General features: G+C 46.5%; 2 protein-coding genes across 2 annotated transcripts; both read right to left on the reverse strand.

The window, feature by feature from the left end:
• Positions 1 to 21258: 21258 nt before the first annotated feature.
• On the reverse strand, positions 21259 to 26705 carry SUSD2 (sushi domain containing 2). The gene is made up of 13 exons (XM_084245134.1): positions 26366 to 26705; positions 26057 to 26208; positions 25412 to 25579; positions 24878 to 25052; positions 24566 to 24767; positions 24271 to 24356; positions 23918 to 24186; positions 23690 to 23833; positions 23381 to 23533; positions 22390 to 22638; positions 21984 to 22256; positions 21538 to 21714; positions 21259 to 21437 (listed from the first exon to the last, which is right to left on the reverse strand). The coding sequence occupies exons 1-13, from the start codon at positions 26659 to 26661 to the stop codon at positions 21331 to 21333; spliced, it is 2451 nt and encodes an 816-aa protein (XP_084101260.1). The 5' UTR covers positions 26662 to 26705; the 3' UTR covers positions 21259 to 21330.
• A 3442-nt stretch (positions 26706 to 30147) lies between these two features.
• CABIN1 (calcineurin binding protein 1) lies at positions 30148 to 208723 on the reverse strand (the record flags this gene model as incomplete). Its single annotated transcript, XM_084244486.1, has 36 exons — positions 30148 to 30315; positions 30430 to 30656; positions 31768 to 31932; positions 36801 to 37083; positions 41150 to 41224; positions 42742 to 43395; positions 44215 to 44311; positions 44998 to 45161; positions 71215 to 71328; positions 117152 to 117483; positions 122425 to 122607; positions 138417 to 138595; positions 140248 to 140399; positions 144725 to 144985; positions 147772 to 148033; positions 170845 to 170990; positions 171199 to 171405; positions 172222 to 172383; positions 173632 to 173747; positions 178306 to 178462; positions 179801 to 180043; positions 185185 to 185379; positions 186938 to 187090; positions 187808 to 187995; positions 188583 to 188661; positions 189805 to 190022; positions 190606 to 190742; positions 193562 to 193730; positions 195281 to 195567; positions 198262 to 198411; positions 199799 to 199928; positions 202727 to 202907; positions 203736 to 203870; positions 206952 to 207065; positions 208201 to 208293; positions 208715 to 208723. 36 exons carry the CDS (start codon positions 208721 to 208723, stop codon positions 30172 to 30174), a joined length of 6561 nt encoding a protein of 2186 aa, XP_084100612.1. The 3' UTR covers positions 30148 to 30171.
• Between the last annotated feature and the right edge of the window lie 33649 nt (positions 208724 to 242372).

Raw genomic sequence — 242372 nt, forward strand, 5'->3', positions numbered from 1 at the left:
GTGTATTTCAGCCAGTCTGCCTGTTCTGTTCCCCACTCTGTCTCTGGTGAATCCTTTCACCCTCTGCACCTCTGGACTGTACCCCAGTTCTTGTATGCATAAATAAATAAATCTTTAAAAAAATAAAACTCCCAGCAACTACAAATGGAAGGAAACTTCCTTTATTTGATAAACTGTGGCAACAAAAAAGCCATATTTAATGATAAAATATAAAAAGCTTGCCTTCTGAAATTCACACCAATAGAAGACCACTCAATAGTGTGAGGGAATTTCTCACCAGTGCAATAAGGTGAGAATAAAGAAAAGCATAAGGATCTGAAAGGACAACACAAAACTGTCATTATATGTAGATACTCTGTTAAAAATAAGTGAATTTAACAAGACCACTGGAACAGGAAAATATACAAAAATTAATATTTCTACACGCAAGTCATAAACAGAAAATACCCATTTGAATAGTAAAAAAATCAAAGCCTAGTGTAAAACTAAGAAAGATATATATGATCTGTACAATGAAAGCTACAAAACTTAATTGAGAGAATTTAAAGAAGGCCTAGATAAATGGAAGGCTATACTATTCTTAGACTGGAGGCTTATTATTATGAAGATGTCACTTCTCTACACATTCATCTATAGTTTCAGTGCAAACCTAATCAAAATTCCTACTTTTTTTTTGGAATATGTGGAAATTAGCAAGTTGATTCTAAAATTCACATGGAAATACCAAGGACCAGGACTAGCTCAGGCAATCCGGACAAATAACATAATGGAAGACTTCTACTACCATATATCAGGAGCAAGCTATGGTAATTAAGTTAATCTGGCATTATTGGTACAAAGATAATCAAACTGGACACTGGGACAGAATAGTCACCTGACATTTGACAGAGGTGACAGAGCAGGACAGTGGGGAAGGAAGGTTGTCTCAATAAATGATGCCTAGGTCAATCAGATTATCCGCACGAAAAAGCACATCTTGACCCCTATCTCAAAATCTATCCTAGATAGTTTGCAGATGTAATGATGAAGCATCAGACAATAACACTTACATAGGTAAATGTTTCTGAAACAAAACACAAAATTATAGAATATAGAAGAAAGAAATTGATATAAATCATACTCTTTTAAAATAAGGAACTTCTGGGGAGTCTGGCAAGTTGCCATACAATTAAGATGCTGGACTCATATCCATATATTTATAACTAAATTGCAACAGAACAAAGTCAATAACCCCTGAAAGATAAATGGATGACTCCAGTACATATCAGGAGCAAATATCTGGCAGAAAGCAGTAAGAAAAACTTTGTTTTTTAAAAGATTTATTTATTTATTCATACAAAAACTGGGGAACAGGCCAGAGATGCGGGGGGTGAGAGGATTCACCAGAGACAGAGTGGGGAACAGAACAGACAGACTGACTGAAATACACTGCTGCAGGGAGCAGCGGGCGAGTCAGGAGAGGTCTGCTATGCCATGTGGGTAGCTCCCTGGCCGGGGATGGAACTCGTGCCGCAGTGGCTGCGGGTAGCTTCACAGTGCTGTGCTTAACCCCTTGCCCACCAGGGAGGCCTGTAAGAAAAACTTCAATTGAACTGTGTTCAGAATGATAACGGGGGCAGTATACCCCGTAAAATGGACACACCACAGCTGTGTAGAAGCCCCTACAGTTGTTGACTCAGGGTCACATACCCATGATGGGGACTTTGGAGACCCAACAGTGTGCAGGATAAGGGGCTGCACACAGATGGCATCCAGGAGAGAGGCTTTACTATTGGAGAACTCGAGGAGCGATGGTGAGGAATGATGATTCCTGGCTTCAGCCTGACCCTGGTGGGGAGAACCAGCTCAGATCACCTGTGTCCATATAGAAGAGACTATTATTTGAATCCTGTGGCTGGGAAATTAAAACACCTGCCTGCACCCCTGAAACAATATAACAAACACTTTCATTAACCAGAGTTCAAGCACCTGTTAACAACGGGCATAAACACTTCAGGATACGACTCTGTACTGAAAAAAAAAAAAAAAAGAAGAAGAAGAGGATAACTCCAAGTGTGGGACCTGGTCTCAACTGCAATCTGTCCCCAGTGCTGCATCTAGTGTTCAAAAATAGCCTACGGGCCTCCCTGGTGGCACAAGGGTTTAAGACGCAGCACTATGAAGCAATCTGCAACTACTGCAGTGTGAGTTGATCCCGTTAGGGAGGTGACCCACGTGGCGCAGCAGACCCCTCCTGTCTCTCCCGCTGCTTCCCTCAGCAGAGTATTTCAGCCAGTCTGCCTGTTCTGTTCCCCACTCTGTCCTCTGTCTCTGGTGAAGCCTCTCACCCACTGCACCTCTGGCCCGTACCCCAGCTCATGTATACATAAATAAATCTTAAAAAAAATAGCCTAGAGGTAGAAGCTGACACAAGACTATATGAGACACTGAGACTGCGGAGATGTGTTAGTGGCTAGAGAAGGGGATAACCACGGATTCCATCACACAAATCTGGCCCCCATAGCACAGTAGGAAGCTTGATCCCCCGACACTCACTGGAGGTGAGTCTTCGGTGTCCTGCAGCCCTGTTCCAGTTTTATACTCGCTACCCCTCACCGTTTCCAGTTCTCTGGTTCTTCAACAGGTGCAAAGGCAACAGTCTCTAAGTCTAGTTGTATGATAGCCCACAAACACTGGAAATGAAGAGACAGATCATATCACAACTGCTGGAGCAAAAATAACTCTGAGGAGTCTCAATGCAGAACTGCAGAACATGACTGAAGAGGAGTTCGTGGTAATGCTTATACAATGCTCATTGAACTGAAAAGAAGAAGAATGATTTAAAACATGACCAGAATAAAGGCCAAGAGGGCCTCCCTGGTGGCGCAAGGGGTTAAGCTCTGCACTATGAAGCAATCCGCAGCCTCTGCAGCACGAGTTCGATACCTGGCTGGCCAGGGAGCAACCCACATGGCATAGCAGACCTCTCCTGTCTCACCTGCTGCTCCCCTCAGCAGTGTATTTCAGTCAGTCTGCCTGTTTTGTTTCCCGCTCTGTCGCTGGTGAATCCCCTCACCCGCCCCCCACTACCGCCCACCCCGGCATCTCTGGCCTGTACCCCAGCTCTTGTATGCATAAATAAATAAATCTAAAAAAAAAAAAAGAATAAAGCCCAAGAAAGGATGAGACCATTAAAGTTAGAAGCAACAAAGCCAGAAATACTATAATTGTATTAAAAATTGAGGTTCTCCACAATAAACAAACCGAAGTAGGGGGAGGATTATGACTCAAAAGCACAATGTCAGAGAACACACAAATAGAACAAGAACAACTGAAAATAGGGTAAAAGTCCTTTGAAATAATATCATATCAGGTATTGAAATTTTGGAGAAAAAACTGCTGAGAGTCATCTCAACCTGGGAAAAGAACCAGATATTCTGATCCAAGAGGCCCAATGAGTTCCAAATAAAATAATAACCAAGACACAGTATAATAAAGCTGTTGAAAGTCAGTGACAAAGTCTGCCTGTTCTGTTCCCCACTCTGTCTCTGGTGAATCCTCTCATCCCCTACACCTCTGGCCCCTACCCCAGTTCTTGCATGCATAAATAAATAAATCTTTAAAAAAAAAGGTCAGTGACAAGCACAGAATACTAAAAACATCAGAGAACAGAGAGTAACCTCAATCAGATGGTCAGCAGCTTTCCACTAGGAACACTACAAGTCCAAAGGGATTGGCAGGTGATATTTAAGGTATTTAAAGAAAAAAACCTTCCAATATAGAATTCTTTAATTTGCAAGATTAACATTCAAGACAGAGGCAGAGTAAGGAGCTTCACTGAAAAGCAAAAACTAAAAGAATTTATCAATACCAAGCAACACAAGAATCATTATAAGGCAATAGAACAACCAATATAGGGGCCTCCCTGGTGGCGGAAGGGGTTAAGTCTCAGCACAATGAAGCTATCAGCAGCCACTGCGGCATGAGTATGATCCCTGGCCAGGGAATTAAACTGACCAGAAAATATATTACTGAGGAAATGGAAATAATAAAGATCCCAGCAGAACTTCCAGCCCAGATGCAATTAACAAGTTTGCTTACTTACAACTCTTTCCCTTTTTTTTTTTTTAAAGACTTATTTATTTTTACCAGCACTGGGGTACAGGCCAGAGGCGCGGGGTAGTGAGAGAATTCACCAGAGACAGAGCAGGGAGCAGAAAAGGCAGAAGGACTGAAATATACAGCGGGAGAGACAGGAGAGGGCTGCTGCGCCATGTGGGAATCTCCCTCGATGGCCGGGAATCAACCCGGTGCTGCAGAGGCTGCAGGCAGCTTCACAGCTCTGCCTTCTATCTGCTGTGCCACTGCCATCTGGGAGGCCACAACCCTTTCCCTTAAAAGATTCATGGTCGGGGCCTCAGCACTCCTATCTGGACAAAGTTGCATTTCAAAGAGTGGAGGCAGTCCTGTTTCTTTGGGTTAGGTTAATCTCTGGAGGGCTGCACCCCCTCCCACTGTCCAAGACTCCCCTTTGCATGGGAAACCACTTTGCTCACTTTCTCTCTCCACCAAAGGTTTTGCCAGTTATCAATGTAACAAATGTGAAGACAGTTATGTACAAAAGGGATCTTTTGCCTTTATTTATTTATGCATACAAGAGCTGGGTACAGGCCAGAGGTGTGGGGGGATTGAGAGGATTCGCCAGAGACAGAGTGGGAAACAGAACAGACAGATTGACCAAAGTACACTACTGAGGGGAGCAGCAAGCGAGTCAGGAGATGTCCGCTGAGCCATGTGGGTTGCTCTCTGGCCGGCGGGGGATGGAACCCGTGCTTCAGAGGCCACAGATTGCTTCATAGTGCGGTGCTTAACCCCCTGCGCCACCCGGGAGGCCCCCTTTTGTTTTTAAACTGGTGGTCAGACTGTAAGGGGCTACCCAGGTCTGAGACCTCATGCATGGGTAATAAAGCTTTTCCTAAACTCACCATTCCTGAAGTACCACTGGTTGTTCCTCTGCCTGAGTAAAAGGCGAGAATTTCTATAACAAACCCACATGAGTAGACTCTCCTGACTCGCCCGCTGCTCCCCTCAGCAGTGTATTTCAGTTAATCTGCCTGTTCTGCTTCCCAATCTGTCTCTGGTGAAGCCTCTCTCCCCTCACACATCTGGCCTATACCAGTTCTTGCATGCATAAATAAATATATCTTTAAAAAATAAACAAAAAACAAAGCCCAATAGACCTCCTACCACTCTCCATCCTGGATTAAATGGCATAAGTGATCAATATTATTTTCTGTCTAAAACTAACTCTATCGTTTAAACAAACCAACAAAAACCAGTAAAACCAACATATAAGGCAATAGAAATAGAATAAAACAAAACATGAAAGGATGATGCCAAGAATTTTTAAAAGACAACCAAACAAAATAACAAAGTGACGGTGAGCACGTATGTCTCAATTATCACCTTAAATTTATTTATTTATTAGATACAGAATCATTTTTTTAATATTTTATTTAATTTTTTTAAAAAAAGATTTATTTATTTATTTTATACAAGAACCGGGGTACAGGCCAGATGCGCAGGAGGGTGAGAGGATTCACCAAAGACAGAGCAGGGAACAGAACAGGCAGACTGACAAAATACACTGCTGAGGGGAGCAGCAGGTGCGACAGGAGAGGTTTGCCGCCCCGTGTGGGACCCTCCCCAGCCGGCCAGGATCAAACCAGTGCTGCAGCGGCTGCGGACAGCTTCACAGTGTGGTGCTCAACTGCCTGTGCCACCAGGGAAGCCCTATTTTATTTTTTAAATATATTTTATTTTATATAATTCTTACATCATTTTTCATTTTTACACAATGTTAGCATTTTCATTTTGGTTATACTCACCATAAAATTTCCCCTCCATTATTTTGACCCTAATTCCTCCTCTCCTTCCCTACCCCCCCATAGTGTGTTTCTGGTTTATAGTTTTTTTGCTGATTTTGATTTTTTCTTTATTGTAATTAGTCTTTTTCCTGGTCCCTTATTTAGGTTTTCTAAATTCCTGCTATGAGTGAGACCATCCGGTATTTTTCTTTCTGGCTTATTTCACTGAGCATGATCCCTTCCAGCGCCATCCATGTTGCTGCAAATGGCATGAGTTTATCTTTTTTGACTGCCGAGTAATATTCCATTGTGTATATATGCCACATTTTCTGATCCAGTCATCTATTTTTGGGCATTTGGGTTGTTTCCATAGCTTAGCTATTGTAAATAGTGCTACGATAAACATAGGGGTGCAGGTGCCCTTTTGAATTAATGTTTCTGTGTCCTTTGGGTGAATACCTAGGAGTAGAATTGCTGGGTCATGTGGAATATCTATCTTTAGTAGGTTGAGGAATCTCCACACAGCTTTCCATAGTGGTAAGAGCATTTTGCACTTCTACCAGCAGTGCAGGAGAGTTCCTTTTTCTCCACAAGCTTGCCAACATTTGTTGTTGCTAGTTTTTTTAATATGTGCCATTCTCACTGGTGTAAGATGGTATCTCATGGTAGTTTTGATTTGCATTTCCCTGATTACAAGTGATGTTGAACATTTTTTCATATGCCTGTTGGCCATATGCCTTTCCTCTTCGGAGAAGTTTCTTTTTAGCTCCTCTGCCCATTTTTTGGCTGGATTATTTTCTTTGTTGTTGTTGAGTCTCATCAGCTCTTTGTAGATTTTTATGATCAGTCCTTTATCATTAGTGTGTGCAAAAGTTTTCTCCCAGTCAGTGGGGTTTCTCTTTGTTTTGGTTATTGTCTCTTTTGCTGTGCAGAAGCTCTTTAATTTGATGTAGTCCCAGCTGTTTATCTTTGCCTTCACTATCACTGCTTTGGGTGGTGTGTCTGTAAAGATGTCTTTGAGGTTCATGTCATGTAGTGTTTCACCTATATTTCCTTCTATATATTTTATGGTTTCAGGTCTTATGTCTAGTTCTTTAATCCACTTTGAGTTGGTTTTTGTGCATGGTATGAGGTAGTAGTCAAGCTTCTTTCTTCTGCATGCAGCAACCCAGTTATCCCAGCACCATTTATTGAACAAACTTTCTTTGCTCCAGTGCATATTCTTTGCTCCTTTGTCAAAGATTAGTTGACTGTAAATCTGTGGGTTTATTTCTGGATTTTCTATTTGGTTCCATTAGTCCATGTGTCTGTTCTTGTTCCAATACCATGCAGTTTTGATTATTATGGCTGTGTAGTATAGTTTGAAATCTGGGAGCATGATGCCTCCAGTCCCTTCTTATTTTTTTTTTCAGGAGAGTTTTGGCTATTCGGGTTTTTGGTGGCTCCATATGAATTTCATCAATATTTGTTCTTTTTCTTTGAAGAATGTCATTGAAATTTTAATTGGAATAGCATTGAATCTGTAAATTGCTTTTGGTAGGATGGCCATTTTGATAATGTTAATTCTTCCAATCCATGAGCAGGGGATGTCTTTCCATTTTTTGGTGTCTTCTTCTATTTCTTTTAAGTGTTTTATAGTTTTCTTTGCATAGTTCCTTTATCTCTTTTGTTAGGTTTATTCCCAAGTATTTGATTATTTTGTTTCAGAAATAAAATGGATGGTTTTCTTGATTTCTTCGTCTTCAGATTCATTGTTTGTGTAGAGGAAGGCTACTGATTTTTGTGTGTTGATTTAGTATCCTGCCACTTTACTAAACTGATTGATTAGTTTAGTTTTTTCTGTGGAGTGTTTGGGGTTCTCTATGCATATTATCATATCATCTGCAAATAGTGATAGTTTGACTTCTTCCTTGCCTATTTGGATTCCTTGTATGACTTTCTCTTGTCTTATTTCCCTGGCTAGGACTTCCAGTATTATATCTAAAAGCAGTGGTGAGAGTGGACATCCTTGTCTTTTTCCACATCTTAATGGAATTGCTTTCAGCTTTTCACCATTGAGAATGACATTGTCTATGGGCTTGTCATATATGGCCTTTATGATGTTGAGGTATGTTCCTTGTATCGTGAGGATTTCAAGGGCCTTTATCATAAATGAATATTGTACTTTGTCAAAAGCTTTCTCAGCATCTATTGATATTATCATATGGTCTTTATATTTCTTTTTGTTGATGTGTTGGATTACATTGATTGATTTTTGGATGTTGAACCATCCTTGTGTCCCTGGAATGAATCCTACTTAGTCGTGGTGAATTATCTTATGGATACATTGTTGGATTCTGATAGCTAAATTTTACTGAGGATTTTTGCATAAGTATTGATTAGATAGATTGGCCTGTATTTTTCCTTTTTTGTGTTGTCCTTGTTCGGTTCGGTTTTGGTATTAGTGTAACATTGGCTTCTTAGAACGTGTTTGGTATTATCCCTTCCTTCTCAATTTTTGAAAGAGTTTGTGAAGGATAGGCACTAATTTGTTTCTGAATGTTTGGTAGAATTCATTTGTAAATCCATCTGGTCCTGGGCTTTTGTTTTAGGGGAGGTTTTTGATTACCATTTCAATTTCACTGCTTGTAATTGGTCTGTTTATGTGTTCTGTTTCTTCTTTATCTAGCTTTGGGTGATTGTAGAGTTGTAGGAATTTGTCCATCTCTTCTAGATTGTTGAACTTGTTTGCATATAACTGTTCATAGTAGTTTCTGATTATTCTTTTGATTTCTGCTATGTCTGTTGTGATTTCTCTTCTTTCATTTGTGATCCTATTTATTTGCTCTTTCTCCCGTTTTTCCTTTGTGAGCTTGGCTAGGGGTTTATCTATTTTATTTATTTTTTCAAAAACAAACTTTTGGTTTCATTGATCTTTTGGATTGTTTTTTCAGTTTTTGATTTCATTTATTTCTGCTTTGATTTTTATTATTTCTTGTCTTCTACTGGTTTTGGGGTCTTTTTGTTGTTCTTTTTCTAGCTCTTTGAGATGTGAGATTAGGTTGTTTCTTTGAGTTCTTTCTTGTTTCTTTTTTTTTTTTTTTTTTTTGTGGGACCCTTGCCGGCGGCCAGGAAGGCCAGGAAATGAACCGGCACTGCAGAGGCTGCGGGCAGCCTCGCAGCCCAGTGCTCAACAGCTGCGCCACCAGGGGAGGCCCTCTTTCTTGTTTCTTTTTTTTTTTTAAAGTGATTTTTTTTAAAGATTTATTTATTTATTTATACAAGCACTGGGTACAGTCAGAAGCACGCGGTGGTGAGAGAATTCACCAGAGCCAGAGTGGGGAACAGAATAGGCAGACCGACAAAATACACTGCTGAGGGGAGCAGCGGGCATGGCAGGAGAGGCCTGTTGTGCCATGTGGGACCCTCGCCAGTGGCTGGGGATCAAACCGGTGCTGCAGAGACTGTGGGCTGCTTTGTAGCCCAGCGCTCAACCGCTGTGCCACCAGGGGAGGCCCCTTTCTTGTTTCTTGATGTGAGTCTCTATTGCTATATATTTTCCTCTTATTACTGCTTTTGCTGCGTCCCATACGTTTAGGAAATTGGTGTCCTCCTTGTCATTCAACTCAAAGTATTTTTTAATTTCTTCTTTGATCTCCTCATTAGTCCAGTGGTCTTCCAGTAGTGTGGGTTTCAATGTCCATGAGGTAGGAGAGTTCCTTGCCTTCTTTTTATAGTTTATTTCTAGTTTGATGTCTTCATGGTCAGAGAAGATGGTTGGTATGATTTCAGTCTTGGTGTATCTGTTGATGTTTGTCTTATGTCCCAGTATGTGACTGATCCTGGAGAATGATCCATGTGCACTTGAGAAAAATATGTCCAAAGATTTTTTTGGGTTTAGTGTTCTACAGATGTCTGTTAAGCCCATAAGCTCTAGATCCTTATTTAGAGCTTTTGTGTCCTTATTTTTTGTCTCATTGATCTATCCATTGTTGATAGTGGTGTGTGGAAGTCTCCTACTACATATGTATTTTCTCTGATATCTGTTTTCAGAGATGAGAATAGCTGTCTGATATATTTTGGTGCTCCTTCGTTTGGTGAGTATATGTTAATGAGTGTTATTTCTTCTTGAAGAATTGTCCCCTTGATCATAATGTAGTGACCATTTGGGTCTCTTTTTACCTTTTTGAGTTTGAAATCTCAAACTCTGATATAAGTGTAGCTGTTTCTGCCCTCTTTTTTGGTCTATTTGCTTGTAGGATTGTTTTCCATGCTTTCACTTTCAGTCTATTTTTATCTTGTGTAGTTAAGTGAGTTTCCTGGAGACAGCAAAAGGTTGGGTTTTGTTTCTTAATCCAGCCTGTGACTCTATGTCTTTTTATTGAAGAGTTTAGTCTCTTTACATTTAGAGTTAATATTGATATGTTAGCGTCTGTATTTGCCATTTTGTTTGTTTTTTTCTCTGGTTTTATTTTTTTAATAATTTTTTTTTTTTGGTCTTGATTCATTCTTATTCATCCCTCTGTTGGCTCTGGCTTTAGGACTCCTTGTAGTATTTTTTGGAGTGGAGTTTTTATTGTGATGAAATTCCAGAGTTTCTGTTTGTCTGGGCAGGTCCTTATTCTTTCTTCATAGAGGAAGGAATCCTTTGTGGGATAGAGTATTCTTGGTTGGCATTTTTGTCTTGGAGTCTGTTGACCATGTCCGTCCACTCTCAACTTGCCCATAGTGTTTCTTCGGAGAAGTCTGATGTCAGCCTGATTGGTTTTCCTTTGTATGTTGTCTGCTTCTTCCCTCTTGTCAGCTTAATTATTTTTTCCTTATCTTGGATTCTTGGGAGCTTTACTGTTGTGTGTCTTGCTGTATTTTCCCTTTCATCATGGAAGTATTTTCCCTTTCATCCATGGTCAGGGATCAAATCAATAACTTCATAGTGCTGAGATTTTTCTTTTAAGCAGCGGGTAAGACAGGAGAGGTCTGCTGCTCCATGTAGGGAGCTCCTTGGCCAGGGATCGAACTTATACTGCAGTGGCTGCAGACAGCTTCATAGGTTGTGTCTTAACCCCTTGTGCCACCAGGGAGGCCTATAGTGCTGAGACTTAACCTCTTGCACCACTAGGGAGGCCCGCCTGGTGAATTTTATTAATTTCAGACCATTCACATTTAGGATGATCATTGATATAATCTTTATTTTCAGTCATTTTGTTTGTGATCCTTGGTTTTTTAATTTTTCTTTTGTTTCTTTTCCCCTTTGTGTCTCTCTACTCTTTCTGAATGGCTTTCCTTAGTATTTCCATTAATTTCTTTTCTTTTTCATGTGCAAGTGTCCATTCTGGATTTTTATTTAGTGGTTACCGTGGGGGTTTACTTAAATGTCTATGTTTGAGGTCTTTTATGAGCTGATGTGTGCTCTTCAACATTTAACTATACTGGTTCTATGCATTTCTTCCTCCCTCTTAGTATTTGACATCGTTGACTCATAGTATTCTTGTCCTTGATACTGGAATTATTTTTTTTTTAAAGATTTATTTATTTATGCATACAAGAGCTGGGGTACAGGCCAAAGATGCAGGGGGTGACAGGATTCATGAGAGACAGAGTGGGGAACAGAACAGGCAGACTGAGTGAAATACAATACTGAGGGGAGCAGCGGGTGAGACAGGAGAGGGGATTTAACTCGTACCGCAGAGGCTTCGGATTGCTTCATAGTGTGGTCCTCAACCCCCTACACCACCAGGGAGGCCCTGTAGTTATATTGTTAAGGAGTTTGTGTTTCAGAATTTCTTTTCTTGTAAAAGATCTCCTTTTAATATTGCTTAATAATAAAGAGCAGGTCTGTTGGCAGTAAACTCTATGAGCTTCTGTTTGTCTGAGAAAAACCTGTATTAAATCTTTATACTTAATTGACAATTTTGCAGAATAGAGACTTCTTGGCTGGCAGTTCTTGCCTTTTAGGATTGTGAATATTTCCTTCCACTCTTTTCCTGCCTGGAGAATGTCTGGACTGAAATCTGGGGAACTTCTAACTTGGGAGCCCTTATAATTTATTTTTCCCTTGCTTCCTGCAATTTTTTTCTTTATCTTTGATTTTTTTATAGCCTTACAATGATGTATAAATAAATGATGTATAAATAAAAATAAATCTTAAAAAAAAGAATTGAGGTGTCCTTTCTGCTTGCCTGACTTCCGTATTTAATTCTTTTTTTAAAGTTTTTCTAAAAATTTTTTTTTTAGATTTTTAAAAAAAAATTTTATTTAGGGCCTCCCCGGTGGCGCAGCGGTTGAGCGCTGGGTTGCGAAGCTGCCGGCGGCCTCTGCGGCGCTGGTTCGATCCCCGGCTGCTCCCCGGCCACCTGAGGAGGGTCCCACATGGCGCGCAGACCTCTCCTGCCGCCCGCTGCTCCCCTCAGCAGTGTACTTCGGTCCTTCTGCCTGCTCTGCTCCCTGCTCTGGCTCTGGTGAATTCTCTCACCCTCCCGTGCTTCTGACTGTACCCAGTGCATGCATAAACAAAACAAACAAATAAATAAATAAAACATGCCTCTATTTAAAAAAAAAAATTTTATTTATACAATAGCTGGGATACTGGCTAGAGGCACAGGAGGGTGAGAGGATTCACCAGAGACAGAGCAGGGAGCAGAACAGGCAGATGGACCGAATATACTGCTGAGGGGAGCAGTGGGTGAGACAGGAGAGATCTGCCACACCGTGTGGGTGTCTCCCTGGTTGGCTGGGAATCAAACCAGCACTGCAGAGTTTGCGGACAGCTTCACAGCCAAGTGCTCAACCCGCTGTGCCACCAGGGAGATCCCATATTTAATTCTTTCCTTGCTTTGGGTAGTTTTCATTCATTAATTTTTTGAATAGAGTTTCTACTTATTTCTTTTCATTCCCCTTCTTGGAGCCTAGTCATTCTTAGGTTTCTTCTTCTAATTGAGTCTGGTATTTCTCATAGAGTTTCCTCATTTTACCTTTGTCTTCAGTGTTTCTCTTCTAAATGTGTAATTTTTTCATTTGAGTCTTCTACAGCTGAAAATCTTTCTTCTGCCATTCTGATTCTGTTTAAAGCACTAGGTTTGTCTGCATTTCATTCAGAATCTCTTTTTGTGATCTTTTTATATATTCAACTTATTTAGTGGACCACTCTCTTTGTTCCTGGATCTCCTTTGCCTGTCTTTGACTGGCCTTCCAGTATCCCATTTAATATTTGTAATATTATTGTTTTGAAAACATTGCCAGATAATTTCTCTATTTCTGTCTCCTTTATATTTATCCTGGGACTTACGTCTCTCTCATTTTGCTTTTCCATCATATATTGAGATGTTCCTTGTTCCCTAAGCATATATATTGCCTTATTTATAGCTATGTGTGTGTGTGGGCGTGGGGGGGGCACTGGTGATTTATGTTCGTTTGTCCTCTTAGTTTACCTTGGTGTGAGGTGGAGGTAGGAGGGATATCTAGGCTTTAATCTTCAATCTTGGTCTGAGTAGTGCCTGATAAAGAAAATGGTAGGATTGGTGTTTTTGAATTTCTTGACCAGGGTGGTGGTTCGCTGAGCATATTCCCTTTGGATTATTTAATTGAGCTATACTCTAAGAAGTTCACTTTCTTGCCTACAACTTATGTTTTACTTTCATTTTTAAAATTCCTGGGGCCTCCCTGTGGTGCAAGGGGTTAAGCACTGCACTATGAAGCAATCCACAGCCTCTGTAGCAGGAGTTGGATCCCCAGTGGCCAGGGAGCAACCCACATGGTGCAGCAGACCTCTCCCGTCTCGCCCACTGCTCCCCTCAGCAGTGTATTTCAGTCAGTCTGCCTGTTCTGTTCCCCACTCTGTCTCTGGTGAATCTTCTCACCCCCCACACCTCTGGCCTGTACTCCAGTTCTTGTATGCAAATAAAATAAATCTTTTAAAAATAATAAATAAATAAAATTCCTATTATTTTATTTATTGCTGGAAGCTTTTATTCTTTAACCAATGTGTTTGCTTCCCTGCCCAGTCTCTGGCGACCTCTCTGTTTCTATGAGTCTGATTCTTGTAGATTCCACATATAAGTGGGATCATCTAGTACTTTCTCTGTCTGACTTATTTCATTTAGCATAATGCCCTCCAGGTCCATCCATGTGGCCACAAATAGGAGGATGCCTCCCTTCTAATTGCCGAATAATACTCCATTATACAGGAATTCCTCACTTAGCATCCTGGAAACTGCAACTTCAAGTGGCAGGACATATAATGAAACCAGTTTTACCAAGGGCTAATTGATATAAATAAGAGCTGTTCCTACAGCATATTTCTGGTTACAAAACCACCATGAAACTTCTAAATACAGACAGACCCATATTATATGTCATTATTACATAATAATATATCAATTCACACAAGCAAAATATTAATATATTAATGTTGTAATATTTAATAGTAATGCTCATTCATTCATTCATTCATTTTCCACCCTGCTTATTCCAATTCAGGTCTGAGGGTGGCCAGAGATTCTCTGGGCAGCTCAGGTGCAAGGCAGGCACCAACCCTGGTCAGAGGCCTTTCATCACAGGGCGCAGTCACACAGTCCCCTGCACTCAATGAGACACACCAGTGAGCCTCATATCTATGCACATCTGTAAGATTTATTCAAGGACCTGCTGTGTGTGTATGTGTGTATAATATGATATATGTATATGTATGTATATATATACATATCCACCCTCCAATCTTGTGGCACACCCTAACCTATGAGTTACACACATAGATATCTCATTTCTTTATCTAGTTACCCATTGGTGGACACTTAGGTTGTTTCCACATCTTGGCTATTTTGAATAATTGTTGCTATGGACCTAGGAGTGCAAATATCTCTTTGAGATCCTGTTTTCATTTTCTTTGGATCTATGTCCAGAAGTAGGATTATTGGATGATATGGTAATTCTATTTTTAATTTTTTGAAGAAACTCCATACTGTTTTCCATAGTGACTGCACCAACTTACATTCCAACATACAACTTATACTTGAAAGAAAAGTTAAAGCTATCATATTTATACCAGTCATACTTCAGAAAAGCAGGCCCCTCAACTGTGAAAGCTGGTCAATGAGTCTCCCTTAGGTTATTGTCTTCAATATGATGCTGGGTCTTGAGATCCATTGAGTAGACCATGGGGCAGGCAAGATGGTTGTGTAGTAGAGGAGAAGGATCTGGAGCTGACTGGAACTCCAAGTGTGGGCTGGAGCCCAGGCAAATGGACTGAATACATGTCTATTCTTGTTGCTAAGGGTACCAAAATTTTCTTCAGAAGTTGGAAATACCCAGTCCAGAAGTCTCAAAACTGTAGGTGGGTAGAGGAAGTGGAGCAGCTGCAGGCCTGGCTGATACCAGTGTCACTAAGCTGAGTCAGCAGACACACCACAATGGGTGTGAGCTCAAAAAAAAAAAAAAAGACTGCATATTCAGTTTCAACCCCCAAATCTTGCATGGGAACCTCTGTGGCCCTTCTTAAGCTGAAACTCATATGGAAGGGCATTCTGGGAAATGTCACTCAGCCCAGGTAAGCCCACATTTTTCATCTAGCTGGCAAAGAGCAAAGCATTTGAAGCCTCTCTCTGCTGACTGATAAGGGTGCCAGGCCCAGGCTCTCTCCTAGGCTGGTGGTGTCATTGGTAAAATTCTAGGAGGAAAACACATGTGCTACTTAGCCAGCCTGTCCGCTTGTGTGAATTTCTCCTTCACATAAACCTGAACTTATTTACAAAGTGTCTGAAGATGTAAAAGACTTGAGCGCAGCTTAGTAACCATCAACTGGGAACGAGATAAGGAATTTGCTCTGCTTGAACTTTTAACTGTAGTAAAATCCACATAACATAAAATTTACCATCTTAACCATCTTAAGTGTAGGCTCAGTGGCATTTAATACACTCATTCACATTATTGTAGAACCATCACCACCCTCCATCTCCAGAACTTTGCATCTTCCCAAACAGAAGCTCTGCACGCATTAAATAATAAATCCCCCACCCCACACCTCACAACCTCCTCACTTCCTGTCTCTATGAACCTGATCACTCCATGCACCTCACATCAGTGGAATCATACAGCATCTGTCCTTTCATGCCTGGCTCTGTCTCTTAGTACAATGTCAACATTCATCCATGTTATAATGTGTCAGAATTTCCTTCGTTTTCAAGGCCAAATAATATCCCAGTGTATTTTTTTTAACTACTCCTGTTTATTTATTCATCTGACAGACACTTGCGTTGCTTCCGCCTTTTGACTACTTTTTACAATTGAGGTGTAAATGACATATAACATTATGTTTCAGGTGTACAAGATAATGATCAACACCTTTTGGCCATTGTGAATAATGCTGCCATGAGCATTGTTATATCTGACTTTTTTAAAGCTTTTTTTATTTAAAGCTTTTATTTATTAATGCATACAAGAGCTGGGGTACAGGCCAGAGATGAGGGGGCGGTGAGAGGATTCAGCAGACAGAATGGGGAGCAGAACAGGCAGACTGACTGAAATACACTGCTGAGGGGAGCAGTGGGCGAGCCAGGAGAGGTCTGCTGGGCCATGTGGGTAGCTCCCTGGCCAGGGGTCAAACTCGTGCTGCAGTGGCTGCAGATAGCTTCATAGTGCTATGTCCCAACCCCTTGCACCACCAAGGAGATGCCTAAAGATTTTAAATTTTTTTAAAGATTTATTTATTTATGCTTACAAGAACTGGGGTACAGGCCAGAGTTGCCAGAAAAGGGGTATGAGAGGATTCGACAGAGACAGAGTGGGGAACAGAATGGTGAATCTACTGAAATACTCTGCTGAGGGGAGCAGTGGGCGAGACAGGAGAGGTCTGCTGCGCCAAGTGGGTTGCACACTGGCTGGCCTGTCGTGCTGTAGTGGCTGGTGATAGCTTGATAAGCTCTGTCTTTAACCCCTGTGCCACCAGGGAGGCCCTTATCTGAACTTTTCCAAGCCTTGCACATAGCATTTATTTCCAACACTGATGAACAATGTGAGGTCATTCTCCACCTCTGCCTCGTGTACAGAAGAACTGACTGCTGCAATAAGTAGATCCCGAAATGGAATCCCAAAATCACAGAGAATTTAACCAGCAGAACTTGTTGAACAGATTGTCGTTCTCTCTCCCACATGTGGGGACCCAGGGCTGCTAGTGTCATCTTTGACTTGGAGAAAACCTAGGGAAAGCTTGGAGGGTGCCTGTGGACGGTACTGCAGCCAGGCCGGAGCTGCCTCTCACTCACAACTCGCTAACTGGATCTCAGTCATGTGAACACCCCATCTGCAAGGGAGGCTGGGAACACAGTCCTGTGAACGGGCCGTACAGGCATCTGGGCAGTGTGGACAGCACACACGTACCTACTCAACCCACTTCACTAATTGTTTTTAATTTATTCTTTTATTTTCTTACATCGTTGTTCACTTTTGTACATTATTTGATTTCCCCCCTCAGGTATAGTCCCTATAGCTCTCCTACCACCACAGCACACATGAACCATAGTTCCTTATGCTCCTCTCTCCCCTCTCTTGACCCTTCTCCTTCCCCCTTCCCTGCTGTAGGCCTCAGATCTATGGTTTGCCTGCTAGTTTTATTGTTTTCCTGATCCTTTGTTAGGTTTCCCTATATTTCCCTTATGGTTTTATCTTTTGAGGTTCTGCGGGGCTCCTCCAGGAAGCCCCCTGACCTCCACTCCCACTATGCGCTGCACTGGCTCCCCCTCCTCCTGGGGCAGTGTCCCTGGTGAGCAGCCCAGGCACAGGGGCGGCCCAGGGCAGGCATACTACCACCCAGGCCAAGGGATGGACCCCACTCCCCACTGTGCCTACTGGCCCCTTGCCCCTACATCAGACACTCCGCACCGCGCCCTGCCCTTGGGAAGCATTAGTGGGAGGCTGGAGAGCAGCAGAGTTTTCTCCACCTTGGGCCTGCATAGTTTCAGCTGTTCAGCAACCCTTTTGAGACACAGGGCAAGCTAGGGTTATTAGGCAGTTTTAGGGACAGTGCAGGAGGGGACCTCTGAAGAATTTAGGGAGGCTTCAGAGATAAGGACAACCAAGGGAATGTAACCAATTCCACTGGGAAAAACAAACATCCCAGGACCATTGTTAACAAAATGGGAAAAACAAACATTCCAGGACCACGGACAATATCCAGGATGGTCCTGGTTTTCTTCAGGTGATAAAGTGTGGAGATGCTCTCCCGGAAGACTAGGTCATAAAGATAAAGATGTAACAAATGGGGAAAGACAAAGCTGTTAGATAAGGAATGTGAAGATCCCCCACTCAGTAGCAAATTAAGTGAGACAGCCGAGAACTGACCACTCACAAAGAGACTGGTGGAGCTTTAGCATAATCAGGGAAAGAAAGTTTATATTCCCCGAGACACGACTCCACTTTGGCTTCCTTGCCCCTCCCAGGCCTGGTTCCCTGGCCTGGGAGTCCCACTTTATTTCTGCTCTTTTTCTCCTCAATAAACGTTTTCTTTCTCTAAACAAGCCTGCCTCTTCTCGCTTGCTTGCCTGAGCGTCTGCGAAGTTCCTGCTGCGGCTTCGTGAGACACCAACCCGTGGGGGACTAATGGCCGGGGCTCAGCGCTGCCCTGCAGCCTGGGATCCGTTCCTGGCTGGGAGACTAGGCCTGACAATTCCGGTATCACTTTTGTGGTGCTAGGTGGCCCATCCCCCTCTGCCCCTCAGTCCAGGATACTGATGGGATCCCATGACTACTTTGGTCTGTTTATTTTTCAGTTCTCCCATCACCTCTGTTTCCAAGTCCCTGCATGCTGGCCCAAAACCCATGACTGGGGCTCAAGGAGTAAGACAGAGGTCATTGGTCCATGCCATGATTCCTTGGGGCCACAATTTGGGGAGAACACCTCCCTGAGGTAGGGGCCTTTGCCTTTGGTGTCTCTAGGGAATCTATGCTGGGCTCTGGGACTTTCTGCACACACAGGCCCAGCAACACCTCTGATGCCCTAGGGGCCCCTGTCAGGTGCTGGGGCTTCCCAGCGGGACCTACCCCTGGCAGTGCCTTTTTGCCTTGGGCCAGGACCACAGACAATGCACTCTTTTTCCTGCCTGGGAGGGGAGGAGGCAGTTCTAGGCCCAGTTCCTGCAGAAGGCTGGAAAGTGAGGGAGACAGAGGGATGCAGCCTAACATGGTAGGGCGGTGCCTCAGCTGTGGCCCCATCCCTCCCCTCCACTGCTGTTGAGACCAAGCTTTATGCTTCCTCTGAATCTTTGCTATGACTGATCCTTTACCTGGAATGGCCTCTGACCAAACACATCTTAGAATTCTCTGAGGCTTTGAGGCTCTGTCACAGTTGCGAGGCTGCTCCTGCTTTCCCGGGCCCCTGTACGTGCTCCCACATGCTTGGGCTGCCTTGCTAGCACACAGACTTCTCACCCGGTGAGTGCCTGACTTTCCTGGCTCAGTAAAGAGACACACAGGGACTCAGGGTGGGAGCCAACCCTGCCTTACTTCATCTGCAGAGAGGAAAGTACCTGCCCTGTGGTCAAGGGGCTGGCCCTCAGCCTACCCTGACTGAAACTGGGAGCCCAGAGAGATCACAGGATGACAGGAGGCTGTGTTGGAGTGGTAGGAAACACCCCCTCCTCTAGAGGATTCGGGGAAACAATCCCCTACGGAGATCCCCAATCCCTCACAGCTTTGTTCTTTGGAAGTGACTCTTGTGCATACTTGCCTCCTCCAGGAAGCCTTCAGACTGGACACCCCATCGTCACCTTGATCCTTAGCTCTCTGCTAAGGACAAGGGGGTGAGTAGGCCTGAGTTCTGACCCAGCTGGACGTCCTGGGGTGAGTTGCGTAACTTCTTAGATTCTTGAGCTCCTGAGGCTGGGGAAGGCCAATAGCCTTCTCAGCTAGGGGGAGATTCAGAGGTGGGCTGTGCAAGAACTTTGACCCCACTCCACTAGAGTTCCTGCTGCAGGACGGGGCTGACCTCTCAAAGGTCTGGGTCCCAGGCAGCAGACACCTGTTTTGTTCCTACCCTCTGCTGCCCCTGTGTGGTCACTTACAGCACTGCAGGCCACAGTTGGGCCTCCACTCACAGTTGGGCCCATTCACAGCTCTCCAACCCCTGCGCCCCCCATCTCTATTACCAACTCAGCCTGGATCCCTCTGCTCTGAGCCTGAGCACCCATCTGATTCAAAGGGTGCCAACCTCCAAGCGTGCCTTCCCCTTTGTCTTTGATTTTCAGTCTGAGATGTACAAAGCATCTCTGACCCCCCAAGGCCCCCATTCATCATTCTCACCACAAAAACCAGCTCCTAGCCATTATGATTCCACATATTCCTCCCCCCATGCCAGCCGCCTGGCCTTGAAAGAAGGGCGTGGCCTCAGGTGGGCAGTATTGGCATGGGGCCTGAGTACCTAGTTTCCAGACTCCCCTGGTTAAAGGGCCCAGGGACCTGGAATTAGAGCCCCTGTCAGAGGACTTGGCCATGGCACTAAAAGTGACTGGTTTTGGGGCAGTGCCAGGGCAGGGTGGGTGTCCAGGGTCAGGCCTGGCCAGCTAGCTTCAGGGTGAAGGGGCAGGCACCTGTGTGAAGGTGTGTAAGGGGAGGGCAGGTGTCTCGTCTCCTGGACACCCAGTATGACCCCCCATGGTTGAACCCTCCTTCTCACCACCTCCCAGGTGATCAGTTACCCCACCCCACTTTACAGATGGACAGTCTGGGGAGGGGTCTGTTTCAAATGATTTGGCAATGGGTGAATGAATCAGAACCAGGTGACTTTGGATCCAACAGGGCAACCGTGGAACTCTCCAGAATTGAGATCCAGCATGAACACCAGGACATCGGAACAGTGACACCACAAGCTTGTTTTCTCTTTGTATTGGCAGGGAGGGGTTTCAAATTACTTTCCAGAAGGCCTAGAAGTACAAACCTAGAACTCAAACGGAGACCTCACTTGCAGGTCCCAGGGTCTCTCCATACCTGTTGGGGCCTTGCAGTCTCAGGCCTGACCAGGAATCAGTCCTAGGCTCCCTTATTGGCAACCAGGTCTCAGCATATCAGGGATCAGGGCCCAGGGATCTGAGGTATTGGCATTTGAGTACAGGGAGGATCAGGCTCTGAAATTCAAGGGTATGGAGTGTTGGGTATGGGAATTGGAGCCTTGAATATTTGGGGAGCAGAGCGCTGAGTGTTGGCCTCAGGAACTGCACACTCAGAGCTTGGGGTCCAGGTGACATGGCAGAGCTGGGCACTGGCCATGGGTCCCTAGGCATTAAAGGCTCAGATAGCAGGCATCCAGATCCCACAGATGTGGTGCTAGGGATCCGGGGATCCAAGTATGGGGTGCACATTCTGAGGAGTGTAGGTCTTTTTCCTGGGAGGCTGGTTGTTGGCCTCCTGCCCCCAGGTCCTCAGGGCTGTGAGCTCCAGCGGCCCCTGCAACAGAGACAAGGTCTTGAGCAGGTGCGATGGGTGGTGCATGGGCCCCAGACCATTGGTGTGGGGCGGTAGGGTCTCACCTGAGGCCCTTCCTGTGTCTCAGCAGCATGAAGAGGAGCACGGCCACTCCCACCATGGCCAGTCCTCCAAAGATGATACTCAGCAGCACCGTGTAGCTCCGGCCTTGGGAGAGAGGGCATAGAGGATGGGAACATTCAGCAGTGTGGAGGGCAGGCATGCCAAGGGTGTGTGAGTGGGTGTCAGGTAGGCAGGGTGTCCTCACCTGGTTCGCAAGTCGGGGTGGGCCTGGACCAGGTGCCATCACTCTGGCAGGTGCTGGCATTCGCCCCAACAAGGCTGTAGCCACTGTCACAGTTGAAGTGGATGGTGGAGCCTACTAGATACCTGATGCCCTCCTTGTGCCCATTGTGGGGTGGGGCCAGCCAGCCACAGGAAACCACTGGAGCAGAGGCAGGGAGCAGACCACAGGCCTGAGTCTCTGGCTGCCACCTCACTGCCCAGGCCCAAGAGCCCTTGCCCATGCAAGGTTCCCCCCTTCACCCACTTTCCTCCTTCCCACCTGGGATGACCCCCAAGTCACCCTGAGCCCCCAGGCCCCGGCCTTATCCTGGGGTGCCGTCCTATTCTGGGCCCGTCCCTGTACCCGCAGTTTGGTCAGCTCCGCCTCCAGCAGCACAAGGTCCCCCCCTTCCTCCCTGCCACCCTCACCTGGCTGCAGGCTCTGCACAAGCCACTGGTGCGACTGATGGGCCATCCGTGTGGCGTTGCCCATGTCCAGGCTCCTGGTGGCCACCACATCAAAGCTGCAGAAGTAGTCGCCCCCACACAATTTGGCCACCTCAGTTCCCTGGTCTGGGTTGAGGGATATGTCCTCCGGGAAGAGGGGCTTGAAGGTGGGATCGTGCTTGGGTCCATGGAGGAACGCGTGGACCAGGTCCACGGAGTCGTAGGTGAGCAGAGATGAGCTGTTCTTCACAGCCCCTGGGGAGGCACACGGCAGGCCTGACCTAGGGTCACGGCAGGCCAGGAGCCTAGGGTCTCCCGCCCCCACTCCACCGTGACCCTGCCCCCACCGTGCTCCCAGCCCCCGAGCACGCGCCTCATTGTCACTCACAGCGAGCCCCAAACTCGAATAGCTCTTGGGAACTGGCGTTGGGAGACAAGACCTCCCCATTGGGCAGGGTGAAGTCATCTTTGGGGTCACCATTGAGCGTTCCCAGCAGGCCTCGTGTGTTGTTAAGGAAATTCTCAGGCAGCAGGACAGACACACTCAGGAACTGACCCCGGATGTTGACCTCCAGACCAGCCCCCGATGACAGCATGACCGATACTTTGTCTCCAGAAGCCACTGACAGGAACATGCCTTGGTGCAGGTGGAGGAGGTGGTCAGGTGTGTCCCCGGTGGGCACCAGTCTCAGACCCCACAGTCTCTGGACAGGTGGGCCAGCGCCCCTGGACTTTGGAGGAAGGGAGTGTCCCCAGGACAACACTGCTGTCTGCTACTCTACTCCTGGAGCCCACACCAATGCTGGGACCCTCAGCTGGATGCCCCAGATGCCGGAGGGCCACCCCACATACCGGAGGCACTCATGGGAGTCACCTATCAGGCCTCAACCCCCAGTGGGAGGCACAGCCATGCCTGCTTCTGTCCTTCCAGGGGTCCCGGCACCCTCAGCAGCAATAGGCCCATACCAGGCCCCCACCCACCCCCACTGGATAATTCATTCTTTAGTTCTGGAGACAGCGCCAGCTCCCTAGCCTTCAGGGCTGCCCGGCAGCACTAGCATTCTAGTTCCAGACTCTTCCATCCTTTCTGTACTCTGACCAGGTGCCCCAGTGAAGAATTCTACAAAGGTGTGAGATCAGACTGGGCTCCCCAGGCTCCACCCTACTACCTGACACCTGGAACCACTCCCGCCAGAGGCTGGAGACACGTGTATAGTGCTGGACCTCCGCGGTGGGGAACATAGCAGAGGCTTATTGTTACCCCACAGTGAGCCCCGGGAAGCCCCCATCTGGACCCTGCACATCCTGTCACAGGGCTGGTGAGAGGTGGGAGTAGGATTGAGGACGGCCCTCCCACCTGGTGCAGCCACCCCACTCACCCCGCAGGTCCATCCAGCTCTGCTCGGTGAAGCTGAGCACCTGCTGGTTCAGCAGCACCTGCAGTACACTGGCAGCCAGCCGGACCTCCACCACGTCGGAGTCCCCCTCCTGGACCGCCACGGCCGTCAGCCCTGTGCCTCTGATCATTGAACCTGGGGTGGTGGGTACAGAACAGGACTGGAGTAATCCATTCTTTAGTTTCTGAGGCAGCTCTAGCTCCCTAGCCCTCCGGGCTGCCTGGCACTCAATTCCCACTTCCCACCTGGGATGATCCCAAGTCACCCTGAGCCCCCAGGCCCCGGCCTTACCCTGGGGCGCCGTCCTATTCTGGGCCCGTCCCTGCACCCGCAGGTTGGTCAGCTCCGCCTCCAGCAGCACATACTCTCCCTGCCCATTGAACGTGAAGTTGGCCCCATCGAAGGTAATGATATGTGGATCCCCAAACACGGAAGCTGAGGAGAGCAGAGGGTCAGGTGAGCCGTCCCGCCTGGCCTGGCCTGGCCTGGCCTGGCCCCCGCTCCCCCTGCGGCACTCACCCACACGAGGGGGCCGGTAGGTGCGGCAGTCGCTGGAGGGCCGCCGCTGCATGTAGCGGTGGCACTCGGGTGCCCAGAGGCAGCAGTAGTAGAAGCTGATGACATCGTAGAGCCAGTGGGAGAGGCCGGGCACCCTGGGCGGTACGCGGAATGGGGGTGCTCCCCAGTCGTGGCCTCGGTCTGGGGTGCTGCCGCCGGTCGAGTCGGCTGTCAGGAGTTGTGTGCCATCTTTCGTGTAGCAGCACTGCTGTCCCGAGCCATACTTGCGACTGGGGGTGCAGACAGGTCAGGGCTGCCATAGCAAGCCTGCCACAAGCCCCCACCCTGCGCTCCACCACTATCTGGGGGCTCACCTGGCTTGCACGGAGCGCACACAGTGGACGGCCCCAGGGTGGTAGGTGCACACGCTGCCTTGTTCGATGTCGCAGCCATAATCCGTCTGCAGAGTAGCCCACTGCTGTCACCCTCCCAGGGTCCTGCATCACCTCCCCGGGAGACCCCCCAGGCACCCTCACCCCTCAGCCCCACCACTTCTCTCTCTGCCCCCCATGGCTGTCCTGGGTGGGCTTGGCTGTGCGTGTGATGGGGAAATCAGCCCCTCGCCCTATGCCTTCGCCCCATCCTGGGCAGACTGGGGTGGAGGCTCACATGAAAGCGGCCAGAGTCGGCCCGAGCCTGGGTCAGCGTGCAGGGACAGTCAGGCAGCTCTTTCAGGAAGTTGGGCAACTGGTCCTCCAGCTCCTCCCAGGCCAGGCACTGAGCCCTGGCCCAGGCCACAGAGTCCTTCCGGAAGTCTTCGCTCAGGTGCCAGGCCAGTGCGTGCTCGTTGCTCCAGAGTGAGCGCACATCCCTGCAGGGGGCACGAGAGCACACTGAGATGGACCCACACCCCAGCCCCTGGCTCCCCGCCAAGTGTGGCTGCCCCACTGGGACGAGCCTCGCAGCCTCTGAAGCCCTTACTTCTCTCCTGCGTAGTGTCTGCTGCTGATGATACGAAGCGCACCCACTTTCCATTTCTGGTAGATTTGAGGCGCAGGTATTGGAAGGAAGGTAAAGGTGCCAGAGTTGGGGATTTTCAAGGCCAGGGTGTACAGGTACGACCAGTGTGCTGTCCACTCATCTGAGTATGGCTTCCCTGAGGGAGAGAAGGCTATGGTCAGCCCTGGGGCACTTCTGAGGACCCCTGGGGTAGGGATGGGCTGGGCAACAATCTTCTGTGCTTAGAGCAGCTGGATGGATGGACAGATGGTCGCCAGAGATGCTCCTGCCCTGCTGCTCCAGCTGCTCCTGCAAGGACCCACTCGAGGGGGCACCCGTCCACCCCACGTGCCCCTTAGCCTGCGCCTCCCATGCTTGCAAATCCTCACCTGGGATTTCCTCCCACCTGGAACTCCCATTCTCGCATCTCTGCAAGCTCAATGCTCCTGACAGCCCCCCAAGCCCCAACACATGTGGTGGAGTTCCTCGGTCTGTCTAGGCCCCAGTCGACCTCACCTTTCTCCTCATAGCCCCACAGTTCGATGGTCACGTCCTGCGTGGGCAGGGCCTGGGTGCTCCAGTTCAGGGTGAGTCTCCCCATGTTACCCGCGGTGCCGTAGTACTGCCAGTGAGTCTCATTCACCAGCTGGCTCTTCTCTGTCTGGGACACTTTGCTGGGGTGCACTGGGTAGGCAAAGGTGAGGAGTGGATGAGGGTCTGGGGCCCAGTGAGGAAGTCCAGGGAATCTGAGAGTTATGGGGGCCTCCCAAGGACAGAGCCTGGCAAGGGAGCCATGGCCCATTGAGACCTGCAGGAAAGGGGCAGGAAAGGGCAGAGCCCCCACCCTCTATTGCCCAGGCTTTTGGTCTCTGCTTGGATCCTCCCACCCCCTGGCCTGGCTGGCCCATCCTGCTGGGGGAGTATACTGCCCACTCCCTCTGGGCTGGGGCTCCTGTCTGGATGCCAGGGGATGAGGAAAGGAGTCGTGGAACTGTGCCTCTGCGTGGTCCCTCCCGAGGACTGGTTCAGCCAGAGAGGCAGGGCACAGTGTAGGAGGACCAGGTGTGACTACATGGGCACTGGGGAAAGTCCCTGTGGGGGCCCAGGACCTGGGGAGTGTGGGGCGGTGCCCATGGCTTGAACCCGAGAGGTATAGCTCACCAGCCAGCCAGGTGCCTGAGCGTGGGAAGGAGATGCCATTGTCCATGGAGACTGTGAAGGGGATGCGGCCAGTCTCGTAGAGCAAGGGTGACACACAGTGCACACGTCCCTGGGTGTCTACGTGACCAAGGGTCTCGATGCTCTCATTAAACCTGCAGGGGGGCCGTGTCAGCAGAGTCTAGGCCAGGGTGGGCCGAAAACACTCGGGCACCTGGGCTCCTGACCTCCCAGGGGACCCGTGCAGCCAGCCAGTAGTCTGGGCCTCAGCGTTAGCAGAGCCCTGGCCACGCAGTCCCTCAGGCCTCCCACCTGCAGATCACGCCTGTGGTGGTGCTGCTCCAGTGGAGGTGCTGCACTACGAAGTCCTTGCCTCCCATCAGGGAGCCTGAGTAGGGCATGACCTTTAGACAGAAGAACAGGAAGTCGGAGCAGCAGGTCTGCAGGCCCTCGCAGGTTGGATGGCAGGAACATAGCCCACTCTGCTCCCCACAGCGTTGGGAGCAGCTCCCCGAACCTGGAAGAGAGGCCCCTGAGCGCCGGCCCCTGAGAGTGCCAGATTGGGTGCCCCACGTGCAGGACCCCAAGTTTACTTTCCACGAGACCATTAGAGAGAAGCGGTCCCTGGAGACCACACTGGCCACATGTGACCCGTCCTTGGGCATAGGAAACCCAGAGGCCCATGGGGTGGGGAGTCTTTACATAGATGATTTAGCACTTGGCCTCAATGACTGGTCGAAATGACCTGAGCTGAGGAGGAAATGCCCCCAGATAAATCACTTTGCAGCCTCGGGAGCCCCCAGGCTATGACTGACCCTCAGCCACCAAGTTGTGTGGTTGTTCGCAGATGGCCACATGGGCCAGGAACCTGTCTCCATTCCCTTGAGTGGGCCTGCAGCCTGACAGGGGATGGTGCCTGGGCTGAGCTGGCCTGTCTCCCTCTGGTGGGCAACTGTGACGTGGATGGTAGTCCTACCCTGAGGGGGAGGGGAAGAAAATGTCCATCCCGTCCCCTTAGGGAAGTGGAAGAACATTTCTAGCAGAAGGCCCAGTGGGGCCAGGATGGGGGAGAGTGGTTTGGAGGGGGCTGTGTATACTAGGACCCAGCCTTTCCCACCGTGGGGGCCTATGGTGGGGCTATGTTCTCATGGGATCTGTTCTGCTGGGACTGGTGTGGCGGGGGGGTTGAAGGTGGAGACGGGTGAGACGCAGGCCCTGAGGTTGGAACTACATGTCCCACCTAGCTCTTCTCTGCCACTTTCAACCGGGGCCAGTCAGGAGCCAGACCTGGCCTGAATCGCTTACTTCACTCAGGAGGACATCTGGCACTTGGAAGCTTCAATAAATATTTGTTGCTAAGACTGTGATTGTTCAAGGGGCTGGGGGAGGAGCTGAGTGATGCCAGTAAGTGAGATCAGTGGCGGGAGGGTAGTAGTACTTGTCCCTGAGATGGGCAATAGAGGCCCAGTACGGAGGGGGGTCCTGGGGTCCTGGCTGGGTGGGGAGGGCTTGGGGGGTGGTTTGCAATGAGGAGGGGTCTGGGAACAGCCAGCTCAGCCCAGCCCAGCCTAGGGCTGGGGTCCTGGCTCTGTAGTGTGGGACATCCCTTGAGCTTCTTGGTTTCAGTTCTCCTTGATGAGGACCACAATCCTGCCTCTGGTCGGGCAGGGGGCCCAGTGGGGCTGGAGGACTCCTCTATGGCGAGCAGCTGTCAGGGCTCCGGGTGGAGGCCAGGGCTTTTCAGAGCCAGCCACCCTCCGGACCACCGCCCTCCCAGGCAGCTGCTACCTCCCTGCTCCCAGGGAGTTTTGGATGGACACAGCCCAGACCCCTCATCCCACCAGTAAACTCTGGACTTAGGCCCCCCCTGGAATTCTTCCCACTGCCCCCAATACAGTCATGGACAGAGGCTGAGCCAAGAGGGTGTCCACCCCCTTCTCTGGCTATAGCAGGCAGATGGACAGGACTGAAGCTGCAGTGTGGGGGCATACCTGATGCTGGCTGGGGGCCTGGGATGGATGCCAGAAGTAGCAGGGCCCAGTACAGGAGGGGCAGCTTCATTGTTCAATCTCTGCAGCCGGCACAGCAGGGACTGGGAGGCTGTGATCTGGCTCCCTCCTTACATCCTGGCCCCGCCCCTGCCGGATCCTCCTAGTGGCTGCCCCGCCCTCCCAGTTTGACCCGGTCCCCTCTCAAAGTCCACAGGTACGCTGGGGCTGACCTGCCCTGTTAGCACATTCCAGGCCTAACAGGCCCAGGACAAGAGGGAGGGGGCCAGAGATCCCAGTTGCGATCCCCCAGGCAGCCAGGGTGGGGCTCCCTTAAGAGATACGATGCTGTAGGGTAAGGTATAGGTGGGGTTGTTTTCATACCAGGATTCCAATCCCTGGGCCTCCAGCCCTCTCCCCAGTCTCCATGTGTGTGTGTGGGGGGGGTGGTGTAGGTATTCCCAGTTTCTCCCCACAGCCTGGTGGGGAAAGGGAGCAAATTATTTCCTGCAGGAACCCCAGGCCTGCGTGTGGGTGCTGGAGCACTCTGTGCTGTTGCAGGAACCCGGCCCCAGCCACCTGGGTGTCTCCCGGGTAGCAGCTTCTCAGAGTTTTCAAAAGTAACATTCCCCTGCTTCACAGGAGCTGGAGCTGAGTGTAAGCTACATCTCAGCCTGTGGCCCTGGCCAGCACCTGTCCCCTGGGCACCAGCCTCTCTACCCTGGTGGGCAAGGTTGGCTCTCACAGGTGTCAAGGGAGACTAGTTTGGGGGTGTTGGGAACCACACAGTGGCTGGATGCTCTGGACAACTCTGGACGAAGGTGCACAGTATGTGGCACTGAGTCTGGTGCTAAGACTCATCCCAGGGGCAAGGGTGCTCCCTATAGCACTCATTAAGGAAAGAGAATGGTTGAAATGCTGTTGGATGTGTTCAAGCGTGTTGTGGGCCCACTGGGAGCATTCCTTCCACAACAGAAGGGGCTCTGGTGGGGTGGGGGCGCTGCAGAACTAGAGGAGGCCAGGTTGCCACTTCTTTCTAGCCTGGTGCTCTAGCTGTTTGCATTAGGGGAGGATGAGAGTGTGTGCAGTGCGGTGGGGCGGGAGGGTGGGGGGTGACTCTATACTCCAGGCCCTGCGGTGGAGGGGTGGGGGGCAGCTGGTCACCCAGCCCTGCGACCACCTGTAGGCTTACTTGATATTCTGTTGCCACCTTTCAAAAAGTCTTAGACTTAGATTTTGAATAGGGCCCTGTATTTCTTTCTTGCAGTGAGTCCACAACTTATGTGACTGGCACTGTCAGAGGGTGAGGAGTGTGGCGGGAGGCCCAGGCCCAACCTTTCCTTTCCCAGCACACACTTCCTGGCACAGATATCCAGCCCCAGGGTCCCAGGCAGCAATTCAGCAAGGCCCGGATGCTTCCTGCCCCCCTCTACCTCCCTCTACCCACATCCCAGTGGGATTCACACTCGAATTTCTGCATTCTTAGGGGAACAATCCCACCAACCCCCCACCACCCATGTTTATTCTTAGGCCTGGTCAGTCTCAGCTGGGTCTCCCAGCTTGACTCCGGGCTGTGCCCACCTCTCACCCCACTGACCCCCATCCTAACCTGCTTCCTGGGATGCCTGAGGGCAGGGCCCTGATCTGTGGGACGAGGTCCCAGACACACCTGACAGCAATCCACTGGGTAGGCCTGAGCCCCAACCCCAGTCCCTCAGGGTGAACAAAAAGATAAAGACAACTGTTCCATCTTTATTAGAAAAGAAACCAAAAAAAGGAAGGTGGGGTGAGCCCAACCCTAAATGAACCCTCCACTGTGACACAGGTAGAGCCTAGCTTGTCCGAGTGTGCAGGTGTGACACGGTCACCTGTGCTGGATGTAGGCTTGTTACAAAGTTTTCCCTGCTGTGCAAACTGTGTCCTGTTCGTCTTCCTGTGGCTGACCTTGGCCTCCTCTGGGCCCCCATGCGGTGGGCACAGCCCCAGGCCCAGGCAGGCAGGGAAGATGCCACATAGAGGGAGGCTGGGCAGAATGTGGGGCTGAGTGAGGAAGGGCGCCCCATGCGGGTTCTTGGCCTTGCCAGGGGCCCAGCAGTGACTAGGCCGAGGCAGGTGGGCGGCCCCCACCCCTCAGATGTCCATGTAGTCGTCATCCTCATCGGTCTCACTCTCCAGCGAGGACTCCTGGCTCGAGGTCTCTAGGATCTCCAGGGCCGGCTGGCACAGGCTCTCCTTTCTCACATTGGCGGCCGACTGGGCAGACAGGATGGCTGACTGCAGAGACAGGCCAGGGCAGGGCACTGGTCAGGGATGTGGGTCTGGCCCCAGAACCCCTGTAGCCTGTGTCCCCCCCATGCTCTCCCCACCCCACCGAGCACCCGACGTCACCTTCAGCTTCTGCTTGGTCTCCTCCGAGATGCTGCCTTTGGGCGAGAGCAGAGTCGGGGTGGGTGGTGTAACGGTGATCTCAGGGGGAAACTTGGTGGCAGCCGAGGGGATGACCAGCTTTGGCATATTGGGCAGGAGGCGTGACTTGGCCCTGCCCGGCTCTGATTTGCCTGGATGGTCCTCGGGTGGCTGGGCACTCCCACCGCTGGGGACCTTGGAGCTGGTGACTGTGGGGTGGACCGTGGGGGCTGAGTCTAGACTGCAGCCTCTTGGCTCTACCTGCCCTCCTCAACTCAGCTCTCAGTTCCCCCTTGGAAAGACAGAAGCTCCAAGAACCTCCCCTTCCTGCTGGGTCAGACTACTGGTGCCTTCTCTCAGCCCTTTCTGTACAGACCCGGAAGTCTCTAGGTCTCCTCCTGTCTCTCACTTGCCTCCCTGGCTGTTTGGTTCTGGCACTGGGGTATAGGGCATGGGAACTGCCCCCCATGCCCCAAGAGTACCCTGCACTCTGGGAACCCAGGAGCTGGGACACGGGCGAGCCTCCTGAGCCTTCCCAAGGATTCCACAGGCCTTCAAGGCATTACATACAGTAACAGTGCTATTCCCCAACCATCCCAGGGTATTCACACAGCAAGGAGAACGCAAGGCCCAGAGCCCAGGGCGCCCACTGTCCCCAAGGCTTCAGGGCAAGTGCTGTCTTTACTAGAGCCTGGAGGCAGCAGTTCCAGGATTGGCTGCCTCCTCTAGGGAGCTGAACGAGTGGGAGTCACCCTGCTCTGGCTGGTGTCCACATTCCTCCACAGCCCCATGGCTTTAAAAGGAGCGGGGCTGGCTCCCTGGCCCTGGCACTAGTCCCTGTTTTCCTGAGTGGGGTCTACGAAAGGCCCTTGTCCTGAGGAGTCCCTGAAGGGCTTGGCTGGTTGGAAGTGATGACCCAAGACTGGAGCTGGGCTCTGACATGCTGGAGCTGGGCTCTGACATGGACGCCTATCTAGTCCAGCCTGATCCGGCCACCCCTCTTAGACTCCTCCCGCCATGTGCCTGTCCCTCCCATCCCACAGCTAAGCAGCCTCAGACAAAGCTCTACAATGGGCCTAGCTGTTTCCCTCAGAGAAGCTGAGGGTGGCATGAGGGGCTCTTGGGACCTTTCTCCCTTCCCTCCCTCTCTATTCCACCCTCACCAAGCCCTCAGCTGGGTCTCGCTGCAGGGCCCGCTTTCTACCTTATCCCATGGCCAGCTTTCAGGTGCACCCTTGAGGGTAGGGAGGGGCCTCTGTTGGGAAACCCATCCTGTGGAGGCCCAGGGGGCAGTGCTGGGCTACCCCTGATTAGACTTACCCTGACTGTAGGTGGGCTCAGTGCCTGTCCGGGGGGCAGTCTCTGCTGGCCAGCAGTGTAGCTCTGCTGGGAGGACCTCAGGGGCCATCTTCACCTGCACACTATGTCCTGGTTCCTGGGGCGGGAAGTTGGAACCCTCTGCCCTTGCTGCCAGCTCTTCTCTCTCTGTGCGACACAGGGCAGCTGTGTGTTAAGTCCTCACCCAGCCCACTGCACAGGGTGCTCCATCCCTCCCTCCTTCTGTGACACCCAATAGGGGACCCTGACTGAGATGGCTCCTCACCCCCACCTGAGCAGCCTGGGGACCAGAGGGGGCTCCTCTGGATAATCACCTGCATGGAGCCGGGGGGACAGGCTCCCCATCCTGGATCTCTATATATCTGACACAGAGCGGTAACACTGAGACTTCATGGTCCCTGTGTCCCTTCAATCACCAGCACGGAGCTGTCAGAAGTAGGCTCAAAAGCTCTCCTTACGGGAGTGACAATCAAACAAAACCAAGGAACCCACGAAGACCAAAGCGGACTAAGTGGAATGCCGGCAACAAGCTCTCTTGCCAGGCCACACCTTCCCTGGCACAAGGCAGGGGCCAGGAATTGGCCTCAATCCTGCCAAGGCCTGCCTGGGCCTGAGCAGCAAAGGCTGTGCCTACGGCAGCCAGCCAGGCTGTTAGTCAGCACTGGCCTGCTGGCTCCCAGGCCTTCCAGGCCCTGCCTCCACCCTCCCCTTGGCCTCTAGCTGTGTCAGGTCTTTTTGTCGGTTCCTGATGTTGCATTCCTCTTATTCTGGCCTAGAATCTCTGTACACACTGCCTGGCATGCCACTACCCTTCCACTTGCCCACTTTGCCCATCACATTCCTTCTGGCAGGAGTGTCCTCCCCCTCTTCTAGAAGGTAAAGCTATTCCTCCACAGTCCCTTAAAGCCAGGCAGCTCCTGAAAAGGGGACAAAGGCAGGACCACTGAACAATTTCTGCCTTGGCCTCCCGCCTGCTGGCTTCCAGCTCCTGTAGGACAGAGCATCCCTACCTGCCTGAGGTACTCCACCTCATGAGCCACTCCCTCCCTTCCTCTCCTCACTGCCTGATAACCAGTCACAGGCTCTTTGTCCTTAAGCTCCAGACCCCAATGCAATGGCAGGCAGGGATAAGCACCCAGGAAGGCTCCTCCAGTTGCAGCCCTCCTGAAGCAGTTATTCCCTGAAGATCAGGCTGTGGGTGGGGTGGGTGGCTTCCAGGCTGAGGATTCCATAGAATAAGCCTGTGCTGAGGTAGGGCCAGCATACCCTGGGCCTGATTGGAGAGTGAGACTGCCCTGGAGGGGTTGGCGGGGGTGGGGGTGGGTGGGTCAGGGTGGCTCTCTCCTGCCCCAGGCACTGTCTGCCCTTGCCAGGCTCTTCCTTCTCTAAGGACTGCCAGGAGGAGACGGGGCACTTGGGGCAGGGGTGTCTAGGCCAGATGGTCCCTCCTCTCTGTCATTGTATCATTGTTAAATTAAAAAACCCAAGCCCCCATTCCTTGCTCAGCAGGCAAATCCGAGAGGCTTGAATGGATAAAGGGAGTAAATGGAGCTGCCAAAGGGAACCTGGACTGAAGGGCTGATGATCCTCGATGCTAATTCAGATCACCAGCCAGGACACACCCAAGACTAGTTGGATGGAACCCTAACCAGTCAATGGTGCCTGGAGTGTAAACAGAGCCTCGGGACCCTCACTATCTTCACAACAGACCTATCTCTGAGTGTATTTCAGTAACTCCACCTGTTCGGTATCTATTCTGTCTCTGGTGAATTCTTTCACCACCACCACCCCCCCCCACCACCACCACGCATCTGGCCCACGTCTGATTCTCCCCAACACTCTCAAGACTATCCTGGTGATTGTGGGGAGGACTACAGGTGGGCCTGAGGAGGAGACTTGCCTAGTGCCCTGCCTTTAGAGGAGGGCCTTCTGAGGTTTCCCTGACCACCCCTTGCCTGCCTGCCTCCTATCTCGGGTTCTCTGGCAGTGGTGAAGCACGTGGCTGGAGTTCTGTGCCAACAGGACAACTCTCCCTGCTACCCTGGGCCAGAATTCCAGTGCCCTCAACCCTATTTACTAAGTGGCAACTAGCTAAGGCAAGCCCTTTCCTCACCCAGGCTGATTCACTGCCTGGAGTGTCCTTTCCAACTCCTTCCTGTTCTACTCTGCCCATCCCTTCTATCCTAGAAGACTTGACATCTTATTGAGAGGGACCCTCACTCATCCGTGGGCCAGGCACTATTTCAGCAGTCAGAGAGTGTGCATGAAACCAAGTCCTGGCCAGTGACAGGCAGATGTCCAACAAGGAGATTAAGCAGAGGTGTGGCACAGTGGGAGTGAGGGGGTGAGGAAGGGAGGGGACTGTACCAGGGCACCTTTAGGAGAAACATGATCAGGACAGGAGACTCCCAGGATGCCTTTGGTCAACTCTGAGTTCCCCCTGAGAATGCAACTGCTACAAAGGGGCCAAGGGCCCTGATGAGTCTGGCTTGAATGGGTGGATGAGATCTTTACTAGTGACCAAGGTATCCTGTCTAAAGTTCAAGGCAGATGGCACAAGTCAGGACTAGATGCTGCTGGTCACCTTCCCCTGGCTGGAGTTGGAAGGCCTATGTGAGGGGCACCCCAGTGAAGGGCAGGGTTGCTCACCCTAAGGACAGAGGCTACCCTGACTGGGGCCATCCTCACTGCTCTCTCCCAGCTTCAGCTCCAGACTTGTATGCCTTCTAATCACTGGGTGCCTTCAAGACAAAGCAGGTCCTGCCCTCCCTGTCCATCTAATCCTATACCCAGTTCTGGCTCACTGACAGATCACTTTGCCATGTTTGGGGAACTAAGATCCTGCTGGAAGGTTCCTTCCTGGTGCTTCTGTTCTGAGTATTATGGGGTGCGGGCTCCAGAGAGAAAGGCCCTTCCAGCCTGACCCTGACACCACACCAGAAAGCTCGGGGAACCATTGGGGACACCCACACCAACACAGCCAGGCAGACGGCACTAGCTCTAAGGTCCAGTGGCAGCCCTGAGACAGGCAGGTAACTCTGTGTGGTAGGTATGGAATGGCAGGAGGGTTGCTAGGGGGTGTGCTGAGTGCCTGGCCATCAGGAACAGGCCTCACAGCCAGGCCCTGCCCTCCCTGTCCATCTAATCCTATACCCAGTTCTGGGCTGACTTTCAATGTCATGCAAGAGTTCCATCCTAACAAAGGCCACTTAGTTTAGCTTTGGGGAAGTAAATAGAAAAGGATCAACTTTGCAGACTGAAGAATGTGTATGAGGAAACACATAGTAACACTGATGGCCTGAATGGGAGTGGAGGGGCTGGGTGAGTGGGGGAGGAAGGGAAGGCAGTAGGCTCCAGAGAGTGGCCGCCTCCTGTACTCACACCCTGAGAAACCCTCCCATTCTGTACAAGCTAGTGTGTGGCCTGTATCAGTGAAGGTCAGTCCCTTCGGAGATTAGATTATAAAGGATAGTCTCTAAACACCTGAGTGAACCAGCTGATAGCCTGAGGTTCCTGAATTCCTGGTCCTCAGTGATTCACTGCCTGGAGTGTCCTCTCCAACTCCTTCCTGACAGGCTGAGGGGAACAGGAGGGAGGGTCTTCATGGGAGTGAGTGATTATCTCAGGTTAAGGGCTCCATCATCACTGCCCACTGAAACCACCACCACCCACCAAAATCCAGTATGGGTTTATGTTTACTTGGTTGATGGCTCTATTTACTATCTCCAAGCATTATCCTGAATCCTGCAGAGCCTTACCTCCATCATATATATACATGGTATGCTGGAAACAGATACGATGAGATACACAGAAAGAAAAAGAAACAGCCAGGGTCGCCTGGTGGTGGAGCCACAGCATGTAGTTCTTCAACTGCTCTTTGTCCTGCAGCCTTCAGAGGCTTCTCTCAGAGCAAATGGCTGCAGGAGCTGACCCAAGGGGAAAGTGATTCTTGGTCTCATGGGGCCATGACCAGTGCACTGTAACTGACTGGGCAGAGGGTCCCTACATTTCCATGATCTTCACAACAAACAGACGGCCTCAGGAGAAATATTGGTGTTGATGCTCAAATTGGGAAAGAGCCCACACAGGAAGGACAGGCAGAGTAGCCACAGGAAGGACAAGCAGAGTAGCCTGTGGGGTGGAACTCCTGGGTCACAGCTGCCCAGAACTTTGAGGCCTGGCTATCCCATCATACAGCTGGGACAGGAAATGGCACAACTAAGGCTTACAGCTGAAAGCAGCAGCCCCAGATGTGGGCTTCCACTTGAAACTGTGACAAGGAGGACAGGCAAGCCTGGTCTTGACAGGAACCCAGGTCAGGTCTGTGGAGCAGGGCAGGAAACGCAGGGGGAGTGTCTGAAATAGAGGGTCAGATGGCACCTTGCCCTCCCTTCTTGCCCACTGGGCTTTTTGAGGTACTCTCAGGAAAGCCTGGTCTGCCTGCTGGTTCTGTCCTTGGGCTGCTATTCCCAGTGGCAGGCTGGGTGTTAGGAGGAACCAGCCCTCTCTCCTCCACCCTTATGGAGCCTCTCAGGCCCCTGCCCTGTCCCTTTCTCTTCACAAGTCACCCCTGCTGCTCCTGGTGGGTTTCCATTTGCCTTGTCCCATCAGGCACCTGGCGGCAGCTCATAGAGATGGGAGGTCTCATGTGTGCCCAGGGTCAGGACCCTTCAAGAGCAGTGACAAACACACTGATAGTGGCTCTCTCCCACTCCTCTCCACATTTGACTTTTACAGGCAGAGAGACAGAGACAACAGAGAGTTAGGTTAAGAGAGGTGAGCACAGAATGTGTCTACCTGCAGCAAGCTGATGAACAGATCAGTAGGACCTACCCCCAGGATTTCTATGCCTTGTTTCTCAAGGATCACCAGACGGGGGGTGACTCCTGTCTCCCTCTGCCATCACCATGCACTCTCCATGCAAGCAGGACTTGCTGCCTCCAGATGGCAGCAACCTGGCCCAGCTCTCAACCTGGCCCAGGCCTCATACCCCAGGTGGGCAGGACAGGACTCACCTGGGCCCAGAGAAACCATGCTGGGGGTGGCCTCAGGCCTGTGTGGTTGGGGGTGATCAGGATCCTTGGATGGTTCTGGGGTAGAGGCTGACGCTGAGGGAGGGCAGGTGATGACAGCTGTGGTGGCAGTTGGCACAGGGCGAGGCCTGGTGTGGGTGTCACTGGGCTGCTGGAGAGTGTCGAGCGGCACAGGGTCAGGGGCTGTGGGGGCTATTGTTGCAGGGAAGAAGTTCTCTCGGCTGTCCTTGGGGTGCTTTGGGGTAGTGGGAGTGTCCCCTGTGGCCTGTGAGGAAAAAGGAAAGGTGAGGAAGGGCAGTTGGGAAGCCCTATTTGGACTGGGACTGCCAACCTGGCTCTCTTTTTTTTCCCCCCAAAATCCCGTTTTTTTTAATTTTTAAATTTTTTGAACAATATTTGCTTCCCCCCACCCCCTCAGGTTGAGTCCCCATAGAATTTCCTTCCCCAAGGCACTCATGCACCATCGCCACAGGCCCCTGTGCTCCTCCCTTCCTCTTCCTCCTCCCCCCCTGCAATATGTCTCTGGTTTATAGTTGTCTGTTTTTGCTTTGTTGTGTTTTGTACTGTTATTATTTTTGTTTTACACCAATGTCTTATTTGGTTCCCCTATATTCCTGTTATAAGTGAAATCATCCGATATTTTTCTTTTTCCTTCTGGCTTATTTCACTGAGCATAATTCCTTCTAGCTCCATCCATGTTGCTGCGAATGGCATGAGTTTATCTTTTTTGATTGCTGAATAATATTCCATTGTGTATATACACCACATCTTCTTGAGCCAGAAGAAGATGGGCATTTGGGTTGTTTCTATTTTTGTGTGGTTGGGGGTAATCAGGGTCCTTGGATGGTTCTGGGGTAGAGGCTGACGCTGAGGGAGGGCAGGTGATGACAGCTGTGGTGGCAGTTGGCACAGGGCGAGGCCTGGTGTGGGTGTCACTGGGCTGCTGGAGAGTGTCGAGCGGCACAGGGTCAGGGGCTGTGGGGGCTATTGTTGCAGGGAAGAAGTTCTCTCGGCTGTCCTTGGGGTGCTTTGGGGTGGTGGGCATTTGGACATTTGGGTTGTTTCCAGGTTTTACCTATTGTACATAGTGCTGCAATAAACATAGGGGTACAGATGCTCTTTTGAATCACTGTTTTTGAGTCCTCTGGGTAGATCCCTAGTAGTGGAATTGCCGGATCGTATGGTAGCTCCATTTTTAGTAGACTGAGGAACCTCCAGACAGCTTTCCACAGTGGTTGGACCAGTTTGCACTCCCACCAGCAATGTAGGAGAGTTCCTTTTCACCGCATCCTCGTCAACATCTGTTGTTGCTTGTTTTTTTGATATGTGCCATTCTCACTGGTGTAAAGTGGTATCTCAGTGTGGTTTTGATTTGCATTTCCCTGATAAGGGATGCTGAACATTTTTTCATATTCCTGTTGGCCATCTGCATTTCCTCTTTGGAGAAATGTCTTTTGAGTTCTTCTGCCCATTTCTTGACTGGATTGTTTATTTTGTTTTTGTTGAGCCATGTGCGTTCTTTGTATATCTTTGTGATCAGTCCCTTATCAGTTGGATGGAGTGCAAAGATTTTTTCCCAATCAGTGGGGTGTCTCTCTGTTTTGGTTAATGTCTCTTTTGCTGTACAGAAGCATTTCAGTTTGATGTAATTCCAGGTGTTTATCTTTGCCTTCACTATCACTGCTTTGGGTGATGAGTCTTTAAAGATGTTTCTGAGATGTATGTCTTGTAGTGTTTTACCTATATTTTCTTCTATATATTTTATGGCTTCAGGTCTTATGTCCAGTTCTCTTATCCATTTTGAGTTGATTTCTGCGCATGGTGAGAGGTAGTGATCTAGTTTCATTTTTTTGCATGTGGAGGTCCAGTTTTCCCAGCACGATTTATTGAACAAACTGTCCGTGTTCCATTGCATATTATTTGCTCCTTTGTCAAAGATTAGTTGTTCATATAAGTGTGGCTTTATTTCTGGGCTTTCTATTCGGTTCCATTGGTCTGTGTGTCTGTTTTTTGTTCCAATACCAAACTGTTTTAATTATTATGGCTTTGTAGTATAGCTTGAAGTTTGGAAGTGTGATACCACCTTTCTCCTTTGTTTTCATCAGTAGGGCTTTGGCTATTCGTGGTTTTTTGTGGTTCCATATGAATTTCATCCAACCTGGCTCTTAATGGCACCACAATCTGGGCCCTGCTGCTCTGCCAATGAGATCCATTAGCAGCCTTTTGGGGTTCCTCTGGTGCCAACACTGTTGAGAACCCAGAAATCTTCCTTGGGAGGACAGCCAGACCATGCTGGTGGGGACTCAGCAGAGACCTCCATGTGGTGGGGACCTCCAATCAGCCTCACTTTCCCACTCATGGGTGCCAGATGGGAGCGTTTCTAGCCGTGACTCAGGGCATGGGGTCGTAGCACTCAAGGTGGATGCTGCAGGAATGGAGGTCAGTCCTGGAGTGTGGCTTCCCAAGGGCCAATGGTGGCCAGGTCACTAGGGAGCTAGAGTGATGCTGAAAGAATCAGCTCTGGGCTCAAGGCTGCTGCCTTAGCTTGGCTAAGCAGGTTCTTTGCTCTGGTCTTGGCCTCCTCAGCAGCTCCAGGGCCACAAACCTTTGGCCTGAGGCAAGCAAGGACCTGTGTCCACACAGTTCCTTCTACCACCAGGTCACTCTCACTCCAAAACCAAAGCCTATCCTCCTTGGACAGTGATGACCATGGTTTCCCAGGGGCATGCTGAAAGGGGGAGAGGGCACCTCACAGCCTATGAAAGCAGAGGCTACAGCCTCAGGCCCCTGGTTCTGAGCACACTGGATTCTCTAAGCTGGCCCGCACCAGGGCAGGTGGAACCTTTCCCTGAGGCTGTAAGTGCAAGAGAATTCCTTGCTTGCTGGGAGACACCTTGATGCTGGGGGGCATGGCTTGCTCCCTGAAAGACCTAGTCTCTTAGCATTTGTTCTCACTGAGATGCTTCATCCCCAGCTCCACATGGTACAGGACGGCTCCTGTGACTCTGCCATGGAGGTAGCAGTAGTGCAGAGTGTCTGTGAAGAGTCCATTTCTACAGTGGAAAGGTAGGCAAGACCTGTTTCTCACAGGCAGTCATTTGGGGCAGGGGAAGGTTAAGTGTGTGTTCTTGTCCTCAAGAGAGCAGGCCTTAGCCACAGGTGATGGCACTGAATCTCTAGTTATGTCCAGAGCACTCTCCAGGCATGCACAGGTCACCTGGGACATGCCTTGAGCAAAACAGACACTCCCAGAGGGGACAGAGCAGCACCATACCACCTCCTCCCCAGCGCTGGGCAAAGGTGGGCCCAGGACAGCTGTGACCTACTATCCCATTCACCTTCCCCAACGTGGCTTTCTAGGCTCCTCCAAGAGGTCAGGCCCCAGAAAGGTAATGAGATCTCTGGATCACAATCGCCTCATCTAAGTAATGGGACCCTTCAGTACCCTCCTTTCACCTAGGCCAGAGAAGAGAAAGTTGTGTGATTCTATCACTTTAAGTAATTTAGAAGTCCACACTACAAATAGCCCTCCTCTCTCTGGAGTGGTCACTGCCCACCTGGCCCCATCTGGGTTGATGAAGGACATAGGAAGGGCTCCCTGAGTCTGAGCTCTGTATTGGGGCCACAGGGAGCTCCTCCTGTTCCACACAGCAGAGAGGCTGTGTGAAGGTCAAGTAGGCCACCACAGAAACATGGTGGCTGCATGGATCTGCAACTCCATGTACCCCCTGGGGTACATCTCTCCAGGGATTCTGGCACTTAGCTAGGGTACTGGGTCCACTTGTGTGGTCTATAGTCTGCTCAGTCAAGGTTGAATCCTTGGGCTTCCTCAGACAGAGCCTTAGTGGCAGTGATGGTCCGATGCCCTCCACTCCACTGAGAGGATGTTTGTCTGGACAACCTGAGGTGTGCAGCTTCTCAGAGTGCAGGTGGATGCCCACTGCCTTGAGCTCCTGTCTCAAAGCTCCTTAATGGTGCTCTTCTCCAGGGTGCCACAGCATCAGCCAAAGGTGTGAGGATAAGGCCTGCTCCCTTATGCTGCTGGGGTGGGAGCAATTGAGCCACACTTTGGGGACAAGAGGCCACACCTATTCAAATGTTAAGCACCAGCCTTTTTATCTAGTCAATCAGACTTTGGCCGGCCCAAACCCCACCCACTATGTACCAGTGTATCACCTGGGCTGATGGTCAACGGCTGCCGATGGGCCTGATCGACTGGCCCTTCTCCCCTCAATCCATGCTGGTCATTAGAAGAGTCCCTGCCTGAGACGTACCTGTTTCTCAGCTGGCGGGCCCTGCAGTTAGGCTGGCACAGGCTAGGTTGGGCTTACCTGTCTTTGGGCAGCGGCCCCAAGGTGGACCTGACAGAACTTCACAGCCTGCTCCAGCGCAGCCTCCTCATCCACCTAAGCAAGGAAATGTTGAGGTCAGAGGGCTCCCAGAGCGTAAGGCCCAGCTTCTGTGAGCTCCCACCTTGGTGCTGACATTCTTTCACTCCTGCCTGGGAAGCACGGGCAATGAGTGGATACCACCCAGAGCCCTCCCTAGGACTGCCACTCTGGGTCTGTCTAGTTAGGCCAAGTTCATTTCTGCAGCTTTCTTATTTCATCCTCAGGGTCTGAGGCTGGCAGGATCTGTAGTCAGGATGTAGAGCCTTCTGGAATCGGAGGTTTGGGTGGTGGGCAGGTTTGATTCGATGGTCCTGGGCAGTTTCTAGTCCTGCACACTCTGCAGATCAAGAGTCCAAGGAGGGCCTCCCTGGTGGCGCAAGGGGTTAAGACGCAATCTATGAAGCTAGTCCGCAGCCACTGCAGCATGAGTTCGATCCCTGGTAAGGGAGCTACCCACATGGCACAGCAGACCTCTCCTGACTCGCCCGCTGCTCTCCTCAGCATTGTATTTCAGTCAGTCTGCCTGTTGTGTTCCCCACTCTGTCTCTGGTGAATCCACTCACCCCCCACAACTCTGGCATGAACCCCAATTCTTGTATGCATAAATAAATCTTAAAAAAAAAAGAGTCCAAGGAATGGGGAGGGGGGAAACAGACTGGGGAGGTATGGGGGCCACTCTGTACAGTGGGTTGGGCAAGCTGCTTGGAGTGTCAGGAGCAGTCAGGCCAGAGCCTGGCAACATGGGAGAGGGCCTGTCCTCACCAGCGAGGAAAGCAGCAAATGTTTTTTTTCTAATTAATCAGCAACATAAACAAGTAAATGTTACTATGGGATGCTGATGAAATATCAATAAAATAGGCACTCTAAAAAAGGCACTGCAAACTTATGCCATTTGGGAAAAAACTACCTATTTGAGACAGTGACCATGTTTGAGCTGGTCATTGAAGTTCTGGGGATTCTTCCTCTGGAAATCGTTTTAATTAGAGAAAAAGCTCTGTGCTTAATGCCCTAAACATTTTTAAAAAGGCAGGCAAAATCAGAATGGTAAGCAAGCCCTGGTCACACAGGTCACTGCGGCCTTAAATGACAGCCACAGAGGTGTGTGAAGAAGCCACCCGATGTATCCCGACCTCGTCATCGCCACATGGTCAGAAGCCCCACCTCTCCCACTGGCTGTGGTAATATTTCTGCAGTGTGGATTTACTTCCTTTGAGGTAAAATGAATATAAACTTTGTGAAGATCACATTTTTCTTCATTTATTTTTTTTCACACATCTTCCCAGCTATACTATGGAATAACTGACAAATAAAACTATAATGTATCTAAAATGTACAATGTGAGTCAACACGCTCCTTGTTTTCTGATTCTAAATGTGTGGTGTGCTCACTGCAGAAAACCTAAATGCAGAAGTGAACACAGGAGTGGAATGGGAATGACACCCAACATCCACCCCCAGGTACCACCTTGGACAGACAAGGACCCTCCATGAGAACAGGGGCACTGCACCCACATCCTCCCCATAGCCACTCACCTGCTTGATGAGCATGTAGGTCTCTGACATGATCCTTTCAATGCGTCCCAGATCATAGGCCACCCCCTTCTGACCCTGCTGCCATACACGATAGGCATCTAGCAGGAGCGTCTTGCCCGACTCTGTGTCCTCCAGGAGTTTCCTCTTGCGGCTGGGCCGTGGGGGTGTCTCCTCTGGGTGGCTGCCCCCTCTGGCTGTGGTGGCAGTGGCGATGGGCTGGGCTGGGATAAGCAGGCTGGGCTGTTGCCGGGCACTGATGCTCAGTTCCTCCAGGGACAGTTCAGTGGGCCGGCTCTCAGGGCCGCGGTCCCGTGGGGGGCGGCCTTGTGCCTGGGCTGGTGCCCGCTCTAAATCCCAACGGCGAGTGGTAGTCTCACCAGTGTCCATGAGCTCTGTGGGACCCGCCCGGGGGCTATCCTTGTTCTTCTGCTCCCCACCCTGTTCTACACTGTCCCCTGAATCCACAGGTCGGTGGCTGAGCGGGCCCACTCTGCCCCCTGGCTCTGCCCCTGGTCCTGAGTCATCAGCCAGAGCGGGCTTCTTGGAGTTGGGGAGGCCATCCTGGCCATCTTCAGGACTGGCCTTGTGGGAGACATCGGTGGTCATCCTGGCTCCCAGGATACCACAGGCCTTGGATCCTGGGCGCTCTGATCCCTACGAGGAAACCGAGGATCAAAGACTCTATATTGGTGTCCCCCTGACAGCAAAGCACCCCTAGGCGCCAGGGGTGCCCACTCTGGGTCTACCCATCTTTGGGCTTCTAGACGGGTGGATGGGACTCTGGAGGTGGTGCTGATCTAGAAGAATCGGCCTGGGTCACTAATATGGCTCTCCTCTAAATGTGAATCTCAGGGCACCCTGAACTGTCCCTGATAGGGCTACCAAGGGCCATTCCCCAAGGGCCACCAAGTATTCTTGCTGCAGAGTCCAGTGCTCCTGTCCTGTCCTTCCACATAGAGGACACAAAGGGTGCAGCCATGAGCCATAGTACCATGGGCCAGTCAGTGCTATTGGGTAGGGGGGGGACTGTAGCTGGACTGGACTGTCCTTGCTCAGGTCCCAACCTCCCTACCTGCTGGGCTATAACCTGATCTCCTGGGCCTCAAGTGCTCAGCTGTGAAACAGGGCAAGGAATATACCTGCCTTAGAGGGTGTGAAGGGGCCTTGTGTGTACTGTGCTCTGAGGCCAGGGTGAGAGTGAGGGGATGGTGAATGGCCAACTTGCCATCTGCTTCTTTATCAGAGCTGAGCTTTCCCTGCCAGGAAAGCCTGGGCAGGGCCTGCTGCTCAGGGACCAGCCTTAGGAGTGTTGCTGTGGGCCTTACTGATCACAAGTCCACATCTGTCTCACTAAATGCCTTCCCCAGGTGGAGAGGTAGGAGAATGCTACTTCCCAGGTGGGGATGCAGGGACCTAAGGGACCAGGACGTAGCAGAGAAGATCCTAAAAGAAAGGAGGGCGGTGGTGGCGTACCTCTGCGAGCTCACTCAGTGTGTCCTCCAATACCTTCACGGTGAGGATGAAGGCCCGCTGTGCCAGGACTTGACGGTCAGCATCTCGAAGATACTTCCTGTGGGCACAAACAGGTGGCCAGAGAGGATGAGAGTGTCAGGCCCACACAGCACCACTAGGTGGTGGTCCTTGCCCCTCCCTGCCCTGAGTATGCCTGCTGGTCACTCAGCCTCCCACTTGTCTACCTGTCTGAGCTCAGTGAGAGCTGGGGGCCAATGAGTTCTCTCCAGTGCACACAGATATGTCTCCAGTGTACATCCCGCCCCAGGTGGAGACTCCTCCCTAGCTACTGAAGACTCACAGCTGGGCCAGACCAAGTTTCTTCCAGGATACCCTGTTCCTTATGAAGGGTGGCTGCAGCAGATGTCCCTTGGTCCTGTCTGCCCTACCCTTTCTGGTAGAGATCCTTCTTTACCTCTGGGGGCAGGCTCCTATTGTCCAGCTCGTTATTTCTGGCCTGTCTGGGTGACTTCATTTGGATACCTCTTTACCCATAACCTGAGAGCCCTGAGATGGGGAGAAGCAGGAAGGAAGGACAGGTTGGCTTGTCCAGATTATCAATGTTTGGAGAGACTGCAGCTGAGGTACCCAGGGCACAGGGGGTGGTATTTAGGTTCCAGAGACCGGGATAGAGAGGCCCCTGGGGAGAAAGGCTGGCTTGGGCTCCCTGACCACCGAAGAGACATCCTGTGGGGCTGAATGCATGCAGGGCTGGGCCGTGCCAGGCCGGGTGGTGGCACTCACTTGCCCTGGTCCGGGGTCCGCTGCAGCATGGAGGACACCTTCAGCAGGGTGCTGTGGTCCCGGAGCTGGGCCAGCACCTTGAGCAGCAGCACGATGGAGCGGTTCATGTGCCAGGCGAAGCTGCCCGGCCGGTCGATTTCATCCACAGGGATCCTCCAGATGCCCTGTGAGAGTGATGGGGTGGATATGTGAGGGGGGGGGGTGTTCTGCCCAATCACAAACTCACTGGATGCTCTTCAGAGAGGAGCGGAGTAAGGCCACTGCCACAATGCCCCCACAAATGGCAGCACACCACACATGCACTTTCCACACCCTCCTCTTCTGAATGGCTGCACGGCTCATGTTTACTTGATTTATCCTCTATGGGAAGCACGCAGGTCTGCTTGAGTTAACGCAGCAATGATAGGGAAAGGCCCAGCGCCCATGCATCTCTACACAGGTGCCGATTCAACCGTAAGGACAAATCCTAAGGAGAATGAGTGGATCAAAAGGCAGCTGCCATGAAGTTCTGGCATCTCTTGCATGCCAGTGTCTGGCATGGGACTACTTCCGTGCACTTCCTACCATAGCACCAGAGCTCTCAGGGGTAGGCTGAAAACAACCTACAGCTCCCAGGATACCTGAGTTCCCCACCTTTGTCTAGCAGTCTACTTCAGCTGGAAGCCCTCCCCCCTATATCTTGCCCATCCAATCCCACTATCTGGGAAGGCTGAGCTGGTGCCAAGATAGCTCTAGAGAGCCCCACCAATATCTCCCTGAGTTTGGCCTATGTGGGCACCCCAGCCATGAGCAGCTCCAGGGTCTGGTTCCCTATGGTACCCCCACAACTACTTTACTACAGTCAACATATGGAGGAAAGGATGGTGGAGGGAGTGAATGACAAGTGAAGAGGTCACACCTTCTGGGCAAGCCTAAGGCTGCTGTGCCTTGACATTAAGAATCATGTCTCTGAGGGGCCTCCCTGGTGGCGCAAGCGGTTACGTGTCAGCACTATGAAGCTATCTGCAGCTACTACAGTATAAGTCTGATCCCTGGCTGGCCAGGGAGCAGCCCACATGGTGCAGCAGACCTCTCCTGACTCGCCCGCTGCTCCCCTCAGCAGTGTACTTTGGTCAATATGCCTGTTCTGTTCCCCACTCTGTCTCTGGTGGATCCTCTCACCCCCCACACCTCTGGCCTATACCCCAGCTCTTATAATGCATAAATAAATAAATCTTTAAAAAAATAAAAAAAGAATCCTCTCTCCGAAACAGGAGCTCCCAGTCTGAAAAAAGTTGGCCAGCTCCAAATGGGTGCCTACAGCTAACACTCTAGAAAAATCTGTCCAGGGTAGACCAGGGTGATGCCACCTCTGCCACATGAACCCCACAATTAGGTATCCAGGCAGTGCTAGTTGACTGCCATGCCCATAATATTTCAGCAGCCCAAGAAGGGAGCCAGGGCACCTCTAGCCCTGAGCAGCTCAGGTGGAGCTTAAAACCTCACCTGAGGAGCTTAAAACCTCAACTCTAGTCCCTGAGGCTGCTACACTGGGTCACTGGGCTCACAATGGATATGGAGAGAGCATTCGGCAGGTTAGGAGGATTATGTAGAGGCAGTGCCCAGTCAGCTCTCCTGCATCCTCCCAAGCCCAGCTGTAATGTCATTTCCTCTCTGAAGCCCTCCTAGCTTGCAGCCCTCCTTTGACTGCCAGGACCACTTGAGGTCAGCCCCTCAGGTGGTCAGGAGGTGTGAGTATGTCCTAGGCAGGAGCAGGTCTTTTTCAGCTCAGGCCCTCAGAACCCTGAACCAAAGCTAGCAGAGCAGACAAGGTACCCAGCATGAGAAAGGCTTTTTGCTGTTAGATGCCTACTTCCCCAATCCAGGATATATCCAAGGTAGGTGGGAGACAATTCTGCTCATAGTGAAATTAATGTTCTTCCAGAGCTCTGGGTGACATGTGAACCCTATATTGGGGTTCAATGGGGCTCCCCACGGAAAAGGCAAGTCATCAACACCATAGTAGTGAGCACACGCTAACCAGGCACTAGCAGGCCCTTAGGCTGCACATGGGAACACCGACCCAGTTCCTGGTTAGGTAAGGGCCCACCTTCTCTGGAAAAGGGGGCCAAGAAGGCACTGCTAGAGATAAAACACACTGGTCCTCTGCAGGGAGGCCACACAGGCACTGCAGACTTCTCAGATAGTGGGGTATAGGTGGGCCCCCTGCAGCAAAAGATACTGGGTGGGATGTGCCTAAAAGAGCCAATGATTATATTGAACCCCCACCCCCACCCCGAGGTTAACCTGGGACTATGAGAGATGGCCTGACATAACTTCACACTGATGTGGGTCTACTGACACCCTATCTCCTTTGCCCACTCCCATGGGCCCACTCTGCCAGTCTCAGCCTCCTGCACAGCCCTCCCTACCACACCCTTCCTCCCACACCCCCTTCCTGATTCCCAAGACACTGCTCTCAGCTGGGCATAGGTTCCACAAACATGGATGTTTTTTAGCACACTTAGCAGGTAGAACCTGCTCACTGTGTAGGTGGAAACCTGAGGGCCAGGAAAGGGCGCCTCCCCCTGGCCACACTGCTGGACTGCAGCCAAGCCTAGATGGTGTGCCCAGGATTCTCTCCTGAAGTCCAGTGTGGGTGTGCCACCTCTCACCACAGACACCTCCCAGCACAGACACTGACCAATTACTGGGCTGAGCAGCCTCTCGATGACGGGTGAGGCATATCTGTGATTATTCTGGGGGCAAAGCTCAGGGCCCCGATGCCCATGGCCAGACTCTGTGGGGCTTTCCATCAAGCCTGAGGAGGGCCAGGACGCTCCCCCTGAGGGAAGGTCTAGTGTGCATCACATTTCAGGGCACAGTTTGATCCCTTCACATGAGCCCCCCCCCCTTTTTTGAGAACTCCCTTTTAATCGGTTTCCTTTCTAGATATGTAGAGGCAGGTATAATATAACACCACTTATTTCAGACAGGATGGAAGAACAAACAAATTAGGCAGAGTCCATGGAAAATCAAAGGGAACCACAGACACCACAGGCCCTGGGGAGTTTCCTGTAGCCAGAGGCTAGCTAGCCTCCAAAGAGCTGGCACGAGGGTGTGGAGCCACCAGGCAGGCAGGAGCTGGCAAGCTGGTCAGCAAGCCTGCAACTCTACCATCTGCCAGAGCTGGCAGCGCTGGGCTCTGTGCTTGCAGCTAGAACCTTGATACCAGCCGCCTCAAGATGGGTAGACGTGTCCCATCCTCCACAAAGGAGAAGAAACCAAAGCACACTCCCCGGGACTGTCCCCCGATAGCCCTCCCCTACTGAGCCCAAGGAGGGCTAGGAAGCCCCTGAGCGAACCAGGGAGGAGACAGGTACCAGGCAGAGGACAGCCTCATGTGTGAGCAAGAGGCCCACACCATGTTGCACCTGCAGCAACAGAGGCCCCGACCAGCTCAGCCTCAAGGGCACACGTGAGGACTCAGGGAGGACAGTGGCTAGGGAAGGGTGAGCAGGACCTAATGAGAAGAGGTGGGGGCACAGTGCCTGAGTGGAGGACAGGCTGAGAGCAGATAAAGGGAAGCTAGCAGTGGGGGGCCTGAGGACAGGCCAAAGCAGGATCACAGGCAGTGAGAACAGCAGGGAACAGGGGCAGCAGGGACTGATAGAGAAAGGCAGCACTGATGCCAGCCTAGGGGCTAAGTTTCAGGCCCCGCCCAGCTGCCTGCCTGTCCTATTGCTCTGGCTCACCCTTCCGAGTGCCCTCTCAACTCCTGGCTGGGATGACACCTGCTTGGAGCACTGTGGGCAGAGGGGGTGCACAGCGGCAGCCTCAGAGCACTCAGAAACACTGGGCTTGTGCTCAAAGCATCTCATCTACAGCATCTCAGCCAACCTCCCAACCCACTGGAGTGGTTCTGGGCTCCTGGCTGCAAGATGAAGTCACCAAGACAGACCACCTGAATAATTCATGGAGTCCCAGACTCTGTTCTGAGAGTCTGGGACTTGATACAGGTTACCAAACCTTCTCTGCTGCCTAGCAACTGGGACATCCTCTCCTTTCACTTGAGGAAAGAGGCTTGGAATCTGGGCCCCCAAGTAAGGGGTATGGAGACAGGGCTGGCTGCCCTGGTTGGGGGCTCTAGGTGACTTTCCAGGAGAGCTGAGAGCTGGGTCAGTGGAGGGAGTGGGGTGTTGCCAGGCCAGTCTGCACTTGTCTGTGAACACAATGGCAGCGGCCACTTATAAGGGTGGCTGGAAAGTAGAACGAGGGAGATGTCTGGGCAGGAAGACCATGAAGCTTGGGTTTCTGGTCACTGCAGTCTTGGCAGGGGGCACCCCAGGTGACAGAGAGCAGATGCCCCCTCTGGCATGGAATACTGCTCCTGGCGCCAGGCTAAGGCCACGCTCAGGCCTACAGTTCATGAGGACTCTAACACACTAGGTCAGGGGGAGAGTCTTTCTGGGGAGACAGGGATCCTCTTTCCTCAGATACCTGACTCTGTTGGCGAGTGCACACCTCTCCAGCTGCCTAGTATTGGCCAGGAGGCCCCACCCATCCATACTACTAGAGCCCTGGCGCCCTAAACACCACTGTGGCTGCCAGCACAGCCTTTTCACATGGCCCAGGGCAAACTTTGAGCTTGGCTGCCTGAGGCCACAGATTCAGGCATTATTCTGTTTTTCATTCCCACCCACCCTCTGCTGGGCCACTGCTCAGACCAATTTCAACAGCGCATCCCAAGGTGGTTCTGGGGCTCCCAGCCCCACCTATTATCTTTATGGACACCTTTTAGGCTCAGTACGTCCAGGTGCCTCTTTTGCTCTGAGAGCACAGGCAAAACTGCCTTCCCCCATTTCCACCCCAACCCAAGAAAACAAGTGGCCTGGAAATGCCAGAACAAGAAAGGACAGGTGAGGGGTACAGCCCGGTTGCATTCTGCTGGGTCCCTTATGCCCTCTAACCCAGGGCTTGAGCTTGTCAGAGAGGTAGATCTGAGAATGGGCCCGAGCAGGCTCTGAGGAGTTTATGCTACAGATAAATTCCTTTCCAGGGTGCTGTGGAAGATCAACTAAGGAGTTATTAGAGAGTAGCTCCTGGGTTCCACAGCGCAACTGCCACCTGGCAACTGCAGAAAGCCAAGTGTACCCTGGGGATCACATCCAAGAGTCATGTGTAGCCCCTCACGAAGTTTGTCTCTGTTAGTGGGCCAAGCCTATGTACTTGCACTCCAGAGTGAGAATAATAAAATAAATGCAAAGAGAGATGTGTATTTTTGTTTCATCAAAAACTCCCCACAATTTAAAATGCCCACAGTGCATCAGCATACAGGTATGCCCTAATTCATCTAGTCCCTGGCTAATCTGAGTCTTCAGGATTATTATGAACAAAGTGGCTGATGAATAAGACTTTTCCACAGAATTTTCTCCCTCTTCTGGGGATGGCTCCCCCACAGGGGACCAAGAGGGTAGGCATGCAGTAGCAGGTGCCCTCCTGGACATCAGTCCTGGCACCAGACTAAGACTACAGTAAGCACTTCATCTTCCCAGGCCCTTCCAGCCCCCAGCCAGCCCCATGTGTCGTGTTATGATGGGAAGCAAGGCTTCCCAGAGCAGCTCAGCTCCAACAGTGCTGTTCATAGAGAACACAGAGCTGTGAGCACCCAAGGGAAAGCCTGTTCCTCTGGCAGAGGTGTTCTTGCAGCCCCCCCTTTCCTGGCATGGACACAGTGGTGACTCAGTGCTCCAAATAGGCGAGGGCAGGGAGCCTGCTGGTATCCCACTTCCAGGAGCAGCGGGCTTGGGGCTGTAGAGCAGGCTGTTTCGAGCTGAGAACCAGCTGCCTCTCGAGGGTGGAGAGAGAGAAAGAGAAGAGAGAAGAGATTGCCCGCCCCTCAGCAGGGGTGGGTGTTGGGGTAGGAGGTTAGGGCCTATTTTCCCAGGGAGAAGCACAAAAACATTCTGCTGTTTCCAGGACAGCCTCAGTGCTGCAGCCGGATCCCAAGCTGCGGCAGGAATGGGACAAAATTTGGACTATAAGGCCTGAGGTCAGGAGCAGCTTCCATAGCCTTGGGGTGACACCTGTCACCCGCATGCCCTTACAAAACTCTCAAACAGCAAGAGCCCTTGGAGAAGGGGTAGAGAGGGATGTACAGGACTGGATTTGGTGCCTGTGAGTCCCTGAGACCAATGGTACTCACAGGGTGCCCGCCCAGCTTCCCTAATGCATTTCACCTACACCTGGCTGGAGAGGAGACTCCCCATCCAGGGCACCCAGCCAGTAGGAGCAAAGACTACCACAGAACTCAGCTACCCCATATTTGCACTCACTCCATTCCCCCTACCCACAACTAGAGGCAGCATCACAGCCAGCCAGGTCAGCTGGGCAAGACTGCTCCAGCAGTACAGGTAGCTTCATCTCCTTCAGGAGATGCCCTGCTGAGGGACGTATGGTGTTTGCAACCAGGACTGAGCTTCCTGGTTATCAGCACCTCATCTTGCTGAGGAACCCTAGGGAGCTAATGGCCCTACCCCTCTAACAACACTAGCCACCCATTCCGGTCCAGGTCTAAGGTTGGGGGTGCCACCAGGGCAGGCAAGGTTAAAGACTCCTGGGGACAAGAAGTCTCGCAATTTTCACTGCTAACCCATCAACCTGGCCTCTCTGCCCACCAGGTTGTAGGAAGTCACCAGAGGCCCCCAGTGCACTCCCACAGGCATTCTGATTCCCACAGGGATTCCCCAGGTAATCCATAGGTAGACTCCCTAGAGCAGGCGGAAGCTGGGGAAGCCTCCTATTTGCTTGCAGCCGGCGCCCACTTCCATCCTCTTCTGCCAAATGAGACATCTTAGTGGGTCCCCAGAACTGCTGGGCTCTCTCTCCATTACCCCCCCCCCCCGCCCCTCAAAAAAGGGCAGAAACCACAGACAACTAAGTGCGGGGAGGAGGGGGGCGGTGGTGAGCCAGGCAGGCAACTCTACCCGGGTCAGCCACGCCTGTGCGTACCGCATCCCCGCCCTGCGCCACTGCCCCGCGCCTTTCTACCCCCTCTCCCACTCCGCCACCGGACGAACTCCGGGCTCTGAGCAGGCCGGGCGCGCACAAAGCACTCGCACCATCTTCCCGCCCCCGCACAACAGCTATTTATAGCTGGGGAAGTACCGGCCCCAGCGCTTCTGCCCACCCGGCCAGCAGGCCTGCTCACCATCCCCGGGAACGGCCCTGAGAAGCTCCTCGTCGGCGCCTCCCGCCACGAAGTTGCTCGGGCTAGCAGCCGAGCGAGCGGCTTTCGCTTTCATGCAGCGCAGCGCACACCCCCGCTCGCGCGCTCGCTCGCGGCCCCAGGCTCGGTGGGGCTGGGCTTGCCGGGGGCTCGCTGCGTGGGCTTCTCCCCCAGAGGCGCCTGTGCGTGGGAGGGCTCTGCCAGTGCCTGCTCCCCGGGAGCCGCTGCCCTGGCCCGCCCGGATGCCCACCTGACGCTGGGCAGGGCGCCGGCCAGGCCGGGGCATGGGGGTGCCGAGGCTCCACTGCCGGCCGACTTCCTCCTCAGCGGGCGCCCGGGAAACCACGGCTCGCGGGCTTCCTGCTGCGCCAGGCGGGCCGGGGGCCCGGGACGGGGGTTGGTTATGGGGGCGCTGGAGCCGACCCAGGGAGGAGAGCAGAAGCTCAAAGCGCAGAGCCAGAAGCGCAGAAGAGGCGAGACAGCCCAGGCCCCCGCCCGGCACCCCCTTAACCCCCTCCCCCACACGCCGCCCGGGCAAGTTCCTACCCGCCTGCTTCGCAGTGGCATCTGTGCAGCAGAGCAAGGGCCGGCAGGGCCATGGCCACGGAGGCTCGCTCACTCGTGGCGGGCTAGGGCGGGGCGGGCAGAGCCGGACAGGGCGCGGGTGCTCACTTGCTGGCTTGGCCTGGAAGCGGGCCCAGCAGCACAACTGACTTTGGCCGGATTGGTCAATCCTCGTGGGCTTGCTGGCCCAGTCGCAGACCCAAAAGTGGTGGGCTGCCCACCTGCCAGGGGACACAGCCCTCAGGGCCGGAGCCATGGAACCTGGCAGGATGCCGATCTTGGTGTGTACCATCGACCAGGAGAGTTGTGGCAGAAATGTCAGTGGCCAACCACAAGTCAGGCAACGGGTGTTCTCACCCTGCACATGGTAGTTATGTGAACTGTGCCCCCTGGAGTTGTGCCAGGAGCTGGTGGAGGGCGAAGGTGTGGGTGTGGGAGATTTAGTCACACCATGCTGTCTTTGCTGATACAGTCTAGCAGTGGGAGCTAGAGTGAAGACCTTCGCGGTAATGGGGGGTATGGGAGTGTAACAAAGATGCCCAGGCAGTCCCCCTAGCCCCATGGTGGGTTTTACAGGAAGGGGCCTCATTTTCCAGTAGGGCTGAGGCCTGGGCAGAAGCAGGTGCTGAACCAAGGAGTAGAAGCTGGGCAGAAGCTAGTTAGGCTCAGGACACCCCGCTGCACTCAGCAGTGGCGCACACACAGCAGCAAAGCTCTACTACCATACAATATATAGCTTCTTGGCCTTTTGGCTAAGATCATGTGTACTAACATATACTAGGCACCCCGAGCCCCAGTGTGCACACAGTACCGTCCTCCCAATTTCCTGCAGGATGGGCATCCTGGGACTTCCCACCAACTCCTAGCTGCTCCTCCCGTTCTCAGCTAAGGCGAGGACAAGCAAAGGCAGGGCTGGATAACAAGATGCTGCCTAAGCCCTGGACTGGCACCATGAGCCACACGTTTCTCTCTCACCACCTCGAGCTCATCTTCACATACCTGGAGGCCTCAGCTCCACCTGGCCTCTATCCTGGTGACATTTGTCCTGGTGACATCTCCCTAAGCTGGCTAGTTTTCACCTGTCCTACACCCAGGCTGGCTCCTGCCCATCAGTATTCCCAAGCTTGCCATGTGTCTCTGCCAGGTACTTACCAGCCCCTCCCCTCAAGTTCAAACATGCCCCTGCAGCCCGATAATGCTGTATTCTGCCCATCCTCCTTGAGACACAGAGGTGGTATCTGGGCACCCCCTGGAGAATTACTACTCCATGCCAGGTGTTAGAAGAATCAAGCCGCCGCTCCTCAAGGTCACTTTACAGGGAGACACATAAGTGCATGTAACCCCAAGGCTATTTGACAAGGACAGTAGCAACCAACTAAATGCTCATCAGGGTCAGGGCTTAGCAAAGAATTCTAAGTTGGCACGTTGCTCAAGCCACGTTAGGTCTACATTTGCTTGTCATTTGATACCCACATGTGGCACTAGATCCAGAGAGAGTGAGCACTGGTACAGAGTCACACAGCAGTAAGGCCAGAATGGTTGAGGACTTCTCCAGGTCTGGCCAGCTCCAGAGCTGTTTGGGCCACCACTCCTGGCTGTCACCAGGGCTGGAGCAGACACCTGACTCTTGCACAGCTCATGACCTGACGTCATACTTTATCTACTTCCTGTAAGATCAGGTCAGACCAAACGAGGCTGAGAACATGTGCTGATCACATCTAGGCCAGGAAGAAATGGTCTGTTGAGCTCATGGTTCTCTAGAAACCAGCCCCTGCATCCAGGCAGCCTCCAGGCCTGACCAGCAGCAGCACCCAGCTCTCCTCAGCACACATGCCTCCCACACAGGCTTAGGACTGGTGCTCTAATGAACACACTTGAGGCCCAGGGTAGGCTGGGGTAGCCTGTGATCGCAGGGTCTTGGTTGCCACAGGAGGGAGGCCTGTGGGTAAGGGGAGTTTCGGGTTCTGTGACAGACACCTGCTCAGCAAAATCTCTGGGGAAAGTTTTCCCTGGGACAGTGTTTGCTCCCAATGGTCTTTAGCTTCCGTGGCCTCACCTGGCACCACACAATACTGTGCACCCCAAATTTTGTAGTGACCAGGTAATGTCCTCAGGACATTTGTTTTCTTTTCATGGTTGATTGTTGAAATTGCTCTTGGAGGTTTGAGGTCAGGCATCCCTTGGAGAAGCATAGCTCATGACCTGAGGCATTGCCATCTCTGGCTGACAGGTCAGTGCTGAGGCCCAGGAAGGTAGCCTCCTAAGGGAGAAGCAGTCCTGTACACACTGGGAGGCCCTGTGACTTCATGTGAGAGTGCTGTGATGGTGGCTACTGGTGGGCCTGCCCACACCAGATCCCTGAGAGTTCTTTGGGTCCAAGACATTCATGCTTCTCCTAGAAAGTGTCAACATCCTATGTAGGAGAGCCCTGTGGGTCCTAAACACCCGGAAAGCACCTGGATATAGAAGGCACAGGTCTCTGTGCACTGCCTGGGAGACAGCTACTCATCCTCCTAAGGACCACCTGTGAAGCCTATGGTGTTGGGGGCTCTTACAGTGCTCTACCAGACTTGGGTGCCCAGGTGGCTATTAACCCTGACCACACTCACCCATGGGTCAACAGGAGACCTTGTGAGCAGGAGAGGCTTTAAGCTGGCTGCTCTAGGCCAACCCTGGGAATTAGAGTGCCTATGGCCACTTGTCTGGGTGCGTGTTCCTAGAATGTCACTCTTGCTTCTTAGCTGAAATCCCACTGATTGTCCAGGCACTCCCTGAGCCCAGGCATGCCCAGGGAGTGTTAGGGGCAAGCACACTGGTCATAAGTTGCAGCAGGCTGAGCCTCTGAGAAATCCCTCACACTTGGAGAGGGATGAACCCCACCCTACTGGGGTGCTCCAGTGCCTCTCCAAGGGATGCCTGACCTCAAACCTCCAAGAGCAATTTCAACAATCAACCGTAAGAAGAAAACAAATGTCCTGAGGATATTACCTGGTCACTACAAGGCATTTCCAGGCTGACCACACTCCCTACTCCAGCTCCAGGACAGGTAGGTCACCAGAGAGAGAGGAAAATGGTGACAAGAGCAACAGATAGCTCGCCACCTACCCACCCTCCACAGCCCCCTGCCAAGGCCTGCTGACTGGCCTCTTCTGAATGGGAGTGGTATGGACCAGGCAGAAGAGGTGGTCAGAACTGAGCTCCCTCTGCCTTCTGCCCAGGCCACTGGACCTACTCCCCCATCCCTTCTGCCTTCATGACCTACATGGCCCTACTTTCTTCTCTTTGTCATCCTCCTCTACCTTGGGGGAAAGGCTCTGGCACAGCCTTGCTCAAAGGCCAGTCTTGAGAAGTCCTGACTCTTTGTGTCCCCAGCTGTATCTACCTAGTATCCCCTGGCAGCCTGTGGGAAGGCAGGTAAGTCAGGGATTTGCCCATTTCCATGTTGGAAAGTTGGGCAGACAGTGTTCCTCTTACAACCCCCAGCTGGCCTTCCCCCCACCCCATCTGGGTGTGCTGGCTGCCCCCATTATTTTCTATACTACAGCCATTTCTGAAATGCAAACTTCCCACTGCTTAGGATAGTGGCCTGGCATCCTCTGAAGCATGTGCATCCCATGGGTGGCCACAGAAAGGGAGATGTGAGTTGGTAATCTAGGCGCCCCAGAGATGGTTACCAAAGTCAGAAGGAATCAGAGAAATTGAGATCCAGATGACTCTGGCCTTGTCTGTGTGAATAACACCTGGCAGGGGCAGATAGGGCAAGACAGATGAGTAGGGTCATAGGTCAAAGCCTGGAATTGTCTCAAGGTGGTTGGTGTCAAATGAGAAACAGCAGAAGGATGAACAATGACGTTAGGGCAGGTGCATTCCAAGGACAAGAGGTGTGTCATGCTTCTGGGTATGGAACCCAGATTAACAGGGGTGGGGTGTGTGCATGACCCCAGACCTCTGCCAAAAGGCAGTACAATATTGCCCCTGGGGTGGGCCAACAGAAAGGGCCATGAGGACACTACTCACACCTCTCCTGGCCACATTCTGGTCATCCTGGCAGTGCAGCCCCTTTGAGTAGCCTTGGATATATGCATTTGGTCTTTGGCCCATGCAGTCCACGAAGAGAATACTTCCTATGAAGGGTGTACCCATGCCCAGCTGTGGTAGGTTCCTGGTCCTGCAAAGCCAAGGCCCAGACCATAGAGCTGTGCTGCTGCCTTAGGTGTTGCCAGCAGAGCTGCCCAGGGGAAGTTGTGAGGCCAATGACATCCTGTAATCATATGCTCTCAAAATCTGGGCCAACAAAGCTTATGGATCATTCCTGGTTCCTTTCTGGCAGCTGTCAAGCTTCCACTTGACCTAAACGCAGTCTTCCCTATCCTCCATCCCCCTCACTCCCTGGTCTTGAAGCCAGGATGCTTTTTGGAGTTAACAATTCAAATTTTCAGTCTTGGCGCTCTTGGCTGATTTGGAGGCACAGGTTTTGCATAACTCACCTGCTTCCTTGGCTCTGTGGTATGTGCCTGTGCAACCTCTCTGCCAACAACTTGCTAGCCAGAGACTGATGGACCTTACAATCTCATGCCAGCCAGCTTCCTCTCCCTTCCCCAATAGCTGAAACAGCAAAGTGCTTTTCCTCTCCAGCTACAAATCCACATGTTAGAGTTTCTGGTACTCAGAGATGGTTCAGACTGCATTCTACAGCTGGTAGAATGCAGCAAGGTATCTTGGACACCATTACATCTAGTTGTTTTGCCTGTTTGATCCATGAATGATGATGCAGAGGTGGGGAACAGGAAAATGATATGCCCAGGGAAACAGCCCAGCTTCAAAGGGAACGGCACACAATCCCTTATACACAAAGGGTGCATGATCCCATCAGTGCCTCGACAAGAAGAAATGAATGCCCCGAGAAAGACATGCTTAAGCCCTAAAGCATCATGAGGCAGAGGCAAGGGCCATGGTCATCATGGACAGTCATGGCCCATGTAAGTTTAGTTTGTCTGATTCTTTCGGCCCAACTTGAAGCTCAGGAGCAGACTTGATCACAGGGGAAGAGAAATAAGAATGGGGTGAGGGCCAGAGTGGTTTTCTGGGGAAGAAGTGGCATGTGCTGATAGACATGGATCACCCCATATAGGGGAATTAGTGGAGGAGAGACAGGAGGGGCTGGGTGGGGAAGTGTGCTTGGGACAATCAGGAATAGCCAATGGGACCATGTGGAAAATGAAGCATGCTTAGTGTGTACAATGAGACTGCATGTGGCCTCTGTGGAGAAAGGTTGCAGGGACCTGGGGAACAGAAAAGGCGTAGGAGGGAGGCCAGCAGGTTCCAAGACCTTTCTGGTACCTGGGGTGTAATCCAGAGAGTCCATGAGCACCTCCTTGGGACAAGAGGACATTTACACCAGGCTCCCCATGTCAGGGTTGGAATGAGTGCCACTTATCTAGGCTTCTAGAATAGCCCATTCTTTGGAGGACTGCTGAGCTGCTTTGGTTTCATCTCAGGAGGGGAGCCTGTATCCTAGAAAAGCCATGTCTGACATGCACACAGAGAAAACTAGGACAGTGCATCCTGATCCCCAGTGAATGGCTTTTGTGGGCTGAGGGGCTCTGGAGCCTCTGGTTGGGCTGCTAAGTGGAAGGGGAGTGATGAGACCAGACTGGGTTTCAGGCCACGTGTGTATGCCAGATCACCTGCTCCCTTTCCACCTGTGGAGACTGGTAGATACCCTTCTCCAACACCCACAGCACCCCGACATTCATAGAGTAGTATACTCAGGTGGCCATGCCAAGACAGGGCGCGTGCGCTCTCACCCAACCTAACAAGGAAGTGGAGCTTAGGGCAGTGGACACGAAGCCAGTGGGAGCCTCCCTCTGAGAACTCACTGAGCCCGGGGCCCAGCTATGTCCTTACTCCCAGGAGATGGCTCCTCATCTGTAGCCCCTGGATTTCATTTCATTTCAAAGGCCTGTGCAGTACCATGTCACTGGGTGCCCCATGCCCTTGAGGCAGGGCCATGTTCATTCCCTATTTGTGAGAAGCCTGGTGTGAATGGAACCATGGCCTAAAGTTGAAGGCTTCCTACCCCTCCTCTCAGAATGGTCAGGTGGGCTCCTTTTTGAAATAAAGCCCAGTGCTGAGATGAGGCTAGGCAGCTAGTTTCTGCCAGATGCCTCTGCTGCCTAGGTTTCACCACACTATTGCTGGGTGGGCCTGCACTGCAACACAGGGTTGGCCCTTGCTCATGCTTGTTGAGCCAATTTCCTACTGTTTGGGGAGCAGTGTGTGTGTGCCTGGGAGAGTCTGCAAGTCCATGCTACTGTTGGTGATAGGCTGGGAGTTCATGGGGAAGTTCCACGTGGCTCCACTGCTCTGACATACCCTAATTTTAGACTTCTCATATATATTTAGAGATCAGCAGTTCAAAATTTGTTTTTAATCAAGCAAATTCCTGCACTTCTTTCAAGGAGCCTTTCTAATTGGCCCTGATCCATCTTACCTTTTCCTTCACTGACCCCATGAGCACTGTCACCCTGTGTCTTGATCCACACAGCACCTCCCTCTACCCCCAGCTTCCTTCTCTTGCTGCAGGAGCCTTCCTGGACTTCCCTCCTGGACACAAGGCCCAGGGCCCACGGCAATAATGTTCTTTCCTGCTGGTTCACATGTGATCCTTGGTAACCCCGTGAACGAGGCCTGATCAGCTCCACTTTGCAGATGAAGAAATTGAGCCTTACTGACTGGCTTGCCCAAAACCACCTGCAGTATGATGGAGCTAGGTGTGGAGTAGGGCATGAACCTGGCCAGGGTTAAATCAAGGGACAGAGTGTGGGAGGCTCATGTGTGTTACGGCCTTGGACTGTGTTTCTGGGGAAGTCCTAACTGCCCTCAAGGGCACTGGCCGGGTCAAGTCTGTCACCATGGACAAAAGGCAGGGACTCCTGGAGTCCTGAGCTCTGGTCTGGATTTCAAACCCAATGTCACTCTGTTAGAAGCAAGTTAATCAAACTTTCCAAAAGTGAAAAGTGGGAAAAAAAGAGAGAGGGAGACAAAGTCCCAGACTGAAGCCACCCCACTGAAGCCTGGCCACTGAGCGTGGGAAGTCTTTCTGGGTAGCTGGAATGGTGGCAGGGCAGAGACCTGTAGCCTTTCAGGGGCTCAGGTTCCCCTTTCCCAAAGCTGGGGTGCAGCTGGAGTAGGTGGGGTCCTTCCTGTCTCTGCTGGAGCGCCTGCCCTTTCATATGTTTCCCAGCAGGGTCTGTGAGAAAGGGTTCTTTTGCAAATAGGGCTGGAAAACCACTGACCTCATCCAACTGGCCCATCTTTGAAGATGGGGAAATGGAGGTCAAAGGGGCTGGGGCCAGGAAGTCAACAGCAGTACTAAATCATGAGGGCAAGGCAGTGTCTGCCTGGCTTAGAGTGGCTGCACAGGGAAGCTATATAGATAGGACGAAACTTGGACCAGGCACTGAGGTAGCCCATGTTGCCACCATACTCCAGGCTGGCCAGGCATCTACACGGCATCCCCAGTCAGATCTAGAGAGGTTTCTCACTCAGGCCCCCATATAGGGCCTTCAGGTCATCATCAGTCCTAGGACTCAGAGAGAACCAGGGCTCCTAGAGAACTTCCTGCAGCTCCAAGCTCCTAAGAATCCATCGCAAGCAAAACCTGGTGGCCCTGCCATCAGAGAATCCCACAGGCAGTTAGTTGCCACAATTGTCTTTGGGTCATGGAGGTAAAGCCGATGCCCCTCACGCAGGCTCCCACGCTCAATGCCCATTACCTCAGGAAAGTCATCCTCCCTTGGGGGCCTTCAATCTAACTTATAATGTTTCAGAGTGGAAAGGGCCACAGGCAGCTTAGTCCTCTTCCCTCCCTTCTCTGATCTCCTGAGAGCCCAATGACCTGCCTGGAGCATTATGCATGATGCCTTGGTAAGGAAAGGAGGCAGGGGGTAGATGCCGAGGACACAGCTCCCAGGACAGGGGAGGCAGGTAAAGGCCATTGAACACACACAACTCTCTCCTCTGCCCTATGTGGGCACCCTGCCACCTCTTGCACCCAGAATTCCCCCTAGCAGGGTATGCTGTTATGCTGTCATTATTGTCTGGGCAGGTTTTTTAGAAGTAAAATGGGAATGGTAAAAGGGGACAAAAACAGCCCACCAGTCACCAGTGCTATGGTAAGGGCCAGGCAGGCAAGGTAAGTCCCTCCTAAGGGCCCCTGGACCCCTGCCCACCTTCCCAGGACAGCGTGGTCACACACTTTGGGAGGAGGGTGGGCCCAGCATGGGCCATCCCTTAGGAGCACTGGGTTGCTCCTTGGGGCTCAGATGTGTAGCTCATGGCCAGGTGATGAATGCCTACACCTCCCATCTCACAGATAAAGTGATTCAGTCTGAGTGGTCACTTTGCCACTCTGCTTCCACACACTGGCTTAGTCAGGGGGTACACAAGGCTTATGGTGGGAGATGCGGAGGTGGGAGCTTTAAGGCAAGAAGTATAGAGCCATGGAATCAAAACCCTGCCCTACCTCTCCTTGACTCTGCTCCAGGGCTCAGCACCTCAGGTTCCTCATCTGTAAACAGGAACATAACACCCCTCCATCTGGGAGGAGAGCCAATAGATTTGGATGGGGTCAGGAGCGTGGGGTCAGGTAAGTGGAATAAACTCCAGGATAGAGGTGGGCACTCACATCTGCAGCATTGTGGTGGGCTCTGCTGGGCTCTAACCTTGAATCCAGTCAATCCGGTGAAGACTAGGTGTGGGAGGGAGGGTAAGAGGCCTGAGTTCTCTGCAGTCAGGAATTCCAGCTCTGCTCATCACAGGCTGAATGATCACTCTGGGTCTCAGCTTATTCATTGTGAGATGGGGATCATGGAGCTGCAGGGAGGAGCAAATGGGGGAGCATCTGGGAGGGGCCTGCGAGCCCTAAACCTTCTGCAACTCATGGAAGCAAGCCATGGGGCTCCCTCCCCTCAGCAGAGGCTCACTTACAGACAGTCTTTCCCACCTCAGCTTGGGAGCCATGCCAAACCCACCGCCCTCCTGCAGACTGGGAAGGGGACACAGAGGAAGTCTGTATTCTAAGTGAGTGCTCAGTGCTCCATAGGCTATTAACAAAGCAGAGGCTGGCACTACCCACCCTCTCCTTTCCAAAGCACAGATTCTGGCAGTGACTCTGCCACAGCGAGGGCCTGCCAGGGGGCCCTCTCTCCTTCCATCAGGTCCTGCAGCCTCAGCAGTTAGAGCGCTCCCTCAGCCTCTCTCCTCTTGCTCCCCATTATATTCAGGTCCTTGTTTTGAATGGACTGCCTGCCCAGCTCACCTTTCCAAAGCCTGGCTGAAGAACCCAGGCCTCCTCCTGGAAATGTACCACCCCCTGCTGCCCTTAGCCCCTGGGTGCTACCTCTCTAGACAGAGGTCCTGGGCCTGGGGCAGTATCCCAGGAAGACAAAACTCAGTGCTCTTTGCTCAAGTAGAGATGGTTGTAAGAATCCCTCAAAAAGATGCAGAAAGGACACTTATTTTAAGAGCAAACCTTTGAAAAACAACTTGCAGTGGGAAAAGAAGTACACACTGAAAATGTTCTTCTCTTCAGGAATGTTAAACACTAGGCTCCTGCCTGAGTACCAGGGCTGTGGGCAGAGGTCAGTTCTAGACGGTATACAAACACTATTGGCTCCCTGGGCTGGCCAGAAACTCTGGCATGGAGGCTGGCCTGAAGGATGTGGGTCCCCAGGCCTGGACTCCAGTTTGGGCTCCACCATTTCCCAGCATGTGACCCAGGTAGGTCACGGCCATGTTCGCTGCAGGGGTTTCTGTACCTCCTGCAGGACTGTCACAGTAGGTTCTTGAATGCTAAGGACTTAAGCACGTTCTCTCCCTCTGTCCCAGTGTCCTGGCCCTGCCACATTGTGAATCCACATCTGGAGATGGAAAATGTCTCTGATGGCCAAAAAAGAATGCACACCAGGGATGACCATCTAAAGGCTGCTTACATTTGATTGGTTTGGCTTATTTTTGTTTTAAATTCTAGCTTGAATCAGGGTAGCTTGGCTTGGGCAGGGACTTGTGATTATGCTATCACACTGTCAGGGCAGGGGCCTGGGCATCCCGTGGTCCTGTCCCCACCGCCCATGACATACTTCCTGCCAGTGCCTGGGGTGAGGACAAAGCACAGTCTCTCGGATGGGCACTGGCCTCTCCCCACCTGCCATCTCTCAGGCTCAACCATCTCCACAGACAGAGAGGTGACAGTATGGACAGGAAGACCTCTGGCACTTGTTCACAAATATGTGGCATTTTGGCACATATATGAAGCTGGGTCCAGGAAGCCAGAAGCTGTGAAGTTCAATGAAGGTTGAAGAGCCTGGGACAGAGGAAGGAAGGAGAGTGCAGGGATAAGCTAAGAGGCCATACAAGTTTGCTAACCTTTTTAAGACTTGAAAACTGGTCCTTTTTTCCCTGGAGAACTTGAAGTGATTCTTTTGTTTACTCTGCTTTTGCAACTGGCCCACAAATCATCTCAACAATGCTAAAAATAGTACTATTGCAGCAATTCCTACTACAGCCAAGGAGCTCTTATTTCCTCAATTTAAACCTATTCCTTTTTTTTTTGGTCTTGATTCCCAATGTGATATGTCTGGGTTTCCTTTAACCCCTGATGTTAGGATGGCACTCCTGCATGGCTCTGGTGATCTCAGTGAGGAGGAATGTAAAGACTGTGACCAGCCACAGTCACTGCCTTTGAGGGCAAGGCTGGGAGCACAAGCTCACCCAGTGAGGATGCAAGGTAGAGATGTCTAAGGCTAAGGGTTACTTCATACCATGGGGGAAGAGGAAAAGTCACAATGAATCACAGAATTTCTTCAATCAGATGACACTGGTAATTGGGAGCTGAGGCCATCCTAGGAGAAATAGCGGACAATCCAGTGTTTCAGTGGTAAGCTGGTATCTTGCCCACCGAAGAATGAGTGCGCATTCATGCACACACACCACACACACACACACACAAAGATCCAGGGCCCACACACTGGCAGAGACACGTGGGTCTATGGATCCAGTGCACCAGAACAGAGCTGAATACCAGGATTTGGCTTCCCAGGTCCACCTCTATCTGCCCCTTCCCTGTACCCCTTGTCATGTAGTGTCTGTCATCCCACAGGTCCACAGGTGTCCTGGGTCCTCTGCCTGTCTCTGGAGCCCACCAATAGTCATTCCCATTGCCTCAACTTGGTCTAAAATGCCTGGATCCCAGCTCAGGCACCAATTTGCTAGGCTATTAAGCTGTTTCCTCATCTGTAAGACAGGGATAGCAGCAGTACCCATACCTTGTGGATTATGGGGAATCAACAAGCTATTAGGTGTAGAAGCAATGAGCAGTCTTTTGGAGTACCAAGAATGGCAGGTCAGAGCACTACCAGACCCTGTCCCAGCCTGGCCTCTCCAAGTAAAACCACATAGTGGTGAGATTCCATCAGAATTTCCTCCACTCTAGTTCCTCTGCCCTGTGAGGAAGTCCTCTCTCTGCACCTAGCCCAGACAGGCAGGGGTCAGTGATGTCCAGCCATCTGCCCATGTGTGTGGCATAAGCATGCACCCCCTCCTCCCATCAGCTTATGTTGCTCCCTCTGCTCGGAAGGCAGTCCTTGCTCTGCTGTGCAGGGGTCTCCTCCAGTATCACTTCCTTTCTCACACTCTCTGCTCAGCCTTAGGCTACTGGTCTGAGCTCTAGGAAGAGTGAGGGTTTATTGAGGCCTGGAATCTCAAAGAGCAGGTATGTAAAAGTGACTACGATGGTGGGTCTCAGACAGGGCCCACATTGGTTGGAGGAGGGCAGCAGTGGGCAGTCTGAAAGGGCCAGAAGGAAGTGGGTTGAGCTTTGTAAGGCTGAGCCATGTGGCTAACACTGCAAATAGAAAAGTCCATGAGGGGACTGCAGAGGGAGGCATGACTGCAAAGTGGCTCCAATCAGCATGTTTTAAGAGGTTGAAGAAGATACTCGGGGAGGCCAAAGGCCCGTGGGTAGGAGGGGTAGTAGAAAGTCAGGCAAAGTTTCAAAGAGGAAGGCAAAAGTATAGAGGGACTTAATTGTGGTTTCAACAAACTGGGGTCATGGGAGCGCACCCACCCCTATCCTTCCTTCTCAGTAATCCTCCCCCATCTATCTTGGCCCTACTACAATGAGCTCTGGGCTGCTATGTCTACTGTTTACCTAATCACCTCCCTGAGGGACCTGGACATCCCTCAAAAGTGGGCCTTTCTAATGGCTTAATGGAAGACAAAACAGGCCAGTACTCAAGGGCCACACAGAATGTTTCACCTCCAGAAGGTCTCAGAGAAAGTCATGAGTAAGGAACACTAATCCCTGAAGGGAGGTAGAGGTCACAATTTGCCACTTATTGCCCTTCTCCATGACTATCTCAGACATCACTAATGGAACAGAGAGAGCTGGGATGGATCACTAAATTCCCAATGACTTAGCAGCTAAGGGGGCAATAGGGGACTGAGGGGGGTGGGGAGCAGGACTGGTGTGATTTTCTTGGCTTCTGCACCTCTTTCAAGGGGGTATGACAGAAGCACCCTCCTGCAGTGGCCTGGCCTGCTGTGTCACAAATGCTGGACACTGCTGCTACAGAAGCATGGGACAAACGCCCCTTCTGCAGTGTTTCTCTCACTATCTAAAGCAACAAGTCAAAAGGGAATGGTCTGTGAATGGGGCCTGAAAACAAGGCCACAGACTGCTGTCCAAGGGGAGGGGTCAGGCCTCTGCTCAGCCTGGTAGGCAGAGGGTAGAAAACAGTTTTTGGTTTTCATAGCCCATAGTGTCTACTGATGACCACTTCCCTATCTTTACTGTGGGTATATTATAGGACCTCAGTCTCACAGACATGCAATGGAGGACCAAAGGAGGTACCCCAAATAAAGCCCCAGTTAGTGCTTATACGTGAGGTTTACCACAGCTGCTGGGCTGGGCCAGTTACACATGCTATGGTGCTATAGGCAGAGTGGCCGCTTCCACTGCTGCTGTGCTCATGGGGTCTACCATAGAGAGGTGACCCAACTCAGCCAGCCAGCCACTCAGGACCACCCTCCCCTTCACCCCCCAAGCCTGGTGCTCAAACCAGTGAGTAGTATAGTTCTAGCTCCCAGGGAGGTCCTGGTCTATTCCATGGCCCAGCTTTCAACACTGGCTCCCACTGACTTTGAATTCTGGCCTCAGCTTCTGGAGCAAGGCCAGATTTTCCTGTCACCCCATCCTCCCATCCAGCCAGTGGGCCATTTGGGCAATGCTCCAGTTTTGGGAACAGTTGAGCCAATACCAGCATAGGAGCCAGTGGGTCCCTGGTTTTCTAGCTTTCCTCAAGTACAGCTGCCAGCCACTACCCATCAGCTTCAGCACTAGAAAGAGTGAAGTTCCTGTCCTTCCTCCAAGCTTAGACAGGTATTGGGACATTAACCACGACACCTAATCTGCCATCTCTGTGAAATGGGACTAATCATCCAGAAATGATGATCATCAGTCTGTGGACCCAGGACCTTGTTGACAATGCAACTGGCCAAGGGCCTGGCACACAGTGGGAAACACACTTCTTAAGGTATGAGGCAGAGGGACAAGCAGAGGTAGAATGTGACAAGTCACAGCCAGCCCAGAGTGAACAGAAGGTAATGTGGGAAGGGTGTGGGCCAGCTGCCAATGGGGCACTTCTGCATGCAACATTTCCTGGTCCTGACCAGAAAGAGAGGGCAGGATTCAATGCTGCAGATGCTGCACTGGGGCGCCCTACAGACAGGGACACCCCATGCTGATACTCCTGGGGCTTGTTTACTGACTGGGAGGCAGCACAAATCTGCCACTGCTTGGGGTGGTATGGGGTATAATTAAGTGGGTGGAGATCAACACCTCATCCCTGGGTTGTGCCTTGGTCTTCGCTGATATCTGCCTGCAAAAGGCCCTGAACTTGAGGCTGGCTTCTGAGGTGGGTGTTAATGACTCAGCTCCAGGGGTGGATATGAGCAAGGCAGGGGCTGTTCAAAGGCCCACTAAGTGCAGTGCCTCTCGGGAGCTTGAAAAGCAGTGGGGAAAGAGGGCCAAGTCTGGGTCTGCAACACAAGGCAGATGCCTCCAGCACAGACCCCAGGGTATGGCCAGGGCTAAGTTCCTGAGCACTCAAGTCAGGATGGTGACCCTCTCCTTATTCCGGGGCTGCTACTTCCATGTTGACCATCCCAGGGAATTCTTGAGGGTGGGAAAAATTCATGATGTTTGGCTCTGTGCCAAGGGGATGTGTCAGGAAGGTGATGGCAAATGCTGTTGTTGAAGTGGTCCCTGACTATGGGTGCCTGGGTCTACTAGGCTCCAAAGACTGTCTGGCACCACCTGCCTCCATCTGGACTATGGGCTATCCCTTGAGGAGGAGGGGCACTGCCTGAGGCCTGACCCGTACAATGAGCACCATGTCTCAGGCTGGGCAATGAGGTGGACTTTGAAGCTGGGCTGCCTGCTGGTCTCTGCAAAGGCCCCCCAACTTCGGAGGTGAGTCCACTGTACCTGCCTCTCCTTAACACCTGGCATCTGATCACTGAGTGGGGGGCGAGAGACTCCGAGATCACACAGTCAACCAGTGGCATGTCAGAATAGAAAGGGGATGTCTGATTCTTGCTAAGGATGGGGTCCAGAGGTTTTAGATGACTTCTCTTCTTTCCCCTAGCTCTGACAGGTGGCTCTTCCCCAGCTCGCGACCCAACAGGTAGGGGCCTGGACACTCAGGCTCCAGAGATGGGGACTACACACCACGGACACTTCAAGAAACAAAAACAGTTCATGATGACTGTATCTCCCACTGCGTAAGCAACATGAAGTCTGGACAAACAGGAACCACTGGCCTGTATGGTAGCTGCCAGTTAGGAGTACACCAGAGCCCATACAAAGGAACTGGCCACGAGCCTGTGGAAAGGGCCCCCAACAGATGGACCAAAATGAAAGTCATCTGTAGTTCTGAGTGCCAGAAGGGTGCACAGCAGTGGCTAGTGGGAGGGAATCTAGTCAGCTCTGAAGAACCATCTGGCAACCTACAGAGGGACTGGGTGGGGAGGACCTGGGACCTGGCCTCCACATGTAGGCACTTATCCTGGAGACTACTGCAAAGGTGAAGAAGAAAACCAGAGAAAGCAGAACTTTTTGCTAGCATCCATCCACTGGGAAGAGGGCAGGTAGATAAGCCTCAGCCAGTCAGACCGAAGAGCATTACACGGCTGTGACAAATAGGAATGCCAGAGAAGTAGTGGGTTTCCACAGTCATGTTCCTTCTGGTACTAGCACTGCCCTCATGAAGCACCACTGAGATCCACAGGCAAGCCCTGAGGCGCCATGCAGATCCATTTGTGGTTGTCAGGGTGAACTGTATAACCTGTGCCAAGGGTTTTGTCTGCCTATTCTGACCACCCTGCTTATTGGAAGCCCAGTGCCCAGCGTAGGGTTAAATAAGGGGCTGAGTGGCCAGAAGTTGAGCCCACTTGAATCCGTCTCAGTGATCCAGGGATGCAGGAACCTGGTCCCAAGTGCCGCTGACCACTGGTTGCTCAACAGAGCCACAGGGAGATCCCCATGTTGGGTGGGAGTAAATGTGGAGAAGGCACTGTAGCAGGGCAGCTGCAGCAGACCAGGACATCCCCTCTATTCACTCAAACTCAGGCCACAGTCCCTGCACAATCCCAGAAGAGGAAGCAGTGCCAGCCAGGCCCTTGGCTCCCTTTGTTTCCTTCACAGTGTCTGCAAACTGGGTTGAGAAAAGAAAAAAAAATCCTGCCTGCTAAAATAAGCAAACATTTTGGAGAAGGAGCGAGAGCCATCTCTGGCTTGGTTACTATGGGAACATCTCTGAATCAACTATAAGAGAAGTTCACCCTGGACAGAGCAGCCCAGCCCGGCCTACACAGTCCTGCCTGCCTGGAGGTGTGCACACTTGCACAGAAGCTCTCAGCCTCCACTTGCCTTCAGAGCCTGCTTTTCCACCCCCTCTTTCCAGGGAAGGACAGTTCCCCTGACTTCTCTCTTTGAAGCCCACATGGGGCTGGCACTGGCTCCTATGCTTGCAGGCCCATTCCTGGCCTCACTACCTCCAGTCCCAGGCTTCTGAGTCTTCCTTGGGGCCCCCCAATTCAGCAGAATGGGCCTGAAGAGCCACCTCTGAATCAGATGGTCACATACCTTTTGCCAGTCACTTTCAATGCTGTGAAAGGACAGACATCAGAAGCCAAGACAGGCTCCACCAACGCAGGGAGGGCCGCAAGAACTCAACCAACAATGTCCAAAAACTCTGGTTCTGGTTTGGCAAAGATAACACTATTCTGCCTGATGGGAAAGGCTGGGGTGGTAGCACCTTCAGTTGGAGCCCCAGCCTGGCCTAGGATATGAACCACAGCCCAGGAGCTCCAACCTGGCAGTCAGCCCACAGCAGGGATTTTCCACAGCAGAGGAAAGGGGTGGGCTGGGAGTTGTTCCCTCTCAGTCAAGTTCTGTGCAACAGTGGGACTGGAGATGTGTCAAGATCATTCCTCCCTCTCTCTCCCTAATGTTCACCTAACCACACTTCTGGGCCCCGCTGCATGGCAAGCTGATGCCACTGCAGGCACTAGTAAGCTGTGAGGCAGGACCCATGTACAATCAGCTCCCTTCAGGAAAGCTACTGGGGGAGTCCCAGGTCATATTCACCTGCTGTTCAGCATCCCATTCCTTTAATTGGCTTATCAGGCTCCCTACGAAGGCTCAGCCAGTGCTGCCTCAGGAGTGGCCTGGCTTTAAGGGGCTCCCTCAAGGATGCTTCTAACCCTGCCTTCTCTCTCTTATTCCTTTCTTGGCTAAAGAGCATCTACCTTGCCAGTGGGAGCCCTTCTTCCAAGCTGGATTCCTCCAGGGTTCCCTGTCCCTCATGGCCTCCAGCATCTATAGAGGCCCTGCACAAAGGAATATGCATAGAGGAGTCTGTCATAAGCCAGTGAGTGGGGCAGGGGCCCCATGGCAGCAAGCATGGCTGGTCCAGCACTGGCTGGACCAGGAGAATGTTCTTGGGAGACCAATCTGTTAAGGGAAAAGCCATGAATGGAATACTCAGTGAGTGCATCCTCTGAGCCAAAGTAGGATGGCAGGGAACTCAAAGAGGAACCCAGTAACAGCACAATGACGGATGTGCAGGGAGCTTGCTAGCACCTGCTTATTACAAAAGCACAAAGACTGAGCCTGTCCACCCCAGGAGACCATGGCCCTGGGCAGCAGCTGCAAAAAGCCAGATGGCCTGCCCCTCTCACAGGAAAACTCTAAGACCTAGTTAGTGTCAGCGAAAAAGAGCAAGTTGCCAAAAAAGCACACACACGGTCACACACACACACACACTCTCTCTCTCTCTCTCTCTCTCTTACTTTTTAAAAGCTAAGTTGTTTGATTTTGTACACACACATGCGCGCACCCACACACACACACACACAAAAGTGAACAGCCCAGCTGCTCAGAGAAGTACATCCAAGAAGGGCACAGTGCCTGGGGTGGGCAGACCAAGGTTGCTGGGGCGCTATATGTCTGGATTGTTTGCAGTGACAATGTGATCTTAGGTGACTCACAATTTTCAGGAATCGTCATTAAAAAGTGACAGGAGGGTTCCCCAGCCAAGATCCGAAGGATAATGGGAACTGCTAGACAGTCCTCTGGGTGAGTGATGCCAGGCTGGGAGGTGTAGGTGGGCCTGGACAGTGGGAATTTAAAGGGATGGCAGGATAGGGTGTCCGAAGACCCTGTCCCCCCACACCATCCCTGCACCTCCTCACAAGGGCCAGCCCCCCACCCCACTGCAGGCAGAGGCCATAAACCGCAGTGTGCACTGGAAAGAAGGAGTGCCTGCTTTGCTCATCCCAGTCTGAAATGGGATGGTCCCAGCTGTCAGACACAGCCCCGTCACCGCAGACGGCTGTTCTAAATGCTCCTCTGCAAACATGCTAGGAAACAGTTTCCTTACACTTAGTACAATCTACTGGACAAACTCCTGTGCTGAGTGCATGCAGGGTCTGCCCAGAATTTTCTGATACGATGGGTGCAAGGCATGGTTGGGGGTGTCTACTCTGAGGGTCCACCTCAGGGGACAGGGTCATGGGCTTGAAGCCCTTTCATCACTGCCCAACATGGCCTCAGAATACCTGGGGCTCCAGAGACAGCCCTGAGCTTATCCATGTCCCTCTCTACAGTATCCGGAGGGGGCAGTGACTTGCCAGAAGTCACTCGGCAAGCATGGCCCCACTCCCGAGTCTGGCACACTCTCAACTGCGCCACCCTGCCTGCTCTCTGAAAATGCCGCAAACCCGCGGTCCTGGGAACGCCCACCCAGGGGGTCCACTCGCATGCCTTCAGTGAAAAGCAGTGGCAGCAAGCCGCCTCGGAAATCAATAAGGCAAGTACTCACGTTGAAGAAATTGGTCTTGTTCCTCTCACAGAAGAGCCCCTGTGCCGGCATGTGCTGCAGCTGTTGCCACGGGATACCGCTGCCTAGCAACACGTCGCGGGCCCACTGGAGGTTCTGGGGAAACAAGAAGTAGGTTGGAAGTGAGTGTGTGGGCAGCTCACGGCGCCCACGGGGAAGGGAGGCAGTCCCTCCTTCCTGGCTGTATTGGCAAAGCAGTGATGAGCAGCAGCTCCTGCAGACATCGATCCTGCAGCTCCAGGCAGCTCTGGCTACTGGCTTTGATCATCTGGCTGTGGAGGGCGTCACTGGACCTGACACTTCTTGCCTAGCATAGCTGACTTAGGAGAGTGTGGCCTCAGACTGCCTGAGGAGGGCAGGCCGGGGACCCCTTTCCCTGCCCAACTTTACTAAGTTGCTGCATGGACCCAGCAGCCTGCCTGTCAGGGGGACACCCACTAGCCCAAATGGTCAGCCCTGATTTGTCATTAGGACTTTAGCAGGACTCCTTGTCATAGCCAGTGACAGCCAAATTGGGATTGGGAGAACCAGAGCTCTGCAGGATGCTAGGGGCCTATGTGTTTGCAGGGGAGAGGGTTCAAACCTCAGGGGGCCCAGCAGGATAGGAACAAGAGCCTGCCTACCTAGGTAGGACTGGGGGGCAGAATGACAGAGTGGGCATGGTGCTTGCTGCCCTGGCCTTCTCACTGACTCAGAGAGTAATTCTTTCCCCTAGATGCCTAGTCAGCCACTTTCTCCTCTCAGGCCTTCACTCTGGTGACCCCCATGGCCAGGACCAGTGTCAAGTACCCTGCATGCACCTTTTCATGGCACCTCTGCATGGTAATGCCCTACGGGGTCAGCATGGGTAGAGCTGGGAGCGGAACCTGGGACTATAAAACGCTGCACACACATCTTGTTCACAGTGCCTGGGTCAGTCTTTCCTCTCCACTGCCCAGACCCCTTCCTTCCACTCCTGGAGCCAGGCTTTTATCACCTTTGCATCCAAGTGAATACAAATGCCTCTCACTTCTCAGCTTGAAAGCCTGTCACCACTTCTCCACCCTGCTTATTTCTGGTCAGGCTGAACTTAGGAAATAATCCCCCTCATCACAACTCAGGCAAAGGTGCAAACTCCTACTCCCCAACTTGGGCTGGGGACCCCGACTTCCATGTCCCCAAGCAGGCTATGAGAGTAAGGCATATAGGAATAAGGATCCCTCTTGGATGAGAGTAAGGCATATAGGAATAAGGATCCCTCTTGGATGGGGAAAGGTGAAGTTTGAAGCACACATCTTCTGGATGACTCTCACAGCAGACAAGGCTGGCTCTTTTGCACAAGCCTAAGGGAGAATCATACTCTAAGGGAAGCCTGATGATCAAGCCTGGCATCGACTTCAGGGTCAGATTCTACAGGGATACAACCCAGCTCTGAAAGTAGCAATAGCTTGAGGCCCTGTAAAGTCAAGGTTGCCCTTGCCCAGGAGGGCTGCAGCCCAGCCTGGCCTAATTAGGATCAACATGAAGCTGGGGGCTAGAGGGCGTGGGCAGCAGGGATAGCCCCAGCTAGAAGGCATGTGCCATTCAGTCTTCTGCACGGCTGATCCTTCTGGGCTGCACTCAGGTATATGCTCTTCTGCTCAGAACCCAGACACCTGTTCAGAACCAGCTGACATTCCAAGAACATGAGATCAAGATTTGCCTTTCTCAAACTTCAGTGGAAACACTGAGGTACGTCCCAAGGGGGAATCATACCAAGGGTCGTGTGGGGACCACTCATGAGGCTCAGCAGCTACCAAGAGCAGTAGCTTCAATGTGCTGATACACACGACAGAAGAACTCATAAGCCTTTTGGGACTCAGAGACTGATGTTGAAGCTACTCAGGTGAAATAATGTGGACTCCTACCTGCTGAGTATCCCCTGCCCCCACCTCTACTTGGTGGAGGCAGAAATGGGCAGAGGGGGTGCAACTTGGGCAGAGTCTTTGTCCTTGAGCCAGACCCCTCAGTCAGGAGCACAGTGGCTACTCCGCAACATGCTCAGGAAGAAGAATATCCAGACCCAGCCTTTCCGTTTTAAGAATCAATGTATGAACTGTATGGCTCAGAGAACCCGTCTCCTAGATCAGTCCATTAAGAAGTCCTCCTGAACCTGGTTACAAGTCCTGGCATGCCTGCTACTTTCTGTCCCCCCACCCCTGCCCACCTCATCCACACACTCCTAACTCAGCAGGTGGAGAGAAAGAGGCTAGGCTAGACTAGAGAAACTGAGTACAAAGTGGGGAAACAGGGTGGCTTGGGTCCATGTCCTCATAAGGAATGAAATTAAACTCAGATTAGCTCAGACTGGCTCCTCTGGGCTGCAGGGCGTGGGGCAAAGCTTCAGGCCTTAGAAAAGCAGTTCTGAGAGCCTAGGAGAGGGGCTTCTAACCTATATCTGGGCTCAGCCATGACGCCTTGATCTCAGTGCCCCTTTTGGTGCTAAGTCTGAGGCGGTCAAGGAGACTTCCAGAGGAAATAACAACTGAACCATGGTTTGCACAAGGCTATCAGGGGACTGAAGGATTCACTGAGGCAAAAATCCAGACAGGCAGGACAGCCAGGGTCCAGTCAAGGAAGCAGAGCAGACCAGATGTGACCACCGGTGAGGTCAGTGGGGAGCCAGGAGACTGAGGTAGGGGAGGATGTAAGCCACAGGGCCATGAGTGACCTGATTCTATGAATGCTCTTCTCTCTTTTCTCAACCTCTCCAGCTGAGACCCAGGGCACCAGCCTGGACCCCACGGCACAGGAGGTCTGAGAGAAGTTACCCCAGAACTATGACCCTAATGCTTCTTCTAGGGCTCCTTTGAGACATGTGGGATGTGTACAGCTGATACCTTTCAGTAGGAACATTTTGGGGTGGAAGGGATTGTGGGACAAGATGTGAATGGCATCTCCATGGTGGCCATCATTTTTGTAACAGAGAGAAAACAAAACCTAACAAAGACTTCAATGCTGAAGAGATCAGCATTGAAGCCAGGATAGAGACTAAGGGAGCTTCCCCACTCTGGGGGCTTTGTTCCAGACCCTGAGACTGAGGAACAGAAATGCACATTCCTTTATGTCTTCTGTCTGTGCCACCACTCCACAGTTCCTCCAATGACATCTGCACCAAGACCATCCCACCTACTTTCCAGACAGCCAGGCACACAGTAGGGGACCATGGAAGGGGACAGAGTAGGAGATGTCCTCGGGTTCTTAAGAGACCAGGAGAACAGGCACTTGCAAAGGGTGCAGAAAGCACTGGCCTGCCAAACTCAACTAGGAATGTCAATTAGCTTCCTGCAGACTAGGTGCTGCCCTCTGGCCAAGCCAAGTCTCCCCAGGCATCTTCCAGGCCTGCTAGAGAAAGAACTGATCGATGGCTACGGCACAAAGTATCCAGACAGCTCAGGGGAAACTTTAGCTCCCTGGATGGGAGCTGACAGGAATAGGAAACCCATTCCAGAACTGACAGGTGCCAGGCCAGCCAGGTAAGGGGAGGAGATGGACTGGGTTGGCCCCTCTGGGCCTCTATGAGGGGCAGGGGCACTAACTGAATGGCGTACCTGCACTGCAGCTTCATGGGGTTGAGAGGCAAAGACACTGTACACACTGAGTTTAGCATGGCACCATAACTTTTTATCTCAAGAAATTACCAGAAAGTGAGTCTCAGAGAGGTTTATAAGCTGGTCCAAGATTCCAGGGCCATAAGGTGGGAGAGCTAGGCTTGTGTTATGGTCTAAGCCAGAGGAACTCTGCCAGGGCTTTTCCCCTGTTCCCCACAGGCAGGCAAATCACTTTACAAGTTCACCTGGGCTCAAGTTGTGTGTTTGATGCCAAGCAGGCCTCCGGGGGCAGCTCCCCACAGCCCTCTTTTAGGTCTCCATGACCTGTCATCATACCAGGCCAGATTCACTGGCTCACAGACACCTCTGGAATGAAGAACACCTTGGAGCTGATCACCAACTAATGACAGAAGGCAAAACATACTATATGCCCTCAAGAGAGGCAGATGAGGTCAGAGAAGTCCCAGTGAAAAGCATTCTTCTACTGGCAGCCTTCAGCCCTCAAAGCAAGGGCCAGCTCCACACTTGTTTTCCCAACCACTATTCTTATCACACCGGCTTCCAGTCTCACCTGCCTAGGCTCACAAATCTCTCAGCCAGGTGTCATCTCACCCCACTCCCACATCCTCAAGGATCCCTTTAACAGCTTCTTCCATTGTCTCACTGACAGCTTTGCTATCTGCCCCAATTTGCTTGCCTATCTCCAATGGGCAGGGATAAGAGATGTGAGACTTGGGAGGTGGGGGTGGACCAGTATGGGGTCCACAGTAAGGACAAGGTATTTGGAGGAAGAATGAAAGTAAGATGGGTAGGGTTTGAGTTTGCAGAAAACAAATAGCCCTTCAAGGCTAAGGGGATAGCCTGAGGTCAGAGGAAAGAGCCCAGTAGGTAAGGGATGGGGGTGGCCCAGGGGGTGAAAGTGCCCTAAGGCTCATTCACTCAAGAAAGCTGTTAAGAAAAAGGGACTCCGTGAGAGTTCATGTGTTGGGGAGATTAGAATATGAGATCTGTTTTGTTAAAACACCCTTTACAAGTCTCCAAAATAGTCATTCAAAAACCTTAGGTTTGCCTCACAGTTCCCCAGGAGAGTGCAGAGTGGCATAAACTTAATTATTTAAGGAATAAACACATGTCTGGCAGCCTTGGAGAGCCGTATCACCTGTTGGGTCCTTGGTTGCCCACTTGGAGGATGGGGGTGGCTGTGACCATCAGGCTACTCTTAAGCCTTGCAGTCCCTCCCCGCCACTGACATGATAAGTGGATTCCCTGGCTGCTGGATTTTTTTCTTTTAATCTATTATCTGGACATTCCAGTGATGTTATAAAGTCCCTAGAAGAGGGGCAACAAACTTAGCGGGGACAAACATAACAAAGAACTTTGCAATTTCAAGAAAAAAATTCCATACATATCAAAATCAGACACTGCAAGCCCAAGTATGGGGTGATAAGGCTGTCTGTCACCTTTTGGACCACAGTAGAGATTTCTGGTTGTTAGGGATAATCACGCAAAAACAAAATTAAAAGAAAAACAATTGAATCTCCTCTCAATTTCCTTCAATTCAAAATAATCAGCTTGCCATTTCTGCATTTCCTGGGGCAGCCACACAAGGCCAGGGCTAAATCTGGGCAGGGGATAGAGAGGAGGAAGCTCTGCCAGCTGGCGAGAACAAAGCGACATCTCCTGGGTGCCCAACCAAGCCCCAAAGTCCTCAGCGAGGCTGACCCAGACTACTGACTGCAACATCATTGTAGGGTAAGGAAAAATGTCAGTTTTTTCTGCCCTCCCACCATCAGGATAGATGATGGATCCTCGTGGTCCTGAATGCATGCCTGATGGCGGGAATAGGGTGTGGGCATAGGTAGATAGGATTCACCTGGGCTGAGACGGGGCTTTTAAGGGCGGAGTCACAGGGACGCCAGTAGAAGCCGAGAAAGAAGCCAAGAAGCCGAGAACGCTGGAGAGCCCAGATAGAGTGAAGACTTGCTGTGGGCTGTGAGGCCTGCCAGCCTCCCGGCCCCCCAGGACCCCTGCCTGCCGTGTACCTGGTAATCCCAATAAAAGACCTGCAAAAAAACACTGAGGACTCTGACTCCTCCTTTACCCGGTCTGCTGGATCAGAAAACCTGCACCATGTCCATTCCTGCCTCTTACAATTGGCGTAAGTTGGCAAGATGATCCATGCAGACAGGTATGGAGCCCTTCGAAGACCTGGAGGGACTGAGGAGTAACAGACTGTTTCCCTGTGACGACGCTGATGCGTCACGGCGGCACAGGAGATGGACGAGGTCTAGGAGCTGCAGGATGAGACCTTGTGTGGAGAAGTTGCCCGAGAGGACCAGCCAACAACCCATGAGGCAGCAAGAATCATCGGCAAAGAGAGGACCACGATTCGGAGCTCACCAGTGCTGATTCAGGGAGAGGCCAACGAACTTGGCCTAATGGACTTGGACTGATAACTTGGCCTGACAATCCCACCAGAAGGCAGAGGACCTTGGCAGGTTATATATTTTTTGAGAATCTGGGGGTGGCCAGTGGGCTTTGATGGCCAAAAGCAGCCTGTGTATGCCCAGCAGCCAGGCAGAGGAGAAAAGCCAACTGAGAAGGCAAAAGCTGGTGCTGATGCTAAGTTTGGGAAGCCCTTGAGCGGCTGTTAAGTAGCCTAAGTATGCTGAAGACCTGTGAGTCTCGTAAAGTCACCTGTGGGTGATGCCCTGCTCGTTGTCAAGTGAGGGTGAGGAGTTGAGGAACCTGTCCTTGGGGGATGGGTGGGGAACATGGCTTGGGGTGGAGCCCAAGTCGCATGTAGAGTTTGGATCCCCGACCCATGTGCTTGCGCAGTGGGTTGGCCTGAGTGCAGGGGTCTGCGAGTTGCATGGATGGCTATGAAGGCCGAATGCTGGAGCAACTGCAGACAGAAACCCTGAGGGTTGGCGATTACCCCCAACAGTATAGAATCGCCAATCCCAGAGTTAGTGCATCCTGAGGGTGGATGCGGTGTGTGGCTTGTAGCCGAAGACTACAGCCAGAGAAGGCCAGGAAGCCTGACGGCTCCTGGTGTGATATAGTAGATGCCGTGAGTGGTTCCACTCCCTCATATGAGCAGTACCTTCGGCAGCAGATTTGGTGGCCCATCTGCTGGTACCAATAATTGTCTTTTGCACTAGGTTGGGGCCCTGCCTGGACTTACCTGTGTTCTGTTGTATTTTGTTGTTATATTGTGATGTATTTGCTTTTGTGGGCCATGGCTGAATTCTTTGTTTGCTAAGAAAATTGTATATATGTAGATTGTATGGCAGAAAACCCTGAGGGGGTGGACTGCAGGGTAAGGAAAAATATCAGGCTTTTCTGCCCTCCCGCCATCAGGAGAGATGATGGATCCTGCGGTCCTGAATGCACGCCTGATGGCGGGCACCTGGAGTAGGGTGTGGGCATAGGTAGATGGGATTCACCTGGGATGAGACAGGGCTTTTAAGGTCGGCCTCACAGGGACGCCAGCAGAAGCCAGGAAAGAAGCCAAGAAGACGAGAACGAACAGAAGCCGAGAAGAGAAGCAGAAAATGCCGTAGAGCCCAGATAGAGTGAAGACTTGCTGGGAGCTGGGAGGCCTGCCAGCCTCCCGGCCCCCCAGCACCCCTGCCTGCCGTGTACCTGGTAATCCCAATAAAAGACCTGCAAAAAACCACTGAGGACTCTCACTCCTTTACCTGGTCTGCTGATCAGAAAACCTGCACTGTGGTCTTCCTGCCCCCTACAATTATCCATACCCTCTACTACCCACAGCCGCAGTCTCTGATTTCCTTGCCTGTTACGCTGCTAACATGCTCCTTTAAACAAGGTTTCAGCTGCTAATTGTGTTTTAAAATGCACAAGACAAGTGATTAACTCAAGTTTCCCTTGGATAACTCTGCCCTGTTAAGGGTTTCTCTTGCTGGATTTCCCTTGTTGAGGCTGAGAATCTTCTCCAATTCTAAAGCTGCTCCCTAGTTCTATATTCTAATGAGAACAAAGGGACATGATAGTTCTTTTTCTTCTTTTATCTTCTTTATTTCCCTCCACCTCTATCCCTCATATCCCCTTGGCCCAGCTCCGAACCTCTTCATTTAAAAACCTGTTTGGTTATAGGTGTCCCCTAGGTCCTATTTTTACTTTATCAGTTCATTTACTTTGTTTCCTTATATTACTCTGCAGGGTAAGGAAAAATGTCAGGATTTTCTGCCCTTCCGCCATCAGGATAGATGATAGATCCTTGTGGTCCTGAATGCATGCCTGATGGCGGGCACCTGGAATAGGGTGTGGGCATAGGTAGATGGGATTCACCTGGGCTAAGACTGCTTTTAAGGGCGGCGTCACGGGGATGCCAGCAGAAGTCAAGAAGCAGCAGAACGAACGGAAGAGCAGAGAAGCAGAGAGCACGCCAGAGAGCCCAGACAGAGTGAGGATTTGCTGGGGGCTGGGAGGACTGCCAGCCTCCCGGCCCCCCCAACACCCCTGCCTGCCATATGCTTGGTAAACCCCAATAAAAACCTACAAAACCACTGAGGACTCCGATTCCTCCTTTACCCGGCCTGCATGGGAGCAGAAAATCTTCTCTGTGTCCTTTGTGCCCTTACAATTGGCATAAGTCAGCAAAATGATCCATGGAGATGGGTATGGAGCCCTCCAAAGACCTGGAGGGACTAAGGAGTAACAGACCATGTTTGGCTGTGACAACGCTGGAGGCGTCATGGTGGCAAAGTAGAGGGACAAGGTCTGGGAGCTGCAGGACGAGAGCTCGCGTGAAGGAGACGCCCGAGAGGACCAGCCAAAGACCCCTGAGGCAGCAGAATCATCAGCGAAGAGAGGACCACAATTTGGAGCATGCCAGTGCTGATGCAGGGAGAGGCCAACAGACTTGGACTGATGGACTGACAATCCCGCCAGAAGGCAGAGGACCTTGGCAGGTTATGTTTTTTTGAGAATCTGGGGGTGGCCAGTGGGCTTTGATGGCCAAAAGCAGCCTGTGTATGCCCAGCAGCCAAGCAGAGGAGAAAAGCCAACTGAGAAGGCAAAAGCTGGTGCTGATGCTAAGTTTGGGAAGCCTTGAGCGGCTGTTAAGTCACCTTAAGTATGCTGAAGACCTGTGAGTCTAGTAAAATCAACTGTGGGTGATGCCCTGCTCGTTGTCAAGTGAGGGTGAGGAGTTGAGGAACCTGTCCTTGGGGGATGGGTGGGGAACATGGCTTGGGGTGGAGCCCAAGTCGCATGTAGAGTTTGGATCCCCGACCCATGTGCTTGCGCAGTGGGTTGGCCTGAGTGCAGGGGTCTGCGAGTTGCATGGATGGCTATGAAGGCTGAATGCTGGAGCAACTGCAGACAGAAACCCTGAGGGTTGGCGATTACCCCCAACAGTATAGAATAGCCAATCCCAGAGTTAGTGCATCCTGAGGGTGGATGCGGTGTGTGGCTTGTAGCCGAAGACTACAGCCAGAGAAGGCCAGGAAGCCTGACGGCTCCTGGTGTGATATAGTAGATGCCGTGAGTGGTTCCACTCCCTCATATGAGCAGTACCTTCGGCAGCAGATTTGGTGGCCCATCTGCTGGTACCAATAATTGTCTTTTGCACTAGGTTGGGGCCCTGCCTGGACTTACTTGTGTTCTGTTGTATTTTGTTGTTATATTGCGATGTATTTGCTTTTGTGGGCCATGGCTGAATTCTTTGTTTGCTAAGAAAATTGTATATATGTAGATTGTATGGCAGAAAACCCTGAGGGGGTGGACTGCAGGGTAAGGAAAAATATCAGGCTTTTCTGCCCTCCCGGGATCATGATAGATGATGGATCCTTGCGGTCCTGAATGCATGCCTGATGGCGGGCACCTGGAGTAGGGTGTGGGCATAGGTAGATGGGATTCACCTGGGATGAGACAAGGCTTTTAAGGTCGGCCTCACAGGGACGCCAGCAGAAGCCAAGAAGCAGCAGAACAAACAGAAGAGCAGAGAAGCAGAGAGAATGCCAGAGAGCCCAGATAGAGTGAGGATTTGCTGGGGGCTGGGAGGACTGCCAGCCTCCCGGCCCCCCAGCACCCCCGCCTGCCATATGCCTGGTGAACCCCAATAAAAGCCTGAAAACCCACTGAGGTCTCCAGGACTCTCCTCCTTTACCCCGTCTGCATGGGATCATAGAAAACCTGCTCAGTGGTCCAGTCCTGCCTTTACATACTCATATAAGTATTTTATTGTTACAGATCTTACAGCCAAGTCTTTAACGCATTTTCAATTTATTTTTGTGTATGGAGTTAGCAAGCGATGTAACTTCCTGTTTTATATACATCTATCTAATATACCCATGCATCACTGTAGGGTAAAGTAAAAAGTGCCAGGCTTTTCTGCCCTCCCACCATTAGGATAGATGACAGAACCCTGCGGTCCTGAATGCATGCCTGATGGCGGGCACCTGGAATAGGGTGTGGGCATATATAGACAGAATTCACCTGGGCTGAGACTGGGCTTTTAAGGATGGATGGCGTCATGGGGACGACAGCAGAAGCAGAGAAGCAGAGAGGACACCGGAGAGCCCAGAAAGAGTGAAGACTTGCTGGGGGCTGGGAGGCTGGCAGGCCTCCCAGCCCCCCAGGACCCCTACCTGCCATGCACCCAGTAAATCCCAATAAAAGCCTGAAAACCCGCCGAGGTCTCCAGGCCTCTCTCCTCCTTTATCCCGTCTGCATGGGATCATAGAAAACCTGCTCAGTGTCCGTTCCTGCCTTTACAATCACTTTTTAAAAAAATTTTATACTTTTTACATTGTCATTCATTCTCCTCTCAGGTGTAATCCTCATAAAATTACCACCAAGTCACCTGTGAACTGTCACTATACTCTCTTGTGCTCTTCCCTCACAGGTTTTTCTGATCCTTCTCCCTCCTCAGCTGAATGTCTCCAATTTATAGTTTATTTTTGTCTTTTTTATTTTTCCCGATCCTTTAAGTTTCCCTATATTCCTCCTGTAAGTGAAACCATCCGATATATTTCTCTTTCCATCTGACTTATTCCATCGTGCTGCAAATGGCATGAGTTTATCTGATTGCTGAGCAATATTCCATTGTGTACATATACCACATCTTGGTCCAGTCATGTTTTTGGCATTTAGATAGTTTCCATAGCTAAGCTATTGTAAATAATGCTGCAAGAAACACAGGAGTGCAGGTTTGCAAGTTTCCTTTCGAATTAATGTTTTTGTGACCTTTAGGTAGATTCCTAGAAGTGGAATTGCTGGGTCATCTGGTAGTTCTATTTTTAGTAGTTCCCCACAGTTTTCCATAGTGATTGGACCAGTTTGCACTCCCACCAGCTTTGCAGGAGAGTTCCTTTTTCTCCACTTCCTCACCAGCATTTGTAGTTGCCAGTTTTTTTAATATGTGCCATTCTCACTGGTGTAAGATGGTATCTCATTGTGGTTTTGATTTGCATGTCCCTGATTACCAGTGATGCTGACCACTTCTTTCTCTGGCCATTTGCATTTCCTCTTTGGAGAATTGTTTTTAGCTCTTCTGCCCATTTTTTACTGTATTGTTTGTTTTTGTTGAGTCATGTGAGCTCTTTGTATATCTTTGAAATCAGCCCCTTATCAGTTGTGTGGAATATAAATATTTTCTCCCAGTCCATAGGGTGTTTTCTGTTTTGGTTATTGTCTCCTTCCACCATCTCTTATTAAAGAGATTATCCTCCCTTAATTGTAAGTTGATGACTCCTTTGTCATAAATTAGGTCTTGATATATGTTTGATTTCTGGGTTTTCACCCTGTTCCACTTGTTCTCCCCACCCCACCCCACTTCATATTATTTTAATTACTGTTGCTGAATAATACAGTTTAAAAGTAACATGATTCCTCCATTTTTCCCCCTCAGGATTGCTTTTGCTATTTGGGGTCTATTATGGTTCCATATAAATTTTAGTATTCTTTTGTTCTATTTCCTTGATGAACATCACTGGAATTTTAATAGGGTTGCACTGAAGGTATACTTTTTTTTTTTTTTGTGGGACCCTCGCTGGTAGCCGGGGATCAAACTGGTGCTGCAGAGGCTGCGGGCAGCCTCGCAGCCCAGCGCTCAACCACTGTGCCACCAGGGGAGGCCCAGTGTAGGGTAAGGAAAAATGTCGGGCTTTTCTGCCTTCCCGCCATCAGGATAGATGATGGATCCTTGCAGACCTGAATGCATGCCTGATGGCGGGCACTTGGAGTAGGGTGTGGGCATAGGTAGATGGGATTCACCTGGGCTAAGACTGGGCTTTGAAGGGCGGCGTCATGAGGACGCCAGCAGAAGCCAAAAGAGAAGCTGAGAAAGAAGCAACAGAAGCCGAGAGAGAAGCAGAGCCATGAGAAGAGCAGAGTGAAGCAGAGAGAAGGCCGGAGAGCCCAGAAAGAGTGAAGACTTGCTGGGGGCTGGGAGGTCTGCCAGCCTCCTGGCCCCCCAGCTCCCCTGTCTACCATGTGCCTGGTAAATCCCAATAAAAGCCTGCAAAAGCCACTGAGGATTCTGCATCCTCCTTTACCCGGTCTGCATGTGATCCTAGAATACCTGCCCTGTGTCCATGTCCTGCTCTTACACCCAGGTATACATTGTTTTTAATAAAAATCATTTTGATTATATTAATTCTCCCAAGTCATGAGCATGGACTATCTTTCCATCTCTTTATGTCTTATTCTATATATCCTTTAGTAGTATCATGTAATTTTCATTGTGTAAATAAATCCTTCACCTTGTTAGTTAGGTTAACTTCTAGACATTTAATTCTTTTTGATGAGACTAAATGGAATTATTTTCTTAATTTTTCTCTCCTTGCACACTGTATATAAAGTGCAGCAGATTCATATACAGTTTGTATATAAAAGTACAGTATGTTAATTTTGTAACTTGCTACTTTACTATATTCATTGTTCCTAACAGCTTTATGATGGAGTCTTCAGGGTTTTATATTCCTAGTCTGCGAATAATGATAATTTCATTCCTTCTTGTCTAAACTGCACTCCTTTCCTTTATTGTTGATTTCTCTAGCTAAAACTTTCTAATACTAGGTTAAATAGAAGTGGTGGTGGTGGGCATTCTTCATTTTTTCCTAATCTTCAGGTAAAGATTTAAGCTTTTGATCTTCCAAAGTATATTAGCTATGGGTTTGTGATATAGAGCTTTGATTGTGTTGAGTTAGGTTCCTTTGGTTATTATCTTGTTAAAAATGTTTATCATAAATGGGTAGTGTACCTTGTCATATGCCTTCTCTGCATCTACTGATACTATTATGTGTTTATCATTTTGTTTGTTGATGGAATATATTACATTGATCGTTTAACATATATTAAACAAATCTTGTATCCCTGGATAAGTATCACCCGGGCATGATGCATGATCCTTGCTGTTTACTGTAAATTTGATTGGCTGCTATTTTGCTAGGAATCTGCACATCTGTATTCATTAGTGATACTGGTCTATAGTTTTTGTTTTTCTGTAGTGTCCTTGTTTTGGTGTTAGAGTAACATTGCCATCATAAAATGTATTAGGAAGCATTCCCTATTATTGGAATTTTTGGGATTAATTTGAGTAAAACGGTTTGATAAAACTTACTCAAAAACCCATCTGGGGGCCTCCCTGGTGGCGCAGCGGTTGAGCGCTGGGTTGCGAAGCTGCCCGCAGCCTCTGCAGCGCCGGTTCGATTCCCAGCTGCTCCTGGCCACCAGAGGAGGGTCCCACATGGCGCGCAGACCTCTCCTGCCGCCCCCTGCTCCCCTCAGCAGTGTGCATCGGTCCTTCTGCCTGCTCTGCTCCCCGCTCTGGCTCTGGTGAATTCTCTCACCCTCCCGCGCTTCTGACTGTACCCAGTGCATGTATAAACAAAAATAAACGAACAAATAAATAAAACATGCCTCTATTAAAAAAAAAAAAACCCATCTGGTACTGGTCTTTTGTTTGGGGGCAGATTCTTGATTACTGTTTGGATCTCCATAATTATGATCCATTTTTCCAAGTTTTCTGTTTCTCTGTGGTTCCATGTTGGTAAATTGCATTTTCTAAAAACTTACCCATTTCTTTAGAAATACCAAATTTATTGGCATATAATTGTTCACAGAAATCTCAAATGATTCATTGTATTTTTACTGTTATCTAGTGATTTCTCCTCTGCCAAGTTAATTTTGTTAGTTTTTCTCTCTTTTTTGTTATCCTAGAGATTTTTAAAATTTTATCTTCTCAAAGAAACATTGTTTGCATAGTCTTTTTGATTTCTATTTCATTTATATTTGCTGTAATTTTTATTATTTCTTTCCTTCTAATTTTTGGTTTTGCTTATTTTTTCAAGTTCGGTGCAAACAAGTAGTTATTTGGATTTTTTTCTTGTTTCTTAATATAGGTCTATATTGCAATTAACTTCCCTCTTAATACCACTTTTGCTGCATCCCACACATTCTGACAGCTTGTGTCTTCATTTCACTAGCCTCCAGTTATTTTTCAAATTCTGCTTTAATTTTCTCTTTTTAACCAGTGGTTATTAAGTAGCATCTTTATTTAATCTCCATGGATTTATTGCATTTTTTATTTTTGTAATTTTTATTTTGTGACTTTATAGCATTATGATCAGAAATGGTATGACTTTCATTGGTTTATTGACAACTGACTTTTGACCCAACAGATGATTTATTCTTGAGAATATTCCATGCATACTTGGAAAAAATGTATATGCTGCTATTTGGGGATATAGTGTTCTGAAGATGTCTGTTAAATTCCTCTAATCTAGTTAATCATTTACGGTTATTGTTCCTTTCTTAGTCTCTGTCTTGTTCATATGTCCATAGTTGTAAGTAGAATGTTAAATTCCCCTGGTATTGTATTACTGTCAATTTCTTTCCTCAAGTGTATTAGTGATTGCTTTACATCTTTAAGTACCATCATTTTGTGCATATGTGTTTATAAATATCGTATATTTTGTTGTATTAAGTCCTTAATCATTATTTAACATCTATCTGTACTTTATTGCCTTTTTTCAAACTGAAAATCTACCTTATCTGATATAAATATATTTCTGTTCCTGCCTTTTCTTGATTACCATTTGCTTGTAGGATTGTCTTTCAGTCTTTGACTTTAAGCCTGCACTTGTCTTTAGAAAATGGGTTTCCATTCAAGCTTGACTTTATTTTATAATCCATTCAATCACACTTACCTTTTAAGTGGTGAATTTAAGCCATTTACATTTGGGGTGATTAGAAATATATATATTTATTGCCATTTTGCTATTTTTTGGTGTTTTGTAGTTCATCTTGTCTTTTTTTTTTAAATACCTTCCTTTTAAGTTTCCTTTTACATTGTTATGTGACAATACAGGTTTTTGTTTTGATGTTCTACTGAAATATATATGTGATGGTTTATATCTGTTACCTATTGAGTGGTTTGGTTTCATTATGCCTTGTAATAGCCCACATTTTTACTCTTCTCCTCTTCCACATTGCATAATTTTTGTCTTTTACTTCTAGATGGATGTTGTGATTTTATACTAATCCCTATACTAGTCTATTTCTTTCAAGGACAGGTTGGTGGTGATGTATACATTTAATTTTTGTTTTTCTGTAAAGTCCCTTATGCCTTCTTCTTGAATGATAGTCTAGCTGGATAAAATATTCTAGCTTAGAAATCCTTCTGAGGGCTTTATATAGTTCCTGCCATTCCCTTCTTCCCTTCTTGCGGGCTTTATATAGGTCCTGCCATTTCTATCAAGAAAACCACAATCTAATTGTCTTTTCCTTTGTATGTAACTCTTCTGTCTCTGGGTGCTTTTAGTATTCTTTTCTTGTTACTAGTTTTTTTTTTTTTTTTTTTTATATATATTTTTTTTTTATAAATTTTATTGTTATATTCCCCATACAATTGCAGCCCCCCATTCTGACCCCAATCCCTCCCCTCCCACCCCCGCCCCCCTAAAAGTGTCTCTGGTTCATAGTTTTTTGTTGATTTTGATTTTCACTTTCTTATAGTTATTCATTTTCCTGGTCCCTTATTTAAGTTTTCTAGATTCCTGCTATGAGTGAGACCATCCGGTATTTTTCTTTTTCTTTTTGGCTTATTTCGCTGAGCATGATCCCTTCCAGCGCCATCCATGTTGCAGCAAATTGCATGTGTTTATCTTTTTTGAATGCTGAGTAATATTCCATGGTATATATGTACCACATCTTCTTGATCCAGTCATCTATTTTTGGGCATTTGGGTTGTTTCCAAAGCTTAGCTATTGTAAACAGTGCTGCTATAAACATAGGGGTGCAGGTGTTCTTTGGAATTGATGTTTCTGTGTCCTTTGGGTAAATACCTAGGAGTGGAATTGCTGGGTCATATGGAAGCTCTATGTTTAGTAGGTCCAGAAATCTCCACACAGCTTTCCACAGTGGTTGGACCAGTTTGCACTCCCACCAACAGTGCAGAAGAGTTCCTTTTTCTCCACACCCTCGCCAACATTTGTTGTTGCTAGTTTTTTTAATATGTGCCATTCTCACTGGTGTAAGATGGTATCTCATGGTAGTTTTGATTTGCATTTCCCTGATGACAAGTGATGTTGAACATTTTTTCATATGCCTGTTGGCCATTTGCATTTCCTCTTCAGAGAAGTTTCTTTTAAGCTCTTCTGCCCATTTTTTGACTGGATTATTTTCTTTGTTGTTGTTGAGACTCATCAGCTCTTTGCAGATTTTTGTGATCAGTCCTTTATCATTAGTGTTGGGTGCAAAAATGTTCTCCCAGTTGGTGGGGTTTCTCTTTGTTTTTGTTATTGTCTCTTTTGCTGTGCAAAAGCTCTTTAATTTGATATAGTCCCAGCTGTTTATCTTTGCCTTCACTATCACTGCTTTGGGTGATGTGTCTGTAAAGATGTCTTTGATGTGCAAATCACGTAGTGTTTCGCCTATATTTCCTTCTATATATTTTATGGTTTCAGGTCTTGTGTCTAGTTCTTTAATCCATTTTGAGTTGATTTTTGTGTATGGTGTGAGGTGGTGGTCAAGCTTCATTCTTTTGCATGTAGCGACCCAGTTTTCCCAGCACCATTTATTGAACAAACTTTCTTTGCTCCAATGCATAGTCTTTGCTCCTTTGTCAAAGATTAGTTGACCATAAACCTGTGGGATTATTTCTGGATTTTCTATTCGATTCCATTGGTCTGTATGTCTGTTCTTGTTCCAATACCATGCGGTTTTGATGATTATGGCTTTGTAGTATAGTTTGAAGTCTGGGAGTCTGATGCCTCCATTCCCTTCTTTTTTTTTCAGGAGAGCTTTGGCTATTCGGGGTTTTTTGTGATTCCATATGAATTTCATCAATAATTGTTCTATTTCTTTGAAGAATGACATTGAAATTTTGATTGGAATAGCATTGAATCTGTATATTGCTTTTGGAAGGATGGCCATTTTAATAATGTTTATTCTTCCAATCCATGAGCAGGGGATGTCTCTCCATTTCTTTGTGTCTTCTTCTATTTCTTTTAACAGTGTTTTATAGTTTTCTTTGTATAGGTCCTTTACCTCTTTTGTTAGATTTATTCCCAAATATTTGATTTTTTTTGTTTCAATAACAAAAGGGATGGTCTTTTTGATTTCTTCTTCCTCAGATTTATTGTTTGTGTATAGGAAGGCTACTGACTTTTGCGTGTTGATTTTGTATCCTGCCACTTTACTGAACTGATTGATGAGTTGAATTAGCTTTTCTGTGGAGTTTTTGGGGTTCTCTATGTATAATATCATATCGTCTGCAAATAGTGATAGTTTGACTTCTTCTTTTCCTATTTGGATTCCTTGGATGTCTTTCTCTTGTCTTATTGCCCTGGCTAGGACTTCCAGTATTATATTGAAAAGCAATGGTGAGAGTGGACATCCTTGTCTTGTTCCAGATCTTAATGGAATTGCTTTCAGCTTTTCACCATTGAGAATGATACTGGCTGTTGGCTTGTCATAGATGGCCTTTATGATGTTGAGGTATGTTCCTTGTATCCCAAGAATTTCAAGGGCTTTTATCATGAATGGGTGTTGCACTTTGTCGAAAGCTTTCTCAGCATCTATTGATATTATCATATGGTTTTTATATTTCTTTTTGTTGATGTGTTGGATAACGTTGATTGATTTTCGGATGTTAAACCATCCTTGTGCCCCTGGAATGAATCCAACTTGGTCGTGGTGAATTATCTTATGGATACATTGTTGGATTCTGATAGCTAAAATTTTATTCAGGATTTTTGCATCAGTGTTCATTAGGGAGATTGGCCTGTAGTTTTCCTTTTTTGTGTTGTCCTTGTTCGGTTTTGGTATTAGTGTAATGTTGGCTTCATAGAACGTGTTTGGTATTGTCCCTTCCTTCTCAATTTTTTGGAAGAGTTTGTGAAGGATAGGCACTAATTCGTCTCTGAATGTTTGGTAGAATTCATTTGTAAATCCATCAGGTCCTGGGCTTTTGTTTTTGGGGAGGTTTTTGATTACCATTTCAATTTCGCTAATTGTAATTGGTCTGTTTAGGTGTTCTATTTCTTCTTTATCTAGCTTTGGGTGATTGTAGAGTTGTAGGAATTTGTCCATCTCCTCTAGATTGTTAAACTTGTTTCCATATAACTGTTCATAGTAGTTACTGATTATTCTTTTGATTTCTGCTGTGTCCGTTGTGATTTCTCCTCTTTCATTGATGATCCTGTTTATTTGTGCTTTCTCCCTTTTTTCCTTTGTGAGCCTGGCTAGGGGTTTGTCTATTTTATTGATTTTTTCAAAGAACCAGCTCTTGGTTTCATTGATCTTTTGGATTGTTTTTTTAGTTTCAATTTCATTTATTTCTGCTTTGGTTTTTATTATTTCTTTTCTTCTACTGGTTTTGGGGTTTTTTTGTTGTTCTTTTTCTAGATCTTTGAGCTTCGAGATTAGGTTGTTTCTTTGCGTTCTTTCTTGTTTCTTGATGTGAGCTTCTATTGCTATATATTTTCCTCTTATTACTGCTTTTGCTGCATCCCATACATTTAGGATATTGGTGTCCTCCTTGTCGTTCAATTCAAAAAATTTTTTAATTTCTTCTTTGATCTCCTCATTAGTCCAATGGTCTTCCAGTAGTGTGGTTTTTAATCTCCATGAGGTAGGAAAGTTCCTTGCCTTCTTTTTATGGTTTATTTCTAGTTTGATGCCTTCATGGTCAGAAAAGATGGTTGATATGATTTCAATCTTGGTGTATCTGTTGATGTTTGTCTTGTGCCCCAGTATGTGATCGATCCTGGAGAATGATCCGTGTGCGCTTGAGAAAAATGTGTACTCCATTTTTTTGGGGTTTAGTGTTCTATAGATGTCTGTTAAGCCCAATTGCTCTAGGTCTTTATTTAGAGCTTTGGTTTCTTTACTTATTTTTTGTCTTGTTGATCTATCCATTGTTGATAGTGGTGTGTTGAAGTCTCCCACTACGTATGTGTTTTCTCTGATGTCTGTTTTCAGAGAGGACAACAGTTGTCTGATATATTTTGGTGCTCCTTCGTTTGGTGAGTATATGTTAATGAGTGTTATTTCTTCTTGAAGTATTGTCCCCTTGATCATAATGTAGTGACCATTGGGGTCTCTTTTTATTTTTTTTGAGTTTGAAATCTGTTTTATCTGATATAAGTATAGCTGTTCCTGCTTTCTTTTTTGGTCCATTTGCTTGTAGGATTGTTTTCCATCCTTTAACTTTGAGCCTATTTTTATCTTTTGTAGCTAAATGTGTTTCCTGGAGACAGCAAAAGGTTGGGTTTTGTTTCTTAATCCAGGCTGCAACTCTGTGTCTTTTTATTGAAGAGTTTAGTCCATTTACATTTAGAGTTAATATTGATATGTTAACATCTGTATTTGCCATTGTGTTTGTCTTTCCTTTGATTTTATTTATTCTTTTAATAACTTTTTTTTTTTTTTGGCCTTCTTTCATTGTTATTCGTCGCTCTGAGGTTCTGGCTTTAGGACTCCTTGTAGTATTTTTTGGAGTGGGGGTTTAGTTGCAATGAAATTCCGGAGTTTCTGTTTGTCTGGGAAGGTCCATATTCTTTCTTCAAAGAGGAAGGAGAGCTTTGCGGGATAGAGTATTCTTGGTTGGCATCTGTTTTCTTGGAGTCTGTTGACTATGTCCCTCCACTCTCTCCTTGCCCGTAGTGTTTCTTCGGAGAAGTCTGATGTCAGCCTGATTGGTTTTCCTTTGAATGTTATCTGTTTCTTCCCTCTTGCCAGCTTCATTATTTTTTCCTTGTCCTGGATTCTTGGGAGCTTTACTATTATGTGTCTTGCTGTATTTTTCCTTTCGTCGTGGAAGTTTGGTGTTCTTCTTGCTTCTTGTATATCAATTTTCAGCTCCTTCTTCACATTTGGGAAGTTCTCTTCAATTATCTCTTTGAATATTTTCTCTGTTCCTACATCTCTCTCCTCTCCTTCTGGTATTCCTATAACTCTTATATTTCCTTTCCTCATGGAGTCAGATAGTTCCCGAAGTCTTTCTTCGTTCTTTTTCCTTCGTACTTCTCTTTCCTTTTCTGTTTTGGTTCTTTTTATTTCTGTGTCTTCAAGATTACTTATTCGTTCTTCCATTTCATCTATTCTGCTTTCATTGCTTTTCCCAGAATTCTTTAGTTCTTCCATTAATTCTTTGATCTCCTGCATTTCTTTTACTTCCCTCTTTAGGGACTCAATTTCTTTCTTCTGACCATTGTTTTCCCTCTCTAGGGACTCAATTGCATTCTTCTGATCGTTGATTATTTTTCCCTTATCATTGTTTTCCTTTATGACTTCTGTCAGTTTTTTAATCACGGCAATTTTAAATTCTCTTTCTGGAAGGCTCAGAAATTCTTCCAAGTTATTGTCGTTGCAATCTGGGGGCTGGCTTTCTTTTTGTGGTGTGCTTTTTCTCTGGAGAGTTGCTAGGTTGCGTGTGGTTCTTCTCCTCCCTACTGTCTGTTTTCTAATTTGCCGTATGCGTTGGGACACTGTGTTGTTGGGACTTGCCGGCATCTTGGGTGGGCTTCTCTGTTCCCCTCTGGTTCTTCCAGGAGTCATCTGTCAGTTTCAAGCAGCCTTTACTGGAGAAAGGTCCCTGTTCTAAAATGCCGATGTGGGGACACACTCCCCTGTGCGCCTGGTCTGCCCCGGCGGTGGGTTCCTGCTCCCCTCTGGGCTTGGACTGCAGGCCAGAGGGGGTCTGGCGTGGGCGAACTTCCCCCGCTCACCTCTGGCTCCTGAGGAAGCCTTCTGCAGGTAGTTTTTACTGAAGAAATGTCCCTGTTCTAAAATGGTGATGTGGGACACACTCCCTGCGCTTCTGGTCTCAGGCACACTCTTCTGCGCGCCTGGTCTGCCCCGGCTGTGGGTGCTCGCTCTCCCTGTGGGCTCAGACTACTTGTTCGGAAGGGGCCCGGTGTGGGCTAACTCCCCAGCTGGCCACTAGCTCCTTCAGTAGCCTGTGCTGGGGTCAAGTCGCTAGGTGGCACCAGAGATCTCTCCTAGAGCCCTTGGGGAGCTGATTTTCCACCCCGTGGGACAGGGAGCAGAGCGGGGATGGTAGGGTACACCTCAACGGCTTTGGGGTGCTGTGTCTGCCTTGTGCCCCACCGTCGTGGGGAACCCACGCCCCTAATTTCGTGCCCCGGGTCTCAGTTCCAAAGCCCTCAGTTCCAGGACGCGGGCTGTAGCCCAGATCAGTGGCGCGGGAATGGCGCCTTTTGAATCCCGCTCCCCTGCCTGGGCGCCTTGTTCCTGCTCACTCAGGGAGGGCCTCCGCCCGGGTCTCAGTTCCAAAGCCCTCAGTTCCAGGACGCGGGCTGTAGCCCAGATCAGTGGCGCGGGAATGGCGCCTTTTGAGTCCCGCTCCCCTGCCTGGGCGCCTTGTTCCTGCTCACTCAGGGAGGGCCTCCGCCCGGGTCTCAGTTCCAAAGCCCTCAGTTCCAGGACGCGGGCTGTAGCCCAGATCAGTGGCGCGGGAATGGCGCCTTTTGAATCCCGCTCCCCTGCCTGGGCACTTTGTTCCTGCTCACTCAGGGAGGGCCTCCGCCGTCTCCCCGCAAGCCTAGGTCGCAGGCGCAGGGGCCTGGGCAGCTGCAATCCGAGCGCCGCTTTCGCGCAAGCTTACCGGGCGGGCGGCTGGGGCTGTGTGCTGGTGCTGGTCTCCTCCTGGTGGGCGGGGCTCTCTTTAATGGCGCGTGGAGCTCACCTCCGCGGTGGATCCTGCAGGGTTCGCCTCAGCTCCCGTTCACGGGGTGTGGTGGCTGAAATAGTTCCTTTCCACTCACAGTCCCGCTTGCTGCATCCGTTTTTCTTGTTGGGCGTTTTGGTTTGTTGTTTCCCTCGTCTCTGCCGGTGGGAGAGTGCCGCCTCTGTGGGCGGGGGAGGGGAGCAGGGTTCTGCGCTTCCCTCCCTTCTCGTCCTCTTTTATGGCAACTTTCTTCTTCGGGCAGTTTGCTGGAGTTGTCCGTTTATCTTCCGTGTCCCAGTTCTCACTGGGACCTGCCGCTTTTCCTCCCTATTAACTTTTTTTAATGGGAGATCTTACTCGCAGCGTCTCCTCGCCGCCATGTTGCTCCGCCCCTCCTTCTTGTTACTAGTTTTTAACAGTTTATGTCTACGGGAGTATCTTTTGCATTTATTTTGTTTGGGATTCTTTGGACCCCTTCAATCAGGATATTTGATTCCTTTTTCAGATGAGGGAGCTACTGGCTATTTCTTTAAATAAATTTTTATGCCTTTTGCCCATCTTCTGAGGGCTCTATAATACAAATATTCTTCCTCTTTAAATTGTACCAAAGAGGGCCTCCCTGGTGGCTCAAGGGGTTAAGCACCACATTATGAAGCAATCCACAGCCTCTGCAGCACGAGTTTGATCCCGGGCCGACCAGGGAGAAACACACATGGCGAGGCAGACCTCTCCTGTCTCGCCCGCTGCTCCCCTCAGTGTGCAGTGTGTTTCAGTCTGTCTGTTCTGTTTCCCACTCTGTCTCTGGTGGATCCTCTCACCACCCCCATCTCTGGCCTGTACCCCAGCTCTTGTATGCATAAATAAATAAATCTTTAAAAAAATACATGTACCAAAGAGCTCATACACAGCTTTAATATATTTTTTTTTTTAAAGGTTTTTTTTTTTTTTTGGTAAGATTTTTTTTTTTTTTTTTTTTGTAAGATTTACTTATTTATTTATACAAGAACTGGGTACAGTCAGCAGCGTGAGAGGGTGAGAGAATTCACCAGAGCCAGAGCGGGGAGCAGAGCAGGCAGAAGGACCGAAGTACACTGCTGAGGGGAGCAGTGGGCGGCAGGAGAGGTCTGCGGGACCCTCCTCCAGTGGCCAGGGAGCAGCCAGGGATCGAACTGGTGCTGCAGAGGCTGCAGGTAGCTTCACAACCCAGCGCGCAACCGCTGCGCCACTGGGGAGGCCCTTAATATATTTTTTTTCTCTTTGCTGATCTATTTGTTTTTTTTTTCCACAATCATGCACACAAGCTTGCTGATTCTATCAGCTGCTTGTGTTTGTTTGCCATCGAGGCCTTACTGCAGTTATGATGTTCTTTATACATATATTTTTAAAGATTTATTTATTTATTTATACAAGAACTGGTGCATAGGCCAGATGCGCGGGAGGGTGAGAGGATTCACCAGAGAAAGAGTAAGGAACACAACAGGCAGATTGACGTAGCACACTGCTGAGGGGAGCGGCAGGCGAGACAGGAGAGGTCTGCTGCCCCATGTGGAATTCTCGCCAGCCAACTGGGATCGAACCTGCGCTACAGTGGCTGCGGACAGCTTCACAGTGCAGCCCTCAACCACCTGCGCCACCAGGGGAGGCCCAGTTATGATGTTCTTAGAGTCTATAATTTTCATTTGAAATAGTTTCATGTTTTCTCTATCCTTGTATCCTGCTTTTTCTCTTTCACTGTTTCATATTCACAAGTATCATTATGATTGTTACCTTGAACTATTCATCAGCATATTACACAGTTCTGCTGGATACCAGATTTCCAGATCATTTATACATGCTACACTATCACTTCATTTTTAGTTTTAGGGGTTGAGATAGAGCTTTTCCTTTTGTCTTGATGGGTTGGACTTATATCACATTTATAGGTGCAGGATATAATCCCAGATCATTTACCCAGAATCCTTTGGCATCTGTTGCTTCAAAGACAAATGTTTCTGCACCTGTTGTATGACCAGAGCTCTGGTGCTGGCAGTGGGGAGGTCTAGAAAGGAGCCAAGGCTGCAGGATATTAGGTGTTTCTGCTAAAGAGTACCTACAGTTCAAACCTCTGAAGGTTCTGTTTATGTCTCAGTTGGGTGGTTGGGGATCTACAATGACCGCTCTTCCTAGGTTAATTCCTCAGTTTCTTGAATGATCTTGTGCTAGCATAAATCTACGTACTGGCATTCTATGACGAGTAGTTTGCTTTCCCCCACCAAGGATACTAATAGGAACAGAAAGATCTGAGAGCTGCTCATTCTCACTAGTGACAGGCAACTGACACAGTTCTGATTACAGGTGAATGAAGGGAGTATGTTTCTCAAGGACTATACATGCCTTCTACAGGAGACTGCCTCCCCTGTAACCTCTCTCAGTAGTTGTAGCACCAAATGGGGCTATGGTTACAACAGAGTTAAGGTTGAGGTTTGTTCTTTTCATGATTCAACTATAGAACCTCGTCCTGGGAAGCTTGACTCTGTTACCGGGGCCCCTATCTACTAAATTCTGGTTAATAGCAGCATGCACCTTACAAAGTTGTTACTCAGCTTTGACCCTGGATCAGAGGGTTGGGGTGGGTAAGGCAGCTGTTTCGCATAATACTGCCACCAGCTGTAGAGTGAAACTCTTTTGTATTGAGGCACAGGTTTGCCACATTAATCCAGTGTTTTCTCAGTAGCATGCTCTTCATTTCCCATGTATTAAGGGGACTCCTTGTTTTCATAGTTGATTTCTAGTTTGATGCCTTTATGGTCAGAGAAGATAGTTGGTATGATTGCAATATTCATGTATTTGTTGGTGTTTGTTTTGTGGCCTGTGGTCTATCCTGGAGAATGATCCATGTGCACTTGAGAAAAATGTTTTTTTTTTTTTTTTTTTTTTTTTGGATGCAGTGTCCTATAGATGTCTGTTAGGCCCATGTGGTCTAGACCTTTATTTAGGGCTATTGTATCCTTGTTTATTTTTTGTCTTTTTGACTTTTGGTTAGAGTGGTATTGAAGCTTCCTACTACATATGTATTTTCCCCAATGTCTGTTTTTAGAGATGATAATAATTGTCTGATATATTTTGGGGTTCCTGTTTGGTGAGTATATGTTAATTAGTGTTAATGTCTTCCTGGTGTATTGTCCCCTTGATCACTATATATGACCATCTATGTCTCTTGTCACCTTTTTTAGTTTGAAGTCTATTTTATCTGATATAACTATGGCTGCCCCTGCCTTCTCTGGGGGGCCATTTGCTTGCAGAATTGTTTTCCAATCCTTTACTTTAAATCTGTGTTTATCTTTAGCAGTTAGGTATGTTTCCTGGAGATAGCAGAAGGGTGGATTCTGTTTTCTATCCAGACTTCTACTCTGTGTCTTTTTATTGGTGAGTTTAATCCATTTACATTTTGGGTGATTATATATACACAGATGTCTGTACTTCCCATTTTGTTCATTGTTTCATGGTTCTATTAGGTATCTTGTTCAGTTCTCCCTGTTCATTCTTCTGTTGGTTTAGATTTTAAGGCTTCTTGTAATATTTCTTGGAGAGGGGGTTTAGTAGAAGTAAGTTTCTGAAGATTTTGTTTGTCTAAGAAGGTCCTATTTTTCCTTCACAGAGAAAGGACAAATTTGCAGGATAAAGTATTCTTGGTTGTCATTTTGTGTCTTGGAGTATTTTTTTTTTTAAATGTTATTCCATTCTCTTCTTGTTCATAGTATTTCATTCTCTTCTTGTTCATAGTATTTCTTCAGAGAAGTCTGATGTTAGCCTAATTGGTTTTCCTTTATAGGTTACCTATTTCTTCCACCTAGTCAACCTCATTTCTGTCTTGGACTCTCTGTAGCTTAACCATTATGTATCTTGCTGTAGTTTCCCTTTCATTATGGTAGTATGGTGTCCTCCTCGCTCCCTGTCTAATTTCATTTCCTTCCTTCAAGTTGGGGAAGTTCTCTTCAATTATTTCCTTGAATAGATTTTCAGTTCCCATGTCTCTCTCTTCTTCTGGGATTCTTATGACATATTTCCTTTTCTCATGATGTTGTCTGTCTAGATCTTGAAGTGTTTCTTCATTCTTTTTCCTTTGTATCTCTCTTTCCTGGTCTTTTTATATCTGTATTTTTGAGCATACTGATTCATTTTTCGATTTCATCTGTTCCATTTTCATGGCTTTTCCAGAATTTTTTAATTCCTCCATTGATCTTTTAACATCCTGCAGTTCATTTTTCTTATTTAAAGATTCATTCTCATTTTCAGTTTGTTCACTGTGTTTCTCATAGCATTCTATTGCTTTTCTGCTTTTAGTTTTTTAATTAAGGCAATTCAGATCGAGAAATTCTTCCATGTCAGTATCATTAGGTTCTGGAAGCAGATTTTCTCTCTGTGGTTTATTGTTCCCAGTATGGCTTGCTTGAACATTTACATTTTTCTTTCTTCCCATTGCTTGCTTTCAGATTAGATCTATGTGTAGGGCCACTATGCCACTTATGCTGGCAGGCATGACTTCTGGGCACTCATACTGGGGTATGGATGTATCTTCCTTGTGTCCGGACCACTTCAGTTGGGCACATGGCTACTGGATGCCTAGTGCCAATGGGCAGGGCAACTAGGTGCTTCTGATGGGCGCCAGGGCTGCCAGTGGGGTTTGAGCACAGGAGTTTTCACTCCTCTCCCACCTGGGTTCATGGCTTCTGGGCAGCTGGTCCCAAGGGGTGGAGCTCCCAGGTAGTCCTGCTTAGCATTGGGGGTCACCCCTGCTGGCAGGACTTGGGTTCAGAGGGTTTTGCTCCTCTCTCACTGAGACACAGGTTAGCTAATCTAGCATTCCTCACTGGTTCAGGCTCCAGTTATTCAAGTATGGGAGCCCCAAACTCAAGCTAACAATTACCAACTTAAACAGATCCCACACTGCCATTTTCCAAGGCTGTCCTTTGTCTCAAGCTCCCCTATTTGGGAGAATGGGGTGTTTCACTCTACAGCTCTGGATACCTGTTGCTGTCTAGCACTAGGGTGTCTGCCTTTGCAGGTGTTGCTCTACTATTGCATTGCTCTGAAGGAACTCTGCTCCCCTACTCCTGTAATTCTCTTGAGGTAGAGACTCTCTGTCCTAGAGACTATGTGTACCTCACAACCACAGCATCATCCTTGGATTCTAAAGTATCCAGGGTGCACATGAGAAGTTAAGTCAACAATGACAGAGATATTCCATATCCCCGTGCGCCCTTTCTCTCTTGTGCTGTGCTGCCCCTGTAATGCTCCAAACACAATAATATATCAGTTTTTCCTATCCTCTCTGCTCATAGGCCCTCTTTGTGCATACAGCAGTCACCGGGTTGTCCTCCAGGGATAGGCTCACTGTCTTTGTTTACATATAATTTGATTATAAGTACATGGAGGAGGCAAATCTAGTGTCTTCACTCTCTGTCATTTTCCAATGCTTGCTGCTACATGTTTTTGAGCAATGGGAAATCCTAGTTGAAGATGGAAGGTAAATGAGATCAAAACATTTATCCTAAGTTCCCTCCTTATAGGATTGCAAACAGCTGGTTACTAAAGGTCAAAAGTTCTAAAAGGCAGTCTGCTGCCGGCTGGCCTAGGGCCCTGGACCACCACTCCTATGGGGGCTCCCAACTCTGCCCGGACTGCTTATAAATTGTCCCTTTGTTAAGGCTCTTGGGATTAGCTGGTTTGATGAAGCCACCTGTGTCCTGCCAGGCCTCTGACTGGTAACCCTGCACTCACTCTCTAAACAGCAGCGAGAGTATCTTTCACACCCTTGGGCTACATAGCAACCTCCTCCCAACAATCTTAGAATGGTCCAACCTCAATTAAAATAATGGTCCATGGGGCCTCCCGGATGGCACAGCGGTTGAGCACTGGGTTGCGAAGCTCCCCGCGGCCTCTGCGGCGCCGGTTCGATCCCCGGCTGCTCCCCGGCCACCGGAGGAGGGTCCCACATGGTGCGCAGACCTCTCCTGCTGCCCGCTGCTCCCCTCAGCAGTGTGCTTCGGTCCTTCTGCCTGTTCTGCTCCCCGCTCTGCCTCTGGTGAATTCTCTCACGCTCCCGCACTTCTGACTGTACCCAGTGCATGTATAAATAAACAAACAAACAAGTAAATAAAAATACATGCCTCTTTAAAATAAAAAAAAAAAATAATGGTCCATGACTCCACCCCACCTAGCTAAACCATTGTGAGCTAGAGCTCACATTTCTTCCCCGCTCCTCTTTGTGTGGCTAGTCATGCAGGTGCAGGCTTCTGGAGGAAACCTGTCTCATTGCACACATGCTGGCTGTGCTGTCTACCTAGAAGCCTTTCCCCCATTATCTCCATGGCAGTTCCCTCAACTAATCCAGGTCTTTGCTTAGAGAGATTTTCTCTGACTTCCTCATCGACATGGCAACACCCTCCGCCCTCTACCTACACTTAGTTTTATCTTCTTAGATACATCACTAGCTACCATCAGATGTTCTAGTCTTCATCCCCACTGTGTGCATGCAAGGGTAGGGGCTTAACTGTGCACACTGCTCTACTCCCAGAACCTCACACCGGGTCTCATGCATGACAATCATTCAGTAGCCAACAGCTAAAGAATGAACCCGCAAAAGTGCACAGGAACCACAATGGAAGGGAGACACTGAAAAGCAAGGAGTTCTACCATATCATGGGATGTGGGACCATGGTATGCTAGCAGTCTTTGTTCTTTCTAAACTTAATATTATTATATTTACAATGGACGCTGCCAGCTGAGTGCTCAATCCATTCAAATCACTGAATCATCTCTCTATGGACCCCATGACCTCCTAATGCCTGGTCCTACTGCCTGGCATGGAACGTAAAGCTCGCCACCTGCCTTTGGGATACTGGCTTATGGGTACACAGCAGGGTCTCAGAGCACAAGATGACTCTGATGCCAAAGATCAGTGATTTCTCTGGAAATGACATAGAAGAAATAGCACTGCCAGGCCCTCCTGGCAGAAGGCAGCCTCTAACCAGGCATGTGAACAGGCCCCTGCTATTTACCACTAGGAAGATAAACCACAGTAAGACTTGGCCAAGACACTGTGCAACAGGTCCTTGGAGCATGTTTTGATGGTAACAGGGGGCCTGGGGTGACCTAAAGCACCACTGAGATTGAGTGGCTTCTGTTCCCATCAAAATTTCATGCATGTAGGGCTCACAAAGGGAGGTTGCTTTTGTCATTGGGATGCTTAGTGGGCAGCATTTACTCATTTGACCTGCACAGCAAACCCTATGGTGAAAGGGCTGCTCTCCTCACTTTACAGTTAAAGAGATTTGTCCACAGGACTAGATGGGGCAGCTGGCTATCTCACTGAGTCTGAGTGAAGTTTGGGGAGTGACTGGAGGGAGTGACTCAGGTTCTAGTGTGCATACCAGCAAGAGGGATGAGTGGTGGGAGAGAGACACTCTAAATCTGGATTTGGGGAAGGGCCATATCTATGATCAATGCGAACTAAATAGCCCTTTCCCCATTACAGCCTCCTTAGCAATCCTCACCTGGGATTACCTTCTGCTGACAACATGGGGGTTATTTGTTAGCTATGTCAGTGAGCTGCTCCAATCCGGAGGGGAAATTCACATGGCAAAACGTGAGCTTCATGGCATGAAGGCTCAGGTCTACCCTTGAGAGGAGGGTGAGCCCAAGTTAAATCAAGGTCAAGCCTTGACATGTGCAGGCCTGGAGCTAGAGGCAGGGCCTAGAAGTATGCTTTGAGCTAAGTCCCAGGCAGGTGGCTTCTCCTATAGAACAGAACCATCTCCTCTTCAATCCCTCCTCTCCTGAGGTTGCCAAGAATGCCTGGTTCATTGGCCTACTCCCGCTCCACTGACCAGAAGCAACCCAGTTTGACTGGCTGTTGCACTCACCCACCTGCACTCACACAAGGAAGGGACTGATGTGTCGGCCTTGCTTCTGTTACACTCCCTGTAGGGTAAGGTAAAATGTATCAGGCTTTTCTGCCCTCCCGCCATCAGGATAGATGAGGGAACCCTGTGATCCTGAATGCATGCCTGATGGCGGGCACCTGAAGTGGGTACACCTGCGCTGACTGCTTTTTAAGGGTGGCGTCACCGGGACGCCAAGAGAAGCTGAGAAGCCGAAGCCAAAGCCGAAAGAGAAGCCGAGAAGCAGCAGAATGAACGCCAGAGAGCCCAGATAGAGTGAAGACTTGCTGGGGGCTGGGAGGCCTGCCTCCATATGCCTGCCTGCCATATGCCTGGTGAACCCCAATAAAAGACCTGCAAAAAACCACTGAGGACTCTGACTTCTCCTTTACCCGGTTTGCATGGTATTAGAAAACCTGCACTGTGTCCATTCCTGCCTTTACAATTGGCGTTAAGTCGGCAAGATGATCCATGCAGATGGGTACGGAGCCCTTCGAAGACCTGGAGGGACTAAGGAGTAACAGACTTTGCCTGTGATGACGCTGGAGGCATCATGGCAGCACAGGAGAGGGACGGGGTCCAGGATCTACAGGACAAGACCATGCCTGGAGGAGGAGACGTCCAAGAGGACCAGACAACAACACCCGAAAGGACCAGCCAATGATCCCTGAGGCAGCAAGAATCGTCGGGAAGACAGGGCCACGATTCGGAGCTCGCCAGTGCTGATGTAGGGAGAGGCCAATGGACTTCGACTGGTGGACTTGGACTGAGGGACTCAGACTGATGCACTTGGACTGACAATCCCGCCAGAAGGCGGAGGACCTTGAAGGTTGATATGTTTTGGGACCCTGGGGGGGGGGGGGAGCAGTTTTGTTTGTAAACCCCAGGAGATGGGAATCTGGGGGTGGCCAGTGGGCCTTGATGGCCAAAAGCAGCCTGTGCATGCCCAGCAGCCAAGTGGAGGAGAAAAGCCAACTGAGAAGGCAAAAGCTGGTACTGATGCTAAGTTGAGAAGCCCTGAGTGGCTGTTAAGCAGCCTGAGTATGCTGAAGACCTGTGAGTCTCGTAAAATCACCTGTGGGTGATGACCTGCTCATTTTTGAGTGAGGGTGAGGAGCTGAGGAACCCGCCCTTGGGGGACGGGTGGGGAACGTGGCTTGCAGTGGAGCCCAAGCCAAATGTAGAGTTTGGATCCCCGATCCATGTGCTTGTGCAGTGGGTTGGCCTGAATGCAGGGGTCTGCGAGTCGCATGGGTGGCTATGAAAGCCGAATGTTGGAGCGACTGCAGACAGAAACCCTGAGGGTTGGCGATTACTCCCAGCAGTATAGAATCACCAATCCCAGAGTGAGTGCATCCTGGGGGTGGATGCTATGTGTGGCTTGTAGCTGAGACTACAGCCAGAGAAGACCAGGAAGCCTGACGGCTCCTGGCGTGTTACAGTAGATGCTGTGAGTGGTTCCCCTCCCTCGTATGAGCAGTGCCTTCGGCAGCAGATTTGGTGGCTCATCTGCTGGTACCAATAATTGTCTTTTGCACTAGGTTGGGGCCCTGCCTGGACTTATTTGTGTTCCATTGTATTTTGTTATTTTGTGATGTATTTCATTTACTTTTGTGGGCCATGGCTGCATTGTTTATGTTTGTTAAGGAAAATTGTGTATATATAAAGACTATATGGCAGAAAACCCTGAGGGGGTGGACTGTAGGGTAAGGTAAAATGTATCAGGCTTTTCTGCCCTACCGCCATCAGGATAGATGAGGGAACCCTGTGATCCTGAATGCATGCCTGATGGTGGGCACCGGAAGTGGGTACACCTGCGCTGACTGCTTTTTAAGGGCAGCGTCACCGGGACGCCAAGAGAAGCTGAGCAGCCGAAGCAGAAGCCGAAAGAGAAGCCGAGAAGCAGCAGAACGAATGCCAGAGAGCCCAGATAGAGTGAAGACTTGCTGGGCCAGCCTCCCAGCCCTCCAGCCAGCACCCCTGCCTGCCATATGCCTGGTGAACCCCAATAAAAGACCTGCAAAAAACCACTGAGGACTCTGACTCCTCCTTTACCTGGTCTGCATGGGATCAGAAAACCTGCACTGTGTCCATTCCTGCCTTTACACTCCCCAACTTCTTCCAAGGTCTAACACATAGAGCACTTTCAATAAACATTTACTGGCTCAATGCTGACAGTCATTTGCTGCTATGTGGCTTTAGTGAGAAGCTGGGCCTCCAACTGCCTGACCATGTGAAGTACCTATGTCAGAATGCTTATCTCCTCCACCTGGAAAATAAGGGCAGAGTAAACGATCTACTCCCTAGAGGCCCTCATCAGCCTAGCCAACCCTGGGGGCTGACTCCAGGCCCTGCCACATCTTCATCAAGGGGTTCAAAACAAACTATTGTCTCCTCTGAGCCTCAGTTCCCTGCTTGCTCCATTGGGCAGGATGCCAAGAAAAGCAACACAGAGGTGGTGCTGGCCCAGGCTGGGCTAACTTGATGTTCTACCACAGTCAGTTTCTTGTTCTCTTTCTTTTGAGATATAAAATGATCTGGGAGGAGCAGAGGGAACAAAGAATGGGAAGAACATACCCAGAGTTGAGCCCAAAGAATAATCACAAAACAAAGCAGGTATTAGGAAAGCCATTAACTTAATCAAGAAGCCCTAGAAGAAATAGGAAGTACCACCAGCATTTATAAACCTTAGACTCCAGGGAGGGGGCACATATACCTGTTATGTCTATTCCCTGGCCCCAGAAGTGGGGTAGTGGCTTCTTATGCACCACCAGCCCCAACACCATCCAGGTAGATGGTGAAAGAGAGAGATCAAAGTCTTTTGGAGATCAAAGTCTTTTCTGATTCTAGCTGTCCCAGTGGTTATGAAGTGGGGTTTCAATGTGGTTTGGATTTATATTTCCCTGAAGATTAATGGTATTGAGTATCTTTTCCCGTGCTTATTGGCCAGTTGTATATATTCTCTGGAGAAATGTCTATTCAGATCCTTTACCCATTTTAAAATTGGGTCGATTTCTAATTATTGTTAAGAGTTCTTAATAATTTCTAGATATAAGACCCTGCAGGGTAAATGATGTCAGGCTTTTCTGCCTTCCTGCCATTAGGATTGATGATGGATCCCTGTGGTCCTGAATGCATGCCTGATGGCGGGCACCTGGAGGAGGATGTGGGCATACGTAGGTGGGATACACCTGGGCTAAGACTGGGCTTATATGGGCGGCGTCACGGGGATGCCTGCAGAGTGAAACAGGGACCAGAAGGAGAACAAGCGAAAGATCAGAAGAGAATGAGAGCAGAACCAGCAGAGCAGCAGAGGCCACGAGAGAACACCAGAGAGCCCAGAAAGAGTAAAGATTTGCCAAGGGCTGGGAGGCCTGCCAGTCTCCCAGCAAACCCCTCCCCCTGCCCTTTACCCCCATCCCCTCCCGCAACCCCTGCCTACCATGTACCTGATAAAATCCCAACAAAAGCCTGGAAAAGCAACCGAGAGTTCCAGGACTCCTCCTTTATCTGTCTGCTCCAATCATAGAGAATCTGCTCTGGCCCTTCCTGCCCCTATAGACCCTTATCAGAAATTTAATTTTAGGGGCCTCCCTGGTGGCACAGGGGTTAAGTCTCAGCACTATCAAGCTATTGATAGTTACTGTGGCCTGAATTCAAACCCTGGCCAGGGCGCTAACCCACATGGTGCAGCAGACCTCTCCTGCTCCCCTCAGCAGTGTATTTCAATAGATCTGCCTGTTCTGCTTTTGGTGTCATATCTAAAAAACAGTGTTTATTCCAAGGTCATGAGGATTTACACCTATGCTTTCATCTAAGAGTTTTATAGCTGTAGCTCTGAAATTTAGATCTTTGATCCATTTTGAGTTCATTTTTTAAAAATTTATTTACTTATACAAGAACCAGGGTACAGGCCAGATGTGGAGGAGGGTGAGAGGATTCACTAGAGACAGAGTGGAGAACAGAACAGGCAGACTGACTGAAATACACTGCTGAGGGGAGTAGCGGGCAAGACAGGAGAGGTCTGCCGTGCCATGTGGGTTGCTCCGCGGCCGGCAGGGATGGAACCGGCACTGCAGAGGCTGTGGACAGCTTCACACCGCTGTGCTCAACCGCCTGCACTGCCAGGGAGGCCCTTGAGTTCATTTTTGTACAGGGTGTGAGTCAAGTGAAATGAAGGTCAATTTGCTCACAAATCCTTAGGCCAAAGGGAAAAAATCTAACTTCTCTTTTAAGGGTAATTTTCACAGATGCAGTATTGCTTAATGCTTATCTACAAATGACACAATCTGAACATGTGTAGAAGTAACTAACCTTGAGCTGGACCCTAACCTGGCCAGAACAAAGAGACCCCTAGTTGAACCAAAAGAAATGGGGTGGGTATAGGGTGGTAGCTACTTGGTCTGCATTCAGAAGTGACGGGGTCCACCAACAGAATACTAAGAATTCAGTTACCTGAAGAAGCATCTCAATACTTTATATCTAACCAATAAAACTTTATTGAATCTCAAGGATCCTTCATTCCTAATTTTTTTCTTTCTACTCTGCTTGCCCTGCCTGCTTTAAGACAGGGAGGAAACATTGAGGTTTTCCTCTGATTTCCTTGTGAGTTAATCTCACAATTAAGGGCTTTCTTTTCTCAAAAGTCAGTGTCATAGTGTCGGTTTAAGTTCACTGGGCAGCAAATCCATTGCCAGGTAACAAAGAAGCTCAACCTTATACTTTTGCATGTGGCTATACAGTTATCCCAGTGTCATCTCTTGAAAAGATTTTTCCCTTAGCGAAGTATGTTGTCACCTCTGTTAAGAAATAATTGATCAGAGATGGGATCAACATGGCAGTGGGGAAACACTGCAAGTAAGACCGCCCATTAAAAAAAAAGTGAATAGGGAGGAGAAGAGGCAGGTCCCTGCGAGAACTGGGACACGGAAGATAAACGGCGACTCTGGCAAACTGCCCAAAGAAGAAAGTTGCCATAAAAGAGGACTAGAATGGAGGAAAGCTCAGAACCCTGCTACCCTCCCGCTCCCACAAAGTTGGCACTCTCTGACCAACAGAAAAGAGGAAAAAAAACTACAACAACAAAAAAGCTAAAACAACCAAGAAAAACCGCATCAAGCAGGGCTGTGGAAAGGAACTATTTCAGGCACCTCACCCTGTGAACTGGAATTGTGGAGAACCCTGCAGGAATCCCTGTGGAGGTGAGCAGCTCCAGGTCCATTAGAGGAGAACAAAGACCCCCATACCTACAAAGAGCCCAAGGCCAGTCGGTAAGATCATGCGGAAAAGTGGCGCACTCGAAAATCATACACGGATCATGGATCCAGCTGCCCAGGTCCCTGCACCTGCGACCTAGGCTTGCGGGGAGATGCGCAGGAGCCCTCATTGAGGTGAATGTCCCTCACTGAGTAATCAGAAACCAGGCACCCAGACTTGGGAGCGGGGTGCAAAAGGCGCCATTTCTGCGGACACTGAACTGGGCTACAGCCCAGGTCCTGGATCTGAGGGCTTTGGAACTGAGACCCGGGGCACAAAATTCGGGGCGTGGGATCCCCACAACAGTGGGGCACAGGGCAGACACAGAACCCCCAACCATTGAGGCGCTCGACGCCATTTCCACTCTGTTCCCCCGGAACCAAGGAAAAAAAACAGTTCTGGAAGGACACTAGTAAAGGCCTCTGGCACCACCTAGCAACCAGCAAAAAAATCACCAAAATCCTGATCAGTGGAAACCGGGACTCCCAAAAAACACCCTCAGGCTCTGAGAGAGGGTGGGCCATGCAAATGATGTAAGAAGGGAAATAAGGCGTGGAGCAAGACCCCATTCTGGAACTGAGAGCCAGGCACAGGATCCGGGGTGTGGGACGCACCATAGCAGCAGGCACTGCACTGGGCAACAGCCAGCATTTTGGATCTGATAGCCCCAGAACTGAGGCCTAGAGTGAAGAATTCAGGGCGTGGGATCCATACAGCTGCGGGCACAGCACCAGGTGAACACAGGGCAGACACAGCACCTAGGTTGAATAAGGGCCCTGTGTTGAGGTGCTCCCCTCCACCCCCACTCCATTACTCAGAGAACCACTGGGAAAAAGCACAGGTCAGCAAGTACAGGTCTCTGGCGCCACCTCATGACCAGAACAAAATCACCAACTAGCTGATTCCCTCTTGGAACTGAGTAAATACAGAGAGAGGGAACTGTAAGGGACAGTGCCCAGCAACACAGCATCAACACCCTGGGGGAGTTGTAGCCTACCAGTGCTGGTCTCAGTCTGGTAAACAGTTTCCCACACCCCTAAAGCAGCACTCCAAAAAAATGCCCGCCAACACCAGTGGCACAACATCCCAGCGCATAGAACTAATTAGAAAGCAAACAATAGGGAGAAGGAAAATATAAATAACCAAGCAAGCCGCAGGAGGACACACCACAAAAAGAAATACAGTCACCAGAGCTCAATAATGACATGGAAGAACTTCTCGGCCTATCAGATAAAGTAACAATCATCCTGATTAAAAAGCAAAAAGAAAATGAAAAGGAAAAAAATGATTTGAGATAAATAATCACTGAACTGAAGAATGAAATTGAGACCTTAAGAAAGAAAAGAAAAGAAACACAGGAGATTAAAAGATTACTAGAGGAGATAAAGAAGTCTGGGAAAAGCAATGAAAACAGAATCTATGAAATGGAAGAACGAATCAGTACTACAGAAGATACAGAAATAAAAAGAGCCGAAAGAGAAAAGGAGAGAGAAGTGCAAACGAAGCAGTCTGAGGAGACTCTTAAGACAACTATCAGACTCCATGAAGAGAGGAAATGTAAGAGTTATAGGCATCCAGAAGGTGAGGAGTGAGACAAAGGAACTGAGAAATTATTCAAAGAGATAATTGAGGAAAACTTCCCAAGCATGAAAAAGGAGACGAATATAGACATATAAGAAGTGAGAAGAATTCCCAGTTACCACAATGAAAAGAAAACTACAGCAAGACACTTAATAATAAACCTTGCAAGAGTCCAAAACAAGGAAAAAATAATGAAACTGGGCAAGGGGGAAGAAACAGATAACTTATAGGGAAAACCAATCAAGTTAACTTCAGACTTTTCTGAAGAAACATTACTGGCAAACTTCAAGACAGCAAATGCCAACCAGGAATACTTTACCCTGCAAAGCTCTCCTTCCTCCATGAAGAAAAAATATGGACCTTCTCAGACAAAGAGAAATTCATTACAACTAAACCCCCACTCCAAAAAAATTCTACAAGAAGTCCTAAAGCCAAAACCAACAGAGGAATGAACAAGAAGAGCAGATAAAGCAAGGAATAAAATCACAAAAAAGACAAACAAAATGGCAAACACAGATGGCAACATATCAATATTAACTCTAAATGTAAATGGGTTAAACTCATCAATAAAAAGATATTGAGTAGCAGGCTGGATTAGAAAACAAAATCCAAACTTCCACTGTCTCCAGGAAACACATTTAACCAGAAAAGATAAACACAGATTGAAAGTAAAAGGTTGGAAAACAATCCTACAAGCAAATGGACCAAAAAAGAAGGCAGAGGGCCTCCCTGGTGGCGCAGCGGTTGAGCGCTGGGTTGCGAAGCTGCCCGCAGCCTCTGCAGCACCGGTTCGATCCCTGGCTGCTCCCCGGCCACCAGAGGAGGGTCCCACATGGCGCGCAGACCTCTCCTGCCGCCCGCTGCTCCCCTCAGCAGTGTCCTTTGGTCCTTCTGCCTGCTCTGCTCCCCGCACTGGCTCTGGTGAATTCTCTCACCCTCCTGCGCTTCTGACTGTACACAGTGCTTGTATAAAATAAATAAATAAATCTTTAAAAAAAAAAAAAAAAAAAAAGAAGGCAGAAACAGCCATACTTATATCAGATGAAATAGACTTCAAAATAAAAAAAGTAAAAAGAGACACAGACGGACATTACATTATGATCAAGGGAACAATACATCAGGAAGATATAACACTCATCAATATATACTCACCAAATGAAGGGGCACCAAAATAGATTAGACAATTATTATCAGCTCTGAAAACAGACATTAAAGAAAATACATATATAGTGGGAGACTTCAACACCCCACTCTCACCAATGGACACATCAAAGTGACAAAAAATAAACAAAGACACTAGAGCCCTAAATAAAGACATAGAACTCATGGACTTAACAGACATCTATAGGACACTGCACCCAAAAAAATCCAAGTACACATTTTTCTCAAGTGCACATGAATCATTCTCCAGAATCAATCACATACCGGGCCGCAAGACAAACATCAACAAATACATGAAGATCAAGATCATTCCAACTATCTTCTCCAATCATAAAGGCATCAAGCTAGAAATAAATCATGAAAAGAAAACAAGGAACCCTCTCACTTCATGGAGATTGAAATCCACACTACTGGAAGACCACTGGACTAATGAGGAGATCAAAGAGGAAATTAAAAAATACTTTGAGTTGAACAACAAGGTGGACACCACTTTCCACAATGTATGGGAAGCAGCAAAAGCAGTAGTAAGAGGAAAATATATAGCAATACAGGCTCACATCAACAAACAAGAAAGAATTCAAAGAAACAACCGAATCTCACATCTCAAGGAACTAGAAAAAGAACAACAAAAAACCCTAAAGTCAGTAGAAGAAAGGAAATAACAAAAATCAACGCAGAAATTAAAGAATTAAAAATTAAAAAAACAATCCAAAAGATCAATGAAACCAAAAGTTGGTTCTTTGAAAAAATAAACAAAATAGACAAACCTCTAGCCAGGCTCACAAAGAAAAAAAGGGAGAAAACACATATAAACAGGATTATAAATGAAAGAGGAGAAATCACAAAAGACTCAGTAGAAATCAAAAGAATTATCAGAGATTACTATGAACACTTATATGCAAACAAATTCAACAATCTAGAAGAGATGGGACAAATTCCTACAACAATATAATCATCCAAAGCTGGTCAAAGAAGAAATAGAATAACTAAACAGGCCAATTACAAGCAGAGAAATTGAGGCAGTAATCAAAGCACTCCCCCCCAAAAAAAGCCCAGGCCCAGATGTCTTCACAAATGAATTCTACCAAATATTCAGCACTGAATTAGTGCCTATCTTACACAAACTCTTACAAAAATTTGAAAAAGAAGGAATACTACCAAATATGTTCTACGAAGCCAACATTACACTAATACCAAAACCAAACAGAGACAACACAAAAAAAGAAAATCACAGGCCAATCTCCCTAATGAACACTGATGCAAAAATCCTCAATAAAATTTTAGCTATCAGAATCCAACAATGTATCCATAAGATAATTCACCACGACCAAGTAGGATTTATTCCAGGGACACAAGGATGGTTCAACATCCAAAAATTAATCAATGTTATCCAACACATCAACAAAAAGAAATATAGAAACCATATGATAATATCAATAAATACTGAGAAAGCATTCAACAAAGTACAACACCCATTTATGATAAAGGCCCTGAAATTCTCAGGATTCAAGGAACATACCTCAACATCATAAAGGCCATATATGATAAGCCCACAGCCAATATCATTCTCAATGGTGAAAAGCTGAAAGCATTCCCATTAAGATCTGGAACAAGACAAGGATGTCCACTTTCACCACTGCTTTTCAACATAGTACTGGAAGTCCTAGCCAGAGCAATGAGACAAGAGAAAGACATACAAGGAATCCAAATAGGCAAGGAAGAAGTCAAACTATCACTATTCATAGACGATATGATAATATACATAGAGAACCCCAAAAACTCCACAGAAAAATTAATTAATCAATCAGTTTAGTAAAGTGGCAGGATATAAAATCAACCCACAAAAAGCAGTAGCTTTCCTATACACAAGCAATCAATTTGAAGAAGAAGAAATCAAGAAAACCATTCCTTTTATTATTGAAACAAAAAAAATCAAATACCTGGGAATAAACCTAACAAAAGAAGTAAAGGACCTATACAAAGAAAACTATAAAACACTGTTAAAAGAAATAGAAGGAGACACAAAGAAATGGAAAGACATCCCCTGCTCATGGATTGGAAGAATAAACATTATTAAAATGGCCATCCTACCAAAAGCAATCTACAGATTCAATGCTATTCCAATCAAAATTTCAATGACATTCTTCAAAGAAATAGAATAAATATTGATGAAATTCATATGGAGCCATCAAAAACCCTGAATAGGCAAAACTCTCCTGGGGGGGGGGAAAAAAAAAAAAGAAGGGAATGGAGGCATCACATTCACAGACTTCAAACTGTACTACAAAGCCATAATAATCAAAACTGCATGGTATTGGAACAAGGACACACAGACCAATGGAACCGAATAGAAAATCTAGAAATAAACCCACAGATTCACAGATTTATGGTCAAATAATCTTTGACAAAGGAGCAAAGAATATGCACTGGAGCAAAGAAAGTTTGTTCAATAAATGGTGCTGGGAAAACTGGGTCGCTACATGCAAAAGAATGAAACTTGACTACTACCTCACCCCATGCACAAAAACCACTCAAAATGGATTAAAGAACTAGACATAAGACCTGAAACCATAAAATATATAGAAGGAAATATAGGCGAAACACTACATGACATGCACCTCAAAGTCATCTTTACAGACACATCACCCAAAGCAGTGATAGTGAAGGCAAAGATAAACAGCTGGGACTACATCAAATTAAAGAGCTTCTGCACAGCAAAAGAGACAATAGCCAAAACAAAAAGAAACCCCACGGACTGGGAGGAAATTTTTGCACACAACACTAATGATAAAGGACTATCACAAAAATCTACAAAGAGCTCAACAAAAACAAAGAAAATAATCCAGTCAAAAAATGGGCAGAAGAGCTAAAAAGAAACTTCTCCAAAGAGGAAAGGCAAATGGCCAACAGGTATATGAAAAAATGTTCAACATCACTTGTAATCAGGGAAATGCAAATCAAAACTACAATAAGATACTATCTCACACCAGTGAGAATGGCACATATTAAAAAAACTAGCAACAACAAATGTTGGTGAGGATGTGGAGAAAAAGGAACTCTCCTGCACTGCTGGTGGGAGTGCAAAATGGTCCAACCACTATGGAAAGTTGTATGAAGATTCCTCAACCTACTAAAGATAGAGCTTCCATATGATCCAGCAACTCCACTCTTAGGTATTTACCCAAAGGACACAGAACATTAATTCAAAAGGGCACCTGCACCCCTGTTTATAGCAGCACTATTTACAATAGCTGTTTTGGAAACAACCCAAATGCTCAAAAATAGATGACTGGATCAAGAAGATGTGGTATATGTACACAATGGAATATTACTCAGCAATCAAAAAAATAAACTCATGCAATTTGCAGCAACATGGATGGTGCTGGAAGGGATCATGCTCAGCGAATTAAGCCAGAAAGAAAAAGAAAAATACAGGATGGGCTCACTCATAGCAGGAATCTAGAAAATCTAATTAAGGGACCAGGAAAAAGATTAACTATAATAAAGAAAAAATCAAAATCAACAAGAAACTATAAACCAGAGACACATTATGGTGGGAGGGTGGTGAGAAGAGGGATTAGGGTCAAAATAAGGGGGGTGCAATTGTGTGGGGAATATAAAAAAAAATCTTAAAAAAAAAAAGAAATAATGGATCATGGATGTATTTACTTCTGGACTTCCAAATCTATTCCACTGATCTATGTATTTATCCTTAGGCCATTACCATATTTATTTTCATTTTTAATTGTGGTACAAAACGCATAACATTTACTATCCTTACCATTTTTAAGTGTACAGTTCAGTAGTGTTCAAGTATATTCAGTGTTGTGTAAAAGATCTCTAGAACTTTTCCATCTTACAAAACTGAAGTTCTATACCCATTAAACAACTACTTATTTACCACTGCCCTCAGTCTCCCTCAACCACCATTCTACTTTCTTTGTCTATGATTTTGAGTACTTTATAAACCTCATATATGTAAAATCATACAGCTTTTGTCTTTTGGCGACAGGCTTATTTTTAGCATAATATCCTCAAGGTTCATCCACTTTGCAGCGTTATCAGAATTTCCTTCTGTTTGAAGAGCTAGTAATATTCCACACTATTTTGATTACTGTAGATTTGCAGTAAATTTTGAAACTGGGAAATGTGGGTCCTCCATGTTTATTAATTTGCAAGACTACCTGGCTCCAGGGATGGTTTTATTTTATCCTAAACCCTTCAAAGGAGGAGGTGAGTGGAAGTTAAGTCCCCCAACTGAGTGGAAGTTAAGTCAGGGCAGGAGCACCATTGCCTTGGCCTTCTTTCTGGATCCTAGCAATGAAGGCTAGAATCCTCATGATAAAAGATGACTCAACTACCTTGTGGTCTCTCCTGTGGGCTGTCCAGATGGGCTCAAGGAACTTGGTTTTAATGAGCACAAACTAATACTGCAGGGCTCAAAATCCTGGTGAAGACCGTGATCTCAGAGATTATAACTGATTCAGTAGCTAGACTGAGGGTTCTTGTGGCTTTTGGCCTAAGTGATCTTCCTGAACCCACATGCAGAGAGCACTAGGGAATCCTGTTTGCTCAGGTACCTCTGGCTCTCCGTGCAGGTGAGTAGATAGCCTATCTTGGAGGTGTCCGGGGACAGCCTGTCTGCAGCAAAGCCAACCCTGGGCAGTAGGGCAGCGTCAGGACCCCTAAGGGTCCTATAGGGGTAGAAAAAGTCCTCAGATGGCCGGGCAGAGGGCCTAGGAGCCATGGGAGATACTGACACAAGAATGTGGGCCCTGGATCCTGGTTAGAGTCCTGACTGGAGGCTAAGAGGGGAGAGGAGGATTGTTGGCTAAGGGCTGGTGAATGAAACTGCCAGAGACTGTGGCCACAATAATTCTTTGGGAGCATCATGAGAGAAGAGCCTGAAGCTCTAAAAGTTCCAATGCAAAGGAAGGATCTGAACCAGGTTAGGCACACAGTTAGGCACACATTTCCTCTGCTTCTCCCCACAATCCTGCTGCCAGTAACTAAGCAAATAGCAACCTGTGGCCTGATGGTAGTTCCTTCACAGGCCTGAAGGGCTTTAATGGAGCACGGCTTTACCTGAGGATGCTTGTGAAAAGTCCCAAGAGATCTAGAACTGAACAGTCACTGAAGACATGGACAACTGATGTTCTGGCCAGCCACTGAGTCATGATGCAGCAACAGAAAACATCTCTATCAAGCCTACAGATTTTATGAAGACATGTGCTACTTTTAAATAAATACAGCAAGAAATGTTTGTTACCAAACACTTGTGCTTGGAAAGTGGTAGATGTTTGTCAGTTAATGGTTCTACATTAGTCATCGAGAGCACTAGTAGTATCTCCTATCTGTGGAAAGCTGAGACCCAGGGCCCAGGTTCTGCCCAATTTCAGAGAGTAACATGCCTCAGACAGGGTCAGCCTTAAATCAGGGTCTCAATGGAGAGATGTTTTAACAATGTGCCATTGAAAGAGCTCTAAATGAAGCAAATGTTGGAGCCAGTGGAGGTGTCTGGAGTGCAGTCAAGGTCTAGGGTGACTGGGGGCCTGGAAAGCACCTGGCATCCATACACACCTGGAATTTATATACACAACTGTTATGTAAGAATGAGGATCTCTCTTTGGAATTAAAATAAGCATTCTATTTCAGCAAACTAAGGTACCCATCTTGGGAAAGCAGCTAACAAAAGAACGGGCAGAAACAAAGTGTGATGGCTGGGAGGGCTGAGAGGAGGTATTGTCTGGTGAACACCAATGTTCACAGTGTAGACAGTCAAGGCACCCCACAGAGTGACCAAAATGACCTGGGGGACATTCACAGAAAGCAAAATGGTAAATTGTGAGTGTTGTCTGTCGGGAGGGAGGTGGTGGGGCGGAATGGCGTACCTGGAACAATGCTGGTCTGTCATTCACCCCTGCAGACCCTGACCCAGATTCCCTGAGTAAAGTGCACTGGATCTGAAGTACCTGAAGCCTCAAAGTGCTAGTCAAAGGTGTGTATGAACAAGAACTGGGGAGAAATACACATACAAAACAGATTTTGTTTTAGGACAGCAGAACTGTGGACATCCTCTCTTCAGTTTTCTTTGACATATTGTTTTCTACTTTAAAAAACTCACCTAGCCCAGGAAGAAGAGGCTGTGAACAGCAGTCTCTGCTGGCATCGTGTGGAGCCCTTTATGTGTATCAGATTAAAGCCACTGACTAGGAGGTAAGGGCTGGATGCTAGGGGCTCTGTGAGGCCTATACTGCAGTTCAACTCTCTTCCCACTTAACCTTGCATCTTCCCTCTCCTCTTCCACAGGGGCTGATCCCTAACAGGAATCTTGTACCCCAAATTCTGTCTCAGCATCCACTTCTGGATGCTCCAACAGTGTGGAGAAGGTTTGGAACCAACACAGGAGGCTTGGTGTCCTGGCCAGAGCTGACACAGTTGGCAGGGCTGCATAGTTGCTTGGGGGAACAAATAAAAAGGGGGACATCCAAGGTGGGGTTGGCCCAGATGATGGTTGTTAGTGCCTCAACCACTTGAAACAACAGTGAGCATTCCTGTACTGGGTTCTGCTCATCCCACAAGAGGGAAGAAGGAAATTCTCAGAGCAGCGCTGGAGCATGGCTGGGCATGGGGAGGGGGTGGTAAGGTAAGCAGTGGGGAATCAGTCATAGTGTACCTATAGACTGCCACAAAGGGAGGGGAGTTTTATTAAAACCCAAGTCTGCTTGAGTTCAGAAGGCCTAGAACAACAGAGGTAAGGTCAGGCAGTGAGTGGGCTGCGGATGAGAGACACTAGCCAGAGCAGTGGACAATAGCAGCTTAGAAAGCCAGATTTCCTAAAGCAGAGCCCTAGCCAAAATCCCCTCACCACCCAAACCTGCTGACACCCCAGCTCTGTCTGCTATGCTCTGAGAAAATCAACCAAGTTATGTGAGCATGCCGGGCAGGCACTGCTGCAACAGGGCACATACCTATACCTTATCCCCAAACAGAATTTTGTCAAATAACTTCCTGGCAGTGCCAAGCCAAGGCCTGTCTCTCTGGGCAATTGCCCTTCCTAGTTTTTCAAACATCCTACAGAGAAGCCATCAAAGGGGCCAAGAGGGGCCTCTGGGAGGAGGAGGTTTCTGAGTTCAGACTTTACTGAGTAGGGGAGCTAGACAAATGCAGAGACCACATCTAGACTTGAAAAGCTAACCCTGTGTGCCCCTGCTGTCCGGGTCCTTAATACTTCTCATCTACACCTTGGGGACTTGTCCAGGGCCCCATGTGCCCAAGCTCTCTGTCTCCTCCAGTCCGCCACCCTTCCACCCATGGCCATCCTGAGGTCTGAGCAAAATGGGCACGTTCTTGGAGCCACAGTGGCAACCCCACCCCTGTGTGAGCTCCATTATGTTCTCTGTAGTATTTGCCACAATGGGACTTGCATTATTTGCTCATTTACATGTTTTTTAATCTGTCTGCCTCTCCACTATAGCTCTGTGAAGGCAGGCACCATAAGTAAGCACTTCTCCCCCAAAGCCTCCAGGGTGAGCGAGGAAGGAAAGAATGCAATACATGCCACATTCCCTCCACAGATGCTAAATGTCAACAGAGGAGATCTGGCTGGGAAGCCCCTGGGAGCCCTTAAACCTGGGGCACAGCTGTTAAGAATGGCTACATCATTTGCTTTCTAAAAAAGAGCTGTAGGAGGCCTCCAGCACCCAGCCCCCATGTAGCAGAGGCTGTGAAGATGGTTTTGGCAGCAGTTCTGGAGAGGCAGGGTGATGGCAAGACTCAGCCAGAAGGGATGGAGCCTGGGGCAAAGAGGATGGGTAGCTCTGGGGTATCTGGAGGATGAGTGTGCTGGGTGATGGTGAGGATAACAGGTCAATGACAGGCTCCTGTATAGAAGCCCGACAGCAGGTCGCTAGAGTGGTCCTCCCAGGTAGGAGCTGATGAGGCTGACGGCTCCCATCTTTCACCTACAGCCAGTACCTCAGTCTATGGTCCTATTGCAGGAGCAGCCACACATCCACTCCTACCTCAAGTCCTTGCTGTGACCTGCAGCCCTTGCCATTTCTCACCTGGAAAGCTGGACCATTCTTTGGACTGTGCCTCCCTTCTACATTTCTCTTCTCCCATCCCTCCCATGCACTGCTGTCCACCACCTTTAATCACTCTAATCTGTCTTTGTTCTGCCTCACTACCTCAAAGACATGTGCAGCTCCTGGGAAGATCAAACCCCTCTTCCCAGGCCACGTAGCCCAGAGTTCACTCACCCGATGAGTCTTGCTATAGGTGTAGAGGAAAGCCAGTCGGTAGAGGCTCTTGTAGTGCTGGGGAAAGCGGCTGAGGCACAGGCGGAAGGAGGCAATGCACTGCTCAGTGAGGAACTGGCGTTGTTCCTCCGCACCAGCTGGCAGTCCCTGGGGGAAGGTGGTTGGTTCTCCTGGGGGGTCCCCTCTCTTCTTCCCATCCCACAGGGCAAGTGCAGAAGCTGGGAGCTTGACAGGGACACAGGCAGAGACTGGGGGGTCGGCAGCAGGCTTCTGGCTGCCTTGATCTGAGGCCCGGATGCCTTCCATGCTCTCCAAGGACTCCTCAGTTTTTCCTACAGTTCAGAAGAAAAAGAAAGTCACTTTTTAGTTCTGCCCCATCAGTGATCCACCACTGGTGAAGCACCTTGGTGAGATGACTGGCATAGCTGAGTCATCTTTGCTGGAGGGATACTAGACCCAGCTGACCCAGCAGTGGGTGGGTGGGGCCCAGTGCTGGGTTTGCTCCTGCTCACTGAGGCTCCTGTGGCCTCCCCAGTCTCCTCCTGTGAAACAGGATGTTCCTTCCAGTTGGCACTGAGTAGAGGGGCCCTGAGACTGCACAGAACAGGGTTACAAGCTGGGTTCTAAATGCCCCTCTCTCTGATGGCACAGGGCTGTCTGGCACCCAGGCTCGTGCAGATGCACAGGGAAGCAGCCCACAGAGGGCAGGTGTGGCTGCCACTACCATGGAATAGAACAGCCTGGAAAGTGTGAACAAGGGCTGCAGCTGCTCCATCACTCAGCACCTCATCTTACAGATCACCTGGCCTCCTTCTCAAGGGCTGTTGCTACTGCATGTGAACCAAAAGCTCACACATGGGCCCCCACCCTAACATGATTTCAGCACCTAAACATAGGTCTGCTCCACCAGGGATGACAAAGAGAGCAGCTCAGGAGAACTTAGGCTGGGAGGCTGGTGCTGCAGAAGATAATGTGGCCTGGGAAGGAGGGGGTGGAAGGAAGGAAGTAGGGAAAGTGGCAAGGGCAAGGTGACCCTTTGGGCATCTAGAAATATGACATAGCCTGCCTGGAGGAGGTCAGAAAAGCAGCCTGGCACCAACTCTGAAGCCTGTATGCCACTGTGGCCTGAGTTCTTTATTGCTCTTTCCTACTGCAGCAGCAACTAGAAAGTGGGTCTGCTTGGGCATGGCCCTAAGTTCTCTTCACGTCAAGGCCAAGCAAAACCATGTAGCTATCTGCACATCAAGCTTGCTTACCATCACTGTTCTTGCTCAGGAGAGAAGCTGAGCAGTCATTCCGAGTGTCTCATTCAAGTGCCAAAATAAAGCCTAGCAGGTCATCAGTCCTGTCATCCCTTCCAGCTTCCCTCCTGGCCTCACACCCTGTAACCAGTCACTTGGAACATCTTGCTTGTATCTGCCTCTGCTATCACTCCCTGACAAGCTCCCTGCCTTCCTCCTTTCCCTGCCTCTCCCACTCACTCTCCTCCCTCAGTTTCAGCTCCTCTTTCAGATTCCTGTGCCCCAGGGTGGTATTTACAGAGCACTTCATGTGCCCACCTGTCTGATGGCACTGATCTTGGTGGTTTTATGCACAAGTGTTTCCCCACCCCACTGCCGCCTATAGCCTAGCACAGGCCTGACCCTTTCCACCCTCTGAAGATGACTGAAGGATTGACAGGTCATATTTGCTCTCAACACCATGCTCTCCTCTCAGGGGAGCCCAGTAAACCATTTGGGTCCCCCACACACCCACTAACAGCAATCCTTACAAGGGTTCTTACAGATGATAGCACTGCCTTTCTCAAAAATCTGTCAGGTTTCTAGTGTGTTCAATTTAAAGGACACATTTCAAATGTGGCTCTGAACACACACAGTGTAAGCAATGAATGGACCCAGCCCCAAGCTTGGGGAAGAGAAATCAGATGAAGACACAGACCTTCCAGTGATTCAAAAAACACACTAAGTGCGCAGACACAAAGATATGTAGGAATGTACATCTTACAGAAAGTTATACAAAGAGAGCTCAGAAAGTAAGTCTGAAGACACATAAGCAGAAAAGAAAAAAAAAAAAAAAACTAGCAATACTGGAATGAGTTAAAAACCCAGTTGCTTCGGGGGCTGGGTGACATGCTTCATCCACAGGGTCCACTCGCTCCCAGGTTACATGAATCGGAGGAAAAAGGATCAGAAATGCCAACAAGCCTGCTTAACACTTCCCAGCTACGATGTTCAATTCTAACCCTGTCATCTAACTCTGCCAGTGTGAAGATGGGAAGGATTCCTCCTCATGACAGAAAGCAATTAAAGCACGTGTTCTCACCAGTCAGGCCTAGCTGGCAATGAGGACTGACTTGGAATGCCCACTGTGCATTCCACTGTGCAAGGTGAGCAGAGCCCAGAAACTGTCTGATCCATCTCACCCCACTACACCAGCCACTCCAGCCCTGCTGCAGGATACTCGGACAAGGTACAATACCCTCAACCCATATCCCACCAGTTGGCAGGGAGCCAACTCCACTGCCCCCAAAGAGATAAAAGAGCAGACTTGTGCTTAGTTGGTGAAACTGGGTGACTTTTCTATTAAAATTATAAACCTACTGTTGCTACAGTCACGTTAGAGTTTTATTTGGAAGCTCTAAGCACATCAAAGGTGAAAAGGTGAGTTTCAGCTAGCTGCTACTGCTACAACCTATGGAGAAACCTCTTTCCTCAAGACACCTGGGCACAGACCAGAGTGGGTAATTAAAGGGCAGTGTGTCCTGGGAAAGTGGGTGTCATTCACTGGACACCTAGGGAGTTGGTGGACCTTAGGGTCAGGCAGGACACAGCTGTCAGATAGTCATGCTTCCCCTTGGCAGCCAGTAACTGGCACAGGTCTGGGCTGCATTATGCCTTGCTCTGCTACTTGACAACAGACATGCAACATGTGAGGGGGGACCTGTGTCTTCCAACATCAACAGTGAAAGCAGCAGTGGGCTAGGACAGGATCACCTGTAAGGGTATGTCTGGGGTTAAGAGGTAGGTACATTTGGGGCACATGCTCATTGCTGGCCCAGCACCACATACTGGCTCTCTGCAGGGGGACCAAAACCACTGGGGCTCTGGGGCCCAAATGGCCAGGGCACCTCTTCATCAGAAGCCAACAATGGGGCCTCCTTGGTGGCACGAGGGGTTAAGCACAGCACTGTGAAGCTATCCACAGCCTCTGCAGCACAAGTTTGATCCCTGGCTGGCCAGGGAGCTACCCACATGGCACAGCAGACCTCTCCTGACTCGCCCGCTGCTCCCCTCAGCAGTGTAGTTCAGTCAGTCTGCCTGTTCTGTTCCCTACTCTGTCTCCGGTGAATCCTCTCACCCCCTACACCTCTGGCCTGTAGCCCAGTTCCTATATACATAAATAATCTTTGAAAAAAAAAAAAAAAAGAAGTCAATGGGAGTGCATGTCAGTCACAGCCACTGACCAGGGTCAGGCACTGTCAAGATGTACTTCATGTTGCCCCACTCTCCTGACAGGATGTTCACTGAAGTTACCAGGAAAAGCCAGGCTTAAAGGGGAGGAACAAATCCATGAGAGCAAAATGCTTCATTTCAAGCCTACCAACAATGGCAGTGACTTTGGTTCTACTCTTATTTTTACCAATGGCTGGCCCCACACACGGTCTGCTTAAATCATCGGATCTGACTGGAAGGAGGGAGGAAGCATGGCAAGCTCCACATGGGCTGGGTCAGACCAGAGACCAACCTTTTCTCAGCTTAGCACCCCACTTCCCTTCGCCTCCACTTCTCCAAGCATGTTGAGAGTCTGTGATGATGCAGTAGCACTCGTAGCAGTTCACTGACAGGCTACAGAGCAAAGACAATAGGCTTCATTTGTCCAACAGTAAAAATAATCTTATCTCTGGACTGCATAGTAGTGTTGGGAATATATGTTACTTTTTCCTTCCCGTTTCAAATTCTTTTGAAACACATTTATTTATTTATTGAGCATATTTATTTCAATTATAGAATGTCAATATTGGATTGGGAATAGCGGACTGATTACACAGTAAAATAATAGAGCACTGGTCTCCATCTCTTGATGGGGCCAAGGGCAGGTAAATCCCCCTTAACTAAATCTAATGGAGATATCTTTTTTAATGTACAGGAAATGTGGCCTCATCTCCTTCTAAAGCCATCCAAGAAAGTTGGTAAAGGTCTTCCCTAGTTCAAAATGCTCTGCCTCCACTGTCATGCCTATATGTGAGTTCCAGAAGCTCAAATCTTTCATCCAGGGTATGTGTGGCAACTTCCTAGGGCCAAGACCACAGGTTATCAACAACCCCACCTATCCCATCAAGTCCATTCAGAGAGTCATATTAGGTAGTGGTTAAAGTTGCAGACTGATTGTCTGAGACAGACTGAAGGCAAATTCCTGTCCCTCTCTGAATCTGAGGGTCTTCGCCTGTAAAGTGGGAAAAGTTACAGTACTCTTATCCCTAGGGGGGGTTGGGAGGACCAAATGAATTAAAACAGTGCCTGGTATAGGCCTGGGTTGCTGCTGTTATTATATGGCAAGCATCTGTGTGCCCTGAGCAGAGTGTGAAAGCTTTCAAAATCCATAGCTGGCGAGCCAGCCATGGCATCAGAGCAGTGCCAGGGATACCCAGTCTGTTTCAATCTACCACCAAGTCCAGGTGTGTGGCTCTGCTCATTTCCACAAGGGGACAAGGGGGCATGAGAGCTGAGAACATTCTGGGTTAGATCACAGTAACCTCCTTGACCAGGGAAAAAAATGGATGTTTTTCCTGGATACCTCATGGTTCAAGTCTAAAAAGAAAACACATTTGGGACTTTAGGACGCTAAGATTTTTTTTAAATAACCATTTATCAAGAAAAATATATAGCAGCAGTCATGTCATACATGAGCCCCATCACTGAGATACTGCTGGGACACAGCCTGCACAGCTAAGGCTTTCCCACACTGGGTTGTGATGGAGTCACAACATAAAGTGCCACTGAGTGCATACTGTGTACCAGGCCCATACCAGCACCTTCCTGAGCAGCTCTGTTTAATCTTCTTAACCCTGGAAGTAGGCCTAAGGGTCATTCCCACTCACTGAGAGAACAGGAGAACCATGGGGGCCCAGAGAGGTGAGTAACTTGCCCAACTGACGTCCCAGGGCCATGAAAGGAGGCACAGGTTGGACCCCTCCAGACCCTGAGTTTTTAGCATTGTCCAGACCACCACAGCACAGCAAAGCAGTTCTAATTGACCCACTTAGGTCTTCATACCTCTTTCTTCCATGGCCCCCTGAAGGTCTTTACCCGTCGGTGCTGCTTGGGAACTGGGAACAGGCAGCCTCTTCTCTACACAGGGTTTTCGGGAGCCCTCCAGGGAGCTGGCCGGCTCATTAAAGAAGTCCTGTGTTGAGCTGGAGTCTGAGAGGGCCACGGCCACACTGTCTTGGCTGCGCTCTGAGGGAAGAAGGAGGGAGAGAGGGCAGCTGCATGAACCCATACCATTTCCAACATGGAGGGATCTCCCCAGGGTAAGTATCTGTGTTGGAGGCCTGGTGACTACTCTGCAGAGATGAGCACAGTTGCTCTGAAGCTGCTGAGCATCACCCATCCAGGAGGTCATCAAGCCATTCACCAAAGACATCAATTTCCATGGTCAATTTTCCCAGGGTTTCCCCAAACAGTGGTATTCTGAAAATGTTTAACAACTGTTTAACAAAATGTTTAACAACAAAATGTTTAACAACTCCCTCCCTCTTGGGAGGGAGAAGTCCTCATTTGTAACATTTACTGATTTCTGGGGTGTAAATAACTCCTATCATGACCAATTTCAAGCTACCAATATGAAAGTGGAGTTGAGGAGTTGCACAGTAGTATACCTTTGTATGGTATTTCTACCACATAGATATATATAATAGGCATACATAATTGAAATGGTAAGAATTTAGCAAAAACTTTTAACCTGTTGGGGAGGGGAAGTGGGAGTCACAGACGTTTCTGAGGTTGGTATCCACTTGTTGGTTGTTCTTCTTGCCCCTCCATAGGTGCTCATGAGAAAGATCAGGAGCAGAGCAAGGAAAGAAATCAGAAGAAACCTTTCTGGAATATTGCCAGGTGTGATTACTGCTGTGGGAAAGGCATGAAGCCGTGAAGGCATTTTCTTCCCTAAGGAACAAAAACCTTAAGCCACCTGGGCAAAGGCTGTAAACCCTGATGCTTCCAGGAACAAGTAAAGACCCACTGCAGTTGGGGGTAACATCCTCCCCTCTAGACAGGACAAAAAAACCATACAGGACCCAGGTCACCCACCACTGTGGGAGGGATCAGATGACGAGGAGACCCCTACCACTAAGACAATGCTGGGACACAGCCTGCTTAGCCTGAAGCTAGACCAAGACAACACAGAACCAATGCTGCCCCCTCCCACAGGTTAGCAAGCAGAGTAATAGGTAAATCTACTGCAAGAAGAGGGGCAAGGACATGGAGACTCTCATTGAGGCTTATCACAAAGGCCTAGAACACCTACAAAACCAGCATGTCCTCCTCCCCCATTCTAAGCATAAGGTAACATCAGAAGAATTTGATGTATTGAAGGTAACCACAGCAACAACAAAATCCAACCCCAGCTCAACTTCTACCTAGTCTAACTCAATTTCCCTTTCTAAAAACCTACAAACAGAAGAGGGAAGCCCTCTCCAGGCATTAATATTATTTATTTCAGGTTTTGTCTGAATACAGTATCTTATATTCATTACAAAAATTAGAAGAGATAAGAGAACATTGTCAAGAGACAAAATAATCAACAGAACTAGGCTCAGTGAAGACTCAGATGTTGCAACTGCCTAATAAGGAATTTGAAACAGCTAAGCACATCATGATCCATAATTATGATGAATATGTTAAAGTTGCTAGTGGAAAAGATGAACCTATGCATAAAAAGAGATGAAATTTCAGGGATGAGGTAGAAACTTCAAGAGTCAAATGAAAATGCTAAACTAAAAAAAAAGTAACAAAGCTGAGATGCTAAGAAGGAAAAATCAAAACTTGAAGATAGGTTAGCAGAAAAATCCAAAACTAGAGAGGAGGGAAAATTAGAACAGAGCATCCAAATGTTGTCTACCATACCAACTGGAATCCCAGAAGGAGAGGAGACAGACCATGACAGAAGAGATTTTTTAAAAAGATTTATTTATTTATGCATACAAGAACTGGAATGTAGGCCAGAGGTGCGGGGAGACAGGTGAAGAGGATTCACCAGAGGCAGAGTGGGGAGCAGAACAGGCAGACTGACTGAAATACACTGCTGAGGGGAGCAACGGGCAAGACAGGAGAGGTCTGCTGTGCCATGTGGGTCACCTCCCTGGCTGGGGATCCAACTCGTGCTGCAGTGGCTGTGGATAGCTTCGGAGTGCTGAGACTTGACTCCTTGTGTCACCAGAGAGGCCCAGAAGAGATATTTTAAGACATAATGACTAGCGCTTTCCAAAAATAATGAAATACCTCCAATCACCAAGAATCTCAGAGAACACTAAGCAGGGCAAAGAATGCTCCACAAACATTTTTTCATAAATTCACACCTGATCCATCATATTCAGACTGCTGAAAACCAGAAATATAAAGAAAATTTTAAGACAAAGAAAGACATCATATATAGAAGAGAAAGTAAGAATTACATCAAACTTCTCATCAGAAACCATGCAAGTCAGATATCTTTCAAATGCTGATAAAATAAAAAAGTCAACCAAAATTCTATATCCATTTGAAAGAGCTCACAAAAATGAATGAGAAATAAAGGAATACTTCTTCAGACAAACAAAATCTCGATTCTTTATTATCAGATCAGGGCTACAAAACAATGGTAAAGAAAATTCTTATGGTATGAGATACCATCTCACACCAGTGAGAATGGCACATATTAAAAAAACTAGCAACAACAAATGTTGGTGAGGGTGTGGAGAAAAAGGAACTCTTCTGCACTGTTGGTGGGAGTGCAAACTGGTCCAACCACTATGGAGAGCTGTGTGGAGATTTCTGGACCTACTAAACATAGAGCTTCCATATGATCCAGCAATTCCACTCCTAGGGATTTACCCAAAGGACACAGAAACATCAATTCCAAAGAGCACCTGCACCCCTATGTTTATAGCAGCACTGTTTACAATAGCTAAGCTTTGGAAACAACCCAAATGCCCAAAAATAGATGACTGGATCAAGAAGATGTGGTACATATATACCATGGAATATTACTCAGCATTCAAAAAAGATAAACACATGCAATTTGCAGCAACATGGATGGCGCTGGAAGGGATCATGCTCAGCGAAATAAGCCAAAAAGAAAAAGAAAAATACCGGATGGTCTCACTCATAGCAGGAATCTAGAAAACTTAAATAAGGGACCAGGAAAATGAATAACTATAAGAAAGTGAAAATCAAAATCAACAAAAAACTATGAACCAGAGACACTTTTTGGGGGGTGGGGGGCGGGAGGGGAAGGATTGGGGTCAGAATGGGGCTTTTGCAATTGTATGGGGGAATATAAAAATAAAATTTAATATTTATTTTTTTTAATTTTATTATTTTTTTTATAGAGGCATGTTTTTATTTATTTGTTTGTTTGTTTGTTTGTTTGTTTATACATGCACTGGGTACAGTCAGAAGCGTAGGAGGGTGAGAGAATTCACCAGAGCCAGAGCGGGGAGCAGAGCAGGCAGAAGGACCGAAGTTCACTGCTGAGGGGAGCAGCGGGCGGCAGGAGAGGTCTGCGGGCCATGTGGGACCCTCCTCTGGTGGCCGGGGAGCAGCCGGGGATCGAACCGGTGCCGCAGAGGCCACGGGCAGCTTCGCAACCCAGCGCTCAACCGCTGCGCCACCGGGGAGGCCCAAAATTTAATATTTAAAAAAAAAAAAAAAAAAAGAAAATTCTTATGGTAGAATGAATTGAACCCAAACATAAACTTGAATCTACATAATAAAATGAAGTTCCTCATAAATAATGATAAATGTAAAAGACTTTTTTTTCCATATTTATATCTAATTTTTCTAAAATATTAATTACTACAGTCTAAGGCAAAAAAAGTTGCAACAGTTTACCATATACTCAAAAATAAAATGTCTCTTGGCCTTAGCACCATCTTCTTTGAAGCCTCCGAGATATGAGAGCCAAGTGGAGGTAGTGAATGCACAGGCTGAGGTGCAAAAGAAGAAAGACGAGGCAGAGGTCTATGTAAACTGATAGCAACCATGGAAGCCACAGGTGCAGAAATAAGGAAAGCCAGAGGCTAGGGAAGCTGGTACAAATTGTTGGACTGCACACTACTATCTAGAACTTGTCTCAGTGAATCTAGAACATTCATAACCATCTGATCACCATGACCACCATTGAGAGACCCATCTTGCTTGTACCAAAACCAGTCCCTTTTGGTCCTTTGCCCTGAACCTGTGACATTCTGGACTATTTCTGTTCTCAGCTGGCTGAATGTAACACATGTACAATAAATCACCCCTTCTGTTATCTTAGCTAAAGAAAGAAAATAAAAAGTAAATGAACGAAAACAAGAATACAAGAGATGGAAGATTCTCACACTACATCTACAGTACATATCATTTGAAGGAGGGCTGTTATTACTTAAAGATGCATTTTTTAACCCTATGGCAGTCATTACATTTTTTTAAAAAGAGATATGAATAATAAACCAATAGTATAGATGAAATGCAACCATTAAAAAGTAAGACTTTGTTTTGTCTAGAATTTTTGTGTATCTGAAGGTGAAGTTCAGTAAAATAGGAATTAAGAGAGCTAAATTTAAATTCTCTTGTGCCACTACTTGTCATCTTGAACAGGTAAGTCCCATCCCTCTATGAATTACAACCACATATATCATCTCATTGACACATCATTGGCTTCTGTAAGAAAAACAGACATGGTCTGTAGGAATGCTCAACCCTTTGCTCATCTAACTTAAAACCCTGGTATTGAATTATACATTAGTGCCTACCAGGTAATTACTCCAGGTCCACTAGGAAGGCAAGCAAGACATGCTTAGTGGGCAAACAAACTCATAACAAAATGTAAAGTAGTTTCAACAAAGTTGGAAGTCTGGTTGCTGGTGGATCAAGGCTGTTTCTGGGAGATACAGGTTGCCCAAATTCAAATTCTGCTCTGGAGGTCAGGTTAATGTACAGTTTTTAAAACAGGATCTTATACACAGGTAAACACTGATGAAACAGCAGCTCAACTGTAAATATTATTTTACAGAAATTGGACCTATTTTTACCTCCAATGTCTCTAACTTGACCCTACAGAAATTTAATTCAGAATGCATGGATGGTTTTGCTTATGCCATACTAGGGACAAAGCCTGAGCAAGCACTTCTTATATTGATGTGACAGGACCATCCAAATCAGGCCTGCTGGCACAAGGAACACTAAAAATTAGGCCTATGTTTCCAAAGGTAGTTCTATTGCACAAGCCTCTTTACACACATCTAATCACCAACCAGGGCTTGGGGAAAACAACCTCTCAGGCAGTCCCATAAAGCTTGCCACAGCTCTTCCTCCATAGCTGCCTTTGCATGTCCACTGCCCAGTAACTTGTGGGTCATTAGTATCAGCTGTGATGACAGAATAATAGAAACCTGGATGTGAAATGCGTGGCCAAACCAGAAGCTCTGCATCTAACTAGTGGTTGACTTGCAAGGCTAAGGCTCCAGGAGCACTGAAAGGGGATTACGGGCAGGCCTACAGCCCTCACAGTAAATCCCAAGCCCGCATCTCCAGTGTAAGGGGATTACTTCTCTCAGGAAAGTGCCAGGGAAAGCCCGTTCACTATACATGTCGACAGGGAAGGTTGGCAACAGAGACTCTTGGCTCAAGAGATCACAGAGGGTCACTGCAGGAGCTCAGTATTTGAGTCCCAGACCTGCATTCCAATCCCAGTTCTGCCACTCAAGTCACTCCAAACTTCCACTTTAACATGCTCTCCTTGTTTCTGTCTCTGACACACACATGGGATCCCCAGAGGGTTCAGATCTAGTGCCTGCCACACAGGAGTAATGGCCTATGACCCCTCTTACCCTGCATTTACTCAGGCCCTGACAAAGAGAATACTGATGTCTTAGACATGGTGGCAGGCTGCCTAAAAATCAGGTAGGTACTCCTCAACCGGCATCTAGACCAGCTAAAGGTATTGCACAACTGGGCAGAACACCCTGCAATGGGCATTCAGAAAGCAGGCATAGCAAGGAGGATTTCACTGAGGACTGGCATTCTACCTGATAAGCTCACAAACAAATTGCTAATTTGGTGGATTCCCAAATACACTAATGCTTTCCATGATGCTGCCTACTTGAAGGAACCAGTCATGCAATGGAAATGCAGTAAAGGCAGCCAGACCACATCAAGAATGATGTGAATAAGAGGGCAGCACTCTGCTCGTAAGGGGTATCTGCTCCCCCAAGGAGCAATAATTGATGAGTGGGGCCTTCACAGAAACTCCTGTAAATAACTTCCACAGCCACAGCCAAAGCAGAGGGGCAAGACACTTGGAAGATGAGGGATCAAGCTGGGAGTGGGGCTGCAACAGTGCTTCCCACCAGTCTCCCAGACATGCAAGTAAGAACTCAGAATATTCAAATCTCACAAAGAGCAGAGAGCAGAAGACAGTATCAACCTGTGGTGATTCTTATTCCAGGGGTGATCATGAGTACCTAAAGGGCCCTGAGGAAAGCTGATGCTCAGGAGGGAGATAAAATGGGTCTGGAAGCCCCCAGGAGCCACAGTTGTGTGCTGCCTTTGCAGAAGTAACTGTACACACTGAAGGACCCTGGCTAGAACTGTGATCCTCTCCTCTCTTAGCCAAAGAAGCAAGAAGGTGAGTGGTATATGTCTGGGAAATAGAGGGCAAGCACATCACTGCAAACAAGAGGCACCAACTGTGACTCAGAAGGCCCAAGGCCAAGCTTCTAATTCTTTTGAGTGTTGTAAGACAGAGGCTATTTTAAATGATTCTGATTTTTAGCAAAACAAAACTAAACCATAGAGTAAGAAAAGCAGATCCACAGTTACTAGAGAGGTGGGGGGCTGGGAGAAATGGGCAAAGAGGAGCAAGAGGTACAAATTTTCAGTTACAAAATAAATAAGGAGATGTAATGTATAGCATGTGGGCTATCAAGAAAATGGTATTGCAGGGCCGGTGGCGCAGCAGTTGAGCGCTGGGTTGAGAAGCTGCCCGCAGTCTCTGCAGCACTATTTCGATCCCCGGCTGCTGGACGAGGGTCCCACATGGCGCACAGACCTCTCCTGCCGCCTGCTGCTCCCCTCAGCAGTGTACTTCATCAGTCTGCCTGTTCTGCTCTCCGCTCTGTCTCTGGTGAATTCTCTCACCCTCCCGCACTTCTGACTGTACCCAGTGCTTGTATAAATAAATAAATAAATCTTTAAAAAAAAGAAAAAAAGAAAATGGTATTGCAAATCTGAAAGTTGCTGAGAAAATATGTTAGTCTTATCGTGGCAATCATTTCATAATGTATGTAAATGTTGAATCATGTTGCCCACTAAAACCAAAATAATGTTTTGTTATACTTCAATAATAATCATCCTGATATTAAATACTAAGAAGCAACCCAAAGTTCCATATCAAGAAGTAACTCATATGAAAAGAAAACTTGTTTCATTTCTTTTATATCAACAGGATAAAAGAAAGGAATGAAAACGTTCTTAAAGAATGACTATGGACCTAGGCAGATGGCACCTCATCCTTACCTTGCTCTCCTAATTGATCGGATTCTCTCTGGTACAGAGGACCAAGGACCTCAGTGAAACCACAGACAGTCAGACAGACAGACAGAAAGATGGTGAAGTCTGCTGTAGACAGGACAGCTCAGAGAGTAGGAGAGACAGGACAAGGAAGACAACAGGCTCATGGTGTTGGGAGCAGCTCTTGGAGAATAGAAGGGCAGCTGAGAGCCCTGGATCTGGAGAACCTGGCTGGCAAGATGAGTGGGGGTTGAGGACTGGCATCTAGATTAAAGGGACTATTTGGACTGGGGTGTGCAATCCAAAGCAATCCCCTAAAATGGCATGCTTTTGTCCCAGGAGGCTTCTGCAGTGGGGCAGGAAAAGGAAAGATGTCACTGATCCCTTCCTTTTCCACTCCCAGAAACAGTCCACAATATGTTAACTCAAAGATCACCTGGCCCACTATCAAGAAAAGGCTAATACAACCAGGGAAGGCCACAAACAAGGGAGCTTCTTGGAGAAAAGAGACAGGTTCCTCTGTCGGGTGGGGTGGGAGAATGCTCAGAGTCCTGAAGCCCTCATCAGCTGTGTGCCTTTGTGTACTCCTCTGGAACAGCTGAATTCAGCATGGACTCCACCATGAACAGACCTCATGCTGACAATTCACCTTGATATAGGGCCAGGGGTGCCTGGACGTGAATGCGAAGGGGTGGGGGAGAGGTTAGGGCAGTACTGGCATGGGGAACACACAGCTTCCATCAGTTATGAGCTTTTCTATTCCCACTTCTTCCACATAAGTCCCTAGGTGTTATAGCCCTTATCAGGGACCCTGCAGGCCAAGGGTCTGCTGATATGGCTTTGTAAAACTGTGTGCTAATGACCTGGGTGCTTCTATATTCCAGAGGCCAGGGCATAGGCCAAATGCAACAGACACCCCTAGGCGGCTGACCTAGGCTGATGCTCAGAAGAAAACCAGGTAGGTCTCCTGCCAACATGATGGCAGTGGCCCTTTCTCTTCCCATCCACCCTGGTGAAGAGTCAGAGGGGGAAGGCAGAAGTAGGCAGATCCAACTCCCATGTCCTGCATCGGCCAACACCTGGAAGTCCTGCAAAGGGGTGTGGGTGAGGGGGGTGGGGAGGGCACAGAGCAGGAGATACAGATGGAAAACTTTTTTGTGTAGTTGAGTCAGACTCAGATGAAGAGCCAGATTTCCCATAGGGTTGGGCATGAAATCCTTCTAGGGACACATGTACTTTGAATGGGACCATAAGGGCTGCCCACAGCCCAAACTCTTGATTTCCTTAGAAAGATACCTAGAGGCCAAGATACCTAGAGGAAAGCACTAGTGGGCAGGTTATATAGGCTTGCTCTGCTCTTCTTTCAGTGTTCTTTTAAAAGTCTGCCCATATAAATCCTGCTCATACTATCATTTGTCGCAATATTGCAAACATGTTCCACTGCTATGCCTCTGGGTCACTGTAGGCCCTCGTCTGAATCATTAGAGAGATGTGCACCTACCAACTCACTGCTGATGACACTGCTTGCCTCTGAGTCTGGGTATTCTCTACTTCCGGGGTGAGAACTACAGGGACAGCTACAAAGGAACAAGGCCGTGGAGGGATTGTGGGAGGAAATGGGATCTGGTTTGGTGACAGAAAGCTGCCCTTCCCCCTTGGTGTAAGAGTGAACTGTATTCTAAGTCTTTCTTTATCCAAGTTTGATTCTGTTCAAATCCTTTGGTTATTCTCAGGATTTCTGGGCCAGCCTAGAAGTATTTTAATTGCAAGATAAGTTTTCTGTTCTTTTCCTTTTTTTTTAAAGATTGATTCATTTATTATATATACAGGCACTGGGTACAGTCAGAAGCACGGGAGGGTGAGAGAATCCACCAGAGCCAGAGCAGGGAGTAGAGCAGGCAGAAGGACCGAAGCACACTGCTGAGGGGAGCAGCGGGTGGCAGGAGAGGTCTGCACGCCATGTGGGACCCTCCTCCGGTGGCCGGGGATTGAACCGGCACTGCAGAGGCTGCGGGCAGCTTCGCAACCCAGAGATCAACCGCTGCGCCACCAGGGAGGCCCAAGATAAGTTTTCTATGTGTTTTTTTCCATTTGCTCCAGCAGTAAGACAAGAAACAGCTCCCAGTCATTTATTCCATCTGTTCAGTTCAATGAAACTTTGAGGAAAAAGACACACAGTTGTGGCATCAGAAACTATAGCAACTGACTAGTGAATCCTGAAAAGATCACAAATGTTATGCCAACTAGACAACAACAGGTTTGTAAGAATAGCAAACTTAGGCAGAATCAGTATTTTGAGAAATCTTTCAAGTGGACAAAATCTGCCCGAGTCCGTCCCTGATGACTAAGGAGTAGACGGGGAGCCCTCCTGCAGATCAAGGAGACTAGACAGATGCCCAGAAACTCAGGAACCTGAAACACAGGCAGCGAGTGGGCACAAAGGTATCTCTGGGGACTGGGCTTACCCCTACCCCTTCTCTGCCAGTGCTTGAAGGTGGGGGCTGACCCAGCAGTGCCAGATGCCTTGCAGCCCCAACATGCTAAGTGGCATTGCTGCACCAGGACACTGATGCTCAGAGTAGGGAAAAGATTTGCTTCACTGTGCACCTCTCATCATACTCCTTACCCTGCCCCCCTTACTTTGTATCATTCTGGTCCTGAGTATGGCAAGGCACTGATGAGAGAAGCCTCGGGGTAGCTTGAACATTTTCCTAACTGAAGTCGGATAAGGCAGCTGCTTTCTGATACAAATTGAAGAGGAGCAGCTTTGCCAGGTGAGAGCCCTGAGCCCCCTGGTTACCTTGTAAGGTTCCTAGGAAGACTATTAAAACAAAGGATGACTGGTAGAATTTGCCTTACTTAAAGCCATGAAAGAAACATCATTTTCCCTACTGCCTAAAGGAAAGTCTACTCTCCCCGACCCCTGCAACACTTCAGATCCAGCTGGTTTCCCAAGATCTCTCCTCCACCCACCTGGGTGATACCAATATCCAAACACCATAGGACTCTCCAAACTCCATGCCTTTACTCCCATTGGCCCACACCTGAAATGGCCCTGTCAGTCTCTTCGAGGGTACATGTCCTCCAGGAAGTCCTCCCAATCCACCGAGCCCCAGAGCCAACTCACAATACTTCCTCTTGGCACCAATCACTGCCCCATGGTGCTACCTAGGGAGACACAGGTCCAACCAGACAGTGGGGATCAGGGTACCCTCATCTTGGTTTACCCTATATTATCCCATTCCATGCCTAGCACCCAGCAGGCACTCAGTAAATGCCATGACCAGTCATGGTCTAGAAACGTTTTTAAAAGGGTAGAAATTAAAGCAGCGAACAGAGGAGGTGACTGGCTCTGTCCAATAACGTTTCCATCCCTGCTACAACAGCAATTCCTACCCTATAGGAGATACCAGGACAACTTGAGCTCTATTTGGTGCCTCTGCCACCTTGAGAAGGACTTCACAGCAACACAGCTTGCCTATCATAAGTTGATTTCCCCTTGGCCCTGGGAAGAGAGGCTGGTGAGCAGAGACCAAGCCAGGCTGCCATTCATAACTGATTGCCATTTGCAGCTTTCTACCCCAAGCCTGGACACCAGATACAGGGTGGGCTACAGATACAGGGTCTGTCTCAGAGCATCTTGGTTCTACTACTATGCATAATTTGCAGTTTTACACACTTGTCCTTGCAATGATAACTTAGTATCTTAGAGCCTATAGCCTTTGTTATTTTTTTTTTAAAGCAAGAAAGAATAAAGCAATAGAAATACAAGACTGAGCCACCTAGCTGGGCAGGTGGGCAATGAGAGGAGGCCACCAGTGTATCTGCATCTGATTAGAACTGGGATGATGGGCAGAAGCCAAGCACATCAAACACACACTCTCCGAATCACAGGACCAGCGGATGTGGAGGTGCTCCTGGTCACAGGGGAAGCAGGGAGCCGGACTGTGGGTTAGCATGCGGTCTGCGCCATCCCCTGAAGCGAGCCGTGATAGGTGCAAGCAGAAAGACAAAGCCTGGAGAACAGAGTGTGGTCAGGGTTAAGGGCAGCACGGGCAATATTGGTGGAGGCAGCATGGGCAAATAGGCAAGGATGAGCACAGACAGGACAAAACACAGACAGTGACAGCATGGCGGGTGAGGATGGATGGTCACATGGGGGCTTGGCACAGGGCACTCTGGGCTCCCGTTGGTGGCCCACACAGCCCATACCCTATAATTTGGGGGCTCAAGGAAGCCTCTGTACAGGCTATAAATGGGGCCAAGTGAGCATCTTGCAACCAAGGACACCAGTCCCACAATTTCCACTCTTCTGATCCTGTTTGTTCTCTCTCCTCACCCCCTCACAGTGAATACCAACACACCCCTCAGACCTTGGATAAGCTTTGGTTCCTCAGGAAAGCCTTTCCCCTACCAAGAGGTCAGACCAGGTTTTTTTAGAACAGTTTTAGTTGCACCCTGACCATGAAGCTGTGTGATTCACTGATTCACACCTACCTCCCCTGTAAAAGGGGCAAGGACTGTCCCAAGAACCTGGCATACAGCTGGTGGAACACCTGGATGGGCACCGTCATGGGGGCGAGGGGGGCTGAAGAATCCCACTGAAGGCTCAACCTCAGATTGATCACAGGATAAGGCCACTGACCTAATGAGGACTTGTCTGGCTCTTTCAAGCAGAGAGCAAAGGTCTTGGCAAGTTTAACAGAGCCATTAGGGACATATCCTAAAGGCCAGCTGAGCCAGGCCAAGTTACAGATTAGACTGTAACCCTGCTCCTGAGGTCCCGCCACTGACAAACCTCCAATAATGAGGGAACACACGTCAGGTCAGCTTGGTATGGGGACCTTTTTAGTGTTAGCCTCACCTCTGGCTTGGGAGGAGACTTAGACTCCACCTCTTCATTAGCTCCACCCCATTAGTCATGCAACCCAGAGGGAGCTCTCACCTGCCCTCAGTTGGGCTTCCTCTCAGGTGAAAAGGAAGGACATTGGCCAAGTTTGTCGAGCTCATCAGGATGGGAATGTGCTACTATACCACAAGCACTCACCCTGGAGCCCAGCATGGAACAAGCACACACTGCTATGTGATGGTACCCAACTGCATTCTCATTTCTCTCTCTCTCTCTCTCTCTCTCTCTCTCTCTCTCTCTCTCTCTCTCACTCAGGCATGCACACTGCACTTGGGGAGGGGAGCCGATTTTGTTCAAAGTCTTATCATGCCATCTTTGAACATGCTTAGACAGCAGTCATTGGGAAAACATTGAAGATCACAACATGCTTCCCACACGACTTTTTATTCTGCTCAGGAAGCTTCAGGACCAAAGATTTCAGCACTGTGGAGTAATTTCAAGATGGGTGGAAGGGAGAAATTAGGCAGAAGGAGCATCAGCCTGTGCTTTAGTTCATTCTCTGTCTCTGCTGACTTGGCCAGAGGTCCCTTCCTCAGGTAAGCTGAGGGCGCCACCCCAGTCACCCTGAGAAGAACTGGCTTTGACATCAGTTATATGGCAGAGTCTCAGAGTAACCTAAGAGCCAATTATAAAGACTTTTAACCTGCACTGCGAAGGGCTGTAAGGAGCTTCCAAATCTAATGTGGCATGCACAAGGGTGCAGGGGAGGCCTGTTCAAAGTACAAAACTGGCTCCTACTAACCAGTCATTATCAAATGTCCAGTTAACACCATAGACCTAGAACTATTTTTCTAAACTGCTTCTAAATCTTATACCAAATAAGAAGCAACCTCAGCTAGTTTCTGATTTTGAGGCAAAGGCATGCTAAAGTGGTAAGAAGACTCTAAGACAGGGACTACCAATACCTATGGGCAATCTTGATACTTAGCTCCCTGTTCAGCTAGTGGCCAATTAGCCTCTGACAGACTCCAGGGTACAGGAGACTAGGGTCCAGAAAGTCCAAAGCACGGGCCCAGCTGGGCTGCTGCTCTAGAGAACAATGCCCATCTTCTGAGGTCATACCACTGCTGTAGACAGTCATGGTACAAACTGAAGCAACTGGCTCCAAGGCCTGGGGTCTGGGTGCTCCCACTGAACAACACCTGATTTTATGTCAGCTCTAATGACCTAGGAGGCTGCATCTGGGAGACATCTACAATGTGCAGTCACCTTCGTTTAACACCCTTAAGAAAAAAAAATAATAATACCCTTAAGGAAAAACACTATCTCCGTTCTACAGGCAAGGAAACTGAGACTTGAAGTATAGTCTCTTAGCCAAAGTTACTCAGAAAGTATGCGATGACACTGGGATTGGAACTCAGATTCCGGATTCCAAGGTCCACTCTCCTGGCCTCCCTGTTTGACCTTGAGCAGGAGTACCTTCATCTCTCTGTGCCATTTCTCTTCATCTGTGTCAGGGCTCGATCCATCCATCATCCTTGCTGGAGACAAGCCCCACTACAGTCTACAGTGAGCACCACTGTCCCATCCTCCCACAACAGGAGACCTGAAGTTGGTCTCAGGTTGAGGACTCAAATGGGAGTATAGGGCCACATGTTTTCGCTCCAGGACCTGGTCAAGCAACCCTGGCTGGGTCACAGGAGGCAGGAGTAAAGATAGGTATTGCAGATCCTTGATACTACCAGCGCACCTCAGCACCAGCAACCTGATGCTCCTGCCTGAGCCAGGGTCTTTCCTAACAGGTGGTGCATGGCTGAAAGGGCCACTTTAACATTCTAAGATTCTGGCTACGATGTGGCCGATACTGCTCTCTCCAAGGTGAGGAGGGTGTGAGTTCTAAATGCACAATGCAGTCAGGCTCAAGTAGAGCACAGCACAATCAGCACAGGAGTCCCAGCACACTGGGCTCGGGTTGGGCATAGATGGGCCAAGGGATCTCCAGAATCACTTTGAAAAAAATTTCTTAACCATTAAGAATGTACAACCACTGAAATTATATTTGAGCCCATTTATATGGTCCCCTCTGCAAACTTCCAGAACAAACAACCACTATGTTGGCACCCATGACATGTCATTCCAGCACGCTCCTCCAACGCTCTACACTCCCACAATTCCATGCACACACACATGAGGCAGCTCAGGCAGTATCACGGCCCCTTTCTGAAGCAATCCTGTTTCCTTACTCTCTGCTCCCACAGGGTGCCATGCCCAGGAAGATATATACAGTTCTGTGGGCTGACAAAGCCAAGCTCAGCTCCTGTCACCTGAGCCTGCAGGGCGAGGAGGGGCTGCTGGCCACAGGCCAGTGAACAACTGTGAGGGGCCTTCCTCTCTCCTGAAAACCAGCAGTGCTAAATCCCCCCCAGAAGTACTTGGAAAAAAACAATTCTCAGAACAGGGATTTATTTCCAGTGTGTTTTCTCAATATTTTCAAGAGTAAAGGGTGTTTTTGCTATTTAACTTGAACTATTTGAGAAGGGGAAAGAACCTTATCTTAGGAGCCACCTGTGGGAATGATGCCAGAGGACTGGTTTGGCCAGCTCCTCCCATCTTTGGTGCCAACAGCTGGTACTAGAGGGGGGTGATAGAGCCAAACAGCACACATTCAGATCTGCAGCCTCTCTTTCCACACACACACTACAAACCAAACAAAACCCAGGAGGGGACATTGCCAGTCTCCTTCCCTTTTAGATCCCCAAAACCCACCCCCAGAGAAGTCAAGTCATCCTTCACCACCTTTAAAAACCCTGCCCTCTAGACTACACCTGTGCTCTCCAGAAACCCATGCATGGGACAGTCAGGGGGATCTCATCACTCTGAGGAAGGTAGAGCAAGGCAAATTTCCCCAGAGCCCTAATGAGATGAGTGACATGTGAGTGGAGGCTTGGATGCCATCACCACTATCTCCCCAGAGATCCACTAACAGCCCTCTAAGTCTACCAATTAGGTTCTTTCCAGCAAATATTTTGTCACCAGCTTATTACTGTAAAGGTGAGGAGAACATGAAGAAATTGTGCTATAAGATCAGCATGCAAGTCTCCTAATGTTAGTAAGAAATGTGGTTGACTGGTCGCCACCTGCCCCATCCCACGTGGGACAGCCTTGCACAGGTCACAGTTGACCCCCACACCAATTTATTTGGATTCCCAGGGTGACAGACTCAGCACCAGTAACAACCTCCCTATGACCATCAGAAGGATGTGTCAACATTGCGGATATGATGCAGACATCCCTGAGCTGATTGCATTGATGTCACTATCACTCTGTGGACAACCACAATCTATCCTAAAGTCTTCCAATTGCCCTTCAATGCCCCCACTTTGCAGATAGAAAAATGTTGGCTCATACAGGTGGGGTTCCTTGCTGTCCCTGCCCCTCCCCAGCTACCAGGTGGGCTAGTTGGCAGGTGGCGACCCTGAGCATGTCTTGAGAAGCACAGAATCACCGTGAGTCTATGAGGTTAATGAATAACCACAACATTGCCCGTGTCACCCCAGACCCAGCACCCCCCCTCACTAAAACAAAGCAACTTATTGCCCAAAGCACCCTCCCCCATGATTGGCGTGCCGCCCTGGGCTGGCAGTAGGGAGAACAGGGACTGTACCGTCCGGCGTCGCCTGCTGGTGGGGTTTTTTACATTTGACGTAATCGTGGTCAATCGGAGTGGCTGTGTAAGGTGGGGATGTCAGACCTGGGCCAGAGGAGGAGGGGAGGGAGGCTCCGGGGCCCGGCAGTGTCCCAGCTGAAGAGTGGGAGTCCTCATCCACCAGGCAGGCCTTCTCTCTGTTGGGCAGAAGGTTGGGGTACAGATCAGATTCAGCACTGCATGAAAATGGGACATGTGCTAGCCTGGACAGAGCCATTCCTGGCTGCCAAAGCTCTGCTGCCTTCAAGGGCCTCCCTTTGCTCTTCCCAAGGCCCACTGCTCCCAAGAACCTTGATAACACCACCCTGACTAATGCTCCAGGCAGCTGAAGGAGCCACTGCCTCAGCATCCATGCAGGCTTTGGCCTCCAACTGGATAATGGCCAATCTTTATGCTGGGCTCTTTCAGCATCTTGGGTCCCAGGAGACTGCAAGGGAGCTGATGAGCTCCTCCTCAGAAGCACCCACTCTAGTACCTTTCACACCATGCCAGTGCCCTTCTATGTGCCACCAAAGCCTGACAGATTTAATCCCTGACAAGTGGATAGAGAAAACATGGGAATTTACTGTATGTTCACACAGGTACAATAATATGTACTGCCACACTGTTGAGCAAAAAAAGTCCAAAATGTCCATGGAAATGGCAACAGAAAACACAGTGCATCTATACACTGCCACAGACAACGAGGAGCCACTAGATGAGTGGGGCACTACCCAGTCTGTGGACTGGGCCCCAGATCCAGTGTTAGGCAAAAAACAAATCCTGGAAAGACACATTCAGTAGTTTGTTTTACAGAACAAAAGCAGCCCTACAGTTTATCTGTGTACATATAAGTATGTAAATGTATAGAAAACGATTTAGAGAAACTAAACTGTAAATAATAATGGCTAGCTCTGGGGAGGAGAGAGGGTTTGTCACATTTTATTCTTTATGTTTTACATATACTGTTGGAATTTTCTATAACTAGAATACCTTCATGTATTATTTGTATAATTTTAAAATTTTTTAATAAAAAGCTATAATTAACCAAAAACATGATTATACCTCAGGGCCCTAAGTGACTAAAAAAATATATATCTATAACTTCTGGGCACACTGTGTCCAACTGCATGACCTGACAGATCTCCGCCATAAACCAGTGGGCCTCAAAGACAAGGTCTAGGCGCAGGTCTCTGGCATCTGGATAAACCCTGCATAGTACCTGGTGAAGCAGGGAAACAGAGGTGGAGCAAGTTGAGCTAAAGCTCACCCTGGACACCAGAATGAAAGAAATCTGTGCAACATAGAAAACTCACAATCAAGGGAAGGCCATGAGGCTCTCCAGCCCACTGAGCATACCACGCAAGGGCCCCAGTGTCTGAGAGCAATCTGACACAGCAGAAGGAATCATACTCCTCTCTGGTTCTTGGGAGAATGGGCAGCAGACAGGGTTCTCAGAGGGCCCCTGCCTTGGAAGAAGCTCTGGAAAAGAACACCAGTAGTTTCTGAGGTGAAACTTGCTTTCCTATAGTGTTCTGCCCAGGCTAGAGCTGTGCCCAAGAGGACAGCAGGAATTGGCTTCTCCCTAATGCCAGTCCTCAGGATAGGGTGGCTGCAGGCTAAGCCACAGCGTGAGTGACCAGGAGTTGAACGCTCAGTCTTGTCTTCTTAGGTTCAACAGAAATAGCTCATTCCAGCCACCAGGGGACTCCAGATGAGTTCTGGAGACTTCATGAGCAGCAGAACCCTCTGAACACTTTCCTTCAGGGTACATGCTGGGGAAGCTGCTGAGTGAGAGTGTACTACTCACTTTTCTGAAGCTTTGGGAGTATTCTTCTCCTCACCCCTGGCAAAGGGTCCTTCTGCAGCCTCCTTCATAAAGTTGACGAGGACCTCAGCACCAACTCCAGAATCAGCCTTCCCCAAAAGCTTCAGGATGGAAGCATGGAGTCGGAAGTATACCTAAAAATAGGATACTCAAGTTTAGCAGTCTTCCCAGTTACTGAGGTTTATTCCTCAGGTCAGTCAGCTCCAGTCACATTCTGCACTGGAAATAAGCCCTTGACCATAGAGACAGGCTCCTGTCTGTCTCACTGCTTTTTTTGGTTAGTTTTTAACCCAGCTAATCTAGAACTCATTCAAAGCAAGCCCTGACAATTAAATGAACACGAGCTATTAGCATTCGAACATTGACATTTACCATTAACTCAGGCACACTGTGGTAAGATATCTAAAGTACCCCTTAGCTCTGCTCATGGGTACCTCCTTTTACCACGATGCCTGCTGCCCTATTTGTGCCCTTCACCTGCCACCTATTAAAAGAGCACCACTAGACTTGCCTCCCCACTGAACTGTGGGCTCCTTGTGGTGATGAGTAAGTAGATTTCCATTCTTCTCCCCAGCACCTGGACAAGCTAAGCCCAGTGGGTGCAAGTTTGGCAGAGGCCGGCTGCTATCAGAGCTATGCTTTCCTTCACTTCCTCACCACATTCATCCATTTACCAATGTGTGAAGCGAGTTGCCCAAGCCCCATAGTCAAGAAAGTCCAGGTCAGGTTAAACCTAGGTCTGTCCTGTCTCCTGCCCCCACTATCCCTAAGCAAATACGATACCCAGACACCTCCACAGGTGACTTGATGTGACCTTCCCACAGGGCTATGCAATGCAGGCTCTTAACCTATAGCACACATACTCCTGTGGATGGCACAACAGGTGCCACAAGGGCTGAGAACCACCATTATTACAGCCCAGATTAACTAGCCTCAGATTAACTTCACCCCAGAGATGGTCCTAAAAGACATCACCAAGGACCCACCCAGGTAAGATGCCTAGTGATCCAGGCCCAAGCACCACTCTCAAGAGAGTATCCCAGACAGAGGGGTATAGCCAGAACCCCTCTACCTCTAGTCACACCTGTAGACCACAGAGAAATTGGCTCAACAATTCCATTTTTTTTTTATACCGGAAACCTCCGGGGCACCCAGGTATGTGGCCACCCTTGGGGAAAGGCAAAAGATTCCATTGGCGAAGTTTATCCAAGAGGCAAGTAAAGTATTTTGAATGAAGGCTCAGAATTAGAGGGGGGTCTTTACCAGAGTAGAGTTAAATTTTTAAAATAAGTATCATTTTGGGCCCCCACTGGTGGCGCAGCAGTTTAGTGCTGGGCTGAGGAGCTACCCACAGCCTCTGCAGCACCGGTTCAATCCCCGGCCGCAGGCAAGGGTCCCACACGGCGCGCAGACCTCTCCTGCCATGCCCACTGCTCCCCTCAGCAGTGTATTTCGTCAGTCTGCCTGTTCTGTTCCCTGCTCTGGCTCTGGTGAATTCTCTCACCCTCCTGCGCTTCTGACTGTACCCAGTGCTTGGATAAATAAATAAATCTTTAAAAAAAAAAAGGTATCATTTTTTAAGCAAAATATATACATGTTCCAGCTAAGTGTCTGGTCAAAGAGCCAGCTGAGGTGCGCAGGGGAGAGCAGTCTACACATCTCAGACTTCAGTTTCTCACCTGCAAGTCCCTGGGTACTGAGGGCCATCATCCTGCCTGCTCACTGGTTCTATAAAGCATCAGTGGAGGCCAAAAGTCAAAGAAAAAATATGGTGTGAGGGAAGACAGAGTTAATTTCCTGAAAGCCAGGCCACCTCCCATACACGAGGGTTTAGGGTGGCCCAGAAGTGCCAAGTGAGAGTCCTACGCTCAGTGGGATCTGAGCCCAACTGCCCTTCTCTCCTACTGCTGACTTAGAGCAAGTCATGCCAGTCTTTAGAGCCTCAGTGTTCACATCTGCAAAGTGGAAGTCCCTCCAGGAATAGGCACATGAGCTCAAGTGGAAAGGAAAGAACTGTGGTGGGGAAGCACATGGGACCTGGGACCTTAAATGACAGCAACCAGGAAGCTGCTGAAGATGCAACTGATAGGATGCTATGCTTCCTCACATTACCATGAACCCCACAAATGAGGTCCCAAAACAGCTGCTATAAACCACTCATTTTGTATCATTTTGTAAAGGCAAAAAATTTTATTTAATTAAAAAAATTTTGTAAGAAGCATTTTATTCATTTTAAACAATTCACTCATTTTAAATGAGTAAAATGGGTACTTTAATATTTCTTTTACTTGAAAAGACAAAACTAGAAAACTATAAATTGGAGACATTCATCAGGGAAGGGGGAGGGAGAGGGATCAAAATGGGAGGGAAGAGCAAAAGGGACTATGGTGATGGTTTACAGGTGACTGGGTGGTGGCAATTTTAGGGGACAGTACCTGAGAGGAGAAATCAAACATTGTACAAAAATGAACAACAATGCAAAAATACATATTTTTTAAATATTTCTTTTACTTGGCTCATGTTGGACAGGAGCTTTTCAGGATCTTCTGACACTGCAGTTACTTTTAAATTTAATTTACTACTTTGCAAAAATCATTTTTAAATGGTCTCTATAGCCAAAATAGATGGTTGTCTACAAAATATTCATGTTTTTCTTCCCAAACTATTGAATCATTGAATCCTTGCTGGGAAATGCCTGCTCAGTCAGGCACTTCACTGCCCAACTCTCTGTATCCTAACATGGCCATGATATCACCCATGAAATGTGACTAAAAGGACATGTCATTTCTAACTGAATTTCTATAATTGTGGTAAAATATACATAACATAAAATTTTATGATTTTAAACATCTTAAGATACAATTCAGTGGCATTAAGTCCATGCATAATGTTGTGTAACACTCACCACTCTCTGCAGACCATTTTCCATTTTTATCATCCCAAAAAGAATCTGTGTCTTTTAAACAATAAGTCCCCATTCCCTCTCCTCCCCCAGGCCCTGGTAACTACTATTCCTTCTGCCCCTATGAATGTGACCATTCTAAGTACTTCACATAATGAAATCATACAATATTTGACCCTTTGTGTATGACTTCTATCACTTAGTATACTCTCAAAGCTCATCTATGTTGCAGTATGTATCCATAGAAAAATTTTTAAATGAGATTTTTTTGCTTACTCACAAGATTAGCACGTTAAAAAAAAAAAAGAGGATTTAACATGATTAAGGGAAAAGACACATTCTTAGCTTAGTACATCTTTTAGGGCAATGGGACTTTGTTGACCCAATGTTAAATGACTCTTGGAAATATTCACCTAAGTGATCCCTGCTTGCATCCTGTCACAGGGGCTGGGCAAATAAACAGATGCCCGGCCAGACTAGCAGGGATAAGGACAACGAAGGAAGTCCACAACTCTTAACATCACCTCTTGTCCAATGACAAAGCAAGTTGCTAAATGGTAAGAAAATATTACCACGTATCTCTATGTAATAGGGAAGAAATCTGTGAAGATAAGGAAATGCCCAAACTGTTTATAGGGTTTCCTAGGGTGTGATGACTAGGATCACTAAGGCCTTCAATTTTTCATTTTAAACACTTCTGAACTGTTTGACTCTTATTTTCAACCATGAATGAATGTTTTATGATCAGAAACATAATACATGAAGGCAGAAAAAGTACAAGCAAGCAGATTATGCCCCAAACTCCAAAAAACTTGCTAGGCACGTGGGACTGGCAGAGCTGGGCACTCAGCCTCATAAAGGAAAAACTAATGTGCTGAGGGCATCAAAAAAAAATGAGTCCTGGGTGGAGCCGAGGATCTCTGAATCTGCCTCAGATTCAAATGCAGATTGTGTGTCCTCCATTTCCTTCCCACAAATGTGCTGGTCGTGGCCTCCAGTCTGCTTTATAAGACTGCCATGAGCAACAGTGAAAATATCATGTGAAACATTCTAGAAACCATAAAAGTAAATCCAAACAGCAAGCAAGTGCTCTACACTTGAGGAGCAGTAGAAGACCCCAATTCTGGGGTCAAGAGAACAGAATGCTCCCCTGACTCAATGCTGCCACACCCTGTGGCCTCAGATATCTCATTAGAAACTTGGGGACCAGGATACCTGCTTTTCTCCTGCCAGTCTGAAGTGTGTGAATGCCCTGGGTATTGGGAGTCACCACACCCTGCTGACAGCCCCAAGTCAGGTTGTTGGAACCTGTGTGTGCCAATGAGGAAGGACAATTTTCATCTAGGTAATAACAAAATGCTCACTCTTCCAGAAAGGATGGTAAGCAACCTTAGAGAGGAAAGACTGTTTTGATTTAACTGCACATGGCTGCTGGACATACAGAAGTTTTCAGCAGGCTGCTGGGGAGTCACTGGGACCGTGTGCCCCATACCCAAGGATAGGACAGAGCAATGTGTCCCGGCCCTGTTTCCCCACCCTAGACCAGCACAGTGTCACCTCCAGGGCCTCCATGGCCAGCTCAGGTGGGTTGTGGTAATGGATCTTCTTTGGATAGCGGGCAGCCTCCTCATGCAGGTAGTAGCCAGCCTGTCTATAGTGTAGAAGGTAGACAGTGGGTGGCTGCTGCTGCTTCTCAGCCACTTTGCCCAGCATGTAATGGATGAGCCACTCCTCCTCGTCGCCCTCACCCTCGCAGTGAGCTGCTGATGTGAAACAGTGCCTGGCTGTCTCTAGCATGTTGTCACGCCGACTCTCCATCTGTAACAAGACCATGGACCAGGATGACTTTAGGGGTATGGCCTCAACCTGCACAGGATCACGCTTGTCCTGTATGAAGCCCTCCTGACTTATTTGCAAATTTATAACCCTTTTCACAACTCTGAGACACAAAACTGCCACACATGTCACCATTTCACAGCTGGGATGTCAAGTGTGGATTGGCCTAGGAATCCTCAGAAACCATCAAGTACACACAGAGCTGGGCGGAAACTGAGGTCATCTCATGTCAACACCAGGGCTCCTTCGACCGCCCCCTTGCAGTGTCTCAATAGTTATAACATATCTACTAACCCTCCTCTGAGGGGTCCAACTATGACCTCTGTGGCTACAATAATGCCCTGTGCCCGGGTGGGGAGAACTCAACAACACGGTGTTGAGTAAAAGAGAAAGCTGAACACCAGATATAGTATAACAGCATTTAGGCTAGAAGAAAGAAAACTGATAGTCATAATGTTCTTTTCCTAGAAAAAAAAAATATATATATATATACAGCTGAAAAAGTATTTTTTTAAAGTCTGGAAAGATATAAGCCTAACTGTAGGTCCCTCTGAGGAGGGATGAAGGGACTAGCTTGGCATGATGGGGCAGATAGGTAAAAGGATGGTCACTTTGGCCTTAGTATTATAATTGTTTTAAAGTTTATATCCTTTCTATAATTTAAGAGTAATTTTTTTTTTAAGGAGGTTAAGACAAGGGTTGTGCTGGCTCTCCCTTATTTTCTTCCATGGTGCAACACTGTCACAGCACCCAACACCTGTCTTTGGTGGTCCTCCTCCACACCTTTGTCCTCTGTCATTGGTGCCAGGCCTAGTCCCAGGAGGCTGCACCTAAGCTACCCAGGGAGCCTGCTAAAGCACAGCTTCCAACTGTGGGTCCCTGGTGGGGCCTTTAAATAAGTCCCCACCGCCCCCAACTTAAAGAGATTCAGTTGCCCAGTCCTTGGGAGCCACCATAATCACTAACCTATGGGTTCATAAAATCTGGACTAAGAATTAGGGAAACCCTGGTGCCAGGAGCCTGGAACCCTGAGGAAACCCCCTGGGTCCTCAGGGATGGTGACACCCAGAAATCATGGAAAGAAAATGAGGTCACTGAAAGAGACTTTGAACATTAGTTGGAAGTGAAGCCCAGGCTCATACTTCCATTTGTTCTTGTCAAGTGCGGGCAGTATGCAGACTACGAATTGTGCAAAGAGAAAAAGGGAATGCAGCTTCTTTAAGGTGACTCAGCCAGCAAAGCACAGAAATGTTCAGTTCAAGCTGCATCTTAGGGCATCTTTATTGATCATTTCCACTGAAGCCCATTCCTAACCTACCACTTTCATTAGTTTGTCAACAAATCTGTTCATTTTCAGATCGAGTCTGATTACCTAGTGCAAATTTATTGCAAAGGAAAACTTCCAATTGGCAAGACATGGAATTTCATGAAGTTGATGAAAGTGATACAAGCAAAGGCTTTACACCAGGATGAGTGAGGCATGATTACTATGGCTGATAACCACCTAAAGAAGGGAGGACAAACTGTCCAAGAAGTGACTACAACACACTCATCAAAGACAAAGAATTCAGAAAATATTATGAGGGATTCTAGTAATATAAGACTTAGGAATTATTTTCATTATTAATTTTTAAGAGAAAATCACAATCACAACTATTATGCACTACTTACTAGGATAATTAAGTTCCATCACAGTGGATTCACTTGTGACCCTTTCTTAGCAGTGACTCAAATAGCAGCCCCTCCCTGCTATCCCTCACGTTGGTATTAGTGAGTTGGAATGTCATCTAGGTATAAAAGGGGTTCTAATGGGGGGAAGATGGGTACAACATTTATCTCATTGTTACACTCTCCTCGATGCTTTTACATATTACTCGAATTTTTATGCCAGCACACTTTACTTTCACAATCAGAAAAAGCAACAAATTGCTGTTAACTCTATGCACAGGACTGGGACTTCCTGCTACTTGCTCTGTACTAGGTGGTCAGGAGCTTCATGAGGTCAAGGATGAGGCTCTGGGAGCCTGTGTCCTGCTCTACGGAGTCGAAGGGGTCAGTGAGGCCCTGGGCATAACATCAGAGGCCCAACCTCAAGGACAAGGTGGCTTTCAGAGAATAAGGCAGCATAGCTCTGTCTGAAAGTCCCACTGATGAGCCTTATGTCACTTATTCTGCCAACAACCCCATGAAAGTGTTAATTAGGCCAGCATCTTATTTTAGGTTCTGACTGCAGATAAGCACTACAAGATAGAGGTCCCTTCAGCATCCTGTCACCTGGGAAACCTCTGTGGACCATTATGCCTTACTACAACACCAGCCTAAACAAGCTGGTGTGCCTTCTTCACTTCTGTCTCAAGAAGCCAAGGATTCCCTAATGACCATAGATCTTGGGCACATACATTGTACACTAGGGGATCACCCTACTAAGAAAGACTTCAATATTTCCAAGAATATTACCATTTTTATAAGGATTCAACAAGTTCCTTGGAGAGAAGAGAGCTACTTCTGTTGTCCATCTCCCCTCCCCTGCTTAAAACGCCTGCCTTAAAGCTGAAGGCTGACCAGTGGGTCAGAAAAGCCTAGCCTTAAAATCACCCACACCAAACAGGGGCCCACTGACTTACAGTTTGGCATGAGTCTCATGGGGAGAAGCTCCCAGTATGGCTGTCAGGACAAGAGCTTAGAACAGATGGGACAGAACTTTGCCAAACCAAGAGCACTCTGGTCAGACAACAGGATGGCAGGCCCTCCACAGCACCACTGCTTACCTGTTGCACGAGCTCAGGGGGGAGTTCGGCTCTCCATTGCTTCAGCTGGCGTGAGGCAAATGAGTGCAAGGCGTAGGACATGGTGCCATACTCTATCCACAGGGACAAGTTGGAACTGTCAATCTCCAGGGCCCGCCGGAAACAGTTCAGGACAGGCGTGGCATGCTTCCAGATGGGCCCATCACTCTTTAGTTCATTGGAGTTCAGCTTGTCCTGAATGCGGCTGGCCCGGGCCAGGGCCATGCCTGCCCAAGAATCGAACCTGTGGTTGTGACAAAAGTAGCAGCTAAACACCCCACTACCTTATGGCACTATAGACAACAGCCTAGTGAGCAAGGCAGACAGGCACCATGGGAGTTCACCTCCCAATCAGGACCCAGAGCACATCACCACCAATCATTAACTTCATGACCATCACCTGGACCAACCATGTCTCTGAGCTTCAGTTCCTAACCAGTAGAATATGGCTAAGAAGTTTTACCTCAAAAGTAAAGCTGCTGGAATTCTACAAGTCATATTTGAATGATCCAGCACTTCATAGGCATTCAGTAATTGTTCTTCATCAATCATCCCAACTTGACCCAAAACTGAGCTGACCAGGGCCTCCCTGGTGGCGCAAGGTGTTAAGATGCAACCTATGAAGCTATTCGCAGCCACTGCAGCACAAGTTCCATCCCCGGCCAGGGAACTTACTCACATGGCACAGCAGACCTCTCCTAACTCTCCCACTGCTCCCTTCAGCAGTGTACTTCAGTCTGTCTGCCTGTTCTGTTCCCCACTCTCTCTCTGGTGAATCTTCTCATTCCCCTCCCCCCCAACACCTCTGGCCTGTACCCCAGTTCTTGTGTGCATAAACATAAATCTTAAAAAAAAAAACCTGAGCTGACCAGTACAGGTGGGTTCTTGGTCTCTGTCCCTCTGCTTGGAGGGATTACCACAGAATGCCTCTGATGGCAAAGTAAAGGACTGCTCTACAAGGCACTGAAGCAACAGCCCAGTTAGGACAACGAGGGGGCTCCCATCCAGCTGTAACCTCACCTAATCTTGCACCGGCAGAGTCTGCCATTGACAAAAAGCACCGGGTAGTCAGGACCTGGGAGAGCACTGCAATCTGGCTTCTGTACTGCTCTTAACAGACCCTGCCCTCCCATGTTGTTTCTGGTAGCAAGATGAAAAATGAGGGGACCACATAATGGGTGAAATCCCACCTTTCTAAGATCACTTGAAAGAAAGTGATGGTAAGAACACAAGTCTCTGAGAGGATGAATGGTCACAGAGACACAAAGACCAAGACAATTTTTTAGGGCCTCCCCAGTGGTGCAGCGGGTTGAGTGCAGCACTGTGAAGCTGTCTGCAGTCTCTGCAGTGCGGGTTCAATTCCTGGCCGGCCAGGGAGATATCCACATGGCGCGGCAGACCTCACCTGCCTTGCCCGCTGCTACCCTCAGCAGTGTCTTCAGTCCATCTACCTGTTCTGCTCCCCACACTGTCTCTGGTGAATCCTCTCACCTTCCCATGCCTCTGGCCTGTACTCCAGTTCTTGTACAAATAATAAAAAAAAAAAAAAATCTTGAAAAAAAAGGACAATTTCTTTTTTTTTTTTAAGATTTATTTATTTATCCAAGCACTGGGTGCGTCAAAAGCGCAGGAGGGTGAGAGAATTCACCAGAGCCAGAGTGGGGAACAGAACAGGCAGGGTGACAAAACATATTGCTGAGGGGAGCAGTGGGCACGGCAGGAGAGGTCTGTCACGCCATGTGGGACCCTCGCTGGTGGCCAGGGATCAAACCGGCACTGCAGAGGCTGCGGGCATCTTCGCAGCCCAGCTCTCAACCGCTGCGCCACCAGGGGAGGCCCAAGGACAATTTCTGAGTACTTGACTTTGGAATTTTCTGAGTGCTAATACAGAGAACAGAGAAGGCAGCAATCACATGGACAACAGATGCTACTTTTCATATGCTGGCAACTCTTTTATTTTTTTAAAGATCTATTTTATCTGTTTATGCATACAAGAACTGGGGTGTAGGCCAGAGATACGGGAGGTGAGAGGATTCACCAGAGACAGAGTAGGGAGCAGAACAGGTGGATTCACTAAGATACACTGCTGAGGGGAGCAGTGGGCAAGACAGGAGAGATCTGCTGTGCCATGTGGGTTAGTTCCCTGGCCAGGGATTGAACTCATACCACAGTGGCTGGCGACAGCTTGACAGCACTGTGCCTTTAACCCCTGTGCCACCAGGGAGGCCCATGCTGGCAACTCTTAACCCACTGCTACAGTCATTTTAAAACTGGCTTGGTTCCAAAGCTCTAGGGTTAGAGCACTGGTCTTGTAAAACTGGCTAGCTGGCTTCCTGAACTATTTGACAGTTCCCAAGCTATGCAGGGACAGAGGAAACCTGTGAAGCTCACATGTACTTCTGATGCACTCCAGGTACCTGAAGACAAGTAAATGAACACACAGGAGCAGTGAGAGACCTAAATGACAACCATAAGACAATTAACTGAAGACCCTTGCATGTATCCTGAGTATATCCTTGGATCCTCAGGGGCCAGAGGTTCTGGGGTCATCAAGAATTCCTGGTTCTGCAGGGACCGGGACCGGGGCAGAGGTGGGAGGCTAGGTAACAAACTCTACTTCAGATGGTAGGCACCTGTCAGCTCTTTTCACACTGAAACATTTCCTCTCTTACATCCCAGAGCATACCAATAATTCTCTTTGCCCTCACCTCAGGGAAGAGACTACATCACTCCACACACCCATGTGCCTGCATGAGGACTTAAATGGAAACCTCTATCTCCCACTGTAAATATAACTGAGAACATAGATACATCTTCATGAAAACTTAAAATGCCCCTTCTATGTACCATCAAAAGCCATGTCCTGAGTGGTTTCCTGATTCTAGCAGAGCAGTACACAGCCGATGTTCAGGAACTGATAACCTATCAGGTTCAGGGACTGATGACCTATTGGGATTCTGGAGGACATCCTTTCTCTTTTCCTTTATTTTTCCAAAATGTCTTACAGAAATCTTTAGGAAACTAACATGCAATGATGGAATACAAAAGTCTCCTTGCCTTGTGCCCTAGTCTGAAACAGTGCAAACAGCAAAAGTTAACCTGGAAATTATATAAAGGAAGTGATAAGTATTAGGTATAGCCAAACATTGCCTAGCTTGCCATCAATTTTTTAAAAACAAATCAAATATCTGTTCTCTTCCCTCTCTCCCCTGTACTGGGTTCTTACGTGTACAGGGCAGGCCTGGTTCTGGGACTGGGCCTGGAGTCATTTCTTCAGGAGAGAGATAAGCTGTATTGGGGCCTACTCTCAACCTCTCTCTCCCCAAATGCTACCTTATAAATGCTTGGCTAAGTTGGGCCATTTCCAGTTCAGTGAAAGGAATGGTGAACAATACTGTCACTAATATCCTCACAGATTGTTTTCCCATAAGAAGGACCAATAAATATTGCAGCCAGGATACTGCCATGGGCTTCATCTATATCGGTGGGCTCAGAATACTTAAAGAAAAAAGCCAGTATCAAAGTTCCATTTTAACTAGTATAGATCAGAATGAGGTCAACTCTCTTCTGACATCTACCTGTTAGGGCCAGGATAAAGGAGGCACAGAATTGACCACCAAGTCTCTCCTGGCCCTGGGGCAAGTGCTCACAGGGAACACTGCCTCTCTGACAGCGATCTGGTAGGTTGATATCCTTTGGTCAGGGTGGTGAACAGGTTGCAGAGAGGCCCAATTAAGCCTTCTTGTCCTCATGCCATTGATTGAGGGGTTGTCAGTGAGAGGTGCTAATGCCAGCCTCTCAACATCCCATGGACAAGTGGGTATTACCCTCAATTTTCTGACATGGAGGCAGTGGTGCAAAGGAAGGGAGTCCTTGCTGACATGCACAGCGTACACACAGGCTGAGAGTCGGTCTGCTCTACCATAACATTCTGCAGGAACCCCAGGGAGATCAGTCAAGGCCCAGCACATGGCTCCCTGCCTACAAGACACCACAGGTGGGGCAAAAGGGGCTCCTTCCCATCATAAGTTACAGAACTCATGCAAACTGGCATCAGCATATCCCAGTCCTATCTCCTTAGCTAGGTAGATCTTGACAAGGTGGCGCTCTCTGGTTTCACCAGAGGGAGACACAACCACAGGGAACAAGCTGAGGACTTCCAGGAAGCTTTCTTACAGCTGCTATTTCTAGACACTTCAGACAAAGTCAGTCAGATTGTTTTCAGATTGACCAAAGGCATACCTTCTAAGTGTGGCAACCACAAAAAAAAATTACCTCTGAATTAAGCAAATCAGATTTTAAAAGCTTACTAGGGCTCTTCAGGAGGAGCAGGCCAATCAAAATATTTTAAGAAAAAGCTGGAGAGATTCCACCTATGAGATGGCAGAACAGGGTCCTTCTGATAAACATCTCCCCTAAATACAACTATAGAAAAAAAACTAAATTTTGTTCTCAGAAAATTTCACCAGTTCATCACTGCAACAGAGAACTGAAACATGCATAGCTCACTCCAAGGTTGGTGACTCACTGTTGTGGCAGAGCAAAAAGATAGTAGAGTGACAGTGGTGCCACACCAGTGAGCCAAATAAAGCCAGGAACCAGGCACAGACTGTGCAAACACAAAACCATGCACAGAGAATTTTATTCAGTAAGCAAGGAGTGCAGACCTACTTGCATGAGGGCATTGGGACTGCTTGTTTCAGTTACAGACAATCTGGCTGCCTACAGCATGAGCAGCAGAGCCGCCTGCCCCTTTCCTGCTCAGAGACAGAAAAGACTGGTATAGCCAAAGATCTGCGCCCCGCACCAAGCCTCAACCAGCAGGTGCCAAGGCCGACACACCTTGCCCCAAGGACAAGAGCACAAGGAGGCAGGGCCCTGGAACTGGGGTTCCATGAATCAGTGAACAGTGTTTGTTTTGCAAAGCAAGGGAAGAAGAGGCAGTGCAATTTGCTCTGACTGGAGTAACTGTCCCTTCGCACTATACTGGTCTTGGGATATCTAGTCTTGGGATCCAGCACACCCTTCTTCCCTTATCCACCACCAAATTAAATAAAAGAAGATCAACAAGCAAAATTATATACACAACAACAAAATATTAAAAGTGAGGCAGAAAAGAATCTGCATAGCCACATGAGTTGATACCAGCACAAAAGGGACCATTTTAGATACAGAAAGTTTGATACAATCCTCATGATAACTACAAAACAAAAAACCCACTATAAGTACACACTGAAAAAATTGAGAGAACCACCAAGGAAAACCATTAACATGAAGATGCAGATAGAAACATCTGGAAAATTAAATGAAACAACAACAACAAAAAAAAAAAACCTAAAAATTGAAGGGAACCCCGCGCAGCCAGAGGTGAGCTGGGAAGCACCCCCATGCCAGGCCCCACCTGGCCAGCAGTCTGAGCCCAGAGAGGGAGCAGGCATCCAAGGCCGGGGCAGACCACGCGCGCACAAGAAAGTGCGCCTCCAACTCGCCGTTTTAGAATAGGGATCTTCCTACAATAAAGACTTCTTGAAACCCAGAGAAGCCTCCCTGCATAGCCAGAGGTGAGCTGGCCAGGTCCTGCCAGGTCCTGCGTGGCAGGGAGTAGGAGCCCAGAGGGGGATCCAGTGACTTGGAGCCCAGAGTGCAGTCCAGCCACCCCACTTCAAGACACACCTTTGGAATTAAACAAACACAGAAGGAGGAGATATTCTGTGACAGCGACCATTAACATACTCAAAGTACCACTGCCTCAGTGGACTCCTGGCATAACAGCATTGGACTCGATTGGACCGCCAGTTTCCGAAATCCGAGAAAGAGCACAAGAAAGATGCCGGCTAGTACCAACAACACAGTGTCCCAACGCATAGGGCAAATCAGAAAACAAGCAGCAAGGAGAAGAAAAACTACATGCAACCTAGCAACTCCTCAGGAAAAAGACACACTATAAAAAGAAAACCACCCACCAGATTGAAACGACAGTGACTTGGAAGAAATTCTGAGCCTTTAAGAAAAAGAATTTAAAATAGCCTTGATGAAAAAAACTGACTGAAGTCATTAAGGAAAACAATGCTCAGAAGAATGAAATTGAGTCCCTAAAGAGGGAAATGAAAGAAATGCAGGATATCAAAGGATTAACGGAAGAGCTAAAGAATGCTGGGAAAAAGCAGTGATAGCAGAATAGAGGAAATAGAAGAACGAATAAGCACTCTCGAAGCACAGAAATAAAAAGAACCAAAACAGAAAAGGAAAGAGAAGTATGAATGAAAAAGAATGAAGAAAGACTTCGGGAACTATCTGACTCCATGAGGAAAGGAAATATAAGACTTATAGGAATCCCAGAAAGAGAGGAGAGAGAACTAGGAACAGAGAAAATATTCAAGGAAATAATTGAAGAGAACTTCCCAAATTTGAAGAAGGAGCTGAAAATAGACATGTAAGAAGCAAGAAGAACACCAAACTTCCATAATGAAAGGAAAAATCCAGCAAGACACATAATAATAAAGCTCCCAAGAATCCATGACAAGGAAAAAATAATGAAGCTGACAAGAGGGAAGAAACAGATAACATACAAAGGAAAACCAATCAGACCAACATTAGACTTCTCCGAAGAAACACTACAGGCAAGGAGAGAGTGGAGGGACATAGTCAACAGACTCCAAGACAACAAATGCCAACAAAGAATACTCTATCCTGCAGAGCTTCCCTTCCTCTATGAAGAAAGAATAAGGACCTTCTCAGACAAACAGAAACTCTGGAATTTCATTACGACCAAACCCCCACTCCAAAAAATACTACAAGGAGTCCTAAAGCCAGAACCAACAGAGGGATGATTAAAACAAAACAAGGCCAAAAAACAAAAACAAACAAACAAAAAAGAATAAATAAAACCAGAGGAGAGACAAACAAAATGGCAAATACAGACGCTAACATATCAATATAAACTCTAAATGTAAATGGACTAAACTCTTCTATAAAAAGACACAGAGTCCCAGGCTGGATTAAGAAACAAAACCCAACCTTTTGCTGTCTCCAGGAAACATATTTAACTGCAAAAGATAACAATAGACTCAAAGTTAAAGGATGGAAAACAATCCTACAAGCAAATGGATCAAAAAAGGAAGGCAGGAACTGCTATACTTATATCAGATAAAACAGATTTCAAACTCAAAAAAGTAAGAGAGACCCCAACGGTCACTACATTATGATCACGGGGACATACTTCAAGAAGAAATAACACTCATTAACATATACTCACCAAATGAAGGAGCACCAGAATATATCAGACAACTATTATCATCTCTGAAAACAGACATCAGAGAAAACACATATGTAGTAGACGACTTCCACACACCACTATCAACAATGGATAGATCAGTGAGACAAAAAATAAGTAAGGACACAAAGCTCTAAATAAGGATAGAGCTCATGGGCTTAACAGACATCTACAGAACACTAAACTCAAAAAAATCTGAGTACACATTTTTCTCAAGCGCACACAGATCATTCTCCAGGATCCATCACATACTGGGACACAAGACAAACATCAACAGATACACAAAGACTGAAATCATACCAACCATCTTCTCTGACTATGAAGGTATCAAACTAGAAATAAACCATAAAAAGAAGGCAAGGAACTCTCCTACCTCATGGACATTGAAACCCACACTACTAGAAGACCACTGGACTAATGAGGAGATCAAAGAAGAAATTAAAAAATACTTTGAGTTGAATGACAAGGAGGACAACAATTTCCTAAATGTATGGGATGCAGCAAAAGCAGTAATAAGAGGAAAATATATAGCAATAGAGGCTCACATCAAGAAAGAAGAAAGAACTCAAAGATACAACCTAATCTCACAACTCAAAGAGCTAGAAAAAGAACAACAACAACAACAAAAAAACCCAAAACCAGTAGAAGAAAAGAAATAATAAAAATCAAAGCAGAAATATGAAATCAAAAACTGAAAAAAACAATCCAAAAGATCAATGAAACAAAAACTGGTTCTTCAAAAAAATAAATAGACAAACCCCTAGCCAGGCTCACAAAGGAAAAAAGGGAGAAAGCACAAATAAACAGGATCACAAATGAAAGAAATCACAACGGACACAGCAGAAATCAAAACAATAATCAGAAACTACTATGAACAGTTATATGGAAACAAGTTTAACAATCTAGAAGATAGACAAATTCCTACAGCTCTACAATCACCCAAAGCTAGATAAAGAAGAAATAGAACACCTAAACAGACCAATTACAAGCAGCAAAATTGAAATGGTAATCAAAAGCCTTCCCAAAAACAAAAGCCCAGGACCTGATGGATTTACAAATGAATTCTACCAAACATTCAGAAACAAATTAGTGCCTATCCTTCACAAACTCTTCCAAAAAATTGAGAAGGAAGGGATAATACCAAACACGTTCTATGAAACCAACATTACACTAATACCAAAATCGAACAAGGACAACACAAAAAAAGAAAACTACAGGCCAATCTCGCCAATGAACACTTATGCAAAAATCCCCAATAAAATTTTAGCTATCAGAATCCAACAATGTATCCATAAGATAATTCACCACGACCAAGTAGGATTCATTCCAGGGACACAAGGATGGTTCAACATCAGAAAATCAATCAACGTTATCCAACACATCAACAAAAAGAAATATAAAAACGATATGATAATATCAATAGATGCTGAAAAGCTTTCGACAAAGTGCAACACCCATTCATGATAAAAGCCCTAGAAATTCTTGGGATACAAGGAACATACCTCAACATCATAAAGGCCATAAACAACAAACCAACAGCCTGTATCATTCTCAATGGTGAAAAGCTGAAAGCATTTCCATTAAGCTCTGGAACAAGACAAGGATGTCCACTCTCACCACTGCTTTTCTATATAATACTGGAAGTCCTAGCCAGGGCAATAAGACAAGAGAAAGACATCCAAGGAATCCAAATAGGAAAAGAAGAAGTCAAACTATCACTATTTGCAGATGATATGATAATATACATAGAGAACCACAAAAACTCCACAGAAAAACTAATTCAACTAATCAATCAGTTCAGTAAAGTGGCAGGATACAAAATAAACACGCAAAAGTCAAACAATAAATCTGAAGAAGAAGAAACAATAAATAAGTCAAACAATAAATCTGAAGAAGAAGAAATCAAAAACCATCCCTTTTATTATCGAAACAAAAAAAAGTCAAATACTTGGGAATAAATCTAACAAAAGAGGTAAAGGACCTATACAAAGAAAACAGTAAAACACTATTAAAAGACACAAAGAAATGAAAAGACATCCTCTGCTCATGGATTGGAAGAATTAACATTATTAAAATGGCCATCCTACCAAAAGCAATTTACAGATTCAATGCTATTCCAATAAAAATTTCAATGACATTCTTCAAAGAAATAGAACAATTATTGATGAAATTCATATGGAATCACCAAAAACCCCAAATAGCCAAAGCTCTGTTGAAAAAAAAAAAAGAAGGGAATGGAGGCATCACACTCCCAGACTTCAAACTATACTACAAAGCCATAATCAGCAAAACTGCTTGGTATTGGAACAAGAACAGACAAACAGACCAATGGAACCGAAAAGAAAATCTAGAAATAAACCCACAGATTTATGGTCAACTAATCTTTGACAAAGGAGCAAAGAATATCCTTTGGAGCAAAGAAAGTTTGTTCAATAAATGGTGCTGGGAAAACTGGGTCGCTACCTGCAAAAGAATGAAGCTTGACTACTACCTCACACCATGCACAAAAAACAACTCAAAATGGATTAAAGAACTAGACATAAGATCTGAAACCATAAAATACAGAGAAGGAAATATAGGCAAAACACTACATGACATGCACCTCAAAGACATCTTTACAGACACATCACCCAAAACAGTGATAGTGAAGGCAAAGATAAACAGCTGGACTACATCAAATTAAAAAGCTTCTGCACAGTAAAAAGACAATAACCAAAACAAAAAGAAACCCCACCTACTGGGAGAAAATTTTTGCACACAACACTAACGATAAAGGACTGATCACAAAAATCTACAAAGAGCTGATGAGACTCAACAAAAACAAAGAAAATAATCTAGTCAAAAAATGGGCAGAAGAGCTTAAAAGAAACTTCTCCAAAGAGGAAAGGCAAATGGCCAACAGGCATATGAGAAAATGTTCAACATCACTTGTAATCAGGGAAATGCAAATCAAAACTACAATGAGATACCATCTCACACCAGTGAGAATGGCACAAATTAAAAAAACTAGCAACAACAAATGTTGGCAAGGTTGTGGAGAAAAAGGAACTCTCCTGCACTGCTGGTGGGAGTGCAAACTGGTCCAACAACTATGGAGAGCTGTGTGGACATTTCTTGAACTACTAAACATAGAGCTTCCATATGATCCAGCAATTCCACTCCTAGGTATTTACCCAAACGACACAGAAACAGTAATTCCAAAGGGCACCTGCACCCCTATGTTTATAGCAGCACTATTTACAATAGCTAAGCTATGGAAGCAACCCAAATGCCCAAAAATAGATGACTGGATCAAGATGTGGTACATATACACAATGGAATATTACTCAGCAATCAAAAAAGATAAACACATGCAGTTTGCAGCAACATGGATGGAGTAGAAGGGATCATGCTCAGTGAAATAAGTCAGAAAGAAAAAGAAAAATACCAGATGGTTCATTCATAGCAGAAATTTAGAATACCTAAATAAGAGACCAGGAAAAAGACTAATCAATACAAAGTAAAAATCAAAATCAACAAGCAACTATAAACCTGAGACACACTATGGGGGGTGGGGGGGGAGAGGGAAGGGTGAGGAAAGGAAGGACTAAAGTCAAAATAAGGGGGGGGGGATGCAATTGTATGGGGAATATAACCAAAATGAAAATGCATACATTGTGCAAAGATGTAAAAAGATGTAAGAATTATTTTATTTGTTTTGTGTGTTTTTTTTTTTTTTAATTTATATAAGCACTGGGTACAGTCCGAAGCATGGGAGGGTGAGAGAATTCACCAGAGCCAGAGGGGAGAGCAGAGCAGAGCAGGCAGACTGACGAAATACACTGCTGAGGGGAGCAGCGGGCGGCAGGAGAGGTCTGCGTGCCATGTGGGACCCTCACCCAGTGGCCGGGGATTGAACCAGCACTGCAGAGGCTGCTGGCAGCTTTGCAACCCAGTGCTCAACCACTGCGCCACCAGGGAGGCCCAAAAGATGTAAGAATTATATAAAATAAAATATTTAAATAAAAAAAAGAAGATATAAAAATTTCAATAAAAACAAGAGCTGGTTCTTTGAAAGGATAAAACAAAGCTGGTAAACCCTCAGCTAGGCTCACTAAGAAAGCAGAGAGAAAACCCAAATAAAAAAATCAGAAATGAAATAGACTAAATTACAACAAATTCCACAGAAACACAAAGGAGTAAAAAAAGACTACAATGAACATCTATATGCAAGCGGGACAAATTAAAAGAAAAGGCCAAATAAACAGCTTGAACAAATCTATCACAAAAACAGAAATTGAACAAAGAATCAGTTGTTCTCCATAAGATCAAAAGCCCAGAACCAGATCACTTCACAAGTGATTTCTATCAAACTGTAAGAGAAAATCTAATACCCATCCTTCTCAAACTGTTCAAAAAAACTGAAGTAAGGGAAATGTTCACAAACACATTTCATGAGGCCAACATTGCTTTGATCCCAAAACCAAACAAGAACAGCACAAAAAAGAAAACAACAGACCAGTATTGATGATGAAAACAGATGCAAAAATCCTCAACAAAATCTTGGCAAATTGAATCCAGCAATATATTAATGGAATCATTCACCATAATCAAGTGGGTTTTATTCCAAAGATGCAAGGCTGGTTCAACTTAAGTAAATCAATGTCATTCACCATATAAACAAAAAGATAAAAATCACATGATCACCTCAAAAGCTTTTGAAAAATCATTTGATAAGATGTAACACCATTTATGATTTTAAACTCAGTAAAATAGGAATAAAAGAAACATATCTCAATTTAATGAATCATATAATGACAAACCCACAGCCAAAGTTATACTCAATGGGAAAAAATTGAAAGCATTTCCCCTAACATCAGGAACAAGACAAACATGTCCATTGTAACAGTACTGTTCAACATTCTGTTGGAAGCCCTAGCCTGAGCAACCTATCAAGAAAAAGGCATTAAAAAGACTCCAAATCAAAAAAGAAGTAAAATCTATCACTATTCCAAGATGACATGATAGTGTACATGGAAAATACAAAAAACTCTACCAAGGAACTACTAGAAATAATAAATGAATATAGTAAAGTGGCAGAATACAAAAATACAAAGAATTTCCGAATTCTTTATGTATGAATTAGGAAAAAGAGAAATTAAGAAAACAATTCCATTTCAAATCAAAACAAAATGCTTCTGCCCATTCCTTGACTGAATCATTCACTTTGTTTTTGTTGAGTCATGTGAGTTCTTTGTATATCTTTGTGATAAGTCCCTTATCAGCTGTATGTGCAAAAATTTTTTCCCAATCAGCAGGGTGTCTCTTTGTTTTGGGGTGTCTCTTTGTTTTGGTTAATGTCTCTTTTGCTGTACAGAAGCTTTGCAGTTTGATGTAATCCCAGGTGTTTATCTTTTCCTTGACTCTTTGCTTTGGGTGATGAGTCTTTAAAGACTTTTTCTCCAAAAAGGAAATGCAAATGGCCAACAGGCATATCAAAAAATGTTCAACATCCCTTATCATCAGGGAAATGCAAATCAAAACCACACTGAGATACCACTTTACTTTAGTAAGAATGGCACATATCAAAAACAAATATTGGTGAGGATGTGGTAAAAAAGAAACACTCCCACATTGGTGGTGGGAGTACAAACTGGTCCAGCCACTATGGAAAGTTGTCTGGAGGTTCCTCAGTCTACCGAAAATGGAGCTACCATATGACCCAGCAATTCCACTACTAGGGATCTACACAAAGGACACACAAATACTGATTCAAAAGAACATCTGTACCCCTATGCTTATTGTAGCACTATTTATAATAGGTAAAACCTGGAAATGACCCAAATGCCCAAAAATAGATGACTGGATCAAGGAGATGTGGTATATATTCACAATGGAATACTATTCAGCAATCAAAAAAGACGAACTCATGCCATTCGCAGCAACATAGATGGAGCAAGAAGAAAATTATGTTCAGTGAAATAAGTCAGAAGGAAAAAGAAAAATATTGGATGGTTTCAATGATAGGAGAAATATAGGGGAACCAAATAAGACATCAGTGTAAAAAAATAGTAACAGTACAAACACAACAAACAAAAACAGACAATTATAAATCAGAGACATCCTGCAGGGGAGGAAGTGGTAGAGGGATCAGAGGCAGGGAAGGAGGAGCACAGGGGACTGTGGTAATGGTGCACGGGTGTATTGGTGGAGGGAATTCTATAGGGACTACATTTGAGGGGGATGGGAAGCAAATATTGTTTAAAAATGAACAATGATGGGGGCCCCCCCGGTGGTGTTAGGGGGAAAGGATGTCCTGAGCTAATTCCATGCAGGCTTTGTGGACTCCACCCACAGACCAAAGCCATCAAGACACTGGGAAAGACAAATCCCGTCACCACCAAAGGGAAGGTGGCTGGGACCTGAGGGTGGAGTTAAGCAGCCAGGTTTGGTATAAAAACCAAACACGTGGGCCTTGGGGGGCTCGCTCTCTCGCTCGCCTCCTGGCTTCAAGGCTCCTGGCTTGTGGCCAGCTCTCAGAGTGCCATTTGGGATTCCTGATCGGTGGATCGGGTAGGACACATTTAAAACTTTGTCTCCCACTTTTCTCCCTGAGTTGTACATTTCCTCATTTGCCCTTCCCTTGTAAATAAACCTTTTATTAACCTTTCGCGTGTGCCTGCAGTAGAGTATTGATAAGTCCTTTTAAGCGCACGGGTGAGGACCCACAGTCAGGCAACCCGTTTTGTATCGGGGCTGCCCTATAACAGTGGCGCAGCGCTGTGAGGCTGTCCGCAGCCTCTGCAGCATGGGTTAGATTCCAGGCCGCCAGGGAGATACCCACATGGTGCGGCAGACCTCTCCTGTCTCACCCGTTGCTCCCCTCAGCAGTGTATTTCAGTCAGTCTGCCTGATCAACATGTTCCCTGCTCTGTCTCTGGTGAATCCTCTCACCCTCCCATGCCTCTGGCCTGTACCCCAGTTCTAGTATAAATAAATATATCTAAAAAAAAAGAAAAAGGAAAAAAAAGACATACAAGGAATCCAAATAGGGAAAGAAGAAGCAAAACTATCACTATATGACCCTCCACCACCCACAAAGTCGGCACTCTCCGACCAACAGAAAGGAGGAAAAAAAAAAAAAACTAACCAACAAGAACAAACTACCCATCAAGGGGGACTGTGAGTGGAAAGGAACTATTTCATCCACCACACACTGTGAACTGGAAGTGTGGAGAACCCTGCAGGAATAGCCGTGGACAAAGACTCCCAGGAGACCTACAAATACTCCAAGGCCAACCGGTAAGCTTGTGCTGAAAAGCAGGTGCTTGAAAAGCATACGCTGATCACGGCTGTGCAGGTCCCCACGTGTGGGACCTAGGCTTGCGGGGAGATGCGTGGGAGCCCTCATTGAGGTGAATGTCCCTCACTGAGTAATCAGAAACCAGGCGCCCTGACAGGGGAGCGGGGTGCAAAAGGTGCCATTTCTGCGGACACTTAACTGGGGTACAGCCCGCATCCTGGACCTGAGGGCTTTGGAACTGAGACCCAGGGCACGAAATTCGGGGCATGGGATCCCCACGATGGTGGGGCACAGGGCAGACACAGCACCCCCACGCCGTTGAGGCTCTCCACGTCACTCCCGCTCTGTTCCCCCGACCCACGGGGTAAAAAAATCAGTACCCAAAGGACACTAGGAAAGATCTCTGGTGCCACCTAGTGACCAGAAAAAAATCGCCAACACCCTATAGTTGGAAACCAGGGATCCCAAAAACACCCTCAGGCATTTTTGGGTGAGGCCTGAGGGTGGGCCATGCAAATGGAGGTAAGGGGGAAAATTAGGCGTGGAGCAAGACCCCATCCTGGAATTGAGAGCTAGGCACAGGATCAGGGGCATGGGATGCGCCATAGCAGCGGGCACTGCATAGGGTGACAGCCAGCGTTTTGGATCTGACAGCCCTCGAACTGAACCTAGAGTGCAGAATTCAGGGCGTGGGATCCATACAGCTGCGGGCACAACGCTGGGTGAACACGGGCAGACACAGCACCCGGCTTGAATAAGAGCCCCTGTGTTGAGGTGCTCCCCTCCTACCCCCCCTCCACTACTCAGAGAACCACTGAGAAAAAGCACAGATCAGCAAGTACAGGTCTCTGGTGCCACATCGTGACCAGAACTAAATCACCAACTAGCTGATTCCCTGTTGGAACTGAGCAAATACAGAGGGAGAGACAGAGCCCAGCAACACAGCATCAACACCTGGTGGAGTTTTGGCCTACCAGTGCTAGTCTCAGTCTCATAAACAGTTTCTGACACCCCTAAAGGAGCACTCCAAAGAGATGCCCGCCAACACCAGAGACACAACATCCCAACACACAGAACTAATTAGAAAGCAAAAATAGGGAGAAGGAAAAATATAAATAACCAAGCAAGACTGCAGGAGGAGACACCACAAAAAGAAATACAGTCGCCAGAGCTCAACACTGACATGGAAGAACTTCTCGGCCTATCAGATAGAAAAGTAATAATCATCCTGATTAAAAAGCAGAAAGAAAACGAAAAGGAAAAAAATGATTTGAGACAAATAATCACTGAACTGAAGAATGAAATTGAGACCTTAAGAAAGGAAAGAAAAGAAATGTAGGAGATAAAAAGATTACTAGAGGAGGTAAAGAACTCTGGGAAAAGCAATGAAAACAGAATCGATGAAATGGAAGAATGGATCAGTACTATCGAAGAAACAAAAATAAAAAGAGCCAGAAGAAAAAAGGAGAGAGAAGTGCCAATGAAGCAGTATGAGGAGACTCTTAAGACAACTATCAGACTCCATGAAGAGAGGAAATGTAAGAGTTATAGGCATTCCAGAAGGTGAGGAGAGAGATGAAGGAACTGAGAAATTATTCAAGGAGATAACTGAAGAAAACTTCCCAAGCATGAAAAATGAGATGAATATAGACATACAAGAAGCAAGAAGAACCCCCAATTACCATAATGAAAAGAAAACTACAGCTACATACCTAATAGTAAAGCTTGCAAGAGTCCAAGACAAGGAAAAAAAAATGAAACGGGCAAGGGAGAAGAAACAGATAACTTATAAGGGAAACCAATCAGGTTAACTTCTGACTTCTCTGAAGAAACATTACAGGCAAGAAGAGAATGCAGTAACATATTTAGCAAACTTCAAGACAGCAAATGCCAACCAATAATACTTTACCCGGCAAAGCTCTCCTTCCTCTACAAAAAAAAAATATGGACCTTCCCAGACAAACAGAAACTCCAGAAATTCATTACAACTAAACCCCCACTCCAAAAAAATCTACAAGAAGTCCTAAAGTCAAAACCAACAGAGGAATGAACAAGAACAGAATAAAGCAAGGAATAAAATCACAAAAAAGACAAACAAAATGTCACCAGGAAACACATTTAACCAGAAAAGATAAACACAGATTGAAAGTAAAAGGTTGGAAAACAATCCTACAAGCAAATGGACCAAAAAAGAAGGCAGGAACAGCCATACTTATATCAGATGAAATAGACTTCAAAATAAAAAAAAGTAAAAAGAGACATAGATGGACACTACATTATGATCAAGGGAACAATACATCAGGAAGATATAACACTCATCAATATATACTCACCAAATGAAGGGGCACCAAAATAGATTAGACAATTATTATCAGCTCTGAAAACAGACATTAAAGAAAATACATATATAGTGGGAGATTTCAACACCCCACTCTCACCAATGGACACATCAAAGTGACAAAAAATAAACAAAGACACTAGAGCCCTAAATAAAGACATAGAACTCATGGACTTAACAGACATCTATAGGACACTGCACCCAAAAAAATCCAAGTACACATTTTTCTCAAGTGCACATGGATCATTCTCCAGAATCAATCACATACCGGGCCGCAAGACAAACATCAACAAATGATCAAAATCATTCCAACTATCTTCTCCAATCATAAAGGTATCAAGCTAGAAATAAATCATGAAAAGAAAACAAGGAACCCTCCCACTTCATGGAGATTGAAATCCACACTACTGGAAGACCACTGGACTAATGAGGAGATCAAAGAGGAAATTAAAAAATACTTTGAGCTGAACGACAAGGTGGACACCACTTTCCAGAAAGCTGAAAGCATTCCCATTAAGATCTGGAACAAGACAAGGAAGTCCACTCTCACCACTGCTTTTCAACGTAATACTGGAAGTCCTAGCCAGAGCAATAAGACAAGAGAATCCAAGGAATCCAAATAGGCAAGGAATACAAGGAATACAAGGAAACCAAATAGGCAAGGAAGAAGTCAAACTATCACTATTTGCAGATGATACATCCAGAATGTATGGGATGCAGCAAAAGCAGTAATAAGAGGAAAATGTATAGCAATACAGGCTCACATCAACAAACAAGAAAGAATTCAAAGAAACAACCGAATCTCACATCTCAAAGAACTAGAAAAAGAACAACAACAACAAAAAAACCTAAACCAGTAGAAGAAAGGAAATAATAAAAATCAAAGCAGATATAAATGAATTAGAAATTAAAAAAAAAAAATCCCAAAGATCAATGAAACCAAAAGTTGGTTCTTTGAAAAAATAAACAAAACAGACAAACCTCTAGCAAGGCTCACAAAGAAAAAACAGGAGAAAACACCTATAAATAGGATTATAAATGAAAGAGGAGAAATCACAACAGACTCAGTAGAAATCAAAAGAATTATCAGAGATTACTGTGAACACTTATATGCAACAAATTCAACAACCTAGAAGAGATGGACAAATTCCTAGAACGATATAATCATCCGAAGCTGGACAAAGAAGATATAGAACAACTACACAGACCGATTACAAGCAGCGAAATTGAAGCAGTAATCAAAGTGCTCCCCAAAAACAAAAGTCCAGGCCCAGACGGCTTCACAAATGAATTCTACCAAACGTTCAGCAGTGAATTAGTGCCTATCCTACACAAACTCTTTCAAAAAATTGAAAAGAAGGAATACTACCAAACACGTTCTACGAATCCAACATTACAATAATACCAAAACCCAACAAAGACAGCACAAAAAAAGAAAATTACAGGCAATCTCCCTAATGAACACTGATGCAAAAATCCTCAACAAAATCCTTGCCAACAGAATCCAACAATGCATCCATAAGATAATTCACCACGACCAAGTAGGATTTATTCCAGGAACACAAAGATGGTTCAACATCCGAAAATCAATCAACGTAATCCAACACATCAACAAAAAGAAATATAAAAACCATACGATAATATCCATAGATGCTGAGAAAGCATTTGACAAAGTACAACACCCATTTTTTGAAATTTTTTTTTATAGAGGCATGTTTTTATTTATTTGTTTGTTTGTTTGTTTTGTTTATACATGCATTGGGTACAGTCAGAAGTGCGGGAGGGTGAGAGAATTCACCAGAGCCAGAGCGGGGAGCAGAGCAGGCAGAAGGACCGAAGTACACTGCTGAGGGGAGCAGCGGGCAGCAGGAGAGGTCTGCGCGCCATGTGGGACCCTCCTCCGGTGGCCGGGGAGCAGCGGGGATTGAACCGGCAGCGCAGAGGCCGTGGGCAGCTTCACAACCCAGCACTCAACCGCTGTGCCACCGGGGAGGCCCACAACACCCATTTATGATAAAGGCCCTTGAAATTCTCGGGATACAAGGAACATACCTCAACATCATAAAGGCCATATATGACAAGCCAACAGCCAATATCATTCTCAATGGTGAAAAGCTGAAAGCATTCCCATTAAGATCTGGAACAAGACAAGGATGTCCACTCTCACCACTGCTTTTCAACATAATACTGGAAGTCCTGGCAGAGCAATGAGACAAGAGAAAAACATACAAGGAATCCAAATAGGCAAGGAAGAAGTCAAACTATCACTATTTGCAGATGATATGATACTATACATAGAGAACTCCAAAAACTACACGAAAAACTAATTAAACTAATCAATCAGTTTAGTAAAGCGGCAGGATACAAAATCAACGCACAAAAATCAGTAGCCTTCCTATACACAAACAATCAATCTGAAGAAGAAGAAATCAAGAAAACCATTCTTTTTATTATAGAAACAAAAAAAAAATCAAATACCTGGGAATAAACCTAACAAAAGAAGTAAAGGACCTATACAAAGAAAACTATGAAACACTGTTAAAAGAAATAGAAGGAGACACAAAGAAATGGAAAGACATTCCCGCTCATGGATTGGAAGAATTAACATTATCAAAATGGCCATCCTACCAAAAGCAATCTACAGAATCAATGCTATTCCAATTAAAATTTCAATGTCATTCTTCAAAGAAATAGAAAAAATATTGAAGAAATTCAAATGGAGCCACCAAAAACCCTGAATAGCCAAAACCCTCCTGAAAAAAAAAAGACGGGAATGGAGGCATCACTCTCCCAGACTTCAAACTAAACTACAAAGCCATAATAATCAAAAACTGCATGGTATTGGAACAAGAACAGACACACAGACCAATGGAACTGAACAGAAAACCCAGAAATAAACCCACAGATTTATGGTCAACTAATCTTTGCCAAAAGAGCAAAGAATATGATTGGAGCAAAGAAAGTTTGTTCAATAAATGGTGCTGGGAAAACTGGGTCGCTACATGCAAAAGAATGAAACTTGACTACTACCTCACCCCATGCACAAAAACCAACTCAAAATAGATTAAAGAACTAGACATAAGACCTGAAACCATAAAATATATAGAAGGAAATATAGGCGAAACACTACATGACATGCACCTCAAAGACACCTTTACAGAAACATCACCCAAAGCAGTAATAGTGAAGGCAAAGATAAACAGCTGGGAGTACATTAAATTAAAGAGCTTCTGCACAGCAAAAGAGACAATAACCAAAACAAAGAGAGACCCCACCAACTGGGAGAAAATTTTGTACATAACACTAATGATAAAGGACTGATCACAAAAATCTACAAAGAGCTGATGAGACTCAACAAAAACAAAGAAAATAATTCAGTCAAAAAATGGGCAGAAGAGCTAAAAAGAAACTTCTCCAAAGAGGAAAGGCAAATGGCCAACAGGCATATGAAAAAATGTTCAACATCACTTGTAATCAGGGAAATGCAAATCAAAACTACCATGAGATACCATCTTACACCAGTGAGAATGGCACATATTAAAAAAACTAGCAACAACAAATGTTGGCGAGGATGTGGAGAAAAAGGAACTCTCCTGCACTGCTGGTGGGAGTGCAAACTGGTCCAACCACTATGGAAAGCTGTGTGGAGATTTCTCAACCTACTAAAGATAGAGCTTCCATATGATCCAGCAATTCCACTCCTAGGGATTTACTCAAAGGACACAGAAACATGAATTTCAAAGAGCACATGCACCCCTATGTTTATAGCAGCGCTATTTGCAATAGCTAAGTTTTGGAAACAACCCAAATGCCCAAAAATAGATGGCTGGATCAAGAAGATGTGGTACATATACACCATGGAATATTACTCAGCATTCAAAAAAGATAAACACATGCAATTTGCAGCAACGTGATGGAGCTGGAAGGGGTCATGCTCAGTGAAATAAGCCAGAAAGAAAACGAAAAACACTGGATGGTCTCACTCATAGCAGGAATCTAGAAAACCTAAATAAGGGACCAGGACAAAGAATAAATGTAAGAAAGAAAAAAATCAAAATCAACAAACAACTATGAACCAGAGACACACTATGGGGACTGGGTGGGGGGGCGGGGAAAGGAGAGATTGGGGTCAAAATAAGGGGGTTGCAATTGTATGGGGAATATAAAAATAAAATTTAAAAAAAAAATACCGGATGCTCTCACTCATAGCAGGAATCTAGAAAACCTAAATAAGGGACCAGGACAAAGAATAACTATAAGAAAGAAAAAATCAAAATCAACAAACAACTATGAACCAGAGACACACTATAGGGGCGGGGGGAAGGAGGGACTGGGTTCAAAATAAGGGGGTTGCAATTGTATGGGGAATATAAAAATAAAATTAAAAAAAAAACTATCACTATTTGCAGATGATATGATAATCATAGAGATCATCTAAAAACTTCCCAGAAAAACTAACTAAAATAGGGCCTCCCTGGTGGAGCAAGGGGTTAAGTACCGCACTATAAAGCAATCTGCAGACTCTGCAGCACAAGTTCAATCCCCAGCCGGCTGGGAGCAACCCACATGGCAAAGAGACCTCTCCTGTCTCGCCCGCTGCTCCCCTCAGCAGTGTATTTCAGTTGGTCTGCCTGTTCTGTTCCCCACTCTGTCTCTGGTGAATCCTCTCACCTCCTGCATGTCTGGCCTGGGCTCTAGCTCTTATATGCATAAATAAATAAATCTTTAAAAAAAAAAAAACTAGTTAAAATAATAAACCAGTTTAGTAAAGAAGCAAGATACAAAATCAACACACAACAATCAGTAGCATTCCCATATGCAATCTATCTGAAGAAGAACTGAAGAAAACCATCCCATTTACAGTTGACACAAAAAATATTAAATACCTGGGAATAAACCTAACAAAGGAGGGCCTCCCTGGTGGCGCAAGGGGTTAAGCACCACACTATGAAGCAATCCGCAGCCTCTGCAGCATGAGTTTGATCCCTGGTCGGCCAGGGAACAGCCCACATGGCGTAGCAGACCTCTCCTGACTCACCCACTGCTCCCCTCAGCAGTGTATTTCAGTCAGTCTGCCTGTTCCGTTCCCCACTCCGTCTCTGGTGAATCCTCTCACCCCCCACACCTCTGGCCTGTACCCCAATTCTTGTATTCCTAAATAAATAAATCTTAAAAAAAAAAAGCTGACAAAGGAGGTGAGTGAGCTATTTAAAGAAAATTACAAACTTTGTTAAAAGAAATAGAATAAGATACAAAGAAATGGAAAGACATCCCCTGCTCAAGGATTGGGAGAATTAACATTACTAAAATGGCCAGTCTACTGAAAGCGATTTATAGAATCAACGCAATCCTGACAAAAATCTCAATGATATTCTTCAAAGAAGTAGAGCAAATATTGATGAAATTCATATGTAGCCACACACACCAAAAAACAACCTTGAGTAGCCAAAGCTCTCCTGACTAAAAAGGAGAATGGAGGTATCACACTCCTAGACTTCAGATTATACTAATTAAAAAGCCATAGTAATTAAAACAGTACGATACTGGAATAAAAGCAGACATACAGACCAATGGAATTGAACAGAAAAACCAGAAACAGAGCCACAGACAGTGGACAACTAATCTTTGACAAAAGGAGCAAAACTAATCTTTAACAAAAGGAGCAAAGGAGCAAAGAATATGTAGTATTCGATAGACTACTACTACTACTCAGCTGTTTAAAAAGATGAAATAGTGCCTATTAAGACAAAATGGATGGATCTTGAGGTGATTATGCTAAGTGAAATAAGTCAGAAAGCAGAAGAGAGTTACTTGTTGGTCTCACTCATTTGCAGAATACAAATAACCAAATAAACTGGGAAAACAAGAAGAATCATTCTTAGACTCCTGCAGGCCTGGACCCCTGTGGATACTTCCTGTCTTCTTTGACCCCAGTACCTATCCCAGGGGTCTTCAAAAAAAGAAAGCTTTCACTTTTGTTCTTTTTATGAAGAAACTGCCTTTCTTAACAACTGCAGATGCTAAACCACTTTCTCATTTCTTTCTCACTGATTTCTTTGCCATGGGCAGGCCCAAAACTAGCGCAGTTACGAGTATGCTGAGCTAGAGTCATCCCAGTCCTCCCTGTAGCCAGTCTGGCCACACCTGGGTCCAATCACTGACCTATTTGGGCAGATGCAGATGTCATGCATGTAGAACTTGATGGCCTTAGACTGCTCCTTGTTTTTGAAATGGTAATCAGCCAGGAGATAATACAGCTCATTCACCACAGGAGGAGAGGGGTCAGCCCCTTCTGGGAGGCAAGGCACCTGATGGAGGAAAAGGCAAGAAGGGAACAGGAGAAACTCAGGCTTGATCAGTAATGCTGCAAACTCAGGACCATGCCCATCAGTATAGGACACTCAGTTTTCACAGCCATGATTTCTGCTGCAAAGCAAAGAAAGAAGCCAGGGCACATAAACAGCAGTGCTAGCGGAGAAGGTGATAGGATACACCCCCACCTCCTTCAGCTCCTACCTCAGCCGAGGTCCCCTCAATGTAGGCAGAAACTTTGTCTAGGCTCAGGGCTGGTCTTTCTGTGCGGGGCACAATGGTGGCAATTCTCTTCAGGAGGTTAGCCAAGTCAGCAGACACAGTGCTTGTCTTATAACTGTCAAATTCAGGAAGAGTCTTGGGCTTAAAATATTCAAACATAAACAAAGCATCCTCCCATATAAGGTCCACCTTGAAAAAATACAGAAGACAAATCATAGCACAGTCAGGCTAAAAGCACAAAGGGAAAAATATATTTACTTTCATGGAAACACTATTTTGATGAAGATAAGGTCACAATATATTAAAGAGCCTAAAACAAGTTTCTGAAAATTCTCCATACCCATTATAATCTTCCAAACCCAGGTGTCCAAGAAGCAGAAAAGTAAACTGGTATAAGCCTGGTCTTAATAAAAACAAATATTAGAAAAATGAGAGGTGGACTTTTAGTTCATGTGGCTGAGCGAGAGGGTAGGTTCAATTACAAGTAGGGATGTGGCGCAGGCCACTGACCTCTCCATGCCTCAGCACTCCAGTGATCATCTGGTTGACAAAGACTGATCAAGTGCTTACTCTGGGCCAGAGTAGGTTCCCACTCTGTGTAGGCGCTCCAGCAAGGGACCTGACCAAAAGAGCTTACATTCAGGAATGGAATCCATAGGATCAGAAAATAATTGATAGCACCGAGGAGGCATGAGATAATATACCCAATAGTGCTCTGAAAACCAAACAACATCAACAAAAAAAGAAAAAACTTTAAGGAATTATTTGTATTATACAAATTGGAAAAAAAATTGAAAATTGCCATACTGCATATTTGAATGATTAGTCAACAATGATGATGTTAGTTTTTGCAAGGAAAAGCCTTTTCCTTTCATTGGACAACCTGGGACTGTGGAGCTGCATATTGGCAAATCTGACATACTTCACAAGCACTGAGTCTCTGCTTCCCTGTGCGCCACTCTTATGGGTTAAAGGGGTCCACTGGATCTGTTATAACACACTCACCTGCTGGGCTGAGTGCTCCTCCAGGTACCTGGCCTTGCTCTTCTTGCTGGGGAAGCTGTACAGGCAGTAGAAGCATTGCTCTAAGGCTGTCTCCAGCTCCTCCTTGTAGGGGTGTGTGTCTTCAGAGGTAGACACAGCAAGCTCCTTCTGGAGAACTCGTACCTACAGTGGACAAGAAGATATCCTGGAGGAGAGACCTGGTTCAAAGCAGGTCCAGGGAGGTAATTGATCTATTACTTCTGTTAATCTGGGGTGGCTGTGCCTGCTCGGCCTGTTTCTTGGAAGGGGCCTGTCACCTTCACTGGCACTATTCTGGGCCCAGCTCTGGCAGTAGCCCCCAACAAGCTTGCAAGTTGCTTTCCATGCAGTGTATCTAGTCAATTATACCAATTGTTAGGAGATATTTACTATATGCCCTCTGGAAACTTCGTCGCTCATTTACTTAGCCATTCATTTGCTGCCCAAGTATTTTTTGAGTACCCCTTTACCCTAGACATGGTGCAATATAGTCCTTTGCTTTTAAGAAGCTCAATTCTCATGGAGGTGCAGTTAGCTAAACAGTTAAAATGTAAGATGGTAAATGCCATTATAGCTGAGGGACTCTCATACAATATTAGTTGTTGTACTAGATACTTGGATCCAGTAATGAACAAAACTAACAAAAATTCCTACCTTCGTGAAGTTACATGTCAATGCAAAAGAGACACAACAAACCTAAAGTATAAACTACATGGCATGCTAGGTGATAGAGCTGCAGATGTAGAATAGGTATGCTCACTATAAAAAAAGATATAGAATAGAGGTTGGCAAATCTTAATGTAAATTAATGGGTGTGGCTATGTTTTACTAAAATGTTTATTAATAGGTACTACAGGCTGGATTGTGTACCCCTCCTATTCTCTGTAACCTGTGTATGCTGCTTCGCCTCACACTGAGTAGTGAGGTTTGGTGACAAGAATAATGCTGTTTATCTCCAATAAACACAGTTAGCAATTAAGAGACAACCAATTTGTGCTCACTAAATATTTTCTGACTGGATGAATGCAATAGGCGTTGATTAACTACTACCTGGTAAGATGAGTAGTGCTTGACAAATAGGACTCAAGAGAAGGTATTGGTGAATATAGTTGTTGCTTCCAAAAGTACTGGGCACCTATAATAGGACTCGGTAATGACAAGTAGCTCTATATCCACCATCTCTGCAGTTCAAGGTCAAGTCCAGACACCACTGAGGCTTAGGTGCACAAGGTAAGCAAGTTAAGTCTTTCTGACAACTTTAAGTAGTTACCTACACATAATGAGCCCAAAGAAGCACAGTGGAGTTCAATCTAAGGAGCAAGAGGGGTGAAGTAAGCCCTAGAGCAGCAACCCATCATGCCCATCAGCCCTATACAGATAGGAAGAGCTTACATAGAATCGCAGTAGAGCTCCATCTGAATTGCAGCACCACGACCTCCTGCCCAAGTACTCGTGGGCTGTATTGAGCAGCATGAGGGATGAGGGGAGCATGGGCGTCTCAGCCATCACTAAGGAAAGATCAGACCAAGGGACAAAATTAGCAGAGAAAAATGTGGGGCTTCACCTCTCCTAGGTGGGCCTTTCTGTCGTAACTGAGGTAGCCGTTTTTTTTAAATAAGGAATGCTTTGACTAGGTATACTAAAGTAGCACATACTTACTAAAAACAATTTAAATCATACAAGAAAACATAAAGAAGGAATGTTTCATTCACCAAATACCAACCCTCAGAAAACCAATGTTGACCTATGGTGAACATCACTGGAAGCAATTTTCTGTGCATATATGAAACATTTTGAAAGAGAAATAATTTATAATAATCAAACCCTTACTACATGTACTATTTCTTTAAAATTCATATAGGCCTATTTGAATATTTCAGAAGAAAAAAGAAGTACCAATAAAATTTCAGTTAAATGTTCGCCACTAGAAGTATTACCAGGTTCCTTAAAGATTCCTTTGTTTTTGAAATTCTGGGTCACATAACCCATTAGTGGACTTGTAACTTTTATTTTATAAGCACTTTTATTTTTCAGATCACTGCCCATTGACCTGAAAGAACAGAGGGCATAGCTCCCTGAAGAGACCATTCTCTCATGGTCTTTGATTTGAGAGAACAGAGAGACCATTCTGCCATCTCACCTCAAGTTGGCCTTTTTTATAATGAATTAAACAAAAACAGTCATAAGCAAACAGCCCATCAGAGTTGAATCAGTTTATCATAAGAGTCCATTATAGATGATGTTCTTGGTATTCGTCATGTTCACTTCCAGAGTTTGTTATAAGCTTCTCAGTTATCTTGACCTTTGTATACTCTGGCCTGATTGGTTTATTTCTGATGGTATCAGTGCCCAGCACTCAGGGCAGGAATTTCAGATCAAAGCAAGAGTTTTAGTTTAAAGAAAACAGAACATTAGTCATAGGAGGTGAATTGGTGGTGGGAATTGTACGGGGACTACACCTGAGGGGTGAAAGCATATAATGTAAAAAAATGAACAGTGATGTAAAATATATATAAAGAAATAAATTAATTAAAAAAAAAAAAACAAAAGGAGACAGTGACTCAGGACTAGGGAGGAAGGGAAGGGCACCATACCTAATTTAGGAATCTGCACAAACACACCTAGCATAGGCTGTAACTAATATTTTTAATGACTAGGATAGAATACATTAGGACAGAAAACGCCAGAGGGATATCACTCAGTAGACTAGGGATACGTCCATGAAAACTTGTTTCATACTTTTCACTACTGGACAGTCCCAGCCAAAAAGGTATGAAAGACACAGGTTCTTAAAAATAAAGTCAGAAAATCTTAAAAGTTCAAGTCATTGCAATTTTTATGGGTCTTTAAAATTGGTTTTCATTTTTTTTTAATTTTTTTAAAGATTTATTTATTCATGCATACAATAACTGGGGTACAGGCCAGATGTGTGGGAGGGTGAGAGGATTCACAAGAGACAGAGCGAGGAACAGAACAGGCAGACAGACTGAAATACACTACTGAGGGGAGCAGCAGGCAAGACAGGAGAGGTCTGCTGCACCATGTGGGTATCTCCCCCGCCCGGCCGGGATCGAACTGGCACTGCAGAGGCTGCAGACAGCTTCAGAGTGCTGTGCTCAATAGCCTGCGCCACCAGGGAGGCCCTGGTTTTCATTTTCAATAGCACCAAGTGACTCTATTAGAAGAGGTCAGGGATGGCTTTATAACTCTTTCATCCCATCTCCCAATTTGATTGTGCATATTATTTATAGTTCTTCAAGGTTTATAACATCTTCTGTTCTACAACTATAATTAGCACAGTTGCTTTCTCTTAATTCCAATTTTAAACAAATTTGGTACTTATCAAAAATTCTTTCCCGTGACTTTTCCATTCCGGCAGAATTTCTTTCTGACTCATGTTGGTTTACTGACTTCATCCTTTAGGAGTGTTTTTAAGAAGCACTCATCCCTGTAAGCTAGGATCCCTGTGTCTGTAACCATCATAATTACAACAACTTGGATAGATGTCTTACATCATACTTTCTTTCCTTGAGAAGTGTGCAGACTTAGAGTTATCACCTCAACTTCCCTGAGTGCTGCTATGGAGATATCTGAAAGATATCCATGAAGATAAATTGCATTTTCAGAAGTCACAAGCAGCTGCTTCAGGAATCACCCTCCTGCCTGTACAGCGGCCAATGAGGATAATCAGAATGGCCCCAGGAGTGAGGTTAGTTCTCAGTATTCTCGCATGCTGACTGAGGATTTTTTACTGTGGCTCAACAGCCTCCAAACCACATCTTCCATAGATGAGTATTCAGGCATTTTGCCAAGTTTAACCTTTTGGGTGGCCATTCTTGCCTTGTGACAGTAACAAGAACCTTCTCCTTTTTTTCCCTTTCAATTGGAGATTTAACTGTGGAATATTTTCTCTTAAAGGAGGACTTTATGGAATACATAGCAGATGGGGGTATCAATGCCTCTGATTAGGGCAGGGTTTTGGCTGCAGTGGGCTTCCCCTTCTTAGGCATTTCTGACCTTGGAATTACCCTTCTTAACCTCACCACTAGCATCAGCCTTCCTGGCTTCAGGTTTCTCCTCTTTAGTAGTCTCTCAGCTTATTCACCTACCATCTTGCAATATGGAAAAAAGTTCAACTCAACATTTTTTAATAAATTATTTTTTGTCCAAATCATATTCAGGGGCCCCTGCCTCCATGCCTTGGTGCAAATTTTTGTCCAGACTGAGTTCATCTTTCCTTTTTTCTCCCACATGGGATAGGGGAGGGGAGGCTATAATAGGTTGACATGCTAGCTGTGTCATTTCTTTCTATCCTGCTCATGATCAGCTAGAGCAGTTCCTGCAGACTATGTAAATGTCCTAATATATCATGAATGAAATTTCTGGGATACTATATGTCACACTAAATATAAGACCAAAGGTATAATTTAAAATAGGTGTTGCTCTCAATCCACTTTTATATAACCCGTTTCTGCAGAGGTAAATGGGAGATTGCTTGTCCAGGGATAACTGTGATCCTTGTTAGAGAACCTAGGTTTTATTCTCTCTATTGAGATCTCTTTTGAAGGTAGACTTGTTGCCCAGTGAGAGGAATATAAACAGCAAGCAGCCCCCAGCTGTTAGTTCTTTCACATCTTTGCATAAACAATCTGGGGAGAAACAAGACTGTTAATCCAGGACTCTCTGTATTGTTTTTATAAGAATAATAAACATTTATTATTCGTAACCTTGTTTGTTTTTTTGTTACCTACTAATACACTTTTTTCTAAAAAGATTTATTTATTAATACAAGAACCAGGGTGCAGGCCAGATGTGCGTGAGGGTGAGAGGATTCACCAGAGACAGAGCAGGAGCAGAACAGGTAGACTAACGAAAAACACTGCTGAGGGGAACAGCGGGTGAGACAGGAGAGGTCTGCTTGCCATGTGGGTTGCTCCTTGGCCGGCTGGGAATTGAACCCATGTTGCAGAGGCTGCGACAGCTTCACAGCGCTGCGCTCAACCTGTTGAGCGACCGGGGAGGCCCATTAATTACTAAAACCCTTTTGGAAAATAGAGAGATACTATTTGTCAAGCGCTCTGAAAATATTCACCCTAGAAATTCATCCAAAAAATTAATCTGACAGAAGAAATATGTAAGAGTATGATCTGCAAGGGAGAAATACCACAGAGCCACCCCAAGGTTTCAGCAATGGGTATGGTTCCATAAGGCAGGGCACAACTCATCAGTATTATGAAGACGAGGAGCAAAATAAGGTATAAAAGCTTTCTTAGTCTGGCCTTTCCCATATCTGACTCACACTACCCCATTCTTATGCGTCCCTACTCATGCTGCTCCATCTCCCCAGTGTCCTCCTCTGCCTCTGCAGACCTCAGCCCAACCCAATCCCATATGAGGCAAGTTCCATGAGACATTCCTCTCACGTTGGCTTGGCACTGGTGGGATTTTAGTCTGTCTCCTCCCACCATCAGTACAGCACTGATCTGCCACAGCAGCTGATAGCTTCATTATTTCACTTTGTACTCAGAGCTACTCTCTGAGACAGGTGCCGTAATTCCCAGCATATATGGGATATAGAAGCTAAGAGACTATTTGAGCTACCCACAGTCACATGATCAAGAAATGATAGCTGGAATTTACAACCCAACCTCATTCTACCTGCCCACATCCCTTCTCCACTGGCTCACACCCAGCAGGGACTTTGAAGTACAGTGGGTAAGCATAAGAGCTAGTACAGGGCAGCCTTCAAGGGGTTGTTATGGGGACTAAAGGAGTTAGCAGGTATGAGAACTTTTGGAACAGTGTAAGAACTCCTAGTAAGCATGCACCATGGTGTCATTCTCTCTCACACTGCCACCTCTACCAGATATGAACATTTCATACACCCTAACCCACTGCACAGTGAGCATCCTGAGGGTGCTTCTGTCTCTTTCTGAGAGCCATAATAAAGCTTTTTGACTGAACCCCCAAACCTACTCATGGTTCCTGGACAGGGCCGGGGTGTTCTGGGGCAGAAGCAATAAGCGAGGACAGTGGGTCCACACCCCAGGGCCCCTTCCCACTAACCTTCATCTGCTGGGTTCTGCAGCTGCTGCTGGTGGCACAGAGAATGGAAGGTATCTTCTTCTTGCCAGATGATCCGGTGCAAGATGATCCAGGGCAGCACTGAGGAGACATGGGGCTCCTTGGGCTCCTCCTGCACAGCCATACTGCAGTCAATGACCTGGGGTAAGGACACAGGGGACATTACAACAGGACAGCTCTTCCCTCTACCTTCCAAATGAGTCCTCATGGCAGGCCAGGGATGGGAGCCAAGGTCATGCTCTATGCACATTCCCACCTCTTGAAGGACCACAGATGTAGCAGCATCTCAGCGTATCATCAGATTCCAACCATGCCCACCCACCAAATTACCCAGGTATCAAATGAGCTAGATTTGACCATCATGAGCCAGCTCTGACCATTCTCCCAGCATGCCACATGCATTTCTGATGCCCTCAGCACCAACTATGTGCTGTGCCCTGGGTCCGATATGAGAGTTAAAAGGGTAAAGAGGGCACAGGGAAATTGACAGTCCTGAGGGAAGAGAGCCAGATTCAAGCCACGTAAGAGTTAAAGATCAGTATGGCTGCTGCAAAGAAAATAAAGCAGGGTTAGAGGAAGGTGAAACAGACAGAGTTAAGTTCTTGAGAGATCTCTAGGAAATGGCTATGGTGTATTCAATACTCAAGAGAGGGCAGAGAGTTGACAGAGAAGACAGACATATAGGCAGAGGACCCAGAAGTAGCCCAAGGCAGCAGAAGTTATGGGTCAAGAGGTAGGCCAGGTAAAGCAATGCACCTTGGGCAAGAAGCAACGAGAAGGGCTAAAGTGAAGGAGGAGCACACTGGTATTTCTATTTTGAAAAGATGGCTGAACTGGAAGGGTAGAGGGTCAGGGAGACTACAGAGAGCATGTTGCCACAGTTCAAAAAAGAGACAGCAGTGGCCTAGGCTAAACAGAACAGTGAAGACAAGGGGGAGAAACAAAGGATGGGATGTTAAGAACAGAGATTTGGTGGGACTTGATGAGAGCATGAATGGGAGTTGTCAGGGGAGAGCTAAATGTGGCTCCAAGGAAAGTTCCCTGCCATAAGATCTGCCTGAGCAATGACCCCTCAGCTGCCAGTGTCAGGACTATGTGGGGTAGTGGAGAGCCCTGGCAAGGAGAATGAAGGCCTGGGTTCCAACCCCAGCTTTGCCTCTGGCTAGCTGCACACAGATCAAGGCTTTCTACTCTGCGCCTGTTTCCTTTCCCCTAGGACAGATGGTCTGAAAGAAACCTTGTGATGCCAAGTGCTACACCATCTTGAAGTCCCAGCCCAACCAGATCCAGGAAGGTTTGAAGCTAATGCACAGCCAGCCATCCTGAGGTACCCACCTCTTCCAGCCAGAAAAGCCAGTTCACCCCTTTGGGGTGCTTAAATTTAAGTGGAAGTTTGTGAACTCTGAAGAAGGGAGGCACCCAAGAGTCACACCTTCTGGGACAGAGCAGAGCAGGGCAGGAAGGAAATGGGCATTACCTGGATGAGGTTGTTTGTGAGCCGGCTGAGGCCAGTCGTGGAAGATGATTCCTTCAGGATGCCGCCGCTGCTGTCTGCCAAAAGAGCCTGCTCGATGCCCAGCAGCAACTGGGTCACCGTGGCCACCCACTCCTCCTTGGCTGCAGCCTCACTTGCATTCACCATCTGCTGGACTGCCTCATTTAGAGCCACATCAGAACACTCAAAACATTGCCTGTGGTCCTTCAGCCGGAGCAAGGAGTCCTGAGCACAGGAAGGTGCAGAGAGGAAAGCACACTGTGAAAGGGTCATAATGACACTCACCACACCTGGTCTTCAGAGCAGATAGTCAAGGACTAAGACATGAGGGGTTATCCAAAATAAAAGGGATGCGCAGGCCCCTATAGAGCCTTGAGGCAATTGCAAGTTGTGGTGACGTATGTCCAATCACAGCATGAGGGGCCACTGGCCTGTCCAGGAAGCTTAAAAAAGAAGTGCTTAACTTCCATGACTTCAAATCCTCATTTATTAAGCTGGGACAACAGAGCAAGCTTGTCTTGTCAGTTCTCATCCTGAGTCACCAAGCCCCAGGCCCCTAGTTAGGTGCTCATCCAGTACCACAGCTCTGCAGAGTCTCATCAGGAGAGAGCAGGTTGCAAGAGAAGGACTGGCTCACAGAGGAGGGCCTCAGCCAAAGCCACTGTAAGAGCAACTAGCCAGGCAGCACTGAAGCCATCATTCTGTGTCCCCATCCTCCCCATGTACCCAGGTGGAGCAAGGTGAGACTCAGCCACCTCATTATGCCTCAAAGGCCCCACAGGCATTAAATGAGAAGCTTGCACATGGTACACTCAGCACAGCGCCCTGGCACACAGAGGCGCTCTCAGTATAATACACTGAGCTGTTCTATTTTAAAATCTCCTCTTCGGGAATCACTGTACTTTTTGGAAGGCTCCTATTCCTTTGATTCTGGAATACAGCCTATTTAAAATCCTCGCATTTCAGCCTCTTTCATAGCTGGGCTGAGGTATGGGAAGACTCAGCCTGGCTGTGCTTGCAAGTCTGGTGGGGGCCTGTTAGAGCAGCAGGAAAAGCCTGCTGCCCAGTGCCCAGGCTCTGACCTCAATATAGCACGCTCCGGTAGTAGCTACTGCCCACTGCTGACAAGTGAGGCTGCCATTCTCTGAGGTGACACAGACAGGTATGGGGCAGAAATGCCCAAAATTGACTTTGCGAAATGCTGCAACATCTAAACACAGAGCAAAACCACCCCAAATGTATCAGTCTTAATTGCCAGGAACATGTGGTCTGTGGGTTTTATTCTTTACAGAAAGTCAACATTTTTCTAGCAGGATGCCACTGAGGTGCAAAAGCGCCATGGGGTGAAGGCAAGGAGCCCTAATCAAATAGTGAACACTTAAAGGGCCGAGGGCTCTATTTTTTAGAAGGACAAAGACTATTTACTTTAAAACACAGACAGAGTTGACTAGAAAGTGAAGAATATACAAAGCCCTAGCATGACATAAACCCAGCACTAAGGGCCAGAAAGAGCTAAAAAGCAGAATAACTGCCAACAAACAAGGAGACCAAATTAGCACTATGGGCGACATGATGACCTACCAAAAACAAAGCAAAACCAAACAAATTATCAAAAATGGTAGGAATTCATTGAAGTAACTAGATAAAAGTAAACACACAAAAGACAATAGGACTCCTACAAAACAGAAATGTAGAGTTAGAAAATGACCAACAAAAATATTCTGCTCAGGGCCTCCCTGGTGGTGCAGCGGTTGAACACTGGGTTGCGAAGCTGCCCGCAGCCTCTGCAGTGCCGGTTCAATCCCCGGCCACCGGAGGAGGGTCCCACATGGCGCAGCAGACCTCTCCTGCCGCCCGCTGCTCCACTCAGCAGTGTACTTCGGTCCTTCTGCCTGGTCTGCTCCCTGCTCTGGCTCTGGTGAATTCTCTCACCCTCCCGCACTTCTGACTGTACCCAGTGCTTGTATAAATAAATAAATAAATCTTTAAAAAAAAACACAAAAAAAATTCTGCTCAAAATACCAAGCAAAATTACTAATGACAAAGAATCTCTTTAAGTAGAAAAAAACTATACAATCATTGAAGAACATCAAGATAGGCTGCCTCAATAGGGAGAGAGTCATCACACTCCGAAAGGGTAAGATTCCAAGTCAGGTGTCTCCCCATAAAAGCAGACAGGACATGTTAAGTGCAAAACATAGAACATTAACATTGTTAGAACAAAGGAGAAAGTGCATTTTGTGTATGCATGTTCCCGTCTGCCTTTCCTCTACAATATAGGTTCTGTCAAAGGTGGCTCTCTTGTACTGAGCCAAGCACACAGCAGATACTCTATCCATGTGTATGGAATAGTGGAGGAATATTTTTCCAGTATTGGAAAGCATAATAAACAAAATCACAAATGTTTAAAAAACATCAAAAAATATGATAACCTAAAAATTCAAAACTTCTACATGTTGGGAAAAAAATGACATAATTTAAAAGCAAACAACAAACTGAGAAGAAAAACATTTGTAACATAAAAAGTATTCCAAGTTAGGGCCTCCCTGGTGGCGCAAGGGTTAAGACGCAGCCTGTGAAGCTGTCCGCAGCCTCTGCAGCATGAGTTCGATCCCTGGCTGGCCAGGGAGCAACCCACATGGCATAACAGACCACTCCTGACTCGCCTGCTGCTCCCCTCAGCAGTGTACTTCGGTCAATCTACCTGTTCTGCTCCCGGCTCTGTCTCTGGTGAATCCTCTCACCCCGCCACACCTCTGGCCTGTACCCAAGCTCTTGTATGCATAATAAATAAATCTTTTTTTTAAAAAAACAGTATTCCAATTTAGTATGAAAACAAACCCTTTAGTAGGAAATTGAAGAAACCAAAAGTCATTATTTACAAAAGGCAGGAGCTTCCATAATACTTGGCAAAAGTCCCACCACAGTCCTTAGTGCTGCTCAGTACCCAATCAAATAGCAGTTTCTCCCCCATCTATGGAGCACCCTACCACACCCAGGAGTTCTGGCTAACAGAAGAAAGCTGACATCTGAGTCACTGAAGTCACTGTCTAGAACCAGAGGGGGCTGGCCTCTCTCTTCCTTCTCCTAACCTAATGGCGTCCCTGGGTACACTCAGTTGTCCCTCCCACACACACCTTTGCTGACCCAGCCTGCCATGGTTACTGAGATCATATATATGGCACCCCTCACTTTCAGCATGGACCTGTCTGACCTACTTAGCCAGGAGATAGAAACTCCTTCCCTCCTTTTCTTTCTCCCTCACTTCCTTCTCAAAACCAATACTTTCCTTCTCTTCCACCAAAACAGAGTTGCCTCCATTTGCTCACAGTCACAACTCTTAATTTTCCCAATTCAAGAAAGTTAATAATTAATATATCTCAGGTAATCTGTGCAGGAAGACTGGGTTCTCTTTCAAAACTGAAGGAAAAGGTCCCAGTAAGATAATATGTGATTAGAGTGTGAACTACCAGGGTCAGGACACCAGATCAACACTACAAAGCACATAATATTTATCATCTTCCATGTCTGTTTCTGTGTCCAGTGCCACCCCTGCTGAGGTTGGTGACAATGATGATAACTGGCACCCATACAGCACTTGCTACATGCCAGGCATGGTGCCAAGGACACACTAACTCATAAACCAAACAGGTCTCTGAAGAAAGGACAACTATCACCCCCATTCTAGAGATGAAGAGCCAAGGCACAGAAGATGAGTAACTGCTCAGTGCCCAGAACATCCTGGTGCTCACTGAGCGCTCAGTAAGGGTTTACTTCCAGAAGAACAGAGGCACTGAGGAATTGAGAGAGCCATGGGATTCAAACACCATAGTAGTGTTCATTTTCTTTAACTATGTGGTCAAACATGAGTATTTAAATTATCTTAAGACTTGGGCCTCCCCGGTGGCACAGCGGTTGAGCGCTGGGTTGCGAAGCTGCCCGCAGCCTCTGCACCGCCGGTTCAATCCCCGGCTGCTCCCCGGCCACCGGAGAAGGGTCCCACATGGCGCGCAGACCTCTCCTGCCGCCCGCTGCTCCCTTCAGCAGTGTACTTCGTCGCTCTGCCTGCTCTGCTCCCCGCTCTGGCTCTGGTGAATTCTCTCACCCGCCCCCCCTCTGCGCTTCTGACTGTACCCAGTGCTTGTATAAATAAATAAACAAATAAAAAAAAAGTTTAAAAAAAATAAAAAATAAAAAAATAAATTATCTTAAGTCTTTATATTTGTATGTCTGCTAGACTTAAATGGCCTGCTTGATTACCATTTTAGTAATGTGCAGTTCTGCTGGTCAATTATATGACCTAAAAGAATGTAGGATACCAGACCCTACAAGGCTCCTTTCAAATTAAGTAAGAGCAAGATGCTTGATCACCCTGGGGCCACTGGCATATATCAGGAGGTATAACCAGGAACACCGTGAGGCCGTTGACTGATGTGTAACCGTGTGCCTCAGAGACTGATCAGTGGAACACCTTGTCGATAAGACTGGAACCATGGCTGGGGGTACAGGGTATGGTTTCAATTGCAACACCAGGTCATCAAGTAGATAAATTGTATCTGGCCAGTACGCATATCCTTCTGAAGCCCTAGATAAGATAAGCACATTTTCAGTTTCACCACCCTTTTTCTCTTTTTTCTCCTACCCTATGTAATTGATGCTGTATGATTATTCTATCAATAAAAAGACCAGGATCTTGCTCATTCAGCAGCATCCTGCATTGTGCAGCCTGCTCTACCACGTCCATTTCTATATCAGTGTGGTGTTGCCAATGCAACAAACATTATACATATATTTGATCCTTTTAAAATATCTACTCAGCAGTTAATTTAAAAATAGAAGGGCCTCCCTGGTGACACAAAGGGTTAAGTCCTGAGACTTAACTATGAAGCTATCGGCAGCCACTGCAGCACGAGTTCAGTCCTCGGCCAGGGAGGTGACCCATATGGTGTAACACACCTCTCCTGTCTCACCTGCTGCTCCCCTCAGCAGTGTATTTCAGTAGACCTGCTTGTTCTGCTCCCCACTCTGTCTCTGGTGAATCCTCTCACCCCCCACACCTCTGGCCTATACCCCAGCTCTTGTATGCATAAATAAATCTTTAAAAAATAAAAAAAAAGTCATAGAAAAAAAGATAGCTGGACAAATGGATAGATGGATGCTGATGCCATATAGAAGTTCAGAAACCTAGAACCTACGCCCCCAGTCCTGACCATATCTTCTGACTAGTATCTTCTTGGATGCCAAGTTAGCAGCTTTCACTGCCATTTTTCTAGGTTCTCAAGGGCTACTTCAAAGCCTCCAGAGAATAAACCCACAATCAAGCAAAGAAGTTACAAGTGGACAAGGAGGACATGGGCAACACACACCTGCAGCAGCAGCAGCTGGGCTGGCCTCTCAGGAATGGAAGTCATAAACTCCAGGTGTTTGGCCCGGTCAAACCCACTGGTGCACAAGGTGGGGCGGAGCAGATGCACAACAGCCTTGTAGTCACCAGCCTCATACAGCCGCTGAATTTCCTCTAGGGACTGGCACCGCTCCAGTGACTTCAGGTTCTTATCAATCTGGAAAAGGCCCAGAAATGCTGCCCAGTGACATAACCCTCACACCTCCCCTGACTATGGCTGGTGTTTGCATTGTCAGACCCAGATGAGAAATACAAAATTACCCTCCCTGCAAAATACACCATCATTTACATTAAACAAAATACTTGGGCCTCCCCGGTGGCACAGCAGTTGAGCGCTGGGCTGAGAAGCTGCCCGCAGCCTCTGCGGTGCTGGTTCGATCCCCCGCTGCTCCCCGGCCACTAGAGGAGGGTCCCGAATGGCCCGCAGACCTCTCCTGCAGCCCGCTGCTCCCCTCAGCAGTGTACTTCGGTCCTTCTGCCTGCTCTGCTCCCTGCTCTGGCTCTGGTGAATTCTCTCACCCTCCGGTGCTTCTGACTGTACCCAGTGCTTGTATAAAATAATAAATAAATAAATAAAAAGAAAAAGTTCTTTAAAAAAAAAATACTTGATAAAAGGTATTTCTGTCAAGGTCAAGGCATTTAATTCTTAAGGAAAAACAAACAAACAAACAAACAAAAAAAAAAAAACCCAACTTCCTCAGAAGCAGAGAGAGTCCAGAAAAATGTCTGCCAAAATAACTGGACAGTATTCTGGTGACAGTTAACCCAGATTTGTGAAACCATGTAACACCAGGCCACGAAAAACAGAGCAAACCCTGTCACAAGCTGATGCATGCCATTGACATACAAAACTCTCTCCTCACAGGGGGTCTGCCATTGCCCCCAAAACATAGGCAATGGAGGCACTGCACTTGACCTTGCCCAGAAGCTCTGCAAGAATCTAAAGGTAACTTTCAGGGCTTCCCTGGTGGCACAAGGGGTTAAGACACAACCTATGAAGCAATCCACAGCCACTGCAGCACGAGTTCAATCCCTGGCCAGGGAGCGCCCCACATGGTGCAGCAGACGTCTCCTGACTCACCTGCTGCTCCTCTCAGCAGTGTATTTCAGTACATCTGCCTGTTCTGTTCCCCACTCTGTCTCTGGTGAATCCTCTCAACCGCCCATACCTCTGGCCTATACCCCAGTACTTGTATGCATAAATAAATAAATCTATTTAAAAAAAATAAAAGTCCTTTTCAGCTGATGTGGACACATCACAGTCCAGAAACTGTGGCAGAGTCTGAGACTGCCCAGTGAAAACAGAATTAAAGCCTGACAGGGCCTGGAATATATGCCACACCTCACTGGCTCAGCCCCAGGGTAAGACCCAAGTGATCTGCTCCTGAAGTTTTCCTCTAATTCTGTGGGGCCGCTGCCACATGCACTGGATAGCAGACCAATATTCACTTTAAATCATGCCATAAAATACCCCTTTCCCTGTTCCTGCCACCCGGACCAGCTCTCCATCAAGGAGGTGTGTGTGCAAATCCATGGGCCTTTGGTGTCAGTGCTGCCTTTCCCAGGCCTCTTGGATGTCCAAAGGAAGGAGCTCTGCTCAGCATGTGAGCTACTCTCCTGTTTCTCAGCAACAACCTCAGGTCTGGTATAACTGGGCCAACTCAGAATAAATCTTTAACCAAGAATACACTATATTTTAAAAAACTCCCACTCACCTCCTCCAGGGAAACAACAGAGTCATTGTGGAGGTTGGGCAGGCGGATGACGATGTCTCGTGGTTCAGCCCCTGCCTCCACCCGCATGGCAGTGGAACTCTGGAGCATCTCTGTGCAGATGTCATAATTCTCCAAGGCCTGCTCCATGTCTCCCTAGCCAGAGGAAAAGCAGTCAAGGGACAGGGGCAAAAGGACAGGTAAGGCACCTAGCACTGTGCTATGTCAGGTGTCTTACATTTGATCCCACTAGACTCTTGGCACCACGAAGGTGGGCTTTCGCCCCATCACAGCTATACCCTTTAAAAGGGGACCTGGCACACAGCTGGTGCTCATTAAGTATTTGTCAAATGAATGAATGAATGACTCACAGCATAACCCTATAATCAGGAAAGGATACTGAGGAAATCTAAGCAAGACTGAGTATTTGTGTTTAAGATCATCAGCTATAAAATGGCAGAGCCAAGACCAAGCTGGTCCAGTTCCAGAACTGACTGCGGCAATCTTTTACTCATTCTACAGTGCACCATGTGTGTTAGATGCTAGATAACAGCCAGTCTATTCTGACTATTTGGGGTGAAACTTTCTGAGCAATCACACAAGATGGGTGGTTGATTCCCTTCTAGAAAGGTCAGTATCCATTTGTGTAATTTCAGAGCGCGGTGGCTATGCTGATGTATTTTACAAACAGGTAGTCATGCTAACCGTGAGATGCTGAAAATTTCCTACCATGTCCCACTTTCTTTTAGTGAGACCAGTGCTTAGGCAGGTGCCACACACACAAGCACCCCTCTCTCTATAATGTGTCCAGCTCTCTCCCCTCCCTGCTGAGTATCAGGGCATGCTTCTCAAGCAGCTAACCAAATAACCAACCTGCAGGGCCAGAAACCGAGCCTTCAACCAATAAACACGGACCACAAACTCCAGCCAGCTATCCTCAAATAGGTCTCTCTGGGACGAGGCAAATGTTAACTGCAGGAGGTCTCCCAGGAAGTGGGTTCCCGGGAAATCAGGTCCAAACCTGCCATTCACCATGCCAGCAGGGCAGTTCCGAGGAGACACTGAAAACCAGGCAGGTCAAAACAAGTCAACTTCATGTATAGAGTTTAAATACTTTTTACTTCCCAGAGGTCATCCTGAGCCCTTGCCATGCCTACCTTAGTATCCATGACTTCCCTGAGCCCCTCAGAGACTTACAGATGGCAAATGGTGGTATCAGAGAAGTCAGACAAGTCAAACAGAGCCTGAGAGCTGGGGGGCTCCCACTTTACAGACTGCAATCTGAGCATATTGTTGTTCACCAGGAAGTGGTTTAAAAGTAAGAATGAGCCATACCATGTGGGAAAATTATTGGTGACACATAATGTCAAATAGCAACTTGAGAAAAAGGAGATCCCACTTCCTTCAATAGTCCATATCAAAAAAGGGAGGCAGTTGGTTCCCTCTGGGGACTCAGCTGCTGCTACCTACTTCTTGAGTGTCCAAGCCACTACTCTTGGGACCCTGTATTCCCCCTGGCCTGACCAGATAACCCAGGAATATGCCTATGCAGATGTAAATCTGAACTCCATGACAGCCTCCCCACTCCCACTTCCTCTAGGTTGCTGGAGATTTCAGAAAAGTACTCCTACCAAAGAACACCTCCTACCTGCAGAGCTTCTACCCTTGGTCAGCAGCCACTGGTCCAGCTGGAGTTCCATGCAGGAGAGCGACATCAACATCATGTCCTGCAGGACAGGACCAGGTCAGAAACAGAATTACAAAGAGTCATATATGGTTGGAGGATGGAGCAAAACTAAAATTTACTTTTGAGAAAAACATAATTTTTCTTTCTACCTTATTTCCATTTTACATATGATAACAGCAGCCACTTGTCAGGACTTATAAAAAATGGCACATGGATCTATATGCTTAGACAGGCTTGAGAAGAGAGGCCTATCTTTAGTCCTACAGGACTGTTCTATGGAAAAGGCAGCCCTGTCACTGGCCAAATGCCAGGACAGATGCCAGTGCATCCAACCACACCACTCAACCCTTGAAAGTGCTACATCAGCACACTGCTTCCAGGATACACAGCAAGCTCAAGCTCAGCAATAAGGAGACACCTGCCAAGTGGGAACCATTGGGAAATGACCAACCTGATTTGTCTGGGGACCAATGCCTCAACTTTTCTTGCTGTTTTACAATGCCCCTGAGAAAGCAGTGGGCAGAAGCTGCAGGAGTCCCTAAACTGTCCCAGTGGAATCTGCTTAGCCAGGGAGCACTGACCCACATGGTCTTAAGAACCAAAAAAGCCTGTGCTCCCAGTCAGAAAGACTTACCCAGAAATGTCCTGAAACATCCCAGCTTTCAGTCTTCCTCCTCTAATAGGGGAAGAGTCCAGAGCACACCTTGAGTTGCTGGCTACCACCATTTCCCTAACTAAGCATCCTACTTAGCCTCTGCACTTCTATTTCCTCACCTATTAAAAAAAAAAAGTAACAGTTCCTGGCACCCTGAACAGTCAAATGCTTTACTTTCCTCCAAACTCTCCACTGCCTCTCCTGCACCTAAGTAAACCACCCCCACAATCAGCCCTAAGTTTGAGCCTGTCCTAGAAACCTCAGTCTCATTCTCTCACCTCTACTTCCCCTGGACCACTCTAATGCTAAGTATACCATCTACTCTGCCACCAGGGATCTCTAGACACAAACCAGATCCCACAACTTCCTGTTCCAAACCCCCAGGGACCCAGGTTTTAGGCCCACAAGCAGTAAATGCAATCAAGTAGGCTTAATGCAACAGCAGCCCCATACCCACAAATGGTCCCTGTGCCCATCCCGGGGGTCCCAAGCTGACACCAGCCTTAATGAGGCCCCTGCTGGCCCAACCTTGATGTGCTTGTTGCTGCAGTCCCTCAGCAGCGGGTTGGGCAGGCTGGTGCTATGCCTCCTCCAGCTGTGGTAGATGCTGAGCACAACCTCTGCCAGGCCCGGTGGCCACCTCAGCAGGAACTTGTGGCCCATGCTCTTTAAGTAGCGCATCATCAGCTCCAGGATGCCCCCATTGGTCAGGTTCTCCAGCAGGAATGCATGCACGTCCTGCTTCTCTGCCCAGGGAGGAAGAAACGATCTGACTTGAATGAAGGACTTTCTATGCCAGAGACTCCCATTATCTTAGGGAGAAGAGGAGGGTGGAGAACAATGGCAAGGGTGGGGCAGGGCAGAAGCGGAAGAGACACTGCGTCTTCTCCCCATGTGGTGGTGCTGCAGCCAGGCTCTCAGTTCCAATCCTGGTTCCAGTCTCACTAGCTGTGAGCAAGTCTCCTTGAATCTCCAGGTCTAAGGTGGACATGAAAGGGTTGACCTCCATATGCCACAGTGTGCACTGAATGAAGGCACACAGTAAGCACTCAGAAAATATTTGTGTCACACACATCCACTTGCAAAGCTATGCCCGTGGTTTCAGCCTGAAGTACGTGTCCTTCAGGGAGCACAGTCAAGTATGAGCCTGGACATTTCAGCAGATGTCCTAGCTAACCACGGAGCTTAGGTCCAAGACAAGTCCAAGTAAACCCTTCACTACACTTTAAAAAACACACCAAAGCCATTCTCCTAGAACAAAATCTAAGCAGGTTACAGGATAATGGCAGAAAGGATGCCCAAAGGATAATCACATTTCTTAATTCCTACCAGATTCCATGAATGTGGCCGAGTCAAATGACAGTCTATGGGGCCCAATGCTTGAGAAACTCTCCAATTTGGCCTCTGACTGGACTTCATAGTTATTAAAGGAGTCATCTTCTTCCTCAGGGTCCAGCTTTCTTAACCTGGAGGAACATACCAAAATCACAAAGCCACACCACACATTCTGATGCAAGCATTTGAATCCTTCCTACTAGAGAAACAAAACCTGAGCCAGGGAGAGGACTAATAAGCAGCTGGATCAAATACCCAGGCCTCCAGGAAGCTCTGCCTCTCTCCAGGCCTTGGTGAGCAGCATCTAGATGGTCTACACCCTCACCCATTCATTGTCCCATCAACAGATGATTATGGAGCACCAGCATGTGCCAGGCAAGGTGTGAAGTGCAATCCTGCCCACAGTAAACTTACCTTCTAATGGGAGACAGACAATAAGTAGATACACAAAAATATAGAACTCAAATGAGGACACCAGAGAGTATGAGGCAGAGGATCACAGGGAACTTGTATTAAAGAACAGTCAAGGAAGGCCTCCCTTCCCCATGGGGAAGGGAAGTGGATGGGGAGGGTGATGTTCACACTGACACTGGTGAAGAGGCTGGTCATGCAAAGAAGCAAGACAAGAATGGGTACCAGAGGCACAGTGCATAACAGAGAGCAACTGGTATGTTCTAAGACCTAAGGAGAGCCTAATGAGCAAGGAGCAAGAGGTGGGTGGATGGAATATGGGGGCAGAGCAGGTCCTTCCAAGCTTGGTCCCTCCATAGTTCCTCACAAAGTCTTGGACCTAGAGAGGTCCCCAGAACCACGTTTTAGCTACCCTCATAGCTTCCTCTCAACCAAGCAGTCCTGCAGCATAAACACACAGAGCACTTCTCAAGGTCTTCATTTATTTATTGCACACATACCCCCATAATGACTATACCAGACAAGCCATTATGTTGCTCTTGCCTGACCATCTGAAGTAACAGATATGGAAACCAACAACTAAAATTGAATCAGAATAGGGAGGAACTGAGGCCTCCTGCCAACAGCCACAAGGGTAAGATTAAAAGCAAATCTCCAGCTCCAATCAAGCTTAAGGTGGCTGTAGTCCCAAATGAAATCTTGATTGCAACCCTACAAGACCCTGAACTGGAATCATCCAATCAAGTTGCTCCTGAATTCAGGACATACAGAAACTATAAGAAAATAAAAGATTGTTGTTACAAAACAAACAACTAAATATGAGTAGAAATTATACCACATAAAAGTTCCCGGAATGGGGCAGCTAGGCTAAGAGGAAGATGGGGAAGTGGATCAATCAGACCTCTTGGTGTCAGCAACCACATCACCATCTTGAAGCTCCTCCCCCAAAGGGCAACCTGTGCCGAAAACTGCACCCTGGCAATTTATGTACAGAGCACTGTACCCTCTGCTTACTGAGAACAGCCTTGGTTTCTAGCAGTTCACTTCTACCACAAAATGAGAGGTAACAAATTAGGAATATTGCTGTAGAACAGATTTACAATTCATTTAAAGATTCTGGCTCCTACTCCTCCTCTTGGATATCACCAACATGAAATAAAACTAATATGGGCCAAACACCAGCTATGGACTACCCGGTAAATATACACATTGAGCACACATAATTACCTCCCAAACTCCATTCCAATAATCATGATGGAATAAAAAAAGGACAAATACACAAAGACACAGGGGATAGAGAGGATACCCCAGCAGACAAGAAATGTACCCACCAAGTGTGGTATAGTAACATACACCTGAAGAGGACTGAACCGACACAAATGCTGTATAACATTACTTCAATTTAAAAAACATTGCAGGGCCTCCCTGTTGGCCTGAGGGTTAAGTTTCAGTGTTATCACCACTGTGATGGCCCTCCCGCGGCAAAGCCGCCTGAGTTCAATCCCCGCCAGGGACCTAACCCACATGGTACAGCAGACTTCTCCTGTCTTGCCCGCTGCTCCCCTTAGCAGTGTATTACAGTGGATCTGCTTGTTCTGCTCCCCACTCTGTCTCTGGTGTATCCTCTTACCCATAGCACCTCTGGCCTACACCCCAATTCTTCTACCCAAAAATAGTAAAATAAAAAATCTTACAATAAAGGAATTCTTTAAAAAAAAAAATTGCAATTAAAAAAAAAAAATCTGCACCACAGAAAATGTTGAAACACACCTCTTTAGAACTTAAAAAAAAAAAAAAAAAAAAAGCATACCCAGCAAATATTAGAAGGCATAGGAGATGAAGGAATGTTTTCTCCACTTAGGTAAGAGCAGTGGAGGGGTGACCAAGAAGCCCACCACTGGCACCATAAACAGTGGTGCCCAGTAAGGCTCAGGAATCAAAGACCCTGGAACCTCTGTGGTAGGTGAGAAGGCAAGGACAAAAAGCATGAGTGCTGGTGAAAATCTGTGAGGAGCATTGGGGCCCAGGTAACCCCAGCCCAACCAGCCTGACCCATCTCTTCCTGCGGAGCTTCTCTGAGGAACACTAAGAGCCAGTGAAATCCAGGAATGATTCACCAAGCACACACATTATCCTGGAAAGCAGAAGAGTTACTCCCTTCTGTGGGATTTCCTTAAGTCTACACCTGAGGAGCAGCAGTCATAGGCTTCCCAGAAAATGGCTGTTTGCCCACGCATGGCCCAAGAGCATGTCATTTCAGCTCCAGGATCCATTCATCTCTGATATTCCAGGAAGTGACTGGTGCTTTGAGAGATGCACCTGTCACAGTTCTTGCCTTCAGGAAGTTCAGAGGCAGGAGAGGCAAGAAAAATCCAACCTCCCAATCCGAGGACATCTGTGCTTGGCCATATGCACAGACATTATGGGGATGCAAAGGAGATATCCACAGGAGAGGGCGGCAATGGAAAGGTTATTGGTGGTATAGATTCTAAGTTTGTGTTTGTTTGTTTATGCAAATCAGAAAAAGTGTATACATTACCTGGATGGCAAGAACTTCATCAGAAGCTCCTGGAAGTCTACTTTCTCTTCTTTTTTGCACTTGGTGTTTCGGACCCGGGCAGACCGTCGCTTTGCTGTTTCTCCACTCTCTTCCGAAATCTTCTTCCGCTTTACTCCTTTCTTGGATTTATCTCCCCCAGAAACATCAACTTCACAAAAAGTGCAAATTGAAATCTTACAAAGTAGGGGGGGAAAATGCACCACACAGGCACATCTGTGCCCATTTTTCTAACTCAACCACCAAGTTAAATCTTTCTCTCCTTTGATCAAGAAATCTCTCATCTCTTCTTTAACAGGAGTCCTTAGTAAAATCAGTTTCAAACCACTCAATTCTCACACCTTTCTTAAAATCACAAAACTACAAGTAGATTTCAAGATTACTTCCCCACAGCTACAGACTACCAGCGTCTCAGGTTCAACATCATCCTCATCCCCCTGAGGCCTCTGGAGCCTCAGCAGATGTACCTGAGATAGGACAGAACAAGCAGTAGTGACACTGGCTTTACCCATAGCCCAGCATCCTGAGCACCCAATGATGTGAGCAAGAGTGGTATAAACCACAGAGAGCAGAGCAGTGTCAGAGGATTAAGCAAAAAAGTAAGATACAACCCTGTATACGTTCATTCAGAAACTGCTTTAACTGCCAGATATTCTTTTTTTGTTTTTTTTTCAGGGACACAGAATCAAGAAAAGTCTTGAGAGTTTTTGTCTGAGATTTTTCACAACTGCACTGAAATAATAAAAATTAATAAAACCATTCAAAAATATACTACCATATAGTAACTTTGCTGACTTTTTTTTTTAACATGCTGACATGTCTTGATGTCTTTTTTTTTTAGTATTTTATTTTATATAATTCTTACATCTTTTTTCATCTTTGCACAATGTATGCATTTTCATTTTGGTTATATTCCTATATTCCCCATACAATTGCACCTCCCCTCTTATTTTGACTCTAGTCCTTCCTTTCCCCGCCCCCCCCCCCCCATAGTGTGTCTCTGGTTTATAGTTGCTTGTTGATTTTGATTTTTACTTTATATTGATTAGTCTTTTTCCTGGTCTCGTATTTAGGTTTTCTAAATTCCTGCTATGAGTGAGACCATCCGGTATTTTTCTTTTTCTTTCTGGCTTATTTCGCTGAGCATGATCCCTTCCGGATCCATCCATGTTGCTGCAAACTGCATGTGTTTATCTTTTTTAATTGCTGAGTAATATTCCATTGTGTATATGTACCACATCTTCTTGATCCAGTCATCTATTTTTTGGGCATTTGGGTTGCTACTTTGCTGACTTTTTTAAGGCCAAAGAATATTATGCACAGCAACACTGAGAGCGATGACACATAACCAGCAACAGAAGGGACCTGCCACTACACACATTTTTTTTCTCACCTCACACATTATAAGCAGAACCTTTGCACCGGCATTTGCCAACCTGGTGTTAAGCAGTCTCCAAGGAGCTGCCTCCCTAAACCCAGACCCCACCTTGCAGGGTCTTCATTGCTGAAATGGACCCTAATGAGCAGCAGCCCATGAGCAGGCTGACAGGTTCCCCCCCTCCACTGAGAGTTCTTGCATAAACCTCAGACCAGGAACATCAGTGGGCCCTATCCCTCTGGACAGGCCAGCGCACCCTCAACATTCATTTCTGCTCAGGAAATGGAGTGTCCCCAGAACCCTCCCCCAGAAGATCTGCTCACCTGAGGAAACGCCTGTCTCCAGCAGACTGGAACTATGCAGTGGGAAGCTGGCTGCAGCCACGGGAGCATAAGAGACCACAGGCTCGGCCAGAGTCACAGCCGGGTTGGCACTGATGGGGCTTGGCTGGATCACACTGACAGATGCCACCACCACAGAGGACACCAAAGGCTGATTGATATCCTGGTAGTCAGACAGGTCAATCCTCTTGCCGAGGCTGGGCCGTGGGGGCTCACAGGTAGTGAGATGGTTGTACATGGTCAACAAACTCTCTCCAAGGCACTTCCAGCTGCAAGAAGAGAGTCACCACATGAGGTCAGCAGCTCCTCATAGGGCCTTCCAAACCCAGGGACAGTTGTCACCTCCACAAGGGCAGGGAGAGCAGCCATGGTTTTGTCCCCATGGTTACCGATAAAATCTTGAATCTAACAGCTGAGGTGGAGCAGTCAGAGCTGGAGCAAGAGCATGGGTCACCCTACTCTCTTCACCTCCTCCTCCCTTCACCCCGGCAGAAGTCCTAGAGCATCTTAGCCTCAGGCACATTCAGATTCAACCAGGGAAGCATAAACCACTGTCTAACTTCTTTAAAACATCTGTGGTATATCTCTGATGCTACTATTCTGGCTTCTGCGGGGCAGAGAGGAAGGGGAATGCCTGCTAACACAAAGTTGGCCTAAAGGTTTGAACAGGTCCATGGGCAGGGTCTCTCAGGAGTAGCACCTCAGTGAGTCTCCATATAGGCCAGGCCAACCGCCTGGCAAACAGAGACCATTGTGTTTTGTTTTTTGCTATATGATATATGTTTATTATGGGGTGGTACATTAAGCTGAACCCTGTTTCATGTTCCAATTTGTGTTATGTATTGTGTTGTGGTATGATGGTGTTTTGTGACATATTCATACATCCCTGAGTGGTTTCCAAAAGTCTCAGGTTAATAATCAAATCCTCAGCCTCATGGTGCTGCATGGCTTTGTCCCACCAACTGTCCTGGCTTCACCTTGCAACCCCCCTACATCCCCACCATATTAGTGTCATTCGTTCTACAAATAAAATCAGACTCCCACATCCCATAGGGTTCACTCAGGCTTCCCTCTTGCCAGAAACAACTTCCCCTTACTATGCCTCAACCTCTCTGCCTGGTCAATGCCCAGTCCTCTGTAAGAATCCAGCTCTGACACCTAAGCCTTCCCAGATCCCCAGAGCAGTGCAAACCCCATTAGTGCTCCCCCAGTGCTGTGCTTCTCTCCTCAGGGTGCCCATCAGTTTGGGACATGTGCTCCTCCCAGGTGACTGACTACTGCTCCAGGATTCACCTTTGGTGGAGGACCATTGTCCAGCATGAGCTGGAACCAAGTAAATGTTGTAGAAGGAATGAAAAATGACATGCTTCAAAATCCAGAATCCAATCAAATGGAGATTTCTAGGATTGAAAGGGATTTCTTACCTATTCTTTTCTCTTTAGTAAGGGCTACATGTGAATAGGAAAGAATTATTCACCAGCTATATGACAAATGCCTTAAATACGTAATTTATCTATGCACTGCTTATGCCTGGCAGATACTGATTAGACCAGGGGGTGGCACTCTGGGGCCCATAGTCTGTTTTGTACAGCCCACAAGCTAAGAATGATTTTCACACTTATAAAAGGTTGTTATCACACAAATACACATGACTACACAATAGATATGATGGCTGGCCCACAAAATCTAAAGTGTTTACCATATGGTCCTTTATAAGAAAAATGTGCAGACCACTGAATTAGGCGGTGGATATTTTAAAATTCCCAGACCCTCTACTCCCAGAAAGGGAAATGCTATACTTCTTCTTTAATAGCACAATCCCATACTTAATCACCAAGCAACACTCTTTCAGCTGAGCCTCTCCCTCATGCTTCCACTTGACCTTCACCCTGCACTGTTCCCCTACACTGTGATGCCAGTTCACAGCTTCTCTTCTTCACTCATATCACCAGGTTCCCTCCCAGCATCATCGGACATTATGCACCTTCACTATAACAGGAGTTCCTTCAAAACTCCCAACTCTCTTGGTTGGGGAGTCCATACTCAGAAAGGATGGAATTCCTAACCCAGCTGATATAAGGTAAAGGGCACATGACAAGAATCTGAGAGCAGCCCTGACTTCCTAATTATCACAGTGCCTGCTTGGAGAGATATTCCTGAGAGACTTGGAAAACATACAAGCAGTAATAATATGGAATAGAGTCAGCCCTTCCTGAGTATGTGCTGAGTGTTGACTCTGCATTTGCCTCCATATACTATCTAATTATCATAACAATCTTGTAAGAGAAGGATGCTGTTTTCCACATTTTTAGGGAGTGGCATGTCATGTGCCCACATCACCTAGCAAGGTGCACCAGTACTGGCTCCAGGTCAGTCTGATCCAGACCACTTTGTGACAATGTCTCTGACTATGAGAAGGGAAAAGGAATGCTGCTGTCAAAGCATACAGAATCTGCACCCCAGATCTCACCAAGGAGCTAAATTACCCCAAAGCCAAGAGACGTGCCCTTCTAGGATGTCTATCGCACATTATGGGAACTCACTGAACTATGCTGAGGTCCATCCTCCAAGGTGTCTTGGAGGGAGGGCAGGGACTCAAGAATTGGGAACTGCAGATCTGAGATCAACTCCAGGCTTCCTATTCACTTTTTAACTTCTCTGACTCTAGTTTCCTCCTGCCAATTGTCTGGCAAATGATAGAGTGCTTTTCTCTTCTTGGTAGGGTAGACTGAGAGGGGGCTTATAAGAAAATGGCAGGTAGCAGGGGGCAAGAATGGCAATAGCAAAGAGGGCCTTAGACTAGGCATACCTGAGAAAGGCCTAGCCTGTCTTAGCAGTCAACAGTAAGCCTATCTCTCAGCCATCTATCCAATGTGCACACAGATCCAAAAGCAGTGCAGGTCAAATCTCCTGTGAAGGGCCCACCAGCTGAGCCAGTAACCCCAGAGACCCAGACTACCTACGTGAAGAAGGGAATGGGCTGCACCAGCTTCAGGTCCGGTTCTTTCTCCCGCGTAGTCAATGCCTGTCTCTTCTTACGCAGTCCCAGGGCCTCATCTACAATGGCCTGTGTCTCAGCAGCACTCACAGACACATCATGGATTGACATATCACTAAAAGCCCAGAAGACAGGGAGAAATTACAATGTTACAAGCTAGAACCAAAGCTGAAATTTTATAAACAGGGATACAGTCCATACCCTTTAATCTATATTAATTCTTCTACAAATAAAATAATACTTGAGTCTGACCTCAAAGAGCCATAATTAGCATTCTTATTACACACATACAATAGAAACGACTAATACTCTTTGTTCCTTCTACAACTCAAAGTTGAGCAAAGAGATTTTATATGTATTAACAGTATCATAGTAATGTCACAAAAATAAAATCTTGCTCTGAATTATTTATAGACAATTATTTGAAAATTTCATTAGCCTATCCTGCCCAACCTAACAAAAAGTTTTCAGACTACCCAAGTTCACCAAAGTCTATGGTGTCCCCAAACTACAGAAAGGCAGGAAATTTGGAGCCTCCCTCCCACACCCACAGCTCTGCCAGCAGTACCTGCTCACCTGCCCAGACTGTCCTAATGCTCCCAGAAGGGCTCCACCACAGACACTCAGTTACAGACTTATCTATATCTTTCCAAGAGCATTAGTTACTTCATAACAGATGTGAACAAGATGTAAAGTCTCACAAGAGGTAGATATCCCAAAATGAAAAACCACATTTCCCCCAACAGGTGAGTTCCAGTAACCAAGGGAATAACAGAGGGCAGAGGAGTGGATCTGGCAGCAGGGTTGGGTGGAGGGAGGCAGCCAGAGTTTGGATAACTACCAAGAGGTGACCTGGGAGTTGAAATGGAAGAAGCTATGGCAAAACAGACAGAGAGGTGGGAAGATGCCATAGACAGGGCAAACCCAAGGCACTCCAGGTGAGAATACAGTGAGTCAGGGTGCAGGGACAGGACAATGCATAATAGGGCCAGGTATAAAATCTGCCAGGGACCTAGGACAGTTCTTTTGGGGGAGGGAGAAGCATGAGGTGATGTGAAGACCTAGGGGTGGAGGGAGAAGGTAAAAGAATGTAAAGGACATCCTGGGCAATGCTACTGAGCCTGAGCTTTGTGGCACAGGGTCAGACTCAGTCACTGAACTTAGGGAGTACTGGGAATAAAGCCTTGGTAAAGGGAAAGGTGAATGCTAGAAGGCAAGGTGGCCAGCAAGATGCCACAAGCATCCAGATGGAAGCTGGCAAACAAGAGACCCAGCAGGATGATGGGAAAGGAGGACAGGGGTCATCACCGAGATTAGGCACACATCTGAGTACTGAACAAGGCACTCTGCCAGATGAAGAGATGCAAAAGGGAATGAAGTGCAGAGATCAGGACATGAGAGGACACTGTGCACATACATCCTATATTCACCCAGCACATGGGGACAGGGGGTTGGGGTATGAGTGTGGGGAGAGATCCAGCACAGGAAAAGGCAAGACTTACCATTTAAGGAACATTCGGAGGGAGTCCTTGCGGAGAAAAGGCTGTTCCTCAAAAATCTTCTCTTTGAGAACAAGCCCTTTGCTGTACCGGCAATCCTTCTCCAAAGCTTTGCAGATGAAGTACAGACATGCTAGGCAGAAAAAGAAACATTATGACTTTTGAGTGTATGCACCAAACTTTTCGCCTTTCCGGCTAACACCAAGAAAATGTCCCTACTCTGGAATCAAAGAAATGCATGGTGAATAGTAACAAGGTACCGCTTTAGCTGACTCAATCAGGAAAGACTTTTGAAAATAATAATAGCCACCACAGACAGGAGAAATACAAATGCTTCTGGGGAGAACAGACTATACAACCTTTCTGAAGCACCACAGGTATTGTACAGAGCCTCAATCCAGAAATCCACTTCTAGAAAAAAACTGTTATTGGCTAATTGGAAAACGGCCTTCAAAAATTTGGGAAATCCCTCAGGCCCCCAGGCATTAAATGAGCTGCTGCATACAGTACACTCAGCACAGTACCCTGGCACACAGAGGCACTCTCAGTATAATACACTGAGCTGTTCTATTTTAAAATCTCCTCTTCAGGAGTCACTGTACCTTTTGGAAGGCTCCTATTCCTTTGACTCTGGAACACAGCCTATTTAAAATCCTCGCATCCCAGCCTCTTTCATAGCTGGGCTGAGGTATGGGGAGACTCAGCCTGGCTGTGCTTGCAAGTCTGGTGGGGGCCTGTTAGAGAAGCAGGAAGTGCCTGCTGCCCAGTGCCCAGGCTCTGACCTCAATACAGCGAGGCCTGGTAGAGGCTCCTGCCTCTACAAGGTCCATGGGGGACTGGTTAGGGATGATTTCCTCTGACCTATATGGAGTTGTGATCATTGTATAGTTTGGGGTGTGGGTGTGTTCATCAACCAAAATGAAGGCCATAAGACAGCATGGGAGAAGGTAGGAGACCAAATATACCACATAGTAGGACTTCATTTTATACATAAAACTGGTTTCTGTTCCTTTTGTTGTTCCTTTTGTTTATCTATATTTTCTAGTTGGTTTTTTTTTCCTTTTTTTTTTTTTAAACTGTTCTTACAAAAGAAAAGGGACATTTCCTTCAACTGAAGATAACTACATTGCTGGGCCTCCCAGGTGGCACAGCGGTTGAGTGCTGGGTTGCGAAGCTGCCCACAGCCTCTGCAGTGCCAGTTCGATTCCCGGCCGCCAGACGAGGGTCCCACATGGGGCGTAGACCTCTCCTGCGGCCCGCTGCTCCCCTCAGCAGTGTACTTCGTCAGTCTGCCTGTTCTGTTCCCCACTCTGGCTCTGGTGAATTCTCTCACCCTGCCGCACTTCTGACTGTACCCAGTGCTTGTATAAATAAATTAATAAATCTTTTTAAAAAAAAATGTACATTGTTCATGTTAGCAAGCCTTCTTAAATCAACAATCTGGGAAGACTGTGTTAACTCTGGCTCCTCCAATCATGGAGATCATAATAAGCAAATGAACATACAGAGTAAATGGGATGGCATGGACTCATAAAGCACAGCTACAATACAAATTATAAATGTCTTTAGTACTTGTAAGTGGGAAGAGCCCCTGAATTATGGGATGGCTGAGAGTCACAGCGGGCTGGGAACACATGGACAGATGGCACTGTGTAGCAGAATACCAGCTCTACTCTGCTTAGGCACTGGGACTGCTACCATGTCCTGTGCAACTTCTGAGTTTGAGTACAGGTGGACTGCAAGTCATTCCTTTTAAGAATAACCCAGAAAAGAAGGAGCCACAGGTGAGAAGGAAGAAAACCTAGAGTAGAAGCAGAGATTTGGGCACAGAAGCTATGTACAATAGAGATAAAGAAAGGGTGTCCTTTTAGTGCCCCATGGCAGAAGAGAGCACAACCTGGTTACAAGTTCACAGGAACCATATCCCCAAGGTGTATGGATTGTGCAGATTGTGAGCAGGGAAAGGTCGGGCAGTCCCAGTAAAGTCCATGAAGGGGCTCAAGAAATGGCCCAGGTTCCTATCTCATACAAATAAGGATATGGTTTCCTGGGACCATGGTGGGATAAGAGTTGCCATGAGAGACTTCCAGAGAGAAACCAAGGTACAGCACTTTAGCTGCTGTAAAGCTCACCACGCTAGCTGCACTATACTAACATCCCAGCAGAGGGAAGGGCTGAGAAATCTCAAGGGCACAAGAGATGAGCAGCAGGAATTAACTCCAAGCACCTCTGTCTCCAAGGAACCCTTCTGCTCTGCAAAGAAACATGGACCTTTGTAGACAGTGAGATCTCTGGCACAATGAGTCAAGTAGTAGCTGCTAAGCCATATGTTAGCAAGATCTAGAAACAGGTTCTCACATAGAATGGGACAATGATCAAATGACATAGTGAGGGGAAAACCACTCAAAGAACACGCTTTGTTATTACTACAGTCAATCACAGAGAACTACCCAAGAGCTTGATAAATCTCTTGATTAAGAAAGACAATAGAGGGCCTCCCCGGTGGCGCAGCGGTTGAGCGCTGGGTTGCGAAGCTGCCCGCGGCCTCTGCAGCGCCGGTTCAATCCCCGGCTGCTCCTGGCCACCAGAGGAGGGTCCCACATGGCGCGCAGACCTCTCCTGCCGCCCGCTGCTCCCCTCAGCAGTGTACTTCGGTCCTTCTGCCTGCTCTGCTCCCCGCTCTGGCTCTGGTGAATTCTCTCACCCTCCCGAGCTTCTGACTGTACCCAGTGCATGTATAAACAAACAAACAAATAAATAAATAAAATAAAAAAAAAAGAAAGACAATAGAATAAAGCAGAGATATAAAACATCTCCCTTCTCCCCAGTAGTATGGCATAAAAACCCTCAGCTTCCACTTACACAGGCTTCTCACACTCCTCTTTCTAAAAAACAAAAGCGCACTGGAGAAAGCATCAAAGTGTGACTCACTTGTGTAATCACTGAGGGTATACAGGACAGTGATGAGATTGTCCAAGCAGGGCCAGTGGTCAGGATTGCACCGCAGTCCTTCCTCAAAAGCATGGCGAGCGAGGGGTACCCGGATGAGCCTCAGGGCCACATGTCCGATTTTATACCAGAGGTTAACATCAGTGGAGTCCAGCATGACTGCCTAGGAGCAGCACAAGCAGAGGGCACACATTCAGTCAGTTCTCTCAATGAGCAGGTGGCCATGGTGACAGGAGGAGCAAGGCATTGACCAAGCCACTCAAACAACCCAGAAAAATGGGAAACAGAAGTTACTTGGACCATTTCTTTAGTTCAGAACATTTCTTGAAATATTTTGTCACTCCAAACATCTGTATTCTTATATATTTGGCAGGTAAGAGGTGTACAGGAAATATAATTGAAAGAAAATACAGGAATCTTGCAGGAATCTAAAAAGATTATATAAGGGCTCTGGAGACAGACCTCTCAATTCACACCCCTGCTCCTACACTAACTAGCAGCATGCTCCTGAGCCTCAGCCTCCTAATTACTAAAATGAGTATAAAGCTATCTTCTTTTCAAAACAGCGTGAGGATTAGCACATTCACAGAGAGCAGGTAGCATGGTGTCCGGCATATTAGAGGTGTCCACAAAGATGGTGACAGTGATGTAGAAATAATAACAGTATAATTATAAATTGTCAAACTCTGTTCTTAGCACTTATACATGTCCCAATTCATTTAACTGTCATATTACTCTCCTTATATTGGTGTAGACATGGAGGCCCAGAAATTGAGCAGCTTGCCATGGTCACAGGCAGAGGAAGAATGCATAAGCAGGTACCTGCTCTCCAGGCCTCTCTGGACCTGCTACTGTGACCCACTGACCAGGGCTTTGGGCACTACAGTTTGGTAATGCACCGCTACAAATTCTCCTTACAGTCAACAGCTTCACCTCTTCCAACAAGAACTTTCAAACACAGTGACAGAGCTGAGCATTGCCAAAACCACACCTCCAAGTAGAATTCCATGGCTGTCTCTAGGTCTTCTCGCTGGGCTGCCAACTGGGCCAGGTTCTTATATGTGGAATATTTCAGCATGAGACCAGGGTGTTTTAACCCCTCTTTCTCATCACCAGACGAAACTGCCTGAGAACAAAACATAGGAACGAAAGTGACACTGGGCTCTGAAGCTTCAGTAGGCAGTCAGCAGGACACGTAGCTTTCAGGTTGGCATCTGCTGCAGTTCCTTGGGCCAGCCTGGCGCCAACCTCAATGGAAAATGGAAGAGCTCCACCGGGTGTTCTTAAAGAACCCCTGCAGCCCCAGGCACACAGAGAAGAAAGGTCAGACTACCACAAGACAGTTTACAGGCAGTGTAGGCACCAAAAGAGAGAGGGAACCCTCCCCATCACTACTACCATGCCTGATTATTCAAGCCTGGTGCCAGCAGCTCCCATGTGACAGGTAAGAAGAATGAGCAGAGTGAGGAGGCTTTTGGGAGGAATAGGAGGGAGGAACCAGGCAGGGTCTAGAGTTCCACCCCAGGGGTGTAAGAGTTAACATATGGCGTAGCAGCTAACTTATACTTCTTACATCAGGAAGAGTACCAGATTAAGAGGCAGGACATTGAACTCCCAATCTGCAACCTGTCACATGACCATGCACAGGTTGACTAAAAAGTTAGTGCCCCAAAGGCTTCTGCAACTTAAGAACAAGAAATCTTCCCCCAAATATCACGAGTAAAAGTGAGCCAAAAGCACAGATTATAAATTGGATTTATTAAAAAGTTGTTTTACTACAGCTTTTATGAAAACTCTCAGAAAACCTTACAACCAGGACTGATTCACATGTTGTTCTTTGTGTTTGAAACAGGCAAAATACAAGGACAAAGTACCCCTTGACAAATCCAAGAAACCTATCCTAGAATCCCATCGAGAAGCCTGTAAAATTCAAATCAAGCCTCATTTATTTCTTCTACTGCTGTCTGACTTATATCGCAGAAAGATCCCCAGAATGAGTTAATCAAGGTGCCTTATAAACCTGTTCAAGAGTGAGAACACATTTATAGAAACTGTGTAAGTCTATCTGAGACTAGATCATCAGTGACATATTCACACACAATAGCAGGTGCTCTCCAAATTAACTTCCTTTTTTTTTTTAAAGATTTATTTATTTATACAAGAACCGGGGTACAGGCCAGATGTGCAGGAGGGTGAGAGGATTCACCAGAGACGAAACAGGGAACAGAACAGAACAGGCAGACCGACAGAAATATAATGCTGAGGGGAGCAGTGGGCGAAACAGGAGAGGTCCGCTGCACCATATGGGATTCTCGCCGCGCTGGCCGGCTGGGATTGAACCCGCGCTGCAGAGGCTGCAGACAGCTTCACAGTGCGGCACTTAACTGCCTGCGCCACCAAGGAGGCCCTCCAAACTAACTTCTCCTGAGCAGACTAGCTGCATTCAGGACCACTTTCCACCCTCCATGCAAGGTACACCGATGCCCGCAGGAGAAGAAAGGCTTGACCCAACAAGTCCTCTCTAGCATGTTCACTAGCTAAGCTGTACACTACTTAGGAGTCAGCTGTGGTTTATATACCAAATGTTTGTGCGTCTGCAATTATGTAATTTAGTTTAATATTTTATATACCAAGGCCAGATAAGACTAAAAAGAAACTTTCCTGTATATTTTCTATACTTTTCAGTTATTTATAATGAGCACATTTAACTTTATAAGTAAAGGGAGAAGGGGCTAACATAATCTTTTAAGATTGAAAGTGATCTATAAAGAAATGGACACATCTATAACTAAAGGGTTGACACCTGGTCAGTCACCTTCAGACAAAAGCCCTAAGTCTGGACCTGACCTTGTCAGGCCAACCAGCATCATCTCTGTTCTTAGACGGCCAGCTCAATGTTGTGCTTCTCTGCTCACACCTCCAAGGCCTGAGAGGGAAGATGCACTTTTAAAGTATCACCAGTACCTCACTCATACCTGGGGCTTGATAAATGTGAAATAAAGTCATTTTTCTCTGTTAGCCCTAACTCCCTTCCTACTAATAGGGACAGATGGGTCACAACTCCCATAGTCCTAATTCCAAGACACTAAACCAAGACCAAAGAATTTTGAAAAGCTATACAATTAGGAATGTGATGACAAACTTGAATAAGAGCAGGAATAGACACATTCCATTGACAAATAGAACTCAGCATTCTGCCTCATCAGTAGCACAAACTAACCAGCGGCAGATTTAAGAAACAAGACCGGGTCTCCGCAACCACTGCAGCACAAGTCAATCCCCGGCCAGGGAGCTGTCCCACATGGTGCAGCAGACCAATCCTGTCTCACCTGCTGGTCCCCTCAGCAGTGTATTTTAGACAATCTGCCTGTTCTGTTCCCCACTCTGTCTCTGGTGAATCCTCTCACCCCCCCGCACCTCTGGCCTATACCCCAGCTCTTGCATGCATAAATACATAAATCTTTTAAAAAAAAAAAAAGAGTAAAAAGCCTTACCTCCTAATGAAATATACATCTTCCTAAATCAATTTCAGATTGAGACCCATTCCCAAACTTCCAAGTGGCATCTCCACTACCCAGTCAGTTCAGGCTTAACTCACTCACCACTGTAATAGTCCCAATGCTAGACTGAGGTGCAACCCAATCCCACCTACCTCTGTCCACCACACCATGTGTCTATAACATGGTTCTGTGTTGTTTTCCCAATGTTTCTCTCTAACAATACTTTTCAAAAGCCCATAGTGCACCCACACAGGTTCCCTGAACTCATGGGCTGTCATCCAAATGACATTTGCAAAAATGTGCTGTCAAAACTGTCATTAGGTATCAGGAAACTGTCCAATCTTGGCTCTAACACTTCACTAGGAGCATGGCTTTGAATCACTGACACCTCACTAATCTTGTTTCCACATCTATAAAATGGGGATAACACCCCCTACCTACTTGGCAGTGTGGTTGTAAAGATAAAGTACTAACAACAGCTGTCACTTATGGAGCTTTTACCATGTGCCAAGAATGCTTTTACATGCTTCACTGGATTTACTCAACCTTCACCGGAACCCAGCAAGGTTAACTTGACAGGTAAGGAAGCTGAGGGGCAGAAAGGGGAAATAACAAGACCGAAATTACCCAGCCAAGAAGTAGGGGATAGAGGTCACAACCAGGACATATAGCTCCAGGGCCCACTAACTGGCCTGTTGGTGTCTTACCTCTCGCAGGAGGCGTGCCTCCAGGAGTTCATGGTAGGCCTTGGCAGATTCCTCAAACCGATCATGTTTCTGCAGATCCAGGGCCTTATGATATAAGGCAAAAGCCTCTGCTTCCTGTAATCCAAGTCAGGAGACATTTTCACACAGTAAAAGGTTTGTTACAAAAGTATGCATAAGGCGAGCTGCATCTAGGCCATATTAACTATTAGCTATATATCCTCTGCAGTGGAAGCAATCCTAACACTCCTACCTCCCAGGAGCTCCTCATTGGAAGAAGAACCCCCCATGAGGCACCAAGGAAACAAGAGCAATACAGGTTCAAGTGAGTTGACACAATAACAAAAATACAGAGACCCAGGGCACAGTGTTAGAGCAATGCCAAGAATATGAGCCCAGCTAGCCCTTTCTGGTTGACGCTGGGAGAACAGTCACACTGGCCAAAAAAAAAAAAAGAAACCCAGAAACATAGAGTATAGATGGCTCCCATTTCTTTCTACTGGCCACTCTGCCCTAGCCTGATCACTTATCATGGAGGGCAACAATCTCCTCTAGGACCGAGGAGTCACTGTGCAGGTCCAGCCTCACTAACATCCCTTGAAGACCAGGGACAGTTGACCAGTAGACTTTTGAGAGGATTCCAGACTGTCCCAGTTTCTCTTGTGAAGAGGAAGGTATAAAACCCTTATTATACAAAAGTAAAACATGGGTGAAGAGATGGATGGAAGGAAGGCAGACAGGCTGAAATGGAAGTGGTGAAAGTCTAATGGTAGAAAGACCAAGAATTTAGGGACCTAAAGTCAAATCTGGCTTCCCCTCCAACCATCAGTGAGACCAAGTCAAGGTAGCTCCCTCAATGGCCTTTTGACACTGGAAAGCGAGACCAACACAACAGGGGAAGCTGATGTGGCATCTACCATTAATATGCTACCTTGCTCTGGGTGTGCCAACCCCAAGTCCTGCACCAAGAACTGTCTGCAAGGAAAGTCAGCCCCAACTGGAGAAGTGGGTCCAAAGCCTGAAGTGGCCAAAAAAAAAAAATACACAAAATAGAGAATCTCTCTTCAGTGTGAGGCTCTCTCAAGTAAAGCAGGTTTAACATGAGATGGAAAGTTGGCAATCTTTCTCAAAGGAAAACTGGGTTTTTCTCTAAAATCCCACTAGGGAGATATTTAAACACATTAAAATGAGGTGCCATATACAGAAATGATAAGCAAGGTCTACCTGCAGAGGAAGACCATGAATTATGTACCTGAGCCTCCTTCGTCTGGGTTTTATGACTTTTAAAGCTTCCTTCATGATCATCTTCAACTGTGGAGCTGGCATTTAAGGCTGCAATTCGAATCTAGATAGGGGTTTGAGGGAAGAAAAGAGTTCTTTTTTAGTTGAGATGTCATTTCTCTCTTCAGTAACCCACAATAAATACAACAATGCCCCAACATATAAGCTATCTGTTGTAAACAGCTACAGCCTTCTCATAATGTGCAGAATGAACACATGCAGAAGGAAAAAAATAAGGAACAAAATAAGTCTAGGAGGACCATGCCAATATGTTCGGGAAGCATGTGCTGTAACAGCAGGTATAGAGGTTGGGGACACCGATGCAATAGCCCAGCACTGCACAGGCTTCTGAAGAATAGATTCGGACAACACATGTTAACTTTGTATCCTTCCAGCAACTGAGAAGAGGCCCTGCAAGTTACTTCAACAGAAGGCCAAGCATCCACATTCAAATGTGCTAATAGCTCTCCAGAAGGAGAGCTCACCGTAGACATTCTTCAGGGTTCACCCCAAAAATACCCATCTTCTGTAGGAGTGAAGTAACAAAAGAACACTGATGCCAGCAAGTAGGCACATATCAGTCCTTACCATACTCAGAGAACTCAGTGATGCCGGTTATGACTGCTTCCCATCACTGTGTCAGTCCAGAAGTGTCCTAGACAAGAAACAGGAGAGATTGAGAGAGGGCCATGAACAGTCACAGTGCAGGCCAAGGACCCCCGAATCAGTTCCCAAACTCACAGATCTCACCATCAAAAGGCACATCGGCTGGCGAGTAACTGCCTTAGGATAGCTGTGTGGTCTATCACCAGGAAGCCCCTAGGTCCCTTGGCCAGGGCAGCTGCCCTTGCCAAGCAAGGCACAAGTACCAGGGACACTCTCAAACAAAAGAGTGATGCCAATTCTTGCCTCCAGAGCTCAGTGCTCAGCACAGGGAATAGGCCCCAGTAAGCAACTATTTTCTTCAAAAACAGAATGAAATGAGAAACACAGGCAACATCTAAGGGTAAAGAACAATTCATTCAAAGAGACCAAGGAAGGTGAAAGAGAAAGCCCTGGTAATAAAGCCTTGAGGAAGGGACAGCATTGCTGTGGAGGATGGTCAAGCAAAAAGGTAGGGAGAGCACAGAATGGCAGGGAACAGAGAAGACAAGCAAGAGCCCATGTAGGCACCTTAGAGGAAGTTATGAGCATGGAGGAAAGAAGAGTGCAGTATCAAGAAACTAGGACTTTATTCTGTTAGCAACAAGGAAGTCATTGTGAGTTTTTGGGAAAACAAAATTTTATAAATAAAGGGAAAAAGATAGAAGTGGCATGTCAGTTTGAAGTCTGCAAAAAATAAAAAAAAAAAGACAGGATTGGTGAGGATGTGGAGAAATTAAAACCTCATATATTACTGATAGGGATGTAAAATGGAGTTATCATGGAAACCAGTCTTGTTAGTAGCTCAAAATGTTAGTGATTGCATAACCCAGAAATTCCACTCTAACTAAGAGAAATAAAAACATGTCCATACTAAAACTTGTTCACACATGTTAGTAGGAATATACTCATAAGAGTGCCTCCCTGGTGGCACAAAGGGTTAAGTCGCAGCACTACGAAGCTAACCACAGCCACAGCAACAGGGCCGTGTTCAATCCCCAGCCAGTCAGGGAGCTAACCCACATGATGCAGCAGACTCTCCTGTCTTGTCCACTGCTCCCCTCAGCAGTGTTCAGTCAATTTGCCTGTTCTGTCCCCCACTGTCTCTGGTGAATCCTCTCACCCCCCGCACCTCTGGCCTGTACTCCAGCTCTCGTATGCATAAATAAATAAATCTTTACCAAAATTATATATTCATAAGAGTTTAAAAGTAGAAACAACCCAAATGTCTATCATCTGATAAATGGATAAGATGTGCTATGTCTATGCAATGGATATTACTCAGTTGTAAAACAGACTAAAATACTGACATATGCTATAAAATGGATGAACCCTGAAAACATTAATAAATAAAAACATATTAACAAAGCAAAAATATCATGCTAAATGAAGTCTGTCACAAAGGGCCACATAATGCTGAATTCATTTATATGAAATATCCAAAATAGGCAAATCCAAAAAAACATAAAATAGGTGTCTCCCTGGTGGCGCAGGCGGTTGAGCGCCGCACTGTGAAGTTGTCCACAGCCTCTGCAGCGCGGGTTCAATCCTGGCCAGCCAGCAAGTATCCCACATGGCGCGGCAGATACCTCTCCTGTCTCACCCGTTGCTTCCCTCAGCAGTGTATTTCATCAGTCTGTCTGTTCTGTTCCTGTTCTGTTCTGTTCCCCACTCTGTCTCTGGTGAATCCTCTCACCCTCCTGCACATTGGCCTGTACCCCAGTTCTTGTATGGACAGATAAATCTTTTAAAAAAAAAATAAAGTAAATTAATGGGCTTGGGGAGAGGGACAAAGGGGAATGACTTACTAATAAGTATAAGGTTTCTTTCTGAAGTGAATGAAACATTCTAAAAGTGGTTGTGGTGATAGTTACATAACTCAAATGAGTTTAGCAAAGTCCTAAAGTAAATGTCAACACAAAAGCAGCAACTGTATTTCCTTATACTAGCGATAAACAAATGGAAAACAAAATTGAAAAACAGAATACCATTTACACTGAATATCTCCAAAAAAATAAAATACTTAGGTGTAAATCTAAGAAAATATGTAGTCTATAGTCTGAAATTTAGAGTGATAAAATAATTCAAGGAAGACCTTTAAAATAAATGGACGGATGGAATGACATATCATATTCATGGACTGGAAAGACTCAATATAGTAAAGCTGTCAAATGGATCTATAGATTTAATGCAATTCTCATCAAAATCACAATACTAATCTATTCTAAATAAGAGCAGCTGTCTGTAATGATAAATGAGCTAATTCCAAAATATAGACAGAGGTACTAGAAAACTAAAACCACTTCAAAAAGAAAAACAAAGTTGGGGGGCTCCCTGGTGGAGCAAGGGAGCACAATGAAGCTATCTGCAGCCACTGCAGCATGAGTTCATTCCCCAGGCAGGGAGGTGACTCACATGGCACAGCAGACCTCTCCTGACTTGCCCACTGCTTCCCTCAGCAGTGTATTTCAGTAGATCAACCTGTTTTGCTCCCCACTCTGTCTCTGGTGAATCCTCTCTCACACACACACACACACATCTCTGGCCTGTACCCCAACTCTTGAATGCATAAATAAATAAATCTTAAAAAAAAATAAAGTTGGAAGAAATACACTTCCTAATTTTAACACTTACAATAAAGCAGTAATAAAGACAGTGTGAGGCTGATGAATGTATGGACACGTAGATCAAGGAAACAAGTGGAGCCCATAAACAGATCCAAACAAATATAGTCAGTTGATTACTGACAACTGTGCAAAGGTAATTCAGCAGAGTAAGATCTTCTTTGCAACAAAAGGTACTAATTAAATATCTATATACAAAAAAGATCTTGACCAAAAAATTCACACTTAATACAAATTAACTCAAATTGGATCATACCTAAACATGTAAAACTAAGAAAAGCACAAGAGAAAATCTTTGAAACTCAAAATTAAATAACAAGTCCTCAGATGAAAGAAACATAATCCATAAGGGGAAAAAACTGATAAATTAGATGTCAAAATTTAAGAATTTTGCTTTATAAAAGACACTGTTACAAGAATGAAAACCTACAAATTAAAAGAAAATAATTGCAACTCACAGATCCAACAAAGGACTTCTAACTGAAATATATAAAGAACTCAAAATTCACCAGTAAGAAAATAACCAGCTGACACAAAACAACAACATGTGATGTTCTAGGAGTCAATTCCTCCACCAAAAAAAAGCAGAGAACTGGGGTGGGGGGGAAGGGTGTGGAGAAAGATCAGAATGAAATATTTCAAACACTAGAACCTGATCAGTCATTTAACACAACCACAGGAGTGCTTGATGAAGAGAGAGGGTGCTGATGTTTGGTAAAAGAATAACAAGTAAAAAGCAGCTACTGCCATGGTTAGAGGGATAGAGGCCTATCTTCTTTTTTTTTTAAATAGAGGCATGTTTTATTTATTTATTTGTTTGTTTGTTTGTTTTGTTTATACATGCACTGGGTACAGTCAGAAGCGCGAGAGGGTGAGAGAATTCACCAGAAGCAGAGCGGGGAGCAGAGCAGGCAGAAGGACCGAAGTACACTGCTGAGGGGAGCAGCGGGCAGCAGGAGAGGTCTGCGCGCCATGCGGGACCCTCCTCCGGTGGCCGGGGAGCAGCCGGTGATCGAACCGGTGCCGCAGAGGCCGCAGGCAACTGCCCAACCCAGCGCTCAACCGCTGCGCCACCGGGGAGGCCACAGGCCTATCTTCTTAAAGAAGCTGGATAGTGCCAGTGTGGGGAGCAGAGACTTTGTCCTCCAAAAGTTTTTGGCTGTGCATTTGGTTGGTCTGGCAGTCCCTGTGAGAACAATGCAGATTCTTGCTTTGGCTTTGGTCCTGTCAGGTTACATTAGCTTTCACAGGTGAGAGCTACTGAAAAATTTAAAGGGACAAGAATAAACCAAACAAGGACAACACAAAAAAAGAAAACTACAAGCCAACCTCACAAATGAACACTGATGCAAAAATCCTCAATAAAATTTTAGCTATCAGAATCCAACAATGTATCCATAAGATAATTCACCACGACCAACTAGGATTCATTCCAGGGACACCAGGATGATTCAACATCCAAAAATTAATCAACATATCACCCAACACATCAACAAAAAGAAAAATAAAAACCATATGATAATATCAATAGATGCTGAGAAAGCTTTCGACAAAGTGCAACACCCATTCATGATAAAAGCCCTAGAAATTCTTGGGATACAAGGAACATGCCTCAACATCATAAAGGCCACATATGACAAGCCAACAGCCAATATCATTCTCAATGGTAAAAAGTTGAAAGCATTTCCATTAAGATCTGGAACAAGACAAGAATGTCCACTCTCACCACTGCTTTTCAAAATAATACTGGAAGTCCTAGCCAGAGCAATAAGACAAGAGAAAGACATACAAGAAATCCAAATAGGAAAAGAAGAAGTCAAACTAACTCTATTTGCAGATGATATGATAATATACATAGAGAATCCCAAAAACTCCACGGAAAAACTAATTCAACTCATAAATCAGTTCAGTAAAGTGACAGGATAAAAAATCAACATGCAAAAGTCAGTAGCCTTCCTATATACAAACAATAAATCTGAAGAAGAAATAAAAAAAACACGCCTTTTATTATCAAAACAAACAAAAAAAATTTGGGAATAAATCTAACAAAAGAGGTAAAGGACCTATACAAAGAAAACTATAAAACATTTTTAAATGAAATAGAAGAAGACACAAAGAAATGGAAAGACATCCCCTGCTCATGGATTGGAAGAATAAACATTATTAAAATGGCCATCCTACCAAAAGCAATATACAGATTCAATGCTATTCCAGTAAAAATTTCAATGTCATTCTTCAAAGAAATAGAACAATTATTGATGAAATTCATATGGAACCACCAAAAACCCTGAATACCCAAATCTCTCCTGAAAAAAAAAAAAAAAAAGGGAATGTAGGCATCACACTCCCAGACTTCTAACTATACTACAAAGTCATAATGATCAAAACTGCATGGTATGGGAACAAGAACAGACACACAGACCAATGGAATCAAATAGAAAATCCAGAAATAAACCCACAGATTTATGGTCAAGTAATCTTTGACAAAGGAACAAAGAATATGCATTGGAGCAAAGAAAGTTTGCTCAATAAATGGTGCTGGGAAAACTGGGTTGCTACATGCAAAAGAACGAAGCTTGACTACTACCTAACACCCTGCACAAAAAACAACTCAAAATGGATTAAAGAACTAGATGTAAGACCTGAAACCATAAAATACATAGAAGGAAATATAGGCGAAACACTACATGATACGCACATCAAAGACATCTTTACAGGGCCTCCCCGGTGGCGCAGCGGTTGAGCGCTGGGTTGGGAAGCTGCCCGCAGCCTCTGCGGAGCCGGTTCGATCCCCGGCTGCTCCCCGGCCACGGGAGGAGGGTCCCACATGGCGCGCAGACCTCTCCTGCCGCCTGCTGCTCCCCTCAGCAGTGTACTTCGGTCCTTCTGCCTGCTCTGCTCCCTGCTCTGGCTCTGGTGAATTCTCTCACCCTCCTGTGCTTCTGACTGTACCCAGTGCTTGTATAAATAAATAAAAATAAATCTTTACAAAAGGAAGAATTCTTTTTTAAAAAAAAAACAAAAAAACAAAGACATCTTTACAGACACATCACCCAAAACAGTGATAGTGAAGGCAAAGATAAACAGCTGGGGCTACATCAAATTAAAGAGCTTCTGCACAGCAAAAGAGACAATACCCAAAACAAAGAGAAACCCCACCGACTGGGAGAACATTTTTGCACACATAAAGGACTGATCACAAAACACTTTTGCACACATAAAGGACTGATCACAAAAATCTACAAAGAGCTGATGAGACTCAACAAAAACAAAGAAAATAATTCAGTCAAAAAACAGGCAGAAGAACTAAAAAGAATTTCTCCAATGAGGAAATGCAAATGGCCAACAGGCATATGAGAAAATGTTCAACATCACTTGTAATCAGGGAAATGCAAATCAAAACTACAATGAGATACCATCTTACACCAGTGAGAATGGCACATATTAAAAAAACTACCAACAACAAATGTTGGCGAGGTTGTGGAGAAAAAAGAACTCTCCTGCACTGTTGGTGGGAGTGCAAACTGGTCCAACCACTATGGAGAGCTGTGTGGAGATTTCTTGACCTACTAAACATAGAGCTTCCATATGATCCAGCAATTCCACTCCTAGGGATTTACCCAAAGGACACAGAAATATCAATTTCAAAGAGCACCTGCACCCCTATGTTTATAGCAGCACTGTTTACAATAGCTAAGCTTTGGAAACAACCCAAATGCCCAAAAATAGATGACTGGATCAAGAAGATGTGGTACACATATACCATGGAATATTACTCAGCATTCAAAAAAGATAAACACATGCAATTTGCAGCAACATGGATGGCGCTGGAAGGGATCATGCTCAGCGAAATAAGCCAGAAAGAAAAAGAAAAATACCGGATGGTCTCACTCATAGCAGGAATCTAGAAAACTTAAATAAGACCCAAGGAAAATGAATAACTATAAGAAAGTGAAAATCAAAATCAACAAAAAACTATGAACCAGAGACACTCTATGGGGGGTGGGGTGACAGGGAGGGGAGGGATTGGGGTCAAAATAAGTGGTTGCAATTGTATGGGGAATATAAAAATAAAACTTATAAAAAAATGAATGGCACATATTAAAAAAACTAGCAACAACAAATGTTGGCGAGGTTGTGGAGAAAAAGGAACTCTCCTGCACTGCTGGTGGGAGTGCAAACTGGTCCAGCCCCTATGGAGAGCTGTGTGGAGATTTCCTGACCTACTAAACATAGAGCTTCCATATGATCCAGCAATTCCACTCCTAGGGATTTACCCAAAGGACACAGAAACATCAATTCCAAAGGGCACCTGCACCCCTATGTTTATAGCAGCACTATTTACAATAGCTAAGCTTTGGAAACAACCCACATGCCCAAAAATAGATGACTGGATCAAGAAGATGTGGTACACATACACCATGGAATATTACTCAGCATTCAAAAAAGATAAACACATGCAATTTGCAGCAACATGGATGGTGCTGGAAGGGATCATGCTCAGCGAAATAAGCCAGAAAGAAAAAGAAAAATACCGGATGGTCTCACTCATAGCAGGAATCTAGAAAACTTAAATAAGGGACCAGGAAAAAGAATAACTATAAGAAAGAAAATATCCAAATCAACAAACAACTATGAACCAGAGACACTCTATGGGGGTTGAGGGGCAGAGAAAGGAGGGATGGGGTCAAAATAAGGGGGTTGTAATTGTATGGGGAATATAAAAATAAAATTTAAATTAAAAATTAAAAAAAGAAAAAAGAAAATAAATTTAAAAAGGAAAAAAAAAAAAAGAAAATCATGATGCTCCAGTGACCCTACAATTGCTCCAGCACCACCACCCTCTCTGTGGAAACCACACTAAACAGTCAAAAAGCAAAATGTGCTGCAGCAATACACACAATACACTGAGGCCAAAGAGCCATTACCCAGCTGGCTCTGTTGCCACAGTTGCCAGAAACTGTGGAGGCCCCATGCCTCACACATAGCCAGATCCTGAATCAGAGTGTGGACTGAGAGCACTCTCATGGGTGGTGGCACAACGCATGGAAACAGGCCTGCAGTCACATTCCTACCTACCAAACCAGTGGCTATGCTGGGATGGGCCTGTGCCCACCTCACCAACTGCCAGGATCTCAGGCCCCCATGACACAGGACTCAACTTCTTTACTTCTTCCTCCAATTGGATCAGCTTCTCTTCATTCAGCCTCAATGTCAATAAGCGCATACTTTCTTCATAAAAGTCTAATTCTAGCTGTACCCCAAGCATTAATATCTTGTTACTATTTCATTGAAAGCAGAATCTTTGTTAAAGTCTTTGAATGTATTCACATGCCTTCATCCAAATGCCACTCTTGCATCGCTATGTAACACTCTTCCCATGCTGCAGTGATGTTAGGAACAGCATTTAGAACTTTTCCAATTCTCAAAGCATTCACCCAGATTCAATCACTTCAACTTCTGCACATACATCTGACGTAAACAGTGTGCCTTGATCATGTCTATTCCACATGGGTCCATCAGCTGAATGACTGTGTCAGTGGCAAATACACACACTTTACATAAGGATGTACACTGTCCATATGCTGTGGATGTTCTGGAGCACTAAACATTAGCAGAATCTTGAAGAGGATGTTGTTTTGCCTACAATATGTTATGAATAAGTTCAAAACCCAGTCTTCAAACAATGCTAGTATCATCCAGGTGTTCTTGTTATTGTGATAAAGAAAGCACGTGCTTGCTAACATTCTTAAATGCTCCAGGGATCTCTGAATTGTAGATTAGGAACAGCTTTAATCTGAACTACAAAAAGCATCATTATGTGGTATTTAAATGTCTTGAATCCTGGGCCTCCCCGGTGGCGCAGCTGTTGAGCGCTGGGTTGCGGGGCTGCCCGCGGCCTCTGCGGCGCCGGTTCGATCCCCGGCTGCTCCCCGGCCACCGGCAGAGGGTCCCGCATGGCGCGCAGGCCTCTCCTGCCGCCCGCTGCTCCCCTCGGCAGTGTACTTCGGTCCTTCTGCGTGCTCTGCTCCCTGCTCTGGCTCTGGTGAATTCTCTCGCCCTCCCGCGCTTCTGACTGTGCCCAGTGCATGTATAAACAAAACAAACAAACAAATAAATAAAGCATGCCTCTATAAAAAAAAAATAAATAAAAATAAATAAAAAAAAAATGTCTTGAATCCTGACATTGCTTTGGATCCGTGATGAATCTATGTCCACAGTGGACATACAAGCTCATTTCAGTTACATTAAATATTTGTTCAGGACAGACACACAGACCATTGGAACCGAATAGAAAATCCAGATATAAACCCACAGATTTATGGTCAACTAATCTTTGACAAAGGAGCAAAGACTATGCATTGGAGCAAAGAAAGTTTGCTCAATAAATGGTGCTGTGAAAACTGGGTTGCTACATGCAAAAGAACGAAGCTTGACTACTACCTAACACCATGCACAAAAAACAACTCAAAATGGATTGAAGAACTAGACATAAGACCTGAAATCATAAAATATATAGAAGGAAATATAGGCAAATATAGGCAAAACACTACATGACATGCACCTCAAAGACATCTTTACACATCATGAAAGCAGTGATAGTGAAGGCAAAGATAAACAGCTGGGAGTACATTAAATTAAAGAGCTTCTGCACAGCAAAAGAGACAATAACCAAAACAAAGAGAGACCCCACCAACTGGGAGAAAATTTTGTACACAACACTAATGATAAAGGACTGATCACAAAAATCTACAAAGAGCTCATGAGACTCAACAAAAACAAAGAAAATAATTCAGTCAAAAAATGGGCAGAAGAGCTAAAAAGAAACTTCTCCAAAGAGGAAAGGCAAATGGCCAACAGGCATATGAAAAAATGTTCAACATCACTTGTAATCAGGGAAATGCAAATCAAAACTACCATGAGATACTATCTTACACCAGTGAGAATGGCACATATTAAAAAAACTAGCAACAACAAATGTTGGCAAGGATGTGGAGAAAAAGGAACTCTCCTGCACTGCTGGTGGGAGCGCAAACTGGCCCAACCACTATGGAGAGCTGTGTGGAGATTTCTCAACCTACTAAAGATAGAGCTTCCATATGATCCAGCAACTCTACTCCTAGGTATTTACCCAAAGGACACAGAAACATTAATTCAAAAGGGCACCTGCACCCCTATGTTTATAGCAGCACTATTTACAATAGCTAAGCTATGGAAGCAATCCAAATGCCCAAAAATAGATGATTGACTCAAGAAGATGAGGTATATATACACAATGGAATATTATTCAGCAATCAAAAAAAAAAATAAACTCATGCCATTTGCAGCAACATGGATGGAGCTAGAAGGGATCATGCTCAGTGAAATAAGCCAGAAAGAAAAAGAAAAATACCGGATGGTCTCACTCATAGCAGGAATTTAGAAAACCTAAATAAGGGACCAGGAAAAAGATTAATTACAATAAAGTAAAAATCAAAATCAACAAGCAACTATAGACAAGAGACATACTACAGTGGGGGGCGAGGGGAGAAAAAGAGGGATTAGGGTCAGAATAAGGGGGAGTGGGAACTGTATGGAGAATATAACCAAAATGAAAATGCATATATTATGCAAAAATAAAAAATGATGTAAGAATTACATAAAATAAAATAATTTATATTAAAAAATAAATAAATAAATATTTGTTCAGGGCCTCCCTGGTGGCACAAGGGGTTAACCACAGTACGATGAAGCTATCCGCAGCCTCTACAGCATGAGTTCGATCCCCCAGCTGGCCAGGGAGCTAGCTACCCACATGGCGCAGCAGACCTCTCCTGACTCGCCCGCTGCTCCCCTCAGCAGTATATTTCAGTCAATTTGCCTGTTCTGCTCCCCAAGACTGTCTCTGGTGAATCCTTTCACCCCCACACCCACACCTTTGGCCTGTACCCCAGTTCTCATATGCATAAATAAATAAATCTTTAAAAACTGTATTTGTTCAGGCAAATATTTCTTATCCATAACTATTCTGTGCAATTCTTCCTCAAAGCTTGGCACCTTCAGTATGGGCACTTGCAGCCTCACTGGTGACCTTCACATTACGAAAATTATGGCACCTTTTGAAAAGGGTAGAACAACCCATGGCTTGCTATTTGCATATACTTATGATCATCAACATGCTCTTTTAGCATATCAAAATGACTTCTTGCCTTAACCTGTATGGTCAGTAGGCTAAATACTATGCACTTCTGGTCTTCTGATCAAGTAATTTTTCCAAATCATCAACCCCTTCTTTATAATGACCGTAGATTTAACTGATGCTGATGATTTCACTGCATCACTGATTCACTTCTTATTCTTTAAGGAGATCAACAATTTTGAAAGCCCTAACTCACATACAATGGCCATTATTGGCTTACTGCCTTCATGCTGGGCCATTATCTTATGTTTCATCTCTTCTCACCAAAAGCAAAAGACACAGATAGCTATTTGATAAACATGGTGGGATACAAAACATGATATCCAAAAGACACTGACAACACATTACACTGTGTTTACCCTCATGATCACACGCCTTACTGGGAGCTGCTGAGGGATGCTGCCCAGCATCCCGTTGCATTATCATTGCCCCAGGAAAGGATCAAAATTTAAAACTAAAAGTCTGTATCTAAAACAACTGAAAAATCAAACAGATACCTGCATACCAATATTGATAGCAGCAATAATCACCAATAGGTGGGAACAATCTTAGTGCCCACTAACAGATGAACAGATAAAGAAAAAGTGATACACACAAAAGTGAGTATGTTATAAAAATTCCTGGGGACCCACCCACCCACTCCCACCCCTCTAGCAGGCAAGGGAGCAGAGTGATTTGCATGTCTGAAACTGCTACGCAAAATCTGATGCCTGTAGATAAAAGCCAGCTTTTTCACCCCCACTAAAAACCAAGGAGCCAGATAAAAATGATTTAACAATGCCTTTGCATCTCTGCAGCACATACTTTAGAAAGGAAGAGATTCAATCCTGCATTGCCTTCTTTTAATGTTAGTATATCTTTAGGTTGGGACAATTTAGAACTACAAGCCCATCCTAGCAAGAATAATTATTCTTAATGTCAACAACTTACTGTTCCTACCAACACAAACTAAATTCAAATTTGTATTTATTGGAACAGCTCTCACAGAGTAAAACCTGTTGGACTGCTTCCCAGGTTGGAACTCTCATTTTGATTACCTAATAAACTCTTATCACTGAGACTTTATTTCCAGTTAATACATACAACAGAAAATTATTCAGCCAAAAAAAGGAAATGAAACTCTTAACAAATGAGGCAATATAAACCTGACAGGGGCTAGGGAGGAGGGTGAGAAGGGCACCATGCACAGTATAGGAATCTGCACATATACACATTGTTTGACTTATGACTTGTTTGCTCTGAGTTAACCTTCCAGTCCAGCAGGCATCTGAAAGAGTGACTGAGGGCATTACTGTCAGAAATTGATCAGTCCCAGCAGCCCAGGAAGTCCTCCTAAAACCCAGATGCCTGAGGAGGGGGAGCAGTGGGGAGAGTGAGCACCACAAATTCCCAGAGTTGTTAACCACCTGGAGTGAAAGCCAGCTCAGTGATAATTAACTGTCTTTAACTTATTATAAAACAGCCAGCTAGAGATGAGATGTTAGAAGGGTTTCTTTGAGGCAGAATGCCCAGCCATTCTCAGATCTGCTGGCAAATCTGAGTGAGAGTGAGAGTTATACGATTTAATTCCTGTCTTTGCTTTTAGGTTTACTGGCAAGTGGCAGGCAAATGACCTGAATTTTCCCAGTAAGAAACCTTGAAAACACTGTGCTAAATGAAATAAGCCAGTCACAAAAGATCAAACACTTATTATTTCCTTTATACGAGGTAACTAAAATGACAATTTCATAAGGAGAAATTATTAAAGAGGTTACCAGGGACTGGAAGAAGGGGAAGAATCTGGAATTATTACATAAAGGGCACAATATCTATTCTGGATGATGAAATTTTTCTGGAAATACAACAGTAGTAATGGTGACACAACATTATGAATGCACTTAATGCCACTGAACTGTACATTTTCAGTGGTCAAATGGAAAAGTTTATATTATCTATATTTTACTATTAAAAAAGCAATCAATTAAGAAGCAAAAGATTCAAAGAAACCCTTCACCAAAGAAAATACACAGACTGCAAATAAGTGCATTAAAAGACGTTCAACATTAGTCATTAGAGAAATACGAATTAAAAGCATAAGATACTACTGTCTATGTATTAGAACAGTCTTTTTTTTGTCTTTTTTTTTCTTTTTTTTTTTTTTTTTTTTTTTTTGGTGGGCCCCTCGCCGGCGGCCAGGGAACAAACCAGTGCTGCAGAGGCTGCGGGCAGCTTCGCAGCCCAGCGCTCAACCACTACGCCACCAGGGGAGGCCCTAGAACAGTCAATTTTTCAAATTGATAATGTCAGATCTATTAGAAAGGCAATCATCAAGAAAAGAAAAGAAAGAACAAATGCTGGCAGTGACATAGATTAAAAGGAACCCTTGCACACTGTAAGTGGTATTGTAAATTGGTACAGCTCCTATGGAAAACAATATGGAGGCTCCTCAAAAATTTAAGAAGAAAACTATGATCCAGCATAGTTTTAGGTCTCCACTTCTGATACAGAAAATCAAGATCATATGATGCTTGATAAAATTTCAAACAATGATTAAACACACAGAGACAATGGTCTTGAAAAACTATTAAACCTAGGTTTGTGTGACTATAGTCTTAGGATGTTTGCACAAAATTGCCCAACAATGAATTTCTCAGAATATGTTCCCATCATTAAATACCTCATAACTGTATATATACAATGGAATACTATTCAGCCATAAAAAAAGATCATGCCATTTTTGACAATTAGGGTATTAGTCTAAGCGAATTAAGTCAAACAGAGAAAGACCAAAAAAAGTATGATCTCAGTGAGGAATCAAAAGAAAAAAACAATGTCACAGGAAAAAAAAGGTCAGATTTGTAATATGATCCAGAGGCAGGAATAGGGTAATGAGGGAGACTGGATTAAAATGGTCAAAAAGTATAACCTACCAGTTGTAAGAAAAATAAGTACTACAGATGTAACATACAACATGACTATAGTTAACACTACTGTACATATTTGAAAGTTGCTAAGAGAGGGCCTCCCCAGTGGCGCAGCGGGTTGAGCACAGTGCTATGAAGCTGTCCGCAGCCTCTGCAGTGCAGGTTCAATTCCTGGCTGGCCAGGGAGATACCCACATGGCGCGGCAGACCTCTCCTGTCACGCCCACTGCTCTCCTCAGCAGTGTATTTCAGTCCGTCTGCTTGTTATGCTCCGTGCTCTGTCTCTAGTGAATCCTCTCACTCTCCTGCACCTCTGGCCTGTACCCCAGCTCTTATATAAAAAAATAAATCTTTTTTTTTTTTAAAAAAAGTTGCTAAGAGAGTAAATCCTAAGAGTTTGTATCACAGGAAAATAGTCTTATCTGTTTGTATCTATATGAAACAAAAGACATTAACTAAACTTATTATAATACTATTTCACTATATATATATATATTTAAGATTTATTGATTTATGCATACAAGAACTGGGGTACAGGCCGGAGACGCAGGGGGTAAGAGGATCCACAAGAGACAGAGTGGGGAACAGAACAGGCAGATAGACTAAAGTACAATGCTGAGGGGAGCAGCGGGCGAGCCAGGAGAGGTCTGCTGTACCATGTGGGTAGCTCCCTGGCCAGCCAGGGATCAAATTCATGCTGTAGAGGTTGCAGACAGCTTTACAGCACTGCACTTAACCCCCTGCACCACCAGGGAGGCCCCTATATAAAAATATTTTTATGTGTATATTATATAAAGTCAAATCATTATGCTATATACCCTAAACTTATACAGTGTTGTATGTCAAGTACACTCAATAAAAATGGAAAAAAACTATTTTTTAAAAAACAAAGAATCAGGGGCCTCCCCTGGTGGCGCAGGTGGTTAAGCGCAGCGCTGTGAAGCTGTCCGCAGCCTCTGCAGCTCCGGTTCGATCCCGGCCGGCCGGGGTGGGTCCCACATGGCATGGCATACCTTTCCTGTCTCACCCACTGCTCCCCTCAGCAGTGTATTTTGTCAGTCTGCCTGTTTTGTTCCCCACTCTGTCTCTGGTGAATCCTCTCACCCTCCTGTGCATCTGGCCTATATCCCAGGTCTTGTATAAATAAATAAATAAATCTTAAAAAGAATCAGGCAATCCCTGTGCACCTTCTCTCCCCTTCCAGAACTGAGTAAAGGCAGAGGGAGGGCCCAACAAACAAAGGTGAGCAGCAAGATCCAGGAGTGCGCCCTCCAGTCTGCACACACTTGTTGGAGGCTTGTGACCCCTGTGTACCCATGCATCCTATCTGGAACAGTGGGGAAGGCAGAGGGAAGGCCCAGTCCCCATGGGGAGTAGCAACAGCTTGGGAGAGTGCCTTTTGGCCCACAAACACCATTAGAGTCTGCATGAACCCCTATGCACCTGCATGGACCCTGCCCGACATTGTCAGTTAAGACGCGCATGAAGGGGAAGAGACCAGCAGCACACTGAAACTCAGCGACCTCCAGGTTTAGCGCCCATCAGACCATCCACAGCATCACAATCCTTGCAAAGCCTGGCATGACAGCACCAGACTCAACCTGGCCACCAGTCCCCAATATCCCAGCAGGAGCACCCCAAAGAGATGCCCACCAGCACCTGGGCCAGTGGTGCAGTGGCCCAGCACATAGAGCAAATTCAAAAGCAAACAAGAGGGAGAAGGAAAAATATAGCCAAGCAAGCCCTCTGGGAAATGACACACCACAAAAAAGAAAATCAGCCCCAGAACTCAACAACACTGACATGGAAGAATTTCTCTACCTGACAGAGAATTCAGAATAACCATGATTTAAAAACACAAAAAAGAAGAAAAGAAAAAGAATAAGAAATATAATCAATGAACTGAAGAATGTAAATGAGTCTTTAAGGAAGGAAATGCAGGATACTAAAAGATTAATGGGCTTCCATGGTGGCACAAGGGGTTAAGTCTCAGCACTATCAAGCTATCGCCAGCCACTGCAGCAGGAGTTCAATCCCCAGCCAGGGAGCTAACCCAATGGTATAGCAGGCCTCTCTTGTCTCGCCTGCTGCTCCTCTCAGCATTGTATTTCAGTAGATTCACCTGTTCTGCTCCCTACTCTGTCTCTGGCAAATCCTCTCATCCCCAGCACTTCTGGCCTACACACCAGGTCTTGCATGCATAAATAAATAATTTTTTTAAAAAAAGATTAATGGAGGAGCTAAAGAATTCTGGGAAAAGCAACAAAAACAGAATTGATGAAATGAAGAATGAATCAGTACTCTCAAAGACAGAGATATAAAATGAACCAAAAAAGAAAAGGAACATGATGGACAAAAGGGAAAAAAATGAAGAAACACTTAAGAGAAATATCTGACCCTCTGAGGGAGGGAAATATAAGAGTCACAGGAATCAAGAGGGTAAGGAGAGAGACAGAGGAACAGAGAACATATTCAAAGAAATAACTGAAGAGAATTTCCCAAACATAAAGAAGGAAATGAAAAGAGAAATACAGGAAGATAGAAGCTAGAAGAACACCAAATTACCACAATGAAAAGAGAACTAAAGCAAGACACTTAATAGTGAAACATCCAAAAGTCCAAGACAAAGAAAAAATAATGAAGCTGAAAAGGAGAAGAAATAGATAACTTATAGAGGAAAACTAATAGGTGACAACCAACTTCTCTGAAGAAACACTATGGGCAATAAGAGAATGGAGCAACATATTCAAAAAACTCCAAGATAAAAAATACCTTCCTAAACTTTATCCTCCAAAACTCTCCTTCTTATATGTTGCTCCCCTCAGCAGTGTATTTCAGTCAATCAGCCTGTTCTGCTCCCCACTCTGTCTCTGGTGAATCCTCTCACCCCCACCCCAACTCTGGCATGCACCCCAGTTCTTGTATGCATAAATAAATATTTAAAAAATAAAAATGGTAACAAGAGACACTGATGGTCACTACCTAATGATCAAGATGACAGTACACCAGGAAGTTATAACACTAATCAATATTTATTCAAAGGAGCACCAAAATATATTAGACAAATATTTTTGAATCTGAAAAAAATACATTGAAGAAAATACATACATACTTTAATACCACAATGGATAGATAAACAAGACAAAAAATAAAGACACAGGGCCTCCCCTGGTGGCGCAGCGATTGAGTGCTGGGCTGTGAAGCTGCCTGCAGCCTCTGCAGTGCCTGTTCGATCTCCGGCCACCAGGAGAGGGTCCCACATGGTGCACAGACCTCTCCTGCCGCCCGCTGCTCCCCTTAGCAGTGTACTTCATCGGTCTGCCTGTTCTGTTCCCCACTCTGGCTCTGGTGAATTCTCTCACCCTCCTGTGCTTCTGACTGTACCCAGTGCTTGTATAAATAAATAAATAAATAAATCTTAAAAAAATAAAGACACAATAATCCTAAACAAAGACCTAGAACACATCTATAGGTCACTGCACCCAAAAAACACTGAATATACATTCTTCTCAAGTGCACATGGATCATTCTCCACGACAGACCATACAGTGGGACACGAGACAAACATCAACAGATACACTAAGATCAAAATCATAACTACTAGCTTCTCTGACCATAAAGGCATCAAACTAGAAGTCAACCATGAAAGGAAAGCAAGGAACTCCCCCCATCACATGGAGAGGAAAGAACATGCCACTGAAAGACCACTGGATCAACGAGGAAATTAATAAATACATTGAGACAAATAACAAAGAGGACACAACTTTCCAGAATATATGGGGCACAACAAAAACAGTAAGAGGAAAGTATATAGCAATACAAGCCCACATCAAGAAACAAGAAAGAATTTTTTAAAAAATTGGGATTTATGCCAGGACACAAGGATGGTTCAACATCCTAAAATCAATTAATGTAATTCACCACATCAACAAAAAGAAAAACAAAAGCCATATGATCATATCAATAAATACATGCTGAGCAAGCATTTGATAAAGTCCAACATTCATTTATCATGAAGGCCCTTGAAATTCTTGGAATAGAGGGACACACCTCAACATAATAAATGCCATATATGACAAACCTACAGCCAATATCATTCTTGTTTTCTTTTTTTTTTTTTTTTGTGGGACCCTCGCCAGCAGCCGGGGAACGATCCGGCACTACAGAGGCTGCGGGCAGCCTCACAGCCCAGCACTCAACCGCTGCACCACCAGGGGAGGCCCTCAGCCAATATCATTCTTAATGGTTAGAAACTAAAAGCCTTCCCTTTAAGATCTGAATGAGACAAGGATGTCCACTCTCACCAGTGCTTTTCAATATAATACTAGAAGTCCTAGCTACAGCAATTAGGCAAGAGAAAGACATAGAGGAATCCAAATAAGGAAAGAAGTAAAACTGTCACTATTCAGGGATGATATACTATAGAGAGAACCCTAAAAACTCTACAGAAAAACTAATTAAAACAAAAAACCAGTTTATTAAAGTAGCAGGTTATAAAATCAACACACAAAAATCAGTAGCATTCTAATATGCAAACAATGTATCTGAAGAGGAAAAAATCAAGAACACCATCCCATTTACAATTGTACCCCCCCCCAAAAACAAACAAACAAACCTGGGAATAAACTTCACAAAGGAGACGAAAGACCTACACAAAGAAAACTACAAAACACTGATAAAAGAAATAGAAGAGGGGGTCCCCCTGGAAGTGCAAGGGGTTGAGTCTCAGCACTATGAGGCAATCCACAGCCACTGTAGCACGAGTTCAATCCCCAGCCAGGAACATAACCCACATGGCAAGGCAGACCTCTCCTGCCTCATCCACTGCTCCCCTCAGCAGTGTATTTTAGTAGATCTGCCTGTTTTGTTTCCCACTCTGTCTCTGGTGTGTCCTCTCAGCCCCCGCATCTCTGGTCTGTACCCCAGCTCTTGTATGCATAAATAAATCTTTTTAAAAAAAAAGGGGGGCAGAAGAACTTAAAAGACACTTCTCCAAAGAGGAAATGCAAATGGCCAAGAGGCATATGAAAAAATTTTCAACATCCCTTATAATCAAGGAAATGCAAATTAAAACCACAATGAGATAAAACCTTACATCAGTGAGAATAGGACATGTTAAAAAACTAGCAACTACAAATGTTGGCGAAGATGTGGTGAAAAAGGAACTCTCCTACGCTGCTGGTGGGAATGCAAAATGGTCCAACCATTATGAAAAGCTGTGTGGAGGTTCCTCAGTCTACTAAAAATGGAGCTACCATATGACCCAGCAATTCCACTCCTAGGAATCTACCCAAAGGACAAAAAAAAAAACATTAATTCAAAAGAATATATGCACCCCCTATATGTTCACTGCAGCACTATTTATAACAGGTAATACTTGGAATTAACCCAAATGCCCAAAAATAGATGACAGGATCAAGAAGATGTGGTATATATACACAATGGAATATTATTCAGCAATCAAAAAAGATTGACTAATGCCATTCACAGCAATATGGATAGAACTTGAAGGGATTATGCTCACTGAAATAAGTCAGAAAGAAAAAGAAAAATACCGAATGGTTTCACTTACAGGAGGAACAGAGGGAATCAAGGGAAAAAATGGTAACAACAAAAAGAAAACCAACAAAACAAAACAAAAATAAACAGACAACTATAAATCAGAGATATTCTACAGGGAAAGGATCGAAATGAGGGCAGGAAGAACACAGGGACTACGGTGATGATGCACAGGTGACTTGGTGGTGGAAATTCCATGGGGACTACTACTACTTCCTAAGAAAAGAAAGCAATCATTGTAAGAATAAAAATAAATAAATAAATTTAAAAAACAGGGCCTCCCTGGTGGCGCAAGGGTTGGGTGCTGCACTGTGAAGCTGTCCGCAGCCTCTGCAATACGGGTTCATTCCCCGGCCAGGGAGATACCCACAAGACACAGCAGACCTCTCCTGTCTCACCTGCTGCTCCCCTCAGCAGTGTTTTCAGTCAATCTGCCTGTTCTGCAACCCACCCTGTCTCTGGTGAATCCTCTCACCCTCCCGCACCTCTGGCCTGTACCCCGGTTCTTGTATGCATGAATAAATAAATCTTTTTTTAATAAATAAATAAATAAATAAATAAATAAGGAAAAGACATGTACATACAATTCATCCAAAAAAGATATACAACTGGCTCTCAAACATAAGAAAAAATGTTCAAACTCACCCATAATTAGAAATACGCAAATTAAACATGACTGAAACACTTTCTCATCTACCACACTGGAAAAAATTAAAATACAACAGCACACTCTGTTGGTGAGGTTACGCAGAAACAGGCACTATTCTCTTGCATTATGCAGATGGGAATACAAATTGCTAAAACCAATTTTGATCCTTTCCCTCTGCCTCCCCCTCCCCGGCAGAATGTCTCTGATTTATAGTTGTCTGTTTATTTTTGTTTTGTTTTGTTGGTTTTCTTTTTGTTGTTACCATTTTTTTCCTTGATTCCTTCTATTCCTCCTGCAAGTGAAACCATCCAGTATTTTTCTTTTTCCTTCTGACTTATTTCACTGAGCATAATCCCTTTAAGTTCCATCCATATTGCTGTGATTGGCATTAATCTTTTTTAGCTAACAAAATTACAGATGCAGGTAGTGTTAAAACCAGCAATTCCATTTCTGGTAGATTCTTTGGAATCTACCCCAAAGATGTGAATATGAAAGAATATGAAATTCATATACTCAGTCTTATTCATTTCAGCACTGTCTGTAACTACAAGATACTGGACACAATTTAAACACCAATAGATAGTAGTTGAGTACACTATGGTACACCCACAAAATGAAATTATATGCAACTGTAAAAATTAATGAGGGAATGTTCACAGTAGCATTATTCATAATAACTAAAAAGTAGAGACAACCCAAACGGCCATCAACTGATAAATGGACATGCAATATTCATACAATAAATTACTATTCAACCATAAAAAGTAATGAATTACTGACAGCATGGATGAACCATGAAAACACTGTGCTAAGTGAAAGAAGACAATCACAGACTACCTAGTACATGATCCTATTATAAAATAGGCAAATCTCCAAGACGATTCCCCCATGGCTCCTCAATCAGGGGTACAGTGGAGTAACTGGGCACAGCAAGCATCCCAGCTTTGCTGAGGGCCCCCCTGGTCCCACTGAAGCCCACCTCACCAGCCAGGTGCAGCAAGTGTCCCATGTATAGCAAGCATCCCAGCTCCACTGAGCTCCCTGCACTGAATACCTAGTGTAGTACAGCAAGGCCAGCACAGGGCAGGTTGGATGCAACGATAGAGTTTCATTGTTGAAGCCAGCAGGGTTTTATAAATGGATCGATCAGCTTTGAGTTCACACTGGCACCAATCAAGTCTTGGAAATGGAGCTGGTTTTGAAAATGGACCAGTCAGGTTTGAAAGGCTAGGATACCTAAAGGGAGACTTGTCCAGACTCAGCTGGAAAGATCTTTGATGCAGACCTCTGAGATCTCAAAGGCCTTGGCAGACCTTAGAGACCTTCATGTCAGATCAGACTCTTGTCCTACTTGCCTGAGATACTCAACTGACAGACCTTCAAGACCTCTGTATCTGGTCTCCACTTCAAACAGTCTGACTGCTGCTCCTACCTTCCTCTGATATCTCCATGGGTGTGTGCCTGTTATCTCTGAAAGAGCTGTACATTGGTGCCTGATCCCCTGTCACTGCCTCTAAAAGAGCTGTCTGCCATTGGCCTGTGCCTGACATCTCTTAGAGTTGTAACACTGGTGCCTGATCCTTGCCACATGCTGAACAGTGCTGATGCCACTGCTGCCTTGTGTCCAGCCGTCTCTAAGAGCTGTCCACTGCTTCTCATGATCCAGTTCACTATATTACCACCACCCCTGGCTCCAGCACATCCAGCATCACCTCCTGGTGCTGTTGCATCCAGCACTGTCCAGCCCAGCCTTTGAATTTCTGCTTTGTTGCTGTGGTGCTGCATCAGCAATGCCACCTGTGACTACCTACAGCTGCCACTGTGAGCTGGGTACTGGTCCACCACATCTTGGTGTGCCACAAGCTCCAGGCTCTTGTCAAAGGGAAAATGCCATCTTGCATGAGCAGCCTTTGGACTGGATTACTGGACACTGAGGACACTATCTGGGGTAGTACAGCCGGCCATTTGTGGCCTTAAAAACTCTTTCCTCTTGGGGGCTTCCCTGGTGGCTAGGGTTAAGGCTCAGCGCTACCACTGCGACAGTCTGAGTTCAATCTCTGGTCAGGGAGCTAACCCACATGATGCAACAGACCTCTCCTGTTTCACCTGCTGTTCCCCTTAGCAGTGTATTTGGTAGATCAGCCTATTCTGCCCCCCCCCCTCTGTTTCTGGAGAATCCTCTCACCCCTACCCCGCACCTCTGGCCTATACCCCAGTTCTTATACACTAAAAAAAAAAAAAAAAAAAAAAAACCCTCTTCCCTTTTTACCAATTTCCCCTTTATTAGTAAACCCCATTAGTGTTTTGCACCCTGAGTGTGAGTTGTATCTTGCAACTGTGAGTGCACGGGTGAGGACCCATAACCATGACATCCCCCAGACTTTGCATGGTTTCAAATCTACATTGACAGGAAGTAGATTAGTGGTAGCCTAGGTCTGGGGAGGAGGTGATAGGAATTGATTACTAATTGATAACAGGGATGGAAGAGGCAGAGGTTAAAAATGTTCTAGGCAACAGCTCTCCTGCTGTGACTATGGCTATGTTTTTCTTCACCAACCTTCTCTCTTTGCAAGCAGCAGAGGCAGCTCTCCTCCCAAAATTGTTCTCCTGTGACTGTGCAGGCCTCTCTTTTAACAAACCTGTGCCTTTCAGGGGCAGCTCTTTCTGCCCACTTGTGCCTGCACAAGCATCCTTTACTTCCCTTCCCTTTTTATAATAAATCTGCCTTTTTAAAAAAAGATTTATTTATTTATGCATACAAGAACTAGGGTACAGGCCAGAGGTGTGGAGGGGGGTGAGAGGATTCACCAGAGACAAAGTGGGGAACAGAACAGGCAGATTGACCGAAATACACTGCTGAGGGGAGAAGCAGGCGAGCCAGGAGAGGTCTGCTGCGCCATATGGGTCACCTCCCTGGTCTGGGATCGAACTCTTGCTGCAGTGGCTACAGATAGCTTCAATTGTTGTGTCTTAACCCCTTGTACCACTAGGGAGGCCCTGATATAATAAAATCACTTTATCTGGAAATCTTAAATAGGCAACGCTGGAATAGTGAGCAACAAAATAATAACACTGGATTTTAACTTACAGAATAATATGAATATCCATGGACTCTATACTGATACAAACAAGAAAAGGGATAGCTCTTCTTTCAGTTGAATACCACAAAGGTCTACTGATGTAGGCTAGCAAGATAAGTGGGGGTAATTTGTAAGAACCAAAATTTGCACCCCTTCAAAGTAACTCCCTCAAGAGACTTACTAACTAAAAAGGGAAGACATTAACTTTATAGTGTAGAAACCAGGTAGAGAGGGGCCTCCCTGGTGATGCAAGAGGTTAAGTCTCAGCACTATGAAGCTATCAGCAGCCACTGCAGCATGAGTTCCATCCCTGGCCAGGATCCTGACCCACATGGCACAGCAGACCTCTGCTGTCTCACCCATCGCTCCCCTCAGCAGTGTATTTCAATCACCACCTGTTCTGTTCCCTGCTCTGTCTCTGGTGAATCCTCTCACCACCACCACCCCTGCACCTCTGGCCTACAATCCCAGCTCTTGAATGCATAAATAAATAAAAATTAAAAAACAAACAAACATGTAGACACCAACTAAACCAAATGTTCATAGTAAATATCACCAGTAAAGGGTCACATCAACATCCTGAATCCCTTAATATTGATATGATACCCTGAGGATATATGCTTATATTATTCTGGCCCAAAATGTATAACCTTCCTCCAATCATGAAAAGATGTCAGACAAACCCAAACTGAGGGATACTAGACAAAATAATTGACCAATACACTTTTAAAAAGCAGCAAAGTCAAGAAAGACAAGAAAAGGGGCCTCCCTGGTGGCACAAGGGGCTAGGCACTATGATATATATCTGCACTTCATAGTGCTATCCACACTATGAAGCTATCCACAACTACTGCAGCACAAGTTCGATCCCAGGCCAGGGAGGTGACCCACATGGTACAGCAGACCTCTCCTGACTCTCCCACTGCTCACCTCAGCAGTGTATTTCAGTGAATCCACCTGTTCTGCTCCCCACTCTGTCTCTAGTGAATCCTCTCACCCACTGCAACTTAGGCCTATACCCCAGTTCTTACATGCATAAATAAATAAATCTTAAAAAAAAAAAAAGAAAGAAAGACAAACCATTAATGACTATGGCAACTAAGGAGAAATAACTAAATATAATATGGGACGCAGGGTTGGACCCTGGAATGAAACCCGTGACGTTCAAACTAGGTCTAAAGCTGAGTTAATAATATTGTGCCAGGGCCTCCCCAGTGGCGCAGCGGGTTGAAAGCCCCGCCTTATGAAGCTGTCTGCAGCCTCTGCAGCGCGGGTTCAATTTCGGACATCCAGGGAGAAACCCACATGGCGCAGCAGACCTCTCCTGACTCGCCCGCTGCTCTCCTCAGCAGTGTTTTTCACTCAGTCTGCCTTTTCTGTTCCCAGCTCTGTCTCTGGTGAATCCTCTCACCCCCTCACATCTGGCCTGTACCCCAGTTCTTGTATGCATAAATAAATAAATCTTAAAAAAATAATAATAATATTGTGCCAATAGTAGTTCTCTGTTCCTGATAATTATACTATGATAATATAAAATATTAACACTAGGACAAGCATGGTGAAAAGATAAGGGAACTTTATCATTGCTGCAACTTTTCTCTGTATCTAAAATTAGTTTAAAATAAAAAGTTTAAACATAAGAAAACAGAAGATGAACCTAAATGAAATAGGAAGCATAATAGGAACATAAAAGACAATACAAACAAAAACATAACAAACTGGCAATAAACACATCTCAGTCACCACCTAACATGTAAATAACCTGAACTTGCCAATGAAAGATACAGTGTAGCTTGTTTTTTTTTAAAGGTGCAGGGCCTCCCTGGTGGGGCAGGGGTTAAGTCTCACTGCTATCATTGCCACTGCCTGAGTTCCATTCCCAGCCAGGAAGCTAACCCACATATGGCACAATAGATATCTCCTGTCTCGCCCACTGCTCCTCTTAGCAGTGTATTTCAGTAGATCCACCTTTTCTACTCCCCACTCTGTCTCTAGTGAATTCTCTCATGCGCCACACTGCTGGCCTATAGCCCAGTTCTTCTATGCATAAATAAATATTTTTTTAAATAAAAGGTGCAGAGTGGCTAAACAGATTTTAAAATAAAGTCCAACCTTCTACTGTGTACAGGAAATTCACCTTACCAATAAAGACAAGCACAGACTTAAGAGTTAAAGTTTGGGAGACAGTTATACAAGCAAATGGCAAACAAACAAAAACTCAGGAACAGCAATACTTGTACCTGATAAAACAGACTTTCAATTAAGAAAGATATTAAGAGGGCCTCCCCTGGTGGCGCAGGCGGTTGAGCACCGCGCTGTGAAGCCGTCTGCAGCCTCTGCAGCACAGGTTCAATGCCGGCTGACCAGCGAGGGTCCCACATGGCAAGGCAGACCTCTCCTGTCTCATCCGCTGCTCCCCTCAGCAGTGTATTTCATCGGTCTGCCTGTTCTGTTGCCCGCTCTGTCTCTGGTGAATCCTCTCACCCTCCTACACATCTGGCCTGTACCCCAGTTGTTGTATAAATAAATAAATCTTTTTAAAAAATTTTTAAAAAGAAAGATAATAAGAGATAAAGGACATTATAGTATGATTAAGGTTCTAACAAAACAAAAATAATATTCATAAATACATGTGCACCAAATGATGGAGCACCAAGATAGATAAGACAATTAATAACAGAACTAAAGAGAGATATTGATAACAATAATACCTTAATACCCCACTTAAAATAATACCCCTCTTAACAAGATAAAGTATAAATAAGGAAATAACAGCTTTGATTAGTAGCTAGACCAAGTAGGTCTAACAAACATCTACAGAACACTCCACACCAAAACTGCTGCATACACATTTTGTTTCAAATGCACATGGAACATTTCAAGACTAGACCATCTCTTGTTATGCAAGTCAATTTTCAATAAAACCACACAGATCAAAATCATATCCAGCACCTTCTCAGACCATAATGTCATAAAACTAAAAATCAACTATAAGGAAAAAAAAACAGGGTGAAAAAATCCCAAACAAACAGCCTAATAGCACATCCAGGTCAACTCAAAAAAGAGAAACAAGTAAGACCCAAAGTTAGTAGGAAGGAGGAAAAAATAAAAATAAGGACAGAAATAAATGAAAAGATCAAAAAGAACATACAAAAAAAAATCAGTGAAACTAAATACTGTTTTCATATAATCCTTAATAGTGAAAAACTGAAGACAATTATACAAGCAAATGGCAAACAAACAAAAACTCCCCATAAGATCCTGTACAAGACAAGGACAACCACTGTTACTTCTGCTTAACCTAGTATTAGAGGTTTTGACCAGATCAATCAGACAAACATAGGAAATAAAAGGAATCTAAGTAGGAAAAAAAAAATGAAACTATCATTATTTGCAGATAATATGATCATAGAGATGATCCTAAAGATTCCATCAAATAGTAGAAGCAATAAATGATGCAAACTGTCAGGCAACGAACTCAACATATAAAAAGCCTGTAGCTTTTTTTTATATACAAACAACAAAAAAGCAAAAGTAATTAATAACTCCATTGATAATTGCTTCAAAAATAATTAAATGCCTTAGGATCAACCTCAGAAAGGAGATAAAAGACCTACACAACAAAAACTACAGATATTATTAAGGAGGTGGGAGGGTATCCCCTGCTCATGGATGGGGAGGATCAAAATGACTATTCTGCCTAAAATGATACACAAATTTAAGACAACTCCCATCAAAATTCCAGCAATGTTTTTCAAAGAAATGGAACAAAAAATATGGAACCACAAAAAGCTTCGAATTGTAAAAGCAACCCTAAGAAAAAAGGATAGAAGTAGAGGTATCCCATTACCTGACTTCAAACTTCACTCTCACTATAAAGCAAAAGTATTGAAAACAATATGCTACTGACACAAAACCAGATACATGGACCAATGAAACACAGAAATAAATCCACACATATATCAGCATCTAATCTATGATAAAGCATCCATGACCATAAAATGGGGAAAAGACCATCTCTTTAATAAATGATGCTGGGAAAACTGGAAAGCCACACATATAAGAATGAAGTTAGATTACTGGCCAACACCATATACCCAAAAAAATTCCAAATAGATTAAAGATTTAGATATAAGGCCTGCAATAATAAAATACACAGGAGAAAACATTGGCAATATGTTGCATGATGACAACAATAAAGATATTTTTGGTTACTGAACCCCTATGGCAAGGAAATTAAAATAAAAAATAAGCAGAGCCTCCCTGGTGACGCATGGGTTAAAGACAAAGAGCTATCAAGCTATTGCCAGCCACTGCAGCACAAGTTTGATCCCCAGGCAGCCAGGGAGCAACCAACATGGGGCAGCAGACCTCTCCTGTCCCACCCGCTGCTCCCCTCAGCAGTGTATTTCAGTAGATCTGTCTGTTTTGCTCCCCACTCTGTCTCTGGTGAATCCTCTCACCCCCTTTATCTCTGGTCTACACTCCAGTTCTTGAATGCATAAATAAATAAATCTTTAAAAAAAAAAAAAACAAGCAATTGAGATTACCTCAAGTTAAAAAGCTGCTATACAGCAAAAGAAAATACAAGAAATTATTAAATGGACACCCTACTGAATGTAGGTGATGTAATTACTGAATATAACTGATGAGATTAACATGAAAGTATATTTAAAAACTCATACAATTCAACAATACACACACACACACACACACACACGAGACCTAAGGTGACCACACAAATAGGGAGAAATCCTATTGTATCAAGATATTAATGAGGATGTAAAACAATGGTACTTCATTAAAATAAATTTTTTAAAACCCAGTTAACAAAGGGGCAACAGATATGAACAATTCACCAAAAAGGATATCCAGATATTCATATGTCCAAAAGACATTGAAAAAATGCTCATCACCACTAATAGGAGAGATGAATATTAAACCTATAAAGAGATACCACCTAATTTTAAAAGGCTCCCAACAACAATTGCTGGAGAGGATGCAGGGAAAAAAGAACCCTACACACTGCTGGTGGGAATGTGAACTGGTGAAACTATTATAGAAAGCAATCTGAATTTATCTTAAAAAAAAAGGAAGGGGCCTCCCTCGTGGCACAACGGGTTAAGACAAAACCTATGAAGCTATCTGCAGCCATTGCAGCATGAGTTCGATCCCCAGCTAGGGAGCTACCCACATGGTCTCCCTAATTATGTAGGGAGACCTCTTCTGACTCGTCACTGCTCCCCTCAGCAGTGTATTTCAGTTCATCTGCCTGTTCTGTGCCCCACTCTGTCTCTGGTGAATCCTCTCACCCCCCACACCTCTGGCCTGTACCCCAGTTCTTGTATGCATTAAAAAAAAAAAGGAAATACTGTATGACCCAGCAATTCCATCTTGGGCATAAATCTAGAGAACATGAAACCAACAAAAAAACCCCTATGTTCTACAATATTCATAGCAGCATCATTTACAACAGCTAGGATACGCAAGCAGCCTATATCTCCTTCAACGGACGAATGGATCACAAAGATGTAGTATATACAAGCATGGAATCTTATATTCCCACAAGAGAGGATGAAATATAGACATTTTCAACAAAATGGAGGGAATCTGAGAGGACTATGTACATCGAAGTCAGAATGATAAAAACAAATATTGGACATTCACATAGCAGACAATTACACAATGTAAAACACTTTCAAAAACCAATGGATATTAATAAACATCCTGAGGATTCTGAGGTTAAAAGGCAGGAGAAGGAAAGGGACAAGAGGACACAAGGGGATGGTAGGGAAAACATAAATTTTAGAAATAAAATAAAAAGGTTCAAAAGAAATAATAACCATTCGAGATTATGTATTTGTCAGGTGTAAGCAACGTGAGGACTGGGGACCCTAACTGTATTGTTCACTGAAAAGAGGCTTAAAAAAAAAAAAAAAAAAGCATTAGCAGCTAGTTCATAAAGATGGAGGAAAAAATTCAATCTCTTCATTTCCCAGACTCACAGACCAACAGTGGCATTTTCTCAGAACAGCACATTTAATTTCCAAACTCTCTAGCCCATTGTTTTCATGGCCTTAAGAACACATGATAAAGAACAGCACACTTGGAGCACTCAGCACCCAGACCCAATGATAAGTGATGGTGTTTCCAGGCACACTCTGGCCTGGGAATCAGTAATGAAGCCTAGGTCTTACGCTGAGTTGTGGCATTACCTGACTGCGTGACTACCTTGCATACACCCCCCTGGGTCTCAGCTTCCTCTTCTTTTATGAGGCTTTGGACTAAGTTAGGGATTTACAAGTTAACCTGCCCATTGCTTTTGTACAGCCCAGGAGCAAAGAATGGTTTTTGCATTTTGAAATAGTTGGAAAAAATTTGTGACACATGAAAATTATATAAAAATTATCTAAAACTGAAATGTCAGCGTCCATAAATAAAATTTTTGTTGCAACACAGTCACTCGCTTACTTTTGTCTTCGGCTGTATTCACAATACAATGCCAGAGCTGAGCAGCCAGAATATGGCTCCCAAAAACTAAAATATAATTATAAACATATATATAAGTATATAAGTATATTCACAAAGTATAATATTGTTACATATGCAACAAAAGCTTGCCAGCCCTGAATGAATAAGAATTTCCGTTCTAACCATACTTCTACGAATCCTGCAGGAGTAACCCTAGCCTCGTGGAATCCCATGGTCGCAGTTACACCTGCAGAATCCCAGGCCCCAGTTGAAGCAGCTCCCAGAACCATTAGTGCAGGCGCCTGCGAGGGTCGGTGCTCTATCTAGCCCGAGTCCGCCTCCTCCAGGAAGGCAGTGAGGTCAAGATTTTGTGTGGACTCGGGCTGATCCAATGAGTAGCTTGTTTATCTTTACACAAGTCACTTCACCTTCTCTCGGCCTCAGTTTCCAAACCCGTAAATGGCGCTAATAACAGCACTCGCTCACCTAGCAGGACAGCCGTGAAGGTGAAGCGAAAGGACGGGAATCCAGGGTGAGCAGCGCTTTGCATCAAAGTGGCTGCAGCCGTTTTCACGGTGAACCACTCCCGACGCCGGAGCTCGTCCCAGGAACCCCGGAGGCGCAGCGAGGGCCTGAGGAAGCCCGCGAGGCAACCGGGAGCTTGCCCTCGCCCTCCCGCGCGCGCTCTCTCTCTCCAGCCTTGGTTTCCGGTGTGCAAAATACTGAGGTGCAAGCTCCGGCCTCGGCCCCCGCACGTGAAGCCCCTCAAGCCGGCGCCCCAGCCCCGCCCCCGGCCCCGAAGAGCCGCGCCCTCACTCGGAGCCTCCAGCAAATCCGCCGGCCCTGGAACTCAGCAGGCGTTTCCACAGCAACGGCCTGCCCACCCAGACCCCCCAAGCCGGCCGGCGGCGCGCCTGACAACAAAGAGCGCTCCCATTGGCTCCGGTGCCGGCTTCGCTGGCCAATAAGCGAGGGCGCACGCGCCTCTCGCCGCGGGACGCGCAGGCTGGGGCTCTGGGAGGCGGGGCTGCTGGGCGGGGGGCGGAGGTGCTGGGCGGGGGCCGGAGGTGCCGGGCGGGGGGCGGAGGTGCCGGGCGGGGGGCGGAGGTGCCGGGCGGGGGGCGGAGGTGCCGGGCGGGGGGCGGAGGTGCCGGGCGGGGGGCGGAGGTGCCGGGCGGGGGGCGGAGGTGCCGGGCGGGGGGCGGAGGTGCCGGGCGGGGGGCGGAGGTGCCGGGCGGGGGGCGGAGGTGCCGGGCGCGCGTCTCGGGCCTCCCTCCCGAGCCTGGCTGCCCGCCTGGAGCGCGGTTGCGGGCTTGCAGCGCCAGCTCGCGGCCGTCTCCCGCGCCTGGAGCTCGGCGCCACCACTTCTAAAAATTGGGAAGCGCAAAACAGGGTGCCTGTCAGCCCAGCAGCAGTAGCTGAATGTTCCAACCTGGGACAGCTTATTTTGTTTTTGTTTTTGTTTTGTTACAACCTGGGACAGACGCTCAGAACACAACAGAAACTTGAGGAACGCCTAGAGGAAAAGCATTCTCATATTACTCCGTGCTTTACCTCTTTCCGGAATGGATTGAAGCCCAAAGTCACAGATAAAATCAAACTATTGGAACAAAGTGGGAAAGAACGAGACCCAGGGAGGGAGTGACAGAATTCCAGAGCTGAAAAGAGGTTCCAGCATTGAAGAGTTTCAGACAAAGGCCTTGGGATGAGATAAGTGCACAGGGAAGTGCACAGGGAAGGAAGGGCTTCACAACGGTTGACATTCATAGCCGCTTGAGTCCAGCAAGGATGGTTTAAATAGGAATGAATGTTAATGCTTTCTCTTTGACTTTATTTAAAAACAGTAAAATCATGGTAAAGAACTCATGCAGTCTGTTAAGCACCATAAAGCTTTACCAGTGTACCAGGAAAAACAAAAAATGATTGAGCCGCCAAACTTGATTTTTTTTTAAGATTTACTTTATTTGTTTATGCATACAAGAGCTGGGGTGTAGGCCAGAGGTTGGGGGATTTACCAGAGACAGAGTGGGGAGCAGAAAGAACAGGCAGATTTACTGAAATACACTGCTGAGGGGTGCAGCTGGCCATGTGGGTTAGATCCCTGGAGCTCATGCTGCAGTGTTATAGCCTGATAGCGCTGAAACTTCAACCCCTGTGTCACCAGGGAGACCATCTAAACTTGATCTTAAGAGGAGCACAACCTTAGGGGAAGGGATGGTGAATTGTGTCTTCGAAAGATGCTCTGCAGTGAAACAATTGGAAAAAGATAGGAAGGGCAGTACAAGCAGCAGGAGCTGAAAGAGGAGGGTTTGGAAATGAAAAACAATGCAGGCCATGCCCAAGTCTCCAGCAGCACTTTTGGGGAGGAGGGGCGGTGACTCGGGGCCACACTGGGGAAAGATAATGTCCCCCCAAAGGTGGGGAGACTTAATAGGAAACTGTTGCCTTATGGTTCTTTTTTGGGTTTCACTGAGTGAGGTTCTTGGGTCCCTCTGACCAAGATTTCAGCAGTTTCCCCTCGGTGGCATAAGACAAGTTTAGACATTTACATAGCCACGAATAGGCAAAGGCTTATTTTTAAAGGTTTATTGAGGAAAAGAGACCTGTGTAGAGGCAGGCGGGCAGTCTTAATACCTGTACTTTGAAAGGGCCAGGTTTATTAAAAAAGATGCTTGCACAGACACAAACAGACAGTTTTAAAGGACAAAATCTGTGTTTAACAGAGCAAATAATATTCTTGTATAGTGTTCTTTGGGAGGATTCATACCTTTGTGAAATTTTATTGCTTTGAGGTTAGGTTGAGTTGGTTCTCTCTCTGCCCCCACCTCAGCTTCCTGAAAACTTCCATAGTTGGTTGAAGGACTCTTTTATCATCCCTACCCCCACTTCTGGTTTTTGAGCTCATGAAAACTTCATCTTAAACTCCATCCTACATTTTCTACTCTAAGCTTCCATCAGTCCTAGGGTTTAGGCCTGAATTCCCCCTTGGGAATTCACTTCATTCATTCACTTTCAACCCACAAAACTTCCCAGAGCTTCTCTGGTTGGTACAGAGAGCCAAGGAAAAGAACTCCAAAGTCCTAGCTTTTTTTTCCCTTTTTAAAAATTATTTTATATATATTTTACATCATTCTTCATTTTTACTCAATGTATACTTTATCATCTCAGGTACAGTCCCCATGGAATTCCCACCACCCATTCACCCATGTACTATCGCCATAGTCCCTCGTGCTCTTCCCACCTGTTGTTTTTTTTTTTAAGAATTTGTTTATGCACACAAGAACTGGGGTGCAGACCAGAGGTGCAGGGGTGAGAGGATTCACCAGAGAGAGTGGGGCGCAGAACAGGCAGATCTACTGAAATACACTACTGAGAGGAGCAGCGGGTGAGACAGGAGAGGTCTGCTGCGCCATGTGGGTAGCTCCCTGGCCAGGGATGGAACTCATGCTTCAGTGGCTGGCAATAGCTTGATAGTTCTGTGTCTTTAACCCTGGTGCCACCAGGGAGGCTCCACCCTGTTTTGATCCAACTCCCTCCTACCCACCCCACCCCCCCCCACCCCAGAATGTCTCTGGTTTATAGTTGCCTGTTGATTTTGATTTTTACTTAATTACAATTATTTTTTCCCCTGATCCCTTATTTGGATCCCCTACATTCCTTCTGTAAGAGAAACCATATGGTATTTTTCTTTTTCTTTCTGACTTATTTCACTGAACATGATCCCTTCCAGCTCCATCCACGTTGCTGCAGATGACATGAGTTTATCTTTTTTGATTGCTGAGTAATATTCCATTGTGTATGTGTTCCACATCTTCTTGATCCAATCATCCATTCTTGGGTATTTGGGTTGTTTCCATAGCTTGCCTATTGTAAATAGTGCTGCGATAAACATAGGGGTGCAGGTGTCCCTTTTGAATTATGTTTTTGTGTCCTTTGGGTAGACACTTAGGAGTGAAATTGCTGAATCATATGGGAGCTCCATTTTTAGCAGTTTAAGGAACCTCCATACATCTTTCCATAATGGAAAGATGGCATT

The sequence above is a fragment of the Talpa europaea genome, assembly GCF_964194135.1.
Source record: "Talpa europaea genome assembly, chromosome: 10".
In the NCBI taxonomy this organism is placed as follows: Eukaryota; Metazoa; Chordata; class Mammalia; order Eulipotyphla; family Talpidae; genus Talpa; species Talpa europaea.

Excerpts from the sequence above, each read along its gene's own strand:
- SUSD2 (XM_084245134.1), bottom strand. The coding sequence starts at position 26,661 with ATGGTCTCGTGGAAAGTAAACTTGGGGTCCTGCACGTGGGGCACCCAA. Across the intron at positions 24,768-24,877 it reads AGACACTACGCAGGAGAGAA|GGATGTGCGCTCACTCTGGA; the intron begins GTAAGGGCTTCA and ends TGCCCCCTGCAG. Across the intron at positions 21,715-21,983 it reads TGTGCAGAGCCTGCAGCCAG|TGGTTTCCTGTGGCTGGCTG; the intron begins GTGAGGGTGGCA and ends CCTCTGCTCCAG.